At 48.5% G+C, this 249,805-nt stretch overlaps 6 protein-coding genes and 3 long non-coding RNA genes across 15 annotated transcripts; 2 read left to right on the top strand and 7 right to left on the bottom strand.

Moving 5' to 3' along the window:
• Positions 1–50,431: 50,431 nt before the first annotated feature.
• On the top strand, positions 50,432–64,347 carry PRRT3 (proline rich transmembrane protein 3). Of its 4 annotated transcripts, none has more exons than XM_048490805.1 (4): positions 50,432–50,772; positions 52,925–54,227; positions 55,527–55,658; positions 60,624–64,347. In XM_048490805.1, the coding sequence occupies exons 2-4, from the start codon at positions 52,985–52,987 to the stop codon at positions 62,564–62,566; spliced, it is 3,318 nt and encodes a 1,105-aa protein (XP_048346762.1). In that variant the 5' UTR covers positions 50,432–50,772; positions 52,925–52,984; the 3' UTR covers positions 62,567–64,347. The 4 variants fall into 4 exon arrangements, with proteins under 4 accessions (XP_048346762.1, XP_048346759.1, XP_048346761.1 ...); XM_048490802.1 differs by having other exon boundaries at positions 50,432–50,937; XM_048490804.1 differs by lacking the exon at positions 50,432–50,772 and adding an exon at positions 51,299–51,338.
• A 6,684-nt stretch (positions 64,348–71,031) lies between these two features.
• On the bottom strand, positions 71,032–73,553 carry LOC125427659. The gene is made up of 2 exons (XR_007243749.1): positions 71,765–73,553; positions 71,032–71,621 (listed from the first exon to the last, which is right to left on the bottom strand). It is a non-coding gene; the product is annotated as an uncharacterized LOC125427659 (long non-coding RNA).
• Positions 73,554–77,296: 3,743 nt separating this feature from the next.
• Positions 77,297–90,826, bottom strand: CRELD1 (cysteine rich with EGF like domains 1). Of its 3 annotated transcripts, XR_007244050.1 has the most exons (10): positions 90,691–90,826; positions 88,068–88,221; positions 87,665–87,747; positions 81,670–81,780; positions 80,560–80,651; positions 79,618–79,794; positions 78,528–78,623; positions 77,955–78,303; positions 77,732–77,736; positions 77,297–77,583 (listed from the first exon to the last, which is right to left on the bottom strand). XR_007244050.1 is itself a non-coding variant. In XM_048491266.1 (8 exons), exons 1-8 carry the CDS (start codon positions 90,560–90,562, stop codon positions 78,188–78,190), a joined length of 1,014 nt encoding a protein of 337 aa, XP_048347223.1. In that variant the 5' UTR covers positions 90,563–90,629; the 3' UTR covers positions 77,902–78,187. The 3 variants fall into 3 exon arrangements, 2 of the variants coding, with proteins under 2 accessions (XP_048347223.1, XP_048347224.1); XM_048491266.1 differs by lacking the exons at positions 77,297–77,583; positions 77,732–77,736; positions 90,691–90,826 and adding an exon at positions 90,378–90,629 and having other exon boundaries at positions 77,902–78,303; XM_048491267.1 differs by lacking the exons at positions 77,297–77,583; positions 77,732–77,736; positions 90,691–90,826 and adding an exon at positions 90,378–90,629 and having other exon boundaries at positions 78,195–78,303; positions 79,628–79,794.
• On the bottom strand, positions 81,790–86,019 carry LOC125429799. The gene is made up of 3 exons (XR_007244052.1): positions 85,934–86,019; positions 85,661–85,810; positions 81,790–85,399 (listed from the first exon to the last, which is right to left on the bottom strand). It is a non-coding gene; the product is annotated as an uncharacterized LOC125429799 (long non-coding RNA).
• On the bottom strand, positions 86,528–87,658 carry LOC125429798. The gene is made up of 3 exons (XR_007244051.1): positions 86,943–87,658; positions 86,678–86,707; positions 86,528–86,610 (listed from the first exon to the last, which is right to left on the bottom strand). It is a non-coding gene; the product is annotated as an uncharacterized LOC125429798 (long non-coding RNA).
• A 7,006-nt stretch (positions 90,827–97,832) lies between the features above and the next one.
• IL17RC (interleukin 17 receptor C) lies at positions 97,833–158,795 on the bottom strand. Its single transcript, XM_048487306.1, is given in 19 exon segments — positions 97,833–98,461; positions 98,826–98,864; positions 100,311–100,406; positions 102,223–102,280; positions 109,161–109,220; positions 109,327–109,448; positions 112,244–112,289; positions 118,270–118,320; positions 119,986–120,170; positions 121,466–121,520; positions 121,927–121,986; positions 129,201–129,340; positions 140,064–140,108; positions 140,190–140,307; positions 144,898–144,998; positions 145,102–145,161; positions 145,520–145,678; positions 149,444–149,465; positions 158,720–158,795. Coding segments are annotated over 17 exon segments (1,986 nt in total). The 5' UTR covers positions 145,641–145,678; positions 149,444–149,465; positions 158,720–158,795.
• An 11,637-nt stretch (positions 158,796–170,432) lies between these two features.
• On the bottom strand, positions 170,433–206,628 carry IL17RE (interleukin 17 receptor E). Of its 2 annotated transcripts, none has more exons than XM_048487556.1 (16): positions 206,465–206,628; positions 194,574–194,589; positions 191,920–192,072; positions 190,418–190,521; positions 188,283–188,406; positions 186,165–186,304; positions 183,752–183,820; positions 183,092–183,158; positions 182,301–182,488; positions 179,541–179,588; positions 177,989–178,034; positions 177,174–177,325; positions 176,920–176,988; positions 176,643–176,694; positions 174,719–174,814; positions 170,433–172,388 (listed from the first exon to the last, which is right to left on the bottom strand). In XM_048487556.1, exons 1-16 carry the CDS (start codon positions 206,588–206,590, stop codon positions 171,694–171,696), a joined length of 2,145 nt encoding a protein of 714 aa, XP_048343513.1. In that variant the 5' UTR covers positions 206,591–206,628; the 3' UTR covers positions 170,433–171,693. The 2 variants fall into 2 exon arrangements, with proteins under 2 accessions (XP_048343513.1, XP_048343514.1); XM_048487557.1 differs by having other exon boundaries at positions 191,920–192,069.
• A 23,262-nt stretch (positions 206,629–229,890) lies between these two features.
• JAGN1 (jagunal homolog 1) lies at positions 229,891–234,825 on the bottom strand. Its single transcript, XM_048491861.1, has 2 exons — positions 234,642–234,825; positions 229,891–231,249 (listed from the first exon to the last, which is right to left on the bottom strand). Exons 1-2 carry the CDS (start codon positions 234,728–234,730, stop codon positions 230,787–230,789), a joined length of 552 nt encoding a protein of 183 aa, XP_048347818.1. The 5' UTR covers positions 234,731–234,825; the 3' UTR covers positions 229,891–230,786.
• Positions 234,826–235,083: 258 nt separating this feature from the next.
• RPUSD3 (RNA pseudouridine synthase D3) lies at positions 235,084–245,194 on the top strand. The gene is made up of 9 exons (XM_048488623.1): positions 235,084–235,248; positions 235,829–235,971; positions 238,301–238,345; positions 238,655–238,751; positions 239,510–239,617; positions 239,749–239,833; positions 240,065–240,191; positions 241,717–241,856; positions 244,112–245,194. Exons 1-9 carry the CDS (start codon positions 235,142–235,144, stop codon positions 244,388–244,390), a joined length of 1,131 nt encoding a protein of 376 aa, XP_048344580.1. The 5' UTR covers positions 235,084–235,141; the 3' UTR covers positions 244,391–245,194.
• Positions 245,195–249,805: the final 4,611 nt, after the last annotated feature.

Genomic DNA, 249,805 nt, shown 5'->3' with positions numbered 1-249,805 from the left:
GCATGGAGATGACTAATGGCTGTGGAACACTTACAAGAGGCAACGTTCTGTCTCTCTGTCCTTGATAACAGAGTGGTAGGTGGGCATTAATTGGGAGCAGTATGGGATCTGGCCAAGTTAGTCACCCAAAGAATGCTTGGGCTCTGTTTCTTCTAGAGCACAGGTGTCAAACTTGCGGCCCTCAAGATGTTATGGACTACACTTCCCATCATCTCCTGCCAGCATGATGGGAACTGTAGTTCATAACATCTGGAGGGCCACGAGTTTGACACCTATGCAGAGGACTGAGGCAAGCTCACTTGTCACTTTGAGCTTCTCCACAGGGGTTCTTTGCGTGGAGATCACTGGGAAGTGTTTATCTCCCTGCTTCCCCACAGCATTCACAGTTCTCCGAAGCACTTCTTGGCTGTCGAGGGTTTTCCAGGCGGGACACAGTCTGGTCATTTTAGCTGCTAACATTTTACTCACATGCATTGCCGGTATCTTCGGAGGCATGTCACAGTAAGATATATTCCTTTTGATGGTACAGCCACACAGCCCGGAAAACCCACAACAGCCAGTTGATTCTGGCCTTGAAAGGCTTCGGCAGTACTTTTCTCCAGTCTTTCCCAAACCGGCTTTGTTGTGATGTTTTGAGAAAAAAAATGCAGCACAGGCAGCCATGTTGGCGGAAAGGTCAGATTCTCCTGGGTGAGGCGGGGGGCAACGGTCATCATGGGGACTTGGGCAGAGAAAATGTGGGGAATGCAATCATCTCAAACCTACCCTGCATGGGCTGTTAAAGCAATGAGGAGGATTCCACAGGAGACCTGTCACAAGACCAGGGATATAGGGATCCATGCCTGACTTTTAAATCCCAGGTTCTTTTTTCCAGATACTCAAAAGCCGCTGAGTTTTCCAAAGATTTTACTGAAAAACAGAAAATAAGAAAATGTTCTAATACATTGATTTCTCAGCTACCGCATCGTTCCAAGCATGTTCTTTGTTGCAGCCCTGGGATCAGGAGTTGCTTCCTCCTGCCGGGCCTGGATCAGAAACCCTTTGTTCTCTCCTTTTCTTGGCCCCTCCCTGTAAATCAACTTCTCTGATCTACAACCGTTTGGCCACTAGCTTACTTTGTGTAATTTATTCAAAGGCTTTTGGCTTCCTATCCGGAGATCAAAGGTCCTTGTCAGGCTAGTGTGAATCCGCCTGATACTGTAACCGGAACAACCTCTTCACAAGCATTGCTGTGTGGAAAAGTTGCTCTGTCCTTCTTAAAACTAGGTGAGAATTCTGGAAAGTGGGAAGAGTCAGCAGGTAGAGTTCCCATAAAAGAAGCTGTCTCTAGTGACGAATCTGCAGTCCGAAGCCCCCAGAACAGGTCGGAATATGATACTTCCACTCCACTGGTTTGACATCATCACATCTGACTTACAGCGACCCCTGGCGGGGTTTTCAAACCAAGAGACATTCAGAGGGGGTTTGCCCTTTCCTGCCTCCACTTCATGACCCTGTTTTTCCTTGGGGGTCTCTCATCCAAACACTTGACAGAGTCAACCCTGCTTCGCTTATGACCTCTGACCAGATCAGGCCTATATCCAGGTCAAGGGGGCACTTTCTTAGCCAGTGGTTTCCTGTACAAAGCCCAGTGGCCACACCTCCTGTGGTGATAGTTGGACAGGATACAGTTCCTGCTGCCGATCTCAGCTAATCAACTGGAAGTTGCAGCTGATGAGGCTATGGCTGTTCATGGTACCTTTGATATTTAGAGGAATAGGATCCCATCATTTTCTTTCCTTCGGTAATTCTGCAATGTGCACGCTTCATTTAGCAAACATGACAAGCTGACATTTTCAATGAGTGCGTCAGAATTCCCTGCGGAGGGAGCACTCCTTGGGAAGTGACAGCTATGCAAATGACTAAGGAAATCTATGGGGTCCTGTTTGCAATGGAGACGTCTGGTGCGATAACCAGCATGCATGCATCTCACTTTGCAACATACCACCCTCTTTGCGACCATGATTAGAGTGACTTAGGCAACAGCTTTCTTTCCCCCTCTCCAGCCCCCTTCTTTGAAGCTGCGAAGGCAAGGGATCACAAGGGGAAAAATCTCCCAACTCCCAATATCCAAAGGCGATGAAAGTTCATCTTTGTGGTCTTACGTCGTTCAGGCACACAAGGGACTGTGCATTCACAGGCCTGCTGCTGCAGAAAGTATTAACAAGTCTTTCTTCAGAATTCCTAAATCTCCAGAGCACTCTCTCCCCCTCGGAGCCGAGAGTGGGAATTTTCCCCACTGAAACAGTCACGATGTCAGAGGGGGAGGGAGCGATCCCCTCAGTTCTTTTTCACTGCCATGTTGAGAGGACTTGCTGTTCAGTGTTTCTGGCCTAGTTGGCTCTTCTTTCCGACTTCAAAATGGAGGAAAAGAGCTTGGCCTAGTTTTAAAAATGGTCCAAATGTGGAGCTAAGATGGCCAAGAATGATGGCCACCTCAACTGTCTTTTGTGCCTCAGTGAAGGGCCTGAGCCCATCGGATGCCAAAAATCCACCATGTTAAGGCATAGAAGCTAAAGGCAATCTTGTATGAGAGGTCCTTGGCTCCAGAACCTGCTTTTGTGTGGGAGGAGGGGAATATAACTTCAAGTGAGTTCTTCAAATAATAAATTCTGGTTACTTTCTGGAGCTGGCACCTATCCGTTCCTACTCAGAATTCAAGTTTGTAGCTGATGATCCACCACCAGAATTGGTACAGAAGGTAGATGGTTTGTTGGAAAAGGGGGCTATCACGGAAGTCCCCACCAAGTAGACCATCTTGGGTTTGCGTTTCAGGTATTTCTTAATAGATAAGAAATCAGGAGGGAAATGGCCAATGTTGGACTTTCGGCCTCTCAATAAACACTTGAGGTCTGTACATTTCAGATGTTGATGCTTACCAACGTCCTACTTTTAGTGACACCTGGAGCCTGGTTTACAGTCATTGATTTGTGTGATGCATATTTTTGCATCTCAGTCCATCTGCAATGTAGACGATACCTCAGATTTCAGTATGGGCTAAACTTCTATGAGCTTCTCTCTCTCTCTCTCTCTCTCTCTCTCTCTCTCTCTCAGGAGCAGCAGCAGCAGAAGGCCATTGCTTTCACATCCTGCATGTGAGCTCCCAAAGGCACCTGGTAGGCCACTGCAAGTAGCAGAATGCTGGACTAGATGGACTCTGGTCTGATCCAGCAGGCTAGTTCTTATGTTCTTATCTATCTATCTATCTATCTATCTATCTATCTATCTATCTATCTATCTATCTATCTATCTATCTATCTATCTATCTATCTATCTATCTATCTATCTATCTATCTATCTATCTATCTATCTATCTATCTATCTATCTATCTATCTATCTATCTATCTATCTATCTGGCTTGAAAAAACGCCCAACCCCCGAAGGGCTCTGGGCTGTGTACAATGAGACATAAAACAAATACAATATAAGATCTCATAAATACAATAGCGATAATACATTAAAATTCATTAAAATACATTATAGCAGCAATTCCAAAAATTACAGATAAAAATACATGCACAGATGCATGGTGCGCAGATGGGGGGTGCACAGATGCGCCCAACCCAAAGGCCAGGAGGGCCAGCATTGCCCAAAAATAGATGGAATCAGCAATCAGCAATCAGGCAATGCTGAAGATGGCAAAACTGTCGTGGGGGCTGCAGAGGGGGCAGGCAGTCTGCGGCTGGCATCCCCAAAGGCCCGGTGGAATAACTCGGTCTTACAGGCCCTGCGGAACTCGCCAAGGTCCCGCAGGGCCCAGACAGCAGATGGTACAGCATTCCACCAGGACGGGGCCCAATGCCACCTAGGGTTTTCACTGAATGTGCACCTGTGGTGGAGACTCATCTAGCAACCAGGGGATGCAACATCTTTTCCTACCTGGATGACTGGTTGTTCATAGGTAATTCCCAGGAGGATGTGGCCCACCAGGTTTCAGTCACTGTCGCTACCTTCTGCCAGCTTGGTCTACTAATCAATTCAGAAAAATCTGTTATGATCCCTTGCCAACCAGTAGAGTTTATTGGGGCATTTTTGGGCTTTTGGGTTGATGAGACTTTTTTTACCAATGTCCAGGCTCCTGGCTATTGGTGCCTTGGAACAGCGGTTCAAGCGCAACAGGTTCCAAATGGCAATTGCCATACATAGGTTGTTAGGGCTCGTGGCATGCACTAAAGCGGTGGTGTCGCACGCCAGACTGCAGATGGGACTGCTACTATCTTGGCTCCTTCACAGACTCAACCCACTCCAGAACCACCAATAGCGGAACCTAGATCAGCAGTCAGATTACGGTCATGGGGGTCTACTGAAGCTGACCTCCTGTAGAGAGTCCCTTTTGGTGTTCCAACATGACATTTTAATAACCGTATTACCTGCAACTTTTTATGGATGCTTCATTGCACAGTTGGGGTGAATGTTGTGATAGTCACTCAGTGAGGGGTGTCCGGTCTCATGCTGAGTCGCACTTGTATGTTTCTACTGTCTCTACTGAAGCTGACCTCCTGTAGAGAGTCCCTTTTGGTGTTCCAACATGACATTTTAATAACCGTATTACCTGCAACTTTTTATGGATGCTTCATTGCACAGTTGGGGTGAATGTTGTGATAGTCACTCAGTGAGGGGTGTCCGGTCTCATGCTGAGTCGCACTTGTATGTCAACTTGCTGGAGCTGTGGGCAGTGAGATTGGCTCTTATCTCTCTTACAAGGATGGACATCAGGAAGAAAGTTCAAGTCATCATGGACAATATCACTATAAAGTATTATATTCTGAAGCAAAGGGGAAGGGGATCTGTTTGCCTCCACAAAGAGGACCCTCACCTTTGGTTGTGCGTCCTAGCACACAAAGTTACCTTCACAGCAATACACATAGCAGCAGAGGCGTACCTGACACGTGTGGGGTCACGTGTCTCAGGGCACCACCCATTTGATCATGTGGGGGGCGCAAAATCGTGCCCCCTGCACGATCAAGCCGTAGTCAAGGGCCAGGAGCCTGCATGTCCCTCTGGCAGGTACGGACACCCCTGCTGGCGGTAGCCCGCACCGGGTTGCAGCAAGCCCCCTGAGCAAGGCAGGAGTGGCCTCTGATGGAGGGGTGGGGGTGGGGGCGGCAGCAGCCAGCGCCAGGCTGGAAGCCTGCTGAGGAGTGCCCAGTGGGTCCACAGCAGGCTCCTGTCCCAGTGCTAGCTGCTGCTGCCTGCCAGTCCTCCCTCTATCAGAGGACCTCAAGTGAGGCAGGCACAGCCTCAGATAGAGGGGGGCGACAGCAGACAGCACCGGGAGCTTGCTGTGGGCCCGCTGGGCACCCCTCATCGGGCTTGCAGCAGGCTCCCAGCCTGGCACAGGCTTCCGCCCCCCACCAGTGGGAGGGCCGTGAAGGGCACGTGGGGTGGGGTTGCCCCAGGTGCCATTTATTGCCTGCACGCCTCTGCATAGCAGGGAAGGACAGTGTCCTAACAGATGCCCTGAGCAAAAAGAATCTTTTGGATCGTGAGAGAGAGTTAAATTGAAATCTGAGAGAGGTGTTCACCATGTAGGGCAAGCCAAGTATAGATCTGTTCACTTCGTCTTGAATCTCCCAGTGTCACCTGTACTGCTCCAGGGCAGGGACAGGACAAGATTCCCTGTGAGGTGCGTTGCAATGTACTTGAAATGGAGCATTTCTTTACGTGTTTCTGCTTTCCCCTCCTTCTACGCAGGGTAGTGGCGGAATGGCAAGTGGACCGGTCATCTTGCATTCTGATTGCTCTGGCATGGAGCAGGAGACACTGGTTCCTGACCCTGCAAAGGATGGCCCAGGGCCAAGGATATTACTTCCCCTTGGTTGCAGGGGATTTGCTCTCCATAAGGGGAGGCACCAGGGGATACAGTCACTCCATCTGGCAGCTTGGATGATCCTTCATTGACTGCTTGGCTTGATAAGGTTAAGAGTGTGTTACTGAATTCCCTGATAGCATCTGCTAGGAAATCATACAAAGCTAAGTGGAAGCATTTTTCCATATGGGCTGCTGAGAGGGATATTAACCCATGTTCATATTAATTACCATTTGTTATTTTCTTATTTCATGAAGAAGAGGAAGAGGAAGAGGAAGAGGAAGAAGAAGAAGAAGAAGAGGAGGAGGAGGAGGAGGAGGAGGAGGGAGGAGGAGGAGGAGTTGGGATTTATATCTCACTTTTCTCTCCTGTAAGGAGGCTCAAGGTGGCTTACAAGCTCCTTTCCCTTCTTCTCCCCACAACAGACACCTTGTGAGGTAGGTGGGGCTGACAGAGTTCAGAGAGAACTGTGACAAGCCCAAGGTCACCCAGCAAGAATGCAGGAGTGCAGAAACACACCTGGTTCACCAGATAAGCCTCGGCCACCTAGGTGGAGGAGTGGGGCATTGAACCAGTTCACCAGATTAGAGTCCACCTGCTCTTAACCACTACATCATGCTGGCTCTCCTCACCATCAGAGAGAGTTCCTCTTCGCTTCCAGTTGGCGTAGTGGCCACTGCTTGGGAGCAATACCAAAAAATGCCAAAGACCAGCCAATGAGTTTGAGCAGATGGGTTCATTCCAGTTTTAGATGCAAACTCAGACATCTGTCTACCCACTTGAGGGCCAGTTCATATGTGGTCTTTTAACAAAGGGGATGCATGGGACCCATCCACCATTCACAACACCACTGACGGGCAGAAGGAAATCAGAAATGCTACCTTTGGGGTGCCCAGACTGGCAATAGAGGCAAGTTGATTTCCCTTAGTGGAGAAAGCAAGAAACAGAGTTGATCCCTGAAACTATTTTCCCTGGCAGGCTCAACGAAAAAAACGCCCCATCTCTTTTTCCTCTGAATCTATTAGTCAGTTGAAGGAGAGAAAGTTACATAAACGCCTTACTGGTGCTGTCTGTTTCTTCCTGGTACTCCGTACTGCAGACCTGGGCATGCGGCCCGTCGGATGACCCTGACTGGCCCCTCTGCCTTGCTGGGGAGCGAGGCGCCTTTGAAAGCCCCGCAGAAGCCGGTTGCCTTGGCTGCCGGCTTCTGCGGGGCTTTCAAAAGTGCCTCGCCCCCCTGCCTTTTGGCCCGGCCCTCCACAATATTTTCTGTTTCTTATGCGGCCCCATGGAAAAAATAATTGCCCACCCCTGCCGTACTGGCTTACTTCATCCGTAGGCAGTACCAACTGACCTGCTCCTCTCCCTTGGTGGAGAAAATTGACTATCGTTAGTATGAGGCTGCAAATTTGTGGGGAGCAGTCATTTAGTGAAATGCATGGCAAATGTGTTGAAAATACTTGAGTGCAACTGGAAACACGGTGTGGATTACCCACTGCAGTCCTGCACACAGCGACTCTAGTCTGCACTCACTGAAATGGATGGGCTTATGTTGGAGCAACTCTGCACAGGACTGCACTGACTGTTATTTTAGACTGTTCAGTTGCTTGGAAAATGAGGGATGTGTCACCTGACTGCTTTGGAGGTGGAGATGCCTGCCTTCCTGTTAAATTGGAAAAGCATTCATGTTCGCAAGTTGTCAGTCCCAAAGTTTGCTGGGTTTTCATTGTTATAGCTGAAGCACCTTTTGATTCTTGAGAGAAATTGAACGTAGCTATGTTGCATAGGATTGGCAGGATGGCATAGTGGTTAAGAGAGGTGGACTCTAACCTAGGTCGTTTCCCCACTCACCATTTGTTGTGGGTTACTGGTGGCAAATAACCCGGCGTCCGGCTTTACTCCCCACTACACCAGCGGAAACAACGCAGCCACCCTGATTCTGCCGCTCCCCTACCCCCTCAGTGCTCGTCATTTAAGATCCTGGACTGAAGAGCACCTTTTGAAAAACCCTGCGTGGAGCGCGGGGCAGTGGGGAAGTCCGGGGAGTGAATTCGGGGTTTGAGTTTCCCGCTCCTGTGACTGCGGAGGAAAACATCCCCCCCCCCCCGCACCCCGGCTCAACTGGCTTAGGGAGAGCCAGAGAGTAGTTGCACCTTTTCCGGGAAAACGGGTGGCGGCGGGCAGCAGTGTGCTAAGCTCCAAAGCCAGCCTCGCCTTCGGGAGAGGGAGGAAGAAAAGAAAAGACCGGGGGGGGGGGGGCATGTGAAGGAGGGCCGGTCCCCCGGGTTCGCCTCGCCTGTTGTGGGAGATTTGGGGGCTGCCGGTGTGGCGGCAAACAAAGGGAAGTGCAGCAGCTGCTGCTGGAGTCTGGTGGGCGCTGCGCCTCCTACCCACCCCACCCCACCCCGGCGGCGGCGGCAGGGAGCATTAACCCGCACTCAACAACACCGGGCTCGTCTTCCTCCACTTTCACTTCTGAAGTGGGGAAACAACCCTGGAGAACCAATTTGTTTTTTCCGCTCCTCCACATGAAGCCTCCTGGGTAACCTTGGGCCAGTCACAGTTCTCTCAGAACTCTCTCAGCCCCACCTGCTTGACAGGTTGTCTGTGGTGGGGAGGGGAAGGGAAGGCAATTGTTCGCTGCTGTGAGACCGCTTACAGGTAAGAGAAAAACGGCATATAGAAAACAGCTCTTCTTCCTTTTCTTCTTGCCAAAAAGCATGGGAAAATATCATGTTCCTTTTATTGGGGGCCGCTAGGGATCGTATATTTTCTTCTGGCCTCTTTGCAACTGTAGCCCACGATGGGGAGGGTCGGAGGTCAGAAAAACCAAGCAAACAGCAGCCCAATTCCTTCATTAGAAACAAACAAAAACAGCAACTGAGCTTTCAAATCCACCAAAAATTCTCCTTCAGGCATTGGAAAGCCAAAGAAAGCCAAAGCCCAGCAAACAAAATGAGTAAAGGAGAAGGACAAAATATGTTGGCCAGCAGGGGGAAAAGCTACAGGGCATAGAAACAAAGAATGGTCAAGTGTTTCAACCGTAGTCAAATCACAAGAACAAACTCTTTTAGAACGTTCCATATTCTTAAGGAGCAGCAGTGGCATAGGAGGTTAAGAGCTCGTGTATCTAATCTGGAGGAACCGGGTTTGATTCCCCGCTCTGCCGCCTGAGCTGTGGAGGCTTATCTGGGGAATTCAGATTAGCCTGTGCACTCCCACACACGCCAGCTGGGTGACCTTGGGCTAGTCACAGCTCTTCTGAGCTCTCTCAGCCCCACCCACCTCACAGGGTGTTTGTTGTGAGGGGGGAAGGGCAAGGAGATTGTCAGCCCCTTTGAGTCTCCTGCAGGAGAGAAAGGGGAGATATAAATCCAAACTCTTCTTCTTCTTAAATCTTCCCTCCAGCAGAGCTGATGGCAGCACATTACATCTTGCAGTAGCCAAGGCTCTCCTCTGGCTGGGATTAATCAGCAGACGAAGATATGCTGCCATAATTCCTCGCTCGCATGGGATTAATAATGTAGTCGGAGAACAGGTTGTCTTGGCAGCACGAGTCAAATTATGAAAATCAAGATCCAAGAGCCTATTCTTAACTAGTCTGAAGGCTTCCACCTTTGTGAGCATAAGGAGTGATTCCAAGGGGAAACCAATAGCTTCAACCTTTCTAAAGATCAAAGTATACCATTCTGAAATAAAGTGATCTGATAACAGAGAGGGAAATATAGCTATTGGATCCCACTAGAAAATGTATATGCAGCCAATATTTTATGGCCCTTATCCATGCCAAGGTTTCTACAGCACTCTTAAAATGCACTGAAGAAAGCTTTTTAATACAACAACAACAACAACAACCTCAGTTTACACCAAGAGCAACTGGGATACAGATGGAATGGCAGCTGAAAAGAAAAAGGCAGAAATTATTGTGATCAGAACTTGAAAATTTGCTCACTGGCTCCTGAGGTTTTGATCAACGAGTGACACATTCACTCCTCCTTTTAAAGATTTCCACTTCATCTTTAAAGTTTTCTCCTCTTGCCATCATCCACGCTCTCCTGTCTTTATTACCACAGGAGGGGTGGGGGTGAGGAATTGGCGGTTGGTGCTTTGATTCAGCAGATAATTTAAGAGTCAACCAGAAACTCTCACTTGACTGATTGCCGCCCACTCCTTGCCAGGAAAAACTAATTTCACTACTAATTCCATGTTGTAGAGATGTCAGTTTGACTATTAACTCATCAAATAACAACATTAAAAAGTCATTGTCTAATATTATTTTTAAAACAAACTTTAAAACAGAAGTAAGGAATCTTCAGCTCTGTCCAATATTCTGTCCCTGGACTGGCAGGTTTAAAGCCATTTTTACACGTTCAGACTTATCTATGAAGTTATCCATTTTTACTTGGTGTGTTCATATAAATGGTTTCCCACAAGGGATTGTTTTCTAAACTGTGGTTGAAATGTCCATCAGTCTCTTCTTCTCCCTCAGAGATAGCCGGGATATTCTGGGAGGGGGTACGTGAGAGAGTCTGGGTTTATGTGGGTCTTTTACTTTGTATTCTTTAGCTACCCAGGTGCTTTTTGAAGACTGAGAAGACTTTTTCCACTCTCTGCCTGTAAGATGGTAAATGTGGCAGGAGATTAAAGAGATTATTTGAGTCAAAGAAAGGTTTAAGACACAAGGGGGCTACTGAGAGAGAGGCAACGCTTGACATGAGAAAAGGAAAAATCAGACCTGTTACAATCTATGAGGAAAGATGAGAGAGCAAAACTCCCCACAAAATAGCCATAGTGAAGCGATCCACAGGGAACTGATATGCGTGGAATACAAATGATGGTGTAAGGTTCAGATTAGGGAGATCGAAAAGGAGGAGCGGAAGTGAAAGACTGAGCCAGTGGATAATAGACGTGACAGGGATGTTTTCCAACCAGCATTTTCATACAGATGTTGCCACTGAAGAGAATGGCCCTGATAATTCTGTCTTTCCAAAGTGTTTTCCCCAAACACATTGCTGGTTCTCTTGCAAGAGAAGTGTTTTGATTCTATATGATCAGAGGGTCCTTTCCATAGGGCCATAGGCTGTTCTGTTGCTTGCCTGGCATAAGCATAAAGGCAGACGTTTAAATTGCCTTTCCAAGACTTCAGGCAGCAATGCACACTGGGATAAGAACAGAGGCAAATGTGCTCCACAAATGCTGCCACTGCCAGGCACTGTCTTCTCAGTACAATGTGTGCAGAGAGACAGACTATTTATTTATTTGTTTATATATTTAAAATAATTTATAAACCTGCTGTTCTTCCAGAAAACATGGACTCAAGGTAAGGAAACAACAATAAAACTAATGCATTATAAAAACAGTTTAAACACCCTATTAAAATATCTGTCAATAAGATGTTTTTAAAAGTCCAAGAGGTTGCCAGTCAAAACCAGCATGTTAAGAACTTCCTCCAATTAGGGGTAGAAAATACCTGGACATTTGAGGGTGGGGGGGCAGTTTGAAATCTGAGGAGGGCAGGCTGAGGAGGGAAGGCTGGGATCCCAGATGCAATCCACCTCCAAAGCAGTCATTTTCTCCAGATGAACTAATCTCTGGTCGAATCCCCACTTGAAATTTGCATGTAGATCCAAACCTGTTCATTTTGAAACCGTGACCTCTTCATCGGAGTTTCTCCCTCCCCACCGCAGCGAGCACACAGCAGACACACCTGGTTGCAGAACTCTTGGCAATCCCCACTACCAGGCGAGCTCACTTCGCCGGTCTCCCCTGATTGGCTGGCGTGCCTTGATGGGGCGGGACCTTTACCCATTGCGGAAATGTACATTGTAGGGGTGTGATAAAAAAAAACAGCGTGTAAAAGTTTAACGTTTAACTGTGCAAACAGTTAATCATTACCTGTGTGAACCATTAACGATTCAAAGTTACATGTCTGATTGTTTAACGTTTGCATCCCCTTCTGCTGGCCAATCGCAAAAGCGGAAACGAAACCAAGGAAAGGCTGTGTGCGCATCGCAGCACTGATTGGTTGCCTGAATTCCACGTCACACTCCAGGGCGGGAAATGAGTCATCCCTCATCCCTCCCCTCGGATCAGCTCTGAACCTTGTTAATGGGGTCTATGCCACTTGCAACCAGGTCCTGCCGGAACGTGGATTAACGGGGAGAACGAGCGCCAGAAACGGAATCTGCCACGCAAGCAATGTGGAGGTCGTCCCTCAAACCTGGTTAGTTTGTGTTCTAAAACCTGGCTAAGATGGTAGTGGGGATTCGACCTCTATCCCCTGGGGATAAATTGTAATCCCAAGACATGTCCAGCCACCATGTGGAAGTTAGGAACTTAACATTCAAGGCAAAAACCTTTCTGAAAATTCCCGTCATACATCCCTGATGAATCTGGGGAAGAGTGCCTGTAAGAAAGTTTTTAACTGGGGGGGGGGGGGGGCGAAGGAGCTCAGACTGCATCAGCAAACCAGCAAGCAAAAGATTCACAGCCCCTTCTACCCGTCTACTAGCTTCCCCCTTCAACATAGCTCCAGCAGCTGCATTTGGCTAAAAAAAGAACAAAATGTCAGTTAAAAGATCCCAGAAATATACATACCACATCATTGGCCCCTTCCGCACACGCAAAATAATGCGTTTTCAAACCACTTGCACAACTGTTTGCAAGTGGATTTTGCTATTCAGCACAGCTTCAAAGAGCACTGAAAGCAGTTTGAAAGTGCATTATTCTGCATGTGCGGAATGAGCCACTTTGACCTTAACACGAACTAATCATTCAAGGAAAGGAAGGGAAACTCACACTTGACATGTCAGAGAGCAGGGGAAAAGGTTGGGGGCCTCTTTGCCCTGCTGAATCCTCATCTGACTCCTGCTTGCCAGAGCAGAGACAATAATGGCCTTTTATTTCATAGATAAGGGGCTCGGTCTACCGCACTATCCGCTTTCTTGAGTTACCGTAGCTGCCCTCTGCCTCGTCTGCATATAAAAATGGGGATCATTATTTCTACCTGTCTGATATTTGGAAAGGATGAGCATTTCATCCTAATTGGATTAGACGAAGGGGTTAATGTGTGTCAACAGTGGACATGCATTTCCTACTAAAAGCAGTCAAAACGAAAAATAGAGAGCGAGAGAGACAACGAATGCATGCAGCACAAAACAAATGCAACACAAATGAGTAACTTCATTCAAGGAACAAAACATGGAAATTAAAACGAGTGCTTTGACACGTCCCTGATATGTTTGGAATTTGAGATGAACACTGTAAGAAGCAGAATAAAAATAACAGTAACAATGAAGGAAGTTGGCCTCAGTCACTTCAAAGAAGTCGAAGAAGAAGAAGAAGAAGAAGAAGAAGAAGAAGAAGAAGAAGAAGAAGAAGAAGAAGCAGCAGCAGCTTTTTGGATTTATATCCCCCCTTTCTCTCCTGCAGGAGACTCAAAGAGGCTTACAATCTCCTTGCCCTTCCCCCCTCACAACAAACACACTGTGAGATGGGTGGGGCTGAGAGAGCTCCGAGAAGCTGTGACTAGCCCAAGGTCACCCAGCTGGCCTGTGTGGGAGTGTACAGGCTAATCTGAATTCCCCAGATAAGCCTCCACAGCTCAGGTGGCAGAGCTGGGAATCAAACCTGGTTCCTCTAGATTAGATACACGAGCTCTTAACCTCCTACGCCACTGCTGCTCTAAGAGGCAAAGAGGCTTTAAGGCAGAATCACTTGCCATGGGTGCACATGGAACATACATTATTTTTGTCTCAATGTCACACCTGGTCTAACAAAGCCCTTTATGCATGCACCACCTACCCCATGGCTGTTTGCTTTGCAGTGGGTTTTCCCCACTTTTGTTTTGTTTACACAGGATCAAAGTGTCCCTAGCTGTTCTGATCCACCATTTTGCCTGCCCACCTCTTCCTTTTTTAAAACGTGGGTGATAATCACATCAGTCGAAAAGAAACTGCAACATTTTGCTTTGCCAATAATTAGACATATATCCCCAACCTTGTTGAACCAGTAGGCAGTTGAGGACAGTTGCAAGCACCCCAGTTACCCACTGAGTATGTGCAACCTCTATCTGTGGGTTCTGTGGGGCAGAACTTGGAATGAGTTTGCAACAACAAATAAAAACAAAACAAAATGGTTTACTTTCTTAACATATAACATCAACATTTAACATCACACTTCAAGGTCCTGTTCAGGTTGCATTTTCAAGTCCTTATATTTACAGTCTACTGATACTGCCAAGTCCAATTCTTCCTGCAAGTGGGTTGGCTCCTGAATACTCCAGGGGCTTGATGAACAGGATTCAACATGATGAAGGTTTCCAGGAGAACTCTCACCCATTACAAACATGAAAAACCCTGAAACAATAAACTCCAACATTTACAACATAGCAAAAATAAACAACTACCTTCCCGCTAGTTCCCAATAACATTGCAGTTACCTTAACAAGGTGTTAAGGGCTTATAGAAATCAAGGTCCGAGTCTGGTAGCCTTGTCTCCTCCAAACTACATGAGCTCTGCAGCCTTCTGCTGCTTTGAGTCTCCGCCCCTTTCTGGGTCAACCCATTCTGAGCATGCGGGTTACATATGCATCTGTGGAGCATTAGAATGGGAAGACCTTCCTCATTATGTCCTGACTTGTGACCTTTACTCAGTTCCTGAGGCCAAGTGTTTTGCACCATTCTGGCTAGTCTAGCCCTACATTCAGTGGCAGATAAAATGTATATATCTTTTATCTGATGAGCAGAACTATGTCACCTATATGATGTCACTGTGTGCATTAGCAGTGGAGAAGATTCATGCTAAACACTCGTCCTGATGGTTAACATGCTACAATCTATGTTAAGCCAACAATTTTAATGTCGTTTTTAATTCTGCTAAGTTTTCTTTTATTGTTGTATTTTATTATTGCTGGGACAGGTTTTGTTAGATTGTTATGGCCTTTGGCCTCACACAATAATTTTTACCTACCTACCTAGTAAACAAATACATACAAATAGGCTTAACTTGCATATCCTGCTCTGTTGCAGAACCTCACCTTTCTTGCTGAAAATTTTGAATATTTGGATCTCTTTTTAAGTGGTGCAACTCACACCCACTCCTACACAATTTCCAAAAAAACCTTCCCCCAAATTTCGCAGACTCGCTCCTCGTTTTCAAGTGTTTCAGCCCTTTGGCTCAAGGACCCTGCTTGCTTACCTCAGGACAAACACGGCAGCTCTTTTCTCACAGAAGCTTTGATTTACCGACTCTACAGCCCGACAAAAAAAAAAAACTGGGTTAATCTTTTGTCGAAAGCAGCAGCTGGGATCAGACAAACTGCAGAGAGCCCCGATAGAAATGTTGCTTGATGTCAAAGCTGATGTCTTTGGTTATGGATAATTTGTACATTGTGATCTCTGTCTTCAGAAGAAACACTGCCTGCTGTGCTCCAGGATCAGGGAGAAAGAAAGAAATAGACCGATACAATGATCGTGTGAAAGGATAATTCAAATGTGTGTGATCTGCCCTTCTGGCCCTTCTCTATTTGTCTGTGGGAGCTTTATATTAATCTTTGTGAGGCAGAAGCCCACCTTTGTGGCTATCTATCCCAATAGCAGGCCACTAACTATACCTTTTTTCCTATTAAATGTGCACCAAGACAATGCGACCTACAATAAGAGCTCAAAGAATCCCGCCATTGTGGCCTTTGGTTGGCAAAAGACCTGCCAGCCACCAGAGATAAGACCTCCGCAAGATGTTTTGTTTTGAACTTTTGTGCCTTTGAAAACAGGTTCTTGTCCAGGTCTTAGCTGGTATTTATCCATATTTCTGTGAAAAGTTTCCCCTTCCACTCCTACAGACTAAGAATCCATTAAAGGCAAAGGGCATGGAAGGTTCATTTCCCCCCCTGGTCACTGAGTAAGACCATTTCTCCCCGTCTGCGTTTATGCGCCAGTTAAGATTGTCCCAATTTGAGTCTGTTTGAGTTGCTGAGTTGTATATATTATTGTTTCTGTTCACTGACTTCAACTAGGAAAAAGTAGAGTGTAATTTTGGCTTAAAATAAGCCCCTGTGACTGGTCAAGATTTCAGCTAGGGACTTTCTGGCTTACAGATCACACATCAACTCTTCAGAATAAATAATACACACTTTTCAAAGTGATTTACAATTCTTTAATAATCCTGTGAGGAAAGTTAAAGGATAAGAAAATTAAAGTCCCAGCTGGATCGGGCCAAAGATTCGTTTAAGCTGCCATCCCCTTTCCAAGAGTAGCCAATCACATGCCTCCAGAAAGGTTCCGTGAAAAAAGCCCACCGTCATGAATACCCACTCGGAAAAAGGCCCACACAGAAAAAGGCCCACATGGAAAAAGGAAGGCCCTCACGGAAAAAGGCCCTCACGGAAAAAGGCCCACACAGAAAAAGGCCCTCATGAAAAGATGTCCACATGGAAAAAATATAGTTAAAATAACAGACATTATAAAAAAATATGATATAATTAAAAAGAAAAATATATAAACAACAGAATATAAGCAAAAACCCCTGGGACCACGACAAAGGACCACATAACCCTAAAACAATTACCTAGCCCTAATAATGAAATAATTAACAATTATTTACTATTGAGAAAAAAATACACATCATGACAGAAGAGAGAACAGACAAGTGAACTACACCAAACAAAAACTGATAACCAACTGCCACAAGCACCACTGCACGCATGAAGAAATACAATTCTTTACTGCAAATTAGCCAGTCTCCTTAAGTAATTAAGTTTATCTTCCACTTGCGCCCACCACAGCTGCGCCCACCCCCACAGCTTTGAAATCACGGCAGAAGTGGCGAGCGAAGCTTTAGAGGAGTGGCAAGAGGGTGGAAGAAGCATCGGGTGGGCGAGTGGCCGGGGGCGGCAGAGGCATCAGGTGGGTGAGTGGCAGAAGTGGCAGACGAGCGGCAGAAGCGGCAGGCAAGTGATGGGGTGGCAGCAGCAATAGGTGGGCAGCATAAGCGATTGGCAAGCAGCAGGTGAGTGGCAGAAGCAGTGGGAGAGCAGCAGGGGGTGGCAGAAATGGCTGGGTCAGGGAGGTGGCGGAAGTAGTGGGAGAGCGACAGGGACGGCAGAAGTGGTGGGCAAGTGGAAGAAGTGGCTGACGAGCGGCAGCTGGGCAGATGAACCAACAGGGGTGGAAGAAATGGTGGGCAAGCAGCTGGGGGACTGGCCCTGTGCGCCCCCACGTTATTCTTGAAAGTGGCACCTGGGTCATATACTCCCTCTGATCCCCCCCCAGATACGCCATTGGGGAGTGTTTTATCAAAAACTCTTCTCACATCTTCGGTTGGGACAAGAGCTAATGCAGCAAGAGACTTCAGTGTAATTTTTATGTTGATATCAGTTTCATAATCAGTCTTCTAGCCAACATTTTTTTATTTTTCTGATAAGACTCTGACACAGATGAAAATAACACCCTTTGACCTCAGTGTGCGGAAAGGCAATCCTCACTGCAGTCATACCAGCCTGGACAAAATAATGTGGGCGTTTTTCAATGTGGGCATTTTTCCTGGTCACCCTCCGGGAAGCCCATAGGCAAGACATGAAGTCAGCAACCTTCTGTTTGTCCCCAGTATCTGGCATTAAATATCACTTCTGGACTTGGAGGCACAATGCAAATCGACATATAACTACAGCTTGAAATGGTAGTACTGTATGTCAATTAATGATTTTTTAAAGACCCAAAACAAAACTCTGGAGTGCCATGGGAGGGTGGATGCAGAGATGGGATCCAGCAGGTTCTCACAGGTTCCCGAGAGTAGGTTACTAATTATTTGTGTGTGCCGAGAGGGGGTTACTCATTGGTGATTTTGCCACGTGATTTTTGCTTTAGTTACGCCCCTCCTCCACTCCTCAGCAGTAGCGCACAGAACTTGAAGCAGTCTAGCAGGAGGTGCGCCGGTGTGCATGGCAGCCTGCGCCTGCGTGCATTCGTTTCCCGCCCAAGGACTGGCGCAGCGGCTGCGTCCTTGCCACAGCCCCACCCCGGAATGCCCGGCTATGCCCCTGTCGTGCCCAGCCCAGTCCCATTGGCGCTACGCCACTGTTTGAATCCCACCACCATAGGATCCTGTTACTAAAATTTTTGGATCCCCCCACTGGGTGGATGGGACTAGGAAAGTGAAGGGAAACTGTTATTGGATGCTCCATTGCCACTGCAAAAGCCTCCTTATTCACGTAGCCAATGAAAGAAGCATGGACAATTGTCAAGTGAATGTAGCGCTACCTTGTCTTCATCAGACTAACCGGAGAAGGCTGTTGCTACAGCTGCCTCTTTGGCTCCAGCAGGTGCTTTGTATTTTAATAGCTGGATGACTGTCAGACATTCAACAGTATAATCCCACACACCTCCAGTCTTCAGGAAGCTAAATCCTATAGAGAAGAGTCTTTTGTATGGGAACTTATGTAGGATGAAAACTAGCCTTCAGCTTCGCCAGCAGATCTTTTGGGTCAGGTATCTTTTCTTTGGGTTAACAGCGATGTGACCAAGGATGGGTGGGTGGGCTGGTGAAGTATTTTCTTCCACATGCACGCGTTAAAGCAGGGGTCCTCAACTTTGTTGAACCAGTAGGCATTTTGAGAATTTTGAGAAGAGATACTGGGCATCACAAAAAAAAAATGGTTGCCATGGTGATCGAGGAGCAGCAGTGGTGTAGTGGTTAGGAGCAGGTGCATTCTAATCCAGAGGAACCGGGTTTGATTCCCCGCTCTGCCACCTGAGCCGTGGAGGCTTCTCTGGGGAATTCAGATTAGCCTGTGCACTCCCACACACGCCAGCTGGGTGACCTTGGGCTAGTCACAGTTCTTTGGAGCTCTCTCAGTCCCACACACCTCACAGGGTGTTTGTTGTGAGGGGGGAAGGGCGAGGAGATTGTAAGCCCCTTTGAGACTCCTACAAGAGAGAAAGGGGGGATATAAATCCAAACTCCTCCTCCTCCTCCTTCTTCTTCTAATTGCAGCACACTGGGAGATTCCACAAAAGTGGCAGCTGTTGCCAAACTGGTGGTCCCTGGAGAGATGGAAAGACCACCTCAAGGGCTCTTCTGAATGACTTCCTGCTCCAACGAAGTGGAAAAAGTCAGGATTGCCTGTTAGCTTTAGGGAAGGGAGATGTTTTGGGGAAGAAGCAAATGATACAGCTTTCAGCAGACATAGCTTTTTCTCGCTAGCCATCACTGAAATGCTGCAGGAGTTTAAGGCTAGAGAGAGTGAAAGCTCCTCTGAAATATTTACAATAGTGGAATAGGATCTCACCTGCTTTTCTTTCCATTTACAGTTCCTGTTACTTTTTTTAAAAGTAAAAGTACTTTTAAAAGTAAAAAGTTTTTTCACAGGTTTGCTCTTTCGGTGAAGTTGCATGTGTCTTAAAAACAAACAGATCATCTAGACAAGGGGAACAAAATGATACACAAGATTCAACTCAGTCTGGCTTCGGCCTTCTTTAAGCAACTGGACTCTGGGAAAGCTCATCTCAAATCCATTAGGCAGTTAGCTATTTTTTCCTGGCCAAGTTTCATGGAGTTAATCATGAGTGAATTTATCCTTGTTCCAGACCCTGAGAAACCTCCTTTAGAATGGCAAAGAAGCTAAGCAGGTTTTGCTTTTCCCATCAAAATGCTTCAGATTTCCCTTGAAGGGAGCTGAGGACCCCTACAGTCCTAAGAGTATCTTGATTCTAACATAGCAAATTGGTTACCCGATTTTTTTTTAAACCCTGATTTTTCTTGAAAGATTATTATCTCTTGCACAGATTAACTGGGGCAGGTTCTTCAGAGCCATCCAAATTATAATTAGCCACTCTCCTGAAAGTTATAAGAACATAAGAACAAGCCAGCTGGATCAGACCAGAGTCCATCTAGTCTAGCTCTCTGCTATTCGCAGTTGCCCACCAGGTGCCATTGGGAGCTCACATGCAGGATGTGAAAGCAATGGCCTTCTGCGGCTGTTGCTCCCGAGTACCTGGGCTGTTAAGGCATTTGCAATCTCAGATCAAAGAGGATCAAGATTGGTAGCCATAAATCGACTTCTCCTCCATAAATCTATCCAAGCCCCTTTTAAACCTATCCAGGTTAGTGGCCATCACCACCTCCTGTGGCAGCATATTCCAAACACCAATCACATGTTGCGTGAAGAAGTGTTTCCTTTTATTAGTCCTAATTCTTCCCCCCAGCATTTTCAATGTATGCCCCCTGGTTCTAGTATTGTGAGAAAGAGAAAATGCAAGATTCTTAGTAGTAAACTGCCTATTATGTTCAAACACCTACAGTAAAAACCAGACAGTATTTTTTAACAGGAAAAAAAAGCTGTGTTTGTAGAGAGACAGTCTGAATGACAGCAAGTGACATTTGGGTTGCCAAATGTCCTGTCCTTTGGGTCAGAGGCTTAATACGTGCAAATGGGCTGTTGAAGCTTTTAATGGCATGAAGGTAAATATCACCTGGCAAATCACATCCCATCAGACTTTTATTAACAAGTCAGGACATTTCTTTTCCTCCAGGCAGTTGGTAACCCTGCCTTCACATCCATGCATTTTAGCGTAGTGCATAGCTTGAAAGCCCTGGCTCTTGATTTTCACATCTTTTAAAAGGCCCCACATCTGACTATTATCACTGCCATTTTTGCAGTATAACACTGCCATCTTGAGGAACTTCCTTCCATCAATATAACTGAGAGCCCAAATGTAACGAACCAGTAAAGTCCAGGCAAAAGCAACCGTTCTAAGTTCTTTATTACGTTGGCATTCTTAGTCAGATACAGGCGATGCGAGATCTGGAGCCCCAGATCTCAGTCAACAGCTTTTACAGGGTGTCAAACAGGTTCCTGCCAAGACAGTGTAAACAAAGCAATATTTCACACAGACTAGCAAGTAAGAGAGAGATAACCTAAAACAGCAAAATTCCCCTTCTCAGGCAGAGAGAGAGGCCTTCGGCAGGAAGCTCTCAAGGTCAGAACGCACACGCTCACCACAACCTTACACCAACCCTGTACGTGTTTAGAAGATCCCTTCAGTGCCCTCAGCTATACCCTCCACCCAACTGACTACACAGTAATGGTTTCCCTCTGGTTTAAAGCTCACATGAAGTGGTTATATGCCGAATCAGACCATCAGTCCATCGAGGACAGCATTCAAAGAATCATAGAGTTGGAAAGGGCCATACAGGCCATCTTGTGGAACCCGCCCCTGCTCAACACTCAACACAGGATCACTCTAAGCATCCCTAACAAGTGTTTGTCCAGCCACAGTTTGAAGACTGCCAATGAGGGGGAGCTCACCACCTCCCTAGGCAGCCAATTCCACTGCTGAAGTACTCTTACTGTAAACAACGTTTCCCTAATATCCAGTTGATACCTTTCCACCCATAGTTTAAACCCATTATTGTGAGTCCTATCCTCCACTTCCCACAGAAATGGCTCCCTGCCCTCCTCTAAGAGACAACCTTTCAAACATTTAAAGAGACTAACCATATCTCTCTTCAACCTCCTCTTTTTCACACTGAACATTCCCAGCGATCGAGACCTTTAGCTTTTCCTCACAGGGCGTGTCTCCGGTATCGCCTGTTCCAGTGATGGCAAACCTTTTTGAGACCGAGTGCCCAAATTGGAACCCAAACCCCACTTATTTATCGCAAAGTGCCAATGCGGCAATTTAACCTGAATACTGATATTTTAGTTTAGAAAAAACGGTTGGCTCCGAGGCATGCGTTACTCAGGAGTAAGCTTGGTGGTAGTCGGCGGCTTTGCTTTGAAGCAACCGTGCAACTCTTCCAACGGGTGAATCACGACCCTAGGAGGGTTTACTTAGAAACAAGCCCCATTGCCAGCAACTAAGCTTACTCCCAGGTAAAGGATCGCGCTTTAGTTCTTCACATGAAAATCAGTGGGGTTTCAGAGCGCTTAACAGGGTTACCTACACTGCTTCCCCAAAACTAGGTCTTAGGTTTAATGTTGATAATCAAGCCCAGCGGCCCAGGCCAGCCTAGATGTGTGGGGGTGGGGCCGACTCTGTTTGCGCGTGCCCACAGGGAGGGCTCTGAGTGCCATAGGTTCGCCGCCACCGGCCTACTCTGATTGGCAGCAGCTTTCCAGGATCCCAGGCAGAGGTCTTTCACATCACCCACTGCTTTGTCCTTTCAGCTGGAGATGGTGGGAATTGAACCTGGGACCTTATGCACACCCAGCAGATCCTGTACCAGAGCCACAACCCCTCCAAAGTTGTCAGAGTTAATAATCCTTCACATAAGAACAAGCCTGCTGGATCAGACCAGAGTCCATCTAGTCCAGCTCTCTGCTACTCGCAGCAGCCCACCAGGTGCCTTTGGGAGCTCACATGCAGGATGTGAAAGCAGTGGCCTTCTGCGGCTGTTGCTCCCGAGCACCAGGCCTGCTAAAGCATTTGCAATCTGAGATCAAAGAGGATCAAGATTGGTAGCCATAAATCACACCTCAGCCTGTTACTCCTCCATCTGCCTCCCGGTCTTAATGTCATTTCCTCACCACCTCTGGTCCGTCCGATCATTATATCATATCCTCTAACAGTGAAGTGTGGCCCCCTTTGTGGATTCAAATTCATAGGCGGGGCCACCAATGACAAAAAGCGGATTCTTCTGCAAATGAAGGGATATCCCAGGTTTGCAGGAAAACCTGAAAATGTGAAAAAATACATTGGGGAAGCACACTTATCTCCTCTATCAGCAGCAGCAGAGGTCATGGTGGTGGCAGAGAGGGGCGGTAGGGAGCTGTACCAGGCCCAGCAGCAGAGACTGGAAGCTCCGGCGACTAATGGGGTGGGGGCAAGAAGATGCCTTAGATCTGAGGACAGAGGCTGGGAGTTGCAACGGGCCTAGAAATGGCAATGGAGGAGCAGGATTGGATGGGCAAGCAAAAGGCCTTGAGGCAGCGGTGGGATCCAAACATTTTAATAACAGGTTCCGATGGTGGTGGGATTCAAACAGTGGCACCGCCGCACACACGCACCTCCAGTCCCTATTGGGCAGGGAGGTTGCTTTAGCAACCCCATCTCAGCGCTCAGAAAAAATCAGTAACCACTTCTAGAGAAGTTGTGAGAACTGGTTGGATCCAGAGGTGGGATCCAGCAGCTTCTCACAGGTTCCCGAGAGTAGGTTACTAATTATTTGTGTGTGCCGAGAGGGGGTTACTAATTGGTGATTTTGCCACGTGATTTTTGCCTTAGCTATGCCCCTCCTCTCACCAGTAGTGCACAGAACTTGAAGCAGTTTAGCAGGAGGTGCACTGGCGTGCGTGGCAACCTGCGCCTACGTGCATTCGTTTCCCGCCCAAGGACCGGCGCAGCAGCTGCATCCTTGCTACAGCCCCGCCCAGGAATGCCCCACCCCCAGAATGCCCAGCCACGCCCCATCGTGCCATGCCCAGCTCCATTGGTGCTACGCCACAGTTTGAATCCCACCACCATGGGAACCTGTTACTAAAATGTTTGGATCCCACCACTGGTTGGATCCCACCTCTGCCTTGAGGGTTACCAAGAGTCTCATTTGTAGACAATTTGGAAAACACGCTTGCACACTGAAGATGCCTAAACCTCTGGGTTGTCGGTATGTTTCTGTAACTGAAAGGCAGCCCAGGAAACTGTGCCCAGGAATGGAAGTGAGGTGGCTGAAGCATTTTTTCTTCCACTGTTCTCCACTCAAAATTGGCTCTTTCTGTATCTGTGAAGCACGGGAGCTCCATTTTGCCCCTTGAGGCGCTTGAATGGACACAGGGAAGGTGGGGAGAGCTGTGCAGGCCTTTTTCTTGTCATCACTTCCCTGAAACTGGGGCCTTTAGTGTAGCTCTTCAGTTTAAAAATGCCAGCAAACTATTCATGCAAATCACCTTCTTTAGCCAGAATGTTCGACTCTGGTCTGATCCAGCAGGCTCTTTCTTAAAGTTTCCTCTTCAGTTGTGTCTGACCCTGGGGTACCACTGCGAGCAGTGATTTCATAGGCAAGCCGTTTTTGTGGGGTAGTTTGCCATTGCTTTCCCCGGCTATTCTTTACCCCCTAGCGATGAGCTAGGTACTTATTTACTGACCAAGAAATGGATGGATGGCTGAGTTGACCATGAGCCATCTGCCAGGATATCTGACCTGCAAGGGGTTCAAACTCCTGACTGTGTGAATGGCAGTGCAAGCACTATGCCACGCAGCTCTTCTTATGTTCTTATGGATATAACCACTATGCCACGCAGCTCTTCTTACGTTCTTATGGATATAAAAACTTATAGGCATAGGGGAAGCACAAGAAGCAGGTAAAACAAGAGGAGTATTCAGCAGCCCCTGAACACAAGACAATATAAACTGTCCCTAGAATTCAAGCTGACTAAACAACTATTATTTTATTTGATAAAATTTTACTTTGTTTACAGCCCAACTTCCTCCCCACAGCAGCTTACACCATTCTTTTCTCCTCCATTATACACTCACAACAACCCTGTAAGGTAGGCTATGGAGAAAGACTGTGACTGGTTCAAGGTCACCCACCAAGCCTTCCATGGTGGAACCATGTGGGGATTTGTACTGTTTCAGAATGTCTTTGGGCTGCTTTAATTTCCCCAGTGTAAGAGAAAGCAAGATAAAAATAGTTCAATAAATACAATGAATCAGTAGTACCAATGTTGGCCTAACTTATGGGCATAGGATTGCTGACTTCCAGGTGGAGGGTGGAGTTCTCCCAGAATTGACCTCTCTCCAGACTACAGTGATATTCACTTGTTGAAAACGGCTGGTTCAGTGGTTGGACTCTACGGCATTATATCCTATGGATATTCTTCCCCTTCCTTAAGACCCACCTTCCTCTAAACCTCCAGGAATTTTCCACCTCAGAGTCAGCAACCCTATATAGGGTTGACGTAAGAGTTACTGTCATAATGGATGAAAGTGCTAAACTGCAATCAGAGTACTAAGGAAAATAAGAGGGAACTTATACATACACCAACAGTAAAGCCTGTTGTCTAAACAATGCAACGGGCTCTAGACAGCTGTTGGTGGCAAGTGAGGCAGTGATGCAGGATCTGTTTAAATCAGTAGTGATCGTTGTAAGTTTTCTTTATATTTAGTGTTTTTTTATGAAAAAAATTTCAGAATGGGGAAGTAATTTACCTTGTTCTGGTCCATGGACAATTTGCACTTTCAGAAAACAGAAATCAGAGAAATAAAGCATAAATGAAGTTACAGAGATTGTTCAGCTGAATACATTCTTAGGTTCTGTTGGGACCTCCCTCCAAGAGGAGCTTCACTTAGCTTAGCCCATGATAGTGTGACCTGGTCTTTGTTCTTTAGTCTCCAAGAACATTCCTATTTCTGCCATGCGGTCCCTGAAGCCTTTGAAGTGCCTTATTTGAGCATCTTCCCGTCCTGGGTACATTTCCATGGCCTTTTGGTTTCCCCATCCGGCGATCAAAGACCATTTTAACATGTAGATGTGATTGCTGGCAGCCTTCTCCTTAAATGAGAGACTTGTTGGAAAGACAAGTCAGTGTGTCTCCCCCAACCTTACTTCCCAAGGCCTGCTGCGACCCTTGGATAGGGGGAGAAAGAGCACAATTCAGCAATATACTGTACAGTGTCCCCTTTTTTAAAAAACTGAGGTGACGTATCTTCTACGCTTCACAGATTCGATATGAGAATTGGCATGGATTCTCGTTAACGACTCAGTGAGGTTCCAAAGACACGTCATCTTTTTAAAAGGAGGGAAGATTATATATTGCTGAAATTGGCAAGAAGAGTTGAGTTCAATAATGTACTTTATTTAGTAAAAAGGCATGAAGAATTGTGCTCTTTCTCCCCCTATCCAAGGGTCGCAGCAGGCCTTGGGAAGTAAGGTTGGGGGAGACACACTGACTTGTCTTTCCAACAAGTCTCTCATTTACGATAGAGGAAAGGCTTTACCAGCAATCACATCTACATCGGTTAAAAAATAGTCTTTGATATCGCGGAGAATCGAAAACCAAAGAGCACCATCGGAAACGTGTACAGAAGAAACAGGAAGATAACAAATAAGGCACTTCAAAAAAACAGAGACCGCATGTGAAATAGCCTCAAAATGTTCTTGGAGACTAAAGAACAAAGACCAGGTCACACTATCATGGGCTAAGCTAAGTGAAGCTCCTCTTGGAGGGAGGTCCCAACAGAACCTAAGAATGTATTCAGCTGAACAATCTCTGTAACTTCATTTATGCTTTATTTCTTTGATTTCTGTTTTTCAGTAAATCATTGAGAACTCAGCTGGTCTGGTCATTGGAGGGAAAAGGACCTGAGATTGGGGTGAGATAGCGTGGCTCTCCCAAGCTTGATCTCAGCCTCAATCATCATAAAGAAGCCCAGCATGCACAAGCTGGCTCAGCTATTGGAGCCTTCCTGCACCTCACCATCAACACTGTGTGTGCTGGAGCCTCATTGGGGATTGGCTGGGTGTGCGTCGTCGCCACCTGACTCTCGGCTCAGTCAATTATGTATAGAGCTGTATGGCAATCAAAAACATGATAGCTTCCCCTTTCATGTTTCTGTGGTGAAGGTTCTTTGAGAATGTACCCACTTATATTTAAACACAAGCCACAGAAAATTTATTTTAGCATATCCTTTAGCCCACGGGTCGGCAACCCGCAGCTCGCGAGCCGCAAATGGCTCTTTTGTACTTGTGATGTGGCTCCCGACATGGCTGCCCATTCCTGGGGAGCGTGTGGAGAGGGGAGAAAAAAACAGCACCTGGCTCAGGCTGCAGCGGAGATCGTGGAAAAACACCTCTCCTTCAAAGGGGGGGAAAAGAAAGCGGCGCCCGGCTCAGGCCGGGGCCACCAACTGCATGCTCTCCGCTGGAGCGGAGAGTGTGGAAAAACCCCTCCCCTTCAAAGGGAGAGAACCGGGGCCGTCAACTGCACGCCCCCTCCCCTGCTTAAAGGTAAAAAACCAAAATACGCAGTGTTATCTTCATTTTAAATGTCAAAAAGTATTTGTGGCTCTATGTGTTTTCTTTTCCGTGGAAAATGGGTCCAAATGGCTCTTTGAGCGTAAAAGGTTGCTGTCCCCTGCTTTAGCCCATGGTTACACATGTGCCTTTGATGGGAGAAAAGCAGAGAAAGTATCTTAACGTGATGTCTGTTTCTTTTCTTACCAAACCATTTTTATCTTCAAGAAACATTTCCATATTGATTCCTGCTGAGGGCCCCTGGCACATCTCCAAAGGAGTCCAATGCATTACAAAGTATTCTCAGGCCTATTTATAGGACATGCACCTGTGTGGGCAACTATGACCTGTACACAACTATCAGGGGCCCCTGATAATCTTCCAAAGGATTCTAGAATGCTGCTAGAAACAGTTTGAAAAACAATGATATAAATGCATAATAACGTCCTGCATAAGTTTAACTGAGCAGTTCCGGGGGGGGGGGGGGAGAGGCTGAAGCTGCATTTAAAGCAGATGTGATGTGCCTGCATCCATGCCACCGCCACCATGCAAATTGGCATGGTCGCTGGCACCAAGAAACTTGGCCCGGCAGCCAGCCACTGCCGTGCCCAAACCGAGAAGCTGGGCTTTGAGGAGGATGGCTGCCACTGCAAATCCCCACATCAGCGTGGAGGGAGGCATTCCTGGAGGCGGAGCTGACTTTAATTGGCTCTCAATGCACTTTTGGCCTGGGAACGTTCCCTCCCAGCAGCGCAGACTTATGACACCATAAGAAGGAGGTATAAGCCATTCAGGAGAGTGTTTTCTTCTGCTCCTCTGGCGCCCATGCTGCCAATTCCCCCCTGGCTGCTACGCTGACCCTGGCGCCCATGCTGCCAATTCCCCCCTGGCTGCTACGCTGACCCTGGCGCCCATGCTGCCAATTCCCCCCTGGCTGCTACGCTGACCCTGGCGCCCATGCTGCCAATTCCCCCCTGGCTGCTACGCTGACCCTGGCGCCCATGCTGCCAATTCCCCCCTTTGGAGGTGGCATTGCAGCGCTGACCCTGGCTGCTACTGTACTCCCCCCCCCCTTTGCATTGGGCTGCCTGTTTAGCATATATCCATACATTTCTAGAACTTAATAAAATATATATCTGATCACCTGTTCCTGGCCGTTTCTTCATATCCCTGCTCCATGCTCAATCAATGCACGACAGATTATTGTCTCCTATGATTAAAAAAGCAGAATGAGCCATCCCAGAATTGCTAAAGACTGCTGTGCTTTCTCGGACAGATATTTCTAGAGCGCACATGTGATTCCCAGCTATTTCTGTCCAGTTCCACTTCACTGGAGGAGCGCAGGGCGAACTCACCGATCGCCATCTGCCTCGTCTCAGCTGGGATGCCTTCCTGCAGCGAAAGGCCCAGGAAACATGTGACCGCATTATCATCTACTGCTTGGTTTTTGTTACGTTCCAAAGCGCACATCTCAGCCAAGAGTCAGAGGTGAAGTCGGGTGAGCTGAGCCTTTGCCGATGGGTGTTATGCAGAGGTTTCGGGATAAGCCCCACACTGAAGAGGCTGTGAGGAGAAGGACATATTAAGAGGCAAACATCAGGGAGGGGGTGCTTACCGTGTTTCCCTGAAAACAAGACAGTGTCTTATATTAATTTTTGCTCCCAAAGATGCGCTATGTCTTATTTTCAGGGAATGTCTTATTTTTCTGTGTTCTGTTCATCGGGCATGCTTCCAAACAAAAACTTTGCTACGTCTTACTTTTGGGGGATGCCTTATATTTTGCACTTCAGCAAAACCTCTACTATGTCTTATATTCGGGGAAACAGGGTAGGAGGCGGCTGTTGAATACTTCCCTTTGCCTGCTGGTTATTTAATACTTCCCTTTCTCTGCTATTTAATACTTCCCTTTGTCTACAACTCCTTCCTTTGGCCAGATTATCCCTCCCTTATTTTTCTCACAGTCTGTTGGGAGGGGAAATGTGTGTGGGGTATTGTGGGAAAGAACCCACAACCCTAACGGAAGGGTTAAGCATTCAGCTTCTTCACTTTGTCCGACAAGTGTTCCCCCCTCCCTCCCACACCTGCATTTCTGTGAATCACATAAAGTAATCACACATTAGAAGATCACAATTTTTTACTAGCGCAGGCTGAATGGGAAAAGGTTGAATCACCCCGCAGTTTTTCCAAGAATGCTGTTCAGTGGATTTAAACACAGCAGTAACATTTCAAACCTGTTACAGATTAACACAGAAGTTCTGCAGAAAGAAATACCAAAGCAGCTGGTTAGGATTATTAGAAATAGATAGGGGTGTGTGTGTGTGTTTGTTTCAAGCCCTTAAAAACCATGGTGTGCAGCAGAATAATTGCCAATGCACAACTGACTGTCTTGAATATTAAAGATAAGAATCTCTGAATCACAGGCAGTAATTTATTGGTAGAAGGAGGCCTCTGCATCGATGTTTAAAAAAATACTGCCCCAAGAATTTTCACCAGGATTTAGGAATTGCAATCCATTTCATGGTTAGTTTTGCAGTCAAAGACAACTCAGAGTGAATATCAAAGATGGCTACTATGGCTGTGTGTGTGTATTTGAAATGCCATTATCTTATATTTACTTTTTGGGAATTGTTAGCGGTGCTAAGTCTACTCAATAAGAATAAGAGTTTGGACTTATACCCCACTTTTCTCAACCATAAGGGCTTACAATCGCCTTCCCCTCTGCACAACAGACACCTTGGGAGGTAGGTGGGGCTGCGAGATTTCTGAGAGAACTATGACTAGTCCAAGGTCACCCAGCGGCCTGCATGCGGAGGAGTGGGGAAACAAACCTGGTTCTCCAGGTTAGAGTCCACCATCCTTAGCCACTACACCAAACTGGTCAGTAGTTTTTCAGCATGCCTGCAAATATCAGTAGTACGCACCGGGTTGCCAGCAGGCCTGGAGAACAATGTCCTGTCCCTTTAACAGAGGAGCAGCAGTGGCGCAGGAGGTTAAGAGCTGGTGTACACTAATCTGGATGAACCGGATTTGATTCCCAGCACTGCCGCCTGAGCTGTGGAGGCTTATCTGGGGAATTCAGATTAGCCTGTACACTCCCAACACACGCCAGCTGGGTGACCTTGGGCTAGTCACAGCTTCTCGGAGCTCTCTCAGCCCCACCCACCTCACAGGGTGTTTGTTGTGAGGGGGGAAGGGAAAGGAGATTGTCAGCCCCTTTGAGTCTCCTGCAGGAGAGAAAGGGGGGATATAAATCCAAACTCTTCTTAATGTATGGAAATGTGCACCTGATGCTTTTATGATACAGAGGAGAACAATTGCCTAGTAAATAATGTCCCATGAAGCCTCGGTTCAGGGGCCAAGACGTTTTATTTTCTCCAGACAATTGGCAACCCTAGATGCACATGAGAATGGTTCTATAGGATGAGAGGAACTCAAAATACATTTTTATTGGGGGAAAGGGGTTAATTGCTCAGATAGAAAGAAGCTGGCCATCAAGAATGGGGAAATACGGAATAAAACATGTGTGTTTTCTGTATTGGTCCTATAGGAGTTGAAGCCAAAATATTTAGAAACAACGAAGTCCCGGAAGCTCTCTCCAGAGACCGTATTCAGTGCTGCATATATGACACAAAAGATCCAACAAAGGTGTGTGCATGTATTATTCTGAATGTTGCCAGGAAACAGGGACTTAAAATTCAGCTTTGCACTTAAACTGTGCTGACTACTGGGAAACTTGGGCGGAAGGACTGCCTCAGAGATTTTGTTTTTAAAAAACGCGATAGCTGCTTTTATCACCCACAGCTCTGAGGCTCTTTAATCTTTCCTGAGATTTTAATCTTTCCTGAGGCCGCTGATTACTGGGGAAGTTAAAGTCAACCTTCTGACTGGAGTGGTGGGCAAATCGCTTGAAATCTCCCTGTGTGATTTCAAATTTGATTTCTTCACAGCTTATCTTTTGCACCTCTTAAATTAACTCAGCTGCCTGAGGGCTCGAATATTATTTTTCTACTTTTTCCCCCTTTCTTTCTCCAGCACAGAAAGATCAAACATGCAATAGCCCAATGAACAAGGCAAACTGTTATGGGCCATGAAATAGCCAGGAGCATAGATGGCTTCAAAAGGGAATTCGACTGATTCATGGAGCAGAGATCTGTCAAAGGCTACTAGCCATGGCAAGTCAAGATAACCTTTATATACACAGGCAGCAAATCTCCGAATTAGAGGCATATCTAGGAAAAATGGATCCCAGAGACAAAAATCTGACCCCCCCCCCCCCCCCCCTCCAGCAGTGTTACCGCGCTGCCTGGTAACTTTTAATAGCTCCAGACCAACCAGCTCTCGGCAGCGCAGGGGAACACAAACGGGACCCGACACAGTGAGTATAGTAAATAGTAAAAGATTTTATTGAGATGCTGACCTATGTGTCAGCACCTCCGCACCACGGCAACTGCGCTGCCTAGCAGCTTTACAACATCTTAAATACACTTTCTCCCGTCGGGAGTCCGGGAGAGTACAGGACAGCCTACAACCATTCATTCACAAAATACATGACAACCAATCATACAGCTACAATACATGGGAACCAATCAGAGTCCGATGGGCAGTTCCTTCTTGGATTTCGCGGCTGGAGTAGGGCGAGGCGATGACGTAGGTACTGGCGGGAAAAGCACAAAAGAGTCCTTTGGGTGCTTGGGGTCAGGAAGCGAAACTTAACGATGATGGCACCCTTATCTGCCTGCTGGTGGGATTAGACAGATTGAGACACTTCTTCTGGAGTCCCTTTTGTCAAAGTCCATTCCGGGTTTTACAAATGAAAGGAACGTGCCCAGATGGAGCAGGGGTGGATTCCTGCCTCGAGCCAAGGAGGTTCCATGCAGACGCAATTACAAAAGATAACTATAATTCCTACTTTCTATCTAATATAGTTTGTTCCTACCTATCTTATACAGAAATAAAACATTGTTCCATCTTTATTAAAACCAAGACCCGAAGTGGAATAAAATCACTTCTGGCTCCGCTATCAGCAGGTGCCCACATCTACCGCCCAGAGCCCAGGTCTACTGCCTGGAGCCCACACCAGTATCCAGGTCTACTGCCTGGAGCTCGCGCCGGTGTAAAGGACTACTGCTCGGAGCCGACACCAGTGTCCCTGTCTACTGCCTGGAGCTGGTGCCGGCACCCAGGTCTATGTGCGCCCGGGGACAAGGATATGCTCTTGCTCCGAATACTAGTGTTAAGAGGCAGCATCAGGAAATGGACTCAACTTTTATGCCCTATTGGTTGGCTTTCCAAGGCAACTGTTTCGGTTGCTGTGTGAGCAACAGGATTTTGGACTAGATGGATTACAGGTCTGATCCAGCAGGATTCTTATCGTGGAGAAAGTCAGAAAGGTTGTTGCTGAAATGGCAGGGGGTGAATTGCCAAAAGGAGGTCAGAATTCCAGTGGGGGAAATGTCTTACTGTTGTTAAAATATGCCTTGAGGAAGTCTCTAGAGAGGAAGCAGATATATTTTCTACATAAATAAAATGTCACATTTTGTGCGGGGCTTCTGTCATTTTCGAGATGAACTCATTGCTGTGAGAAGATAATGGCCAATTACCTGGCTGTTCCCTGCCCTTGCCCCGCTCTGGCGCGAAAAGTCACACCAGAAGTGCTCTCGTTTTCCTTGGAAAATGCGAGAAGCACACATGGGGCAAGAGAAATCTTGCCCCGATGTACCTCCTCTCTCAGCGCACCCCAAAGAGGAATCAAGTCGGGATGAGATTTCGTGCCCTGACACTTTTGGTCCCACCATGCGCCCCAGTGCCAGTGAGTAATTAGCCATAGGCTAGCCATTTACTTAGAACAGCCCAAAAGGCATCAACTTGAAAGGTCCATTCCATTTCACGTGCTTTTAAAGTCTACAGTTCTTATCTTACTCAGAGGGCGGGATCACCTCAGCGCCTCTTCTGCTCTTTGTTCCCGATTGGCTGTCGTATTACCATGGGAAAGTGAACGTGCGTCCGTTTTTTTTACATAACGGCAACATAGCCACAAATCAGTGCTCTATGTAGCTAAAAGCAGTGTGTAAACGTGTGCTGTTTATATGTATGGCCATCGCTTCATATACAAGAAGTTTTTTTTTAAAGGGCGCACTTTTCCCCGCCGCGAGTCTTTCGTTCTGAGCATGCCCAAAACACTGAACTGTGATTGGCTGACCGGAGGGAACAGTCCTCGATGATTCCCCACTTTACCAGCTTCAACCTGAGTTCGACCTAGGTTCGCTGAAAAGTTGTACCTCTCCTGATGGAGTTGGAATTTCACAGTTTGAGGGGGTGAAGCTGGAACGGAACTGTGTCGAACTCAGCGGCTGTGGGGAATACCTAAGTCAAACCTAGGTTGAACCAAGGTCAAACCTGCCAGTGGGGAATCGACCTTGGAATATCAACAGTGCCTGTGACCAAACTGTGTATTTAATAGTTTTACTGCACACTCTCAGCAGCATTCCCAAGAAAAGGCCTGGGTTAAATTAATGTGTGTGAGTGTATGTGCCGCCTAGTTACAGCTGACTGGTGGTCAGGTCACCCATGGGGTTTTCAAGGCAAGAGACAGTCAGAGGTGGCTTGTCATTGGCAGCCTCCATGTCACAACACTGGTAGTCTTTGGAGGTCACTCATCGAATTTCTAACCAGGATTGGCCTTGGAGCAGCAGTGACGTAGTGGTTAAGAGCAGGTGCATTCTACTCTGGAGGAACCGGGTTTGATTCCCCACTCTGCTGCCTGAGCTGTGGAAGCTTATCTGGGGAATTCAGATTAGCCTGTGCACTTCAACACACGCCAGCTGGATGACCTTGGGCTAGTCACAGTTCTACAGAGCTCTCTCAGCCCCACCCACCTCACAGGGTGTTTGTTGGGAGGGGGAAAGGGCGAGGAGATTGTCAGCCCCTTTGAGTCTCCTACAGGAGAGAAAGGGGGAATATAAATCCAACTCTTCTTCTTCGCTTCTGAAATCTGACAAGATCAGGCAGCCCTGGGCCATCCAGATCAGAGTTATTAAAACAACAGTAGTCAATAAAAACAAGAAAATCAATTAAAGAGATGTATTGAAAGAAAACTAGGGACAAAATAATAAATATGAGCAGCACATATTAAAAAGGAAAAGCAGACAAAACTCTGGGAGTTTCATGTTTGAAGACCCAAATGTGTGGGAGCCCCATTTGGATAAAAAATCCCCTCAGAGGGGGAAAGGGGATCCAGAGGCCTTCCTTGCTTTCCCTGTTTCCCTGACTTGACAGGGAGCTGCTATTTGCTTCACTGGGGAAGGAAATAGAACAAGTTAAGAAGGTGCCTGCTAGTGGTTTTGCCTCTAGATGGCACGCAGAGACTTGAAATAGACTGGCGGAAGCACATTGCTGCTCTAGAAGCCAAACGTGTGCCATGTAATAAGGGGATTTATCTTGAGTGCCGATCTAAGGCCATGAAGAAAATCACTTCTGGGTTTCCGCTATTAAATGTAAAGTAGCCCTGCTTAGAGAAATGGTTGCCAACCTTAACGAGAATGCTGGACAAGCGCTGTTGCAAAGTTATGGAACCGATCAGTCAGAATACTCATTGGATACTCTATTGCTACTTCACTATGCTCCATACAGTATCTTTAGGACACATGTGTCAAACTCGTGGCCCTCCAGATGTTATGGACTACAGTTCCCATCATCCCCTGCCAGCAGCATGCTGGCAGGGGAAGAGTTGACACTCCCATGCTTAACCTAGCTAGGACCGTGGTGGCCGAGACCTTTGGCACTCCAGATGTTATGGACTACAATTCCCATCAGCCCCTGCCAGATTGGCCGGTTGGTCATGCTGGCAAGGGGCTGAAGAATGAAGTGTAATCTGATCCAGACCATCTGGAACTCAGGTTACTCCCCACTGCTGAGAGATCAGGTTGCTAACTTTTCAAATGGACCTCGTAACTGTGCCTTTAAAGGGGTGAAGCTATCCACAGCATGCAAAGAAGTGACCATCATCACCTGCTAAACGCTACAGAACAAGCTGTTGACACAGACATAGCTATTATAAGGGATGCTAAGAGGATTGCCTAAAGCAGGGGTCCCCAAACTTTTTAAACAGGGGGCCAGTTCACTGTCCCTCAGACTGTTGGAGGGCCGGACTAAAAAAAAACTATGAACAAATTCCTATGCACAAATGATTGTAAAATGTTTGATTTCCCCTTTCAGCCTTTCTGTCATGGTCTATTTTTAGAACAGTGACCAAAGTATGTCAAGTACAGGGTGGGCTCCAAATATTGTTGGGGAGGCTGTGGAATACCTTCCCCTGTAAAACAAAGCAGAACTTTCCCAATGAAGCATTCCATCTAACGCAGGATCAGGTATCTTCCTGGGTTCTTTCCTGCCTAGCAGCCAGCGAGCGATTCGCCAGCCTGGCTGATGCCAATGGGAGTGAGGCGGAACAGAAAGCCTGAGAGCAACACATGGAGTAGCTGAGAGGGAAGGGCGAAGCAGGCGTTGCCACATGTAAGGTTTCCAACTCTGGGTCAGAAAATTCATGGAGATTTGGGGGTGCCATCATGTAATTGCAATCAACAGCCGTTGGGGCCGGTTCCTCCTCTCCCTCGAGCCCCCACTGCACATGAATGGAGCCATTGCCGCCATGCCTGGCCCAGTGCTTCCGGGATAGAAATGCCTTCAGGGGGCCACATTTGGCCCACGTGGACCGTCCCAGTTTAGGGACCCCTGGCCTACAAGAAGAAAAAGAGCCTGACGATGCTCCTGTTCCATGCAGAATGTTTTAACATGTAGAAATGGGAAACTGAAATGGTGTAGAAGTAACAGAAGAAGAGAAGAAGAGTCTGGATTTATACTGTGCTGTTTTCTACCTTTAAAGAGTCTCAAAGCCGTTTACAGTGCCTCACTTTCCCCTCCCCACAACAGACACCTTGTGAGGCAGGCGGAACTGAGAGAGTCCTGAGAGAACTGTGACTAGAAGAAGAAGAAGAAGAAGAAGAAGGAGGAGGAGGAGGAGGAGGAGGAGTTTGGATTTATATCCCCCCTTTCTCTCCTGTAGGAGACTCAAAGGGACTGACAATCTCCTTGCCCTTCCCCCCTCACAACAAACACCCTGTGGGATAGGTGGGGCTGAGAGAGTTCCGAGAAGCTGTGACTAGCCCAAGGTCACCCAGCTGGCGTGTGTGGGAGTGCACAGGCTAATCTGAATTCCCCAGATAAGCCTCAACAGCTCAGGCAGCAGAGCTGGGAATCAAACCCGGTTCCTCCAGATTAGATACCCGAGCTCTTAACCTCCTACTCCACTGCTGCTCCTAGCCCAAGGTCGCCCAACAGGCTTCATGTGGAGGAGCTGGGAAACAAATCCTGTTCACCAGATAAGAGTCTGCCACTCACTCATGTGACGGAGAGGGGACTCAAACCTGGTTCTCCAGATTAGAGTCAACTATTCTTAACCAGTGCACCACGCTGGTTCTCCTGTTATGCTTCCATTAACAGGAGAGAGCATTTTTCTTCTCCAGGAAGTCGGCACTCCTATGTGCCAAAATATACCAGAATGGCAAGCTAGGCTCACTCAAGAGAAAGCGTTGCCTCCTTCCTTTCTACTAGTGTGTTGTCAACCCAGCCTGCAAGGAATACTTTTGGGCAGCATTCCCAGTATTATCAATAGGCTAGTTTTCAGTGCCTTTAATTGCAGTTTGTGCAGATTTTAGGAGATGATAAAAGTTCATCTCTACGGCATAGAAACCTTCACCTGCTGATCAAGCTGCTATTCAAGGGAGAAGGGTAGGGCAGGTTTTTATTCCCGCTTTGGCACCTCCGAGCCTGAGCAGAGGCTGCCTCAATTCTATACCAACAAGTCCGAGCCACTTTGCATGGCGTTTGGTCTGCCTGTGTCTATCTTTCCCTCCCCCAGATTCTAGTTTGTGTGCTGGCTTCTCTGGCTTTGGGTCTCCTGATCTTTCCTGGCTAAAATCCCACAGATTAGCTGCCCTGTACCCTGCAAACTGACAGTGCTTTTATGCCCAGTCCCCTCTGCTAGCATTCCCCAAATTCCGTGGCTTTAATGTCTCCATTGAACAGAGCCCTTGGACAAAGAGAGACTAGGCGTTGAGGCTCTGTGGGTCTAAGTTCTCTTTAGGGAATGTAATCATGGGCTGGAGCTGTTGGGTAGTAGGAACAGGGAACCCCATTTAAACTATTTCAATGGTAGCAAGCATTTGTAGTGCAGAGAGGCTGTGACTCAGTGGTAAAGATATCTGCTTTGCATGTAGAAGGTCCCAAATTAAGAGATAAGGTGGATGGCAAAGATCCTGGAGACCCAGCCATGGCCAGGCGGAGCAGACAGTGCTGACTTTGATAGACCAATGGTCTGACCACTCCAAAGCAGCTTCATGCTAATGCTCTCCAAGGAGCTGAAGGGTGCCAGCCAGAGTATGTTAGAAGAGTGTTCCTCATTGAGTTATGTTCTATGCAGCCACCATCTCCAAAGGCATGGGCCAGATACTGTAGTGTAGGGGTCTGCAACCTGTGGCTCTCCAGATGTTCATGGACTACAAATCCCATCAGCCCCTGCCAGCATGGCCAGTTGCCCATGCTGGCATGATGGGAATTGTAATCCATGAACATCTGGAGAGCCGTGGTATGTAGTGGAATCCCCAACAGACCGTTGAGAAGGTATCTTATTAAAGACTCCTCCTAACTAAGCTCAGCATTATTTGATTACAAATTGGTTATTTGTAACCAATTTTTGCTTCATCTCCCAATACACTAGAAATCAGGGATACCTGGTGAAATGGATGGTCAGTAGATTCAGGACAGGCTGAAGGAAATATTTGTTTGCTCAACAAGTAATGAAATTATAGACATAACAATGAAGTTATGGACAGAACAGAAGATGAAGAGTTGGGATTTATACCCTGTTTTCTTCAACTATAAGGAGTCTCAAAGTAGCTTATAAACTCCTTCCCCACAACAGGCACCCTGTGGGGATGGTGGGGCTGAGAGAGTTTTTAGAGAACTGTGACTAGCCCAAGGTCACCCGGCTGGGAGGAATGGGGAAACAAATATGGTTCACCAGATTAGCGTCCGCAGCTCATGTGGAGGAGTGAGGAATCAAGCCCAGTCTCTAAATTAGAGTCCACCGCTCTTAACCACTACACCGTGCTGGCTCTCTTGGTGGATGGGCATTTCCACAAGCAAAAATGGCTTTTAAAGGGGTTAGACAGATTCTCGTCAGGACAGGTCCACTAATTGCTGCTAGCTAGATACCGGTCGATTCCGCACTTGCGTTATCGACCTAAGTTCGAGCTGCGTTCGACCTAAGTGCTCCGCACAACCACTGGGTTTTGTACCAGCTTCGCCCCATGTAACAGTCAAATTTCCGACTCCAGTTGGGAACGACTACTTTTTCAGGGAACCACGCTCGAACTCAGCTCGATTCCAGTAAAGTGTGGAATCTCTGGTGCCAGGAGTCCCCCATTCAGCCAATCACAGCTGAGTGTTTCAGACATGCGTACAGCTGGAGAACCGCCGCGGCGAAAATTGCACCTAATTTTCCCCCCCTCTTCTTTCTTGCGTTAGAAGAGATGGCTGATCGCACAAATGGCGCACAATTTCCGCGTACCAATGTAAGCGGGCAATCAAAAAACACCACCTTCGTCCCTCCATTCCTGTGGCAGTTTTTTTTATAACGTGTGTGGGGATAGACAGAACATGGCCTTAAAACAGTAGCCAATTGGAACAGAGCAGCAAAGAGGCACAGGATGATCCTGCCCTCCGAGCTGGGATCAAGCTGGTTGCAGTGGGGAACAGCAATGGCTTCGACCGAGGTTAGTACCCTTCTCAGGGAACTGGGTCGAACCTATTTTACTTGTGTGCAGAATCGCCCACCAAGAACCTCCATATCCAGAGGCACAAACCCTGTGATTAACAGTGCTAGGAGGCAACATCAGGAGGAGGATTCCGTGCCCTGTTTGTTGGGCCTCCAGGGCAACTAGTTGGCCATTTTGGGGAACAGGATAGAGACCATTGGTCTGATTGAGCAGATCTATACTTACAAGTTACATGCTGAATTAACGTGAACAGATGATGAAGCTGAGGGAAGGGAGACTTCTAAAAAAAATGGTAAAGGGCTGTGTGTGTTTACGATAATTAATCCTTTCCCAACGTACCAATCCACCGATTGAAATCCCCCTTCGCAAAGCTACTAAGCATATTAGAGAGGGTTAATTACTGTATTGCACCTGTCTACTTTCCCCCACTGGGAGGAGATATTTAGACTGCAGGAGAAAGGGTTGAGAACTCGTCCCCTACGTTTGTCTTCAAACAGAAGCCTCAGCAGATGCATTTATAAGCCATGCCATTTCAGTATTTTGTGTTTTGACTGGTCCTTAGGGCCCAGGGGGTAAGAGCTCAATGAGCATGTGCAGTTGGTAAACTTGCTTTTACGTATTACCAACTGAAAGAGCCCCACACTGCTCGGTTGATCTGGCCTGCAACAGGAGAAGAAAGCCCGCAGCTCAGTTGAGGGAATTGCTTATTTTTTCACAGGTATGTGTTGGGCTCAATGAGAGAGAAAAGTATATTAGAATATCCCAGTGTAATGGAAGGGTGTATTAGTTTGTTAATTATGATATGGTTCTCAGCTGATCTGGCCTGCAACAGGAGAAGGAAGGCTTATTTTTTTACAGGCCCAAGTTGAAGAAAGACCTTCAGCAGCTACACCCTATGCAGAAGAACAGATGGGATAAAGAAGCCCTGCATTATTAACTGTTTGGACTTTCTTGCTTTTCTTTTATTTACTGGGTACTGTTAGTAGTTCTAGTTATAACTGTTTTGAGTGCCTTTCTTAACAGGCACTGAATATTTTGTATAATTGAGTTGTGCAAAATATATATACGTATATATGCTCACTGTTATTTATCCCTAAATGATAGAAAGTTGTTGTGTTTAAATTAAAGGTTTGTTAATTTGGTCAAGCAATTCCTTATTTGTTTGACAAGCCACAAGGTGCTGTCATTATATTAACTTTTAATTTTCCTAGGTCTCCAACAGGAGATTGATGTAGCCAGGCACAAGTAGGTTACACATTCGTAAGAACATAAGAACGAGCCTGCTGGATCAGATCAGAGTCCATCTAGTCCAGCTCTCTGCTACTCGCAGTGGCCCACCAGGTACCTTAGGGAGCTACTTGCAGGATGTGAAAGCAATGGCCTTCTGCTGCTGCTGCTCCCAAGCACCTGGGCTGTTAAGGCATTTGCAGTCTCAGATCAAAGAGGATCAAGATTGATAGCCATAAATCGACTTCTCCATAAATTTGTCCAAGCCCCTTTTAAAGCTATCCAGGTTAGTGGCCTGTGGCAGCATATTCCAAACACCAATCACACGTTGCGTGAAGAAGTGTTTCCTTTTATTAGTCCTAATTCTTCCCCCCAGCATTTTCAATGCATGCCCCCAGAATCACATACAAGTTCTACCCTCAGCCTCCAAGACTTGCATGGAATGATGCATCAGGAGGGAATTTCAACCTCATTTCCAGATTTCTTTTTTTCTTCTAAAGAGGTAAGATGCTGAACAGAAGCTGTGAAGAAGAATGATTGCATCTGTTTCTTCTTCAGCTCCCAATATTCCTATCCCTTCTCTTTCTGCTTGGACATTAGAGCTCAGAGTGAACTTGGGGTCTCACAAAAATGATATTAATTTAATCTCCTTCAGTTGTCTCCGCACCGGTGTTCTTCTTCCGCCTTGGATTCCTTACAGCTGCACTGTACTATATGTGTGACATATGTGTTTTCAACAGGATTGAGAAGCAGACAAAAAGTATTTGTGGTCCAAGAGACAGCTACTTTAAATTGCAGAAGCCTTCTGACAACTTTATTATCTCTTTCATTGAAGGAATATTCACAAAAGTCTGAGGAAGGCTCTTTAGATTGGTGGAAGGCTTCAAACTTTGCACAGAGCAGTGATAAAATGCAGGCCACTGTGCCCATTATTTTGATGTTGTAAATATGAATGATGCAATTAATACGAGCACAGCACTGACATATTTAAATTTAGTATTGCAGATTTGCTTCCCTTTAAGGGAAAAAAAATTAAGATCACAAGATATGCCATAAAACATTCCAGGACTGTTCTCGTTTTATATTCAATAGCAAATGGTTTCATGCTCAGGCAAAATGATCCCCTATCAGAATAAACACTCCCTTGTTGACTTCAGCCTTATCAAGATAAATAAATTGGTTCTACCTGCAGTACTGGGATCATTATTACACTGTACAAGTGGCAGTAATCTTTTCTCCCCCTCCAAGAATCTCATATAAATATAACATCTAGTTACTCAAACAAAACTAATACCGCAGGACACAAATATATCTCCTTCTGAACATGGCACCCAACAGGCGGATCAAAAAAATTACACTGTGGGGCCACAGACAGACAGGAGAGATATTTTTACATCCCTGGGAGGTTTTCTACAAATCCAGTAATTGTGAGAAAATCCCAAATCTTTTTTTTTTAAATCAAGGAATTCAAAATTCCCCCAAAAGAAAATGCTGCCAGAGATCTTGTGAGAATATGGTTGCCACTGAAGGGTTGCCGAGCTACCCCAGCAGGACAGGAAGTTTTCCGCCTGGAAGGCACTGAAAGTGGCAAGCGAAGGAGAGCAAAAAGCAATAACAGGAGCTGGGAAAGGGAATGGAAAGCAGTGGAAGGAGTGAAGAGCAGAACGAGGGTATGACTTTTGGAATCTGAGAAACGAGTGTGAGCACAATCACAAAATGGCAGCTTTGGGGAATGGGGCTAATCAAAATGGTTGCCACAGAAGTACGAGGGCGAGAGTCAGAGGTGGAGTGAGGGGAAACTGTGCCTGGGGTACACACGCACTCTGTGCCCCTGCTGCGGCGTTGCCTGCCCCCACCACGCCCCTTCGACGGCCCGGTCATGCCTTCGCTACTGCTCCATCTGGGGCGTCATGCGCCCCCCCTGCCCCGTGGGCGCAACGCCACTGGCTAGAGTTGCCAACTGTCCTGTCTCTTTAATAGAGGCTTAATGTAGCTGAAGCTTCTCATGCAGTGGAGCTAAGTAATCACACCTGGTAAAGAACTTCTTGTGAATGGCCAGGATACCTCCCTCCCCCCAGGCTGTTGGCAACCCTAAGCAAATCACAAAATGCTGGGTGATGGTACCCCTGTTACTGAAAGGGACAAAGGCGATGCTTTCTGGTTTCTGAAATATTTCCTACTTCAGTGAGAGGGAAGCTTGCTCCTGACCTGAGTTCAATCCTGACAGAAGTCAGTTTCAGGCAGTTAAAAGGTTGACTCAGTCTTCCATCCCTCCAAGATTGGTAAAATGAGTACTCAGCTTGCTGTAAGCAAAGTGTAGATGACTGAGGAAGGCAATGGCAAACCACCAGATAAAGTAAACAGTCTCCCTGGTAAATGTCGTGATGTGAGCTCACTCCCCCAGAGAAGAGGTGAATGGCAACAGCAAATAAGATCTTTTCTGCTTGTGACTTCAGAATATCCTCAGGTGGCCCCTATGTTAATTTTGTTTAGTGCCGACTAAAAATTATTTAGGCTTTTCTCAGTACCTGATTGATTTCTGGTTATTTTTTTCAATAATTTTATCTGTTGCGTTATGATGGATCTTAAAAATCTACTGAAACATGAAACTGTTTTTCAGTGGTGTGACTCACCTTGAAGTTCTGTTTTGGTAGAAAGGCAGGGCATGTTTTTTAAATAACCTCCCATGTTTTTGTTGCTGAACGCTCATGCTGGGCGCAGGAAGCGTTATTTGTTTTTGTTTCTCTTTCCCATCAGCCAGAATTTCTCCCTCCGCCTTTCCTCTCCTCTCCCATTTTTAAATTGCCTTTTTGATTCTTTGCAGTGTATTCAGTGATAACAAAACCAGCCTGTCTCTTGGCAGGCGCTCCCTCCCTATAATCTGCTTGGATTTAGCATTCCTAGCCTGGGAGCGAGTTATATTTAACCACGGCCATTTTAATCAGTGGCACATGAATAAAATTGGAGGGGGGTAGCAGCACTCCAGGATGGATGTGGCCGGGGGTGGGACATGGAGCCGGTAGAAATTGCTGCATCATGGAAGAAGGGAAACGAGGCATCAGCAATAACGGCATCCAAACCTCACTGTGCAGAAGGGTGCTGCCTTGGCAATTTTCAGTCGGTTTGGAATCAAGTTGAAGGACAGGCACATTGAAGGACAGGCACAGAGGATGCTGGCTCTTTCAAAATTTAGAAGTGATACCCCTAATAGGTGGATGCGCCAGCTGAACTGGGGTGGGCAACCTACCATATACATGCACACCAGACCATTTTGCTTGGCACGCAGGGTCACATCTCTGCCCACGCAGCTGAGGCACTGTCATCACTGCCGTGCCCAGGGTATGGAGAAGGCAACAGGCATGGCTTAGGTTGGGGATCCCCAACATGGTGGCCAGGGGGACCATGACACCGGCCAACACCATTCCTGGTATCCATCAAGTGTTTTCAGAAAGTGGATGGGGCCAGGAGCAGCAGTGGCGTAGGAGGTTAAGAGCTCATGTATCTAATCTGGAGGAACCGGGTTTGATTCCCTGCTCTGCCACCTGAGCTGTGGAGGATTATCTGGGGAATTCAGATTAGCCTGTACACTCCCACACATACCAGCTGGGTGACCTTGGGCTAGTCACAGCTTCTCAGAGCTCTCTCAGCCCCACCTACCTCACAGGGTGTTTGTTGTGAGGGGGGAAGGGCAAGGAGATTGTAAGCCCCTTTGAGTCTCCTGCAGGAGAGAAAGGGGGGATATAAATCTAAACTACTCTTCTTCTTCTTCTTCTTCTTCTTCTTCTTCTTCTTCTTCTTCTTCTTCTTCTTCTTCTTCTTCTTCTTCTTCTTCTTCTTCTTCTTCTTCTTCCTACCAATAGGGGTCCTGATTGGCTGTAAAGATTAAAGTAATATTTCAGAAACAACTGCCAACACTTGGTTTTATTCTCTCCCACAGACTCTTCTGTCCCCGTGTATGTTTAAAATTTACCCCCTATCCCCTGCACTTGGGTTTCCCAGGTGGCTATTTTGTGGTCTCATCATGCTGTGTCCACAGGCTTGAAAAGGTTGGGGACCCTTGGCTGAGGTCCAAGATCGCCTCACAGACTTGCCTCGTCACCACCCGAGTCCAAAGTGAATCCCTGAGATTTTGGCACACTGCCGGAGCTTGCCTTGATCCAAATGCATCTGGCCAAATTCAGCCCACAATTCCCCTACTACTCCATTTGCTGGTTGGCACATCAACTTCTTCACAGGGAGGTGTTACATTTCGTCACCACTTCACCCCAAATAGGTCGTGTACAGCTCTTAAATACCTCTGAGGCCTAGTTCATTTGAATAGCCGGCGAACGGTTCCTGGAACGTACCTCATCATAGCTGCAGGATGTGCTTTAGATTGGAAGGGCTGGGAAGGCATAACATTTCGGTCTGCAGGGAGCACCCAGTCAGAAACGGCTTCTTCCACTCTCAGCTTGAAACCTTCCAGTATTTTGAGGCTGCCCCAGTTTCAGGTAGAAACTTGCAGCCGTTTTTGTGACCGGCTTTTGGAGCCCCACTCCATGTTTTCAAACATTCCAAAACTAGCTTTTGGAGTTTGGCTAGGTTAGAAACTCTTGTCGTACCCCATCATCAGTGCTGAGGACGAGGCTATAGCTGTCCCTATGTGGTCCTTTTGTAGGCTTGCCAACCTCCAGGTGGTGGCTGGAGATCTCCTGGGATTACAATTGATCTTCAGGGAACAGAAATCAGTTCACTTGGAGAAAATGGCCATTTTGGAAGGTGGACTCTATGACAGTACAGTGGAACCTCGGGTTTCATTGCCTTCAGTTTTCATCTGTTTCGGTTTTCATCTATTTTTTCAGTGAAAAAATTGTCTCATTTTCATCCATTTGCCTCGGTTTTCATCGATTTGCAGTAAGGTGCAGGGGTTTGTGGAGAAAAATCACCCGGACAAAGCTGTTGGGGGCCGTTTCTGCAACTTGTTTAATGACAATGTCTTGCGCCATTTCAGACAAATCTTAAAGAGGCATCAGAAACAGACCTCTTTGGACAGCTTTCTGGTGCAACATTGGTCCACTGGCTCTGAAGCTGGTCCTAGTGTTATTGTTTGTTACTGTTTTCAGCATTAAACACTATGTTTATTCACCAAAAAATGTGTTTTTGGTATGTTTTTTGGAGTGCCTAGAACGGATTAATTGGATTTACATTGATTCCTATGGAAAAGTTTGCCTTGGTTTTCATCGGTTTTGGTTTTCATCGATTCTTTTCGGACGGATTACCAACAAAAAACGAGGTTCCACTATATACCCCATTGATGTCTCGCCCCTCCCCAACCCCCAACCCCCCACATGGGGAAAGGAAAACCGTGTATGAGGAGAGGCTGCAACATTTGGGACTCTTTAGTTTGGAGAGGAGACTTCTGAGGGGGGATATGATTGAAGTCTATAAAATTATGCATGGGGTAGAAAATGTTGACAGACATTTTTCTCTCTTTCTGTCAATACTAGAACCAGGGGGCACCCATTGAAAATGCTGGGGGGAAGAATTAGGACTAATAAAAGGAAACACTTCTTCACGCAACGTGTGATTGGTGTTTGGAATATGCTGCCACAGGAGGGGGTGATGGCCACTAACCTGGATAACTTTAAAAGGGGCTTGGACAGATTTATGGAGGAGAAGTCGATTTATGGCTACCCATCTCGATCCTCTTTGATCTGAGATTGCAAATGCCTTAGCAGACCAGGTGCTCAGGAGCAGCAGCAGCAGAAGGCCATTGCTTTCATATCCTGCATGTGAGCTCCCAAAGGCACCTGGCGGGCCACTGTGAGTAGCAGAGAGCTGGACTAGATGGACTCTGGTCTGATCCAGCTGGCTTGTTCTTATGTTCTTATGTGTATCCCATCCTGCCAAGGGTGGAAGAATAAAAACTGTAATCCACCTTGAATCACAGTGAGAACAGTTGTCAATAGATAACAATAGCAACCATATACTAGGCAGATATTCTACTCTCTGCCTGAACTCACACGGGCTCACTCACACGGGCTCACTTAAGCAGAGAATATTTTTCCTTCACCTGAAATGGGCCAGTGCCTGCCTTCCCTACTGCTAAATTGCCTGTCCTTACTTGCTCAGACCCTGCCTAGGTAACCTTTTCCAGGATGGCTTTTCCCTGCCCCATTTCTGCAGCACATTTGCAATGCCTTGGCTGCAAGCATCTTTCTCAGTTGCACCTGAAGTCCACTTGACTCAGCTCTGCTGAGGCCTGGCGTCTGTCTGTATGTCCCATCCATATGCTGTAAGGCACATAATCTCTCCATCTCTCTGTGTGTGGGTTCATTCCCCTTCTCACTCTCTCTACTCAGGCAAATCAATAATTGCCGTCAGCTCCCACCTTCAGGCCCCCTGCCAAGGTCAGATAGGCCACATGAAGTGCCAGCTGCACAGGGCATTTGCTCCTCCTCATTACCGTAATGTTGCTTACAAGAGTGAGTAGAGATTATGGGGAGAGGCCAGCTTTAGATTCAGGGCAGGAAAGCAGAAAGTAATTTAAACGATGCATAATTAACTCGCATTCACTTTAACATGATGTAATGGTGGTTGGCTTAGACGCCTTGTAATGGGGATTAGATTCATGCAAGAGAACTCTATCAACAGCTAAAGGCCGCTGAGGCTTAATGTAACCTCCACATTCAAAGGCAGTATAATTTCAACATACAACAAATCTTTCCCAATGGAAAAGCATTGTGCATCGCAAACCTCCTCTGACCTGCTGCTTGAAATGATAACCTAGGAAAAAGTTTTACCACCTGATTCTGTTTACAGTATGAACTGGCCTTAGTTTACCATCTTCAACTGTTGCTACTCTCTTATAAAGAAGAGGAGTTTGGATTTATATCCCGCCTTTGTCTTCTGTAAGGAGTCTCAAAACGGCTTACAAACTCCATCCCTTCCTCTCCCCTCAAAAGACACCTTGGGCCTTTCCCCACTCCCTTCCATCCCCCCCATGCCGCGCGCTGCTCTCAGCGCGCGGCATCCCAGGCGCGCGCCCAGGCATCCCCACGACCCCGCGCTCTGTGCGGGGTCGTCAAAAGACGCCGTTCGGAAGAGCGCCTGGGATGCCACGCGCTAAGGGGGCGTGACAGCGGCAGCGTCGGGGCGGCTGCGCTGTGGCCGCCCCTGCCGTGGGGAGGGAGGAGGAACCCCGCGCTACTCTCCTCAAGTAGCGCGGGGCTTACGGTAAGTGGGGAAAGTCCCCTTGTGAGGTAGGTGGGGCTGAGGGAGTTCTGCCCTTGTCAAAACTGGAGAAAACTCAGTGATCTTACTTGATTTTTACATCTCCTATTCTTCAAGAGCTCAGGAACACGTACTTTGGTCGATTTGACCCCCAAACCTGTCACAGGTAGGTTAGTCTGAGAGAGTAAATGGCTCATGAGCTTCAGGGTAGAGGAGATCTCACTAATAGCCCAATACTCTAACCCCATAGTGGCGGCGAACCTTTGGCACTCCAGATGTTATGGACTACAATTCCCATCAGCCCCTTCCAAAGTGCCAAAGGTTCGCCACCACTGCCTAACCACATACCCCACTGACTCTCTACAAAGTTATAAATGAGTGTTGACAGCTGTAAGCCTTAAATATATTTTCAGGACTGTACAAGGCTAGGGACTGAAGTAAATATTCTGCTCATTTCTAAAAAAAAGTGGGGGTATTGTAAAAATGGGAAATATTCCTCCATCTCTGATCAACAGGAGTCTCGTGTCTCCTTAAAGACTCAGCCTTTTATTCCAGCATAAGTTTTTTTTTTCTGGGCAAAGGCTTGCTTCTTCTTCAGATGAGGTTTGAAAAGAAAAACACCAACAGAGGGGTCCAGGGGTCACGAAGTGCAGTCAGGTAACATTAAAATGCAATCAAGAAAAACCAACGCCAGCAACTAGTTAGGCTAAACTAATTAATATCTATAATGGGTGGCAAGTCAAAGGGCCATCAAATTCAGTATAAGTGCAGCACAAAATGCAATCAGGCAAAATTCAGATTCATGTTATTCTTCTTTATGGTACTGCTGTTTACCTGTGTCCCGCCCAAGCAGATCTCTGGACAGGCGGCATATGAATTCCATAAATAAATGTATCGGGGCGTTGCTATGCCCCCTTTTCTCCCCAGAGAGGCCAAACAGTTGCTTTCAGAAATCTCTAGACTACCAAATAAACTATCCTTCAATGAATGAAACAAACCCATTCTAGGCAAGTTCTCATTCGCTGGATTAGTTTAGTGCAGATTCCAAGGGGAGCCAAGAGCCTTTTGGCTCACGCCCCTAACCATGTCCAGGTTAAATGCCAGCAAACGAAGGAGAAACCAAACTTAGCCCAGATAGTTCTCAGCAGCTGTTAGCAAGCTCACAGAACACTCTTTAATTTAATGACTGTACATCAGCTATGGTCTCTCACCAGTGGTGGGATCCAAAAATTTTAGTAATAGGTTCCCTTGCCAGCCCACCCTCAGCAAAGGGGGCAGAGGTGTACCTAGGCCAGGGGTAGGGAACCTGCGGCTCTCCAGATGTTCAGGAACTACAATTCCCATCAGCCCCTTCCAGCATGGCCAATTGGCCATGCTGACAGAGGCTGATGGGAATTGTAGTTCCTGAACATCTGGAGAGCCGCAGGTTCCCTACCCCTGACCTAGGCAAACCTGAGCCCTGGGCAAAACCTGAATTGGATGCCCCCCCATGGGCAGCCACCCCACCACGACCCCAAACAATTTTTTTTGCACCAGGTCATTTCTAAATCATCATCACATTATAGAAAATGCCCCAGCTCACAAATCTGAACACAGCAATGGTGAAACACACGGGTTCTTTGATAGAGACTGGTGAGATAAAAGGTACAAAAGGCTGAGAATCAATGAATTGCAGTACCTGAAAGGGATTAACCCAGTTCAGGGAGTTACATTATTAGTCGCAATTGCTATATGGAACCTTCACGTTCAAAGGCAGGATTGCCTCTCGGGGAGGCGAGGGTGTGGAGATGGAAAAGCGGACCTCTCAGCACACACAAATAATTAGTAACCCACTCTTGGGAACTGGTGAGAACCTGCTGGATCCCACCTCTGTCTCTCACACTCATCCGCTTGCTCATCGTTCAGCACAACATACACCGTCCTGTGTAAACAATTCCCTTCAGTTCTCTAGACTGGCAAACAGCTCAGTCCCTACTTAAAACAATACAAGAACGCAAATCTAATTTTAAAAAATCGCTGTGCTTTGAAAACAGTGGCAGGACACTTCAGACATGAAGGACTCTCTGTTGCTGACCTGAAAGTCACCATTCAAAGTTAACAGGAGGACTTCAAAGGGAAACTCCAGCATGAAACTGCTGAATTATCATTCATTAAGACTATGCGTCCCCAGGGTTGAATAGGGATTTGGGATTTTGAAATTTCAATATAGGTGTCAATTATGGGACTGTCCACCCAGGGCATGTGTTAATTAACTTGGCACACCTTTATTTTTCATAATTAGATTTGCCTTTCGCATATTGCATTCCCCATTACCTCCCTGCGCTGCATCTGAAAAAGTAGCCAAAGAAAAGTTCGTGAGAGTGTATGCTTAAATGAACAGTTACGCAGTGGTTAAGAGCAGGTGCATTCTAATCTGGAGGAACCTTTTGATTCCCCGCTCTGCCGCCTGAGCTGTGGAGGCTTATCTGGGGAATTCAGATTAGCCTGTGCACTCCCACACACGCCAGCTGGGTGACCTTGGGCTAGTCACAGTTTTTGGGAGCTCTCTCAACCCCACCCACCTCACAGGGTGTCTGTTGTGAGGGGGGAAGGGCAAGGAGATTGTAAGCCCCTTTGAGACTCCTACAGGAGAGAAAGGGGAAATATAAATCCAAACTACTCCTCCTCCTTCTTCGTGCCACAAGACATCTGCTTTTTCAGCACCCAAGTGGCCTAGCTCCCCCTCTGGAAATATTTTCCTTGTCTTTGCTTGATCCATCTAACCTAGAAGCTTGCAGATTGTGTGTGTGTGTGTGTGTGTGTTAGCACACTAATTCAAAATTCCCAAGCCCCCACAAACCAGATGGGTTTGTGATGATCCCTACAATTGTCTTGCAGGGATGAGCAGGATCAGTGTGCGATCAGCAGATTCCTCAGGATCTGAAGCAAAGCCTCTAATGGCTTAACGGCTTTAGTACAGTCCTGGGCACTCCATCTTTAAAAAGCTATCCCGCTGCTGGGAAGAAGGCAACTTTACAGGAGCAGACGCACACAGTCTCTCTCCCCTGTTCAGCCCCAGAATCTGTGAAGGACTAATAAAAGTGAGCGTCCTCGAGCATACACAGATCCACCATTGACATGCCTGGTGGGATTATATACCCTTCCTATTCCGGAATTAAGCTTCGCTCGGCCTTCAATCTTGCTCGGGGAGCCTCGATGCATTTGGGGAGGGGGGTTTCCTGTGCAGGCTGCAGTCAGCAGCCACGTGGCCACTGCGGTGCCCGCGTACCCTCCGCCGGCCCTTGGCGAAAGAGGCGGGGAGAGAGGGAGGGAGGCGGGCGCTAATTCTCCGGCGGGGAGATCTCAGCCCAGTCGCCGAGAGACGCTGGCTGGGGCTGGCGACGCTCCACGGGCGCCCCCAGTTTGGGACTGGCGCCTAACCGAGTCGCCGCAGTTAGCAATAGCAGCGGCTGGAGGAGGATCTTGTTCTCTGCAGCAGGATCTCTGGGCGGGCCACGAAAAGAAAGAGCCAGAGCCCGGGCGCGCATCCCTGGTCTTGTGTGCCAATCTAACCCCGGCAGCAGAAGGCGCCGGTCCCTCCTTCCCCGCACCTGCCGCTTCCCAATGTCTGCCGGCCTGACTCGCTGCAGAGCGCGCCACGCGCCACTGGCCACGGGGCGGTGCTGAGCGCACGTGGTTGGCGAGGTTGCGCCGGTCGCCAGGTACTGCGCGGAGGTGAAAGTGTTAACGAGGCTGGCCGGGGGGGGGGGGAGGAGGGGGCGACGTGAGCAGAGGCGAAGTAGGGGACTTTGGAGCCGTTCCGGCACCGCCGCCTCCCACCCCGCTCTCCCCCAGGATGAGGCCGCAGCGCCAAGGAGGGCTCCGAGGTAAGACGCCTGCACGGGCATCGAGGGAGGGGGGGGGGGGATCTCTTCCAAGGACGCAGCAGGCTGCGGGCACCTGGAGAGGTAGGTGACTCACGCAAGAGCAGTCAGCTCGGACACCACCTGGCACGCCCGGCCCCACACCCAGGCGTGGATGCTGTGCACGCCCTGCGTTGCCCGCTTGTAAATGGACAGGGCTCCTCCTCACGCTGTGGCCACTCACCCACCTCGGCGCACAGCTTCGCTGTTTCTGTGACCCCTGGATCGGTGGGTCGGATCTGCCCCATTGCTCCCTGGTATTTTGCACAGCCCCCACCGTTTGTTTCTAGAACGGTTGGAGGTGATGGTGCTGAGTTCGGGTAGCCACAGACTACCTGAAGGCTTTGGGCAGATGGAAGCTTCAGGTATGTGGATGTGGCTCTTTCTTTGCCATTGGGTGTCTTTTTCTAAATGCAAGATTTGGGGGCTCGGAGAGTGGGTCCTTTGCTCCTCGGTAGGCACCGTGACGTGGAAACCGAAGTGTGTGGTAGGGAGATGGGCGGATTGACAGGAGCTGTCAATCGGGTGTCAGCTGGCTGGAGAAAAGATTCCGCTGCCCGTTTTTACACAATAAGTCTCTATCAGCGGAAGAGATTGTTTTTATCCACATGGTTTAAGCAACCCTCCGGGGCAGCCTGGAGTTTTATTGTTATGTCATCTCTGCAGCCTTACCCCCCCCCCCAAAAAAAATCCTCTCCTGTGAGGTTGTTAACTAATTCCTCCCTTTTTATAATTGAGGCTGAGAGGTGCCCAGGGCCAGGATCAGGAATCCTGGACTGACGTTCAGTCAAGTTCAGCTCTGCTAGGTACCAATAGTGACCGGGTAGATCTCGGCTAGGCTGCTGTCGAAGGGTGGGAGCCACTGGGATAATGGCAGCCTCCGTGAGGATGGAGGTTTACCAAGCCGTGGCAGCGGGAGCTGTCCAAGATGCAGGGATCCCAAACCGTGCAGCCTTTTGCTGCCAGGCCTGGAAAGGATTCAAAGTGCTGCAGGATTCCACACTTCAATCAGGGTTGCAGGACTCTGCTCATTTGGTCTGGGCATCCCCATCTTCCTTTGCACGGGAGCAAGAGTCAGATGCCCAAGGTGAACCTGCGTGCATCGCAAGGCTCCGGGAACAGCTGTGAAGGCCGTGCAGCATCTGTGGACCAAGCTGTTTTGGTGAGCCGTTTGATGCCTGTCCTCTCTGCAGGTCTGCCTTGGGCTTGCTCTCCCGTCCCGCCCCCACACACGAAAAATGACCCCAGGTCCCGTTTCTGACCTCTCCAGTTAAATTATCTTAGCAGAGCTGGGAAGGATCGCCAAGGCCCTGCAGGGGTGCTGCTGTTTGAACAGCGCAGGGTTATGTGAATCAGATGGCTCCTTATGTAACTCCCTCTGTTATTCTTTGTTACTGTGGCCCAAATGGCAGGAGGAGGAAGAGGGGGGGGAACCTGGTGGGGGAGATGCAGGACACAGGGGCTGCCCCGTGGGCCCCTCCCCCCATCTCTGGAAGGCACCTCTGAGATCCTGATTGCTGGACGCCAGGGCCTAGTGGCAGGTACTGTGCCAAAGTCCAGTGTTAGGAATGGCTGGAGTTGGTTGCTATTTGGAGTTTCTCCAGCGCTGGCAGAAGGCGGGAGGGTGAGGAATATAGGACTCCCTCTGGACAGCAGGAACCTCCTATCAGCTTTGAGTGGGTACGTGTGATTGCCTCTTCATGTTTGCATCCACGAGCCAAGCACGTTCATGCGCTCCTGCTTGCCTGCAGCTCGTGGGCCCATTTGCTCTTTGGTTGCAGCTGGCTCCCTGCTTAACCCTCTCCTGTCTGCCTCCGCAATTTAGCATGGATTCTCCCCAGTCAGCCAGCCCCTTCTCTGCTCAAACCTTTGCCTGGTTTGAGCCTGCTTCTTTCACGGGTCTTCCAGCAAGGCACTTCCGGCCATCCCTGACAGTGTTCTTCTCCAACAGGGCAAAGAATGAGAAGCTGTGACGGTGCTGGGTGCTGAGCTTTGCCATCACACCTCAGGGATGGCTGCCATGGGTCTCTCCTTCACCTGGAGTCTGCTCCTGCCTTCCTTGCTCCGGGCTTTCAGTCTCCCCACCCCGGACAGCCCTGCCTGGAACTCTTCTTTGAGTTCCGCCCCAGAGCTGCCTTCGCTGAATGGTTCTTCCCAGGAGTCTCTTCTGCCAGCTGTGCCCCATCTGGATCCCGATGCCCACGAGGTCTCCAGTGGCGACGGGGTGCCAAGAGCTGAGGACTGGAGAAGTGCCAGCCCCACTGTCATCACTGGGCCCCCTGTTCTCACGTGGCCCGTTGACTTCCCTGCAGTGACAACCTCTGGTCCAGGGTCTCCCACAAATGCTTCAGGAGGAAGCCTGGACTTCCAAGGAGGAGACTCCCCTTTGCCAACCACGGGCCCTTCCCACGTTCAAAAAGAGCCTGAAGATGTCGGCCACGTAACTGTGGGACCCGGTCCACAACTAGAGAAGAACGAGAGCTCCTTCTCTTTGCCTGACGTTGAGAGGGCAACCACAGCCAACCTGGGTATGGTCCCATTCCCAGAGTCTTCCAGGGAAGGTGTGTTGGACTTCGCGCCCTCTCAAGAGGGAACCACACGTAGCCACGTCCACGTGGTATTCAAAGACGCCTCCACAGCAACAACCGTCAGCCCCAGGCCTACAGTGTCTACCATCCCCTTGGTGACGTTACCTTCTGGTGTATCCCGCATAAAGTGGATGGCAACCTTGGGCACCGATCCTAGGGGCGATGATTCTACAGGGAAGGAATTGCTCGACAGGAATCAAAGCACAGTGAAATACTTGGCTTCATACAGGAGCACACAGGTCTATGGTGGTCCGCAGGACAGTGAGGGGCTTTCGACCAGCCCTTTTAATGCCACTCTGGCAGCTGAGTACACACAGAGTCCCTTAGAGCCACAGAAGGGCACTGTGGGCCTGGGTGCAGCTTCCCAGACCCCACAGTTAACCACTATGACAGTCCCACTGGATAAGAAGGGTCAAAAAGCCGCCGTTCTCCCAGACGGCTCCCATCACTCGTCCTTAGAGGATCTTTTCCTCAGCCCTTCACCCCCTTTACCAACGGAAGGCACAAGAGCGACCCAGGGGCCAGTTGTCCATGAAAGAATTACCCACTGGAGCCTGATCGTTGATACCACTCAGCAAGCAGGAACTCAGCGCACAACAGGGACAGAACGGACTCGCTCCCTTGGTAGCTCCACAAATCCAGCTTTCTCCAGCTTCACCACCCCAGGTAAGTGTAGGGTTGTCTCTGTTTTCGGCCCTCACTTAGGGCTGATCTAAATGTTGTTCTGTAATTCTTGGAAATATATTTTCATAAATCGCAGCTAGCTTGTGAGGCTTCTGAGTTTGAAGGGGTGGGTGATTGGCTGAAGGAAAGAGAAACCTCTCGAAACTTTCCCCATCCGCCATTTTTCCTTTCTGGAAACTATCCCCACCAAGTTATATGTACCCCCGCTGAAGAAAAATGAAAGCGTTTACCTGTAAGCTTTTCCCATTAGGGATCGAAGCAGTGAGAATAATTCTGATCCTGAAGTTAAAGAGTGAAGATGCCTTTCTTCCCTGATGCCCTCTAAATTGCCATCTTGGAACTGCGTTTTATAAACATGAAAACAGTCCTTTAAAGACTCAAGATACGTTTTGGGACACTCGTGATAGCTTTGTCTCACTGTCTCTATGAGAGGAAGGAGAAGAGGTGGGGGTAACTGATAGAATGGAGGGCCAAGGTTTGGATGAGGGTCAGGTGCCAGGAGTCGGAGAGGGGAGCTTATAAAACGGAGGCCACTGTTGAAGGGGGTGGGGCAGAGAACAGAAAAGTGGCATCAGAGACCCGGAGAGGGATGATGATGATATGGGATTCTTGGGAAATTAAGGAGAGCTGTTGGGAGGGAGGCTGTGTGTATTAAAAATGGCTGAAGTGACTTGGCTGAGCTGTACAGAGTATATGGCAAAGGCTGAGATGAGAGTCATTTTACTAGCATGGTGAGGAAATAGATGTTTGATTGTGATGGAGACTTCAAAGGGTGGAAGAGTGACAGTGGCTCATTCCGCACATGCAGAATAATGCACTTTCAAACTGCTTTCAGTGCTCTTTGAAGCTGTGCGGAATAGCAAAATCCACTTGCAAGCAGTTGTGAAAGTGGTTTGAAAACGCATTATTTTGCATGTGCGGAAGGGGCCAGTGAGTCCCAGAGGACAGCTAGAGGTGGGACTCGGTGGAGTTTTTTACGATGATACGATGCTGTGGGGGATGTGGGGGTTGGAAAGAGACTGTTTTGTAGAGCGGTGACTCAATGGCAGCGTATCTGATCAGGGAGTCAGGGTTTGTGTCAGCCATTGACCAACTGAAATGGGTCTGCTTGGTACATGGGATTTCTCTTCCCCTGCTCAAAATCCCCTCTGCTGGAACACCGCAGGGAAGACTGAGGGAAACTGTGAGATGGCAGCGAATGGTGGCATTGTTTTCTTTCCACTGGGTAGAATCACATGTATGTGTTGCTGGTTCCACCTGAGGCCTGTTCCTGTCTTTCAGGAACTGGGGAAGTGGTTGATATTGACCCGCAACGAGTCCGAGGCGCTGTGATCCCCAGGATTCCTGTTGGCTCAACTACTCCTGGGCAGGGCATTTTTATGGTGGTGAAGGGCCAAGGCACCAGACATCCAGGTGAGCAAGAACAACACTATGAAAACTTTTTTCCCCTCCTCGTTTACACCCACCCACCTCTCCTGGACAGCAGGGCTTGGCAACGGAGAGGCAAGACTCAACAGGCGGAGAGTCCTGCTTTTGAACCAGCCTTTCATTTCCGTCATCTTACAAGCGTAACTCCTGGGGCGCGGTCACCCAGCCGTCCCAGGACGAAGGCTCTTGCACGGTTACCTCAGATGAATTGTTAGTCATAATAATAATGAGCATCTTCACTGTTCAAAGCACTTGGACTGTGTTGCAATCTTACTACAGCCATTACTATTAGCCCACATGGCAGACTCGGGCGTGGCTGAGGAGGCATGGCTTGCCAAAGACCACTTAGTGAGCTTGTGGCGGAGGTCCAAACTGGGGATCACCAGACGCTTCCTTCTCTTCGTCCTGCTGTTGCGCCATCCCCCACCTCAGGAAAGGCAGGATCACTCAAGTCCCCTCATGTCCCCAATTCATCCCCTTCAGGCAAGGCAGGAATCCAGTTCCCTGCTTGTGGAAAGTGTCTTTAGAAGCTCTGTTAAGGGAAAAAAGGTAGTTGTAAACATGTTCTTTGAATTTTCTTTCAGATGCCCTGAGGGGAATCCAGCGCTGCCTTACAGGGCTTGTTTCTTAGGCAGAGGGGGGAGGGGGGGTCTGGTTATATTGAGTCTGGTGCCATTTTCAATCAGGATAATCTCTTCACACGATTAGCGGCACTAACCAGCCCTGGCTGCCCGTTTCTCTGTGGGCAGTTGCTCATCCTGGCAGTTCCTTCCCACGTGTGTCTATTGCAGTGGTGGTAAACCTTTGGCACGCCAGATGTTATGGACTACAATTCCCATCAGCCCCTGCCAGCATGGCCAATTGGCCATGCTGGCAGGGCCTGATAGGAATTGTAGTCCATAACATCTGGAGTGCCAAAGGTTTGTCACCACGGGTCTATTGGGTATCTTCTTGAAGACAAACAGTGTACCGGTCTAAATATCAGGAGGATTCTTGCTCTATGGAGGCTACTGGGTTCCTTTTGGGAAAAAAAATACCAAGTCTTGAATGTTGTGTAAGCTGGCATGGTGTAGTTGTTAAGGGTGGGGGGCTCTAATTTGGAGAACTGTGATTCCCACCCCTCCACATGAGTGGTTGATTCTTATCTGGTGAACGGAATTTGTTTCCCCACTCCTACACATGAAGCCTGCTGAATGACCTTGGATCAGTCACAGTTCTCTCAGAACTCTCTCAGCCTCACCTACCTCACAAGGTGTATGTTGTGAGGAGCGGAAGAGAAAGGAGTTTGCAAGCCCAGAGGCGTGGCTAGACCAGAGTGCGCCCAGTGCACACTCTGGCTTTTGCGCCCCCCCACGCCCCCCACCCCACTTACTTTTAGGAAAGGAGCAGGCTGGAGAAGAAGGCCGGAAGGCTGCCTGTGTTGCCTGGGCCTAGTGGGAACTACATTTCCCAGGCCCAGGCAACGCAGACAGGCTTCTGGCCTGCTCCATTCCTAAAAGTAAGTGGTGGTGTGCCGCGGGGGTGTGTGCGGGGGGCGGGGAGGGGATTTTTCCACCCCCCACGTGACTAGAAATGGTGAGCCCGGTGCATCGCGCACCCCCCGTCCCCTGGTGGCTTCGCCACTGTGCAAGCCGCCTTGAGTCTCCTTATAGGAGACAAAGGCAGAATATAAATCCAAACATTTCTTCAGGGAGAGCACTCAAAAACTGCCATTTTTTTCTTTTCAAGCCGGGATTCTGCACTTTTGACAAACAGAAATTCAGCAGGTAAAGTTTGCTGCCCCCTTCCATCAGTCCAGCTTCATAGCTGGAAAAAATCACCTCTTAACAACACAAGGGGAGGGGGGGGGAGTTGAGATGACAACCTCAGAGCAGAGTTTTAATCGGGAGAAAACCCAAACAGAAGCCCAGTGGCACCTTAAGACCGAGGGGGAAACCCACCAATCTTTGGCCCCTTCTGGGTGTCCATTTATGCCCAAACTGCCCACGGTCCTCTTTTGGCCCTCTGCCTAGTTGTGCCAACCTCTCCTTTAATCTTTCTGCGGAAGATGAGCCCTATTTCCCCTGCTGACCTGCTTCATCCTACTTCAGCTGGGCTCTGGATTTTTTTTTTAATCTCTTGCTTTCCTGTTTACGATTTTTTGTGAGTGTGTGTGCTGCTAGACAGCCTGAGGATTGTAGTTTGTTTGCCAAAGAAACAAGCCTTTACACAGCTGAGATGGTGCCGTTCCTGGTGGTCTCTCGCACCATGACCGAGGAAGAGGCAAGGAGGCACTGGCTCTCTCATTCTCTCCCCCAAAAGCAGCAGCAATTCATTCTGAGTCCGTTTGCCCAGTTGGGCCTGCTCATTTGCTACCTGGGTCAGATGGATTGCTTGGATTTCTAGCATCCGGGGCTGGGGAATTTGGAAACCCATATCTCCTTCCCACCTAGCGGGCTGGATGTGCGGAATAATATAGTACAGCCCACTCTCATCAGATCTGTTTGATACTTGGAAGAGAGACCTCTAAATAAGGCTCTGCAAAGGAAGGCAAATTACTGGCCTGAAAAGTCCCTCGTCAAAGTTGCCATAACTCAGCTCTGTCTTGATGGCATTTTACACACAAACACACTGGTCCTGTCTTCCCCTTCCCTCTACACCAGGGATCTGCAACCTGTGGCTCTCCAGATGTTCATGGACTACAAATCCCATCAACTCCTGACAGCATGTTGGCAGGGGCTGATGGGATTTGTAGTCCACGAACATCTGGAGAGCCGCAAGTTGCAGACCCGTGTTCTGCACCCAGGGCCTTTTTCTCAACCCCCTGCTTATTTTTCTCTTCAGGCTATTTTGCTGGAGCTTCTTCAAGATCCTTAATTTCATAACTACCCCCACCAAGTCTGACCTAATCCCAGGAGAACAGGCACGTTCTTGCTATGTACAGCATTGCTTGTTATTTGGCCTGAGCGGAAGGATCTTTTTTCTGCCCTCCGGCTTGTGCGGGAAAAAGTAGGCTCCCCGCTGCTGATTCCCTAAAGCCCCGACCTATATCCTTCCAGCTTATCTCTGCAGTGGTCTTACCTTCTGCTATCACTTCTGGCTGTTATATGGAGCCTTTCACCTGCCACCTTCCTGCTTTACCTCCCTCAGGCCTTTATTACCCTCATGAGCTTCAAACATTTTCAGCACATTTTATGCTTCCTGCCTCATCCACCCTGCTGCACGTTGCCAGGTGGTGAGGCAGCGAAAGGGGAGGAGGTAAATAAGTTGGTTTGATGGGCGGGAGGGGCGGAGTTGGTCAGGCACCTGCTGTTCGGCAGATGGCAGCGGACGCCTGAATTTGGCCGCTGTCGCCTGAAGTTCAAAAGAGGGAGAAATGGTCACATGGCATCTCTGATCGCTGCCCCTTTCCTCCCCCCTCCCCCACAAGATGACTCAGTGGTTGAGAACTTCTTGGTATGCCGAAGGTCCCAAGTTCAATTCCTGGCATTTCTAATTAGAGCGTCTCATGGAGCAAAGCCAGGAGTGGGTCTCTTTGCCTCAGATCTTTCAGAGCTGCCACCGATCACTGAGCAGGGACTAGTAATTCCCCAAGTGGATCACCAAGAAAGAACTACGAGCTGCCTGCAAAGTGACACAGTGCTGCCACAGGAGGTGGTGATGGCCACTAACCTGGATAGCTTTAAAAGGGGCTTGGACAGATTGATGGAGGAGAAGTCGATCTATGGTTACCAATCTTGATCCTCCTTGATCTCAGATTGCAAATGCCTTAGCAGACCAGGTACTTGGGAGCAGCAGCAGCAGAAGGCCATTGCTTTCATCTCCTGCATGTGAGCTCCCAAAGGCACCTGGTGGGCCACTGCGAGTAGCAGAGTGCTGGACTAGATGGACTCTGGTCTGATCCAGCAGGCTCCTTCTCATGTTCTTATGACACATTAATAATGAAAGACACCCATGAGTTCAACATGGTCTCCTGCAGATGAGGCTGCCTGCAGAATCTCTGCATGATCACCTGCTCCGATCTTACTTTCTTCTTATCTTCCACTGTGCTCCTGCATTGGGTGTGGTAGAATTGTCCTCCCAAGCAGAGATGCAGCAGAAATACCCAGTGTCTACAGAGGCAGCCTGTTGTGTCCCTATATGAGTGGCTCCTCTGGGTTTTCCTCCTTCTAGATCAAGAGGGAGAAGAAGGAACTCGTGTTGAGAAGTAGGGGGTGAGTGGGTTCCATTGTGGTTGAGGTACATCACACCCACACTCTGCAACATTATTATTTTTCCAGTGTAAGAGTGGTATATGCATCAAATTGTAATTTAGGAAATGGTGAGTTTCAGCATTCATAGGTTCTGAAAAGACTCAACTGTTTTGGGATTGATGGATCATCGCTATGACTTGGTATAAGGTGACTGACTCTATGGCTTTCACATTGTCCACAGCTTTTCAAGCATGCTGGGAAGTGGGCAATGCTTAGAAATGTCTCCACAGCTGTAAGCAAGAAATAGCAGTTTCTTTGCGTATGTAATAGAAAGTAGCTTCTGCATAAATATGTGGAATATGTCTAACGATAACCCATAAAGGAAAGAAAATGTAGATTCCGCGCCCAGGGCAACATGATAATACCTTTTCTGCACTTGGGTACAATGCATACAATGGGGTGTTGTGGGGTTTCCAGGCTGCATGGCCGTGTTCTGGTAGCATTTTCTCCTGAAGTTTCGCCTGCATCTGTGGCTGGCATCTTCAGAGGATCCTCTGAAGATGCTGGCCACAGATGCAGGTGAAACGTCAGGAGAAAATGCTACCAGAACACGGCCATACAACCCAGAAACCACGCAATACCCCAGTGATTCCGGCTGTGAAAGCCTTTGACAGGACAATGCACACAACCCTCGCCTTGCCGTCTTTAAGGCAGTTGTTTTTTCTTCCAGCTTTTCTTTCTCCCCTTGAGCATCTGTTTGCTTCTTTCTCGCTTACAGATCCAGCTGGGACCCAATCTCCCGGGCAGAGCAGCGCCGTGCTCGCCACTCTTTCGTCCCGCCTTCCGGCGACACCTCGCCGTGGCCTAATCCGGGTCACCACGCAACGAGCCTTGCAGCATCCCCAGCTGGCCAGACCGGAGCCCAGCCAACCCGCCTTGCTGCCGGCCTCTAGCCCCCCCTGCCCACGCCCCGGCAGCGCTTGCAGCCAGTTTATGCTCAACCAGACCTTGCTGCAGTGGAAGGACCTGGAGCGGACGCTGAGCTTCGCCTGGGCTCTGCATGTGTACGGCTTGGCTGTGCTCTTTCTCCTGCTCAGCCTGCTGAGCTTGGTCTGCCTGGTGGGTTCCCTGGCCACGCACGCTCCCCATCTCCCCTACGTCGTGGCCGCCAGTGCCTTGCTGCTGGCGTTCGGGGTCCTGCGTGCTACCTTTTTTCTGGTGGACCCGTACGGCTCACGAGGCTGGCTGCCCTCCCGAGCGGTGCGGGTGCTGTACATGACACCCTTCCCCCTGCTGCTGAGCACATTTGCGGTGCTTCTGCTCCGCCTCCTCTGCCAGGCCCACCTGCAGGTCTTGCCCCCGAGACTGCAAAGCCTGCTCTCGTTGGCTGTCCTGGGGTCCGTGCAAAGCCTCCTCCTCCTGGGGGCCGACTTGCTCACGCCTCCGATGCACCCGGTGGTGGCCGTGGGGCTGCACACGCTCTCCTGCACAGCCGGCTTCTGCCTCTTGCCCATCACCATGCTCGTGTACTGGCAGCTACGGCACAGCGCAGCGTCCGAAGGCACTCCCGAGCCCGGCGTGTGGAGCGGGGCGTGGCTGCTCCTCGGAAGCAGTGGGTTGGCGCTCCCGTGCTGCGGGCTGCAGTTGTACGGGGTGCTGTGGCTCTCCGGAGTGCTGGGCCGGCCGGACGTCTTCAGCTGGGGCTGGTGGTTTGTGCAGTTCTGGTTCCGGATCGGCGAGCTGGTGCTGTCTTTCACGCTGGCCTTCTTAGCCGGGCAGGCCCTTTGCCAGCGGTACGGGAGCAGCGAGCACTCCTGCTGGGCCAAGCTGGCGCGCTACTTTTGCACCTACCGCAAGGCCGAGGTGCCCGAGTATCCCAACAACTGTTACAACTGGTCCGGCGGGGTCCTGGAGAAAGTACCCAACAATGATATCAGCAAGAGCTTGATCCGGAACCCGCCTACTAGTGGGCGCCTCTGGGCACTGAAGGACAACAACGAATTGCGGGCGGCAGCCAGCCAGCATTCCAGCCCCTCCCCAGTGCACCCCGTCTACAGCCCCAAGTGCCCCAACGCCGCAGCCACCACCATGGGCCGCTCCTACACCAGCATCTGCTTTGAACGGGATTCTGTGCTGTCCTTGGCTGAACTGGAGTTCCGGCCTCCCTCTCCCATCAACCTGAGCCGCAGCATCGACGAAGCCCTCTTCCGGGAGCACTTAGTGCGCGACTCCATTTTCCTGCGCTCCAGCCTCCACTTCCCTTCCCGCCTGGCCCGCCAAGACTCCTGCTCTTCGCTGCGTGGCGAGTGCTCGACCCTCTCCCACACGGCTCAGCCTCTGCTGGGCCGGCCTCGCCGGAGCAGCGACCCAGACTGCTTGTACAGTTTGGCGCGGGCCAGCTCGATGGGCGAGCTCACCACGCAGAGCCGGGGCCTGGCCAGCGAGCCCCCGACAGACACCTCTTTCGACAGCTTCTCCCGCACCTCCTTCTCCCGTGCCTCCCTCAAGATCAGCTGGAACCCCTGGCGCCACGGCCTGTCCTCACCAGAAAGCCTGCCCGCAGAGGAGCTCCCTTGCCAGGCCCAGCTGTTGCCAGACGACCTCCCTCCAGCTCCCTCCAGCAGCGCGCCAAACTCCGACGGTGAGGCCCGGCGGAGTTTCTTGGCTCTCAGCAAGCAGGTGGATTCCCGCAGCCTCTCCAGTGACACCATTGAACTGTGAGGCCGGGCCGTGGGCTCAGCTTCCCTTTGTGCCCCGGAGGCACCGGCGTGATTCTGAGGGGAGAGAAAACTACCACGGAACTGGTTTGTTCAAACAGCTGGAGCGAGGAAGAACCCCGCTTCTCTTCTGACAAGGCTTGGGGCCGCCCCGATCCTCATTCCACCCATTTGCATAATGGCCCCAAGTGTGGTGCTGTGTCCTTCCCGTAGTATCAGCCACAACCCCAGCCCAGTCACGCCACCTTCCTTGTGTCAGCCACATCCTTAGGACCAGTGATCTACTGTGACCAAGCTGTTTAGTGCCTGCAAGTCCAAGCATCTGCCCCAAATGTCCATAGACAATTTAGTCTCCTGTAATCTGGTGTACCAATAAGAGAAATAGACAGAAATCTGGAAACCCATCAGTTGCCCAGTAGTGGATGCTGGGGAGGGGAAGCAGTGGTGTACTGCCCATTGGGCAAAGTGGGCAGTTGCCCAGGGCGCAGAAATTTTAAGTCACGTGGGGCGCCTGATTTCTAAGCCCCGCCCACTTTGTATGGTGGCCCACAAGCCACCAGAGGCAGAGCAGGAGGACAGGGAGCTCCACCTGCGGTGAACTTGGGCTGCTGGGGCCGTCTGGAAAAGGTGAGTGCCGCGGCCGGGCTGCTCCGCCCATGGGTTTTGTGCAGGGAGCCAGTTTGCCTTGGTACGCCATTGTGGGGAAGGGTAGCCATTCCCAAGTCTGGCAGAGCCCTGCCTCTTGCTCAGCCTCTAGTGCCCATTGGCCCATCTCTAAGTTGCTGTTTGTGCTCGTAGGGCCCGTATCGTACCTTAGATAGATCCCTTTAGAGAGGAAGGGGACAAAAGCACAGAGTAAGACTTGCTAGGAACCTCCAACATAGTAGCTTGCAGATGGATCAGCAGCAGTGGCAGGGGAAGTAGGATACTTGATCACTCGGAGGCAGAGCGCACGCTTTGCACACCGGAAGTCCCAGGTTCCGTTCTCGGTATTTCCAACCTAGAGGATCTCAGACTAGCAACGCTACTGGGGTGCAGTCCCACCCGAGACCTTGGGAAGCCCCTGCTACATATGCTGAACGGACCTGATTCTTTATCAGACTCTGAATGATCGTGGTTTGTACTGTGAATCACAGAACTGAGCATTGCACTTCAAAATCCATAGTCCAGCATGCAGTGATTTATTCAGGGCCAGGGGAATCTCGTATTTCCCTGACTCTAGGCCTCATGGTTGCAGCGGGACATCTGAATTCATGCAGCTAGTTTCTTTTCCATGATCCAAAGCACAGAAGGCCCCTACCCACCCCACTTCACCAGGACCTGCAGTATGCTTAAAGGTGCCAGGGGGTGGGGGGCATCTTAGCTCTTCAGGGCCCCCTTTTCTTTCACGCCCCTCTGCCCTTGATTTCAAAACCTGCAGATAAATGCAGTCTCCCATCAATCAGTCACAGCCATACAAATAATTTGCATTACGTTCCAATCGCTGAATATAGGGATTTGGTTCCAGAATTTTTTTTCCTTAATACAAATAGAAGTTTTGCTAGAAACTACTTGAAACCAACCTGGCCAGGTGTTGGGTATGTATGGATGGAACTAATGTCGGATGAAGTGTTCGTCGAAGGGAGAGCGTGACTTTTGTCCGACTGGGGTTTCCGGAAAAAGCACAAGCTGTACTTTCCTGGTATCTATGTGTCCCCAGCAGTGGGGGGTGGGGGGAGGGTAGAGTTGCCCAAAACTGTGGAATGTCATGTGGTCCGTTGTGCCAAAATGAAATAAAACCTTTTGTCAAAGGATATCAAGCTGGCGTCCGGTCTGGTTCTTATCTGTTGCTGTGAGGATCTGAGCGGCTCCCAGCCTTGGAGCAGCAGAGGTGTTTTTCCACGGATCTTGTGGCAAATGGCGAAGGCAGTTTCCTGCAATTGAATCTTAACATTTTTCCGCCACAGTGAGGAGTCCCATATTGACAGCAGAGTTTCTGTGTTGGGAGCTTTCTGTGCACTCACCTGGATGGCTCAGGTTGGCCTGTTCTTGTCAGGTGTCGGAAGCTAAGCAGGGTCAGTCCTGGTTAATAATTGGATGGGAGCCCACCAAGAACATAAGAACAAAAGAACAAGCCAGCTGGATCAGACCAGAGTCCATCTAGTCCAGCTCTCTGCTACTCGCAGTGGCCCACCAGGTGCCTTTGGGAGCTCACATGCAGGATGTGAAAGCAGTGGCCTTCTGCGGAAAAAGCAATGGCCTTCTGAGAAAAGCCCTCCAAAATGAACACCAGAGCTCACTCTGCTCTTCCTGGCCTAGTCTTCTTCTCAACTGCTTCTCCTCTCTGCTGGTTCCAGAGACTCAAGGAATGACAGGGTTGTTGTGCAGAGGAAGGCAATGGCAAGCCACTTCTGAACATCCCTTGCCTTGAAAAGCCTACGGGTTGCCATAAGTCAGCCACAACTTGATGTCACAGTGCACACACGCATACCTGTCGGCCCCCATTTTCGCGGCATTCTTTCTATACAATGCCACCAGGAGGCTTATTGAGAGCCAGCATAGGGTAATGGTCAAGAGTGGGGACTCTACTCTGAAGAACCAGGTTTGATTTGGCACTCCTCCATAGGCACAGCGGACTCTAATCTGGTGGATCAGGTTTGTTCCCCCACTCGTATGCATGAAACCTGCTGGGTGACCTTGGGCCATTAACAGTTCTCTCAGAACTCCTTTAGCCCCACCTATCTTACAAGGTGTCCATTGTGGGGGGAGAAAGGGAAAGGAGTTTGCAAGCTGCCTCAAAACGCCTTATGGTGTAGAAAAGTGGGGTAGAAAGCCAAACTCTTCTATTTTTTTAAAAATGGCAATTTCTGTATTCTGATTGGGGAGGGGAGGTGACATGGTATAACCAGAGGTGGAGCTACCAGGGGGAAGGTGTGTGTGCGTTGCACTGGGCGCATGCCTGCCCCCCGAAAATCCCCCCGCCCCCACAGCACCAGTGGTGGGATTCAGCAGGTTCGCACCACTTCGGCAGAACTGGTTGTTAAAATGGTGCTTGTAAACAACCAATTGTTTAATTTATTTGAATCCCACCACCGGAACCGGTTGTTAAATTATTTGAATCCCACCATTGAGTGGCACCCCACTCCCCCCCACGTGGCGCCCTCTGCCCCCACACTTACCGGAGGGAGGGGAGGAGAGAGGGCATGCAAGGGAGGGAGAGGGAGGGGTGGCATGCAAGGGAGGGGAGAAGGGGCCTGTTCCCTTCAGGCTGAAAATGGCCTGGTGGGAACTACACTTCCCAGGAGATCTTGCGAGCACCAAGGTATCATGGGAAGTATAGTTTCCACCAGGCCATTTTCAGCCTGAAGGGAACAGGCTGCTTTTTTAGGCTGAACTAAGGTAAGGGTGGGGTGGGGGCCCAGCTACGCCTCTGGGCATAACCCAGTCTCATCATGTCTCCAAGTTGGTGCCTGGATGGCAGACCATCACAAAACACTGCAGAGAAAGGCAATGACAAACCACCTCTGCTTCTGACTTGCCTTGGAAGCTCTGTCTTGGGGTTGCTGTGAGTGGGTTGTGATTTGACTATAGCCAATAACTGTTGCTGTTTGTTTAGAAATCCACCCAACCCCTTTGGCTGTATGGCAAAGAAAATGGCAGGCACCTTTTAAACAGGAAACTTTTAAACAGGAAACAGGAAGCAACAGGAAAACTGGAAAACAAGTCAGGAGGCTTGTGGAAATGAAGCAGTATAGCCCTGACTATGCTTGGGGGAATGAGCTGGGAGGTTTGTGGGTTTAGAAACACATTTTTAATAGTGTCATATGCTCTCCTCATTTGAGAGCTAGCACGGTACAGCAGTTAAGAGTGAGGGACTCTAATCTGGAGAACTGGATTTGTTTCATCGCTCCTCCACACGGAGCCTGCAAGGTGAACTTGCGCTGTTCGCAATTCTCTCAGAAATCTCTCACCCCCGCCTACCTCAGGAGGTGCCTGTGGTGGGGAGAGGGGAGGGAAGGTGATTGTAAGATGCTTTGCGACTCCTTACGTTAGGTCAAAAGCAAGGTGTAAAAACCAACTCTTCTTCTAAATGATGCCCCAGTTGTGGAGGTTTGAGGACAAGGCTTGAGGAAAGCACTCCGAGGTCAGTCAGGAGGTGGCTCTCAACGGGGGTATATAGATGGCCGAGGGGCCTCCATCATTCATTTCCAAGCTAGCATGCGGAATTAAGTTTCACGCCCACAGTGGAGTGCTCAGATGAGCATTCATTAATTCACTCTGCTGCCCCTTCCCAATTACTTATTACCTTTCTATCCCACCTTAACTCAAGGAAATGCATGGTTCCTCCCTTCTACCTTTTAAACACTGTTGAGTGTTTATTTATACCTCATTTTTTCCCAACGAGGACACAAAGTGATATATACATGACTCCCTGCACCCCCATTTTCTCCTCACAACAAACCTGTGTGGTAAGTTAGGCTGAGAGAGGAGGACTGATGCAAAGTCATCAAAGAAGCTTGCTTGATAGGAGTACTGATATGATCCTGAGTCTCCAAGATCTTAGCTAGACATTCCAGCCACTTCGCCACAACAAGAAACTAGCCCAAGGCAAGTTTCATAGCAGCAGCAGTGGCGTAGTGGTTAAGAGCAGGTGCATTTTAATCCGGAGGAACCTGGTTTGATTCCCCACTCTGCTGCTTGAGCTGTGGAAGCTTATCTGGGGAATTCAGATTAGCCTGTGCACTCCCACACACGCCAGCTGGGTGACCTTGGGCTAGTCACAGTTCTTCGGAGCTCTCTCAGCCCCACCCACCTCACAGGGTGTTTATTGTGAGGGGGGAAGGGCAAGGAGATTATCAGCCCCTTTGAGTCTCCTTATAGGAGAGAAAGGGGGGATATAAATCCAAACTCTTCTCTTCTTCTTCTTCAACCTAAGTCTCCCCAGTCTTAGTTCAGTACTCGAACCATTACAACACATACCGAGGGCCAACTCTGAGTGCATTTTTAGCCCAGCAGCACATGCTGAGAAGATCCTGACAGAGTGGAGGGCTGATATTGTCATCCTGTTTTGCCAGACAGTATGTGTGTGCCTGCAGGGGGAGAACATGTTTAATCTCTCAGTTCATAGGGCAGCCCTGCCAGCTGTTTTGGAATCCCTCTTATCTCTGTGACCAAGACAACGACTCCCTGGTATGGACAAGTCTGGAAACAGCATTACCCTTATCAGTCTTGGCTGTGGGCTAAGCTTATGAAGTCTCTAACAGCCATTGTTCAGGGAGCTCGAAGGCCTTCTCAATCAGCGGCTTGCCCAATCTGAACTCAAGCTGGACCTTGACAACAGCTTTTTAGCTACAGCTGTCACCTTTCTATTTTGGCATGGATCCTCTCTAGCACAGCTAAGTGAAGACAGATAGTCAACAAGCAAAACTTTCCTTGACCCCATCTCTGCCTGTTTCATGCTAGGAAGTTGCACACATCGAGTTCTCACCGGTCAGGACAGAAGAGTGACAGGGGGAAATGTCCACCTTAGATTTGCAGCTGGATCTCCATCTGGAGGATAGGTCTTGCAGGCCAGGAGCTCTGTTTGTTCTTCAGGTTGGTCTGTATTCCCCACCCCCACACACAAGTCCACTATTTGGGGCTGGGGAGACTGGGCTTGCTGATGGGTCAGGGGAAAGTGGGCAAGGGACTCTGCTCCACCAATGAGTGCGTAGGACTGAGTTCTCCACACCAATTGGTTGGGGGTTCGTCGTCGGAAGGCAGCGATTGGTTGATACTTAGGGAATTATATGGTATACTAGGTATTGTCAATTCGTGACTAAGCCATGATTTACACAAGATGTTGGTGAGGTGAAAGCATTTTCTGTGTGGCTTTTCACTGACATACTGGGCTGATAATAGTGCATAGCTAAATGGTTAAAATGGTCAAAGACTAGGATCTGGTAGGCCCAGAATTGAAGCCCTACTTAGCTATGGCCAGACAGCCACACATTCTCAGACTAACCTACTTCACAGGTGGTTTTGAGAATAAAATGGATGAACAGAAAACAATGTCAGTCCCTTTGTTTGCCCTGCTGGGGAGAACAGCAGCTTATGGATGATGGGGGCAGTGCCTGGGGAAATAAAAGTTTGACTAGGGGAGGCCCAGTAAATATCACATCCATGTCAAACATCAGCTCCTCTGACTCCTCTCCTTCCTGTTGGGTCACATTTCAACTTCAAACTTCCCATCATTTTCTTCCACCTTGCTGCTACCTGACATCACTTGTAAGCTTCTGTGGGCACATGATCTCTGTGTCACAGTAACCCTTTTGATCCTAAGTATTTGCACTGGTATAAACTGTACTATGGATGATGCATCAGGTTAACAGATAGAGCAAACACCACCTAAGCATGTCCCAGGTCTTACTTAAACCTGGGGGGGGGAGGGGGAGAACAAACATTTCCTGCTGATTTAAGTGAGCTCAACAGGGCAGTTTTTAAGACCCCTTGGTCAAGAATTTAAGCCTGTCTGGTGCAGTGATAGTGGCAGACCAGGAAGGATTCAGGGTGTTCAGTGAGATGGAGCTGGCCTTACACCCTCCTGCCTTTGAGGGGCAGAGATCTCCTGAGGTAAAGTAGTACCATCATTGCAGAAGAGCAGCTAGGCCACTCACCTCGGGGGCAAGCCAATTGCGATGGCACACAAGGAGATGCCTAAAAACGGCCTCAAATGCTAGTTAATGAGACCTCCGATCCCGATCTGGAACAGACTAGGCCAGTGATGGCGAACCTATGGCACGGGTGCCAGAGGTGGCACTCAGAGCCCTCTCTGTGGGCACGCACACACAGAGTTCGTCATGCAGGGGGCGGAAAATCACCCCCCCCACACACACACACATCTAGGCTGGCCTGGGCCACTGAGCACAATGTGCACGCACCACAGTGAGTAGGGAGGACTTGGCTGGCGGGCCTGGTGCCTGTGCTCTGGGTGGCTGCTGCCCGGGGGGGTGGGGGGAGGTGCAGAGGAGGCAGAGATGTTAGAGAGGCACAGAGCGGTGTGCACGGGACTTGCTGGAGGGTACAGCAGGCTCGCCGCTTCTCGAGCAGGTGGGGTGGAGGAAAAGGGAGCCAACCGGTTTTTTCTAAACTAAAACCTCAGCATTCAGGTTAAATTGCCGTGTTGGCACTTTGCAATAAATAAGTGGGGTTTGGGTTGCAATTTGGGCACTCGGTCTCAAAAAGGTTCGCCATCACTGGACATGGCTGATCTTGGAATCTAAGCAGGGTCAGCTTGGTTAGTAAATGGAGGGCAGATCACCACGTCAGTATATGGATGGGAGGTCACGACACAGACCACCTCTGTTTGTCTCTTGCCTTGGAAACCCCATGAAGGCAGGGCCGTATCTCCAAAAATGATGCCCAGGGCAAGCAGTGAAATTGTGCCCCCCCCCCCCCAAAAAAAAAAAACAGGTGACACCCATTTTTAGATTGTTGACTGTACCGGCTCACTATGTATAATCTTGAGTCCTTGTGAGACAGGTGGGTTATAAATAACATAAACAAATAAAATCTGCCCAACAGCATCATTAAGTATTTGTGCAAACAGCAAAATCCTCCGAGATTGTGTGTTTCACCTTTGCTCTAACGACGTTACAGTATTAGGTAAAAAATAACCACCAGTCTTAAATTACGCACTTTTTTTGGCAGTTTAATATTTTGAGCATTACTATAAACGGTGCTTCCATTATCCCTGCACTTAGTCTTTCTGTGCTCCCCACGCCTTTGCTGATGGAACCGCAGAGGCTGCAGAAGACTCCTGAAGCCCCTACAGTGCTACAATCCTGTGAACTGGTACATCGTTCTCTTACAAGCACAATTTCTGTCCCCAGCTGTGAAACACATCGCCGTCATGCAGCAAGAGCCACAGGGTGGGGATGATGGCACCTAGACCGGCATTCAAATGAGCATATGCAAATCAGGGGCAGAGCCTGCGTTTGTGACCTCACTCTGCCTCCCGGATTCGTTTTTGAACCTCTGAAGAACACTACAACCTTGTATAATTACCCAAAACAAAACAAAAGTAAAAATCAGGAAACGTGCCATAAATTTCAATGATGCACAGATTACAGAATTCAGCATATTTTAGAGAATTTTCAATTTAAGTCGCTTTCAGGTAGCCAGCTAAAGACTGATTCGACCTTCCATCTTTCCGAAGTCAATAAAATGAATACCCAGCTTGCTGGGCGTAAAGCGTAAACAAATGAGGAAGGCCATGGCAAAGCACCCTTTAAACAGTCTGCCTAGTCCAGGGGTCTGCAACCTGTGGCTCTTCAGATGTTCATGGACTACAAATCCCATCAGCCCCTGCCAGCCTGGCCATCTGGAGAACCGCAGGTTGCAGACCCCTGGCCTAGTCAATGTCATGAAGTGACATCACCCCGTGGGTTAGTAATGACGTGGTGTTTGCACAGGGGATTAACTTTATCTTTTAAGTATCCCAATTTTTTCCCCTGTTGATGGTTTGTAGATTCTTATCGGTATTGCAGGATGCTGGACTGTATGGCTATTGGCCTGACACAGCAGGTATCTTCTTCCGCGCACGTGGGGCAAAATACACATTGCAGCAGACGCATGCACTAATGCAGGAATATATGACAGGGTGTGCGCACGGAAGAGGAGTTCCTGCTGACCAAGAATCAGCTACTAACTGCAGGCAGAGCGCTAGTGATGCAGTAGCTAAAGCCAATCTCTGCACTCCAGCCTTCCATGATGACCGCATGGAGCAAACCTGACAGCCAGTCACGGAGCAGATTATCAAAATGGTCCATCACTCTGCCTTCCCTTGAGAGGTTCTGCTGGCAGGTGGACAAAGAGCTCCCATGTATGCGGAGATCTTTTTTTAAAAAAATCACATTCTAATTGCCTCTCACATTTTATCCTGCCCCTTTTCCAAGGAGCTGACAGCAGCATGCGTGGCTCTCCCTTCACTTTCACCTCAAACAAACCCTGCAAAGGAAGTTAAGCTAAGAGAGAGTCACTGCCCCAAGACCACTCAGACACATGACTATGTGGGGATAGACGCCCAGGACTCCTGCAGCCTATGCTCTACACCACAGGTGTCAAACTCGCGGTCCTCCAGATGTTATGGACTACAGTTCCCATCATCCCCTGCCAGCATCATGCTGGCAGGGGATGATGGGAACTGTAGTCCAGAACATCTGGAGGGCTGCGAGTTTGACACCTGTGCTCTACACCACCAGTTCTATGGAACTAAAAAAAAAAAAATCAAAAGCACTTGAATTGCCACCAACAGTCTGAACAAGCCTGTTAAAGGCATATTCATCAGAGTGAATGTCCCCACTACTAACCATTCACGGATGGAGTAGGAGTCTAACCACATGTAGTGCTTCTCTTGGGGGAACACTGAGCTTCAGCCTCCATGGCCTGACACACACACACACACTCTCACTCCCTCCTCGCCCACCACAATATGTGTGGTCCAGATAGGGTCGCCAGCTGCAGTTTGGAGAGGTACCTGGAGATTTGGGGGCAGCACGCCTGGGAAGGGAGTTCAGTGTGGACGTGACACCAGAGTGCCTGTCCTTTGAAGCTCCATACCCCTCTGGCTCTAAATTCGTAGACTATTTAAGTGCAAGGTGATATTTTAATAAAGTGCTCAATGAAAAGCGAACTGCATGTAAACCCAATAACAAAGGCAAATGCTCCTATTTGCTTCTAAATCTTGAGTAGTAATGCCTATATATAGATACATAATTGAGGGAGAAGTATAGCCCAAATTTGCGTCCATGTGGATCTTCTCAAGTTTCTCCCAGTTAGTTGGCATTTTGCCCAATCTCCCTTTCAAGCAAATAAAAGGACTCCTGATTGAAGCACAGTCCTTGTAGAACAAACAGGACGAAATAGGCTGTTTTCCTGTTTGGGCAACTCAAAGGGATTACTCACAACCAATTGATGAAATTGGCAGTTCTCTGTCAACTGCCACCCCTGGAACTCTCATAAGAGCAGCCAACATAGAACGTCCTCTGTGACATTCAAGCATTTTTGCTAATTCTTCTTTAATAATATAACACCTCAGTCGAAATTACTTAAAGGGAGTAGCATAATACGTCTTATCCTTCAAGATCCCCTTACGGCTGAAAAATATGATGACTTCCTGTGAATTTTACTTCCTTGCACTTTACTTTAAGTAGTCTATGAATTTGAGCCAGGGGGGTAAGGCGATCCTCTAATTTTGACTTGGTTACCCTACACCTATACCCTACTTTTTACATTCATTATGTCCTTTAAAAGCTGCCATTTCCTCATGGCCACTGATTTCAGTACTCTAGAGGGCTGCAGGCCCCACCCAAGGATTGGTAACCTTAGGTCCAGACAATGCACACTCCGGAAGGGGGAGGAATCCAAAATGCTAGGCTGCCAACGCATTGATGTGAGCTCCTGGCTTCGGAAGCAGTGAACTCTGGGAATTACTGCAGTAGCCATGGGAATCAGAGAACAAGTGTGACTACCCTTTCAGAAAGAACAAAAAGTGTAGAAATAAGAGGAACAGAACTGCACATTCAAAACAAGGCAGTGCATGAGCTACAGAATTAGGAGGCTTTTGATAGTTATGCAGGGACTACCCGTTTGTGGCAGAAGAATGAAAGGTACAAAAAGGGGGCCAAATTTTCAGGCAGCTCTTTGAGCAATTAGGATGGACGTAACAGAAGAACCAGAAAGGAAGGGAAGATGTTTGCAGCCCCAGTTGGTATGAGAACACACACTCCTGCCTTCCTGACCCCAATGGTTTAAGGACACAGTGAGGCCTTTCCCTTGCTCGTTCACCTCCTCCTTCCGGGACCCTGCAGGAGAGATCACTACACTTTGAAGTGACCAAAGGGCAGAAATTCTTGCTCTCATTCCTCAAATGCCAACATCTCCAGCACCCCAGAGACAAACCTGCCTGTTTGCCTCCGCACCACATTCCAGCAGCCAGCCCTTTCCAAGAGAAGATCCTTGGGGGGGGGGGGGGGGGGGGGGGGGGGGGGGGGGTGGGGGGGGGGGGGGGTGGGGGGGGGGGGGGGTGGGGGGGGGGGGGGGTGGGGGGAGGGGGGGGTGGGGGGGGGGGGGGGTGGGGGGGGGGGGGGGTGGGGGGGGGGGGGGGTGGGGGGGGGGGGGGGTGGGGGGGGGGGGGGGTGGGGGGGGGGGGGGGTGGGGGGGGGGGGGGGTGGGGGGGGGGGGGGGTGGGGGGGGGGGGGGGTGGGGGGGGGGGGGGGTGGGGGGGGGGGGGGGTGGGGGGGGGGGGGGGTGGGGGGGGGGGGGGGTGGGGGGGGGGGGGGGTGGGGGGGGGGGGGGGTGGGGGGGGGGGGGGGTGGGGGGGGGGGGGGGTGGGGGGGGGGGGGGGTGGGGGGGGGGGGGGGTGGGGGGGGGGGGGGGTGGGGGGGGGGGGGGGTGGGGGGGGGGGGGGGTGGGGGGGGGGGGGGGTGGGGGGGGGGGGGGGTGGGGGGGGGGGGGGGTGGGGGGGGGGGGGGGTGGGGGGGGGGGGGGGTGGGGGGGGGGGGGGGTGGGGGGGGGGGGGGGTGGGGGGGGGGGGGGGTGGGGGGGGGGGGGGGTGGGGGGGGGGGGGGGTGGGGGGGGGGGGGGGTGGGGGGGGGGGGGGGTGGGGGGGGGGGGGGGTGGGGGGGGGGGGGGGTGGGGGGGGGGGGGGGTGGGGGGGGGGGGGGGTGGGGGGGGGGGGGGGTGGGGGGGGGGGGGGGTGGGGGGGGGGGGGGGTGGGGGGGGGGGGGGGTGGGGGGGGGGGGGGGTGGGGGGGGGGGGGGGTGGGGGGGGGGGGGGGTGGGGGGGGGGGGGGGTGGGGGGGGGGGGGGGTGGGGGGGGGGGGGGGTGGGGGGGGGGGGGGGTGGGGGGGGGGGGGGGTGGGGGGGGGGGGGGGTGGGGGGGGGGGGGGGTGGGGGGGGGGGGGGGTGGGGGGGGGGGGGGGTGGGGGGGGGGGGGGGTGGGGGGGGGGGGGGGTGGGGGGGGGGGGGGGTGGGGGGGGGGGGGGGTGGGGGGGGGGGGGGGTGGGGGGGGGGGGGGGTGGGGGGGGGGGGGGGTGGGGGGGGGGGGGGGTGGGGGGGGGGGGGGGTGGGGGGGGGGGGGGGTGGGGGGGGGGGGGGGTGGGGGGGGGGGGGGGTGGGGGGGGGGGGGGGTGGGGGGGGGGGGGGGTGGGGGGGGGGGGGGGTGGGGGGGGGGGGGGGTGGGGGGGGGGGGGGGTGGGGGGGGGGGGGGGTGGGGGGGGGGGGGGGTGGGGGGGGGGGGGGGTGGGGGGGGGGGGGGGTGGGGGGGGGGGGGGGTGGGGGGGGGGGGGGGTGGGGGGGGGGGGGGGTGGGGGGGGGGGGGGGTGGGGGGGGGGGGGGGTGGGGGGGGGGGGGGGTGGGGGGGGGGGGGGGTGGGGGGGGGGGGGGGTGGGGGGGGGGGGGGGTGGGGGGGGGGGGGGGTGGGGGGGGGGGGGGGTGGGGGGGGGGGGGGGTGGGGGGGGGGGGGGGTGGGGGGGGGGGGGGGTGGGGGGGGGGGGGGGTGGGGGGGGGGGGGGGTGGGGGGGGGGGGGGGTGGGGGGGGGGGGGGGTGGGGGGGGGGGGGGGTGGGGGGGGGGGGGGGTGGGGGGGGGGGGGGGTGGGGGGGGGGGGGGGTGGGGGGGGGGGGGGGTGGGGGGGGGGGGGGGTGGGGGGGGGGGGGGGTGGGGGGGGGGGGGGGTGGGGGGGGGGGGGGGTGGGGGGGGGGGGGGGTGGGGGGGGGGGGGGGTGGGGGGGGGGGGGGGTGGGGGGGGGGGGGGGTGGGGGGGGGGGGGGGTGGGGGGGGGGGGGGGTGGGGGGGGGGGGGGGTGGGGGGGGGGGGGGGTGGGGGGGGGGGGGGGTGGGGGGGGGGGGGGGTGGGGGGGGGGGGGGGTGGGGGGGGGGGGGGGTGGGGGGGGGGGGGGGTGGGGGGGGGGGGGGGTGGGGGGGGGGGGGGGTGGGGGGGGGGGGGGGTGGGGGGGGGGGGGGGTGGGGGGGGGGGGGGGTGGGGGGGGGGGGGGGTGGGGGGGGGGGGGGGTGGGGGGGGGGGGGGGTGGGGGGGGGGGGGGGTGGGGGGGGGGGGGGGTGGGGGGGGGGGGGGGTGGGGGGGGGGGGGGGTGGGGGGGGGGGGGGGTGGGGGGGGGGGGGGGTGGGGGGGGGGGGGGGTGGGGGGGGGGGGGGGTGGGGGGGGGGGGGGGTGGGGGGGGGGGGGGGTGGGGGGGGGGGGGGGTGGGGGGGGGGGGGGGTGGGGGGGGGGGGGGGTGGGGGGGGGGGGGGGTGGGGGGGGGGGGGGGTGGGGGGGGGGGGGGGTGGGGGGGGGGGGGGGTGGGGGGGGGGGGGGGTGGGGGGGGGGGGGGGTGGGGGGGGGGGGGGGTGGGGGGGGGGGGGGGTGGGGGGGGGGGGGGGTGGGGGGGGGGGGGGGTGGGGGGGGGGGGGGGTGGGGGGGGGGGGGGGTGGGGGGGGGGGGGGGTGGGGGGGGGGGGGGGTGGGGGGGGGGGGGGGTGGGGGGGGGGGGGGGTGGGGGGGGGGGGGGGTGGGGGGGGGGGGGGGTGGGGGGGGGGGGGGGTGGGGGGGGGGGGGGGTGGGGGGGGGGGGGGGTGGGGGGGGGGGGGGGTGGGGGGGGGGGGGGGTGGGGGGGGGGGGGGGTGGGGGGGGGGGGGGGTGGGGGGGGGGGGGGGTGGGGGGGGGGGGGGGTGGGGGGGGGGGGGGGTGGGGGGGGGGGGGGGTGGGGGGGGGGGGGGGTGGGGGGGGGGGGGGGGGGGGGGGGGGGGGGGTGGGGGGGGGGGGGGGGGGGGGGGGGGGGGGATGAGGAGGGGGGGGGGGGGGGGGGGGGGGTTATGGGGGTGGGGGGGGGGGGGGGTGGGGGGGGGGGGGTGTGGGGGGGGGGGGGGGTGGGGGGGGGGGGGGTGGGGGGGGGGGGGGGGGGGGGGGGGGGGGGGTTGGGGGAGGGGGGATTGGGGGGGCGGGGGGGTGGGGGGGGGGGGGGGTTTGGGGGGGGGGGGGTGGTAGTCCACAACATCTGGAGGGCCGCGAGTTTGATACCTATGTCTTAGGTCTTCTCCAGTTAAAAGGATCAGGTAGTAAATGAAAAAAGAAACTTCTGCCTGAGACCCGGGAGAGTTGCTGTCAAACAGAGCAGCCAATGGTGCTACTTTCGAGTAGACCTTGAAAGATCAAAGGTCTGACTCAGTATGAAGGCAGTGTTGTGTGGGGTCCATAGAAAGTAGTCTAAGATTAGACCCAGAGGATAAAACAAAACACCCAGGGCACCGAACATTTGTACTCTGTCCAGTTTTGCCATTTTTGTTTGAGGCCAACAAGGCCTTCAAAAGGGAGGAACATCAGCAAAATCATGCCAGGGAACCCCTTTTCTCTGACCAACGTCAAGACAGACGTGCCCACTCCTGGGCTACATTCTCAGACCAACCTGTCCCCTGCAACAAAATACAAATATGCGAAGCACGTAATTCATGCAGTTCACTCCGCATTCAGTTAAGACCACTTTCAAAATCGGAGTCTTCTTACAAGGGCCCAGCCCCGCTCCAAGTCAGACAATGATGGAAATCCTAGCTAACGTTAAGCATTCAATGCATTGTCAAAGGCTTTCACGGCCGGAATCACTGGGGTGCTGTGTGGTTTCCGGGCTGAAGATGCCAGCCACAGATGCAGGCGAAACGTCAGAAGATAATGCTGCTAGAACACGGCCATACAGCCCGGAAACCACACAGCAACCCGTTAAGCACTCAGTTTCAAAGCTGAATTTTAGTAATACGCCACAGAAACGATAATACTACATTGTTGGACTTCTGGGGAAAATGGCACTTCATCCCAGGCGAACCTTTGAGTGCTCCTGATCACTCCTGCTGAAAGGAGCAATTGTGCTGACTGTAGAGCGAGTTTTTTTTCTCAACTCTCACCTCCTCAGATACTGGGGACCTAAAATTTGACAGGTGGACTACACAGGGTTAGATACAGACCCACTAATTCTGAGAAAATCTAGGATCACCTGAGAAACCTGGGAAAATCAAGTCTAAGAACATAAGAACATGCCAGCTGGATCAGACCAGAGTCCATCTAGTCCAGCTCTCTGCTACTCGCAGTGGCCCACCAGGCGCCTTTGGGAGCTCACCTGCAGGATGTGAAAGCAATGGCCTTCTGCAGCTGTTGCTCCCGAGCACCTGGACTGTTAAGGCATTTGCAATCTCAGATCAAAGAGGATCAAGATTGGTAGCCATAATGTCTGTATGAGCTATGACTGTGGTGGCGAACCTATGGCACTCCAGATGTTCATGGACTACAATTCCCAGCAGCCCCTGCCAATATGGCCAATTGGCCATGCTGACAGGGGATGCTGGGAATTGTAGTCCATGAACATCTGGAGTGCCATAGGTTCGCCACCACTGAGCTATGAGCTTCCATAAGAAGCCTTTCCCGCTCCCTCCATTCTTTCTTTCTCTTTTTGCAGTTCATTCACTTTTTACTTATTTTGTTTTTTTCTCTTCTACTTATCTGTGATGTGACTACAATTGTTTTTCTTTAGCTATGTCTGTCTGTGTTTACTTATTTTTATTCTTTTAATCTTTCTCCCCCCGTAAATTAAGTTGGTAAAATAATTTTTTTTAAAAAAGATAATACTACGTTGTTGTTGGAGACTTTGCACCCTTACCTCGGCATTCATAGGATCCTTCCGTGTTGATACAAAACTGGTTGGCACGACAGTGCGCCATGTCTGTGCCACATTCGTCAATGTCTGTTCGGAGAAGGAGAGAGACGTCAGGGCTAGGAGTCACACACGGAACTGCCCCCCTTCCACACATGAATTCTCTCCCTTTGCTCCAAGCCACTGTGTGGAATCTGAAGAGTGTGTATCTGTTTTCAAAGCCACGTCCCTTCCCCTCAGAGCCCTGGAAAAAAAATCAGTTTCCCTCAAAGGTAACCATATGCCTCTGTTCAGGCCTAGCCCTTTCAACTCACCAATGCACCTGCGGTCATGCATCATCCAACCTCTCTTGCAGCGGAGACAGCTTGAGTCTTCAGGTCCAGAGCAGCGTCCACAGGCCCGGTAGCACTCTAGATTGGGAAGAAAACAACAGTGTATAGGGAGGAAAACAAAATCTACCTCCCTCACCCCACCTCCTGCCCAGACAGACAGACATGCTGGTTTAAGAGGGGCTCATAAAAACATGTGAACTGACTTGAGGGGTGAACAAAGAAGAAACACCCTGTTTCCTGAGCGATGAGTGAGGAAGAGACATCTTGCTTCCCTTGATAGAAACCTACACATCAATTTAGTGTCTACAGGCCAAGATCACATGGGAAGTGAAATTAGATCAACAACAAACTCAAAAAAAATATCAGTGATCCTGCTAAGCCACCTTGACACAGAAGTGAAGGATGCAAAGACAGTCTCGTTTCAACTGAACTCAGTTCCCACTGGGCAGTATAATTATACATCAATACTGTCCCATAGCTGTGGTGACAGAATGCCACAGACCCGGCTCCTGGCTAGAGGCAGCACAGGATTGGTTCATCCAATTAAGGCCATTTTTAAAAATAGGGCATAGTCACAAGAGGGAATGTGAGCTACGTGACAGTGACAGAAATTGTGTGTCGGTGTCAAGCACCCGTTTCAAATACTTTAATGAGGTATTTTAATAGCAGTAACACGTTGTTATTGTTTCAGGGCCTCGGCCCTTCAGCCAGAACTCTCTTCAACTGTCACTTTGGGGGGAAAAATGGCTACTGGTTACCTCACAGTGTGGATCTCAGGAAATACAGAACGTGTAAGGATGCTTACTAAACATGAACAAGAGCACACCGATTCTCAGAGAATCGTCTCCATTCATGCCATTGAGAAAGATAACTTAACGTTTGATTGGATGGGAGGTTTTCAGAACCCACTTGAAGAGCCCAGAGTTTTGACTAGGACCAAAGGAGGGGGAAAATGAAGGGGGTGGGGGTAAGGGTCACTAACCAGGACATGCCAACTAGCCAGCAGGGGGCAGCAGAGCCTCCTTCACCAGGCCCTGCCCCCAACGCAGCCCAGCAGGGGCACTCTACATACCCGCACATACCAGGTGGCTGTCGTTGCGAGCTGCTTGGTAGTAGCCATCTCCACACTCAGAACAGTAGGGGCCCCCGTAGCCCGTCTGGCACATGCACAGGCCAGTGCCTCCACGTGTGCCATCACCGTCACACTGCCCATACCCACTGCAGGGCTTCTGGGTACCCCCGGGGCAGGCTGTAGAGAGATACAAGTAAACACTGGGGCCGGCACCCGGGTTGTGCATCCCTCCCAAGCCACCACACAAAAACCCAGGCCAATTATCCTTCTCACGCCAGTTCCCGTTGGACAACCTTTCTTATCCCAAGAGATAGGCCATTAATTACCGAACAAAAGCCCCCGAACCACACAATGTACATCTAGAAGAAGAAGAAGAAGAAGAGTTTGGATTTTTATCCCCCCTTTCTCTCCTGCAGGAGACTCAAAGGGGCTGACAATCTCCTTGCCCTTCCTCTCCTCACAACAAACACCCTGTGAGGTGGGTGGGGCTGAGAGAGCTCCGAAGAGCTGTGACTAGCCCAAGGTCACCCAGCTGGCGTGTGTGGGAGTGTACAGGCTAATCTAAATTTCCCAGATAAGCTTCCACAGCTCAGGCAGCAGAGCTGGGAATCAAACCCGGTTCCTCCAGATTAGATACATGAGCTCTTAACCTCCTACGCCACTGCTGCTCCTTCTACGCTTTACTATGAACAAAATGGCCCAGATTTCCCCACTTCCACAGTACTGTACCTACAATAGCTCTCTGGCTACTGGGCGGGGGGGGGGGGGGGAGGACACTCACAGCCAGCCAGCCAGGGAATGCTTGACATTACCCACAATGCCCTACCTTTCCCTGCTCCCCAATACAGAGCTTTGAGGCCCTTAATCAACTGCCTCTTCCTCTGGAAGTTTAGGACCTGAGATGCATTCACAAATTCACAGGAGGGCTGCATAACAACTCACTGTGGCAATCGGGCCCATAGGTGCCAGGGGAACAGCAGAGCTTCAACGTGTCCATGCAGAGCCACTGGGAAAAGTCAGGGTGCTGCTGCTGCCTGGGAGGGGGGAGAAAAGAGCCTGTTACTGCTGCCTTGTCTTCCATGCTGTTGCTCCTGAGAACAAAACAACCAAGCCAGGGATAGATGGAAACAATGGAAGGCCCAGGTGCTCCAGGAACCTGAGAGGGAGAGAGGACATCCTATTTGAATAGCTGTGATTTAGAACATCTCCATCCATAGGCTTGGTTGTCACAACGGCAGCCTTTCCACACCCACCCAACCTACAGTCCCTCCTCCTGTTCCCCCCAGCATGGCCTGCTCCCTGAGCTCTGTGCATCCTAGATTTCTCTCAGCCATCAACCCCTGGCATTAGGTCCACAGACTCCTCATCCACTCCTTCCACCCCTGCCAAAATGTTGTTGCTGTAAGATAACCTGTCTCTCTGCCTCCCTGGGGCCCTTTCTGTTCATGAGGAGCAGAAGTGCCGGCACTAAAGCAGTGCTGAGAAAAATCCCCTTCTCCGAATCTCACCACCACTGGCCGGACAAAGCAGAAGGCAGCACCTAGCTTGTCCCAATCGTTGTCCCGGACATGCATATGGGAATGGGCCATAATAAAGCTAGTTTAAAACAGCCTTTCCGCAAAGCATTAGAGCTAGCAAGAATTCCCCTACGATGAAATAAAGTCGGGCCAGCCAAAGCTGTGCGTTGGAATGCCACATAAAACAATTCCCTACAGACACAAAACCTGTAAGCACGGCTGTAAAATCTCATACCGCCCTGTAAAAGCTGCACCACAAATTTGTGTGTTTTTGCTGCAAATTCTGGACATCAAGAGTCCTGGAAGAGGCCGGGATGCTGAACATTGAGCAAAGAGTCCAGAAGGCAGGCAGGGAGAAGAATCTTGAGCATAACACATACATTGCTACTATTTAAGGAGCCCAGATCTCCAGCTTTGAATCGCCAATGCCTTTCTGTGATATCTCTAGGAAGGGGTGGGGCCTCTCGTTGCAACAAACGGGGCCACGTAATGTCGGGGGAAAGTCTCACGAAGGGCCCCCCGCTTTGCCACTCACTCATGGAACCACCAACGCTCGACGTGCTCCTCGCTCTTCTCCAGCAGCTGGTGGCAGGCGAAGTCTGACGTGGCGCACACGCCTTCCAGCACCTCCAGCAGGCGGGTCTCGCTAAGGGGAGAGGAGGGAGACCCAGTGAGCAGCTAGACATAACAGAACGGCCCCAGAAACCTACCACCCCTCTTGTCTGCAACGGGCCGCTTCCTGCTGTCCGACCCACCAATCGGGAAGGGCTGCGGTTCAGTGGCAGAGCACGTAATTGCCCGCAGAAGGTTCCGGATTCAATCCCCCCAGTTCAAACAGCCAGTGCATCATGTCAAAGATTTCTACCTGGGACTCTTGGGAGCTGCTGCTGGTGATAGCAGACAATACAGACCTTGAGCGATAGACCAGAGGCCTGATTCTGTAGAAGACAGCTTCAGTTTTTTTGGGGGAAAGTGGGGCCTTAGCTCAATGGGGCAGAATCTGCCTTGCTCATAAAAGGTTTTGAGTTCAATTCCCATCCCCTCCCCTTGAAATAAAGGTGAAGTCCTGGTGACTGTGAAAGACCTCTGTCAGAAGTCGTGGGGAGCAGCCAGCCGCAGCAGGCAATATTGACCTTGACAGACAATCGGCCTGACAGTGTTAATGCATCGTCATGCGTGCTGTCAAATGGTTCACAAACTTCTGCTCCTTCCATGTCTGAGCGCCTCATCAACCACTTACCCTCCCCAGAACCCCACCAATTAATCAGGATAGAAAAGCTTTTTTTTCTGCTCAAGCAGCGAGTATGTTAATGCCGCCTCTCACCCTTTCTATAGAGCAGTCATGAGTCAGCAACATGGCACACAAGGGCCCTGGGGAGCCTGTGGGGGCTGTGCTAGCATGGAGCAAACAGGACGGAATGATACTTCCTTATCTAATTATAATCCTCGTAACAGCCCCACGGTATGAGCGTTCATCACTCCTCCCTTTTATGGGGGATGGGGGGCGGGGGCAGTAGACCCAAATTCACAACTAACAAAGTTTATCAGGGGACCAAGACACGAAAAATGGGCAGGTTTTTGAGTGCACGACGATTCTTCACCTGGCTGGATGTTAGGCAAAAGCAAAAGGGGAAAGAGAAAGGAGTAAACCAATACTTTGGTGAATGACAGAGAATCATACAGGGTGTAATAGATTAAATCTGGGGGGGGGGGGGGGTTTGAATCCAAAGGGTCACATGGAGTATTCTCCAAACCATTGCTTAACCACCTCCCTAAAAGGGTAGTTTCTCTTCCCTCGAGGGCTGAGTTCTGCATGCTTTTAAGAGCCAGGCTGCTGATTCCGAACATCCTGTGCTGAGAAATCCAGCCCTCTAGAAAAACTGCCATATATTGCTAAGGTTGAAGAGTCAGAAAAAGGCATTTTTCCTGCCTTCCTCCATGGCCCTGTAGGCTGGATGGAAGCCAGAAGAAACCACACACGTCCATCCAGCAAGTCACAGGCCTTGTTCGTTTGCTCTGCCAGCTGCAGCCAAGGGTTCCAGGACATCCCATTCTGTCCTCTCTCTCTCTCTCTCTCTCTCTCTCTCTCTCTCTCTGTTGGAGCGATCCCTTCAGGTATGCAGAACTGCCTCTCTTTGCTGCTGGCCCCATTGTGCAGTTCTGCACAGAGCCACCGACTTTATTATTAGACAAGGTGGCATGAAAGAAGGGTGACACTGAGATTTTAATTAGGTCAACTATGCTCCTTTGGCACCAAGCACAGCTTAACCTAAATCACAGTTAACACTTTCCATGTCCCATCTTTAACCGCACAAACGCTGGGCTTTGTTTATCTCCCTCCCTCTCTTTGTAACACCCATCTTGACAATGAGTCCTGATGAACTCAAAAGCTTCCACATTCTTGAAATGACCTCCTGTTAGCATGGAACCATTGTGTTGGCATTTTCTCTAACGGACCAGAAAGGTGAGTCACTTGTACAGAGAGCAGCTCACGACTAGTCTCTTGTCTGTTCACTCCACCATGACAATAATCTCCTAGTCTGGCTGTTGTGGCTGTGTGGCCGTGGTGTGATTGTTTCTGCTCCCAACATTTCACCTGGATCTACGGCTGGCGCCTTCAGAGGCATGTCAACAGTAAGAGGTGTTTCTCTCTGTGGCACTTTTGAGCACACAGCCCAGAAAAATCCATAAGTGCCAGTTGATTCCGGCCATGAAAGCCTTCGACAAGACAGTCTCGTGTTCACCTACCACAATGCCCCTTTTATTATCCCAATGGTCTCAAAAAATCCAAAACATGCAAACTGAACAGATGAATGCCAAAGACCAAAAGTGCATGTAGCACATAATGGATTCCGAGTAACAGAGCATTGGCTGCCGTGTGAAATAGGATGCTGGCCCTGACGGCCCTCTGATCTGATCTAGCTGAGCTCTGCTTGTGTTCTTATGGCTTCTCGGACCCCACGACACACAACTGAGTCAGTTTCTTTTGTGAAAAGATTAGCAGAGCAGAGAACTAGGTCTACACTGACGAACACGTGACAAACACCAGGAATGAACAAAGCTTTGGACAACTCTGCTCTTCTGCCTGATCAATGGGGAACTTACAGAGCTTGACCTGCTCTGCTTGTTTCTGCCTTGGTTTTTACTGAACTGCCAACAAATGTTCAGAGGAGGGATGGCTGTGAAAACAGACATCACAGACACAGCACATCCCCCACCCCACCCACGGCCATGGGGCAAGCTTCACAAAAGAAGTGACGGATGATTCTGACAAACCGAATGTCCGTGATTCAGGAGGACTTATCCACCCCTTCCCTTCTATAATGATTTATGAAAGTGCAGCATTTCCTGGTTCATTCAGCAATTTGTGCAGAGTACTTTTAAAAGAAATCTGCTCGGGTGCAAAACTGCTCTGCTCGTAATGGAAGAGGCTATGCGATTACATCATCCCAGAAGAGCAGCCAATCCTCCCACACGGTCTGATCAGCCGCTTATGGTCACTCTCGCAAGCCCTGATCTCTATGCCCCCCACCATCACCTGCAGAGGTGAAGTCAGTGGCAAACAGAGACAGGGGTCTTTTGGGGGGCGGGGCTTCCCTTCTTTGGAACACTCTTCCCCTTGAGGCTTATCGGGAGCCTACCCCCTTCTCTTTCAGACGACAGGTCAAAACATTTCTTTGTACACCTTTAACTGAAAGGTTATAACATTTTAAAGTTGTTCTTTTAGACTCTGCTTGTAGTCTGAGGACTGCTTAGAAGGCTTATCTTAGGCTGATCAATGTTTTGTGCTGCTTTTTAATTTTTTGGGCTGAGTTTTAGTGGGCTGAAAATTTTAATTACATGTATGCTGTTTTATTATAGTACCTTGCTTTACTCTGTAAGCTGCTCCAAGCAGGTTCTTTGGAGAAGCTGCACAGACATTGACTAAATAAAGAAGCAATCAGCACCACACGTGGCTGGCTTCTGCAGAAAATGTACACGACAATTTTCCCCCCAGATCAATCCTGACAACAAATAGGTACTCTTGGAGTGTACATAATGAAGGTGCTCCATCTTAGAAGTAGCCCATAAGAAGAGTGAGGCCTGTCATCTCTGTAGGAAGATGATCTATTCTAGAATGTCCTGTTTCAAATCACAGACATTACCTCAGGAGGGAGATTTAGGAATATCATTACCTCAGGAGGGAGATTTAGGAAAATCATTACCTCAGGAGGGAGATTTAGGAAAATCATTACCTCAGGAGGGAGATTTAGGAATATCATTACCTCAGGAGGGAGATTTAGGAATATCATTGGCCCCCAGAGGGAGATTTAGGAAAATCACACTATATGGTATCAGGAAAATCATTACCTCAGGAGGGAATTTAGGAATATCAATACCTCAGGAGGAGATTTAGAATAACACAATTCTGTGAGGAGATTTAGAATATCATTACCCTCAGGAGGGACATTTAGGAATATCGACACCCCAGGAGGACATTTAGGAATATCACACTCCCTCAGGAGGGAGGTTTAGGAATAATATACCTCAGGAGGGAGGTTTAGGAATATCATTACCTCAGGAGGGAGGTTTAGGAATATCATTACCTCAGGAGGGAGGTTTAGGAATATCATTACCTCAGGAGGGAGATTTAGGAATATCATTACCTCAGGAGGGAGATTTAGGAATATCATTACCTCAGGAGGGAGATTTAGGAATATCATTAATTTCAGAGGGGAGATTTAGGAATATCACACCCTCAGGAGGATTTAGGAAAACCACATTACCCCCCCAGGAGGGAGATTTAGGAATATCATTACCTCAGGAGGGAGATTTAGGAATATCATTACCTCAGGAGGGAGATTTAGGAATATCATTACCTCAGGAGGGAGATTTAGGAATATCATTACCTCAGGAGGGAGGTTTAGGAATATCATTACCTCAGGAGGGAGGTTTAGGAATATCATTAACACACTTCAGGAGGACGCTTTAGGAATATCATTACCTCAGGAGGGGACATTTAGGAATATCACACCTCAGGAGGGACATTTAGAATATCATTGTTACCTCAGGAGGGACATTTAGGAATATATGTATCATTACTCCTCAGGAGGGAGGTCAGGAATATCACACTTCAGGAGAGGGGACATTTAGGAAGACACAATACCTCTAGAGGGACATTTAGGAATATCATTACCTCAGGAGGGAGATTTAGGAATATCATTACCTCAGGAGGGAGATTTAGGAATATCATTACCTCAGGAGGGAGATTTAGGAATATCATTACCTCAGGAGGGAGGTTTAGGAATATCATTACCTCAGGAGGGAGGTTTAGGAATATCATTACCTCAGGAGGGACATTTAGGAATATCATTACCTCAGGAGGGACATTTAGGAATATCATTACCTCAGGAGGGACATTTAGGAATATCATTACCTCAGGAGGGACATTTAGGAATATCATTACCTCAGGAGGGAGGTTTAGGAATATCATTACCTCAGGAGGGAGGTTTAGGAATATCATTACCCTCAGGAGGGACGTTTAGGAATATCATTGTTATTACCTCAGGAGGGACATTTAGGAATATCATTACCTGCAGGAGGGACATTTTAGGAATATCATTACCTCAGAGGGACATTTAGGAATACCACACTTCAGGAGGGACATTAGGAATATCATTACCTCAGGAGGGACATTTAGGAATATCACACCTCAGGAGGGCTATTTAGGAATATCACATCTCAGGAGGGAGGTTTAATATCATTACCTCAGGAGGGAGGTTTAGAATATCATTACCTCCAGGAGGAGGTTGGGAGATATATCATTACCTCAGGAGGGAGGTTTAGGAATATCATTACCTCAGGAGGGAGGTTTAGGAATATCATTACCTCAGGAGGGACATTTAGGAATATCATTACCTCAGGAGGGACATTTAGGAATATCATTACCTCAGGAGGGACATTTAGGAATATCATTGGCAATCTCCCGTCCGAAACACTTTATTTACTTTGTTTATGCCCACCTTTCTTCCTAAAGGTGACCAAAGGCAACACAGATTGTCCTCTTTTCCTCCATTTTATCCTCACAGCAACCCAATGAGGTAGGTTAGGCTGACAGAGTGGGACTGGCTCCAGAACACCTACCAAGCTTCCACGGCAGACTGGGGATTCGAACTGGGATCTCCCACATTCTAGTCCTACTCACTAACCACACCATATTGGCGTTTCTTACAAGGCTGATGGAAGAATCATTGACATAATGTATGTCAAGTACTATCTAAGTACCAGTTTTATTCAGATTTTGCATCCATAACATTGAGGGCTAGAAATTTGTTTTACAACCCCCCCCCCCAAAAAAAAAACCCCAAACCCCCACCAAAGCCAAGATCCTCAGCTAAATACTGCAGCAGTGGCCACGGTCGTAGATTTTTTTGCGCTCATCAGGGTGCTAAGTGAGGGTCTGCCAAACTCTCAAAATGGCTGCCGATCTGAGTGCACAGTCTGCAGCAGCATCTCACCAATGGCATGGCGCAGCCCAGCCCCCAGGTCACCTGTTGGCATATTTTGCAAGCTTCTCTTCTTCCCAGGCTGTGTTCCCGCCCCCGAAGTTCTCTCGCTGTGTCCGCTCCAGACCCTGGGAAGGCAGGAGAAGGCTCACAGCAATCCCAAAGTGAGTACTCCCTTCCCCCCACCACACCAAGCACAGCCACCCTCTATCCCAAAAACACCAGCATGCCACATCCCACGATTCCCTGATCTTTGCAACTGAGCAAAATGGCTGCTTTATCCCCTCCCGGGCATCACTGCTGTTGTAGAAAAACCTGCAACAGGCAGACCCACCCCACCCCTCCCCCAATCGGGAGCCCAAAGGCAACTGGTAACTATTGCCCCATGCCAAGTCCTTGCGTGTCTAGCTTTGCACCATAATCCAAATATTCTTTGCCAGCCTCCCACCTTGTTGAAGTTGCTGGTAAGATCCTGGCAGGTCTGACAGGGCTCTTTCTGGGGGGTCCCTGGGCCTGGAATCCACAGGAACAGCAGGAGAAATAAGAACGGCGGAGGGAGGGCTCTCAACCAAGGCAAAGCCATCTTCATGCCGGCAAGAAGGCTGCAGAAAGAAAGGGAAGGAGCCATGAAGTGGGTGATGTTAGTGAAGAAGCTGACGTGTGAGTTTCATTCAGGTATTTTACACCCCTCTTTTCTTCCCAGTGAGGATTCCAAAGTGGTTTATAGCGTAATTTCTCCTTCCTCTAGTTCACCCCGACAACAATCATTCTGTGAGGTAAGTTAGGTTGAGCGTGGCTGACCGGATCGAGGTCACTGGAAGCAAGCTGTCATGTGAGAATGTGGATTTGAACCTGAGACTCCAAGATCCCAGCCAGACACTCTCACCATTGAGTGCTGTTCCTGGGCAGTGCTTATGCAGTTCATGCTATAGACCTCTTCTCCACTGAAGACCCGTGTGATTGAACTCTGGGAGAACAGGTCTCACTTCCAAACTCAGGAATTCTGAAAGTTAAAACCTTACCCAAGTTGGGTTGGAAGACAAGAGAACGCTACTTCTTTGGTCAACAAAGAGGAAGAAGGCCTTGAGCCTATCCGGGAATCACATTCTGACTTGGAAGCCCAAAGGTTCCAGAGGCTTCCAGAAGAGCACTATATGACCCCCAATTTGCTTACCAAACCAAGTGCAGCTTGCCTGCTGTCTGTTGTTGCTGTCTGCCCAGGACTGCCAAGACAGGGCCTTTATACCAGCCCAGGGACCCTTCTGGCTTCCCCGGCAGGCTCCAAGACGGGGGCCAGAGAAGGCACATTTGCACATCACTCCGGATGGATCCCCAGCATGTGACAACAGCACAGGAGAGTTGCTGCCTGGGCAACTCCCAGACATTTGATGCCTCCCAACAACTTACATGGGCAGCAAATCAGTCCTGATCTCTGAGCAACACTGGGGCCCCTTCCACACATGCAGAATAATGCACTTTCAATCCACTTTCAATGCACTTTGCAGCTGGATTTTACTGTGCGGAATAGCAAAATCCACTTGCAAACAATTGTGAAAGTGGATTGAAAGTGCGTTATTCTGCATGCGCGGAAGGGGCCTAGGAAGATACAGTCTGGCTGGGTAGAGTCCACCTGTAGCACAGGCAGATCCTATTCCACAGTCTGTACACAGCTTTAAAGAAAAAGTAGCAGTGTATGGGAAAGAGCTAAGGACTGAAAGATCTTCCTTTAACAGAAATCGCAGTGCAAGCGCATCAATATTTTTACTTGGCATACCCTGTGTCTGATCCCTGCGTTGAAAACAAGTTGTGGAGTTCGCTGTACGCACACACTCACACACCCATAGATTAAGCGGCTGTGGGGAGGAAACCAGGAAGAAACAGAGAGGTCAACAGCATTAGCAATCAGAAAGGCTGTTTTCCAAGCCTCGGGCCATTATTTTTCACTCCTGGGAAACTGTGGAGAGCACAGAATAAAACGAATACTAGAATCACTGAGGCAGGAGAGCTTTTCAGACATTACAGAGGACATTTTTTAAAATCCCATAGTAAGGATTCCACAGGGAACATCTCCACAAAGCCCGTTTAATTCATTGGTGGATGCTTAAGGAAAGTACTCAATGAACGGTGCCCATTTCTCAATCATATTTTTTGGACAAGCTGGACAGCTCTTGAGAGTGGGGTGCCAGATGCAGCAGTGGGCCAGAGGTCATTTGTATCCCCCTGCATAACACACATGCAATCCTAAACAGTCACATCCTTCTCAATCCATTACAGTCAATGCACTTATAAAGGTCAGGATTGAAATTATAGCCTTCAAACACGGAGGTCTCAATGCAGAAATATGGGTATATTGCAGCTCCTACAGGAAGTTTACAGGAAGTAAAGCACACAGATCCTATTACACCCATTCTGGCAGCCAGAAGTCAACACAAATACAACCCTTCTGCAGGATCACCCAGGCTCAAGGCTCTATCCAGCTCTTTCCCGTCTAGACAGTAAATGGGAAAAGTCTAAAGGTGCTGAGGATGAGTGCCAATCCCAGCTCTGCACCCCATGAATTCCTGAGGCGCTCCATGTTCAGCTACCTTATATAGGCACACAAACTTTGTTCCCTGCACACTACAGATCCTTTATTTGGGATAATTAATCCACAACAACTACAACCCCCTGGCTCCGTATTCAAAACCACCGCCTGTTTGAAATACAGGATATTACAATTTAAATCCAACGGTTTTGAGCAACAGCTCTCCAGGTATACCTATTTACAAGTTGCAGTTCTTTGCACGCTGCAATTCTATACGAGGCTGCATTTCTTTGCACACTCGCTAGGAAAGAAGTCCCCCCGGACTCCGTGGGGTTTCGCTTCCAAACAACCGGGCGCAGACGTAGCTCGAGTCTGCGGACCAAGCATGAACTGCATCCCGGGCCCAGGGGCGTGAGCATGCCCGACCTAAGTGTAGCCTGCAGAAGAGAGCCGAGACTGCAGCCTGCATGGGGGCGGGGAAGCCGAGCCCACCTCCTGCCAAGGTGCGCGTCTGCTCCGCTCTCCCGCAGGGGCGCTCAGCACCTACCTTTCCTCGCCCCCGCTCGCCCCTGGGGGAGCCCGTGCGGGGCAGCAGGGGCAAGGCCGGCGCGAGGGGCGCCCTGTTTTGCACACGGGTCACTGGCCGCGGCAGAAACCCCCGCCCTCCTGCCCAACAGACCGCAGTCAACCGCCCCGGACCGCCTCTCCGCCAATCGCATCGGGCCATGTGCCATGACATCGGCTCCTTCGCCCAAAGCTCGGCCAATGAGCGAGCTCCGTGCAGGCCCCCTCAAGAACAGCACCTGCTGGGAAGCTTCAAGATGCGGTTAGGAGGAGAGGCGGCGCGCGGTGCCTCTGCAGCAGAAGGCGAGCAGGCGGTGAGGCGCATGCGCGGCTGTTGTTCTTGAGTGCAAGAACGTGAGATCGTTCGCACGCTGGGATGTGTATTTCTTTCACTTGTTTACGTGTTTGGTGTTTAAGTGACGGATTTTAGGATTTGGGGGTTTCGAAGAATGGTATTATCACTCACATGCCCGGCTTACATTGTGCTTTTTTTTATTCTGCCCTTCCAAGGAGTTCAGTACATTGGTCTCCACTCTCCATTTACCTGCACAACAACCTTGTGAAGTAGAACAGGAGCGGGAGAACGAAAGTCGTCCAGATTGTTTAATAGCGGGAGGTGGCTTGAGCCTCGGTCTCCTCAGTTCTAGCCTGGCTGCACTCCGATTACTGTGACAGTTTAGTCACATCTATCTATATATGAAGTTATTAGAAGAATAGCATGTTTTGTGTTCTAGGATTTCATTTTTCCATCCCCAAAATGGAGCCCCTTTTGGAGGGGGAAATTGTACTTATTTTGTTAGAGGTATTGTAACCTCAGCTTGTGGGTTCTGTGGGGCAGAACTTGGAAGGAGTTTGCAACAACTAACATTTTAAACAAATTGATTTACTTTTCTTAACATATGACAATGATCAAACATTAACATTTAACTTAACACTCCAAGGTCCTGTTCAAGTTTCATTCCAAGTCCTTCTAATTATAGTCTGATAATGCCAAGTCCATTCTTCCTGCTGGTGGTTGGCTCATGAAGACTCCAGAGGCTTGGTGAACTGGGTTCAAGATGAAGGTTTCCAGAAGAACTCTCACCCATTACATGCCTTAAAAGCCTTAAAAATCAATCAAGGTCCCAGCCTGGTAGCCTTGCTTCTTCCAAACTTCATGAGCTTTGCAGCCTTCTGCTGCTTTCAATCTCCACCCCTTTCTGGGTCATCCCATTCTGAACATAGGGGTTACAGTATCACATCCTAAGTTAAGATTTCTGTTCAGCTTTTCAGGGCAGCCCCAAGATCTGTTTCCTGAATAGTGGTTCGTGTGGGTTTTTGTGCCACTATGCATCATGTTTACACTCACCTGGCTTGACTGATTTTATTTCTCATTTTATTTATGACCGCAGTCTGCTTCCATTTGAGTTGTCCACATATTACCCGACCTCTCTGCTTGCCCACAACCCTATATTGTTTACTTTCTTTCCCAAACTGGTTTCAGTGTGTTAAGTCTTGGAAGTGTCCTGAATTGTTGAATGTATTTGTAGCCACATTTATTTAGCTTTGTTGTAAGTCTACCATAAACGGTAAAAGTCCCTTCATAACCTTCTCCTGTTTTTGATCAGCAGCAAGGGAGACACATGCAAGGTAGCCAGAAGACAAAGCAGCCATGTGCAGTATATGATGGATTTGGGGGAGGGGGGAGATACTCAGTGCTCCCCTCCCCTCTTTTACTTTGCCTCTAGATGCCAGCAAACCTCTTGCAGCAACACTGGAGAAGTGGCTTCTTTGGAGGGTTTGGTATTATACCCAGCTGAGGTTCCTCTTTTGGCCAAACTCTGCCCTCCCCAGATTGCACCCCCCCCCCACATTTGCAGGAATTTCTTAGCATGGAACTGGCAGCCCTAGCTGGTCCTTCACTTTCCATAGGAAGTTGCCCCCAAAGGCCACTGATGACCTGGAACAAGCTTAGCCAAGTGGTCCACACAGCGCAAGGCTGAGACTTGGGCCATGGCAACCATATGGCAACGGGTGCACACCTGTCAGTCACCATCACCCAGATCTGAGCGAAGCGGACCCTGTACCACTGCCAGAACCACAGGGACCACCTGGCCACATTTGCTCTGTGTTAATATCCCAGTCTGCTCCTGATTAACATCCCCATATCGAGACCTCTTTGCTCTGCCTGGACGGTTGGGTCTGCCCACAGCACAGTCTGAAAAGCCTGCCTTAGAGGGCCCGGCCTTCCATTTCTGCTAACAATTCAAAGCTGGCTTCCACAACAATACTTCCGAATCTCATTTGTGCTCCTGAGCACTGAGGCTTAATGTGGTGTGATGGATGGAGTGGTGGACACACGCAGCTGAAAGAGACAGTAAAATAGTGGCTGGGTGCTGAGGCAGCAGAGTGAACTACACTACTGCAGACGATTGATTACATTTTTCCAAGTCCCCCTCCATTAATACATTTCCTGTAAGTGGAAAACTATTACGGCATGCAAGGAGCTTTATTCCTGAGGTAGCGATGTTTTTTTTCTGCTGGGAGTTTTTATATGGAGGAAGCACTAAAATGTGACTCGCTTCCCTTTTGCAGTCTCAAGTGAAAAAGCTGGTTCGATCACCTCTGGAGTCTACCACTTCATTTTGCTGCATATGTAGACCAAGCATCTCTGACTAGAGATCCAAATTTGAATCCCTGCTCAGCCAGAAAGCTTGTTGGGTGACCGAGGGGCAGCCATCATCTCTGAACCGCCCTTTCTCCCACAGTGATGGTGGCAGCAACAAGAAATGGCAGCATGTAAGTCTGTAGGCAAGAATTACAGGTGTCAAACTTGCAGCCCTCCAGATGTTATGGACTACAGTTCCCATCATCCCCTGCCAGCATGATGCTGGTGTAACCTCTATCTGTTGGTTCTGTGGGGCAGAACTTGGAATGAGTTTGCAACAACAAATTAAAAAAAACAAAATGGTTTACTTTCTTAACATACAACATCAACATTTAACATCACACTTCAAGGTCCTGTTCAGGTTGCATTTTCAAGTCCTTATATTTACAGCCTATTGATACTGCCAAGTCCAATTCTTCTTTGCAAGTGGGTTGGCTCCTGAAAACTCCAAGGGCTTGATGAACAGGATTCAACATGATGAAGGTTTCTAGGAGAACTCTCACCCATTACAACATAAAAAACCCTGAAACAATAAACTCCAACATTTACAACATAGCAAAAACAAACAATTACCTTCCCACTAGTTCCCAACAACATTGCAGTTACCTTAACAAGGTGTTGAGGGCTTATACAAATCAAGGTCTGAGTCTGGTAGCCTTGTCTCCTCCAAACTACATGAGCTCTGCAGCCTTCTGCTGCTTTGAGTCTCCACCCCTTTCTGGGTCAACCCATTCTGAGCATTGGGGTTACACTGGCAGGGGATGATGGGAACTGTAGTCCATAACACCTGGAGGGCTGCGAGTTTGACACCTATAATTCTACATCATGTCTTGTTGATCCTGTGGGCACTTTGGGAGTGGGTGCCATCACAAAATGAGTGCCGTTGGATGTTGATGGTCAGTTGCAAAATATTAGGAGGCCGTAAGCCAAGCATTTCCTATAATACAGGCAGCTATTTTTGAACAGGTGCTCCCGGCAGGCACAAAGTTGAGGCAAAAATGTGGATGAAAGATGGGACTTTGGTTCTTTGGTTGGGGGGACTGGCCCCAGAAAGCCCTTTAGTGAAACGCATAGAGCCCATTGGGGAACATAGATATATATCATCAGACACACTGAATGGTTTTAGTTTTTTTTTTAGATTTTTAACACAGCTGTAACTGTTCTTGGCTCAGGGCAGGTAAACCTTGTTCAAAACCAGTGCTGTTTTGGTTGGTTGATTGGTAGGAAGGTAGGTACTGATGCTCAGATATAAAGTTGCACTGATTTCTACCAATTCTCCCCTCAGGACTTGGGAGAGAGCCCCCCCGCCCCCCATGGTGCTATTAACTATGAATACCATCACAAAGAAGTCCTGTGTAAAACTGATTAAACCAAGTGTAGCAAAAACTCACTAATACACAATACTTGATATTTACAACATTCACCAGAGCTCATGTCTATCTACAACAGTGGTGGCGAACCTTTGGCACTCCAGATGTCATGGACTACAACTCCCATCAGCCCCTGCCAGCATGGCCAATTGACCATGCTGGCAGGGGCTGATGGGAATTGCAGTCCATAACATCTGGAGTGCCAAAGGTTCGCCACCACAGATCTACAACAACTTCCCTCTTGGGTCTAGCTGGGTTACAAGAAAGACCATCTCCCAGGTATTGTGACAACCGGCAGCAATATGTGGTTAGCAGCTATAGCTATAAGTGAGAAGTTTCGGCCCTTCTTGGGATGAATCTCTTGCACTTGTTTGTGTTAACCCTTTTAAAAACTAAACATCACACTGTAGACCCGCATCTCTTAAAACATGGTTAGAAAAAGCAACATGAATTTTATTGGGAAATTAGAATTTGAGGTTCAGCCTCAGAAAATACTTCATAACACCAAGCTAACATCTCCTTGCCTCTGTGGTTGAGCAACACAATGTTAACAGCCAGTGGGGAGTCAAGGTAAGAGTGCTGGACTATGACCAAAAAGATAGAGGTTCGAATCCCCCTCCTCAGCCCCACGGCTCACTGAAGAACCTCAGACCAGTCACCCTCTTTCTCAGCCTAACCTACCTCACAGGGTTGTTAGGAAGATAACGTGAGAGAAGTAATAGCCTTGTATGCTTCCCTGAATACCTTGGAGGCGTAAAATTATGGAACTGTATGGATTTATAGAAAGAGAGAGAGAGCCTGGGCCAACTATGCCATCAGCCATGACTGGCAAATGAACTGAGAGGCTCATTCTGCACAGTATATTTATAATGAGTTGCAATCGTTATAAATGAACTCGTTTTCCCTTTTGATAAATGGAAAACGTTATAGATACGCTGTGCGGAGTGAGCCTCATAGGCTGCACTGGAGGCAGGGTACCTTCCAAAAGTCACAATGTTAAAATGTACGGTCAGGGCTGGTCTTCCGAGAGATGGAGCTGATTCAACACATCCAAGTTCAGAGGGGCTTTTAAAAAATTGCTTTGATTCTCATGATGCTTAAAGGCTGTCAAATTGTTTTCAATAACTGCATCAAGAATAGGAGCTGCTTGCTGCTGAATCAGACCAATCATTCATCTAAAATAGCTCTCCAGCACATAATGCTTTCCAGCTCTCTGATGTCTTACCTGGAGATGCCAGCTACTGAACTTGGGACTGACTGCATGCAGTGTAGAAGTAGAGAAGAAGAAGAAGAGTTTGGATTTATATTCCCCCTTTCTCTCCTATAAGGATACTCAAAGGGGCTTACAATCGCCTTTCCCTTCCCCCCTCACAACAAACACCTTGTGAGATAGGTGGGGCTGAGAGAGCTCTGAAGAGCTGTGACTAGCCCAGAGTCACCCAGCTGGCATGTGTTGGAGTGCACAAGCTAATCTGGTTCACCAGATAAGCCCCCACAGCTCAAGGGGCAGAATCAAACCCGGTTCTCCAGATTAGAGTCCACCTGCTCTTAACCACTACACCACGCTGGCTCCATGTCTGCGCTCTGCATGTTTTCCTACTCTGAATGTAAGGTTTCTAGTATTAAATGGTGGCTCCCAAACCCAATTATCACATCCCTCTGGGACTTCTAAGAGCTCAGGGAACGTGAACCAATGTAGGCATCAAACATTTAGATATTTATACCTCATGTTTCTCCCCAGTGGAGACCCAAGGTGGCCCACCACATCATTCACCATTCCTCTGATTCACCAATATGATAACAGCTCTGTGAGATAGGATAGGCTGAGACGCAGTGACTGGCCCACGGTCACCCAGTGAGCTTCCATGGCCACTTGGGGATTTGAACCTGGCTCTCCCGGATCTTAAGTCTGCACCCTGTACGTTTTTCCTACTCTGAATTCAAGTACTTCTGATGTAATGAAGGTGCTGTCAGAGGCAGCCTTCCCTGAGTCAAGCATTCAAGCCCACTTCAGTGTAACCGAAAGGAAGAAAGGAAGCACAGCCCTTCTCTTGCAACTGCCCTGACCTCCCTAGAAAGCTCTTCCTTGGGCTGAAATACTTCCAAGCTTCCTCTTGATTGCTGGGTCACCTGCCACCTCACACCAGAGTCCCTGAAGTCAGAACCACCAGATAAAAACACAAAGCTGATCCGCTGCCTCCCATCAAGGCCTGTCTGCTCCGGGGGCAGACGGAAGCATCCCTGCGGAAGTGCATAAACAGAAGACACGAAGGTGATGTCTATCCTTTTCCCTTTTTCTCCCAAGCAGAAGAATACCTGTAACGTGCACATTTCTGGACCTGCCGACAGGTTCCCCTTCATTCATTCACTCTTTGAAGCACAATAAATACAAAAAGCCGGGCCTCGCACGACAGCAGGATCCAGTGGTGGGATCCAAAAATTTTAGTAACAGGTTCCCATGGTGGTGGGATTCAAACTGTGGCGTAGCACCAATGGGGCTGGGCGGCGCACGACGGGGGCGTGGCCAGGCATTCTGGGGGCGGGGCATTCCTGGGCGGGGCTGTGGCAAGGATGCAGCCGCTGCGCCGGTCCTCGGGCTGGAAACGAATGCACGCAGGCACAGGCTGCCACGCACGCCGGTGCACCTCCTGCTAGACTGCTTCAAGTTCTGCGCGCTACTGCTGAGAGGAGGGGTGTAACTAAGGCAAAAATCATGTGGCAAAATCACCAATTAGTCACCCCCTCTCGGCACACACAAATAATTAGTAACCTACTCTCGGGAACCTGTGAGAACCTGCTGGATCCCACCTCTGGCAGGATCCTTCCAGAGCTCTCAGCAAGCTCACACGTGCACCGAGATACCCCATCCCATCCCATGGACACCGATCACTTGGACAGCCCATGGGCACACTCTACTGTATCCTCGAGGCTCCCTGTCTACAGGGTGGGAACAGACATGTCCATTCCCGGAGCTGAGCTGCTTGTCCAAGATGTCATCGTGGAGTCTTTGTGTCCATGGGCTCAGCTGCATGATGGGGGCAACCGCAGCCCAGTGTCTGAAGTTCAGGAGTCTGTGTAAGGACAACTGCTGGTCCCCTTCATCTGGCGTCAGCCGGCTGGGGAGGCAGCCAGGGGCGGGTGCTGCTAGCTTGGCTCCTTTTGCCAGCACTCTTCCACCCCACGCTGCAGGCTCTTGGCGATCCACGCCACGTGCCTCCTGAGGCCATTCCTCTGCTCCCGGCCCACATCAGGGCCAGCCAGGGCCAACAGGAAGCTGAAGAGCTGCAAGGGCAGCTGGTAAACAGGCACTGAATGGAAGGGCCCGGGAATCTCAGCAGCAGGGAAGAGCTCCTCAAAGCAGGCAGCCATGTAATTGTCCCTGGCCTTCCCAGCCAGAATGTCAGGCATAATGCAATTCAGGGAGGCCAAGAAAGTGCTGTCGGACTGGGCAGGGGGTAGCAGGCCTTTCCGTTTCCAGTCCAGCCATTCCGCGCAACCAGCCAAAGCGCCGTGGGAGAAAAGCAACACGATGGCTCCGCTTCCTTGCAACACTTGGTGCCTCTGCGCGTGGAACCACTGCATGGGCCCCAGGGCCCCCAGCTCCCCCCGGCTCCATAGCTCCACGGATACCGAGGCCTGGAGCTGGGCCAATGCCGCAGCCAGGATGTTCACCAATCGTTCGAAGCTTGGATGATCCGGGGAGTAAAGAATTAGCACAGGGCGTCCCTGAAGGGTCCCTGCAACGAGAGACAGAATATTGGCTCATGATAGGGCGCCTGACGGATCTTGCCTGCTTAGCGTTCAGAGTTAGGATCTGACAGCATCTGGAAGGAGCTTCCCTCTCCCACCTCCCAAATCTGGCACAAGACACCTGCAGGATCAGCGTGAGATTGAGCTGTGAGGCTGGCCTCTAGAGAGTCTAGAGTCTAGTGAATCGCAGAGAAGGGCAGTCTGCATCGCAGAGAGAGGCACCGCCCACATTCCAGAATGACCCAGCTCCCCAACTCCCAGGTGAGTCCCAAAGGAGAACACCATCTCCTCCCTTGAATTGTGGGGTAGAAGCCCACCCATCCCCCCTTCTCCTTCCCCACTGATCCTCACCTCCGGAACTGTAACCTCCTTTCAGGATCCTGAGCCAACCTGCGAAGAGTTGGAAGATTAAGAGGATCAGTTCCCAACTACGTATGTATGAAGGCAACATGAACCAGTGGGACCAGTTCAGGGTCAGGAAAGGCCACCAAAGAAGGAGGGGTAGGGACGAGTTTCTCAGAGACAGCCACCAGGGCATGACAGTCTGTCTGGACACCTTGAGCAGGAGACAGGATCTGCTGGTCAGAGGGTGTCTCCTGTGACTGCCGGGGAACCTCCAAACGCCTATGACCTTGCCTGACAGCATCAAGGTCTCGAAATCTGTATCGGATGGCATCCAAGTAGGACAATAAGCTTGTCCTGTAACTTCTGCATTATAATTAATGTGCTACATCCAAAACAATATAAGAAGAAGAAGAGTTTGGATTTATATCCCCCCTTTCTCTCCTGTAGGAGACTCAAAGGGGCTTACAATATCCTTGCCCTTCCCCCCTCACAACAAACACCCTGTGAGGTAGGTGGGGCTGAGAGAGCTCTGAGAAGCTGTGACTAGCCCAAGGTCACCCAGCTGGCATGTGTGGGAGTGTACCGGCTAATCTGAATTCCCCAGATAAGCCTCCACAGCTCAGGCGCCAGAGCGGGGAATCAAACCCGGTTCCTCCAGATTAGATACACAAGCTCTTAACCTCCTACGCCACTGCTGCTCCTTATCAAACTATTTGTCTAAAATACTATTAGTCTCTTCCAAATTATATGAGAATGTATTGAGCCATTCAGCCATAATGGACAATCTATGAAATTAATGTGCTACGTCCAAAACAATATAAGATTCACAAACACGCGTGGCACATAGGCGCTGGCTCAAGCAATTTATATTACCTGTTAGTTACTTGTAAAGTATGCCAAATTGTTGGCTATTAGACTTATCAAACTATTTGTGTGATAGTCACAACAGGTGACATTGACGCAATAATATTTACAAGATTATGGACATTGTTGGTTTAACAAATACATGATTATGGACTTGAGAGAAGGTTGTCTTGTAATAAATTGTTGCATGAATTGGATTTAAAGTGGAGATATATATATGTGTTATGGAGATATAATAGTTTGATAAGTCTAATAGCCAACAATTTGGCATACTTTACAAGTAACTAACAGGTAATACAAATTGCTTGAGCCAGCGCCTATGTGCCACGCGTGTTTGTGAATCTTATATTACTTCTGCGTTAAATAAGACAGGTCAGAGGAAACTCCTCTTCCCCACATCACTAATACTATTAAAAACCAGGGCAACACTTGAGGAAGCCTAATGTGCAGGCCACAGGGGAAGCCTTTGCAGGACTAGAGGGAAGGTAGGGACAGAATGGGGCGGTGGGTTGGGATAATTCAGGGGACAGAGAAGCAGAAGGTGGAGATAACAAGTGGATTGCCAAATGGCCGGGGCCAAAGATGAGAGGAAACATGCTGGGGCCGGGAAGGACGCCTTCGCTGTACCTTTCAGTGTTTCCTTCTTGAGCACCAGCACCAGCAAGAGACACCAGACTCCGAGGACAGCCACCATCCAAGCCAGTCCCCAGCGTGTTCGGTAATCTGCTCAAGGGCACAGAGGGGAGGATAGGATGTGCAACATGTTAATGGCTCCCTAGAGATGACTGCCCCCCCCCTTTGCTATTACGCCCTAGTTCTCTCGCTTGATGGAGTTCAGCTGTCCTCTGGTTATGCTGGACCCAGAATTACTGCTAGATAAGCAAGGCAAAGCAGCTACCAAAAAAATAAAAGCACTTTCTTCCAACTTCATTTAGCCCCCTCTTGAATGAGCGGATCTGGCCACCGGTGGTAGACTACTGTAATGCACGCGACATGGGTGTGCCCTTGAAGTCAGCTTAGAGACACCACTTGGTGTAGAATGTTGCAGCTTGGTTAATATGAGGAACGACACAGAACATGCATAGCAGAGGTGTACCAGGGGTAAATGGCACCCGGAGACAAATTGTCTCCAGGACCCCCCCCCCCAGGCTCTGCCCCGCCCCCCACCCTGAGGGCTCTGCCCCCACCCCTGCTCTGCCCCCGACTGCCCTCGACCCCGCCCATGTCACCATGGACATGGGCAAGCTCTAGGGTTCCTACCTCCCCCTCCAGACTCCCCCTGCCGGCTGGGCTCCCAGCTGGCAGCCTACAGTCTCTTCTGACCTCCCCTCCAGGCAGGCCAGAAGAGACTGCAGTCCCAGCCTTGGAGACCTTCTTTTATAAGCCCAGCCAGCAGGGGGGGAAGGAAAGGAGGGGGAGTCCAGGGCGGGGTTGAGGGCGCTTGGAGGCAACAGGAAGTCCTTCTGTCTCGTCATTTTTGCATGCCTCGGGGTCGAGGCACATGAAAACGACGAGACGGCCGGACTTCCTGGTCACGTGGGAGGCCGATTTTGTGCCCCCCACGTGACCAGAAGAGTGGCGCCCTGAGACAAGGGGTACCCTTTGTCCCTAGGCAGATACGCTACTGATGCATAGTATATACCTATTCTGCAGTCACTCTGCTGGCTGCCCATCAGTTACAAGGTTCAGGTCAAGGTACTGGCTATCACATGTAAATCCCTTCACGACTTAGATCCCTCCCATCTACAGGACCACCTCTCCTCCTTTGCTCGGCCATGACAGTTTTACTCATCTGAGCAGGATCTTTTGCAGGTGCTAACCTGAAAATGGGTAAGATCTACAACCCCTCACATATGTGTGTTCTCTGTTGTGACCCCTTCCTTTTCAAAGGACCCCCTTGAGGATGTCAGGAAGTCTCCAGTGCTTCTGTCTTTCCACAAATTATATAAATCAGAATTGTTTAGGAGGGAATTTTTTTAAAGGTAGTAGGGCTATATCATTACAAAATGTTTCAGGAAGGCACTTTTAAAAAATGGAATGTGAACTATCCTACCATAGATAGTATGTATTTGCTGTTTACTGTATGCATTATCCTCCTGTTACTGCTTTTTAAATACCTCTGTAATATGATCTCCTGCATTGTTTGACATAGCACATCTAATATGTATTTTTTCAGAATCCTGCAATCCTAGTCCTATCACATTGCTTATTAGATGTCTCCTATTGATTCCATTGATTTACACTGCATAATCTGCCTTGCATCTCAGTGAGAAAACTGGACTATAAATACATAAGTAAATAATTTTTAAATTAAAAACATATAATCAGAAGAAATGGCCTGCATTCGGATTCTGATGGGATCAAGAACCAATTCCATACCCTTCTGACCATGCAGAGTTAGCAATACGGACTGTGGCCAAAGACTCCTTCCTAACTGGGACTGTGATTCTAAATCCACACGGCCTCAGGGGGATTCAAGAGTTATTCTCACACAGATTGGGTTTCCCTGGTCTTTGCTTTGGGATACAAGCGCACTCACATTTCTCCAGGGAACAAGCCCAAAGCACATCCATTTCACCATCCTCTGAATCCCACACCTGTAGGGAACAATCAACAATCAACTGCAGGCTTGTGAAACACTCCGGCCTGGATCAAAAACTGCATCACTAAAAGAGAGCCCAGCCTGGCAAAAGGCTGTCTGGTAGTTAATCCGAAATAATGATGCTTAATGTCTATACAGAATGTTCAAAGTGTTTTACGTTCATTCACGACATAATTCCTTACAGCAGCATGCCAGTGTCGCAGACGTGACAAAACCAAGAGATAATGGCTTGCTGGAAGCTGCAGTTTGAGTTCACCAGAGTTTTTAGCAAAGAGTTCATAAGAGGAAATCTGAACCCAGTTTTCTGATTTGCAAGGTTAGGACGCATAAGATTTCCCAACAGGGCAAATGATGGTTCCCCTAGGCCCGTGGTGGCGAACCTTTGGCACTCCAGATGTTATGGACTACAATTCCCATCAGCCCCTACCAGCATGGCCAATTGGGCCATGAATTGTAGTCCATAACATCTAGCGTGCCAAAGGTTCGCCATCACTGCGCCTAGGCCATTTTAGAGTGAGGAAATGGCACCAGGGTCTTTGATCTCCTGAAGCAGTTCCAATTGGGATTGGGCCCCTGCAAGCCTGGTGGTGGTGCTGGAAAGACCTGTCACATCTTAACTGATTTATGGTGATCCTGTAGGACTTCCAAGGCAAGCAATGTTTGGAGGTGGCGCGCCATTGCCTGCATCTGCATAGCGACCCTAGACTTCCTCAGCTGTCTCCCAGCGTGGTGTCGTGGTCAAGAGCAGGCGGATTCTAATCTGGAGAACCGGGTTCGATTCCCCGCTCCTCCACCTGAGCGGCAGAGGCTTATCTGGTGAACCAGGTGCGTTTCCCCACTCCTACATTCCTGCTGGGTGATCTTGAGCTAGTCACAGTTCTCTCAGAAGTCTCTCAGCCCCACCTACCTCACAAGGTGTCTGTTGTGGGGAGAGGAAAGGAGCTTGTAAGCCACCTTGAGTCTCCATACAGGAGAGAAAGGCAGGATATAAATCCAAAACTCTTCTTCTTCTTCCCAGCAAAGTACCAAGAAGGCCAACCCTGCTTAGCTTCTGAAATCTGATGACCACAGGCTAGCCTGGGTCATCCAGGTCACGGAACATCTGGTAAGTGAATTACAATCAAGCACCACTGAGAGACTCATGCCTGGAATCCTCCACACATCATCCGGCTAGAGCATAGGTGTCAAACCTATGATGCTGGCAGGGGATGATGGGAACTGTAGTCTATAACATCTGGAGGGCTACGAGTGACACCTGTGGGCTAGAGCCTTAGCCACTACAGGTAGGGCCAGGAGTTCTTCCCAGAATTACAAATGATCTCCAGACTACAGAGGTCAGTTTCCCTGTAGGAACGGCAACTGCAGTGGCCAGTCTCTGCTGACCTCCCTCCCTCCCTCCTCCAAACTCTGCCCTCTCAAGCAACCTCAGCCAAATCTCCAGGAATTGCCTGCACCATAACTGGCCACCTTCACTATAAGTGGTTTCGATCTCTTCTTAAACAGATCCCAAAGAAGGAGGTTCCTTCTCTCGGGAATAAGTTGCAGCACTCAACCATATATACAGACAGGAAGATTTTTTCCTGGCTAGAACCAAAGGTTATAAATTATTACTGAGAATGCTGAGAGTATCCATCCGTCGTAATCCTGGGGGTGCCCTTTGTTCGTTAAACTGCCAGGACCTGTGAATGGATGGCAGGGAATATTTCTCTGCCAGGACCTGTGAATGGATGGCAGGGAATATTTCTCTGCCATCTCTTCACAGTGCATTCAAGTGTTTTCCCAGTGTTTCCAATGATACAGATGATTCTCACAACTGAATTTGTCCAGCAATGGGCTGTTTCCTTCCACAGTGTCCTTACATTTAACTTGTGGTGAAATCGTATGGTACACCCTCACTAGGCCGAGGGACAACATGCCAAATCTCCTCTTCTGGGTGAAGATTTCCAGGTCTCTTTACAATTTGGACAAATGGCTGGGATGGGAAGGGAACGTGGCTTGCCCCAGGCAACGTGGTCATGAGAATCACTCTTTGCATTTCATCCACACCAGCTCACTTTCTTCGTTTCTTTTCAGGGGGGGTGCGGGGGTCAGCCCCTCTTATTTGATGCACGGCTGGGATGCGACTCGCACATACTGGTAGTCCACACATCACAAATGTCGCCTCCAAGCATATGTGGGCAAGACTAGATCGGCTCCCTGTAGGACGGCACACCAGTTCACTGTTTGAAACGTGGGCTGCTTACTCATGGTTTGGCACTGCTGCCTGTTACAAATGGCAGGTTGAATTAATCTATTTTCTTAAAGCGACAAGGTGGGGCTGACTCAAGAAGCCATCTGCCTGCTGCTAGGTGACTCACGGTGCAATCCCAAGTGGAGCTGTACTATTCTAGGCCAGTTACTCACTAGTGCTGTGCCCCGCAGTGAGGGTAAGTTCCCTCCAAAGCAGAGATTTCTGTACTGATCCCGCTTGCAGCACTGAAGATCCCAGAAGCCCCACAGCTAGCAAGAGTGAAGAAACGCAGAGGGGTCCCCCTCACTTTGGGGGTGGGCTCCTTCCAAATTGCTACCCTCTACAACGCAAGATTGAAGATTGTCAGGGTTTTTTTTAGCCCTTTGCAGAGGTGGGATCCAGCAGGTTCTCACAGGTTCCCGAGAGTAGGTTACCAATTATTTGTGTGTGCCGAGAGGGGGTTACTAATTGGTGATTTTGCCACGTGATTTTTGCCTTAGTTATGCCCCTCCTCTCAGCAGTAGCACACAGAACTTGAAGCAGTCTAGCAGGAGGTGCACCGGCGTGTGTGGCAGCCTTCCGCCTGCCTGCATCTGCTTCCTCACTAAGGACCGGCGAAAGGCTGCATCCTTTGCCACAGCCCCCCCCCGCCCCAGGAAATCGCCCCTGCCCCGGAATGCCCGGCCACGCCCCCATCATGCCCCGCCCAGCCCCATTGGCGCTACGCCACAATTTGAATCCCACCACCATGGGAATCTGCTACTAAAATTTTTGGATCCCACCACTGGCCCTTTGTATGTAATATCAATATCATGCTGGCTGCTATCATGGTTTTTCTTTTTTAGGTAAATGCCGGCCGTTGATCCCTATGAGGAGTGGGGGGAACCAGTGGTGGGATTCAGCAGGTTCGCACCACTTTGGCAGAACCGGTTGTTAAAATGGTGTTTGCAAACAAACAGTTGTTAAATTATTCAAATCTCACCATAGGAACCGGTTGTTAAATTATTTGAATCCCACCATCAGGGGGAACGTTCTCCCTTCCCCTGCCAAAAACAATGATAACAGCCCACACAATACTGATGAAAGAATATCGATATTACATTTAAAGGGCTAAAACAAAAAGCTAGGAATCTTCAACCTTGCGCTGGAGGGGGGAGTGGCCCAGAAGTGGGGGCAGGCAGTGGGAACAGGCACAAGCGGCACGGCGGCCTGTTCTTCTGGTTGCTTTGACCCACATGGCAGCTTTGAGTAATCAAACGATAAGACACAGGCATCCATCTCCATCCCACCTGTGTACTGCTATATGAGGCTGGGTTGCCGGAAGTATTTCCAGATTATTTGAAGCAAATGATGTTTTCTAAGATAAACAAGTCCCATTTGGCGTGTCAGAAGCCACTGGGAGGTGGCTGGATTGAAAGATCAGGCAAATGGGTAGCTAGAAGGTGAGGCTGATAGGCAGACCCTGAACAAATACTAGGGCACAGTAAGATAAAATGTTGTGACCGGGGATTTGTGATTGGCTCTGCAGCATTTTTTCTCGGCGAGCCCATCAGCTATATGTTCATGGTGCACTTGCGCCACCCTATGGGCATTGTCAGAAGTACCAGGAAACCGCTCAAATTCCCAGATATTTTTGTTTGTGGAGCACCATTACATGAGCAACTACAGTTATTTACTTACTTACTTATTTACTTCATTTATACCCAACTTCTTTCCCCAGCAGGGACATAGAGAGGCCTACATTGTTCCCCTCTCCTCCATTTTATTTTCACAACAACTCTATGAGGTAGGTTAGGCTGAGTCTGAGAGAATGTAGTTGGTCCAAGGACACCCAGCGAGCTTTTATGGCAGAGTAGAGAATCGAATTCGGGTCTCCTAGATTCTAGTTTGATACTCTAGCCCCTACATCACACTGGCTTATTATTCAGAAGATAAATGCATGCATTTTTGCATTCTTAGGCAAATCCAGTTTATTCATATATACTTTTGGCCCTCATTCATTCATTCACTCATTCATTCATTCATTCATTCATTCATTCATTCAATTATGTATGTATGTATGTATGTATGTATGTATGTATGTATGTATGTATGTATGTATGTATGTATGTGGTGGAACATTTCTCGACTGCCTTTCTCCCTTTTGGAATTCAAGACAGCTTATAATAATAGAAATAAAACACGTATTAAAAACATTAAAAAGTCTTAAAACCTCCAATAAAGACTGCCAATAATAATAGCAAATCAGTCAACTGCAATCCAAAATTATATACACCGCCCAGAGCCCTCAGGGGATGGGGCGGTAGGTCGATAGGTAGGTCGATAGGTAGGTCGATAGGTCGATAGGTCGATAGGTAGATAGGTCGATAGATAGATAGATCGATAGATAGATAGATCGACAGACAGACAGACAGACAGACAGACAGACAGACAGACAGACAGACAGACAGACAGACAGACAGACAGACAGACAGACAGACAGACAGATAGATAGATAGATAGATAGATAGATAGATAGATAGATAGATAGATAGATAGATAGAATGGTCTTCAGCCTCCTCGGCTGTTCAAAGCACTGGTTCAGTCCTTAGCAGTATGTTTCTACATGCAGGTACGTCAAGTCACAGCTGGCTTGTGATGACTTGCGAGGTTTTCAAGGCAATAGATGAGAACTGGTTTACCACTGCCTCCATCCGTGTGCACTGAGAGAGTTCAGAGAGAACTGTCACTGGCCCAAGGTCACCCAGCAGGCTTCATGAGCAGGAGGGGGAAACTGAATACCACAGGGTTGTTGTGAAAGTAAAATGGAGGTAGAAAAACTATGTTCGCCAACCAAAATTCTTCTTAGGAAAGGCAGGATGACAATTTACTAAACAGATACACCCACAGTGAGTGTAAGAAATACTGGGAAGGGGAAGGTTGCTAACTTGGGCTTGGAAAGAAACCTAGAGATTATTGAGGGTGGAGCCTAGGGAGGGGAGAATTTGGGGAGGGGAGGGAGTTCAGGAAGTGTGATGCCATGCAGTCTACCTGCCAAAGCTGTAGTTTCAAGCAGTTTGTTAAATCGTGAGGGCTCCCCTCCCCTGTTTCTTTTCTTCCGGCTCGCTAGAAGGCATCAACCGTCAATTAATTTTTGTATTCATAAGAACATAAGAACATAAGAACTAGCCTGCTGGATCAGACCAGAGTCCATCAAGTCCAGCACTCTGCTACTCGCAGTGGCCCACCAGGTGCCTTTGGGAGCTCACATGCAGGAGGTGAAAGCAATGGCCTGCTGCAGCTGCTGCTCCTGAGCACCTGGTCTGCTAAGGCATTTGCAATCTGAGATCAAAGAGGATCAGGATTGGCAGAGTAGAGAATATTAAATCCCTTCCCAAATCCCTTCCCAATTCATGTGAAATCCCTTCCCAAATCTAGCACTGCTGGCATGAAAACATTTTCAGAAAATATATCTCCACCACATCACCTAGTGTTGCCAGTTCTGGGTTTAGCAATTCCTGGAGGTCTGGGGGATGGAACTTGGGAAGAGTCAGGGATGGGGAAGGAATCAAAGGACAGGTAAAGCCATATCATTCACCCTCCATCTTCTCCAGGGAAACTGCTATCTATCATCTGGTGATCCATTGTCATTCCGAGATCTCAAGGTGCCACTTGGACACTGGCAGCCCCAACCCCAGCCCCAAACCTGGGTGCCTCTTCACAGGACATATAATATTGATACTTGCAGTTGATAAAATCCAAGCTTCACATACAGGGGTCAGTGCTATCAGTCACAGACCAGGAAAGGGATTTGGGCATCTTAGTTGATAGTTCCATGGGAATGTCAACTCAATGCATGGCAGCTGTGAAAAAGGCAAACTCTATGCTGGGGATCATTAGGAAAGGAGTTGATAATAAAACTGCAAGGATTGTCATGCCCTTATATAAAGCTGTGGTGCGACTGTACTTGGAGTACTGGGTTCAGTTCTGGTCGCCACATCTCAAAAAGGATATCGAAGAGATAGGAAAAGTGCAGAGAAGGGCAACAAGGATGATTGAAGGATTGGAGCACCTTCCTTATGAGGAGAGGCTGCAGCGTTTGGGACTCTTTAGTTTGGAGAGGAGATGTCTGAGGGGGGATATGATTGAAGTCTATAAAATTTTCATGCATGGGGTAGAAAATGTTAACAGAGACAAATTTTTTTCCCTTTCTCACAATACTAGAACCAGGGGGCATTCATTGAAAATGCTGGGGGGAAGAATTAGGACTAATAACAGGAACCACTTCACGCAACGTGTGATTGGTGTTTGGAATATGCTGCCACAGGAGGTGGTGATGGCCACTAACCTGGATAGCTTTAAAAAGGGCTTGGACAGATTTATGGAGGAGAAGTCGATCTCTGGCTACCAATCTTGATCCTCCTTGATCTCAGATTGCAAATGCCTTAGCAGACCAGGTGCTCAGGAGCAGCAGCAGCAAAAGGCCATTGCTTTCACCTCCTGCATGTGAGCTCCCAAAGGCACCTGGTGGGCCACTGCGAGTAGCAGAGTGCTGGACTAGATGGACTCTGGTCTGATCCAGCAGGCTAGTTCTTATGTTCTTAATATTCACTTCTTCACTGACAGTTCCTAATGGCCCAGCCCAACTCCCACCTTCAGCTCTTACCAGCATGCACTCGCCTGCCTTCATGTCGCTCTGCAAGGCCTGCCTCAGGTTTCTTGTTCTCTGTGGAAAGGGGGAGAAAAGGAGCGATATAGTGTGAAGCTCACAGGTCCATTCCCCACACGAGCCAGTGCCTAAGGAAAGGAGGAGGGCTGAGAGAAAGACTTACTGTGCTGGTGGCCTGGGTCATGGGAATCCAGGAGCCATGCTCCAAGACACGGAAAGAGGAGTTGCCGTGGTGGGGGTCTACGGTCTCCTGAAGTAGGAGTAGCTGCTGGTGTCCTGGAAAATCTAGGAGAAGAGAAAACATGGGAAAGTGCTGCCTGCAGGCTTGAGCCAGGCTGTAAGCAGTCAAGGGGTTAGTAAACACCACCCAGGACACCACCCACCACTCTAGGCAGTAAGCAATCAAAGGGATCAAAAGGCCAGATGCCCTCACTAACTGATTATGCTCTCTTCATGGTTACTCACATGCTAAATGGGTGGATCCCACCCAACACATGCAAATCAAGCTTGCTAATTGCACCCTTTACACTTGTTAAACAGGCAAATGGTTGTCGAAGGCTTTCACGGCCGGAATCACTTGGGTGCTGTGTGGTTTCCGGGCTGTATGGCCGTGTTCTAGCAGCATTCTCTCCTGATCCTCTGAAGATGCCAGCCACAGATGCAGGCGAAACGTCAGGAGAGAATGCTGCTAGAACACGGCCATACAGCCCGGAAATCACACAGCACCCAGGCAAATGGTTCTTTCTCCCACCCTGGACATTCCACAGGTATATATACTCCACTTCCTTTCCTACCATCAGATCCTCTGAAGATGCCAGCCACAGATGCAGGCGAAACGTCAGGAGAAAATGCTACTAAACATGGCCATACAGCCCGGAAACCACACAACATCCAAAAAGAGAAGAGTTTGGATTTATACCCTGCTTTTATTTTCTGTATGGAGTCTCAGAGCCCCATCCAAGGGCGGGGGGGATCTGCTCTTGGGAGCAGTGCATCACCGTGCCAGCGGATTCACCCTTCCTGGGGTATTACCCTGATGGAGGGGCAATTCCCCTGGCATGTGGGTGCTGCTGCCTCCCCCACTCCCCAATGCAGTCACGCCCTGCGTGATTGTAACCCCCATGCTCAGAATGGGTTGACCCAGAAAGGGGTGGAGACTCAAAGCAGCAGAAGGCTGCAGAGCTCATGTAGTTGGAGGAGACAAGGCTACCAGACTTGGACCTTGATTTGTATAAGCCCTTAACACCTTGTTAAGGTAACTGCAATGTTGTTGGGAACTAGTGGGAAGGTAGTTGTTTATTTTTTGCTATGTTGTAAATGTTGGAGTTTATTGTTTCAGGGTTTTTTATGTTTGTAATGGGTGAGAGTTCTCCTGGAAACCTTCATCATGTTGAATCCTGTTCACCAAGCCCTTGGAGTCTTCAGGAGCCAACCCACTTGCAGGAAGAAATGGACTTGGCAATGTCAGAAGACTGTAAATATAAGGACTTGAAAATGCAAACTTAACAGGACTGCAAAGTGTAAATGTTAAATGTTTTAAAAGTGTTATTTGTTAAAAGAAGTAAACTGTTTTGTTTAAATTTAGTTCTTTGCAACTCCTTCCAAGTACTGCCCCACAGAACCCACCGAAAGAGGTTACACGATGTCACACTAGCATCCCAGAGCCCCTGCTACCTGACATCACATTTTCAGCCAGCTTGCACCTATAGATGATGTTTCTTTAATCTTTGCTTGCTTCTTTGAAACAAAGGCTATGCTATGGCTTATTTTAATGTAATTCTTTTTACTTTCAGCTATTCGTTTGCTAGTGCTAGCTTTGTTCCAGCTGACCTTATGTACCTACTGCAGATGCCGTTTCGTTTGTTGAGTGGACTTTATTTCTCCATAAACTAAAAGATTTTTAACAAGAATTTTGGCTCTGAGTGTGTGTGTACCAAATCAAGAACCCACATAGTGGGTAACGAGTTTGACTCTGACTCCACATGGAGTCATGGCCAGGATAGGAGCCAACCTTGGTCAGCTCTCTCTTGGCCTTTGCCGGCATCATGCTGGTGGGCCTCAGTTTGGACTTAAGCCACCCTTTTGGGTGAAGTATGTCCACTGCAGCCCATAGAGCAGTGATGGCGAACCTTTTCGAGACCGAGTGCCCAAACTGCAACCCAAAACCCACTTATTTATCGCAAAGTGCCAACATGGCAATTTAACCTGAATACTGAGGTTTTAGTTTAGAAAAAATGGTTGGCTCCAAGGCGCGCGTTACTCAGGAGTAAGTTTGGTTGTAGTCGGTGGCTTTGCTTTGAAGCAACTGTGCAACGCTTCGAATGGGTGAATCACGACCCTAGGAGGGTTTACTCAGAAGCAAGCCCCATTGCCAGCAACCGAGCTTACTCCCAGGTAAAGGATCATGCTTTAGTTCTTCCCATGAAAATCAGTGGGGTTTAACAGCGCTTAACGGGGTTACCTACACTGCTTCCCCAAAACTAGGTCTTAGGTTTAATGCTAATAATCTCCCTGAAATAATTACACTATTATCACATGACGAACTCTGTGCATGCGTGCCCACAGAGAGGGCTCTGAGTGCCACCTCTGGCACCTGTGCCATAGGTTCGCCACCACTGCCATAGAGGTTCCTTGGCAGCAGGGAGACTTTTGCACTTTGCGAGCCTCCCCATGCCACTGGGAAGCCTCCATGGGAGCAGTGGGGCACCACCGCATAGGTGTCGCAGCCCACTGCCCCCTTTTCTTTTGGGGCTGCCCAAGCGGTTTACAATCTCCTTCCCTTCCTCTCCCCACAGAGCAGACACTTTGTGAGGTAGGCGGGTCTAAGAGAGTTCAGAGAGAACTGCGACTAGCCCAAGGCCACCAAGCAGACTTACTGTTTAGGAGCAGAGAAACAAATCCGGTTCACCAGATAAGTGTCTGCCACTGATGTGTCTGCCACTCATGTGGAATCAAACCCAATTCTCCAGATTAGAGTCCACTGCTCTTAGCCACGACACCACGCTGACTTGTCCTGCCTGCTCAACAAGTCTGGCGGGCATTCCCCCACCCTACTCCTAGGTTGGTTCTATGGCACTTACCCTCCTGCAGACACCTCTGGAGGTGGGTGCTTCCATTACTCCTCACCTGGCACAAAGAAGAGGGATGAGTCACAGGGATGCTAGGACAGGTAGGTGCGTTGCAATGTAACCAGGTTCCTATACACGCTACAAGGGGAACCGCCTTCGTGCCTTGGTTTCAGAGCAATCTGGCTAATCACTGCTGGGACAGAATGCTGGGCAATTTGGGAGACCTATCATTGTGCCCTTGACTCCTCCCACTGCAATGAGTGGGACTCATACATGCTCATTTTGGGCTGGACTACTGCGAGCTCTTTTGTTCCCTGGGGCCGGTGCAGTGAAGACAATTTTACACCAAAGTCCCAATGGAAATTTAATGCCACATGAGGCCAATGTAACGAAGGAGCTCCTCTGCTGGTACAAACAAACCCTGAGCACCTTCTTAGATCTGGCCCGAGTTCCCCACTGATTACTCCTTCCACTTTTCTCACGCATCTGGTCTCCATCAGAAACCAGGGCTTTCCTTGAATCATTCCTCCCTCGTGCTACACTCTTCTTGAAGCCATAGGCCAAGGCCTCTCTCTACTATCTTTAAAATTCAACAATTGACACATTAAAAATCCTCGGTTCTCAACATGGGGATTTTCAGTGAGACAAACATTGGAAATCCCTTGCTCAGAAAATTCCCAGGCACTGGAGTGGGTATGATTTAGACTGGGAAAGGCAGGCATAAGCAGGGTTGCCAACTCTGGGTTGGAAATATCTGGAGATTTTGGGGGGGGGGAGTTGAAACTTGAGGGGGTGGGGAGTGGAGGCTCTTCAGTGGGGTACGATCCTACTAAGTCGTTTCAAAGCAGCCATTTTCTCCTGGAGAACAGATTGATTGATTGATTGATTGATTACATTACATTTATACCCCTTCATGCTGGAACATGCTGGAAGTATTTGTCACCTGGAGGTTAGTTGTAATAGTGGGAGATGTCAGAACTGACTTACAGCGACCTCGAGTGGGGTTTTCAAAGCAAGAGGTGTTCAGAGGTTGCTTGCCTCCATGCTTGCCTCCATGTCACGACCTTGGTATGCCTTGGAGGTCCCTCATCCCACTACTAGTCAGCTTAGTTTCTGAGATCTGAAGAAATCTCAGTTAGGCTATCGCTGGGGCTATCCCAGTTAGGGCCCCGAAAGCTTGTTACTGAATAAATTCTGTGAGTTTTAAAGATGCCACCAGACTCCTGTTTTATCTTTCTGATACAGGGCAATACAGTGGGATTTATCAAGAAAAATACAGCGACAGTTCACAATAGCTTCCTTCCTATATATTGGCAGTCTTCCTAATTTTGCTATACCGTGTGTTTTTCCTCTCTTCCGTCAATGGTTAGGAAACAATGCTTGACTCCTAGATTTTCTCACAACGCCTCCTCAAGCTGGTAATTTGCGCTCATGGCAACAGCTTTATATAGCCTTGATGTTGTTCAGGCAAACAAGCACAAAGGAGCTTCTCAAAGTAATTGGGTGAACCAGCCGTTTGAAACCACTAAATCAGGAAATGCCGCAGGAGTGCTAAATACCTGGTCTGGAAGGCATGAAGGTAAAATAATCCGCAAGGACACTCCCTATACGTTCTCGGTGAACAGAAAGACATAACTTTGCTAGACATTTCAAAATAGGTCTCATGTAACTCACAAAGGAGCAACAGATATAAAATTCACATTTCTTGCTTCTAGCTTGCTGCAGATAATTGAGCGCAGAGTAGTAGCAATCTTGGTTTATAACATGCACACAAGGAAGATGTTTAGCTCACAGCATCCATAACTGAAGAAATGAGTCTTGGCTGTGTCCCCTTCCGAATAATGCACTTTCAATCCACTTTCAATGCACTTTGCAGCTGGATTTTACTGCGCGGAAGAGCAAAATCCACTTGCAAACCATTGTGAAAGTGGATTGAAAGTGCATTATTCTGCATGTGCGGAAGGGGAAAGCCTCTCTACGAAAAAGCAGTCACTGTAATAAAGAGACAGGGCTTTCAGGGAATTGCTGAGAAATGGAATGTGTGCTTCTTTAACAGAACATAGTTAGCAAGTGACCTTCATAGGCTTAGGATACAGAAACTGCTGGGATGATTCACTCAAATCCCCCCCATCCCCACCAAACTGTTCTGTCTACTGATAAAAGCCTAGAGCAGCCATTCTCAACCAGGGTTCCGTGGTACCCTGGGGTGCCGTGAGCATGTCCCAGGGGTACCGCGGCAACACTACCTCCCCCCCCCCCCATTTTTGTGGTATCTCCCACCGGCGCCAGCAAGGACATGGAGCTGGCCCATGGGGCAGGGCCTGCCACAAGGTCAGCTGCCACCCCTAGTGCTTCCCTTCACCCTGGGAGGGGAAGGTGGGGTGTGTGGCAAGCAGGGGCAATGGGAGGGGAAGGTGGAGGGAGGCGGCAGGGGTACCATGAGATATGAAGAGTGAGGTCAAGGGTACCCTGACCTCGAAAAGGTTGGGAAACACTGGCCTAGAGTCTCATGGCACAGAGTAGTAAGCTGTACTACTGCAGTCAAAGCTCTGCTCATGACCTGAATTCAACCCCAAGGGAAGTCAGTTTCAAGCAGCCAGTTTAAGGTTTGCAAACGTTTTTAAAAGAACCGTTTCGGCTTTTTTTGTCCGCATAGCGTGGGAAAATTCAGGCGGAAATGGTTCTTTTCCCCACCATTTTCTTCTGCTTCCCCATGCCGCCCACCACTTACTGAATGTTTCCCATGGACGTTTTCTCAGCTGGCATCGCAACTGGCTGCCATTGCAGTGGTTTAAGTACTTGAATAAACTCAGTTTTGCCTGCTGACTACAGGAATGTGTCTTTTTTCCTTTTTCTTCTTTTGTTTTCTGTGAGCTATCTTTGAAGCTACAGATGCTTGAAATCTGCAAATACTTGCCAATTGCCATATTGAGTCTCCGTAGCTTCAAAGATAGCTTGCAGGGGAAAAAAAAGGAAAAATGACATGTTCCCATAATCGGCAAACAAAACTGAGTTTATTCATGTTCTTAAATCACTGAAATGGTGGCCAGCCGCGATGCTAGCTGAGAAAACGTTCATGGAAAACATTGAACAAACGGCAGGTAGCATGAGGAATCAATAAAGCAGCAGACAATGGCGGGCACAACGGGAGAAAATGAAAGCGAGAGCTTTAAAGTGGGGTGGGAAAAATAAAATGTTTCCTGCTCTCCGCACAGCAAGCAGGAAACGTTTTCAAAACGTTTTGAGAAAAAAGATTGCTAGTTTAGCTTTTTGAAAATAACCCTTTTTGAGCACAAATAAAACGTTTTCAAAACATTTTTTTTGGGGGGGGGACTGTGGAATTCCACTCACAAACACTTTTTTTCCTGGCCTGAAAACATTTTATTTGCACACTGCAGAATGGGCCATTGACTCAGCCTTCCAAGGTCAGTAGTGACCCAAGGTCAGTAGTGACTTACCCCAAGGTCAGTAGTGACCCAATTCTTGCACCACAGACTACCTTTACCTATTTGATCTTTTCATTACTACTGCTACTAGCAGGAATTCTCTGCTTTCCTGTTGGTTTAAGTCAAGCTTATGATGCTTATTTTAAGGCTGCAAATATTCCAAATGGCCACACTGACCCAGAGGAAAATAAACAAATCAAAAAAATCTATGTAATTTATTAATACCTACCAAAAGAACACAAAACAGGACGCAGGTTTTTTAGTTCCCCACCGCTTTGGCAGGCTGCTTTCCTGTCGCAGGGTTGCCAACTATGGGTTGGTAAATTCCTGGAGATTTGTGGGTAGAACTAAGGGAGAACCTCAGCAGGACAAAATGTCATAGAAGCCGCCCTCCAAAGCAGATGTCTTCTCCAGGGAAACTGACCTCTCCAGTCTGGAGAGCAGCTTTAATTCCAGGAGTGCTCCAGATTTCACCTTTAGGTTGGCAACTCTAAACTCCTTAGCACCAGAGGTGGGATCCAGCAGGTTCTCACCAGTTCCCAAGAGTGGGTTACTAATTATTTGTGTGTGCCGAGAGGGGGTTACTAATTGGGTCTGCTTTTCCGTTAGAAATTCCATTAGGTCCAAAAATCATAAAGTCCTGTTGTTTCCTATGTGGCTGGTTAGCGAAGGTAGAAAACGGGATAATTCTCCCAGTTGGGCTGTTTTAAAAACATGTTTTAGTAATATGGTAAAGTTCCTTGTTTTAAGGAAAAGTATATCAGGAACAAAAAATTGGTGCATTTGAAAGTATTGGCATTTGACAGGCAGTCAATTAGGAGGCAGGAGAAGTGAAGCTGTTTCTGCTGGCAGGTAGACGGCTATGGGACTTGCTATAATGAGTTTAAATCATGGACAGAAAGATACCAGCTGGAAATTAGGAACTTTTTTTTTTACAGTAAGAATTTTTCACAGTAACAGAGAAATTATTAATGCCTCGCCCCCGGAATGCCCGGCCACGCCCCCTCGTGCCCCGCCCAGCCCCATTGGCGCTACGCCACTGTTTGAATCCCACCACCATGGGAACCTGTTACTAAAATTTTTGGATCCCACCACTGCTTAGCACTGCTACTAAAACCCCACTGGATTTTTTTTCTGAGAAAGCATGCCTTGGGTGGTGGTGCACACAGCTGTGGTTTAATTTGCCAGGATAATTCTGCAAAGGTGTAAACCTGGCCTTGCTGCAGAGCACACTCCCAAAACAAATCTGCAGCCCGTCGCAGTACCCCTGATGAGCATACATGCAGATAACATGTTGGCAACCATGTTTTGTTACATTCAACCTTTATACTTTTTTTAGATGCACATCTATAAGATGTGAAGGGAGCCTTGTGCTGATCTGGAGATTGAAAACTGTTAGCCTAACTGGGGACCTGAGGCTGAGGAAGTTAGCAGACCCTCTCCAGAGGGGAAAGAGTCAGCAACCAGTGAGAGACGGGTGTAAGGCAAGGCCCAAAGGACCCAGGTTAGGTATTCAGTAATCAGGTTAGGGATTCACAGTGTTGCTGTGAAGCAACTGTTTTAAGGAACATGCGCCCTGGAAGACACCATGTTCTCCAATGATAACAAGGATCCTACAGGACTTCAAAGATTCACACCATTTTATTTTGATATCAACTTTTGTGGGCTAGAACTCTCTTGGCGAGATGCATGCACCACAGCAGCTCCCACACATGTGATGATGGCAGCGTACCAGATCATTTTGCTTGGCACTCAGGGCTGGCTATCTGTCTGAGCATCCGAGGTACTGGCAGCACAACTGGGCCCACTGTTTGGAGAAGGCAACAGCCACAAATTATGCTCACAATTGCCTCCCAGACTTGTACAGCCACCAGCTGGAGCCTACTAGGGTTCAGACCTGGGGAGCCTTAGATGTCTAAGTGGACTACAAATCCCATTTGTAGACTAGTGAACATCTTGAGAGAGTCAGAAGGTTGCAGAGACCCCTCTAAGGCAGTGCTGATTTGACAGGAGGACCTATATCTAGATGTTGCACTACACTTGACAAGCTCTCGCCAGCATGGCCAATTGGCCATGCTGGCAGGGGCTGATGGGAATTGTAGTCCATAACATCTGGAGTGCCAAAGGTTCGCCACCACTGTGCTAGAGGGTGTCTGACATGCCTCAATTTGGTTGCTAGTGTACCAAATATCTTCACAAGTTTACGCTGTATTTTCCCAACCCTTGAACCTAAAAAGTTGCCTACCCTGATGTAATAGGTTCTCGCAGGCTTTTACATATGTGGTTACATGAAAGCCCACTAACACTTCTGATAAAGTGAGATCTAGCCTATGAAAATCTCCGCTACAGTAAAGTACCCCAGGATTCCAGTTTATTTTTGGAGCAACTAGCCCAGCTACTCTTGGGAGTAAATCCAATGAAGGTATAATTAAAAATATTAAATGAGCTCTGGCTCTGAACTGTGAAAAGAAGTCATTTTGATGTTTCAGGTACCCAACCATCTAAATCCATCCCTGCGAATGATCCTTAAGCAGCTAGTGAATAGTGACTGCAGAAATTGTTTTGGATGTTTCAAATAATGGCAGCTCCTACCTGCACACAAAGATTGGGATGGGGTCTCAGTCCAGGAAACTCCTGCAGCACCTGCAATGTTTGGAAAGACTTTGTTACACTGGATCTTCCTGCAAAGGCAACAGCCTGAGGTCTGTCTGCACCACTTACTTATGCACACATCATTACCCACACCACAGAAAGCAGGAGAGACGGAGAGAGAAAAGCCCCCTTCACTCAAAATCCTCTCAGCCCCGCTGCAGGGGTGTCAGATATTCAGGGTCTCATTTAAAAGTCACCTCCTACTCCAACACATCACAGAAAGGGTCTCTGAATTTCCACATTTCCATAGAACACAAATCTTACTTCACCTACAAGATCACCCTTTGGGGATAGGGCGGTATACTAAATCAAATAATAAAATAAAATAAATAAAATAATAAGATTCCATTCCCCTTATGTATGCAACATTGCTTCTTTCTGTACAGCACAAATAAGACGTCCTGGAGACGTCTCACAAAAAGTCACCTCTTCATTTTTTGTCCAGACAGCACAGACCAAAAAAGGCTTCAGAGGAGAAAGAGCCTCCCCACCCCCACCCCATTTGCCACTTCCTCCTACCCGAGTTTAAAGCTTCCACAACCAACATTTCATGGAACTGCAGCGAATCTCCATACCTGCAGCCTTTTGCTGAAGGTTTTCCTGGGACATTTGATCTGCAGACTCTGCTGCTGGGTGCCTTTTCAGGCCAAAAGGCACATGGTTATATTCAGCTCATCCTGCTGATTCTGGCAATATATTGTTATTCCCCCCTACCTTTTAATTTTCATTGAGCTGTCTTCAAAGACATGCAGAAATTCTGAAATCGTGTCTTCGAAGACAGCTCATTGAAAATTAAAAACGGGATGGGGAATGATGTATTTCTGAAACTGGCAGGAGGAGCTGAGCAGAACCATGTACTTTTCAAGATGAAAAGGCACTCAGCGACAGAGCCTGCAGAGCGAACCTCTACATTCAGCAAATGGCTGCAGGTGCGGAGAAACACTGTAGCACCATAACATGTCAGGCCCAAGTGGCCGAGGAAACTGACAAGAAGGAGGAGGAGGAGGAGGAGGAGGAGGAGGAGGAGGAGGGCTTTGGATGAGAGCCCTCCTCCTTTCTCTCCTGTGGTGGGAGACTCCAAAGGGCTGATAATCTCCTGCCCTTCCCCTCACAAACAAACACCCTGTGAGGTAGTAATGGGGCCGAGAGAGTCTCTAGAAGCTGTGTGACTAGCCCAAGGGTCACCCAGTTGAAGTGCAGGTAGAGGTGTGTACAGGCTAATCTGAATTCCCCAGATAAGCCTCCACAGCTCAGGCGGCAGAGCTGGGAATCAAACCCGGTTCCTCCAGATTAGATACACGAGCTCTTAACCTCCTATGCCACTGCTGCTCTTAAAGATAGCTTTAATGGTTAGGCAGGAAAAAAAGGCATCTCCTTCAGTCTCTGAGCTCTGCACAGCAAGCAGGAGATGACTTGCAGACAACTTCAGGAAGAAAGGTCCATATTTTAGCAACTTCAAAAAATACACCTTGAGCTGAAATAAGGTGTCCTGAGGATGTCTTGGGGGGAAAGGCGTGTGGAATTTCTCCCCAAGATGCCTTTTTTTTTGCATCCTCAGGACAGCTTATTTGTGCTGTGCAGAATGGGCCACTGATCTCCAACACATCCTTCCCCACCTCACCCACATTTCTCCCTCCCACCACTCCCTGTACTCACATTTGGAGTGAGGGCCAAACGCAGCCTGGAGTAGAGAGGGTAGCAAGCATCCTGGTCTCCCCTCCAGCAGGGTACCAGCTCCCCCGGGAGGTCACATGGTGAAGAAAGAGAAAGACTCAGCATTCCACTGAAGGCTGTTAGATTTAGGTGGCTCTGTGCCCAGGTCCTAGCAAGAGCTTCCGTATCTGCAACAGAAAGTGAGTCATCACAAAACTTGGTTGCCCAAGTCAGGAGTGTCCTCTGCCTACATGTGCTCAAACACTATATGCTTCAATTAGCCTTTCTACAGTGTGCAGGTCAACAATTCTTCTGGCCCTCAAGGTCTGATGTACAGGTGAGGATTCTATGTTTCTTCATTGGGTTCCATAGTTTACTCAAGCAAAAGAATTGAGGAAGGAAATGGCTCAGCATGGTGTAGTGGTTAAGAGCAGGTGGATTCTAATCTGGAGAACTGGGTTTGATTCCCCACTCCTCCACCTGAGTGGCAGAGGCTTATCTGGTGAATCAGATGTTTTTCTGCACTCCAACACATGCTAGCTGGGTGACCTGGGGCTAGTCACGGGTTCCTTGACTCTCTTCCTCAGCCCCACCAACCTCACAAGGTGTCCATTGTGGGGAGAGGAAGGGAAAGGAGTTGGTAGGCCACCTTGAGTCTCCTTACAGGACAGAAAGTGGGGTATAGATCCAAACTCTTCTTCTTCAGTGATCAAGCACCCATTTTACACACAGAAAGTCTCACAGCATCTCCAGCTTAAATTGGATCGTAGGCAGCAGATGTCCCTTGGCCAGAGCAGACCCAGGAAAGTCACTGCCAGTCAGTCAAAAGGGCTACTAGTCAAACCTAGGATAAGGCAGCTTTGCATGTACACTTTGGGTTTTGTATCAATTTTGTATTGCTCTGAGGTTACACGGGTGACATAAAACTCAAAAAATTAAAACACTAAATAAATAATTCAGTGACAATATCTTAAGAACCAGAAATCATGGAAGCTGAAAGAATCCCATACCCTACATGGATCTTATCCCTGTCCCCTCTGCCATTCCTCTTAAAAAAAACAACCCACCCTCCATACTCAACCTGCAGCTGTCAATTACAGTATCCACCATGCCACCAGTGCAAGTAGGAAAGGCCAGATTTGGGGAGGCCCAATATCTGACCATTATTCTGGCAATACTTGTAGGGTTGCCAACTTTGGCGTAGAAAATTCCTGGATATTTGGGGGTTGTGCCCGGAAAAGGCAGGATTCGGGGAGGAAATGGAACTCAGCAGGAGATGTGAGATCACAAAGTCCACCCTCTAAAGCTGGCCCTTCCTCCGGATACACTGATCTCTATCTGCTGGAGATTCATTCTAAATACCGGGAGGACAAAGCATGAGAAAGGAGTAGCTATATAATTTGAATATATGTTGCATATTTGTTTTTAACCTGTCCTTGGGACTAGAAGTGATGAGGAAGGATGACAAATACATTTCTCATACCTCTTGCAAAGGGGCACAGGTCGGTTCGGGGTGGGTCTTCAAGCGTGGGCCAAATCTAAAAACAAATGCAAAATAATATATAGAACTAGTAATAGATGAATAGACAGACAGACACGCGAACGCACACATGCGCGCACACACACACACACACACGGTCCCCAAGAATCCTGAGGGTGACTGTGTGGAATGAAAATATATTTGGGTTTATGGACAATGCTATTCCCTCCCCCTCATGACAGTCAGCTCCTACTCACATGAGATTAAGGTCAGAGAACTAATCCAGGTTTCATGTGCAAACAAAACCCAGTATGATGATTTTAGAAAAATAAGCCAAAGAGGCCTACCATACCCACTCCTCTTGGAATAGGTACTGTGATTCTACAAAAGAGGAGCAGATGTGGACTAGAACGATACTGAGATGAATGGGAAGGACCTTACTGTGAGGCAACCTAGATCCTTACCTGCAGGCAGAGACAATGGAACACCTTTGAAAGAGGCACGCTCACATTCTCAGGTCCAGTCTAAGACAAGAACAGGAAGGGAGGAAGGAGTGTAAACAGTGAGTGGCAAAAATTGATTGAATTCAGGCTCCTCCTGCTTCATAAACAGGGCAGTTCTAAGCAGAGTTACATCCTTCTGAATCCACTGATTTCAGACTACTTAGAAGGGTTAATTCTGCCTAGGATCACATCGTACTGTCCTTGACAGACAGTCTTATTCAATATAACGCAGCTTCCTATATTCAGGCATCAGCAACCTCCTGGCCGTGATACCTGAAGCAGTTTCTTGACCCAACAACCAGCCCTGTATGGAGCAGGTGTCGTCACCAATCTTCTGGTGGGGGCCTGGAGTTCTCCCAGAATTACAAGTGATCTCCAGAGTAGAGAGATCAGCTTCAGGAGCAGCAGTGGCATAGGAGGTTAAGAGCTCGTGTATCTAATCTGGAGGAACCGGGTTTGATTCCCAGCTCTGCCAGCTGAGCTGTGGAGGGCTTATCTGGGGGAATTCAGGATTAGCCTGTACACTCCCACACACCTTCCAGCTGGGTGACCTTTGGGCTAGTCACCAGCTTCTCGAGCTCCCTCAGCCCCACCCACCTCACAGGGTGTTTTAGCTGTGAGGGGGAAGGGCAAGGAGGATTGTAAGCCCCTTGAGTCTCCTCGTCTGGTTCATAGCGGGCGAGCCCCCCCTCCGGACTTCACCGGCCACACGGACTCGCCAATGGTCACCGCCGCGTTTTCTCATCAGCCTCTCCCAGCGGCTGGATTGGCCGAGGGCCTTGTGTCTGCGTAGACAGTCAGGGCGGAGAGCCCTCTGGCCACGCTGGCCGCCCGGCTGATCATCTCAGTCCATCACTGCATTCAAGCCTCCAGGCGCGGGCCAGTCCTGGCTCGAGGGGGGGAGGGTGAGCGACCCGGGACGGCCGGACAGGCTCTCCCGCCTTCAGCCACGCAGGGAGCCGACGCCCCGCAGCCAGCCTCTCGGTGCAAAGCCACCGAGGGACTTCCATACCGGGCCTCCCCAGGAGAGAGCCTCGGGACTTTCGCTGCCTCGGCTCCCTCCCGGCTGGCGGCCGGGCAATGCGGCCTCCCTGGCTCGGGTCCGGCATGACAGGGCGGGCCTGGAGGTCTCGGAGGAAGGCGGACGGGCAAGGAGAGGGCCTTTAAGGAGCGTGGGCGGGCGGCGTAGGGGATAAAAGAGAAGAACGGCAGTAGCCAGAGCTGTGGGACAGGAGGCAGAAGGAGGGTGTGCAGAGAGGGGCTGGGGAGCGGAAGGAGAAGGAGAGGCTGGGAAGGGCCAGCTGAGGGACAGGAGGGGAGTGGGGGAGGCCTGTGGAGAGAACAGGGCCCCCAGTTCCAGTGTGACAGGGGAGACTCTGTGGGAGCAAACAAGCTCCCCTAGGGGAAACAAAGGGGAGTCCTGTGGGAGGAAACAGGCTCTCCAAGGGGAACTGTGTGTGGAGAGGCCAGGCGGGCCCTGGAGGGGGGGGGTTTAGGCCCCACCTGTTTGACCACCCCTCCCTGAACAGGGCGTGAGGCCGGGAACAAGAACCCCGGGTGGTAGTTTTGGAGGGAAGGCATCAGGGCTCCCCCCCGCTGTACTCCCCTGGGAGGGGGACCCCACAAAGTGGTGTGGGAGAATGCGCGCCCCGGTTCTTTGTGTAGGGAGCCCCGCTTCACGCACCCCGGCAGATACCCAGGACAGCCGGGTGGCATGCCCGCGGAACGTGGCTGGAGCCCAGCCCCAGCCGGGCGGGAGTTAGAGCCAGTGGGTTTAGGGCAGTCGTCCCAGGGCTGCACCCACCCGTGCGGGTTACGCCGCCGTGCATGGAGGGGATGGATTTTGGCCTTAATTTGGGCAGTGGGATGCACCGAGCACTGCGCCAAGCCCTCACAATGGTGGGTCCCCTTTGATGAAGGAGGTGGATGATGAGGCGGGAGACGCCTAAAAAATGCCAGCCTCTGCAGGACCCACAAAAAAATTGGGTTCCTGGGAGGCGGCCCAGGAGTGGGGGGCAGGGCATCTCGCCTCTGGTTCCCCTGGACCAACCACTCACCTCGGACGGGACGCACATCATAGCTCGCGGGAGGCTGCTTGAGCGGACCGGGCCGAGGCGGCAGGGTGGGACAAGGTCTGGGCTCTGATCCCGACACCGGCACTCCACCTGGGCCCGCCAAGCTGCCGCTAGGGCACCACCCCGAGTGAGGGAGGTCGGGACTGTACGAAGAAAGTTATACCGCTTTTCATTCTGGCCCGGGTATAATATCTCGCCGGAGACTTTACCGGCCAGCGCCTTCCCGGGCCTTGGGTTTAAAAAGGGGACCAGCCTGTGAAGGGCATAATTCCCCCCCATGGTATTCCTAGCCCTTATCGCTGGCTACAGCCAGCGCGATGCCGTCATGCTCCCACGGATAGGTGGAGTTGCTGGTTTTGGGAACAGTTTACTCCAGATTCTCAGCCCACGCTGCCAAAAAAGTTGGGTTGTGTGTGGGCAGCCTAACTGCGTGGGTGGTGAGGCTACCGGCCTTTGGTGGGAAGGTTTCATGTCCGGGCCGAGGCACGGGAGCCCTTAGAGTTGAATAACACCCCGCCAGAAGGCCGGGGAAGGGGCAGGCTCCGGCTCGGACCAGATCCGGGAGAGTCTCCGGCCCCCGGGCCGAAGGGCCCCGGGATGCCGCATAGGGTAGCGAGGCCACGCCAGCTCCCGCTAAGGGGGGGCGTGGGGAGGCCCGGCATCGGGTCGGGTGGCTCCCACGCCCCTCAAGGGTCCCTTCCTTGCTTCCGTGTGGGCAGTGGGGCCACTTCCAGCTGGATTGCCCAGTAATGGAGTGCGATCAGAGTGGGCCATAGTTTCCAGGGTCACCGGGCGGGCTCGCGTCACGCCGCCCCTTGTGACATGGGGTGTCCTTTAAATGGCAGAACACTGACGGGCGCTAAAGTTTGATGGCAGCTCAGTTTCCATGATCCGCGACCATCCCAGGCCCCGCCAGTCCTTCCGGTAGTATCGCGAAGGGTGACCGCGGGCCTGTTTCCATGGGCAGCATTCAGAAACTTACCCCGCGGGTGCGCTTTACATTAAGGTGGGGCCCCTCTAGGACGAGGCCCTTGGAGTTAGCCAGGTCCCTTCCTCGTCTCTTATCCTATGTTGTTGGGGCGGATGCCCTCGATTTGCAGAGCTGTTGGCAGCGTAAGGCGTTAGAGTAGCCGAGGAAGCTTGGTCTCATAACCCCTCTGGCCTTGCCATTGGTTCAGCAACCGGGTTAGGGCGGATGACGGCATGCGTCGGGTCTGGCTGGATGACCAGGTACTGCAATTCGAGCCTCGTGGATCGGGGATCCGCCTCTTTGTACAGGCCTTCAAACGAGGATCCTCTCTTGCAGCTACCAGGGACCTTCTTAGCGTGAGCAATGGCTTGGTCAGATGCCCCACGAAGCGTCTGTAATTTCCCTACATTAGAGAGATCAGGAAGTGTGGTATAGGAAGGGCTATCGGGTCGCAGAGGAGGAGGTCCTCCAGCTGTTAATACCCAGCCAGTACCGAACGCAAGTGTTGAAAGGGCCTATGACCATCTCTGGTCGGGCATCATAGGGCCACAACACCAGCAAAAAAGAATCCTTGATCACTTCTTTGGCCTTCTTATACAAGGCGATCGCCCTCAGCGCCTTTGTCGGTCGCTATGGGTTTGTCAACGCATAGATGGTATGTACATTCGAAGTAGCCCCTATGCAGCCCCCTCCGCCCGCCGCTCATGCCCCTTTGAGCCGAATTGGCAATGGATTTTATTGGGTTCTCTGTTCAACTCCCGAGGGGTTCGCTTTGTGTTAGTGTTAATTCGACACCACCCGCTAATTCGAAGCCAGTCCCCTCGGAACATGCTGCAGAGGGGGTAGGGCGGGTGCTCGGCGCCTTCTTTGCTCAGGTGGGGATCCTTAAAGGGAATTAATTTCAGATCGGGGCACTCCGCTGATGCACGCAACCTCGGGTTGCCAGCGCCACCTTAGGAGTGCGCCAGATTCTTACATCGGGTGGGACATCTCTGCAGACCGACGGGCTGGTCGGTGGTGATTCAAATCCAACCCTCTCAAGGCAAGGTTACAATAAACTAGGGATAATGCATCAGTCTCCACCTGTTGGGATTCGCTCGTGGACCCCTATTCTCATGGGTCCGAGACACCACAAGCGCTCTTTGGCTTTTCTCCTTTGAGCTTATATTTTATGGCCGGAACCCGCGAGGGCATACCGTAAGTCATGGAGGAAACCTGGGTAGAACCCCGAACAGGAGGGGCAAGAAGTCCCTACCTTTCAAGCGAACGCCAGCACATTAGGCAGCAAGCCCAGGATTTAGCGGCTCAAAAATCTACGAAAGTAGCTCAGGAACAACAGAAAGGGCGGTATGACCGGTCGGCCCGGCCCCGGGTCCTGCAGGTGGGGGATCAGGTCCTGGTCCAGAGACATTTGGCTAGGGGCTCAGGTGCCGACCCTTGGCAGGGTCCTTTCCTGGTATGTAGGGTGTTGGGCCCGCCAACGGCGAGGTACAGTGTGGTCCACCCGCCGCCATCGCAAACCCGTCCATGTCAACAACTTAAAGGTTTGGCATACCCGTCCCACCGGTTAAGTGCTATTAAGACTGGCCGGATTTGGTCAAGCCGGGAAATTCCCGGCCGATCCACCTCTGGGGAGGTCTTGCCCCAGTCTCGACAGCCGGGTTAGCGGAGAGTCAACTTTGTGACCTTTAAACTCGGGCCCTGAGGCGGTTTCCCCAGGTGTTCTCGGTTCTACCGGGGCGGACCCAGATCATACAACATGAAATCCGCACCGAACCTGGCCAGGTAGCGCGAAGTACGTGGCGACCCCTCCCCCAGCATCGCTGGGAGGTGGTCCACCAGGAGGTAGAGAAGATGCTCCAGTTAGGGGTGATTGAGCCCTCCCGCAGTGCTTGGCGCAGCCCTGTGGTTCTGGTTCCGGCCCACGGGTTCTATCAGATTTGCACGACTACCGCTAAGTCACCGCGCTCGGTTCGATAAAGGTGATCTAATGCCCCCGGGCCGCACTCATCTGGTCCAACAGTTGGGTACGCCCGGCATTTGTCTGCCCTGGACCTAAGTGAAAGGGTATTAAGCAAATCCCATGAAGGACCTAGGACCGAGAGAAAACAGCCTTTGCCACACCCCAGGGGCTGTTTCAGTTCCGGGTGATGCCCTTTGGCCTGCATGGGGCAGCGGCCACCTTCCAGCGCATGGTGGATACGGTGTTGAGTCAGTGCCAAGGCTTCGTCACGGCCTATATTGACGATATCCTGATTTACAGCCCGACTTGGGAGGCCCACATAGAGCATCTGCAGCAGGTCCTAACGGCCTTGCAGAACGCGTCCCTCACGGTAAACCCAAAGAAAAGCCACCTGGGGTTTCGTGGAGATTCGGTTATTTGTTACATTTCCGGGTGGTGGGTCTTAAACCCCAACCCTCGGTTGCTCCATCGCTGGATCTACTCTGACTCCTCCCACCACTAAGAAAGGCTTGCGGCGCTTTCTCGGCTTAGTGGGGTATTACAGTAAATTTATCGAGGGTTTCGCCTCAAAGGCGGCCCCTCTGACGGATTTGTTATGGAAGGTCGCCTTCGAAATTCTCAATACGCTGGGGTCCCCAGCCCATCAATCACAAGCCATACCTTGGAAGGACTTCCTAATTCCAGCTCCGTATTGCTAATCCAGACCCCGATCTCCCCTTCATAGTGCAAACGGATGCCTCTGGTACGGGCCTCGGGGCGGTCTTGTCCCAGAAGTGACCCGAATGGAGTATCCTATCCGTTTATCAGCCGAACCAGCCGGTAGAATGCAATACTCCACGAGGAGCTGGAGGTCTCTGGTTATCAAGGGCTGTGGCCTGTGATTCTACCTAGAGGGCCGCGCGTTTACCATTGTTACGGACCATGCCCCGCTACAGTGGATACGTCATACGAAAGATCATAACCCACGAGTGCTCCGTTGGTATATCTCGCTTTTGCCTTTCAGGTTCACCATCACGCACTGTCCGGGACGGCCAGCAGAATGCCAATTTCTCTCCGGATGTGGACGGGCGGCCCTGACGGGTGTCACGCCTAGAGGGGTGTGTCCGGAGCGGGCGAGCCCCCCTCCCCGGACTTACCACTGCCACTGGCCACGGACTCGCTGGTCAGCTTCGGCCAGCTGCGTGTCTCGGCTTCCCAGCGCTGGATTGGGCGGCCGAGGGCTTCGGCGCGTAGACAGTCAGGGCGGGAGAGCTCCTCTGGCGGCCGGGCTGGGGCTCTCCGGGCGGCTCCGCCCGGGCCTACTGCATCTAAGCTTCCATGGCCAGTCCTGGCTCGGGAGGGGGAGGCAGCTGACTGGGACGGCCGGGACGGGTCACTTCCAGCTGACGCAGGGAGCCACGCCTGCAGCTCGGGTACAAGGCACCAGGGACTTGAGGGCCGGCCGCCTCAGGAGAGAGCCTGACTTCTCGGGGTTTGGCTCCACCGATGGCCATGATAGCCTCCCCTGGCCTGGGTCTGGCATGACAGGGCGGCCCGAGGTCTGGAGGAAGGCGGAGCCGGGCAAGGAGAGGCCCTTTAAGGAGCGGGCGCGGCGTAGGGGATAAAAAGGAGAAGAACGGCAGCAGCTGGGAGAGTTGTGGGACAGGGAGGCAGAAGGAAGGGTGTGCAGAGAGGGCTGGGGAGCGAAGAGAAGGAGAGGTTGGGAAGGCCAGCTGAGGGACAGGGGAGGGGAGTGGGGAGGCCTGTGGAGAGAACAGGGCTCCCAGTTCTGTGACAGGGAGACTTGTGGGAGCAAACAAGCTCCCTCGGGAAACAAAGGGAGTCCTTGTGGGAGGAAACAGGCTCCAAGGGGAACTGTGTGAGAGAGGCCAGGGCCCTGAGGGGTTTAGGCCTCATTACTGACCACCCCTCCTAGAACAGGGTGAGGCCGGGAACAAGAACCCCGGTAGGGTTTGGAGGGAGGCATCAGGGCTCCTCTCAAGGTACTCTGAGGGGACCCTGACACTCCTGCAGGAGAGAAAGGGGGAGTAAATCCAAACTCCTCCTCCTCCTCCTCCTCCTCCTCCTCCCCCCTTAAGGACAAACTCTTCCCTTGAGGATAGCATCATATTGCCTGCCCTGAATTGCCCACCCTCCTCCAACTCCACTCTCCCCAGGTATCTCCCACAAATCTCCAGGAATCCCCCAAGCCAGAGCTGGCAACCCTGTGTGGGGTATCTTCACTCACCAGCACCCTAGGGGAATCCAGCCCTTTACTCCGATGTGTCCGGTTCAGGTACAGCCACAGTGAGAAGTTCTGTCGTGGGGGGAAATCTGACACTCGCAGCACAGCCCCGTTGGCCGCAGTAAAGACTTCCAGGCTGGGCACTACAATTTAAAACAATCAATTATTTATTTTTATTCAATTTGATTTCTGCCCTGCACCTTCCCTGGCCAAGCAGAGCTCAGAGTGGTTTTAAAGTACTCCAATAAGTACAATATCAGCTATATTATAATTACTGTAATCTAATAATATTATAAAACTCTGTGCTAATATATTGTCGGCTAGCTTTCACGGCCGGAATCACTGGGGTGCTGTGTGGTTGAAAAACTCTAGAATCAAGACAGTGACTGATCGGCTCCACACAAACACAGGACAACTATAGACTATAGCAATCAAAGGGAACAAAGACCAGGATACTTCTATTCAGATCCATTCACCTATTGACCTTGCTATCTTCATTGGTACTCCCATGCTACAGACTTCTTTGTGACCTGGCCATGCCAGGGCTACTGGCCCCAGATGGTATCACCTTTGACCTCACAGTATATATACTCCACTTGCTTTCCATTCCTACCATCAGATCCTCTGAAGATGCCAGCCACAGATGCAGGCGAAACATCAGGAGAGAATGCTGCTAGAACACGGCCATACAGCCCGGAAACCACAGCATCCCAGTTAATAGTTTACAAATTTAGATGGAATCATACAGTAGGTAGCCACCTAATGTAGGCAGACTATCTTTCATGGGTGAGGATGTCCGAAGATGATGACAAGTAAGTAGGGACAACCAACCTATGACAGGCCAAAGAGACCTACCACACCTGCTCCTCTTTGTGTATCTCACAGGCCCAAAGGTTACTCAGGAGAGTGGGGAGAAGAACATTAGGAAAGGTAGGAAAGAGAAAAAAGAAAGGGAAGAAAAAGAAGAGGAAAGAAAGAAACCAACTAGAAAGGATGGGGCAAGGGAAGGAGGGGAGGACAGTTGATCTATATAACCTTTGCTGTCCCCCACCTGTATGCCTGGTGGAACATCTCTGTATTACATCTGGTGGAACATATCTGCATCCCAGTAGAACTAAGTCCCACAGGGCCTAGATCAGTGGTGGGATCCAAAACTTTTAGTAACAGGTTCCCATGGTGGTGGGATTCAAACTGTGGTGTAGTGCCAATGGGACTGGGCAGGGCACCACGGGCGTATTGGGCATTCTGGGGTTTAGGCATTCCTAAGGGACTGTGGTAAAGACGCTATTGGCCATGCCTAGTCCCATGGGAACGACTGCACGCAGGCTTAGGCTGCCACGCACGCCCAGTGCACCTCCTGCTAGACTGCTTCAAGTTCCAGGCTCTACTGCTGAGAGAGGGCGAATCCAAGGCAAAAATCACATGGCAAAATCACCAATTAGTAACCCCCTCTCGGCACACACAAATAATTAGTAACTTACTCTCGGGAACCTGTGAGAACCTGCTGGATCCCACCTCTGGCCTAGATCTCATAAGGCAGAGCTCTACCAGGCTGGGGCCAGTGTCAAAAAGGCCCTGGCCCTGGTTGAGGATAGCTGGACAATTGTGAGAGTCAAACAATTTGATGTCACTAATAATTTCAGCCCCCTGACCTGGATGGTTCAGGCTAGCCTGATTTTGCCAGACCTCATTAGCTAAGCAGGGTTAGTGCTTGAAAGGGAGACCATCAAGGAATGTTATGCAGAGACCAGCAATGGCACACTACCTGTTACTCTCTTGCCTTGAAAACGCTATTGGATTGTCTGAGACTTGATGACACTTTAAATGCACAATAATGACAGTGCAACATAAAAGTTCAACTCCAATTTAGAATTCAGTTCACATCAAAACAACATAATGCTCTGGGGGGGGAATTATTCCGTTTCAAGTCTTAAATTCTGCACGTTACATGTACACCACAATATGGTAAAAAAACACATCTCCACATAAAGCTCCAGTACAATATGAAATGCTTTTGCAAACGGGGGGTGAAAAACGTAATCCGTTTCAGTGGCACATGTCAGCACAATTTGACATCTCACTAATATGTGTGAAACTTCAGCCCAATTCACTGGGTTGAAGGGAAGAGCCAGGATTTTTAAAACTATTCTTTTTATAAGGTGCAAGCAGGAATCCTACGACAAATCATAGTACAGAGGACAATTTCAGCATTCCCCCACACACAAATCTCGACACATCTACAAGCTCTCCAGGTTTTTAAGCAGGCTGATTTTCCCATCTGCCCTCATACCGGCAGCCTCTTTACAACACAACTCTCAACATTCCATCTGGCCTGGGGCATGTTCTGTCCTCACCAGACTTCTGTGATTTATTTACAGTCATATATCTCTGTGTACCCAAGTATGTCGACAACCCTGCCTTCTCTGTGGGTGGCCACCCACCCTTCGCAGCCACTTTGGTGACAGGAGTGAGCGAGCCACTTTATTGTTAGAGACAAAATATTATTACAGCAAAATCAGAAACACACACCCCCCCCCCACACACACATGCTGAATCAGACCTTCGGTCAGCTCAGCCCCACCTGCTCCTTTTAGCTGGTGATGCCAGGGAATGTCCCTAGAGCAGCGATGGCGAACCTCAGACCAGTGCCCAAATTGCAACCCAAAACCCACTTATTTATCGCAGTGCCAACATCGCAATTTAGAAGAAGAAGAAGAGTTTGATTTATATCCCCTTCTCTCCTGTGGTGGAGACCTGGGCTTACAATCTCTGTTCCTTCCCCTCACAACAAACACCCTGTGAGGTAGGTGGGGCTGAGAGAGCTCCGAGAAGCTGTGACTAGCCCAAGGTCACCTAGCTGGCGTGTGTGGGAGTGCACAGGCTAATCTGAATTCCCCAGATAAGCCTCCACAGCTCAGGCGGCAGAGCTGGGAATCAAACCCGGTTCCTCCAGATTAGATACACAAGCTCTTAACCTCCTATGCCACTGCTGTTGGAGTAGAATTTATTTATTTAATTCAATTTGTGCCCTGCCCCTCCCCACAAGGGCTCAGAGCAGCTTACAGTAATAAATAACAGATAAATTCGATTGAAACAATTAAAACTTTTAAAACAAACAAGTTCAAAACCATCACAGTAGTTAAATCCAATCTAATCTAGTTAAAACCATTGAAACAGTTACAGTAGTTTGTAGTAATGCACTGCCGACCCAGCAGCACCGTGGTAGAACGTTGGGACGCCAACGGACCTACGGCCTTGCCGGTCGCACCGCATCCCCACTCCTCATCCCCCCATGAGTCATGGGTCATGAACTGTCTGGCTCAATCACCGGGCGCAAGGACAATGGTCTTGCCCCCAGGTGAGGATTAGGCTCAGACGCCACGCCCTTTCCGCACGTAGCCAGGTGAGATCATGCATCACATGATGATCTCCTGACCTCCCGCCTCCGCCTCCGCTGAACTCCCCCCTCGGGTCCCCTCCCTCCACCATAGAATAATAACACAAAGGTGCCAGGAACCGCATGCGGGAGACTCCGCTAGAACATCGGACCTCCGGGGTTCCCGCTGGCGATCTCCACTAGATGCCATTCCGCCTCTGCCTCCTGCTCTACGGTGACCACGGGTCGCACTCAAGCAAGCTGGTGCCAAACCCGTAACTTCCTCGAACCTCCACCCTGCTCACCGTCGCCTCTGGGGAAGGGGTCATGTACCAAGTCAGCTGGATCGGGCGTGATCCAGGGACCACTGCTTCGTATCGCTTGTCCTCGATCGGGCGATCCAGAGACACGGCCCTAGGACACTCTCGTCCGAATGGAACACCGGTGAGTATGGGAGCTTGCAAAAAGCAGGGCTTATGACAAGCACGCTGATTTAACTGAAAGCGTTAGCTAAAATGCGCAGGGTCCCCAGAAGAGAAGGGAGCTGCTTAAATTGGTTGAGGAGATTGAAGCTCAGTCCATGGTACCCAGAGGGGGGGACATTGGAATCTTAAGGACTGGGAAACATCGAGCACTCTTCGCGACAGAGCCTCGCTACCGATGTTCGGCTACTGATCGGAGACAATGTTTTGTCGCCATCAGGCCTGCAGACTCCATGGCTCCCCTTGCTGTAGGTCAGCCTCCTTCTCGGACCTTTCACCTTCACCCCCAACCCCGAATTTTCTATCCACTAAATTGGACTTGTCCTCCTTCTGCCCCCCCCCTCGCCTTTCACTCCATCTAAACTCTCCTCAAGGCTCAGCCGCCTCCCCTGTTCACTTTCCATTTTCCGCCACTGTATCCTCCGGCCATAATGCTGGTTTCAAAACTCGTGAGAACGTGATTAGCCACGCATCTGCAGAAGAAAGAAACTCCTGACGAAGACGCATGCCGGGACTTTGCATTGTGCCCCGCCCACTTCATAGATACTCGAGGGGAGGGTGGGCGCCATTCGGGCGGGTTGTCGAAAATCACTTTTGCTATAACATCTCACTGAGCTCCGCAAAGGACATGCGGTCGGAAGGTTCACCTACTGAGGAGGCACGCTCTGGAAGTCCACCAATTCCATCACCGGCACCTTCATGTCTCCTATTTCCTGCACCAAAGTCAGCCCTCGCAGTCAGCCCCCGCCTGCCTTGCTTCCATGTTGGCCAACTCTAACGACCAGATTGTCCTGTCTGAGGCCACCTCTTTACGGTCGCCTCTCTGAGTGCGCCTATAAGGTATTTTGTTCAAGGTCCCCAACGCCGCCAGCCAACCCAGAGTTTCTCTCATCCCAAGTAAAACCCTGCAGAGCCCTAAGGCCGAAGTTTGTAAACAGGGCTCCAGAAGTGCTCAAGAGGTAGATAGCTAGGAGGCTCCAAAACGAGCTCCTCATGCTACCAAGTAAAAGAGAAACGCCCCACGGAGTGCCGCGAGGGCGATCACGGCCTGGGTAAAAAATCCTGAACTGGCCACATGCTTGTTTGCTAGACATCGGGTCCCTCCGCCCACCAAGCTAGCCTCCTAGCCGCAGCACTCTCTCAACAATTGGCCAGCGGGAGGCAGCCCTTGTGGACACTGCTTTAACTGCGGCAGACCCGACACTCAAGGGAGTGTGGTAGCCCGTGGGGGGCCTACAACCCCGATGTGGGAGGAGGGTCCTCCCCAGGAGTGAGAAGGCCACCTAAGACCCGGCGCCCACGCTGTTGCAGGCTTCCCACTGGAGAAACGACTGCCCGCCGGGAAACTCCCCGCCTCGGCGCCTCCCCAGCCCAGGACCAAGGAGAGGGAGAGTACTAGAGCAGACCCAAAACGCCAAGGCTCCCTGCCTAAACCACCCTCTTGCATCTCAAGCCATGCACCCAGCCTATCTCCTTTGTTCCCCACTCTAGGTTCTGCCTAACCCAGTATGATTTTAACCCATCCCTACCGGGACTATTATTGGTGCTGCCAAAGGCTCCTCTGTCACAACAGGGACTGTCTACGTCCCCGGAGGATCGACTCCACGCACTCAAGGACCCATCCATCTCCAAGTCTTGACAAACAGCCCACAGGAGTGACCTGCCGGAGCCAGCTACGCCAGCTGATTTTTCCTTTAAGTCCCCATACTGCCGACCCAATAAAGGCTACGCAGCCCCAGTAGAAGCCAATATGGCGAGTTTTACACCCACCGGGCTGCAGAAGCGGTGGAGACTTTCTTATCGGGAGCTCCCCGGCCATACCTGGAGCTCGCTTTATAGAAGGGTGTAGCCTCAAGGGCCTGGTGGACACCGCGCTTGATGTGTTACCACATCAGAGCAGCCGAGCGGTCTACCCAGTGGCCACCAGGCTTGCCCGCGACATCTGGGTGGGAGACACACCGCCAGACGGCGCATCCGCCTGGGCCACGTCAATAAAGCCCAGGGTTCGAGCGCAGCTCACAGTCCTACTTCCCATCGCTTTAGACATCCATGTCAATCTCTGGGAAGGACCATGAGTCAGGTTAAAACGACTCTGGTCTGGGATGGTAAAGCCACAGATCACTATCCCAATCGCCCCTCCAAAGACTACTTTCTAATTTCCGTAAGAAAACTGTTTCCTCTCCTCCTTTTCTCTTCTCTGTTTTTTCGATCAGGGGAGGCTGGAGGGCCAATTGGCTGACTGGGTTCTCCCTGGATGGGGTAATCTGGGTCTGGGCCCTGGTACCGCAGCACTGCTGTGACAGGTCTCTAGTTTAAGGGGAAGTGGGTGATACTATAGCACTATCATCACTCTAAGATGCTTGGCCGTGGCTCGCAGGCGTACTCCCAAAGATAATCTTCGGACACAAAATTTTTTTTAGCACCATCCAGCTTCCTGCATTAGCCACCATATCACGGTAAGTGCAACTTCCCTTTGCAAAGAACCCTCTTTTTCCTTTGTGTGTAAACAACTAAAGAAAGAGGAGTAGGCGCCCCCAGGAGGGGATTGTACGGTGCCAACCTTCACAGGCTGCAAACAAGCCTCTTATATTAAATTTAAACTCAAACCTCCGGGATCCCGATATCCCGCCATCCACGAACTGAGCCTAAGTGGGACCTGCCCTCCCCATAACCTGGGAAAAGGTGTGTTTCAGTCCCTCTTCCTACAGGTCCCTGTGGACTCCATTCGGCCATGGACAGGCTAACCCCATGGAATGGCGCCAGGAGGAAACCAACTCATCCCGGAGATGGGAACACATCTCTCTAGAGGACCCGCCCCCAGCGATCTCTAACAGGAACGCCACGCCAATGCCCAAAGACCCAATGACCTGGGAGACGCTGGCTACTCACCAGCCAAGCTCCTAGAACTCTGCTGGGCGCCAGTAAGACCACCCCGACACCCAGAACCTCTGTGCCGCCTTCTTTGGTAATCATCACCAACTCGGGCGGCCACCGGCCCTTGCCTGCTCTACTCGCCTCCTGCCTATGGCGCATCGCCACCCCTGACGAAGCCACCAGACCAACATCTGGAGCAGTTTGCTGTCAGCTGCTAACGCCTCTCTCATCTTTCTGCCTGGGCTAGTACTCAGGGAGTTAGAGCTCATAAGCTCCTGCCTGCTCTCACCTGCAAGCGCCCGGAGACTTCCTAGCTGAGTCTGGGCTAAGCCCCCTCTACAAGGAATGCCTCATCCATCAGGGTAATTTGCGAGCTGACTGGGGACCCGCTGCCCAGACTCCCGCTGGCTTCTCCCTTGTCAACAAAACTGCCGCTAACCATCGAGTTCAACACCCGCGCCGCATCACCGGGCGCGTGAGCTACAAGCGGGAAACCGTAATTCGGCCCATTCATCGCTCGGCCAGTTGAGCTGCACACACACGGAAGACATTCCCCCCCCATGTCTGGAAACATCCTTGCTCCCCCAGGGCTGGTTCTGGACCTGGGCGGGAGAGAACGCTAATTACATTCCCGCCTCGGCTCTGCCGGAACTCTTGTTGCCTCAGTCGCTTCACCATCGCCCCACCCTTAAGCTCCACCCCCGGGAGCCCGACGCTGGCCAGCCACACTGGGCTTGCTCTCGGTTCTCCTGTCGGAGCTGCACTGTTGTTCTCTCCGCTGAGTTCGCCTCAGAACTTCCCAGTGGGGAGTCCCCGACTCGCCTTACAATGCTAAGACTACTGGCCGGGTTGGCCTGTGCCCTTGTGAAGTCCATCAATCCTACCTCCATTGCTCTGATGCCCTGGCCTCCGAAAGCAGGAACCCGCCAAGCCACCCTAGACAATCGCGGCCGCTATTGATTACTTCTTTGTTGTTACATCACCAAGGCTGTGAGAATGTACATAATATGTGTTGTTTTAATCTTCTGATAATTCCCAGTTGATTCACGGAAAATACGAGCTGCAAGAAGTTGTATCTAATCGAAGTATGATGTTTTGCCGGATTGGTGGTCAGCCCTCTGGAGCTGGCTGCCGGGAGGATGGTTGAGTGCTATTGTACAGCTCTGCATTGGTTTAATTGTGTGCCCTCATATCGATCTTTGCTCTGCCTTAATGCGTATTCACATTGCCTGTAACGTGTGCCCCTCAATTTCCCTACCCCGCGTTCAAGTTCTAATGTTACACAAGCAGCTTGGTCAGCTTGGACTAGACGGGCGGGAGGAGACAAGCGCCCCTTTAAATCGCCTCTCAGCATTTCGTCCCCTTTTCTAAAATGTAAAAGGGGAGGAGATGTAGAATGCACCGCTTCACCCAGCAGCACTGCGGTAGAACGTTGGGACGCCAACGTGGACTCTAATGGCCTTTGCTGGGTTTCCAGACCACAGACCTCCCACTCTCATCCCCCAAGGAGTCATGGGTCATGAACTGTTCGGTTTAATCACCGGGCGCAAGGACAATGGTCTTGCCCCTGTGTGAGGGATTAGGCTCAGACGCTTACGCCCTTTCTCCAGACGTGACAGGTGAGATCATGTATCACATGATGATCTCCCGACCTCCGGCCTCGCCTCCGAACTCCCCGTCCCTCCCTCTCCCACACCATAGAATACCAGCCAAAGGTGCCAGGGAACCGCATGCGGGAGACTCATGAACATGGACCCTCCGGCTCCCCGCTGCTGGCTAATCACCCAGATGCCATTCCTGCCTCAGTCTTCGCTCTTTAGCTGACCAATGGTCGACTCATACAGTATAAAATCTGATCTAAGCTAGTTTGAATACACTTGAATTAAAATCAACTAAATGCTTAATTTCAAATCAGAGTTAAAAAAATAAGCACATGCATGTACCAAAGCAATAGGGCTTCCATAGCAAAAGCACCTAGGCTCACAACCAAAAAAAGGGAAACCTAACTGTAAGAACATAAGAACATAAGATTAAGCCTGCTGGATCAGACCAGAGTCCATCTAGTCCAGCTCTCTCACTGCAGGCCCACCAGGGTGCCTTTGGGAGCCTTCACATGCAGATGTGAAAGCAATGGCCTCTGGCGCTGTTGCCCCATCACTCTGGGTCTGTTAAGGCATTTGCAATCTCAGATCAAAGAGGACTTCAGATTGGTAATACAGATCGACTTCTATTCCATAAATCTGTCCAAGCCCCTTTTAAAGCTATCCAGGATAGTGGCCATCACTCACCTCCTGTGGTAGCATATTCCAAACACCCAATCACACGCTATGCATAGCAGTTTCCTTTATTAGTCCTAATTCTTCCCCCCAGCATTTTCAATGTACTGCATTCAGTTTTCAACTGTACTTTGTTACCGGTAATACCCATGGAGTCTCCCAAAAGGCAAATAGCAGCTGTGAAGGGCTGATTCAAATTGGGGGGGGGGGGAGCATGGGGGGTGGGGAGGGTGAAAAAAGGGTAAAACCCTTTGCCTTGTACACTGTGGTCTGGATCCTAATTGGCCGTGTGCTGCTTGGGACTGTTTTGCTGAACCCTCCCTATGTCTGCTATGGTTCACAGGGTTCATTCCTACAAATAGCTTATGATAAGCAGGCCGATCTGTGCTTGTGCCAAAGGCGGCTAAACGACACGAACAGAATATATCATGCAAATCAAGACCTATGCAAATCTTCACATTTTCAGGAGGGACGGACAACGTGTTCTCCGAGTTCTCTCGTGGGGATGCCAACTCTTCCATTGGATTCCACGCCTGCACATAGTACATACTTGCATGTGACATCTCTCCTCCTAGTCCAGCATTGCCTGCCAGGATGGGCAGTGGCTATCCCAGACCTCAGGCAGAGAAAAGTCATAACACGTGAGGAGAAAGCCTTTCATTGGAGGCGATTGGGAGGGCGTAACCTTATACTTCAGATGTTAAGGGATCATACTCTCCATCAGCCCCTGCCAGCATGGCCATTGGCAGGGGCTGATGGGAATTGTACTCCATAACATCTGGAGTGCCAAAGGTTCGCCACCACTGCGCTAGGAACTGAATCTAGGGTTATCAGCTTCTAAAACACGGTACGTTCTACCATGATGACAGCTTCTCCCTATAACTGAACGTTGTTGAGTTTTATCTGTGTGTAAATGTGAGTACTGAATAGGTAGGGAAGGGCTACAACTAGGCAAACTTTGGCCTTCCATTCTCCAACCGCCTCCTTTGAATCGCCAGCTTTGAGCACAAAGTCTTTACTTCCCACCGCAGGAACACGCCCTGTCTCTCTTCTCTTTTTTTTTTTAAAAAAAAAACCTTTTCGTCCCTGCAGCAGGGCGCAAGGGCAGAGGGAGGGAAGGGAGCGCTTTGGGGCAGCCTCCTCAAGCCTGGGCCTTGAACCGGCAGTCACACCCCTCGGCTTCCCCGCATAGCGGGGTGTTCAAAAGGTGCTGTTCCATCCAGGAACAGAAATCCCGCATGCTGAGGGGGAAGGAGAACGGCAGATTCGGGCTCGCTGTGCTGTCGCCACTGACACAGTGGGGAGTGCAGCGGGACCCTGCGTTACTTGCCGCGAGTAGCACGCAACAAAAGGTAAGTGGGGAAATGATCTTTGAGACCCTTCCAGTTCATAGATTGATCCTACGCTCCACCCCCTTTCAAATACTTGCAATGACCAGATGCCGGAGACAAACCGAAATATATTTCCATCCTGCTATGTTAATGAACCTCCCTGGGGCATCTAACTGGCTGATGAGTACTGTTGCCATCCTCCAGCTGGCAGCTGGAACTCTCCTCGGATTACAACTGATCTCAGAGATTCGTTCACCCGGAGAAAATGGCTGGTTTGGAAGGTGGACTCTATGACATTATACCCCAAACCCTGCCTCCTAAGGCCCCACCCCAGAACTCTCCAGGTATTGCCCAACCTGGAGCTGTCAATCCTACTGAGGAACCTGAGGGTTGTACCCAGGAAGGACTTTTTTAATATTCTGAAGAAGTTACAGCGGAAGTGTCTGAATCAAGCAGACACTTGTTTTGGCTGATCCTTGCCTTTTTCAGGGGAACAGTGTGGGCAGGTTGTTGGCATCGCTACATACCTTGGCAGAGCCGGACAGAATCTTTTGCATCACGCCAGCTGCAATCTATGGGAAGAAAACATCAGTCAGGAGTGCTGGAGGGTGATTGTTTGCTGAGATGGCTCTGTTCCTCAGATGGGCACTCACTTGGTCCATAGTGTGTTTGTTTTAGCATAGGCACAGATTCATAAACGGGGCTGGTGAAGGCTGTGATGTGCAGCTCCCCGCTCAGAGCAACTGGGAAGCAGTCAAACTGGAGAGAGCTCTGGAGAAGAAGGGAACAAGGTGAAGATAGACATATCACAGCCTATGGCAGTGGTGGCGAACCTTTGGCACTCCAGATGTTATGGACTACAATTCCCATCAGCCCCTGCCAGCATGGCCAATTGGCACGGGCCTATGGCCATTGGCCACAGCACGTTTTTCATCTTTGATGTGATACCACTTCACATCACATTCCAGCGTATTATATCCCAATCATCAATCTGCTGATTCCCCCGTAGTTCTAGTACATTTTCCATCTTTCAATTTTGAAAGTGGCATATATACAGCTATTTGTTTATATATATTCAGCCACCACATTACTTTTTTTAAAAATTTGCAACCGTAACAATACATAACAGCATTTACAAAATGCATCCAAGATTGGTAGACAGGAGATGGGTTGATGATGACACAGGCACTAGCCAAGCAGCACCATTGTTCTGTCCCCCAAGTAAAACAATCTAAAGGTGCCCTGTTCTTGGTGGAACAGAGTGGGAGACACACAAGCGAGGTGTAACAGTTCAAAACAAGGTTTATTGCTTAGAAGAACTGAAACCTTTCTATCCTCAGGAGGAGGGACCATCTAGAGGGATTATAATTCCCATCAGTCCCTGCCAGCATGGTCAATTGGCAGGGGCTGATGGGAATTGTAGTCCATAACATCTGGAGTGCCAAAGGTTCGCCACCACTGCGTAACTCCTCCCAGGGTCTGACTAAGATAAAGTACTTGCTTGAGTGGTGAACAATTTAAAGCTTGAGACTTTTGTTCTTTCTTTGACTGCTTCCAAGAAGGTCCACTTTGTCTGTGCTTCTTCTGGGTTCCTTGAGTGTCCTTTATCTGGATTCTACTTTCTGTACACCTTAACTTTATGCTATCTCTATACAACATAAATGTGACAGATATTGCAGCCTTCCAGCTACCCTAGGCACCTTTGACTGACTGACTGAGCTAAACAGCGGGATTACTGGGTAATAGGAAGACTGCCTCTAGTGAGATTTCTTAAAGGGACAGGGTCCAACTAAAATTCCCTCCCTTTAGAAGGCTATACAAGGAACTAAGCCCATTGTAGCTATAGGGGAACTGATGCTTAATAAGGAAAATAACAAAAGCATCTGTGGGGGCATGACAACCATCCATGGCTGGTCTGACCTCATTCAAACTTAATCACTGTAAAAGCTGCAGAAGAGGGCACTTTAGAGGTCATCCCCAGGAGAAATTAAAGTTTTGTTTTGACTGACAATAGTGAGGGCACTTCCAAACAGTCCTACTGCTGTACAAATGTTACATTCATCTTCACTTTTAGTGGAAAAGCAGTTCCACTGACTAATATGAAGTGTTGTGAGAAAGGGGGAAAGAAGGAGCAGGAGGAACATTGCTCCACATCTGCATTCCCTAAGGCTATTACACCCTGAATTCAAAGAATATTGCTAAACCTATCAATGATTGCTGTATTCAGTATTAGTCACCTGAACCAGGAAAAAAAACCCACTCATGACTGCTTGGGAGAAAAAATGATTTATTACTATTTGCCTATCAATAATAATGATGCAATGCATGATCTAGATGCATATATTTATACACGTAGTTAACAATCATGAATCTAATAACCATGTGTGACTCCACTGTGAGAATCAGAAAATCTGCAAGGGGGATGACCCAGGGCTGGAGAGTGATCTTTACTGCAAACCCAAGTAGCTGCCAGGGTTTGCCCCAAAACAAAAGCTCCAGAAAAATAATTGCAAACCCACCTTGTGCAACTCCAAGGGATAGGGGTGGGATACAACCACCACTAATAAAAATAAATAAATAGAGAGAGGAGAGAGAGAGAGAGAGGAGAGAGAGAGGAGAGAGGAGAGAGAGAGGAGAGAGAGGAGAGAGAGGGGAGAGAGAGAGGAGAGAGAGGAGAGAGGAGAGAGAGGGGGAGAGAGGAGAGAAGAGAGAGAGAGGAGAGAGAGGAGAGAGGAGAGAGAGAGAGGGGAGAGAGAGAGGAGAGAGAGGAGAGAGGAGAGAGAGAGAGGAGAGAGAGGAGAGAGAAAGAGAGAAAGAGATAAGCCTAGCCATACTGTATGGAAATGTTTTATAATCAAGAAATAGCACAGGGTTCCCAGCTCTGGGTTGAGAACTACCTGGAGATTTTGACGTTGAACCTAGGGAGGGCAGGGCTTAGGGAGGAATCTCAGCAGGTCTAATTCCCTAGAGTCCACCATATAAAATGTCATTTTCTCCAGGAGAACTGATCTCTATTGCCTGAAAATTAGTTGTAACAGCAGAAAATCTCCAGGTACTACCTGGAAGTTGGCAACCCTATTAGGGGAGGTGGGTTGGCGAGGGGGCAGAGCAATTGGACAAGTGTGAAAATGGGAGGAAAATATTTCCTACAACTGGGGATTCGGGGGTCAGAAAGGGGAATATGGAGGAAGGGGGAAGCAACAGGTGAAAAATCAGAGTCTGAACAAGACAGAAGGGAAGACGTGGGCTATGGGGGATAGGATTTCCCACCCACAAGTTCTTATGGCCCCCTTTCTTGTATGCCTATAAAGTACTGTTTAGAATATGGCAGTGCCTACCTAAAAGGTATGCCTGGACAAGTTGAGAATTATTTAATCAATAAGCCCCTGGGGTTAAGTACTGCAGCTTCCTAGAAAGCTGTGTGTCTTCAAAGTGGGGATTGCCTTATCTGCACTTTATATCTAAAACGATAATACACTTCTAATTAACTCTCAAGGGAAGGTATGGGTAAAGTATTCAGCGCACTAAAAGTGCATTGTGGGAATGAAGATTGCCATTGGTTTGCACGAGAGCCAATCACAGGTGCATTCCTTCCTAATTGCTTCTAAAAGAACAGAGCCTTTCTCGCTGCATCACCAGCAGACTAGACATTTCTTCCTCTTTTGTTACGTTCATTTTCCACCACCACTGCAGCTTCCACCCAAACCTCCATGTTTAAGATTTAACTAGCTGTTTGCTTTTTGAGTTGATGCACAGCATAAGGGGCACTAACCAAAGCTAGCAAGCACAGACAGCACTACTGCACAGAGGATTATCGGCTGCCCCTCTCCTCCTCCTTTGAAGAACTCTATAATTCCCGGAAGCCTAAAGAGTCTAAAATATTCTGAGAGGGTCTGTCTCATCCAGCACACTCTCTTTTTGAACTGATACCATCCGGCAGAAGATACAGGTCTATCAAAACTAGGACAAAGAGGCTTAGAGACAGCTTCTACTCTAGAGCTGTGGATATGCTAAACTCTGCGGCTTCGTGTTGATGTGTTCGGGGCTGTGTAGGGATGGGTGGAGGAAGGGGAAAGTGAGGTTGGGGTATGAGTCTGAAATTGTGTGCATCGAGGAATGCTGCTGTAAATTTCGTTGTGCGTGCACAATGACAATAAAATGCTTATGCTTATGCAAACTATTTTGTTTTCATAATTTATTCTAATTGCAGGGGTGTTTTTGTATGGAGTCACAGAATGAGAAGATGGGAGGGGGAAAATGGAAAGGACAATATACTGCTACCCATCCATATCCACACAGGAATGTGAGTGGGGGCTTAAACAGCTGCATCCATCAATGCAAACAGTAGGCTCCTAGTGCCTCGGTTTGCCTCAGGGCTATGCAAGAAAAGAAAAGTAGACTAACATTTCCACTGTCTTTCAAAACTGAGCTCTTCTCAGCAATTTAAATAAGAAAAACTGTTTGCTAGAAAACACACCTTCCCCTTTAAAATATTAACAGCCAAGAATGTCAAGCCATCTCTCTGTTTCCACATAGCTCTGAGGTAAATTGTGGAAGCAAGAGCCTGCAATTAGCTTTTACAGGTGAGACGGTTTGAGACTTCACTCATGTTTCTGTATGGACAGGTAGTGTGATTGCCAAGTCCAGATTGGCAAGTTCTTGGACATTTGGGGGAGGTGCTGGGCAATCCTCACTGATATGTGGATGTCGCTCTCTAGGATTTACATTTCCTCTCCTAGTACCTACCCTGTTTCCCACATAAGACATCCCCGGAAAATAAGAGACCTAGGTAGAGGTTTTGCTGAAGGTGAAATATAAGGCATCCCCAAAAAGTAAGAGACGTGAGCAAAGTTTTTGTTTGGAAGCATGCCCCATTTAACAGAACATTAGAAAAATAAGACATCCCTGAAAATAAGACATAGCGCATCTTTAGGAGCAAAAATTAATATAAGACACTGTCTTATTTTCGGGGAAACACGGTATATCATAAAGACCAGCCTCTAAAGCAGCAATTTCCTCCAAAGGAACTGATGAATATAGTCTGGTTGATAATCCTAATGGGTAGCAATCTATTGTCCCTGCCATTTCCAACCACTTACCATCTGCATTGCGCTACAGCCATTGAGCTGCATGATTATGAGGCAAATTGAGACTGCAGGAGCCTGTAATTTGCATCTTATGGGCTGAATAGAGACTCAAGATCTTCCACATTTCTGTTTGAGCTATGAGATGATAAAGGAACAGAAAGATAAAGGGTAATAGGTGTATACGTGTGATGTTGTTTCCCACTTCCTCGTTGTAGTCTCTCCGTCTACCAGTTTTGGACTGTGCCAGAGGAATATTGGCCTGTGTGTCACTTACCAGACTATGGTTGTGGGCGCGAGGAAACCGAACCTCCACAAGCGCGCAGCGGAAGAAAGGGTATGTACGGGCTGAAAGCCAAATGTGAGTTTGAAGGAATTCTGGGAACAGAGAAAGAATGAGAGAAAGCAGTGTCAGTAGGGCAGAGGAGGGATTTTCATTAGATGGGGAGGGATTGCTGAAGATGAGTCCCTTCTGGTTTACCATTATGATGTCCACTGGGCCGTGCACCATCCTGGTCAAGTCTTCCATCTTTTTTCTCACCTAATGCCAACAACCCACATCAGAAAATAAACAGAAGCGGAGGCGTTAGGACGCTTTATTTGAACATGCCAGTCGCATTCCAAGCTCAAATAAAATTTGACAGAGGATCAAAACCCACCCAAACCAACATCTTAATAAAATCAACAATCATCAGTACTCTTAAGACACTGACTCGAAGGGATTCCAGGAGCGTTTTCAGTGGTTGCCTAGCAACGGCGTTATACAAGCCTCACACCCTTTCAACTGCTGGAAATAAAGGCTTGGGGGGTGTATTTTCAAGACTGGAGGCCTGTCTCAGTGTCAAAGATTAGGACAGAGGTCAATTTCTAAGCACAGACACTTGCACCGTCTTCCTCACCCAGCAAGCCAAGGTGTAGTATCACCTGCACGCAGGGAATGCAGTCTTGCTCCTGATGGCACTGAAGTTTGGTCCTCGTTTCCATCTTGGTCAGCAGCAGGACCGGATTTAGCTCTGGCATAGGCACAGCTTCCCCAGGCGTACACAGACCATCTCCTGCTGTGAGAACAGACACACAAAAAACCCTGTGTGATAGTTCCTCTCTCTGAAGTGGGGACTCAGCCTCATGTTACAATTCCTTCATCTGCATTTAAGAACATAAGAACATAAGAACTGGCCTGCTGGATCAGACCAGAGTCCATCTAGTCCAGCACTCTGCTACTCGCAGTGGCCCACCAGGTGCCTTTGGAAGCTCACATGCAGGAGGTGAAAGCAATGGCCTGCTGCTGCTGCTGCTGCTCCTGAGCACCTGGACTGTTAAGGCATTTGCAATCTGAGATCAAGGAGGATCAAGATTGGTAGCCATAAATTGACTTCTCCTCCATAAATCTGTCCAAGCCCTTTTTAAAGCTATCCAGGTTAGTGGGCCACTACCACCTCCTGTGGCAGTATATTCCAAACACCAATCACACGTCATGTGAAGAAGTGTTTCCTTTTATTAGTCCTAATTCTTCCCCCCAGCATTTTCAATGAATGCCCCCCTTGGTTCTGTGTGCATTGTGAGAAAGAGAGAAAAATGTCGACATTTTCTACCCCATGCATAATTTTATAGACTTCAATCATACCCCTCACTGCCTCCAAACTCAAAGAGTCCCAAACGCTGCAGCCTTTCCTCATAAGGAAGGTGCTCCAGTCCCTCAATCATCCTCGTTGCCCTTCTCTGCACTTTTTCTATCTCTTCAATATCCTTTTTGAGATGTGGCGACCAGAACTGAACACAGGACTCCAAGTGCGGTCACACCACTAAATAACTAAATAATTCTAAATAACTTTTTTTTTTTGCACAGACAACCTCCAAGATTGCTTCATCAAGAGCCTGGAGGAGAAGCAGGGAAAACATGAATGTTTCCCTCCCTTGATGTTTTCTGTCTGGAAGAAAAGCCTCCTTGAGCTGCTTTTATCTTCACTGAAGAAAATATAAATGTATCCCCGCCCCAGAGAGAAAAGCAGCTGGGAGCAAACCTTTGCTTTTTTGTGAAAAATTTCAGGGAGGGCGTTAAAGTCTTTTCCCTCCTTCTGAAAAGTGATCCTGGTAGCTAAAGTTGCAAAAGGGAAAAAAAAACCCCTGTCATTTATAATATAAACACGGAAGAAAATGTAGGACAGTAGAGACCCAGATTCAGGGAGCTAGTTGAGGAACTTCTTCAGTTACCAAGAGATCATCCTGACATTTGATGTCTTAAAATAAGCCAAGATAATCACCCTCACATCTACCCACACCCGTGTTCTCAGACAGGGCTGTCCTACAAGAAATTCTTGTCCAGTGATCTGCCAACCACTGCAGTGCTGTCTGTCTGCAGCCTCATGTCTGTGAAGGTGTGTTACCATTACGGATTTGCCTCACAGTGCCACTTGATTAGAGTCTGATTAGAGTCTGTCAGGAGAGGTTGAACAACTAGCCTCGTGGTGCCACTGGAACAATCTAGAACTGAACACACTTAAAACCGTAGAAATGGTGGTAGATTTCAGGAGAAACCCTCCCATCCTACCTCCTCTCACAATACTAGACAACACAGTATCAATAGTAGAGACCTTTAAATTTCTAGGCTCCATCATATCTCATGACCTAAAATGGTCACCTAATATCAAAAATGTCATCAAAAAAGCACAACAAAGAATGTTCTTTCTGCGCCAACTCAGGAAGCTCAACCGCCATGAGCTGCTTGGATACAGTTCTACAGAGGAATTCATTGAGTCTGGCTATCTGCACTCTATAACTGTGTGGTTTTGTTCTGCAACCCAACAAGATCGTATTACAGACTTGTGAGAATAATCAGAACTGCAGAAAAACAATTGCTGCTAACCTGCTCCATTGAGGACCTGTATAATTGCACTGGTCAAAAAAGGGCTGTGGAAAATATTTACTGACCCCCTCGTGATCCTGGACATAAACTGTTTCAACTCTTACTCCCTCTAAACGCCGCTACAGAGCACTGCACACCAAGACAACTAGACATAAGAACAGTTTTTTTCCGAATGCCATCACCTGTTAAACAAATAATTCCCTCGAGTAATGTTAAACTATTTTATTATATAATTCTATTATATAATTTCATTGCACTACTCTTTCATCATTCCTCTTACCCATCTCCTCCCACTCTATGACTGTATTGACTATAGCCTGTGCTGACATTTTATTTTATTTTATTTTATTTTATGATTTTACATTTTATGTTTTCATTACTACTGATTGTTTCCCTGATTGCTTACTAGACCTATATGACAAATCATTAAGTACAAATCTTATGATTAAGTACACCTATGATTCTTGACAATGTATTTTTTCTTTATGTACACTGAGAGCATATGCACCGGAGACAAATTCCTTGTGTGTCCAATCACACTTGGCCAATAAAGATTCTATTCTATTCTATTCAAAAGCATGTTAAGTTTCATCATCACAGCTGTTCCTTAAATAGGCAGTTTACCTGCAGGGATATGGCCAGAGGTGGGATCCAGCAGGTTCTCACCAGTTCCCGAGAGTGGGTTACTAATTATTTGTGTGTGCCGAGAGGGGGTTACTAATTGGATCTGCTTTTCCATTAGAAATCCCATTAGGTCCAAAAATCATAAAGTCCTGTTGTTTCCTATGTATTGGTTAGCTTAAGGTAGAAAACGGGATAATTCTCCCTGTTGGGCTGTTTTAAAAACATGTTTTAGAAATATGGTAAAGTTCCCTTGTTTATGGGAAGCATCCTTCTTTTGATTTCTAGAAACAAAATGAAGCATTTGAAAGTATTGGCGCATTTGACAGTCAACAATTAGAGGAGAAGTAGTTGTTTCTGTTGGCAGTAGACGATAGGACTTGCTATAATGAGTTTAAATTATGAACAGAAAGATACCAGCTGGAAATTAGGAACTTTTTTTTTTACAGTAAGAGTTTTTTACAGTAACAGAGAAATTATTACTGCCCCGCCCCTGAAATGCCCGGCCACGCCCCGTTGTGCCCTGCCCAGCCCCATTGGCGCGGCGCCACTGTTTGAATCCCACTCCCATGGGAACCTGTTACTAACATTTTTGGATCCCACCACTGGATATGGCACAGAGTAATGGTGTGCCAGAGATTATATGCTTTAGAATTTCAAGTCTGAGGGAGGAACTACACAGAATGCTGAAGGATGTAGGCTGGTGTTTTGCAGATGTGGAGGAGCTTCCGCTGAATCCGGAGCCACAAAGATAATAGAACAGTGGTTCTCAGCCTATGGATCGGGACCCCTTTGGGGGTTGAACGACCCTTTCACAGGGGTCTCCTAAGACTCTCTGCATCAGTGTTCTCCATCTGTAAAATGGATAAATGTTAGGGGTGGAGGTCACCACAACATGAGGAACTGTATTAAAGGGTCACGGCATTAGGAAGGTTGAGAACAACTGTAATAGAAGAAGACATCTCCAGAGCCAGATGACCTAAATAACTATTACCCAGTGGTTGACATTCCATACTTGGGGAAGGTGATTGAATCATTGGTGGGTATGCCAATTGGCCATGCTGGCAGGGGCTGATGGGAATTGTAGTCCATAACATATGGAGTGCCACAGGTTCGCCACCACTGGACTCTAACATCTACATTAAAATATGAATTATTGCCCTAACAATAAATATTAATAGAGTACTTTTAAAAGCAAGCGAACTGCCCGGGTAGCACATCCTCTTTGGGTGATATTAAACAAGTCAGGCAGATAGTATGGCGATGTTTGAGCTGGAGTGGTCTATACATGAAGAACAACGATAAAAATCACAATTTGAAAAACCATATGGACACTTACTCAGCAGCTGGCAATCAAGACCCTGTAGAAAGATAGAAAAGGGACATATTAGGGGTCTCTAAGCATATCCCCTCCCTATCCTGCAAAACACATGTAGGCAGACAGACTGAGAATTGCGTAATGGTTACAGTGCCAGACTAGGTTTGAATTCCCATTTGACCACGGAAGCTTGCTGAATGACCTTGGGCCTGTCAAATACTCACTCAGCGTAACCTGTCTGAGAGACTCATTGTAAATATAAAATGGAGGAGACAAGAATGAGGCAACCTGCTTTGGGTCTCATTTTCAAAACGTTTTCAAAACGTTTTCAAAATGTTTTCAGAACCTTTTCAATGTTCTATGTGGGAAAAGGCGATAATTCGAGGAAAAGTTGAAGGCAGCAGGAAAAGAAGACCTAGCATGAGATTGATTGACTCAATCAAGGAAGCCACAGTCCTCCGTTTACAAGACCTGAACATTAAGGATGTTAATGGTGGGATGTTTTGGAGGTCCTTAATTCAGTCACCATGTCAGTAGCTACTTGACAGCACTTCCCACACACCTCCCAAACTTACATGCAGCCACATTAGCAATCTCATTTTGCAAGCAGAACCAATAGAAACTCACTAAAGAGGAAGAAGAAGAGTTGGATTTATATCTCCCCTTTCTCTCCTGTAAGGAGACTCAAAGGGGCTTACAACCTCCTTGCCCTTCCCCCCTCGCAACAAACACCCTGTGAGGTAGGTGGGGCTGAGAGAGCTCCAAAGAACTGTGCCTAGCCCAAGGTCACCCAGCTGGCATGTGTTGGAGCGCACAAGCTCATCTAGTTCACCAGATAAGCTTCCACAGCTCAAGTGGCACAGTGGGGAATCGAACCTGGTTCTCCAGCTTTGAGTGCACCTGCTCTTAACCACGACACCACGCTGGTTCTGGTGTAGAGATCTGAGGAAAGGAAAAAGGGTGTGCTGGGGAGAAAGGCTGTTCTGTTCACATGCCACAGTTGCCGGGAGAGAAGCGGCCGCCTCCTCCCTTTTACTGACCGATTTTATTGGCATTTTTATTTAGTTGGTTTGATTTATCCATGTTATTGACTTGGGTTGTTTTATAAGTGTTATATGTTTTTACTGGTTTTTACTGTTGGTTTGTTTTTGCTTGTTGTGTGTTGTCTCCAGGGTCACATACTCTGGTGTGGGAAATTTTTGGAGATTTAGGGATGATGGAACCTGGGGAAAGTGGAGTTTCCAAGGGACTCAGCAGGGTATAATAATGCCATAAAGTCCACCCTCCAAATCAGCCATTTTCTCCAGAAGAAGTGATCTCTGTTGTCTGGAAATCAGCAGTTAGCGTACAAGACCATCCAGTCCTGCCTGGTGGATGGCTATACTAGGCAGCTTACAAATGTACTGAATAAATAAAGGCATGTGTGAGTCTGGGAGGCACTCAGCTCCCAACTGAACATCTGTCTTTGTATCTTTCGCCAACAAACATGAAGACTGTTAGAAACGTGGGTCTAAGAACCCAGAAAACACTCTGGACCAATTTGGTGAAGCAGGTAACAAAAGCTTTTATTGGTTTACGACAGTGATTCCCAACCAGGGTTCCGTGGTACCCTGGAGTACCATGAGCACGTCCCAGGGGTACCCTGACAATGCTACCGCCTGCCCCCCCCCCACCGGAATCAAATGGATTTTGAAGGGGGGGGGGCATTTGGAAACCTCATAGACTTCCTTTAAACAACATTGAAAAACAGCATTGTTTTATTTGCCTAAATTCGGTGTGGATGGGGGGGAGGTAGATTTAAAGGGAGCTCTCCCTTTAAATCCCCCCAAATCCATGCCAAATTTAGGCAAACAAACAACGCGGCTGTCAGTGCTGCTTTCCCTCCCCTCCCCCTGCTTGCCACTCCCCCCACCTACAGGCCAAAAAAGGGAAAAAAACCTTTAAAAATGCAAAAAAAAATCAAATGAATCTCAAGGGTACCCTGAGATATGAAGAATGAGGTCAAGGGTACCGCGACGTCAAAAAGGTTGGGAAACACTGGTTTACGATCTTGCAAACTCTGGTGCCCACCCAGTGCTGGACAACAAACTTTTTCTGCTCTGCAACAGTTTATATTGCTTTTTTAGGACCGCCCAATCCCTCTCTCATCTCTCCATCGGCTATGAGATGAGAGGGCCCAGCCTATTACAATTTATCTAAGCATATTATGTCATATATCAGGTGGTGTCTCCTTCAATTAATACATCTCTATATGGTCGTTTCCTGTAGTTAGCCTTAGTTGTCAACTCTTTGTGTTACCTATTTCCCCACTAAACTTTTGACCCCATCTTCTGCTTGCTCATTACCTTAGAGCAGGTGGGCTTTTAGACACCAGCCTTATCTTATTTCTGCATCTCTGCTCAGGGTCAGTCAGCCTCCATGTGTGTAGCAAATGTCTCTTACTAACTTACATTTTCTGACACCCCTTCCATCTACTGTACACATGTCTGATTTTTCTTTCTCCGTTCTATATTTACATACAATATATTCAGTAGTGGGATCCAAATTTTTTAGTAACAGGTTCCCATGGTGGTGGGATTCAAACTGTGGTGTAGCGCCAATGGGGCTGGGCAAGGCATTCCGGGGGCGGGGCATTCCTGGGCAGGGCTGTGGCAAGGATGCAGCCGCTCTTTGCACATGGCGGTCCCAAGGCCCGAGGAAGCAGAAGGAATGCACGCAGGCGCCAGAGCTGCACACGCGACCGCCCGGGTGCACCTCCTGCTAGACTTCTTCAAGTTCTGCACGCTACTGCTGAGAGGAGGGGCGTAACTAAGGCAAAAATCACGTGGAAAAATCACCAATTAGTAACCCCCTCTCGGCACACACCAATAATTAGTAACCTACTCTCGGTAACCTGTGAGAACCTGCTGGATCCCACCTCTGAATATATTTACAATATTTAATAGTCTTACACTTTATAAAAACACTTAATGAGCAGAGTGGCATAGTAGGTTAAGAGCTCGTGTATCTAATCTGGAGGAACTGGGTTTGATTCTCCGCTCTGCCGCCTGAGCTGTGGAGGCTTATCTGGGGAATTCAGATTAGCCTGTACACTCCCACACACGCCAGCTGGGTGACCTTGGACTAGTCACAGCTTCTCAGAGCTCTCTCAGCCCCACCTACCTCACAGGGTGTTTGTTGTGAGGGGGGAAGGGCAAGGAGATTGTGAGTCCCTTTGAGTCTCCTACAGGAGAGAAAGGGGGGATATAAATCCAAACTCTTCTTCTTCTTCTACTTATAAGGCAGTCATTGTCCCTTGCAAACTTCGGATGATAAAAGTAACACCTCTTTGGTATATGTAAAAGCAACATTTAGCTATTTCTCACAAAGTCTATGTAGTGTGTGTGAAGTACCGTCAGTGTGGCATCATCTGCCTTCATGACATCCCTAAGCTATTGCCCTCTGACTTGCCTGCGCTCAGTGCTCACTACCCCACTGTGAAGAGCTACATTTTTATAGGTGGAAACAGCAGGTGAAGGATTTCTGGGCCAAGGGAGCAGAGGTGGCTTGCTTCTTTTTCTGCTTCTCAGGCTGTTGTGAAAGCACAGGGGCAAGACCAGAGCAGAAAGCAGCTGCTCAGGTGCAACTTGACAGGTAATTGTTCGGCTTGGCTTGGCTTGGCTCCACTCCTCTACTGTCACCATGGTCACAAGCCCTAGGAAACGTCAGCGGTGCCAGGACAAAGGGCTTTAGCAGCCACTGAATAAACAACACCTCAAGAGGCCCTGCCAGTATCATGCAGGCCGGGTGGTGGCCCCTTCTCCACCTCTTTTCACGACAATAACCATCTCTGCTTGCCAGAACAGTCCGTGCAGCACATATGGTGCAGTGGGCAAGCTTGGTGTGAGTTTTCCAAATAGGAGCAGGGGGTTCCAATGACTAGGGAGAGGAAACATGAAAAATGCTCTCAGGTAAAGTCAGGGACTCCTCTGGAATTATAACTGATCTCCAGAAGGCAGATATTTGTTCCCCATGGAAATGGAATCTATGGTACTTTACCCCGCTAAGATCCCTCCTTTCTCCAAACCCAAATTTCCCCAGGCCCCACCTCCAACTCTCCAGGGATCTCCCAACCCAGAGTTGGCAACCGCAGGGCCATGTCTCCAAAATATAAAATTAATTTGCCGTTCTGCACATCCAGCCCGGTATAAATGTGATGCCAGATTTTTTTTTTAACTTCTCATATTATAAATTCTTCTCAACAGTTCTCCCATCTTCAATTTTTTCCTCAAAACAATGCTGTGAGTCAGAAACTGTCACCACCATACCACACCAGCTTGCGGCGTGAGAATGCAAGTAGCCAGTATTGTGTGACCAATACTATTTTTTGTGTGGATCAGAGTTGTCAGCTCTGGTTTGGGATACACTTGGGGATTTTTTGAGCAGAGTCTGAGGAGGTTGGGGTTTATTTGGGACAGGGGAGGGACTTTCGTGAGGTACAATGCCACAGAATCTATCTTCCAAAGATGGCATTCTCTCCAGGGGAATTGATCTCTGTTGCCTGGAGATCAGTTGTAATCCCAGGAGATCTCCAGTCACCACCTGGAAGTTGGCAGCCCCTGGATCCCTCAAATGCTAACACTACGTGTGTAGATGCCAGCGGCACAGTTTAAATGTGATGCCGGCTGTGAGGAGTTCCGCACAGGAAAAACTAATTCCTGTGTGCTCATCTGCTACGTTTAAACTAGACCAGGGGTAGGGAACCTGCGGCTCTCCAGATGTTCAGGAACTACAATTCCCATCAGCCTCTATCAGCATGGCCAATTGGCCATGCTGGTAGGGGCTGATGGGAATTGTAGTTCCTGAACATCTGGAGAGCCGCAGGTTCCCTACCCCTGAACTAGACGGTATACTTTCTTTCAGCAGTCAGAGCTTGGTTGAGGGGATGGTTAGGGCTCGGAGACTGGAACATGTGTACGTATAAAAGTAAAGATAGACTGCATGTTTATTTCGTTATGTTTACCACCTATCGGAGTGAGGTGGACCGACTGCTCTCGTGCAGGGAAAATAACCTGGTTCTTACTACTAACAAGACAAAGGAGCTTATAGTGGACTATAGAAGGAATAGTTCAGAAATTCAGCCCTTGACTATAAATGGAGATCAAGTAGAGCGGGTGGCTAGTTTTAAATTTCTGGGCGTTATGGATTAAGAGAGGGACTTGACCTGGGGCAAGCATACAGACTGCCAGCTGGGTGAAGTTAAGAAGGCCCAGCAAAGACTGTACCTATCTGAGACTTTTAAGGAAGCAACAACTGGATGGAAAACCTCCTTGGTAGTTCCTACATTTTACCGCTGTGCTGTAGAGAGTGACTTAACCTACTGCATCTGTGTATGGTTCTCCAGTTGCACAGTGGCAGATAGGAAGGCGCTCCAAAGGGTGATCACTACTGCACAAAGGATTATCGGCTGCCCTCTCTCCTCCTTGGAAGAACTCTACAATTCCCCAGAAGCCTTAAAAATAAGCCCAAAATATTCTGAGGGACCCGTCTCATCCAGCACACTCTCTTTTTGAACTGTTACCATCTGGTAGACGATACAGGACTATCAAATCTAGGACAAAGAGGATTAGAGACACAGCTTCTACTCTAGAGCTGTGGCTATGCTGAACTCCGTGGCTTCGTGTTGATGTGTTTGGGGCTGTGTAGGGATGGGTGGAGGAAGGGGAAAGTGAGGATGGGGTATGAGTCTGAAATTGTATGAGTATGATGTATTGTATGAAATTGTATGAGTATGATGTATGAGTCTGAAATTGTGTGCATCGAGGAATGCTGCTGTAAATTTCGTTGTGCGTGCACAATGACAATAAAATGCTTATGCTTATGCTTATTTGTACCCTGCCTTTCTTCCCAATGGGGACCAAAGCAGCTAGTAACATCATTCTTCTCTTCTCCATTTTATCCTCACAACAACTCCGTAAATTAGGTTGAGCTGAGACAGACAAGGATTCCGCACAGCATATGTACAACGGGCTGCAATCATTATAAAGGAGTGTGTTTTCCTTTTTTTTCCATTTGCACATGTGCCTTTCACCCATTCAGGCACTGATTGGAGCCTGTGGAAACAATCCAGGTTCCTTTCATGCCTTCGCATGGAGACACTTCTCTTTTTTTATTTCCTGTAACACGTGTGTAGCTGTGCAGGCCTACAGAAAGGAACCCCTGCAGCCAGTTATCCCACAATCCAATCATGAACAACACACAAAAGAAAAGAAAAAAAGAAAAAGGGACCTTCCTGCAATGGCTGGGCAATGACGAACGTGTTGCTGTAGATCAGGGGTAGGGCGTGCCATTTTCGAGGCATGCTTCTGCCCTCTTGCACCATGGCTCATCGAGTCGGAAGTCTGGCCCCATCTCCTGCCCTCGCCTCTGTGGCAGCAGGGCAGAGGCGCATCTTCAACTGCTCACAGCTCGTTGGGTCAGTCGCGCACTTGAGCTTCCCCTTCGCCTGCCCCATTGAGCTGGGCGGGCGCTTTCCCAGCAGCCGGCAAGGCTGAGCCGCTGGCCCCATCCTTGCCCGCCCTGCAGGTAGCACGGCGGACATATCCATGCGCTTCTCAGAATGAGCGGAGTAAAAGGTAAAAAAAACCCAATATATACAGTAAGCTATCTCTTTATTTTAAATGTCCACAGTACTATTTATGGCTCCGCAAGTGTTTTCTTTTCCTCGGTGGAAAACGGGGTCCAAATGGCTTCTTGAGTGTTAAAGGTTCCTACCTACCCTGCCGTAGATCAATTCATACTTGGCTTCCACCAGGAGAGAGAACATTACGTTTGCAGGCTGACCAGCCGGGCCCTGCTTTGGCGGGACCGTCGACGCCTTTGCTGGACAATTTGTCCTGTTCCGCCCGCGAGGTTCACCTGCTAAATTGTCCCCATTTTTGGGAGAGCTGCTGCACTGCCTTGGGGGCAGAGCAAGGCAGTCACGGCAGCCTCCTCAGGTGCCCGCCGCCGCAGGGAGCGCATGGCCTTCTGGGGCTTGCCGTTTGCCACTCTGGGTCAAGCAGGGCGGTAATGGCAAGCCGCAGGCCTCATGCGCTTTCAAGCGGCTCCGCGACGCTGCAGTAACGGCCAGCCTCGCGGCCCGGGTCAGAAAGGTGACCATCTGGTCACCTTATGTTTGAGGGACTTCATTCACTGTTGGGTGCTCAGAGAATCTGCCTGCAACATGCTGGGAGACGGGAAACCTAAAGTGAATGGGTAGGGAAAGAGTGTTTCTTGCCTGTTGTGTTGACATGGGAGCGCCTCCAAACCGGGATTGTGCAAAAGGATCGCTGGTTTAGTGGTTTTTGAAAATCCCAGGTTGAGGGAAATAAAACGGGCCAAACTCGTTTTCGGAATGGGACCTTGCGGAGTCCCCCCCCCCCTCAAAAAAAACCCCAGTTTATATAACCTCTTACACCTGTTGTATTTGGCCTGTTCGGAATCCACCCAAGTGATCTGGCTGAGAACTCTCAGCGAGCTTTCATGGCTGACTGGGGATTTGATAATGATCCTAACCCAATACTCTAACCATTACACACACACACCCTCTCTCTCTGCTTATAGGATTCGCTTTTATTTTTACAGGGTGCTGGGCATGTACCAAACTACAGCCACACTTGCTGTGTCTTGAATGATAAGTGACACCCAAAGAGCAGCAGTGGCGTAGGAGGTTAAGAGCTCGTGTATCTAACCTGGAGGAACCGGGTTTGATTCCCAGCTCTGCCGCCTGAGCTGTGGAGGCTTATCTGGGGAATTCAGATTAGCCTGTGCACTCCCACACACGCCAGCTGGGTGACCTTGGGCTAGCTCACATGCCTGGAGCTTCTCACAGCCCCACCTACCTCACAGGGTGTTTGTTGTGAGGGGGGAAGGGCAAGGAGATTGTCAGCCCCTTTGAGTCTCCTGCAGGAGAGAAAGGGGGGATATAAATCCAAAAAGTCTTGTGGCACCTTCAAGAGTAACAAGTTGGGAGTTGTTTTTAGCGTATTTTTGTGGTCTGGGTTACTTTGCTTTTGTGAAGGGTCTCTGTGCTTTTCTTGACTACATCTGGATTTTATTGCCAGGTAATTACATCCCTGAACTTGGCCCTGCCATTTACTTTTCCTCCATATCTCTTTGTGCCTCCACACACATGCATATACGTGCATCTAGTGAGGACCCAGTACATCCATCCAACTGGGTCTAGTTCTCAACAATTTGATCGAGAATAAAAACCTGCAACTCCTTTGAGTGTCCTGAAGACTCCTGTTTCTTTTTGGTGCAGTTCGCACATCTGTTCATATGATCCCACACACGTACGCACATTCCATATTCAAAGCTAATTAGAACATTTCATCTTTAAGCATGCTTTGGGGAGGGAATTCACTCTTTTCATCATCATTCACTGGGAAGGGGGCCAGAAGCAAAGGAAACCAGGGTTCCCATAAACCGCAAATAGTAGAGTGGGAAATGCAATTTTAACAGGTGCTGTCTTGCAGGAGTGAGGGAAAACTCTTCCTCCTAAAATCCCTTCATTGGTTTTTAACAATTCCATCCTCTTTTGCATGCTGGCTCCAGTTCTTAATGTACCTTCACTGTAGACGGGACATAATTATTAAGAAGAAGAGTTTGGATTTATATCCCCCCTTTCTCTCCTGCAGGAGACACAAAGGGGCTGACAATCTCCTTGCCCTTCCCCCCTCACAACACACACCCTGTGAGGTAGGTGGGGCTGAGAGAGCTCCGAGAAGCTGTGACTAGCCCAAGGTCACCCAGCTGGCGTGTGTGGGAGTACACAGGCTAATCTGAATTCCCCAGATAAGCCTCCACAGCTCAGGCGGCAGAGCGGGGAATCAAACCCGGTTCCTCCAGATTAGATACACGAGCTCTTAACCTCCTACGCCACTGCTGCTCCTAGGTAACTGACCCAAATTAAATAGGGATCTCAACAATAACAAATTAAATAGGGATCTCAACAATAACAATAAGCACTACACTGCTTGCCTCTTTGTGAACTTGACCTTAAATTTGCCGTAAATGTGTAAGCAGATAGCGGAATGGATTTTGCCCTTCCCTATCTGGAAACGAAAAGCTCTGAGGCTATGCGACCAACTGCAAATATGCAAACCTTCAGCCAGCGGGTGGCACACAAACCTTAAACAAATGTATCGGCATGCCGACTGAGCCCAGTGGAAGGGTGGCGAGGCAAAGACAATGGCAGAGAGCGAAGGAGAAGAGAGAGACTGCTTTGCTACCAAGAGACCTATCTCCTAGCAGCTAGTGAAGGCTGGTACCCACCTGTGTGCAGCTGACAGAGTCCACAGGTGTTTCATGCAGAAGGCAGGCAGAAGGTAGGTGTACCAGGAGCAGTGCGAGGACCCAAACTTGCATCTCCAGGATCCACTGTGGGCTCAGGAATGTCCCTTTCCCATATGTCATCGCTGAGATTGAGAAGACTCTGCCCGCCCCATCTCAAACCCTGTCGTTCTTCAGAGCTTATCCGCTCCCTCCTGAACAGCACAGCTGACAAGTTGTTGCTTATATTTCCTCCCAGGGAACAGGTATGACTTTTCCAGCCAGGAAAGCTGATGGGGGGAGTGCCAAGATGAATGGTCCAAGTTAAGAGCCAGACTGCAGCTCTTTCCCCAAATAAGATCTGCTACACAAGGTGCTGGATCTCCTCTTACGAGTTCTGTTCTGGGACAATGCTTAGTCAGTGTCGCTCCCTTATTGCTATTAGTGGAGAAATTGCGTCAAACTGGAGTAAAGGTAGAAAGGGTGTGGACGGAAGTGAAAGAATGGGCGGGGAGACAGCCAAACCTGGGCCTGATGCCAGGATGCCAGCTTGAGGGAAGCCCCAAGGATTAAAAGAACGACCAGAAACAAACATTTACAATCATGTGCACATCTGATGGATTTCCTAAATGTCCACAAAACAAATCTGAATTTTTAAGGATGTCAGAGCGCTACATTCCTTTCCTTTTATAATTAATCTCATATGACCAAAGGTCTTGAGCACAAACCAATGCATAAAAAGATAAAACACTGTGTTATAAAAAAGCTTCAACGTGAACCAATACATGAAAGGATAAAAGCATTAGAATGATTACAAATACGGAAAAATTAAACACCAATTAGCACATAAATCAGTGGTTCTCAACCTTCCTAATGCCACGACTCTTTAATACAGTTCCTCATGTTGTGGTGACCCCCAACCCCAACATTGGACCTTTCCCCACTTTCTTGGATCCCCCCTATGCCGTGCACTGCTCTCAGCGCGCGGCATCCTAGGCGCGCGCCCAGGTGTTCCCACATGTCAAAAGGCGCCCTTAAGAAGAGCGCCTGGGATGCCACGCGCTGAGGGCGCGCGACAGCGGCAGCATCGGGGCGCTGCCCCTCTCGTGGGGAGTGCCGGGGGACCCCGCGCTACTCTCCTCAAGTAGCACGGGGCTTAAGGTAAGTGAGGAAAGGCCCATTAATCCATTTTACAGATGGAGAACACTGATGCAGAGAGTCTTAGGCGACGCCTGTGGAAGGGTCGTTCGATCCCCCAAAGGGGTCCTGACCCCCAGGTTGAGAACCACTGACATAAATAAAATGGACCTATACAACTTTTATGATCAACAAGATAAAACTCATTTTATCTAGACTTTGACGACACTGCTACTGCCAGATATTTTGTGACAGATCAAGTAATTTTTGGATCAAAATCTGCTAGCAATAGGGATGCCATCCAGGAGTCAGCAGGAAACCAATATCTAGATTAAATAGGAATAGTGGGCAGAGATGATGCCAGATGAGAAAACGTCTGTAGGAATCTTCAGCAAGTAGCGGGTGGCAGAGAAACGGAAGTCCGAGCTTCAAAATCAGGCAGGAAAAATAAAATGTCTCCTGATCTTTGCATACACTAACCCTAACGCTAGAACCAGGGGGCATTCATTGAAAATGCTGGGGGGAAGAATTAGGACTAATAAAAGGAAACACTTCTTCACACAACGTGTGATCTGTGTTTGGAATATGCTGCCACAGGAGGTGGTGATGGCCACTAACCTGGATAGCTTTAAAAGGGGCTTGGACAGATTTATGGAGGGGAAGTCGATCTATGGCTACCAATCTTGATCCTCCTTGATCTGAGATTGCAAATGCCTTAGCAGACCAGGTGCTCAGGAGCAGCAGCAGAAGCCATTGCTTTCACCTCCTGCAGGTGAGCTCCCAAAGGCACCTGGTGGGCCACTGCGAGTAGCAGAGTGCTGGACTAGATGGACTCTAGTCTGATCCAGCAGGCTAGTTCTTATGTACTGGTTAAGAGTGGTGGACTCTAATCTGGTGAACTACATTTGTTTCCCCACTTCTCCACATGAAGCCTGTTGGGTGACCTTGGGTTTTCATCAAACTCTCAACCTCACCTACCTCACAAGGTGTCTGTTGTGGGGAGGGGACAGTGATTGTAAGCTGCTTTGAGACTCCTTACAGATAGAGAAAACTAGGGTATAAAAATCAACTATTCTTCTAGTAAACGTTGTGGTGAGATGTCACCCTAACAGACTGGTGGTAACCCAGTTCTTACACCTTTATAATAGAGGCTTAATGGGATGTTGTGCTCCCAAAGGCCCCTGGTGGGCCACTGCGTGTAGCAGAGTGCTGGACTAGATGGACTCTGGTCTGATCCAGCTGGCTTGTTCTTATGTTCTTATGATATTACCTGTACAATGAATAGTTTCACCTGTACCATGAAAAGCTTCACCTGCTTATAAGCAGTCTGAGGGGAGGGGTGGGGGAGCAATTCTCCACCCCCACCCCCATGCCTATGCCCCCCGTTCCCCGTGGTAGCTCTGCCTATGCATACAGTGGCTGGGCGGGATTATAGCCCCCAAAATAACCTACAGCACCAATGGCTGCTTTGATGCATTCCTTGAGAGAAGGTAGGGGAGAAGGAGCGTAGTTAGTTCTTATGATTAATGCTGAATGTGTATGGACAAGCCTCCTTAGGGAGGTGAGGCAGGGCTGATGCTCAGGCAGATTTTCCTACCTTATTCCATCATACATTATGAAAGGCGGTTCCTGGTCTGCGGTGTGCGTCGCTAGCAGTATTGAGCTTTCAATGTGGTAGGCAGGGAAAGCTGAGAGAACAATAGTCTCTGGACGTACAAATAGTCTCCTGATGGTTAATGCGCAATTTACTTGATTTTAATTAGGGCTTCCTAAGAAGAGGTTCCAAAAAGCTGACGTTTATATCAAACATACTCGCCTAGACAATTTGTGATTCCTAATTTTTCAAAAAGCTGTTTGTGGAAGGGAGGGACTGCTGGCTCTGGACGGGGGAGGTGAAGCCAGGAAAAGTGCAGTGTGGGCACTCCATTGCCACTGTGAATGCTTGTGGAGTCATGGCGGTATTATAGGGCCCCTGCCCTATCTTTAAGAGTGCAATGTCAACGTTAGCCCAAATAAACGGAAGGCAGAGATGGAAGCGGGCAACTCTTAACAGAGAGCCAGTGAGTAATGGGAGTAATAAAAATAAAAAGATTAATTGGGAAACGGACTGGTACAAGAAAGATAGATGCATAGGCATAATTTTGATTTCAGTATATATGTATCTGTGTAACTTTAATTTCAGATATACCCATTAGAAGCCTCAAAGAACTGTTGGAAGTTGATTGAACCTACTGGCATACTGAGGAAGACACACGAAAAACGTTCTACCCTGTTTCCCCTAATATAAGACATCCCCGAAAAATAAGACATAGTAGAGGTTTTGCTGAAGTGCGAAATATAAGGCATCCCCCGAAAGTAAGACATAGCAAAGTTTTTGTTTGGAAGCATGCCCGACGAACAGAACACAGGAAAAATAAGACATCCCCTGAAAATAAGACATAGCACATCTTTGGGAGCAAAAATTAATATAAGACACTGTCTTATATTTGGGGAAACTTTCTGGTATCTGTGGCTGAAGGACGTTTTTATATAGCAAGGCCTACAGAATTGGAATATGTGACTATATATGGAACCGAAGCTTTGTTTCTGAACAAAGAATTGAATGGACTAAGTGATTATTTATGTTTAGTTATAAGAGTTGGAAGACTTATGCTGTATCTTTAAGAACTTTGTCAGAGGAATAAGGAAATGTAAATACAAATAGAAGTGTTAAGTTGTTTAATTATATGTAAGATCAGTATATAAGATTGGACACAGCCAGAGTGCAACGTGGTATTATAGCGGTTGCCAGCCTCCAGGTAAAGTCTGGAGAACTGCTGTTACGGCTGATCTCCAGATTGTGAAGTTCCCTTCCCCTGGTGAAATTGGCTGTTCTGGAGGGTGGACTCTTACAACATTATAGTCACTGAGGCACAGGTGTCAAATTCGTGGCCCTCCAGATATCATGGACTACAGTTCCCATCATCCCCTGCCAGCATAATGCTGGCAAGGGATGATGGGAACTGTAGTCCATAACATCTGGAGGGCCGCGAGTTTGACACCTATGCACTGAGGTATTATACTCACCTTCTTCCAAATTTCCAGGAATTTCCCAATGGCAACCTTAAGCAGCGAGGAGAGCTACACTTTGGCCTCTTCCACTCGTGCAAAATAATGCACTTCCAATCCACTTTCACAATGGTTTGCAAGTGGATTTTGCTACTCCACACAGTAAAATCCACCTGCAAAGCACATTGAAAGTGGATTGAACGTGCATTATTCTGCATGTGCGGAAGGGGCTAGAGAATCATCTTCATGGAGAAACTGCTCAAGACTGCAGTTCTAAGAACACTTATTTGGGAGTAAGCCTGACTGAATAAAACGGGACTTGTTTTAAATAAGCATGCGTTAGGAGGGCACTGCAAAGCAGGTTGGAACAAAAAAAAATACTGGTAGGTGTTATAACAAAAGTCAACACAAGCAGTTAAATAATACCATCTGGCTTTGTGGAGGTTCATTGCCCTGGCTGGCTCAAATAAGGGCCGGTTGCTTTGTTTTCAATCATCTAAGTGACTTTTATACACCCTGCAGTTGATTTTAGCACATTATTCTGAGTGATTATTGTCAGGAGTAACACCTATGTTTCCAGCCCTGGTACAGTACCCTGATAATCAGATTACAGGGAAAATTAATTCACTACACAAGAATCGTCACTGCATTCGCAGGCGAACGGCTTGGCTCTTTGCTCAGCTGTTGGTCAGAGAGCCACCTCATTATCCCCTGTTAAAACAGAAACAGGAACGCTAACAAAAGTGACATTTTTTGTCTCATGCAGTGGCTGCCTAACCCGATCCAACCCACTTGAAACTAGTGGCACCTCTGCCTCTGCAAACTATTAAAAAAACAGAGGCGCTTATTATGTCATGTAGATCTAAATCCCAGTGTTGGGATTCAGCAGGTTCGCACCACTTTGGCCGAATCAGTTGTTAAAATGGTGCTTGTAAACAACCAGTTGTTAAATTATTTGAATCCCACCACTGGAACCGGTTGTTAAATCATTTGAATCCCACCACTGACCCCTTGGCTGTGCCAAGACAATTGAGCTGGTAGACAAACTCTCTGAAAGCCATCAAAACTATCTACTCAAGTCAATATGTGGAATTGGCTGGTGGTCCTTCCCATTGATTTTCTGAGTTTCATGCCTGACCCCCTAAGTCAGGAATCTTCAAACTATGGCTCTCCAGATGTTCAAGAACTACAATTCCCATCAGCCCTGCCACTTGGCCATGCTGGCAGGGGCTGATGGGAATTGTAGTCCATGAACATCTGGAGGGCCATAGTTTGAAGACCCCTGCCCTAAGTTATCAGATGGAGGGTTGTCTCTCATCAGTCTTTACTTGTTAGCCATAGGCCTTTCAAATTACATGATAAATCCACAGATTAAGACACAAGCCGTTTAAAAACCAAACTATATACACGAATGGTAAAACATGACCTTAAGGAATTTGCAAATTTTCAAAACTTACATCATATAACTTATTCTTTAAACTACAACCTTTCTGTGTTCTAAGTTTGATAGAAAGAAACATAATTGTAGCTACCCTATGTGTAACTTCCTCAAAAACATCGGCCATCATGAAACACAGTTTATTCTCCTCAGTACCAGATAGTTTATCGAGAATATTTTTAAGATATATATTCCTAATATGATCATACATAGGACAGTGCAAAATGTAGTGCTTGACATCTTCTATCTGGTTTGAGCCACAATCACAAATGGGTTGTTTCTTAGAACTCTTGTTGAATCTACCAAAGAGATAGTTGATGGGAAAGTATGAAATCTTAAGCTGGTGAATGCTTTTCTTAAATTTTAGTTCGTTAAGTATGAGAAGGACCAGATTACTATTTTTCTTATTTTTTGGGAATCACGGGGCAAAGTCCGAATTGGCAGCACTCATAATATCCTGTTGAGAGTCTTTATTAAATACCGGTAGCTAATCTCTAATTCTACCTGGCTCCCATATCAAGATAGATTCCAGATATGGAATCTCGTAGATGTTGATTAAAGCATTTAAATGAGTTAACCAGGATTTAGAGTGCATTCTATACCCTAGACAGAGTTTGGCCAAGTGCTCTTTGAGTAAACCCTTTGTAAACCCTGAGGTGAATTCTTGTTTTGATAGCTGGTACCCCCATCTCCAAAGGTGGAGGGTTGTTATATAGTGGTTTGTTGAAGTAATAATACATATCAATGGCTCTGACAAGACTTCAGCACTCTGCTGTATTTCCAAGTCAACTGGTCATATTCAAGCTACTGACTTGTTTTTATTGCCCAAGCCTAGCTCAGTTCAAGTTGCATGCACATACACAAAAGGAGAATGGCTTGGCCGGATACATGCAAACAGAAGGACAAACTGTGGCATCACACGTGGACACTTGTATAGTTTGTATGGTTGAGCTGGTCTGATTTTCAGTGACAAAGGAGGAGTGGGCTGGTACGAAAATAGGAACCAGAAGGACCTCAAGAGTATTGCCATATTAACAAACAATGCAAATACATTTGAAACAGACCAGGATACTTCTATTCAGATGCATTCACCTATTGACCTTGCTATCTTCATTGTTTCTCCCAGGCTACAGACTTCTTTGTGACTCACATACCAGGCTACGCTATTCAGAGGGCCTCACCTTTTGACCTCACAGTATATATACTCCACTTGCTTTCCATTCCTCCTATCAGATCCTCTGAAGATGCCAGCCACAGATGCAGGCGAAACGTTGCCCTTCTCTGCACTTTTTCTATCTCCTCAATATCCTTTTTGAGATGCGGCGACCAGAACTGGACACAGTACTCCAAGTGCGGTCGCACCACTGCTTTATATAAGGGCATGACAATCTTTGCAGTTTTATTCTCAATTCCTTTCCTAATGATCCCCAGCATAGAGTTTGCCTTTTTCACAGCTGCCATGCATTGAGTTGACATTCCCATGGAACTATCAACTAAGACGCCCAAATCCCTTTCCTGGTCTGTGACTGATAGCACTGACCCTTGTAGCTTGTATGTGAAGTTTTTTTTTTTTGCGTTGGTGGCGGCTACATTGAAACGTGGCTGTGTGGAACATGATTTCTGTGCCAACTGTAAACTAAAAAGAGTGCCGAAAAAGTCGAAGCTGCGCATAAACGTAGCTTAGCACGAAATTCTATCTACACATGTGTGTGGTGACGTAGCTGCGCAAAAAAAAAGTTTACAAAAATTCCTGCCCCAATACAACACAACAGCCAATCAGGACGAGGAAGAACAGAGCCTCTGAGCAGATCACACATTCGTGGGGAGTTCTGCACTGTTTGAAACCGTGATAGACATCGATGTCCTCATCACACACACGCTGCAGTGGGGAGGATGAAACCGCGATGAAAAGGAGCTGTTTTCTTTTGAAACCTGGTTGTATCCGGCTTTAATTTCTCAACGGGGAAATGTGGTGTTTGGTCTTTATTACCTGTTTGCTTGATTCTGCAACTGGCACAAAAAGACCACATATGTATAAATCCCAATCCAAATGAATGCCATGTGAAGTTATGGCAAGGAAGGGTAGGCCTGTTTTTCATTAACCTTGAATTTATATATTTGTTCTGCAAACTGCTTCTACCCACTCCAAGCTTCTGGAATGCAGTAAAGTTATGGCTATAATAATTAAACAAAGATTAGTCATGGTTTTCATTTGCCTGACACGGTGTAGCAGCGTGCCTGCTTAACAGCTCAGCAGTTTGTTATTTGCAACTGGTTTGGCGACATTGGAAGGTGTGGCGGTGTCGATGGGCAACCTGGCACCTACCTTCCCTTGGAAGTCTTCATTTAGATCAAGGCACTGGGAAAAATGAAAGTAGAAGGTTTGTAACAAAACATGATGCCAACTTTGTCCCCATATTCACTCTGACAACACAGTCACCAGACCTAACAACACCAGCCATGCCATCTTGGATTCATTCACATGTTCAGCTTCCAATATTATGTATGTCATCAAATGCCAGCAATACCCTCGCCTCTCTACAAATACATCAGTCCCTAGGCAAAAGAATAAATGGACACAAATCCAACATTAAAAACTACAACACTAAAAAACAATGGGAGAACATCTTCCATGTGATTCCAAAGCAGACCTAAAAGTGGTAGAGAAACTTCAAAGGGAGATTACAACAGGAGATTGCTGAACTTGAGTTCATTCACAAGTTCAAAACAATTTACCTTCCAGAGTCTGAAAAGGGATGTAGAATTCTTATTTCACTACATGAAAATAGTTACACGGTTGTGTTGGAATGTAGCAGGACAGCTAGATTTGAGTCCAATAGAGACCAACAAGATTTTGGAGGTGTAAGACTTCAAGAAAGTCTTCCTGTGTAAGACAGGGAAGGGTTAGGGATAGGGATAGTCTCAAGAAGCTTTAACTCTCAAAAGCTCATACCCCCAAAATCGTATTGGTCTCAAAGGTGCTGCTGGATTCAAATCTAGCTGATCTTATGAGATAGTTCATAACAATGATTCCAATGCCCCAAAAAAGTCAAATGAACTGTTATAGAGAGGCTGTTGACAAAGCATAATTTAATTGGCTTGAGAAAGAACATGATTTTGAAATAAAACCTAACCCGGAGGTTTTATAGTCTCGGCTTCAGTTTATAAACCTCTACTGCATTACTCATTGCTTCACCTGTTGGATAGAATTGCAAATTGAGACTGTCAATATAACGTATTATTTGTACTGTACTCTAATATTGAGTGTATGTACGCCAGGGTGTAGTTACTACTGTTGTAAACTCCAGGTGTTGGCTGGAGATCTACTATTACCACTGATCTCATGATGGTCAGTTCCCCCGGAGAAAATGGCTGTTTTGGAGAATGGACTTTATGGCCTTATATACCCCACTGAAGTCCCTCCCCTCCCCATACCCCTCCCTCCTCAGACTCCACCCCAAAATCTCCAGGTATTTCCCAGCCTGGAGCTAGCAATCTTAGTCGCAGCCCACCTAGCCAAATGCAGCCCACCAACTATGCATGGTCGCCTTCTCCCCCATCATTGCAGTCCAAGACAGCTAATAAAAACGCTTAACTGAGCCTCTGTTCGGCGCAGTATGTGCCTGGTAAACGGTGTTCATATATTTTAGCATATTAACGTGTTGCTCTTCTCCAGGAACACGGGACTCACCTTGATGTCTCCTAGCAAGTGGAACTAGCTAAGCACATTTGCATAGTAATGCTATTGGAATGGAATTACTTTGAAGGAAATATGCCAAGGCACATAGTGCATGCCGTGTAAGCGCCTCACCCATGTTGTTTAAGAGTGTAAAAGTGTAATGCGGGACTGAATCAGTCACAGAGACACTGGGTTGGATGGCATAGTGCTAGGGTTGCCAACCTCCAGATGGGTCCTGGAGATTTTCAGGAATTACAAGTGATCTCCAGGGAACAGAGACCAGTTCCCCTGAAGAAAACAGATGCTTTGGAGGGTAGGCCTGATGTCATTCTATTCGGCTAAGGTCAGAGGTGGGATCCAGCAGGTTCTCACAGGTTCCCAAGAGTAGGTTACTAATTATTTGTGTGTGCCGAGAGGGGGTTACTAATTGGTGATTTTGCCACGTGATTTTTGCCTTAGTTACGCCCCTCCTCTCAGCAGTAGCACGCAGAACTTGAAGCAGTCTAGCAGAAGGTGCATGGGCGTGCGTGGCAGCCTGCGCCTGCGTGCATTCGTTTCCAGCCAAAGGACCGGTGCAGCAGCTGCGTCCTTGCCACAGCTCCGCCCAGGAATGCCCCGCCCCCGGAATGCCCGGCCACACCCCTGTTGTGCCGCGCCCATCCCCATTGGCGCTACACCACAGTTTAAATCTCACCACCATGGGAACCTGTTACTAAAATTTTTGGATCCCACCACTGGCTAAGGTCCCTCCTTTCCCCAAATTCTAACCTGCACAGGTTCTATCCCCGAATCGGCCCCTGGGAAAAGATGGCATCAGGGTTGCAGCTTCATAAGATTTCTCCAATCTTTTAACCTTTTAACTTTTAAAACTTTATTAAGAGACTGCTTCTTAGTGCTACCAGGACATTTTTAGCTAGCAGTATATTCCCTTATAACTGCCAAATTAGCAGTTATTTAATGTTAAATGGTGACCCTCAGCTTTTTGAGCTCTGATTTTATACTATGTTTAATGTGCCGCTTGCATTACTATATGCTTTTTAATTACACAGCCTGGATGTTTTTCTTCTGATAAGAAGTTCAACCTTGCAGAACACTAATTATACTGTTGCACTTGCCATCTGGATTGCATTATCTAAACGGCACTCCCAATAGAGATGGGGAGTCAAAGAAATGCCGCTGTTCAGCAAACTCCCAGACTTGTAACTCCCAGAAAATGTGCAAACAAAGATGGGTCAGTTCTGTGTTAAAAATGATTGGGACTGGGCTGTTGTGGGGTTTCCCGGCTGTATGGCCGTGTTCCAGTAGCATTTTCTCCTGATGCTTCCCCTGCATCTGTGGCTGGCATCTTCAGAGGATCTGGTGGTAGTAAAGCGAGTGGAGTGCATATACCTGGTTGATTCCAAATGGCTGGTTAATATTAACACACATATATTACAGGGCTGGAACCTGGAACCTCTCATGCGGAGCCTATCGGCACCATGGTGCCCAATGATATCTTTTCTTACGTCTGGTTGCTTTTGAGCCTTAGGGCTACAATTCAAAAAGTCTTGATTAGAACAAGGAAATGAAGTTAGTGCTGTTACACGTAGCACCGGGCGGGACCTAGGAACATGCTAGGGCTCCCAACGATGGAGAGGAGGCCGAAAGCGTGGATTGGCTTAACCATCAATATGGGTGTCTCATGAAATATTAGTTTGCTATCCAGAAGCGTAGTGGAAATCCAACAGCACGCCATGAACACTGGCTTCCATCTGCCTTGATATTTGCCCACCACAATCATTTTATCAACTGGAAAACAACGGTGTGTAGCAGTTTTAACAGATTAAAAGATTAACAGGTCTACCTCAGGAACATCTAGCTAGTCTCTGTTAAGCTACAGGAATCAAACTAAAATGTGGGAATAACAGTTCCATGGGGCTTGTAAGATAGAAGGCCAGGCCTATGGCTGAGGACGGCAATGGTTTTATCCATCTTGGCTAGCCTCCTTCCCTTCCCCTCCTCCGCTTATTTTATAATTTATTGGTTTACTGTTTAATGTGGGTGCGTGGGGTGGGTATGGTAATTCTAGTTGTTCCCCCTTCATAGGATGTTAGTTTAAGGCGCCTGGTTTCCTCGTGTTCATTTTATTGGAACTGATGGTGCTGATATTAGCCACTCTGAGGCTGTAAAATGTGGTGAGTGAGTGAGTGAGTGAGTGAGTGACAGTTAAGGGAAACTGACTGGCAGCTGTCTGGAAGGGGCCTATAGGAACCCTTCCATCCCGCAGCCTTTCCTGCAAACAAAGTCTGCATAGTTCTCTTATCTTCAAAAGCCCGGTTGCGCCTACCTGACACAGTTTAAAGAAAAAGAAAGTATGAAACAACTTGCCCTTTGAAAGCTCAGTGGCACTGTAAATAAACTCAGCACGACCTTCATTTTTTTTAAAGTAATTTTATTACCCTATCTGAAACAAAACAATAAAAAAAAGAAATCGATGTAGAAGTCAAAAGGGAGCCAGCCCTGACATCTGGAATGCGCACAGCAAAATAAAGCGCCCCCCCCCCTCTTTGCCACATCCCTAGCTTTGTTTCTAGCCGACCAGGAGCTATCAAAGCAATTTTATGACTTGTGGCACTTGTCAGTGGAGAGTTTACATTCTCAGCCTCTCCCATCAGGCTGTTAAGTTGTGGGCACATTTCCCTGGTTCTCAACAGCAGCAGGGGTGAGTGGTTTGGCTACCATTCGCCCTCTCTCACTCCTCACAACAGATTGCTCCAACTGGGAAACCACTTGCAGGACTTACTCATATGCTGGGAAGGTATCTGCTTACCTGCTACATTTTATTTCCTCACAGAGAATGTGCCATTGGGTTGGCTTCTCTGTCACAACAGCCTTGAAACTTTTTCTACACCTCACCCTACGGAACACAATTTAAGAGTCCAGATTCCACAGCTTTTGCATCGTGTGCCAAAACATCTTTTTATCTCCTCTCCTGCAATGCTTTCATTGCGTTATACCAGAAGTGTCCAACTCTGGTGCTTCAGATGTTCATGGACGACAATGCCCATCAGCCCCTGCTGGCATGGTCATGATGGGAATTGTAGTCCATGAACATCTGAAGTGCCAGAGTTGGACACTCCTGTGTTATACTGATCATCCAACCTGTAGAGTTCTGGAGAACTTGAAAATGTGGCCAGCATTTTGTGATGTGGTCTGGTTCATGACAGGAATAAAGTCTCTTAGCCTTTAAAGTGCCACTCGACTCCTAACAACAAGGTGATGCATTCCTGTTCTTTTGGGAATTTTTCTGTGGGCCAAAAGAGCTATCTATGACCTTCATATGTGCCTGCCACATATATACAATACAAATATTGTATAGTCCCTTTGTCGGTATGACCGGCCTTCTGACTCTTCCTCCAGCCTGTCCTTGGCATGGCAACTGTTGCCATGGCCGCCATGTGAGAGCAGGCCCAGGCGGCAGGCAGGGCACCCTCTCCTCCTCTTTCAATACCTGGCTGACTTTGGCCCTTCTTGGGAGCAGCAGGCGACAGGCACCTGGCCTTTAGGATCTAGAACACAGCAGACCTTTCTGAGGCCTGCTTTGTGCTCATGACCTGCACCTCACACACAGCCTGTCAGGCAGATCCATTGAACCACCTGTGCTCATTCCATAGACACGCATCTCTCAGCAGTCTCTCACGTGCAGTTTGGTCTAAACAGCTTGGAATGGGCAAGAGGGAAGAGAGAGCCAGCAGGCCTGTTTGTGGCTGTCTTCCGGGGCTGATGCAGCTGGCTTCGTGGGCCTTTCCTCTTCTCGGCTTTGAGTAAGCGCCGCACCAAGGCCTTGGCGCTGGCACGGAACCAACCAGGGGTTGAACTGGAGGGGCCCTGCAGTACCCTTACCAGGCTAGGCAGTTCCTGAGGCAGGCGGTAACGGGGAAGATAGCGCAGGGCCCGGGGGATGTCCCGTCGTCCACACAGCTTGCTGAAATAGGCTATGACCCAGTCGCTTTGTCGGGCGGCCTCCGATGTGCCCTGCCGCTCACCTTGCAAGCAGGCCATGGCTGCCCCGAACAGGTCGTGAGGCTCTGGAGCTGGCCGGCTGCCGGCTCTTGCCTTCCCTTGCCACAGCCCGTAGGCACGAGCGCTGCCCGCGCTCCACAGGACCATTACTTGCCCTTGCTGCCGGCTGACAAGTTCTCGCTGGGCGTACATCCAGGGCAAAATGCCCAGCCGCCCCACGTGGCTCAGTTCCCAGAGGTCCAGCAGCACAGGGCAGCTGAGCGCTGAGCGCAGCAGCGCAGCAAAGGCACACACCAGCTGCTTGTGTTCCTCTGAGTCAGGAGAATAGATCAACAGGATGGGACGGGAATGGCCTCTGCTGGGGATAGCTGGGGAAAGAAAGGAGACAGTGTTTGCGTTTGACCGGTGTGGGGCTGCCTCCTTCCTCAGTGTCAAGAACACTCCTCTTCAGAGCCTGTCTTAACGGAGCACCTGATCATATCAGCAACCAAACACTGACACTTTTTCCTGACACTTTTTTTTTGCAGGGAAGGAGTTTTTGGAACCTTTTGAGATTACTGGATACAAATCTTTCAATAAATGAATGAAAAATACAAACACACAAAGCTACCTTATACGGTTCATCAAGGTCAATGCTGTCTACTATTCTGGCAGCAGCTCACCAAAATCTCAGGTCGAAGTCTGTCCTATCATCTACAACCTGGTGCCTTTAACTGGAGCTGTCGGACGCTCAAGTTGTAGACTTCTACATGTGAAGTAGATGCTCAATTACTAACCTACAGCCCATAGCCTTACAGAGAGCCGGAATGGTGGAGTGGTTAAGACCAGCGGTTTTGATTCCCCACTCCTCCACGTGAGTGGTGGACTCTTCTCTGGTGAACTGGATTTGTTTCCCAGCTCCTCCACATGAAGCCTACTAGGTGGCCTTGGGCTAGTCACAGTTCTCTCAGAACTCTGTCAGCCTCACCCACTTCACAAGGTGTCCATTGTGGGGAGAGGAAGGGAAGGAGCTTGTAAGCCACTTTGAGACTTCAAGGCTGAGAAAAGTGGAGTATAAATCCAAACTCTTCTTCTTCTACCTCAAATTCTAGTATCATTAATACAGTCCTGATGTGGTTTAATTTTCAGTAGAAAAGATTTCTCACTATTTCATCATATAGGAACACGTTTACGAGAATAGGCAACCAGTGAAAAACTATCACTATTGTACATTTTAAAGCACCATGAATGTACCCAAGCTGCCGACATATAAATGTTGGCATAGGGTCGTGGTGGCGAACCTTTGGCACTCCAGATGTTATGAACTACAATTCCCATCAGCCCCTGCCAGCATGGTCAATTGACCGTGCTGGCGGGGGCTGATGGGAATTGTAGTCCATAACATCTGGAGTGCCAAAGGTTCGCCACCACTGGCATAGGGAATCACAATAAAGAAAGTAAAGGATACAGGATGAATATGTGCAGATTTAATAATGTATACTGAAGGGGGATGAGAATTATAGGAAATTCTTACTATGTGGTAAAAATTCTAGCCCAACCTCCCTCTTATGCAACAAGTCATTGTGAGATGGGATTTAGAGCTGGGAAACCCAAATTCAAATTCCCGCTATGCCATAAAATTTATGGGCCAATTGATCTGTCTTACCCTAACCTGCCTTGCAGTGTTGTTGTGAGCATGAAATGGAGGATGGGAGAGCTATGTATGCTACCCTCAGCACCTTAGAGGAAGGACAGAATTAGAAATATGTGAAACTGTGAAACTGGTTGCTTGAATACCACACTTCCTAACTGATTTTCTGAAGGGTGCTCTTGATTTCTTCAAGCTGAAGGCTCCTATGCTCTGTTCCTCTAACCCATCCTTAATTTTGCCAGGATGCTCCTCTCCCCGGGGCCAGTATTTTCACTGTGCGCCCCAATAGATTTGGTCGATGAACAGACAGGAAAGGTGCTCAGACTTCTTGCTAATTTGATGTCCTTTTCTGTACCAGCTGAGGCTGTACAACCAGAGGTGGGATCCAGCAGGTTCTCACCAGTTCCCGAGAGTGGGTTACTAATTATTTGTGTGTGCCAAGAGGGGGTTACTAATTGGGTTTTCCGTTAGAAATTCCATTAGGTCCAAAAATCATAAAGTCCTGTTGTTTCCTATGTGGCTGGTTAGTGAAGGTAGAAAACGGGATAATTCTCCCTGTTGGGCTGTTTTAAAAACATGTTTTAGAAATATGGTAAAGTTCCTTGTTTAAGGAAAGTATCCTTCTTTTGATTTCTAGAAACAAAATTAAGTATTTGAAAGTATTAAGTATTTGACAGGCAGTCAATTAGAGGAGAAGTAGTTGTTTCTGTTGGCAGCAGACGATAGGACTTGCTATAATGAGTTTAAATTATGGACAGAAAGATACCAGCTGGAAATTAGGAACTTTTTTTTTACAGTAAGAGTTTTTTACAGTAACAGAGAAATTATTAATGCCCTGCCCCCGGAATGCCCGGCCACACCCCATCGTGCCCCGCCCAACCCCATTGGCGCTACACCACTGTTTGAATCCCACCACCATGGGAACCTGTTACTAAAATTTTTGGATCCCACCACTGTGTACAACATCACAGTCCCTGTGGCCGAGGTTTTCCACACTGATCTTACAGAACCCAGAATCTCATATCTACCCAAAACACAACCTCCTTCAGTCCCTCCGATGCTCCTCACCTCTATGGAACCTGTGACAGCCCCAGAGAATCAGCAGGGTGATGCCCACCAGCAATACCAGTCCAAAAGCCAATAGTCCCCAGTACTTCCGAGAAACTGGCAGAGAAAGAGAATGAGATTAGAAAAAGGGCATGAAAAACTCCACGCAAAACCCCCCATTTCTGCCACTCCTTTATTCCCAAAGGCCTGGTTATGCTTCCTCTCCCATCCACCCTCCAGTTCTGACACCTTAATGCTGTCTCTTCTTCCCAGTGTGTGCATGGACTTGTGTTTGTTTGCTCCCCATTTCTTACCACCCATGCTAAGGTAGAAGCCGAGCACCAAGTCAACCCGCCCCCCCTGAAAGTTCTGTTCTGCTTTCCCTTCAAGAATCTTCAGTTTTTCCCAGTCATCAAAAAGTTCCCCATCATGGCATGAAAGTACATGGGACTCCTGAAATAGGACTTGCCTACATAAACGTCGTCTCCTACCTTCCTCAGCAAAACTGCGCTCTGACCCTTCCAATAAGACCCAACAGTGTTCCCCAACCCCTACAGGAAATGCCTTGGACTTCCTTCACAGACAAACAGATCAAATGGGGCTGGTGGTGCCCAATTTTATTATGTAGGACACAACACAAACATCTGCTCTCCATTTTAAGACTGGCCTTTTCCACACACATCATTTTAAACGTTTCTGGGACTTTAATATGTTGTTTCCTCAGTGGTGCTCCGCACTGAATTTCCCCCCATTCATTGGGAAACATTTCATTTTCCTTTATTCTGGCGTATTTGAAAATCTTTTTATGACAATTCTTTTGGTCAAAACATTTCTAAGCCGACTTCCCTGGCAGTGCGGTATTCTTGAAAGTTTCAAATTTCCCGCCAAAATGCTGGCTTTTTTTCAAGCCCCTGGGCCCCTGCTCACCTTTTCCCTTGGAACCTGGCCTGCCATTTTTTTTTGTGCCCCTCGCCTCACTCCTATCCCCCTCACCTTGTAGTTTTCATCATTTTGTGCATTTTATCCTGCGCATTTCTCCTTGCATTTCTCCTGCGCATCAGTAAATTCAGTCATCAATAAACCCACAATTACATGAAGCAATGATGAAACAGATTGGCAAGGCATCGAATCAATGAATCAGCAACCAAAAAAATTAAACGGTTGGAGGAGGTGTGTGTGAAGAAAATGGTGGTAAAAGGGAGGATAAAAAAATATTCTAAAGGCATTCTAAATGACTTATGCAAAAAAGACCCCTCTTGGGAGTGAAGACCTTTGCTTTTAACTTCACACTTCAGAAGGGAACTTTACTAGAGACTCATGGGAATTGTAGTCCATGAACATCTGAAGCGCCAGATTTGGACACCCCTGGACTAAGGTGGGGCCAAGGCGTTGGGCACCCTTCTGATGTGTTGATGGCCCCTCTCAGGGAAACTTCTTCTCTTTGCCTTTTACACCTTCTCCCCATACCGTTTCTCCATCTTGCAACCATGAGAGCAAGATGCAGGCCCTGCATCTCCCTCCATCCTAGTTGGAGTAGACTAGAAAACTATATTTACTCTATCCTATCCAGAAATGGAGTTTCTACAATAGATGTAGTACAGCAGTTTAAATAGACAAAAGGCTCTGAGTTATTTTTGTTCCTGACAATTGCAGAGATTAAATAGGATTTTCCTGCACACAATAGCACCCAGGCACTCTGCTAAATTACCAGATCTGAAATTCAACTGAAATTCTAGTAGTGGCGGTTCCACTCCAGATGTTATACGACAGCCCCTGCCAGCATGGTCAATTGGCCATGCTGGCAGGGGCTGATGGGAATTGTAGTCCATAACATCTGGAGTGCCAAAGGTTCGCCACCACTGCTCTAGGGGGACCAAGATTCTTGAATCCCAGGACCTGTCCCTCGCTATCACGTTCCCCAATTTACCATGGCACTGTGACTTACTGTCTGGACACAGAAGCTGTTTGCCAGAGAAGCGCACATCAGAACGCCAGACCTGCCAAATTAGAAAAAAAAAGAGGCTGTTGTCATATTGGAGGTAAGAAACATGCAACCCGGATATGGCAAGGGTCTGCTTTAATGAGAACACTTGGTTATTGTAAAATCGATGGCTATTGACATTGGCCTCTGGGAATCTGCAGCTGCACAACCTGCTCGCTTGGTTCTCTTCTTGGAGAATTTTGGATTCAGGACAGATGCAGAGGCTCAAGCTGATCCTTACCAGTACACAGCTCCTCGAGATCCGCCAAGGCAGGATAAGGTCCAGGTCCCATGAGCCCTGACCCTCTGGCTGCAAAATAAAAACAAGGAGAAGATGACATCAAACTCATGGGCTCCTCTGTGTCCGCACCCCTCCCAGCTGAAACCCATGTTCCCAGCCCCTCATCACCCATCCCTGCTGGCAGAAAGAATTCCTGATTCCCCAACCCAGACTCCCTCCCCCCCCCCCCCAACTCTTCTCCAGTAGCCACTTACATGGGTGATGGTGTAGACCGGTGGCTCCAGCACACACTGGCCCAGGGGCTGCTGCTGACATAAGGCTGCACTGAAGGACGCTGGCACGCGAGAGTGGAAATGCATGTGGACCTGCAGGAAGTGAACGCTAAGAGATACGTTCCAGGCAGGGTCTAGAAGGGAACAGCAGAAAGAAATGAGTGGTGGCTAAACAACTCCCACTGGTACAATCCCTATTATTGGGAACTTCTTGCAAAGGGAAAGCTTGCTTGAAAAAATACATACAAGTCTGAAGCAACCTCCGTGGCCCACATTCTTGTGCATCCTATATTACTTATACAGAAATACACACCACGTTCCCACTTTCAGCTATGGTGAAAGCGGCTGATATCTTGTCTCTCTGTGTGTCGAGTGCTATTAAGTTGCAGCTGGTGATTTTCAAGTAGGTTTTTCAAGTGGGATTTTCAAGAGACTAATGAAGATGGTTTGCCGCTGCCTTCCTCGCGATCCTGGTATTCCTTGGTGGTCTCCCATCCAAGGACTAACCAAGACTCACCCTGCTTAGTTTCTGAGATCCGAAGAGATCAAGCCAGCCTGGGGCATCAGATCCGGTTATACGATATCCGCAATATTTATCATGCAGCTTTTATAGAATCTGCCTTCCATGAAATGACTCAAGGTAAACTACTCAAGGTAACTCTCTCCGTATCACTCTTGTGTCCACTAGCAAAATACACATTGATACAATTCTTTGTGTTTAACCATTCCAGATTGTCTCTCATTCCCCAAGAGTGTCTAGTGATGCCTGATTTGTGCTGGGTCTTAGGCAGACTCACCTATCCGGCGTGGGCATTCAACATGACTGCTGTTGGTGTATGAAAACTAGAGAGGAAAGAGCAAAGTCAGTGACAGAATCTTGTGGAAATCCTCACTTGACACTTAACAGAATCACAGGACAACATCAGACAAAAAAGGCCTTGTGTACCAGCAAGTCCCACCCTCTGTTTTTCTGAAGCATCCAGTCTGAGGACAGAAATCTGTACCTCTCCCCTCCTAGGACAGACTATCCACAGAAACAGCAGTACAACTGATCATCTAGCTCAAAGGTATCATATGGCCTGCGCAGGCCAGATCAAGTTTAAGCATAAGCATAAGCATTTTATTGTCATTGTGCACGCACAATGAAATTTACAGCAGCATTCCTCGATGCACACAATTTCAGACTCATACATCATCCTCACTTTCCCCTTCCTCCACCCATCCCTACACAGCCCCAAACACATCAACACGAAGCCGCGGAGTTTAGCATAGCCACAGCTCTAGAGTAGAAGCTGTCTCTAAGCCTCTTTGTCCTCGTTTTGATAGACCTGTATCGTTTGCCGGATGGTAACAGTTCAAAAAGAGAGTGTGCTGGATGAGACGGGTCTCTCAGAATATTTTGGGCTTTTTTTAGGCTTTGGGAATTATAGAGTTCTTCCAAGGAGGGGAGAGGGCAGCCGATAATCCTCTGTGCAGTAGTGATCACCCTTTGGACAGACCCTTTAGCACAGACCAGATTCCATAAAGGCAGAAAAGAAGTTCAGGCAGATAAATGAGATAACATTCCTGAGAGCCCAAATTACAGAATTCACTTCTCAAGAATTTTTGCCTGCCCTGTTCTATCACTGCCTTCCACCAGTAGAGTGAACACTGGTTTGTTTTCTCTGGCATTCCCCCAATGATCCATACTTTCTGCCCTATTTTTTAATTTGCAATCTCAGTGTTTTATAGATGTGTTGTAGTTTTGGTTTTAATTGGCTTCCTAATGTGCTTTTCATAGGTTTCTAATGGTTAGGCACCTTGGTGGCCCTGACTGGAAAGAACGGTGGGATATAAATTCTGCAAATAAATAAAGAAACCCAAAGACTGTCCGCTTGTTCCTGCTATGAGAGTGGAATGAAAACCAATTGCTCTTTTTAGCCTTCGTGTAGGATTGCAAGCTCTGGGTTAGGAAACTGATGGAAATTTGGGAGTGGAGCTTGGCAAAGGCAGGGTCTTTAGCAGGGTATAATAAGGCCGTTCAGTCCAGCCTCCAGAGCAGCCGTTTTCTCCAGGGCAGTGTCGTAGCGCCAAGGGGACGGGTGTGTGTATGCCGGTGCAGGGGGCGTGGCAAGGGCGTTCCAGGGGCAGATGGGGGCGTGGCAGGGGCACAGGACATATGTGTGCCCCGGGCGCCATTCCCCCTGGCTCCGGCCCATCTGGAAATCAGCTGCAATTCTGGAAGACCTCCAGGACACACCTGGAAGTTGGTAACCCTACTGCGTTTTGCGGCATGATTGGACCATCTCCTAAGAGGCCAAGCAGCTCTTGCGCACCTGTGCAGTGACAGTGATGGGTGGGGTGTCTCACCTTGAAGCACAGCCGAGGATGCACGTCCACTTCCTCAAGGGTGTAGATCTAGGCCAAGAAACAGAAACAATATGTCGGGCTAAGCCTTCCTTCCCAGTTCAACTTCCACAGTTCCCAAAGTTCTGCTGTTGACACATTTACCCCCAATTTGCAAGTTTTCCTGTTTCCAGTTGCATGTAAACAGCCATATTCATGTGAACATCAGTTCCGAATAAAAGTTCTCTATCTTTTCTTTTGCTCTTTCTGAGAGAAAGAGAATGGGCACAGAACAGCTGGATGAATTCCTTCCTTTGAGAGCAACACATATTCACATACCCCTAATCCTGAACCATTTGCTCTTGCAAATAAGTTGCCAGATCATTTCCTGGGCCCAGGAACAAAAGCTTAAGTGGTCCTAGCTTCCAAGAGAAGATGCACAGCAGTGGCCCTCTGCTCCTCTTCCCTGCTGTTGCCTATAGAACGCTACTTCTTGCCCTTTTCGCACAGACACTTTAATACATTTTGAGGCAGGAAATAAAACGTTTCCTCCGTGGAGTTCTGCATTGTTTTTTTCCCCCTTTCATCCACAAAATATTTCATTTCCAGCTCGGAAGTGTTTTACATGAATCTTCTTTTAAAACAATTCTTCAGTCTAAAACAATTTGAAAACAAATTCTGTGTAGAGTGAACACATTAAAAACATTTCCTCCGCCTCCGGCCTTCCCTGAATTTTCTCCTCGGCGCCATTTTATGAGCTCACTCTCCCATTCCCTTTGCCTGCTTATGGAGCATTTCAGAGCGTGTCTGTGATTTTGGGGGGCTTAATCTTCACAGCATCAACTACAGAAGATTCAGGGAATTGCAGCGTGAGGCTGCGAAACATAGAAAAACAGGGAAAAACAGGAAATGGCAGCCAGGAATAGTTTTGAGGGGGTGAGTGTGAACAAAAATAGTGTTATTGGGGGGGGGGATCTAAAATGTTTTATATAACATTTTAGGTGACCTGTCAGAAAACAGCCTCTGACTCACAAATAGTGAAGAAAGGGCGTTTCCCCACTCACCACACACACCCCTTTGCTGTGCGCTGCTCTCAGCGCACGTCATTTCTGGTGCGCACCCGGGCGTCCCCACGACCCCGTGCTCTGCGTGGAGTCATCAAAAGGCACCGTTTACAAGAGTGCCAGGAATGACGCGCGCTGAGGGGGCGCGACAGCAGCAGCGGCAACGGCAGGGCAGCTGTGTTGTCGCCGCCCCGTAGTGGGGAGTGCCGGGAGACCCCACGCTACTTGAGGAGAGTAGCGCAAGCTTAAGGTAAGTGGGAAAAGGCCCAGTGAGGGCAGGCAAAGGTCAGAGTGGAAGGCATAACAAAACATCCTCTCTTGGTGCTGTGGAGCATTGAACAAACATGGGCATGAGTCCTGGACAAAGACGTGGTCACTCTTACCCACCAGAGTGCAGGACTGCCCTAAGATTCCTCCCCCTTCTAGACCAACAGCTTTCTCTTTGTAAAGCAGAAAATCTCAGGGAGGAGATGTGTCATAAAATAAAATAAAATTAGGTAGCCACCCCATCCCTTATGGACTCCAATCTGGAGAACCAGGCTTGATTACCCACTCCGCCACATGAGCGACTGACTCTTATGTACTGAACTGGATTTGTTTCCCCCCTCCTCCACATGAAGCCTGCTGGGTGACCTTGGGCTAGTCACAGTTCTGTCAGAACTCTCTCAGCCCCACCTACCTCACAAGGTCTCGGTTGTGGAGAGCGGGAGGGAAAGGAGTCTGTAAGCCCTTTGAGTCTCCTTAGAGGAGAGAAAGGGGCAGGGGGTGTAAATCCAAACTCTTCCTCCTTCTTGTCTGTATTTTCTGCAAATTCTCAAAAATCCCAGAAGTGCTCACATAGTTGACAAACTTGGGGACCCTTGCTTTACAATATATCTGATGTCCTTTTTAATGATCCTGTTTTCCCTTTTGCTTGTACCCACTTCAGGGACAGGCTCCTTAATCAGAGGCTCAGAGCATGATTACTTTCCTCAAGGTGATGCTTTAAGTGTGTTGTAGAATCTATAAACGCATTGTTAATTGGTAGGTTTCGTATTTTCTAAAGATTCCCTTAACACCAACAAAAGCTAAATAAACAATGAAACTAGAATGCAGTTGTAAGACCTGTAGGGCAACAGCTTAGGGACAGAGGAATACTGACTTCCTCCTTCACATATTTTCTGACTTTTTTTCTATTTTCATTTATTTCTATTTACACGCAAGCTGCAAAAAAAGAGTCTCCTTGGAAGGAGGGCAAAACAGCTGGTGGTGGCAGCTGTCAATAGGAAAAGGGTGTCAGGAAACTAAAAAAAGTAACATGCTTGCCTGAGCCTTTACATTGGAACCCCTGGGGTTGCATTCTGTAAAAAAAAATCCTCTAAGAAAGTTAGGCTGATTCCGCACGGGCCAAAAACAGTGGTTTGAAAATGGTGTGAAAACAGTATAAACCCTTTCACGCTGTTTTAAACCCTTTTACACCACTCTCACACTGTTTTCACACTGCTGTTTTTGGCCCATGCGGAATCAGCCATAGTTAATTTAGGTCATTTTTTATACCCTGCCTTTCTCCCAGCACACTCAGAATTCAAAAATGTACCCACTACTCTTTGAAATGACTAGTTCCCCAAACCCACAATTCTCAGCCTTTTACCTTGACTTTAGACCTCCTGTTCACTAAACTGCAAAGCCCATGCAAAGTCAGCCAACTGCTCTCATCAAAGGACTGCCATTCCGGCTTTACCTGTTGAGATCTGGTGGCTGTGGAATTCGGGATGTCATAACAGGTTGCTTCTGGTGTAGCACTTTCCTTCCAGCAGAGGGCAGCGGTGGGATGAAGCAGGCAGCGGCCGCGTAGAGACATAGCCATTTGGGCCCCGTTGCTGGTGCTATGGTCATCGATCTGCATTGAGGACCACAACTCGGGACCATCTACAATGGCAGAGGGAACAATATCATATGCCTTACACTAAGCCGGGTCTTAAGTTGCTCTGGACAGCTACCAAGTCTCAGGCAGAGACTTCTTCTTCAACTCAGATGCCCAGAATCAAACCTGGGATCTTTGATATGCAAAGCACACACTCTCCCACTCAGCCACAGCCCCTCCTTCCAGAGATGACACATGCAAAGTACCTTATGGCACCCTTCCCTCTCCCACTATTTTCCCCAATACCGAAATAGAGGTTTTAAGGCTTAAACCCACCCCTGTCCAGGGTTTTCCTAACAAACTGTGGTTTAAACAAACTGTGGTTTAAACTGTGGTTTAAACACACCACAGTTTAGCAGTGGCCCTGTTCAGATGTTAATTAATGCCTGCACGTGAAGCAGCTGAACAAGAAATTAAGACTGAAGTCAGTAAAAGAGTTACGATCTGAAGAGAAACCAGAGTATAAAGAGTTACTTCTTACGCTGATCTGTACGACTACTTCCCCTTTAGTTGCTCAAAGCCCCTTGTAACAGCATTATGCAGACAGACCCAAAAATGGAACAATCACGGGCTCTAGTTGACAGACCGGCTCATAATGTAAGACTCACAGGCCTCTGGGTGATCCTGGAAGGGACACTTCTTCTTGCGCACGCTGCCTTGGTGCTCATACGATGCCTACAAAAAAGGTTGGGAGGTTCAGGAAGATCAGGCCGGCTGCTTTCAATTCCTCCCCCATGGTCCCAGGCCAGGGTACCTAGCTGCTGGGATTAGTATTTATATATGGACTCCATTTATTTTTTCATTGAGACTCTGGGATGGTGCAGAACATACCCCACTAACTTCCTTTCTTCCCCATGCTGGTTTCACTTCTATTCTAGCCTTTGACCTGAGTGCATGGTCAATGGCAGCCTGCCACAGTGGGGCCTTTCCCACTGTAGCATCCTCTCACCTGCACACACGTGATGGTGCGTTAGTTGTGCCCACTTGTTGTAGGGAAAGTAATCTCTTTAGACTAGGGTTTCTTTCTATCTACCTTTTTCCTGGAACAAAGCTGTGAACTGGAGATGCTTGAATAAATGTAAGTTTTACCTTTTACATTTATCTCTTGGGAAGTTTCTATAAACTGCACTCACACACACTACTGGGCAGATCTGTGACTCTAAACTAAATCTAACAACTGTTCCCCTTCTAAGAACACACCACCATTCCCTCTCTCTGAAAAGCCTCGGTGGGCAGGGTTCTCAGCGTGACGCATAGATAGTACACACCTCGATGCATAAGCAGGGCAGCAGGAACTCATATGGCAGCACAGCAGGGTGATGTCTGGAAACCAGCGCCTGGCAGGAGCAAAGGATTGCAAAAGACACTGAAACTTGGAAGGAGATGATGCCTCCCTAACTCAATCCCCTCGCGGTCCTCATCCTTCAGCAACTTCTCCTGCCTCTCCTTTCACATTGACCTATGTCCTCTTTTTTTATAGCCCTGGACATCAAAGAGTAGCCCAAAGCCCACGTCTCCATTGGGCAGGGTTGCCAGCCGTTAGGTGGTGCCTGGAGATCTCCCACTATTACAACTGGTCTCCACAGGACAGAGGTCAGTTCAACCATAAACAGAAAAACACATTGAACCAGACAGGAAGTGAAGACTTGCAAATTTTAATATATAATAAATAGATTAAGACACACTCACCCATACACACACACACACATTAGCCCAGGGGTGTCCAATTCTGGCGCTTCAGATGTTCATGGACTACAATTCCCATCAGCCCCTGCTGGCATGGCCAATTGGGGCTGAGGGGAATTGCAGTCCATGAACATCTGAAGTGCCAGAGTTGGACACTGCTGCCTTAACCTGATGGATTTTTACATGGACTGAACAACTTTAAAAATTCTCTAGAGGTTACAAGGGCAGAGTTAAAATTTATAAGAAAAAAGAGGAAAGAGCAAAGACCCACAAAATGAAAATTATTTGTGAGTGACCGGCGATCTCATTCTCCAGTCCCTTGTATTGGATGCTAGGCTTCCTTGACTGTGATACTTTTTGACACAGATGGACCCAGGGCTGAGTGTGCCATTATTGTGTACTTCGCATCTCTAGCTATTGAGAAAAGCACACGTATATTTGTCTGTGGCTTCACACGAGCTTATTCTTCTCTTAATACCCAGAGTGTGATGGAGTGTGATCTGTTCATTATACCGGCATATTAAAATTTCCTGTCAGGTTCAGCGTGCTTTTCTTTTCTTTTTTCTCCCTTTTTATAATTTTTTATTGTATCATTTGAATATTCCATTTTATATTAATACTTTTCTTCATTTGTTTTCAAACAATAAATTTTCCCTTTTCCCCTCCCCCCTGTATTTTCTTCATAGTTTTATCAAACAAACAGCAGTAAGTTCATTCTTTGTAATCTCTTCTCCCATATCTCCTCGTTGACTCCAGCTTCTTTCATCCAGTCCACATATATGGTCCATATCTTCAGAATTTCACTCTGTTTATCTTGCCACAGTTTGTTTTTTGTTATTATATCGAACATGTCCAGTGTCACTTGTTCCCAGATATATTCCAACCATTTCTGGATTGTCCATTTTTTCTTTTCTTTCCAGCCTAAAGCTGTTGTTGCATGTGCTGCTTTGATCATTATTTTATACATAGAGCTATATTTTTTATCTACCCTTCTGTCCTCCATTACACCCATAAACATTAAATCATTCTTTATCCCAATATTAATCTTCACCAGTTTCTCGATATATAACAATACGGTTGTCCAAAAATTTTTCCATGTTCAGCGTGCTTTTCTGTTTATGGTTTGTGCTTGACACTTGAACCCGCACATTGTAAATTGGCTTTGAGAGAGGTCACCTCACCTGAAGAAAATGGCCGCTTTGGAAAATGGACTCTATGGTATTCTGCCCCACTGAGGTCCCGCCCCTCCTCAAACCCCACCTCCCCCGGGCTCCACCCTCCACTCCAGATATTTCCCAACAGGAGCCGATACCCTATTAATGGAGCCTCCATTTTCTCTAGTGGAGCTGCTCTCTGTAGTCTGGAGATGAATTCTAGGGGATCCTCAAGTTCGGCCTAGAGGCTGGCATTCTTAATACAGTACCATAGAGTCCACCTTCCAAAGCAGCAATGATCTCCTGGGGGAACTGGTCTCTATCACCTGTTAATCCAGGAGATCTCCAGGCCCCATCTGGAGATGATCCACCCTAGAGAGGAATCCAAAAAAGGAGAGGAAGCAAAGAAAGGGAAGATAATGTTGGGAGGAGGACCTGTGGAGTTGGGGGATAATCTCTGTCTTGTGCATCCCCCACTTGTAACTATCATGTTTCTCCAAAAATAAGACAGTGTCTTATATTAATTTTTGCTCCCAAAGATGCGCTATGTCTTATTTTCAGGGGATGTCTTGTTTTTCCGCTCCACAGCTGCATGCTCTGGTGCTCTGTTCAATGGGAATGCTTCCAAACAAAAACTTTGCTGCATCTTACTTTCGGGGGATGTTTTATATTTAGCACTTCAGCAAAACCTCTACTACGTCTTATTCTCAGGGGATGTCTTATTTTCGGAGAAACAGGGTATGCAACTGACTGTTCTTCCAAATGCTCTTCTATTCCCCACCCTCACCACAGGACTTTCAGACTTTATTCTCCTTTGTTTCTCCTTTCCCCAGGGATGTACCTGCTGGTGGAAGCGGGGGGACAGTTCTTGACACTCTAGAGCCATCTGGTGGCAGAGGCGTACTGTAATGTTGGGGCCTTCAGGGACAGACACCTCAATCGCTCGAGCTGCTGGCATCCATGTGTAGTGGAACTTTGGTCCTGGGGAAGGAAAACAGGCTCTAGTGGAGGAGAGAGGGTTTTCCCCCAGTTCCTCCGAGATCGGTCTTCTGTCCTATAGGGGCTGATATGGAGACTGAAGGTTCTCACATTTCTTTTAGCTGCTGCCAAGACCCACGCATGGGGGAGACTGATGCATCTTAGTTGGGCCTGGAGGGTCTGAGTTGCTAAACCAAGGATCTATTTATATAATTTCAAGATTAGAATAGAAATTGTTCTTCAATTCATGAGATTGTATGGGATAGTGGGGTGGATGAGACAGTCTGCTTTGGTCGTGGCAGGTGGAGCAGGGAAGGTGAAAGAAGAAGGGGTGGAATGGGCTGGGGAAGCCTCATCTTATGTACAAAGGTACAGCAGAGGTCTGGCAGCAACCTTGCCTTGCAACATGGGCATCCAGTTCATGTCCAGTTTTCCTTTTCCAGCTGTTGGGCTTTTGGGGGGTTGGATCCACTGGAAGGGCTCCAAACCTTTCCCTACCTGGTGGGCCACTGCGAGTAGCAGAGAGCTGGACTAGATGGACTCTGGTCTGATCCAGCTGGCTTGTTCTTATGTTCTTATGTTCTTATGTTCTTACTTTTACCGTCTTCAAGCAGATTGACATTTGTCCCAAAATTCCTTTTTGAGGATCTTGCCAGCTTCTAGGCTTGCCAGCTCCAGGTTAGGAAAAGCCAGGAGATTGGGGAGGGGGGGTGGAGCCTAGTAAGGGTTTGGGGAGGGGAGAGTATAATTCCATAGCGTGCACCTTCCAGAGCGGCCATTTGCTCCAGGTGATCTGATCTCGGTCACAAACTGGAGACTGGTGACCATCACAGCTTCACAAGCAGCTCTGGGGCCCTTTCCGCACATGCAGAATAATGCACTTTCAATCCACTTTCAATGCACTTTGAAGTGGGCGAAATATCAAGGATTCGGGAAGAACTCCCCATTGCCTGATCGATGAACAAGGATTCATCCCGGTTCTGGCGCTCATTCTCCCCCTTATCCCGCGTCTTTGCCGAACCTGCTTGAAAGTGCTACTTTAAAAAAAAAACACGTCTTCGATCCAGTTTGGAGGGGAGGATCGAGGGTCTAATCCGGGTTCAAATTTCCCGCCATGGAGAGTGATGCAAATGCCTTACAACCAATCAGTGTGCATGGTGCTGTTCTCGCGAAAGCACAAGAGAATTATAACCAACCAGAAACTTGGGCAGGGGAGACGTGCTGACATGATGACGTGCTGACGTCATAACGTGAGCCCGTTTTTGCGGGGGGGGGGGGAAGGTCCTGCCCCAACACGGCACGACAGCCAATCAGGAGAGACCCGCCAAGCCGATCATGTGGTAGTGGGGATTGTTACATTTCTTGAATCCGAGATAGGCCTAGATGTCTTCACTGGAAACATGCTGTGGTGGGGAGGTTGAAACCTCAATGAAAAGATGCAGTTTATTTTAAACTTGGTTTGATCTAGATTGAATTTTCCGGTGGGGATTCGGCCCACTTCAAATAATTGTGAAAATAGATTGAATGTGCATTGTTCTGTATGTGCGGAAGGGGCCTGGGTGTAGTGGAGCTGGCCATAGCAACTACGGATAATCTTTTCCAATTATGATGGGTGATTCTTTCTTTTTCTTTCTTCTGCCCATGACTTGTATCATTGGAACAAATTATTTTTTGCCGTGGTCTCCCAATTTTCAAGGGTATGGGGTGTGGAAGACTGAATTACCAAACAGCTTAGCATTAGGAGGAGGGGTTGCCTGTTTTTCCTGCTAGGGATTTTGGGTGCACAAATCAGACTTGACAAAGAATTATTACTCTGCAACCTCATCAATACTTCTCTTAATAAATGGAATTCATATTCAACCGAGTTTGCTTATTCTGGAAGATCCAAGGAACACAACAGAAACAGGGTTTGCTAAGGAATGAATTCCAGAGGTCCTAGGAATAGGAGTTGTAGATTCGGCAGAGCCGAACTGTACCTTACCTGACCTCTCATGGATGACTAGAAGGCTTTGGTTGAGAATCAGCACCTCATCGGGAAGGGTTTTCAGCCAGACAAAAACCCACTGGCCGCTTTCAGCTGTGAAACAGTCAAACTGCACCTGCCACTAGGGGAAAGAATGCTGTGATGAGAACCGAATTCATCTTAAATACACACAATTTCATTCTTCCACTGCAGAACCTGAAGTAGCACAAAGGAAGTTCTCATCTTACGCTCTGACCAGACCCTGCCCTGCTTACTTGCTTGCTTGCTTGCTTATTTACTTACTTTTACTCACTCACTCACTCACTCACTCACTCACTCACTCACTCACTCACTCATTCATTCATTTATTTATGGGTTTATGGGTTTATGGGTTTTATATACTGCCCTGCCCCCCGGAGGGCTCTGGGCGGTGCACAACATAATTTCCTCTTACAACCCATACAAACCAAACCCCATTAAATTAAAATTAAAACACAGCGATAAAATTAACAAAGATGACGTCACGCAATAAAACCCCAATTAAAACCCTCCCAGAGAGGGGGGAAGCAGGACGAAAAAGTGGGTCCCGTAGATGGCAAGGGAACTCCGAACCGGAGGAATAAAAGGGGCACTCAATCAGTGACTGGACACGGTCCGGTGGAACAGCTCAGTCTTACAGGCCCTGCGGAATTCACCAAGATCCCGCAGGGCCCGGACAGCTGGATGGAGAGTGTTCCACCAGGCAGGGGCCAAGGCTGAAAAGGCCCTGGCTCGAGTGGAGGCCAGCCGCATCATCGAGGGGCCAGGAACCACCAGCAAATTGGCCTCTGCTTAGTTTCAGCCAGGTAGCTGCAGCAGGTATTCCCCAGCTATACCCTGGGACCAATATCCCTATCAGTCTCTGCTTGTACCTCAGAAGCTATTCCAGACTTCAACTTGTCCCAAAATGGAGGGAATTGCCAGGGCCATTTCTATTATTCTCTGCCAAATCTCTGCACGACAGGAGTAGATGCAGAGATATCAACAGATTCAGTAATGGTGTGGAGTGTAAATCTTTTCTCTAACATTGAATTCAGTCACATATGTGGGATTTTTTTAAAAAATCTGCTTTTTCTTTCTAAAAGCAAGCGTCTAAATCTCATGATTCGAATGTATGATCAAGTAATAATTCCTCTCTGTTAGCTACAGAAAGAAATACTTCCCTCTTTGGCAGATGAAGATCTACTTAGCTTCTACAAAACAGCTGTACCGTGTGCAGGGGTAGCCTGACCATTTAGCTTTCAGAGAGTTTTCCTGGGTGGCCACTGCCCTAGAGCGCAGAGAGAGTTTCAGAGAGTTTCAGAGAGTTTTCCTGGGTGGCCACTGCCCTAGAGCGCCACTGGTGACCCGGAGCAAACAATGGCAATCCCCAGCAACTCTGCCAGTGCTTCAGAGATCACAGGGTTCAAATCCGTCACCAACAATAATAATCATTGCCCCGCAAAAGTGGTCTACTCCTGCACTGCCACTAGTTTGGTAGGGTTGAGAAATAATTGGAGATTTCGGGGGTGGAGCCTGAGGACGGGGGTGGGGTCAGGGAGGGACTTCAGTGGGGTAGAAGAATGCCATAGAGTCCACCTTCCAAAGCAGCCATTTTTCTCCAAGTAAACTGATCTCTGTCATCTGGAAATCAGCTGTAATAGGGGGACATCTCCAGCTGCAACCTGGAGTTTGGCATCCTGATTTGTGGCAGGAAGCAGTGGGTAAGTTAATGTGCGTTGTTGATACCACTCATTTCAGTGTTCCCTGCAGCACTAGTTTGCAGTGCCGCTTGGTTTGTTCCAGGGTCACTTTAACTTCCCAGTCCACTGGTGATTGTGGCTCTTCTGAAATACGTCTAGAGCCAAAGATAGCATCAGAGCATCATTCCAGAGTCTGCACCTACCAAAAAGGGATGGTGCAACCATATACATATAGTTGCCGTCTTTCCCCCCCAATAGGATGCTCCTGTACACCAAACAGCAACAAAGTAGATAGAGATTCTACAGCTACCACATTTTCCAACGTAGAAGCAAAGAGTAAAATCACAAAGCTGCATTTCTAGCTGTCCCGCAGGGGGAAAAGGATTACAGGGATAACCCAGTCTTCACGTAAAGGGTCAGTAGGCAACTCACCAAGGTTCCTGCATTTGCCCGCTTCTTTGGTCGCCTGAAGACTTGAAGCCGGACAGAACGGTTAGAATTCAGTACCAGAAAATACAGTTCCAGTCCTTGTATGCCTAGGGTCAGAAAGAGACAGACTATGAGACCAACCTTTGAAGGGTGCCCAAGACAATAGGTCAAAGAAAACCTCCCATGAGACACTGCTTTGCTCACTCCGTAGCAGATATGACTCTGTCCTTCTACCGCCGTGAAGCCTATGAAGCTGTGTGTATTCTACGCATTTCGGAATTTACTGTAGACACACAGAACGTGTTTATTCCACATGAAAGTCAAGGATTCTAAAATGTTCTACTTTCATTTTTTTCCAAAGTGACTTTCTAAGTCAGCTGATTCTAGAGCAAAAGATAAAAAAGTGACTCCAGTTTGCCCTTATGCAAGGGTGAGCTGGCCATTCAGCTAAAGGAAACTTCCCCAGTGGGGTGAGGAATTAAAGGGCAGCTGATGACCAGCAAAACTATCTGCCTAGCAGCTCGGCCTGCAGCTTGAGCAGAGTTGCAGGCCAGGCATATCAGGAACTTTCAGAGGTCGGACAAGGGGAAGGGAAGTGTCACATAATACACTTCCAGGGGAAGACCAAGAAGTGACGTCATTGCATCGTGACACTAGTAATTTCCTCAATCTCTATGGTACGAACATAGAGATTGAGGGAATTCCTAGAGAATCACGCAACACGGTGATGTATTAGTCCCTTCCCATTTTTTCAATGCTGCTCCACTCAGCGAAGGCAGGGGACAGAAAGCTGGGTGGGGTTTTGTCTACCCTTAGCAGGCAAATGGTGGCCCTAGCATTGGGGGTTGCTTGGCCCACAGACCCTTCAGAGGCAATGATAATCTGAGTCTGCTCACCAACTGCCTCCCCCACATTATCAGTTTGCAGGAGAAAACATTGGGTTAACTTAGGCCCACAGTTGATGAGTGGCCTCCCAGCCCTGACTTGTAGTGTAGTAAAGGCCACTCTGCTTGGCTCCGTGAAGGGCTATTTTAACCTCCCAGTCTGCTCTTGCCCTGTGTCACCTTCTTGGCCAAAATTAATTTAAATGACAATTAACTGATGGCCACTAACCTGGATAGCTTTAAAAGGGGCTTGGACAGATTTATGGAGGAGAAGTCGATTTATGGCTACCAATCTTGATCCTCTTTGATCTGAGATTGCAAATGTCTTAACAGACCAGATGCTCGGGAGCAATAGCCGCAGAAGGCCATTGCTTTCACCTCCTGCATGTGAGCTCCTGCATGTGAGCTCCTGCATGTGAGCTCCCACCTGGTGGGCCATTGCGAGTAGCAGAGAGCTGGACTAGATGGACTCTGGTCTGATCCAGCGGGTTTGTCTTATGTTCTTATGTTCTTAACTTTGGGCACAGACAGGGCATTGCAAATGTCAACCCAGCCAGTCACTCTACAGTGTTTACATCCTCGTTGAACAACTGGTCCCTGCTGTCCTTTCCCCCACCATACCTGTAGCGTTCAGAGCCAAGTGAACGCGCACGCACAGCGGGCAGTCATGCTGGCATAGCTGGACGGTGCTGAGAGCGAGGGTAGGCACAGAGGCAGCAGGGCCTTCCCACAGCTTTCGGAGACATTGTGGTTTGGGTAGGTCCCCCTGCACTGCTGGAAAGAACAGAGGGATTTGTGTAGCTACGAGAGGGAGGGGGTACCCAAAAAAGTCAACGTGCACCCATGATTCCACCTATTCCAACCTTCCTGGCAAATGTTACCTCAGCCACACTGAACTATTCTCTTCTGGCCTGAGGCAAACCTAGTCATTATGATCATGAACACAAAGCATTAAGAGCCATGCTTGATTCACTTGTTTGATCCAGTCAGCCTTTTTGCTCAATCCCACCCACCTAATTGTTGTCTTACAGCAACTGAGGCAGCATGAGACAGCATGTCGTTTCAGCAAGTGAGAGAAGCAGGGAGCAACTCTGCTGTCCTGTTTCCCCCCAAGCCCTTTTATTGACAGTTTACAATTGGAAAAACAAACAGGGCGGGCAGGGAGGGGAAACACAATACAATGGACAGGGCAAAGGGCACAGGGGGATTTGAGCAAGGGAATTGGCATTTGCACGTACACATTGGAGCCAGGAGGTCTTGCAACCTCAGCAGTTTTCTCCGAAACCACATTTGGGAAGGAAAGGTCAGTTACACGTGAGAGGCCTTTTTCCAAGCAGTGTATTGCCTCAGACACAGGCTCCCCGCCCGAATGTTGGGGAGCCCTTTTCCAAGCAATGGGCTGCCGTACTCGAGAGCCTCCTGGGCGCTGTGAGACCCCTTTCCAAGCAGAATGGCTGCCGTACTCGGGAGCCTCCCAGGCGCTGTGCCCCCCAACACCTAATTCCCCACCTTCCTCCAGTCCCTGCTGCCCCTTGCCTTCCATGCACGCAGCTCCCATAATTCCCAGTGAAGCGCTTTTGGTGGGCAAAGGATACTCTTGCCTTCTCATCCTCACTAGAGGAAAGGCTGTCTGGATCTAATCCAGTGTGTGGCCGTGGCAACACATACATACAAAAAGCTACCTTACACTGAGTCCGCCCCACAGTCCAGAAAGATGACGGTTTTCTACTTGACTGGTCATGGCCGTTGGGTGACTTTGGGACCCACACTATCTCTGAGTCGAAATCACCTCTCCAGGGTCTGAACCAGAGGACTTTCTCATCGTCTACTACTACTACCTCCAGGTGAGGCTGTTTTTACAACTGCCCTCCAGATGACAGAAAACAGTTTCCCTGAATGAACTGGGATCACACAACACAAGCACAGGAGTCCCAGGCTGCCTTGTCACTGGCAAGAGGATGTGAACAACCACTGCCAAGAGGAAAGCACCAACAACCACCACAAATTTACTGCCCTGCCAGTGAACTACATCCGACTCCTTGACATGTTTTGTAATAGTATATGGATTGATGGAAGTTATGCAAATGCCAAATGCCGCAGCGTTCTCCGAGGTAACCAGCTGTCAATCAGGGAAATAAAAGACTTCCTTACCAGCCTTTTGAAAATGTCTTGAGGCAGGAAATAAAACTTTTCCTCCGTGGTGGCCTGCATTGTTTCTACCCCTGAAAGTTTTATTTCCAGCCTCAAAAATGTTTTAAAGGAATCCCTTTTAAAAATTATTCTCTGGCTGAAATGTTTTGAAAACATCTTCGGTCGCTGTGTGATCTATTGACTACATTTCCCACATTTCTCTGCTCCCCTGAACATCCTCCTCCGTGCCATTTTCTGCACTCACTCAGTTCCCCTTTGCTTGTTCATATGAAGCATCTGTTCTTTTATTTGAGGGAGGAGGGAATCTTTGAAGCATCGAGTACACGAGGAGCACAGAACGCAGCACAAGGCTGTGACACATTGAAGCATCGATTCAACATAACACTAAAAAAAGAGGGAGGGGGGAATCAGGTAATGGTTGCCTGGAACAGTTTTGAGGGGTGAGTATAGACAAGCAAAGCTTGGGGCTTGGTTGGATCTGTTGAAGTGTGAACCAAAGTGCAAATGACCTTAGTGCCTTTCCGTTTGCACTGGATACGTGGGGCAAAGGAGTGTGGAAGGCTCATTCCGCACATGCAGAATAATGCACTTTCAAACTGCTTTCAGTGCTCTTTGAAGCTGTGCAGAATAGCAAAATCCACTTGCAAACAGTTCTGAAAGTGGTTTGAAAACGCATTATTTTGCGTGTGCGGAAGGGGCCAAAGATTCTCTAGAACTCCCTTCACTTCTGTTTCTATTCTTTTCCTTTGGTCACATATGCACTTGTTGTTCATGTTTGAGGTTATATGTGGCCCTCCTGCATAAATCCCCTAAGACTTTTTTTTAAAAAAATTAGTTCTCCCTTTTACAACAATGTATGTCTACACTCCCACCCCCCACCCCCAGTTGAGCACATTCAAACATGTTCTCCTCTTGCTTTTGGTCTGATGTAGTGAAGTCCAGTAAACACTTCCCCATGAACTGGCCTGAACTCATGTGATGGCACAGTGCCCTTTCTGCATTCACCAGGTAACATTCCTGAGTTCAGTACTTCCAAAACCTTTCCCCTTTATTGCTCCCTCCCTCCCACAGTCAGCTCTGGCTAGTGGCACATGGAGATATATGTATATACATTGTTTACTCACCTTCGGCTCTGCAGGCCTGTAACAAGGGAGAAAGAGAGAGTTAGTAAGGGAAAGGGGAATCAAGGCTCTTCCTAATGGTAGTTCTAGGCAGGGCTGCAGTTACAGAGAATGGCACCCAGAACAAGCACTGAAATTGCACCACCACCCCGCCTGAACTCTGCAGCAGTGGGGCAGCAGACTGTGGGGGCGGGGGGGGGGCACCAAGCAACCCTAGCTGTGCTAAAAGGAAGGAAGGAAGGAAGGAAGGAAGGAAGGAAGGAAGGAAGGAAGGAAGGAAGGAAGGAAGGAAGGAAGGAAGGAAGGAAGGAAGGAAGGAAGGAAGGAAGGAAGGAAGAGAAAGACGGACAAACGAACAAACAAACAAACGATGGATGGATGGATGGATGGATGGATGGATGGATGGATGGATGGATGGATGGATGGATGGATGGATGGATGGATGGATGGATGGATGGATGGATGGATGGATGGATGGATGGATGGATGGATGGATGGATGGATGGATGGATGGATGGATGGGTGGGTGGGTGGGTGGGTGGGTGGATACATACATACATACATACATACATACATACATACATACATACATACATACATACATACATACATACATACATACTGTGGGAAGGAAGGAAGGAGAAGGAAGGAAGGAAAGAAGGAAGGAAGGAGGGAGGGAGGGAGGGAGGGAGGGAGGGAGGGAGGGAAGGAAGGAAGGAAGGAAGGAAGGAAGGAAGGAAGGAAGGAAGGAAGGAAGGAAGGAAGGAAGGAAGGAAGGAAGGAAGGAAGGAAGGAAGGAAGGAAGGAAGGAAGTGTTACCGCTGCTGGTCGGGTAACATTAAGTGACTTCAGCTCAGGCAACGTAGGGAGGTGCAGGAAGCCGGTGTTCTTCAAAAGCAAAGTATTTTATTCGGAAGTGGTTGCTAAAGCTCAGGCAAGGGAATCGTGCCCTCGTGGCCAAGCACAAGAACTGTTATACACACAGATCAAAGGGGGCAAAGGGGCAGGTCCCTTACCTTACCACAATAAAGAAAACATCAACACATAAAATAAAAGGTACAATTACAACTTTGTGAATGGGACCATGAGATCTCCCTGTCAGGGGTCTTCCCGCGAGACTTTACGATAGTGCTGAAACAGAGAGCGGAGAGTGTCCATTCATAAAACTGGGTGAGGCTGTTAACGCACCCAGGTATCTGGTTATCAGATGGGCTGCTTCCTTGAGTTATGTCCTGAGGCTCCCGCGCCTCAGTCCCACAACAAAATAAAGTTCAAATGGTCCAATGGCAATCTTAGTTCGTTCCTCAATGGCTGGGACCTCTGGGGTGCCGTCATCAGATTCAATTTGTAATCCAAAAAGGGTCTTTGTTCTTGCTAAAGAGATCTACTGGGTGTTGGCCCAAACTGAATTCCAAGGCTAGCTTCCTTGGCTCTTAATATCAGCTGCTACAAGCTCTTGTTTTTACCAACAGATACAGATATCTAAAATAACATATCTAAACTTAAACATTAGAGGCAATCTTAAAGAACTTCCAATACAGTACAAGCACATATATATACATATAAGCAAAGAGTATCCTAAATGAACAGTAATAAACCTTAAATCAACTGGGGAACCTAACTAAAGTATAAGCCTAAACATTGGGCAAATAATAAATCCCACACTGAGGGGGCTTAAAAGCAAGAAGGAAACCATGTAAAACACTGGCACAATCACATATACACGTCCTTTCCAGGCCTTATGGAGGCTTTTGGACAACACTGGTCTCTTTGCTCTGATCCTTAGCCAGTGAAGTTCAGCGATAGGCTCAGGAAAATATTTTTCCTATTCTCCTGGTGGTAACGGAAGGAAGGAAGGAAGGAAGGAAGGAAGGAAGGAAGGAAGGAAGGAAGGAAGGAAGGAAGGAAGGAAGGAAGGAAGGAAGGAAGGAGGGAGGGAGGGAGGGAGGGAAGAAGGGAAGGGAAGGGAAGGGAAGGGAAGGAGGGAAATGGACCAGTCCATGGGTTCACCTTCTCTCTTAGGAGCTGGTGCCTGGGTTCAAATCCTCACTTTGCCAAGAAAACTTGCTGGATGATCTTGGACCAGTCACACATTCTCACTTTAATCTATTTCATATGGTTGTTGTGAAGGAAAAAAGACACTATAATCGGTGGATGAAGAAGCAGAGAACTGGATTGAAGGACAGAGGAGGGCAGCTCTGCAACTGGAGGAAGCAAACTCTGAACACGGCCCCCCAATTATGGATCATTAAACCGGCAAATTGGGGTCACAGAGAGAGGGATCTTTCTACAAACTTGAAAGAAACGCCAGGCTTGCAGATAAAAAAAAATCTTAAGCCACAAAACATAAGGAATGGAATTTAAAAAGTGTTTTAAATGTCAAGATCCCACAGGATTTCCTCATGAGATCTTGGCCCTGAGACTGCAGCAAAGAGTGGGAATAAATGCAAGTAAGTAAATAAATAACAATTTAAAAGCTTTCCTGGGAACTGTGGTAATCTGAAATGGCCAATGCTGCTTTATTTCGACATGGCAGGTAAACAGAGGAGCGAGTGAGTAGACTGCCAGAAAGAAGACAGGGGAGGGGAGGAGAAAGGAAAGAAAAATGAAGCAGGGGGCGGGGGTCAGAAGGTGTTTGGCTTCTCAGAGCAGGCCAGCACCAGGCTTGGGCTGACCCCTTTCCAAAGGGGAGACCCCCCACTCACCCAGGTGCACTCTGCCACTTCCACTATCTGGGCTGGGGTGAGCCACGGCCAGGCGGCAGCTGACCCAACTCCTTGCTGGGGGGCAGGGGCAGGCGGACAAATGCTCCCCCACATGACTCACACAAGTCACTCCGGGGCTTCCCCCCATTTCCCCCCCTCACTACACATCTGGCCCTAGGACAGGAGTTTCTAAAATTCCTGAAGGGGGTGTGGACTCAAATGGTTGCCAATCCCTGATTCACCACCACTGGTTTTGTGACTGTTGGAAGTGCAGTTGGAAGTGTTTTTATACCCGACTTTTTCCTCTACCTTTAAAGACTCTCAGAGCAGCTGTAGAGAGGGAAAGGCTGAGAGAGTTCTGAGAGAACTGTGACTGGCCCAAGGTCACCCGGGAGGCTTCACGTGGAGGAGTGGGGAATCGAACCCTGTACTCCAAATTAGAGTAAGTGGCTCCTAATCAGTATTTAGTGTAGATGAAGCTGCTAAAGGTTGGAAAGGGTGGGATGTCAGAATCCTAAGAGGTGGAGGCATCTATGGCAGAGGTGGGATCCAGCAGGTTCTCACCAGTTCCCGAGAGTGGGTTACTAATTATTTGTGTGTGCCGAGAGGGGGTTACTAATTGGGTCTGCTTTCCCGTTAGAAATTCCATTAGGTCCAAAAATCATAAAGTCCTGTAGTTTCCTATGCGGCTGGTTAGCGAAGGCAGAAAACGGGATAATTCTCCCTGTTGGGCTGTTTTAAAAACATGTTTTAGAAATATGGTAAAGTTCCTTGTTTAAGGAAAGTATCCTTCTTTTGATTCCTAGAAACAAAATTAAGTATTTGAAAGTATTAAGTATTTGACAGGCAGTCAATTAGAGGAAAAGTAGTTGTTTCTGTTGCCAGTAGATGATAGGACTTGCTATGATGAGTTTAAATTATGGACAGAAAGGTACCAGCTGGAAATTAGGAACTTTTTTTACAGTAAGAGTTTTTTACAGTAACAGAGAAATTATTAATGCCCCGCCCCCGTCGTGTCCCGCCCAGCCCCATTGGTGCTATGCCACTGTTTGAATCCCACCACCATGGGAACCTGTTACTAAAATTTTTGGATCCCACCACTGATCTATGGGCTGAATAATTTGCTCCCACTGAATCCACACTACTGCAGTTTGATTCGCATGCCCAGGCTTTCACTCAGCCTAAGAAAAAATGAAACAACCCCACCCAAGCTACCAGACCACCCGCCCACACATCCCAATATTCATCACTTGTGGCCTGGAAGAAAGAAAACAAGAACCAAGTGTTGTAACAACCTCCCACCGTTCCCTATAAACAGTTCTGACCGCATGAAAGTAATGATCGAGAAGCCTGCCAAAGCGCTGGTTTTCACTGAGGGGTGGATTCAGATGCATACCCCCAGCAACTTCGGATGTGGTTTCCTCCAGCTTATGAGGGCAGCCGCCCCACCCCCTTGTGTTTCGGAGAGCATCTCCGATTGTGTAACGCTTTGGCAATAACGCAGCCCTGGAAAACTAGGAGCGGGTGGTCTGTTATCGCTGCCAGGTTATGCAATCGGACATGTGCTTCTGCAGAAGACGGGAGGAGGAATTCAACAAAGGGATGAGCAAGATTGCATTTTATAGGGAACCCGTGCTCTCAGCTCCTGAATTGTTCATGAGGTTGTTCTCAGGACAACTCCCAAATTATCCTTACCTAGAGGCTTTGTTTAGTGAGAAAGGGGAAAAACCTTACTGCAAATTGACCGTGACACTTGCACGACAAAGACTCCCTTTTCTGTCCTTCACACAGCTGTTAATCTTAAGCAGTTCTTTGTGCGGGAAAGAGAGTGTGCCATGGTCACAACCAGCTCAAGGTGACTCCAGCCATGGGGGGGGGGGGGGGGCAAGAAGAGAAGAAGAAGAAGAGTTTTGATTTATATCCCCCCTTTCTCTCCTGCAGGAGACTCAAAGGGGCTGACAATCTCCTTGCCCTTCCCCCCTCACAAGAAACACCCTGTGAGGTGGGTGGGGCTGAGAGAGCTCCGAGAAGCTGTGACTAGCCCAAGGTCACCCAGCTGGCGTGTGTGGGAGTGTACAGGCTAATCTGAATTCCCCAGATAAGCCTCCACAGCTCAGGCGGCGGAGCTGGGAATCAAACCCGGTTCCTCCAGATTAGATACATGAGCTCTTAACCTCCTACGCCACTGCTGCTCCTGTTCATAGCTGACCCTGCATAGCTCCTGAGTGCCAAATCCGGCTATTCTGAACATGGTAAGAAAGCTGGTGGGGGGTTGAGGGAAATCAAAAGGCTGCATGTTTTTGAACTCGGGACAGCTAATTATTGCTGTGGATGTTATAAATGAAGTTGGGGTTGCAGCTGTTCTCGCACCCCTGCGCCTTTGACAGCAGGAGTTAGTTCAACAGGCTAAGTATTCCTTGATATGGGGAAATTAAAACGTTCACGTGTTGAATTTTTTGTCATTTGGGCAGGTAATAACAGCAGAAAAGCCCTGCCTCTAAAAGGGGTGGGGGAAACCTACATTGAATTGGCATTGCCTGGTTAAGCACTCTTTAGGGCATAAGAGTCTGTGTGTGGCACTGCCAGACGATGGCTGTTTTTGGCACGGAGGGGATGTGCAGATTACTGTATAGCTCATGTCTGCCATTTTAGCACCCTCCCTCCCACTAGACCTTGCCATGACAGGTTTTTGCTGGCATTTTTCAACCTCTGCTATATCACAGGTCGAATCCCCACTTGACATTTGCACGCAGATCCAAACCTGTTCGTTGTGAAACCGTGTCCTCCTCATCGGAGTTTCTCCCTCCCCACCGCAGCAAGCACACAGCAAACACACCCCGTTGCAGAACTCTTAGCAATCCCCACTACCAGGCGAGCTCGCTTCGCCAGTCTTCCCTGATTGGCTGGCGTGCCTTGATGGGGCGGGACCTTTTCCCAGTGCGGAAACATACATTGTAGGGGTGTGATCAAAAAAACCAACGTGTGAAAGTTTAACGTTTGACTGTTTAACTGTGTAAACAGTCAATCATTACCGGTGTAAACCATTAACAATTCAAAGTTACACGTTTGGCTGTTTAACGTTTACTTCCCCTTCTTTCTGCTGGCCGATCGCAAAAGCGGAAACGAAACCAAGGAAAGACTGCGTGCACATCGCAGCGCTGATTGGTTGCCCGAATTCCGCGTCACACTCCAGGGCAGGAAACGAGTCAGGGTTCCCTCCCCTCGGATCAGTTCTGAACCGTGTTAATGGGGTCTGTGCCACTTGCAACCAGGTCCTGCCGGAACACGAATTAATGGAGAGAACGAGCACCAGAAATGGAATCTGCCACGCAAGCAATAGGGAAGTCGTCCCTCAAACCTGGTTAGTTCGTTTCTGAAACCTGGCTAAGACGGTAGTGGGGATTCGACCTGTACAGTAGTGTAGCAATAACATATGATTGAGTTTTCTTCCAAAGGCTGTCAAAAAGCGACCTGAAGGGAAAGGGGATTGACATGTATGAGGGGACATCAAAGAGAGAGTTGGCAATCTGAGTGCAATGGGGACCCATCCCTATGTGGAAATGTAACCCCTGTGTAAGAATGGGATGACCCAGAAAGGGGTGGAGTCTGAAAAGAAGCAGATGACTGCAGAACTCATGAGGTAGGAGGAAGCAAAGCTACCAGGCTGGGACCTTGATTGATTTTATTAAGCCCTTAACACCTTGTTTAAGGTAACTGCAATGTTGTTTGGGAACTAGTGGGAAGGGAGCTTATTTTTATTTATTTTTTTGCTATGTTGTAAATGTTGGAGTTTATTGTTTCAGGGGTTTTTTGGTGTATGTAAATGGTGAGAGTTTTCTGGGAGCCTTCATCATCTTGAATCCCGTTCACCAAGCCTCTGAAGTCTTCAAAACCCACCACCAGCAAAGAAGAATTAGCCTTGGCAATATCAGTAGACTGTAAACATAAGGACTTGAAAATGCAAACTTAACAGGACTGTAAAGTGTAAATGTTGAATGTTTTAAAAGTGTTATTTGTTAAGAGAAGTAAACTGTTTTGGTTTAAATTTAGTTCTTTGCAACTCCTTCCAAGTACTGCCCCACAGAACCCACAGAAAGAGGTTACAGAAACAACCGACATTTCAGAAATCCTCCCGTTTCAGTGAACATCCTTCACACCATTCATTTTGTTTTTCCAACTTCAGTGTCACCTCACCTAGCAGCACACAAGATGTTCTTCGTTGGCTTACCGCCTCAGCCACTAGCTTACATTTCCAGAAGACGAGACTGTGGTCGATTCCCCACTTACCATCTGCTGCCCGCTACTCTCGCCAAGTAGCTCGGGGTCCCGCGGCACCCCCCATTCCCCAACGCTGCCGCTCTCGCGCCCCCTCAGTGCGCGTCATTCCTGACGCTCCTCAAAACGGCGCCTTTTGATGACCCCGTGGGGAAGCCCGGGAGCGCACCAGAAATGACGCGCGCTGAGAGTAGCACACAGCAAAGGGTGGTCAATGGTAAGTGGGGAATCGACCCATGATGCAGGCCCACCATGATTTATCTGAGGACTATTTGACCCTCAACTTCTCCATTACTCACCTGCTTCCCCCCGCCCCATTTTCTTCTCTGCACTCCCCTTTCTGGACTTGGGTAATGCTGAATTGATAATGGGGCAGGGGGAACCTATCAATTATTGCAATGGAGAGATCTTTAAAGATGCATATTTTAAAAGGTGCATTGGGGAACTCTCCAGTGTGTCTTCTCAATTTCGTTAGTTTAAACCAGGTCCATATATAGTGGACACGGTCCAAATACCCATCGGCAAGGAAAATGGTGAACTGTGAGATCAAGGAGCTGTGCTCTGTCTCTGCATGCAGTGTATACAGAGGGCGGTTATGCTCTGAAAACCTCATCCCCAAATTTATACAGCTCCGCAGGGAAGGGGGAATGGTGGGTACAGGCCTTCCGACAGAGTATGGCCCCTTCCGCACATGCAGAATAATGTACTTTCAATCCACTTTCGCAATTGTTTGCAAGTGGATTTTGTTATTCCGCACAGTAAAATCCATCTGCAAAGTGCATTGAAAGTGTTTTATTCTGCATGTGCAGAAGGGTATATCTCAGTGGTGGCGAACCTGTGGGACGGGTCCCAGAGGTGGCACTCAGAGCCCTCTCTGTGGGCACGCGCAAACAGTTGTCCCCACCCCCCCACCGTCTAGGCTGGCCTGGACTGCTGAGCTCGATTATTAGCATTAAACCTAAGACCTAATTTTGGGGAAGCATTGTAGGTAACCCTGTTAAGTGCTGTTAAACCCCACTGATTTTCATGCGAAGAACTAAAGCGCGATCCTTTACCTAGGAGTAAGCTCAGTTGCTGGCAATGGGGCTTGCTTTTGAGTAAAATCTCCTAGGGTCGTGATTCTCCCATTGGAAGAGTTGCACGGTTGCTTCAAAGCAAAGCCACCGACTACCACCAAGCTTACTCCTGAGTAACGCACCCCTTGGAGCCAACCGTTTTTTCTAAACTAAAACCTCAGTATTCAGTACTCAGTGTTGGCACTTTGCGACAAATAAGTGGGTTTTGGGTTGCAATTTGGGCACTCGGTCTCGAAAAGGTTCGCCATCACTGGTATATCTGATCATAGGTACCACCAAAGAAAGCATGGAGGCTGAAATGTATTTGGTTCTTCTTTCCTTCCTCAGCTGATTCAAAGAAACTTGATATATGGGTGCGTATAAAATTGCCCTTCACACATGTACATTAACAGAGAAAAATGTTCAAAAGGGCATGAAATGGTGCACGTGAAATCGGTCTTAGGTATTGTAACACTTCCGACTACACCGAGGAAAATGCCTGCACATTTGGATAGCCCCTCCTCTAATTTTTTTTTAAACTCCTTGCACACAGAAAACTAGCATATTTTACAGGAAAGGCATAAGCCCAACTTTTGCCCAGGTGTGGCAACTTCCTGTGCATTAGGAGTTTGTTTCATGGGGATGCAGCCTATTATCGCTCAAACCCCAGCACCCTCATCTGCAACCTGAAGGGGTGCCATCCAAGAAGACTTTTCGCTCTTAGGCTCATTCCGCACATGCAGAATAATGCACTTTCAAACTGCTTTCAGTGCTCTTTGAAGCTGTGCGGAATAGCAAAATCCACTTGCAAACAGTTGTGAAAGTGGTTTGAAAACGCATTATTTTGCGTGTGCGGAAGGGGCCCTAGTTTGGCTGAATGGATTAACTGGCAATGCGGTTCAGCCCTTGAAAAAGAGCTGTTGCCAGCTTGCTTGTAGGAAGCCAGACAAACAAAGAAGAAGAAGAAGAGTTTGGGTTTATGCACCAGCTTTTCTCAACTGTAAGGAGTCTCAAAGCGGCTTCCAAACACCTTTCCTTCCCTTCTCAACAGACAGAAGAGAGTTCTGAGAGAATTGTGGCAACTGGTGTCTGTGTGAGGAATGGTCATATGAAAAAAATGCACTTCTCTATAAACTGCAAGACGCTTTTCTTCTATAATGCTTTCATTGAATACAACATCACTTCCCATGGTTCAAAATTTCCCATACAGAACAGACTGCTCTTACACCATCCAAGCCAGCTCCTTGGCAGCTAAGCTCCCACACACTGGATAAAAATGCCATACACACCAGCAACTGATTAAAAAGGTCGCATCCACACAGTGATTCTGCACTATGCTCCCCCCGTCCCAACAACTGAAGTGTTGTTTCCACGTACACCGTTCTCGTGCCAGCATCTGTGGGCGTGTTCGTACCATCAAATCACAGCTGACATGATGCCCCCATAGGGTTTTCAAGGCAAGAGACATTTAGAGGTGGTTTGCCATTGCCTGCCTCTGTACAGACTGAGAGAATTCTGAGAGAACTGTGTCTGGCCCAAGGACACCCAGAAGGCCTCATGTGGTGGAGCAGGCAGAGGTGTAGCAAGGTGGGAAAGCACCCGGGGCACCGGAGCGCCCTCCGCTCCTGTCCCTCCCCAGAATGCCCCCACCACAGACCACACCCCCACCACGCCCTGGCCACACCCCCACGGGGTGCGTGCCCAGAGGTGGGATCCAGCAGGTTCTCACCTGTTCCCGAGAGTGGGTTACTAATTATTTGTGTGTGCCGAGAGGGGGTTACTAATTGGGTCCGCTTTCCCATCTCCACGCCCTCGCCTCCCCGAGAGGCATCCTGCCTTTGAACGTGAAGGTTCCATATAGCAATTGCGACTAATAATGTTACTCCCTGAACTGGGTTAATCCCCTTCAGGTACTGCAGTTCATTGATTCTCAGCCTTTCGTACCTTTTATCTCACCAGTCTCTATCAAGGAACCTGTGTGTTTCACCATTGCTGTGTTCAGATTTGTGAGTTGGGACATTTCCTATAATGTGATGATGATTTAGAAATGACCTGGTGCAAAAAAAAATTGGGGGGGTCGTGGTGGGGTGGCTGCCCATGGGGGGGGCATCCAACTCAGGTTTTGCCCAGGGCTCAGGTTTGCCTAGGTACGTCTCTGCCCCCTTTGCTGAGGGGGGGCTGGCGAGGGAACCTGTTACTAAAATTTTTGGATCCCACCACTGTGCGTGCCCAGTGCGTTGCGCACCCCCCGTCCCCTTGCCGCTACGCCTCTGGGAGCAGGGAACTGAACCTGGTTCTCTAGATTAGAGTGTGCGGCTCTTAACCAAGACACTCTGCTGGCATCATGTACCTTCCACATTTTTCCTTACTATATTTTTACTGCATTTTTACTCCATTTACTGCATATTTTCCAAAATATGTTTTTGTATGATCTTCCTGGGGATCACATTAGAAGCAGATTTGGCAATCCTGTGGACGGGAACATGCAAATTTTGGACATTGTCTCCCACATCTGGCAACATTTCCTCCCACTCCTTTGTGCCTGCCATTTATTTCCCTCTGCCACAGCAGTTTTTCTTTGCCAGCTTCCTATTTTTAACCAGTAGTAGGTATAACGCTATAGCAAATTAGTTACTAGGAAGGTTTTAAAAAAGAAGGCATTCCAAAGCCGGCTGGTGGGGGAACGTCAAGCCGAGAAAATAACAAGGATCCCCATGTGGATCTTTTGTTGCGGCTGTGGATGCCCTTGTATTTGCAGAGCCAATGAGAATGCAACAGGGACTTGCTCCATATAGAAGCTACCTGAGTGAGAAAGTAGAAATAGTACTAATTCCATTAGTAGTACTGGAGGGCATTCATTCCCACACATGCAGGAAGTAATAGGCGTGTGCATGAATGGTATCTCAAGCTGCAAGTTACTAAAGGAGTGGGAAGAGAGTCAATATTTGGGGTTCTTTAGAGAAGAGGCTGCCTTGAAATCACGTTCTTTGCATTTGAAGCGCTGGTCTGGTCTCCCAGCCCTGAAAGAGATGGGGTTGGCTCGGCACAGATGGCAAGCACATGTTCTCTAGAAAAACATTCTCAGAGCTATTATTCTCATTATTATACTTCTCATGTGAGCCTTGACACTCAGACAACAGACCGGTCTGAGCATTAAGCAAAGCCTTAGTGTTCAAGGGAGATGAGGTTTGCTAACAGGGAGTGGCAAGAGAGCAGCTGCAGAACTGAAGAGCCCGGCTGCCAAACACTTTATTTGATTGCATGTGTATAACCGTCTAACACACGGAGGTTTCCATGGGCGGTCTCCCATCCAGGGACGATTGACTATTGGATTCTGCTTCACTAAATAGACAGCTGCATCATGTGACCCACCACATCACTCAGGGGCCGATGTGCCCCGCGCCAATGCCCCACTTTTGCTGCCTTGCCAGGCACTGCAGCCCTGTTCTACGACCAGCATTGCTAATGCTCATGAGGATACCAAACACTATTTCCTCCCGTGAGCAACCTTCAGTTCTTCGCAGCCACCGCATATGCCCCACTACGCATGGTAGAGCCAGAGAGGAAGCAAGCAGGTCCCCCCCCAAACCACCTCCAAAGTTGCCCAAACAGGTACAGAGCCGGGGTCAGCAGACTGAACTCTCTTTACCCCTCTCCTCTCTGAAAGTATGCAGCCTGGGTGAGTCTTTCCAGTTCAAGAATGCATCGGGAAAGGTGCATGATGCACCAGGTCCCTCCTTCCTATGACTCGGCGCTTCAGCCTTCCACATGCCTCCCCTCACAACGGGGTTCAATATCCGTTCCTCCCTCCCAACCATGACCCCCCACCTTCCACCTTCCAAAAAGCCAAGATCCTTACAAAGTTGGCAGTGACTTGTGGGCGGTCGAGAAGCAGGTGAGTCCCAGGTGTGGCAGGCAAACAGGTCAGCAGCAAGGCAGCGAGGAGCAGCAGCAGCGGCTGGACACTGTGCGTGGGGCTCCCCATGGACTGCCGGGCTGGAGCTCAGCTGGGCCGGAACATGGCTGTTGCTGAACAGGCAGATTTCAGCACACCTCAGCCAGGCGGCTTTAGGCAAGTCTCCACCCCTCCTTCCCTCTCTCACGCAGGACGTGGAGGTGCTCTGCCCTGCCTCGGTCTAACCAGACTTGCTGGGCGGCATTCTTCAGCTGCTGCCGCCAAAGACTCGCTACTGTGCAGAGAGACTTCTCCCCTACTGTCCCAGAGATGGAGGGATTCTTTGCCACCTCTCTGAGGCGACGAGGCCCTGCTTGGATTAATCATTTCCAGCCCAGAGGAAGGGGCGAAAGGTTCCTCTGAAACTATAAGCCATGCTCTCTGTCTGCCTGAAGTAAAAATGCTGAGGGGGAAAAAAATCCGTCCCACACTCAACTTCTCAGATTTGAGTCGAGAAGGAAAACTTCCTGTTTCAAACCGCTCTGTGGCTTCACACCTCAGTGTTATCAGACAAAATTGTGCTGCTGTGCAAGACAGCTGAGGTGAAGGCCAGGTGAGCAGGAAACTACTGATCCAGCCCTAAGAGATCATCGGTCTCACACGGTTGCTTGCACGAGAGGAGAAGAGGACATCTCGCAGTGGCTTCTCCCCCTGCGGTCCCTGGCAGGTTCCCAGTTTGTCGTCATGCCTCTTCAGAGCAAAACTGACGGTATCACATCTGTCAACAGGAGAGCAAAACAGGAGAGCCCGTGAGCCAAAGGACAGTTTCTGAATACTCGGGATTCCCAGATATGCAGAAAAATGTTCGTTTGCAATTTTGTGTTGATAAACCAGAAGGGATCTACACAAAATGGCTCGATGCATACTGAGCATGCTCACTGACTTCCAACCGCCACAGAATGTTGAGGGCAGTTAGGAATGCTAGCCCCAGGTGGGACCTGGGGATCCTCCAGAGTTACAGCTCCCCAGTTCCTCTGGAGAAAATGTACGCTCTGGAGGGTAGACTCTGTGCTATTGCACCCCACTGAGATCCCTATCCCCACCAAATCTCCAGAGTTTCCCAACCTGGAGCTGGCAACCTTACTCACTACCCCACCCCCTCGCTGGTGGCCAGCAACCTAGAACATAAGAACATAAGAACAAGCCAGCTGGATCAGACCAGAGTCCATCTAGTCCAGCTCTCTGCTACTCGCAGTGGCCCACCAGGTGCCTTTGGGAGCTCACGTGCAGGAGGTGAAAGCAATGGCCTTCTGCGGCTGCTGCTGCTCCTGAGCACCTGGACTGTTAAGGCATTTGCAATCTCAGATCAAAGAGGATCAAGATTGGTAGCCATAAATCGACTTCATAAATCTATCCAAGCCCCTTTTAAAGCTATCCATGTTAGTGGCCATCACCACCTCCTGTGGCAGCATATTCCAAACACCAATCACACGTTGCGTGAAGAAGTGTTTCCTTTTATTAGTCCTAATTCTTCCCCCCAGCATTTTCAATGGATGCCCCCTGGTTCTAGTATTGTGAGAAAGAGAGAAAAATGTCTCTCTGTCAACATTTTCTACCCCATGCATAATTTTATAAACTTCAATCATATCCCCCCTCAGCCGTCTCCTCTTCAAACTAAAGAGTCCCAAACGCTGCAGCCTCTTCTCATAAGGAAGGTGCTCCAGTCCCTCAATCATCCTCGTTGCCCTTCTCTGCACTTTTTCTATCTCTTCGATATCCTTTTTGAGATGTGGCAACCAGAACTGAACCCAGTACTCCAAGTACGGTCGCACCACGGCTTTATATAAGGGCATGACAATCCTTGCAGTTTTATTATCAACTCCTTTCCTAATTATCCCCAGCATAGAGTTTGCCTTTTTCACAGCTGCCATGCATTGAGTTGACATTCCCATGGAACTATCAACTAAGACGCCCAAATCCCCTTCCTGGTCTGTGACTGATAGCACTGACCCCTTTAGCGTGTATGTGAAGTTTGGATTTTTTGCCCCTAAGTGCATCACTTTACATTTTGCTACATTGAACTGCATTTACCATTTCTTAGCCCACTCACCTAATTTATCAAGGTCCGCTTGGAGCGCTTCGCAATCCTTTGCGGTTCTCACCACCCTATATAATTTGGTATCATCTGCAAACTTGGCCACCACGCTACCCACCCCTACTTCCAGGTCATTTATGAATAGGTTAAAGAGCACTGGTCCCAAAACGGATCCTTGGGGGACACCTAGCAATCCTAAGGGCAGTTAAAGAGAGAGCAGGGAGGAAAACAGAATGGAATTGGCCTGCCGAAGCCCTTGACAGTATAATATCCTGGACAGGGATATTAGGGTCAGGGGAGGCACACTATGAGGCGTGTCTTCACCCACCCTGCCTCCACTGGTCTGCAATCCTATGTCAACAGGGCAATGCTGTGCAAAGCTGCACTCTTCTAAGTCCATTGATTTCAATGGAAACTTTGTTTAGGATTGCATAGGAAGGGCTTGGTTCATTTTGAAGCGAAAAGTGTCCTATGGGGTGAGGGGGATTAATTCGAACAGAGGGGAAGTATTTTCTGTTATCCTGATGAATTGCACTCCCTCAAGGATTCTTGATGCTCCCAAAGGAGAGCCTCCCTCTAAACAGCTTAAAGTGTCCTTGCAAATGAGGTGAAATGAGGGACAGAGAAGATATGCCCAGGTCATGTACAGCACAAGAGAGGGAGAGGCCAAAATACTGTTACCACAGAGTAACGTGTTTACTAATAGTTAGCTAATAAGCTTGAACCGACAAGGACTTATTAAATAAATAATTTTTATTCCGGACCCTCAGAGGGTCTGTTTTAGAATCAGAGGAGTCGCCCTGAGTATACAAAAGTCACAGTTCTTATAGGATAAAGACAGCTGATGCATCATAAATGTTGCAAAGCCAAACCCTGTCAATTCATGACGTTTCAATATTCCCATCATTGTTAATCATGGCGATACATTGTTAAATAGTATTCTTAAGAATATAGTTTCTCACGTGGCTTGACTCTCTTTCTTTGCTTTAATTCTGCTTGGTCAGTTATTTTCCTCTACACACACACTTTCTCAGCTCATTGCTAAGTAAAAGTATCTTTTCTTTGGAATGTGGGAAGAGACAACAGGGGCTGTTTTGGAAAGCAAAGTACCTTTTGCTATTTCTGAGCCATAATTCTTAATACTAAAATGTCTTCAAGAAAACTTGCTTAAGTTACATATAAGTATACTTCAGTTGAAATACTCATTTAAATGCTTTATTTCTATTTTCTATTTTCTGGTTCTGTGCTTTAGTTGAAGATATTGTTTTCATGAGCTTTGTCTTTTCACACAAGCATAAGATGTATCTTTTTTCTGGAATGTAGGAACATTGAATGCTTTTTCTTAACAAAGACACTTTTTCATGATTCTGTGAAATGACTTTAAGCTGTATTTCTGCCAAATAACCTCTGGGTAAATCTAAAATCATTTCTTTTTTCTCTTTCTCTCTCTTTCTCTCACTTTCTACCACTTTCTATTTCCTTCTTACTTTCACTCCTTTCCTTCTGCGCTTACAATACCATACTCTGACTGTTTCACCTGCAGACATTAGTTCAGTCGGTTGAGGTGCAGCGGCCGAGAAATTTGTATGCTTCCAAATTAGAAAATAATCCTGAGGCAAATGTGAGAATTATCATTCATTTTTATGCACTGTCTTTGTCAAAACTATTGTTTTGTGCATTATTGAACATGGTACTTTGATACAAGGACATTTATGCCAAAATGTATTGACGTTCAAATGGATGGGGGCAGGGCAGGGGGAAGGAGCAGGGCTAGGTAGCCACTAGGACCCAGGCGGAGCATTCTACCACAAGAAAGGTCCGCCATGGTTTGTTCTGTGGCAGAGGAATATGCAATCTACTAATATCTTTATGTGGAACATAGTATAGCACTTTTATACTGCCCTGCCCAGATTCAGGATTGGATGAACATCTTCCAAATGCCGAAGCAAGCAAATCCTGTCCTTGTGCCAGATCTGACTGGGAGCTGTCCCTCACCGTACTGATCATTGGACATTTGCGACTGGAACCAGAAAACAGCTGAGGCACAGACTGAGGCTGCAGTTTTGGGGGAAAGGGGGGGTTAAATGTATTTATTTTGATGCTGATGTACTGCCTTTCTTCCCTGTTGTCTTACAGCAATAGAGGCAGCATGTCGTTTTGGCCAGTGAGAGATGCAGGTGGCAACTCTGCCGTCCCGTCTCCCTCCCAAGCCCTTTTATTGATAGTTACAGGTGGAAAAACAAACAGGGCATGCAGGTGGGGGGAAGCACAACACAATAGACGGGGCAAAGAGCACAGGGGGATCTGAGCAGGGGAATTGGCATTTGCACGTACACACATTGGAGCCAGAGAGTTCGGTGGAATTCTCAGCAGTTTCTCGAAACTACACTTTGGAAGGAGAGGTCAGTCGGGGGAGTGTGGAATACCCTTTTCCGACAGTGTGCCACCGTACTCGAGCGTTTCCCAGGCACTCAGGCCCTCCAACACTTCCCAGTGGGAACCCAAAGCAACGTTTAATATCATTCACACCTTCTCGATTTTATCTTCACCCAACAATCCTGTGCGGTGTGTCTGGCGATGGGCGAGTGGCTGACTCAAAGTCACTTGGTGAAGATGGCTGAGTGGAGATTTGAACCTGGTTCTCCCATATCCTAGTCCCATGGTGGCAAACCTTTGGCACTCCAGATGTTATGGACTACAATTCCCATCAGCCCCTGCCAGAATGACCAATTGGCCATGCTGGCAGGGGCTGATGGGAATTGTAGTCCATAACATCTGGAGTGCCAAAGGTTCGCCACCACTGTTAGTCTGACATTCTCACGACTACACCACACCCTTCACCGCTTTCCATCCAATCCTTCCATGCTCCTCCCCCATCTAGGGAGGTCAAATCTATCTTGGAAAATACCTGGAGATTTGGGGACTGTGCCTTGGAAAGGGTGGAGTTTGAGGAGAGATCTCAGCAGGGATTTGATGCCATGGAATCCACCTTCCAAAGATGCCATTTCCTCCAGAACTGATCTTTATAGTCTTGAAATCTCTTGTAAGTCTGGGAGAACTCCAGGTCTCACCTTGAGGTTGGTAACCCCAGCTCAGAACTCTAATCACCGATGCTCAGAAACACACCATGAATAGAGATGCTGGTTTGCTATAATGAAACTCCATTTCCAAACCTTGGGCCTTTTCTCTGTGATACACCTCTGAAGATGCCAGCCACAGAGGCAGGCGAAACATTAGGAACAAAATCCACCAGACCACGGCCACACAGCCCAGAAAACCCACCAGAACCAGTTGAATCCGGCCGTGAAAGCCTTCGACAATAACTTGGGCCTTTATTTTAACCACAAAGGCTCCAGTGGCACTAGGTAACTCATCCCCACCTGGCTGGTTAATACTTAGCCTCAAGCCATGGTACAGCTACCATGTAAGGTTCCAGTGGCAGTGCTAGATTTCCAACACTGTTTCCCCACCATCAGAGCAAGACTTAGGACTTGGATCTTGAGAATCATGCCTTTCGATGCCCTGGGAATGCAGTCTGTGTGCAAAAAAAGACGGATGTAACTCTCCCACATTTCAAACCTGACCCACAGTATAAAGCAGTGGTGGCGAACCTATGGCATGGGTGCCAGAGGTGGCACTCAGAGCTCTCTCTGTGGGCACGTGCAAACAAAGTGCCCCTCAAGCATCTAGGCTGGCCTGGGCCACTGGGCTCAATTATTAGCATTAAACCTAAGACCTAGTTTTGGGGAAGCAGTGTAGGTAACCCTGTTAAGCGCTGTTAAACCCCACTGATTTTCATGCGAAGAACTAAAGAGCGATCCTTTACCTGGGAGTAAGCTCAGCTGCTGGCAATGGGGCTTGCTTCTGAGTAAACCCTCCTAGGGTCGTGATTCACCTATTGGAAGAGTTGCACAGTTGCTTCCAAAGCAAAGCCACTGACTACCACCAAGCTATTCCTGAGTAACGATGCCTCGGAGCCAACCGCTTTTTCTAAACTAAAACCTCAGTATTCAGGTTAAATTGCCATGTTGGCACTTTGCGATAAATAAGTGTGTTTTGGGTTGCAGTTTGGGCGCTCGGTCTCGAAAAGGTTCACCATCACTGGTTTAAAGTATAAGCAATGTAGATGGTTGCAACACAGAGATTAGAAACAGGATACCTTAAGGAAGACTAGTTTTGTGAGTGAGCGCTCCTGCAAGACAGGAGGCAGAGTTTGACCCTCCAGGCAGAAGGAGGCTTTATGGGGTGGGGCGGGGCTGAAATTCTAAGAAGAGCGTTTCCAGCTGGCCGGTTGTTCAGTTCACTTTCTCTGGAGACGGTGCCACCTATATAGCCCCCAGCTAAGTTTAAACCTAACTAACATGTCCAGGCTGCAAGTCATGTGAATTTCCCTCCTCATCTGTATCTGCATACCATCATTTCCCCATCTCCACCCACAGAGTGGCTTCGTGAAGACCTGGGGAAATGGGAGGGCCCCGGGTGACCTGATTTAGCTGAGGTTTCCTGTAAGACTGAGACTCTGAAGGCAATGAGGACACTCCAAAGAACCTGGGTGGTAAGACCAGCATTTGCAAAAGCGCTAGGTCCAGATGCAGGATTGCAACTCTAGCTGGAGGTTTGTGAGCAGTGCCTAGGAAGGACAGAGGTTGGGGGAAGGAATGGGGAGGCAGGGATATTTCTTCCGTGGGGAAAAGAGAAATCCGAGAGCATCATTCTCTGCAGCCAGTCTAGGACTTCTGTTTCTGCAGATTCTTCAGTGTACCATAGAGGCCACCTCTGAAGCTGCGGTTTCCTCCTGGGGGCTAGTCTGGGACAACTCAGGTTTCTATCTCGAGGTTGATAACTCTGTCTAAGTGCCAGAGGCATAGAAAAGGAGGGAGGGACGTAATTACCAAGGCTTGTCCTTCTAGTTCTGTCTTATACCCATCCTCCTCTGTGATGATACTACATCCCAAGGCCACACACAAACACATAGGCTGGATGGAGGAAAACACACCCTGATGGGGAAATTCCACAAAACCAGGGAACTCCTTTTTTGTCTAGCGTGGGCCAGTGCCATGTTAAAATTCAAGAAGCATGAGCAATTAATTCCTGAAAAGGCATTTGGACTCTGAACAGCCTTGAGGACTATCTCGTGGCTTGGAATCCTCTTTCCCTTACACCAGGTGTCTGCAACCTGCGGCTCTCCAGATGTTCATGAACTACAATTCCCATCAGCCCCTGCCAGCATGGCCAATTGTAGTTCATGAACATCTGAACCGCAGGTTGCAGACCCCTGCCCTACACCATAGGTGTCAAACTCGCAGCCCTCCAGATGTTATGGACTACAGCTCCCATCATCCCCTGCCAACATGATGCTGGAGGGTCATGAGTTTGACACCTGTGCCCTACACAGAGAAACCAGAGAATTCAAAAATTATCATGTATGTTACTTCCGAAATCCTTAGAATAGCCTTGCTGAGCTTTCCAGTTCCATCTGGGCAAGGGGTGAAGCTGAGAAAATTACCTGCCTGAGGCTACTGGGGGCATTCAGAGGGTGGGCAGTGTTTAAACTAGAGACTTCCAGATCTGTAGCTCAGGCACTGTGCTATACCTAAGTAATTTTCTGTGGCCATATATGCATGTGTGGTCTCCTTCACTTGAAGAACATAAGAACATAAGAACAAGCCAGCTGGATCAGACCAGAGTCCATCTAGTCCAGCACTCTGCTACTCGCAGTGGCCCACCAGGTGCCTTTGGGAGCTCACATGCAGGATGTGAAAGCAATGGCCTGTTGCTGCTGCTGCTCCTGAGCACCTGGTCTGCTAAGGCATTTGCAATCTCAGATCAAGGAGGATCAAGATTGGTAGCCAGAGATCGACTTCTCCTCCATAAATCTGTCCAAGCCCCTTTTAAAGCTATCCAGGTTAGTGGCCATCACCACCTCCTGTGGCAGCATATTCCAAACACCAATCACACGTTGCATGAAGAAGTGTTTCCTTTACAGTCCTAATTCTTCCCCCCAGCATTTTCAATGAATGCCCCCTGGTTCTAGTATTGTGAGAAAGAGAGAAAAATTTCTCTCTGTCAACATTTTCTACCCCATGCATAATTTTATAGACTTCAATCATAGACTTTGAGCATACATTTGAGCATGCACTCCCCCCTGCTCTCAGATCTCAGAATCCCTGTGGTTTCTGAAGCTCTTTCAGTGTGACTTTTCTTCTCCTTTCACAGGGAAAGCAGAGGAGATTCCTGTGCATTATCACTGCCTTGGATTTTCTCACTCCTCCCTACCTTCTCCCACTCACCGGGAGGAGTGAGAAAATCCAAGGCAGTGATAATGCACAGGAATCTCCTCTGCTTTCCCTGTGAAGGGAGAAGTCGCACTGAAAGACCCACCCACCCACCCACCCCCCCGGCTTCTCTCGTTTTGTAATTTCATAGTTAAAGTCTACCAATGGAACATTGAACCTGGTGAAATTGACAAGGCTGTGTTCATTAAGAGAACCCTGGCTGGTCTTCACCATCTCCCCCACACACCCCAGCAGTTGCTTCCTTCTCTCCTCCCTCCCCTCCCAAGCCTCCTGAAACATTTTTTTTTTTTGCTGTTGTTGCTTTGGCTAGTAAATCACACAGTGTCATCAAACTATTGATAGTCTTTCAGGACCTCCTCCCTCCTCAACAAAAAAAAAAGACAAGAGGCAACCTCCCAGAATGGAGGCTGAATGGCAACCACAAATAGGTTGGTGGGCAAAATGGCAGATCGGCTCAGGGAAATAAAAAAAACCCCAGGGAAAAAAGAATGGTGTAAATAGGAACAGCCTACTGCAAAGCAAAGTCAAAGAACCGACTGCTTCCCAGTCGCAGAGTAAGTAGTGCGTGTAGAAACGGTGTATGTCTCACTGCGTAGGTCAATCATTCTCGGAGCCCACTCTACCTCACAAAATAGTTGTGAGGATAAAATGGAGGAGGATAGATTCTTATAAGCTGGTTTGGGGAGAAAAGTAGGGTAATAATAAGCACATGCATAATAAATGAATAATTCCCACTTAAATAACGGAACATCTGTTTCCTTGGAGAATTTCCACTTGGAATGTCAACATAAACACACCTGGCTTGGCTTACTCCTGGACCATCAACATCTGGTACATGATGAAAGGTAACATTCCAGCTGTTGCTATGGCACAATGATTGTTTACTACATACAAAATCAGGGTGCTCACAGCCCACCCCACAACAGTGTCAAAGTGTCCAATTCTCTATGGTCCAAGTAGCTTGGAGCCACTTGATATCCCTGTAGGGCCCTGAAATACACACATCCTGATTTCCTGGAGAGAAAATTGCAGAGTTGGCTGGCACCAACTTCCTGTATTCCCTTCTCAGCTCCATGGTTGAGTTGTGTATGCCATTCTTGCTAAGGTGTGTGTGTGTGGATAGAGTGTGCATCCAGTGATCCCCAAACTGTTCTCACCAGCATCGTAAGAGCAACAGGCAATTCTGAGCATAACAGGAACAGGAAGTATTGGTGGAAAATGTGGAGGTGCTGCACAGTTTAGGAGGAAGAAACAATTATGAATGAAGCTGGGCCACCAAACGTAACACCGTGCAAAATCTGAGTTTTTCCCTCCCCCCCATATGGGGGGCCACCCTCCCCCACCACAATTAGTCGGAGACAGCAAAGCCAGAAGGAATTCCAGCTGTTGAAGAGAATGCTATCATGCCAGAATTTCTTACGACAAAAGGCAGCAGACTTACTCTGCAGCAGCGGAGTTGGAATGGGTACATCATTCACATTGAAATGTTGTGGATGGGCAGTGGTTGCATTTGTAGCATGGTGAACATTATGCTTTGTTAAGGTGACCTGCCGCACTGCCTTCTGGCCATTTGGCGCCTTCTGTTTCCTCGCTCTGTCACAAAAGCAAACCGAGCTGGAGGTTACCATTATTCAGCGCTTCTGGGCGTCCCCTGTTTCTGCCCTATTAAGCGGAAACCGGGAGCTCTCAAAAGGCAATGCGCCCTCCTACTGCCGCGGCGCTGGAGATCACACTCTGTTTGGCGCTTCCTGTTTCCCCCCCCCAGACAGGGCGGGAAACCGGGGAGCTCTAAAAGGCAATGCGCCCTACGGTTGCAGCAAGGCGCTGGAGATCGCTTGGCGCCTGCTTCCGCCTCTGGTGACAGGGCGGAAAAGGGAGCCCAAAAGGCAAAAGCGACAGCCTTCCAAAAGTGCTGAGAATTACGCAACCCCGCGGGACAAATTGCTCAAAAGCAGGACTGTCCCGCCAAAAGCGGGACATCTGGTCACCGTATGCTTTGTAAAAGCTGTGCATTGCAAATACAGGAACATGAATGCTCCACTCATAGATCTCTGTGCCTTATTTACAGGATCATGGAGGGTACCAGCACTATTTTTACAGGGTGCACTCGGTAAGGACAAGTTCATCTCTTTGTGTGAGTCTTCAGACACTGTGCAGCCAGATCAGCCAGTCCAAAGCAGCATTCAACCCACTCTATGTCTGAGTGACTGAAAGTAGCACGGCACCTTTGGACATTTTTTTTTGCACATGACCCTTTTTTGGCAGAAGTAAAGCTAGTAGAAAAAAGGGATTGTCGAAGGCTTTCACGGCCGGATTCAACTGGTTGTGGTGGGTTTTCCGAGCTGCGTGGCCGTGGTCTGGTGAATCTTGTTCCTAACGTTTCGCCTGCATCTGTGGCTGGACAGTGTGTAACAGACTTCCCTTTGTGATACACCTCTGAAGATGCCAGCCGCAGATGCAGGCGAAATGTTGGGAACAAGATCCACCAGACCACGGCCACACAGCCTGGAAAACCCACCACAACCAGAAAAAAGGGACTTTTCCCTATAAACCTTTCCCTTTGGTTGAAAAGAACTCTGCATCTGCTCAGACCCCCCAGGTTACAATACCTCTGGATTTCTGACAAAAAAAGGCAGCCGCCCTAGTCACAGAGTCTGAATGGGCCCTGTGCACATTTAAACCAGTCCATGGGCACCCTGGTATCTGCTTTGCAGGAAATTGAAGCAGTGATAATACTCCAAAGTGTGAAATTCATTAGCTAAAAGTCAGCATTTTATCCACCTATTCAAGAGGAAAGTTTTTGAAGGATTTTTCTGTGAGCATAAATAGTAACATACCTTTGATACATTTTGTTTACAAGAGTCCCTGATCCTCACAGAGGAATTTGGGGGCGTACAGGGGACTGCTGTGGGAAGGGAAAGGTTGGGATGATCCACTTATATAAATTCATTCAGCTCAACTGAGTCAGTTCTGAATTCTGAAGTACTCTTATGAGCTATGACCGGAAACAGATAGTTCCCCCAACTAGGAAAATATTTTCAGAGTTACGTCTATAACTCTTGAACCTGATTTTTCCTCTTCATTTCACTTATTGGTTTCATAAAGAGTAGCATGCAGAGAAAATATCAAGAATTAATATTGAAATAACCAGGTCAGTTTACAGCGTATTGGATATCATGTTTGCCTAACAAAACATGTATAATTATTTATAGTGTGAAAGTCAATTACCTCTACCCTTGTAAAGGTATCAACTTATCAAAACGTCAACAGAAAATGCTCACAAACTGACTAACATATGATTATTCATATGTATATAACTTGGGTATATAACTAGTGAATTAATCAAATCTAATATGAACACTTCCTGTTTAATCCTTGAGTGAAGTGTAGGATTTATGAGTGTTATTTCAATTAAGGTTTCTTAGGCATTGTATATTAAATTGGGATCTGCATGCACGATTGACATTTATGACATTAATAATATTCATGTTTACACTGGATATAGATTTAATTATTTTAAAAAAAACAATGGGCCTGCATGTAGCGTATGCATATCAAAGGCATAAATAGCTCCACCCCCTAACAGAGGGGTCCCCATCTTTTAAAACTTGTTGTAGGCGCATCAGGAACGCTGACACAGCACAGTGGGCATATCAACCAAATAGGTGCTGCAGGAGGCAGAGTCGCCCCCAAAATGATTGCCACAGCTTAACTTCAGTAATAGAGTGTAGATCAGTGGTGGGATTCAGCAGGTTCGCACCACTTCGGCAGAACCGGTTGCTAAAGTGGTGCTTGTAAACAACCAGTTGTTAAATCATTTGAATCCCACCACTGGTGCAGATCCTTGCGCTGTGGTGGCAGCTGCTGTTAAAGCAACATTTTTAAAAATCTGCAGTGCCAATCAAATCTCCGATAGTCCATCGGGCTGGGCAAAAGCCCTATCTGGTCTCACTTTCTAAAAACACTTGGCTTTACGGACCTTAATTCCTTGTGCCTCCCCGCTTCTGTTTATGTCTCACTGTCATCTGACCCCTGTTGCTCTCCCATCACCACGATGGCATTAGGAAAATAAGAAATGGGAGATCAGGGATGCTGCTTATAGGCTGAATGAGGAATCGTAATCTTTGCCATCTGTGGAGGTGTTGTTAGGTTGTTAGTATTTTTAATTTTGTTGCAGAGTTGTATTTTTATAGATACCCTGTTTCCCCGAATATAAGACATCCCCTGAAAATAAAACGTAGTAGAGGTTTTGCTGAAATGCAAAATATGAAGCATCCCCCGAAAGTAAGACGTAGCAAAGTTTTTGTTTGGAAGCATGCCCGACAAACAGAACAGAAAATAAACAGAAAAATAAGACATCCCTTGAAAATAAGACATAGCGCATCTTTGGGAGCAAAAATTAATATAAGACACTGTCTTATTTTCGGGGAAACATGGTAGTATTTTAAATGTTCGAAAGCCGCCCCAAGGCTGGCTAGGGCTAGGGATGGGCAGGGTAGATAGGCAACAAAAACAAAAAATTAAATTAAATTAATAATACATTGGCCTGCACCAGAACATTGGTCAACGGACCGACTCTAATCTGGTGAACTGGATTTGTTGCCCTGCTCCTCCATACAAAGCCTGCAGGGTGACCTTGGGCTAGCCACAGTTCTCTCAGAACTCTCTGCAGAGGAAGAGAATGAGTCTGAAAGATGCTTTGAGACTCCTTGTAGTTGAGAAAAGTGGGGTATAAATCTAATTCTTCCTCTCTTCTTCATGGCACCCACGGGCACCACAATGCCCTAAACATTGTGCCTGTTTGCCTTATCCCAGGAATAGAGTAATTATGTGGCGGAGGGAAGGCAATATGGTATAGCCAGGTCTTGTCAGATCCCAGAAGCTAAACAGGATCAGTGGAAGAGAGACTGCAGAGGAAGGCAATGACAAACCATCTTTCCTTCTCATTTGCCTTTGAAGTCCTTTGCTGAGGCAGCCGCAACTCACTTATGACTTGATGGCACTGCACACGCACAATTACGCAATATCAAAAACAAAATTGCTACAAGAAACGCTTTGGAAATGCCTTGCTCTTGTTTGCAATCAAATCTTAAACCTGTCCAGCAGCAAAGCTCTCAAGAAATCTCAACTCAATTCTTTGATTTGGAAATGAAGCCATTTCAGTTCCACATTATAAAATTTGATTACCAAGCAAAACATAGGTGCAAGCTGGTATTTGGGTTGGAAAAACATATTTGGGTTAGAAAAAAATATATCTTTGCATGGCAGGGATTTTCTTTAAGTATGGGAGAGAACTATAGCAAATAAACTCCAAGGCTGCTGATAAGGAAAGGTTAATTATTGGCAAAAAGGTGGTTGATTTAATTGAATGCGATTTGCTTTCATCTTAATTTAAAATGAGCAAACAAAAGCCCGTTTAATTAAAAAGAATAAGATGAGCAAAGGAGAAGAGGTCCAGAACAACAAAAGAGAAGAAGATGCTGGAATTGATTGAAATGCATGCTGGTCCCTACAAACAGTAGAATAGAATGTAATACATCAGTGATGGCGAACCTTTTTGAGACCAAGTGCCCAAATTGCAACCCAAACCCCACTTATTTATTGCAAAGTGCCAACCCGGCAATTTAACCTGAATGCTGAGGTTTTAGTTTAGAAAAAACCAGTTGGCTCCCTCTTCCTCCGCCCCACCTGCTCGAGCAGGGGCCAGCCCTGTTCAGCATGTGTAACCTCAGCTTGTGGGTTCTGTGGGGCAGTACTTGGAATGAGTGGCAACAACAATTTTTAAACAACAAAATGGTTTACTTTTCTTTACAATTAACACTTTTAAAACATCAACATTTAACGTTACAATTCAAGGTCCTGTTCAGGTTGCATTTCAAGTCCTTCTATTTACAGTCTACTGATATTGCCAAGTCCAAATCTCTTTGCAAGTTGGCTGGCTCCTGAAGACTCCAAGGGCTTGATGATCAGGTTGCAACATGATGAAGGTCTCCAGAGAACTCTCACCCATTACAAACTACCAAAAGAAAACCTCCTGAAACAATAAACTCCAACATTTACAACATAGCAAAACAACAACTACCTCCCAGTTTCCAAATTAATATTACAATTACTTCCTTTAACAAGGTGTTATGTTTATAGAAACTAAGGTCCGAAATAGAAGGCCTGCTCTTCTGCAAAGAGCTCTTTCTAGCCTCCTCTGTCTTCGAAGTTCCCCCCACTTCTTACTTCGTCAATCCCATTCTGGGCCAACCCATTCTGGGCATGGGGTTGGGCACATGTATCGCGCAATGGGTTCTTGTGGGGCCAGTACGGAATAATTAAGCAGCAACAATTTTTTAAACAACAAATGGTTTACTTTTCTTAATACTTTGAATTAACACTTTTAAAACATCAACATTTAAGATTGAATTCAAAGGTCCTGTTCAGGTTGCATTTCAAGTCCTTCTATTTACAGTCTACTGATATTGCCAAGTCAAATCTTCTTTGATTGGCTGTCCTGAGACTCAAGGGCTTGATGAACAAGGTTGCAATATGATGAGGTCTCGGAGACTCTCACTTACAGGTACAACCGCCGAAAACCCTGAAACAATAAACTCCAACTTGTTTGTACAAGCAACTACCTTTGATGAACAGCAATACAGTACCTTAATAAGGTGTTGGAACACTTGAAATCGGAGTCAGTCCTGGTAGTGACAACTGCAAAGAGCTCTGGGTAGCACCGGCCTCTCTAGCTGCTCCGAGTCTGCCCCCCCTTACTGGGTCAGCCCATTCTGGGCCAACCCATTCTGGGCGTAAGGGGTTACACGTACTGCTGCTCTACAATGCCCTGCAATACTGCCTCCCCTGGAAGGAGAGCATTGGCACCAGGCAATTGCGTCTCAGCCAAGTCCTGCTCACTCACGGATGCGCCGCACATGGCATGCTCTAGATGTTATTGTTAGTGTGTGATGATGATGATGATGATGTGTGTGTGTGAGAGAGAGAGAGAGAGAGAGAGAGAGAGAGAGATTTTCCGCCCCCCCCAAATGAGGAATTCTTTGTGCGCGTGCCCCCAGAGAGGGCTCTGAGTGCCACCTCTGGCACCCGTGCCAGAGGTTCACCATCACTGTAATACATAATGTAAAAACACTTCACAATTATCTGCTCATTGATTCTCACACAACAGCCTTATAAGGTAGGCTAAGCTGAGGGAAAGGCTTGTGGAACACTTCACAGCAGAATCTGCATCTCTCACAAGTAGAACATCTGAATGGTTTTCATTACAATTTTTTTGCTACTGGGTGTGTTAGGGAGGCGGAGATTTGTGTACGTTAAGAGATATACCCTTGATTACTTTGTCATTACTACAACCATCTAAGCTGGATGGTTTCCATCATGTTGCCTAAACTTAGTGTGCGTTAGGCATGGGACAAGCCCAGACACAGATGTAGATTCAATCCATTCGATAATATGCAGTGTAGCATTTCTCTGTATCAAGCTGCTTCATTCTGATGGAGAGATATGACTATGTTTCTGAAAACTGGGACGACATGTTGCCCCAAATCAGATTTCAGTATATTCCTGATCCCAGCTGCGCCTTCATTAAAATCATTTGTGGCGGGGTGAACTTCAGTTAAATGTTTCTGTTTTGCTGCTCCCATGTAGGGTGTGTCATCTTGTGCTTTTAAATCATGGCTTTCTTGGGAGTGTGGCTGGTTGTGCTTAATTGTCGGTTTCCAGAACTCAGCACGAGCAAATTGGTTTAAATATATTGTTCTTTTCTCCCCAGCGGGGAACCAAAGCAGATTATAACCTAATTCCCCCCGTCTCCATTTTATGTTCACGAAACGATCCTACAAAATAGGTTAGACTGAGCAGAACAACCAGCATTACTGACACCCCGCATTACGAATCTGTGAACAATATAAACCTGTAAGGTCTGCATGATAACAAAATCCCTTTTCTGTTGTTGTCATTTTGGTGCTCTTAACTCGCACCGGGAGAACATAATCACATGAATTCAGACCATGGGTCCAGAGGTGGGATCCAGCAGGTTCTCACAGGTTCCCGAGAGTAGGTTACTAATTATTTGTGTGTGCCGAGAGGGGGTTACTAATTGGTGATTTTGCCACGTGATTTTTGCCTTAGTTACGCCCCTCCTCTCAGCAGTAGCGTGCAGAACTTGAAGCAGTCTAGCAGGAGGTGCACTGGCGTGCGTGGCAGCCTGCGCCTGCGTGCATTCGTTTCCCGCCCAAGGACCGGCGCAGTGGCTGCGTCCTTGCCGCAGCCCTGCCCAGGAATGCCTTCGGGCCCCCCAAGAATGCCCCGCCTCTGCTAAACCCTGTTATTGCCCCTTGGTGCCCCATTGGCGCTATGCCACAGTTTGAATCCCACCACCATGGGAACCTGTTACTAAAATTTTTAGATCCCACCACTGCTTCTGGGTCCCACAAAATCAATATTGTCTACTCTGACAGTGACTCTCCAAGGTCTCAGGCCTTTCATATCACCTACTATCTAATCTCTTTTTTGAAAATGGGAGATGTTGTGGATTGAATCTGGAACCTTCTGCAGAACAAGCGGACAATTTCCCACTGAGCCACAGGCCCTCCTGCTATCCCCTGAGCAATCCACTCAGTACACACAACCACCATTTTATGTTATCACTGCACCTATCTTTTGCTCCAGTATGTGAGGAATGAGGACAGGGAAGGAGGCCCACTATAGTTAGATCTTGTCAGATGTCGGAAGCTATCAGTACTTAGGGCGTATTCCAAGCATTGACGCAGTAAAATAGAGTTCAACTCCGAAGTTTCCCTGAGAGAGGGTACTAACCTAGAGTCGAAGCTTTGCCATTGGTTGTTCCTCACTGCAACCAGCTCTGATCCCAGCTCGGAGGGCTGAATCATCTATGCGCCTCCCTGCGCTTCACCTACGTTCCGGATAGGCTACTGTTCTCACAGCCATGTTCCGCTTCTATCCTACCTACGTTATAATGCTATAAAACCCTGCGCACAGGGAATGGAGGGGGACAAAAAGTGAAGGCGCTTTTTTTGATAATGGCCAGCTGTATGCATGCCTAAAACACTCAGCTGTGATTGCCTGAGTGGGGACTCCTGGCACCGAGAGATTCTGCACTTCTACTGGAATCGAGCTGAGTTCGAGCGTGGTTCCCTGAAAAAGTAGTAGTTCCCAACTGGAGTCGGAAATTTGACAGTTACACGGGGCGAAGCTGGTACAAAACCACGTCGATCCCAGTGGTTGTGCGGAGCACTTAGGTCGAACGCAGCTCGAACTTAGGTCGATAACGCAAGTGCGGAATCGACCTTAGATGGGAGTCCATTGAGGAAGGCTCTGCAGAGGAGACCACCAAGGAAGACTCTGCAGAGGAAGGCAGTGGCAAGCCACCTGTTTCTCACTTGCCTGAAAGTTCCTTGCTGGGGTCACCATAAGTCAGCTGCAACTAGACAGCACTTTGTGCTTTATGCAGCACTTTGCACCTGTAGCCCCTATGCTAAGAATGGGATGACCCAGAAAGGGGTGGAGTCTGAAAGGAAGCAGACCGGCTGCAGAACTCATGAGGTTGGAGGAAGCAATGCTACCAGGCTGGGACCTGTAAGCCCTTAACACCTTGTTTAACGTAACTACGATGTTGTTGGGAACTAGTGGAAAGGGAGTTGTTTATTTTTGCCATATTGTAAATGTTAGAATTTATTGTTTCAGGGGGTTTGTATATGTAAATGGTGAGAGTTTTTCTGGGGACCTTCAACATCTTGAATCCAGTTCACCCAGCCTCTGGAGTCTCCACGAGCCAACCACCAGCAGGAAGAATGGACTTGGCATTATCAGGCTGTAATTAGAAGGACTTGGAATGAAACTTGGAGCGTTAAGTTAAATATTAATGTTTGATCATTGCCATATGTTAAAGGAAGTGAACCGTTTTGTTTAAAATTGAGGTGTTGCAAACTCCTTCCAAGTTCTGCCCCACAGAACCCACAAGCTGAGGTTACGCACCCACACATGTACGCACATGAGGAATAAATAGACATTGTGGCTCTTCCTGGTACTCTTATATCTGCACTGAACTATATAAGGTGAACATGGGTATTAAAGCGGATAATCTTGGAAGTCATCTCAGGTCTAGGGATTAGGGAAGCAGATGAACTGGTTTAGCTCCTAGTTCCATGATAATGGGGAAGTTTGTTGGTTTTTTAATTGGACTACTGTCCTCACATATCACAACAAGAGCCCTGGGGTGGGTTAGGTCTAAATAAACAAACAAAATATGGGGAAATTGTGTTGAGAGTTTTGCCTCTGGGTTCTAAACAGCACTTCAAATGCCTTGGTGTAATGTCTCTGCAGGAAACTACGGGCAAGGGAGAAACAGCAACAGAAACTGTGGGAAATAGATTAGCAACAAAGAAAGCAGACATTGTTGTGGCATTTTGTGGCTGCTAAGAGTCGAAACCACTACAACTCAAGAGGGGAGAAAGCTACGGAACACACACAAAAGCAGAGAACGGAAAATCATGAGTGAGAAGTATCTTAAATTTAAAGAAGTGTGGGTGGGGGAAGTTTTAAGTGTAAAAGCATAAAATGTTAAAATTATCTAGGGAGACACCAGGCCAGTTAAGTTTATGTGTGTGTGAGACATACATTTTTCCTACATGTATATTCATGCATGAAGGTAGAAGAGCAGTTTGAATTTATACCCCGTTCTTCTCAACTAAGGAGTCTCAAAGCGACTTATAACTCCTTTCCCTTCCTCTCCCCACTACAGACACCTTGTGAGGTTGATAGAACTGAGAGAGTTCTGAAGGAACTGTGACCAGCCCAAACAGCAGGCTTCATGTGCAAGAGTGGGGAAACAAAACCAGTTCTCCAGATTAGAGTCCACTGCTCTTAACTGCTACATTACGCTGGAAGGGAAGGCAACGCGATCTAGCCCATTCTCCTCAGATCTTGGCTAATGAGCAGAGTTGGTATTTGAAAGGGAGAGAAAGGCTCTGCAGAGGGCGACGGCAAGCTTGCTTCCTTCTTGCCTTGAAAATCCCTTGTTGGAGTCACCATAAGTCGGTTACAACTTGACAGCACTTGACACACACATACATTCATGTACGAGGCCACCTTATTGCTTAGTTTCATTTGCATCCTGTCCCCCTCCCACTAAAAATACAATGTAATAGAAAATATGGTTTCTCTGTTACATAACGGCACTTAGCCATTCCTAATGTCAGTCTGTGAACCCAAGTACCCGCTGTTTCCTCTCCCATCTTTTTCTTCCTTCTGTGCCAACCTATTAAAAGAATACACCAATTCTATCACGCCATTGTGCTAGCAAGGAAAACAATTTTCATCGTCCGTAATTGCTACAAATTATCAGTTAGAACAGAAGGCAGGTTTACCAAGTTTCCTCACCTCTTACAGCTGAACGAGCAACAGCCCAAACCTTCCCCAAGCGTGCCTAAAATAACCAGGAAACACACACCCCAAGATGCCGAGCCCTTTATTGGGTTGCCAACCACCAAAGGAAAAAAAAGGCTCATTCTTTTAATAAAGGCCTTATGGGATGTTATTTATTTCACGCCGTGAAATATCTCACCTGTCCATTTCCACATGTTAGACTACTGTGAAGGGGGCCGGACATTTTTTCCCCAGGCCTTTTGCCAACTCTGACTACTTAACACAATGAAGACTATTCCCTAATAGTTCCAGAGGGAAAACACCCAAAACAAGAGTCTTTTAGCATCTTAAGGCCTATCTATATTATTCCAGTGTACACTTTCATAAACTAGAACCCAGAGGCAGAGCGCCAAGGGGGCGGGAGGGGGGGGGGTGCGTCATGCACAAGGTGCATGCCTGGGGGCAGAAAATCGCCCCGGCCCCTCCCTCTTTTCCCCACGGCCTCCCGTAGCCCCCCCCTGCGGCACACACACACACACCGTCCCCCTTCCCACACTTACCTATGTTCCTTTTCTTTTTTTTAGTACTTTTTGAGGCTGAAGAAAGCAGCCTATTTACAGTTCAGGCTAAAAACTGCCTGAGAAAGAAAAAAGCAGCCTATTTACAGTTCAGGCTAAAAACTGCCTGAGAAAGAAAAAAGCAGCCTATTTACAGTTCAGGCTAAAAACTGCCTGAGAAACTACAGTTCCCAGGAGACTCACAAGGTTCCCAGGAGACTCACAAGGAGACTCACAGTTCCCAGGAGACTCACAACTACAGTTCCCAAGAGATCCCAGCCTCATGGGATCCCTTTAAACAACACTGAAAAACAGAATTGTTTTATTTGCTTGAATTCGGTGTGGATTGGGGGGGGTAGATTTAAAGGGAGCTCTCTCCCCTCCCCCTGCTTGCCATTCCCCCCACCTACAGGCCAAAAACGGGAAAAAAATTCTTTAAAAATGCAAAAAAAAAAAAGAACCTCAAGGGTACCCTGAGATATGAAGAGCGAGGTCAAGGGTACCGCGACGTCGAAAAGGTTGGGAAACACTGGTCTAAAGTACTGGCTTCATGGCCTTGGCACCCCTTATTTGTGGGACCACCTCTCTCCCTATGTTCAGCCACTACAACTTCTCTCAAGTCAGCGGGGGCTTTTGCAAGTGCCAACCTGCAAATGGCAAAATCAGCAACTGCCCATACATGTCCTTTTTCTCGCTTTTGGCGTGTGTTCCGGCCTTATTGGGATAGCCGCAGCTGAGTTCAATGGAAAGTTCCGGCTCTCTCAGACTCCTTCTCACAAAATATTATTATGCAAAACTCTCTCATCAAGAGGGCTTTCCTGGTGGTGGAAGAGGATTGCCTTCCACAAAGTGGTTCTGCAAACTTGCTTGGATAAATGATTAGAGACCTGTGGTAATCGCCCGTACTGTACTATAATATAGCTAAGCTGGAACTTAGAATCCCTATTTATAGTATGTGTATCACTTCTTGCACCTCTTCGTAGTAATTACATGTGAAATACTTAATACCCCATGCTTTGTCAGTAGCTAGATTGCCTATGTTCTTTTGTGTTCCTGCTGAGTCAGCTAGTATACCTAATTTGTATGTTCAGTGTCACGTGGTATGTAACTGCTGTAAGCATTGGTTCTTGAACGGTATATATGTGGCAAGGTATAAGTTTTTTCTGGTGATTTATCATCAAGCAGTTCTTCATTGGCACAAGCAAAGAGAATACATAACAGCTAATAAAAGAGAACTACAAATCCGAAGACCGATGGTGATGTCAAATTTAAACTTGGCGGTTAAGTTCCTGTAGCCTTACAGTGTATCGTAAAAAGTTTGCAACCTTGTTCATTAGGACTTTCTAGTGACTCCAGTCTTCTAAAATCCTAATGCACCAACCCCCCTTCTCATTCTGAGAAAACAGAGCCTCTTGGGAAAAAAAGGAGGGAAACTCTGTTTGTGGGGGATGGATTCTAAATCGTACAGGCATTACCCCTTTCTGACAATCAGTCACACCCTGGGACTTGTTAAAGTTTAAAACAAAACTAAATTTTATTTACAGACTAGTTTAGCTTCTCAGATGGAACAGAGAGGCTTCAAAAGCATTTTAGGTTTCAAAGGTAGATGTTTCTTAGATGTTACAGCACAGTTTTCAGAACAGACTTATTCACCCACAGGTGCCTCTGGAGGGAAAACTTTCCACCCGCAGTCACACACACTCCTAGTTCACCCGCCCTTTACCACCAAAAGGGAATGGTCGCTGACTTCAGGAGGGCCCCCACGTGAAGTTTCCCCATTCCAGAGATCTAGGCTATCTAGCCTATAACAAACATTGTTCCTCTCTGACAGTCTGAGATTAGAGGAATCTGTCCACCTAGCCTTCCTCTCTCTGTCTCTCACTGTCCTCACTGCCACTAGAAACAATCTCCGGACTGAAGGAACTGTGAGCTGACACAACCTGTGTCTGACTCCTGAATCTACATGTCTCTCCACTCAGACTCAATTCCTCAAGCCCTCACACTGACAGGCGGTTTCCTGCTCTTATAGCAGACAGCGCACCCTATCTGTAGCTACCCGCTATAGCCTTTTACAGCCCAGCCAGTCAGGTTGCGCTCTGGCTGTTACTGTGGTGCAGGGGTCTTCAAACTATGGCCCTCCAGATGTTCATAGACTACAATTCCCATCAGCCCCTGTCAGCATGGCCAAGTGGTAGGGCTCATGGGAATTGTAGTCTATGAACATCTGGAGGGCCATAGTTTGAAGACCCCTGCTGTGGTGTTTTGCTCTGGCTAACTGCATCATTGCAAATTAACCCAATAAGAGCCTAATCTGTCACACACCGGCTATTGAATATCCCTTTTTTTGAGGGGGGGGGGGTAATTGTAATGGCTCACTATGTGCAACCTGCCGTGAATCCCTGTGGGAAAGGCAAACTACAAATAATGTAAATAATTAATAAAATAAGTAAGCAAGACGTTCAGGAAGGACACCCAATGGCAGGTTTTCCTCTGCAGTTCAGGCTATTTCACTGTAGAGTTGTGTTCTGATTGGGAAAGCACCCGTGTTCACAATGGCGTGTCTAGAGCACGTATGACTTTTGCCCAGGCACAGTAACATTCCCCGTGCCCCCCCCCCCCCAACACACACACCCTGTGCTCTATCTTTTTCCCTCCCTAAGTAGGGCAGGTAGAAGAAGAAGAGTTTGGATTTATATTCCCCCCTTTCTCTCCTGTAAGGAGACTCAAAGGGGCTTACAATCTCCTTGCCCTTCCCCCCCTCACAACAAACACCCTGTGAGGTAGGTGGGGCTGAGAGAGCTCCGAGAAGCTGTGACTAGCCCAAGGTCACCCAGCTGGCATGTGTGGGAGTGTTCAAGCTAATCTGAATTCCCCAGATAAGCCTCCACAGCTCAGGCGGCAGAGCTGGGAATCAAACCCGGTTCCTCCAGATTAGATACACGACCTCTTAACCTCCTACGCCACTGCTGCTCCTACAAGAAGGAATCCAGTTACACCCACAGTAGCAAAGTGCAGCCACCTCTCCCACCCCTCACAAAAGACCCACAAGAACGACACTCCAGTTCAGCTCTTTTATTTGGTTTTGAAGCACATAGGAGGGATGCTGAAACCCGGTGCCTGGGAAGGAGGAGGAGGCAGCCATTGTCTCTGCTTGAGGAAAAGGGAATGCCTGAACAGGGATGGAATCCTGAAGCAGCGCTGGTCTGCGTGAGCATGGAAAGTACACAAGGTCCCAAGAGGCATCACGGGTCCCACACCCCAATCCGCTGTGGGTGAGCAAAGAAGAAACACGTAGTGTGACAACATCTGGCTGGAAGCCCTGTTCTTCCTGGGGAAAATCAGCAGCTCAAGACATCCTTCTTCCCCCACCTCCCGCAAAGTGGCCCATCCCCGGGGGGGCGGGGGGGGGGATCGTGGCACATAGTAGCAGCTCTCTCTATGGGGCCAGGGCCTAGGGCACCCCCTACTGAGAGTTCCAGGATGAGCAAATGCAAGGGATCTGGGCCTCAATGTGAAATACTGTCCCACCAAACTAGTTTAATCCCCCAGGCGACAGCACAGCTAAAAACAAAGGCAATAATCATGGTGGCTTTCTAAGGTTGGCGATCCCTTTGCATCGCAACATCCAGTCCGCTCATTGTGAGCTGCCAGCACCTTCAGCATCATGAGGATGACCTCTTACCCAATGGCATTGGCTGCCTCTCCTGAAGGCAGAAGATCCCTTAAACCCCTCCCAAGGAAAGCTGTCCATACTGGGAGTCTCCCAGCCCTAGCTGGAAGATACCAAGATATGGCTCAACTTTCACTTAGCATGAATAGGACCTTTGGCATCCCCCATCCGCTTGCCTGAATGGGGATGACAAAGAGCCCGTTCCACCTTTGTCCGAGCCAGGCACCTCCAACTCCCAGCCCTGGGACAAGGTCCCCCACACATGCAACTCTGAGCCATTTCTTCATTTCTTCTTCTTCTCCTGTGTGCTGGTGAACCAGGAGTCCAGCAGCTTCTTGCTGTAATAAAGCTGCCAGCCGTGAACCTGCACGGCAATCACGACCACCAAGTACATCACCGAGACGGCGGAAAACCCGAAGATGAAGCGGTAGGCCTTGCCGTGGCGGTAGAGCTGCTGGGCCATGGGGAACATCTCCATGCTGCCGTAGATGAGAGGCGCTACCGAGAACAGCCCTGTGCTGATCATGGAGAGCACCAGGTAGCTGATGTTGTTGCGGGGGAAGGAGAAGAGGCCAAACAGCGATGGGACGATGCTGAGTAAGTACGGGTACTCCCACTGGTAAGGCATGGCCACCTGGTCGTGGGGCAGCCACTTGAAGTGAGCGACACACATCTGCGCCACCACCAGCAGCCACAGAGCCACCTGCATGTAGATCAACTTCTTAATCTCAGACTTGAGGGAGACGCTGTAGGGAGCAGAAAGAGATGTGACAACGGCGAGCCAAGGGCCTGTACTAAAGGTAATCACAAACGTTTGTTTCTCTTGGGTTTTGTAGTTTAGCTCTGGCATTCATGATCTGAGTTTTCAAGGGTGGCTGGCTTTCAAAATGCAATTTCATCACGTATGTTTTAATGTGGCCCCTTCCGCACGGGCAGAATAATGCACTTTCAACCCACCTTCACAATTGTTTGCAAGTGGATTTTGCTGTTCCGTACAGTAAAATCCAGCTGCAAAGTGCATCAAGGGTGGATTGAAAGTCCATTATTCTGCATGTGCGGAAGGGGCCTTTGCTAGCTGCCTTGGGGCCCTCGTGAGGACAAAAAGGAGGATGTACATTTTGGATTGGATTTTTAATTTCTATACCGCCCTCCCCCGAAAATTAACCAAGCTAATTAACTAAAATATGGCACCTGGACAGTGGACAACAATAGTGCCATTCCAAGCAGAGGTGTACCTTTTTAAAGTCATTGACGTTCACAGGCTTAGATAGGTGCAATTCTGCTTAGGACTGCATTCTAGATCAAGAAGAACCGATGAAGAAGGACAAGGCCAGCAGCTCAGAAGCCTGAAGCAAGAAGTCAACTTTCCAGATTTCAGGCGTCATGCTGCACTCCACACTTTCACATTGGGGGGAGGGAAGCGTGGAGAAGGGGGACCAGGCACAGAACATTTGGAAGTAGTACAGTGCAAGACAGGACCTTATCTTGGGTTACTCAGTGAAACCCTGTACTATCTACTGTACTTCTGAACTGTGCTGCCTCATCATGTGGAATGAATGTGTACATTAAGCCTTGGTTTATGAGCCAACAGAAGAATGAAACCATGAACTTTCTGCAATAAAATTCTCAAACCGACAAGTCTATTTCTCAGTAACATTTATAACGAAGCGTTTCTGGTGATGGAAACTGATGTCAAGTTGCAGTCGAGTCATGGCAACCCAGAATGGGGTTTTCAAGGAAAGAGACAAACAGAAGTGGTTTGCCATTACCTGCCTCTGCACCACAACCCTGGACTTCCTTGGTGGTCTCCCATCCCAGTACTGACAGGGGCAGACCCAGCTTGGGTTCTGAGATCAGATGAGATTTGGGCTAGCCTGGGCAATACAGGGTCAGGGCAATAATTTACTATTCTCATTCTCCATCCTTATGACAACTCAGCACGTGCATTCTATTTTACGCATGAGGGACCGAAGGTGCAGAGAGTCCCAAGCTGTTATTGGAACATAAGAACATAAGAACAAGCCAGCTGGATCAAACCAGAGTCCATCTAGTCCAGCTCTCTGCTACTTGCAGTGGCCCACCAGGTGCCTTTGGGAGCTCACGTGCAGGAGGTGAAAGCAATGGCCTTCTGCGGCTGTTGCTCCCGAGCACCTGGACTGTTAAGGCATTTGCAATCTCAGATCAAAGAGGATCAAGATTGGGAGCCATAGATCGACTTCCCTTCCATAAATCTGTCCAAGCCCCTTTCTGAAGCTACATCCATCAGGTTAAAGCGCCATCACCACCTCCTGTATGTTACGGCATATTCCAAACACCGCATCCACCGCACGTTCGTGAAGAAGTGTTTCCTTTTATTAGTCCTAATTCTTCCCCCCAGCATTTTCAATGCATGCCCCCTGGTTCTAGTATTGTGAGAAAGAGAGAAAAATTTCTCTCTGTCAACATTTTCTACCCCATGCATAATTTTATAGACTTCAATCATATCCCCAAATGATGCCAGGGCTGGCATGAGCAAAGCAAAGAGTCAGAAAGAAGCAAGATTATTTTGGCATCAGCCATAAAAGTCACACAGGCCATCAATGGGGATGCACTTTAAAGGATGGCAAAAAAGCGAGATGTCCGTTGAGTTCTAACACACACCAGCCTTTACAGGAAAGGTCAAATGGCAACACAGTTTTAGCAGACTGACTTGCCATTTTTTTCTGGAAAAGCTGCTGTGCAGAACTTCAGTAGACATTTTGATCTAAGCTCAAAGATAAAAAAAATCCAATTCCAGTGAGATAGCTATGTTAGTTTGTTAGAGCAAATCCTGGCACCTTAAAAAGTAACTGATTTATTTCAGCATAAGGTTTTGTGGGCTAAAGACAGTGATGCCAGTTTCTGGGAGAAAAAAAAGCCCTGTTCCTTTAAGAGGGGCTCAATGGGATGTTCTTTACCTCCATATTAGAAAAAGCTACAGCTGCCCATTTGCACATATTAAGCCTTTATAAAAGGGATGGGGACTGTTTTCGGCAGGCCACTTGGCAAATTTACCTAGCACTCTTATCTCAGAGTTATGAAGTGAAACTTTAGTCAGCTTCAAAACATTGGCATAGAACTGTAGGGTTAATGAAATACAAGAGGTAGCTTTTCATATATGTCTACCTAACTGACATGACAAGATAAACAGAGTGTATACACAGAATGACTGAAGACTCCCAACTCACGTAATGTGATTTAACACTTAAAATGGCTAAGGAACGTATCCGTTTAAGCCTAAATTTCACTTACTAGATGTCCTCCATCAATGCAGCTATTACAAGTATAGAAGCCCTGCTAGAAAAAAGGCACTGAAAAGACTATGACTGATAGATGAATCTTCTTCCTCTATCAGACTATGACTGATAGATGAATCTTCTTCCTCTATCAGACTATGACTGATAGATGAATCCTTTTACCTGCATCGCAGATTAACTAGGGCAGTGGTTCTCAACCTAGGGGTCGGGACCCCTCTGGGGGTCGAACGACCCTTTCACAGGGGTCGCCTAAGACTCTCTGCATCAGTGTTCTCCATCTGTAAAATTAATAAATGTTGGGGTTGGGGGTCACCACAACATGAGGAATTGTATTAAAGGGTTACGGCATTTGGAAGGTTGAGAACCACTGAACTAGGGCAAACACGTGACTTCACGTCAAACAAGCACCTACAAATGAGCAGCTTCCTTCTACCACCCAGAGAAGAACAGAAATAACACTAGGGTTGTCAACTCTGGGCTGGAGAAATTCCTGGACATTTAGCAGCACAACCTTGCAAGAATGGAGCTCGGTGACAGTATGATCTACCCTCGAAAGCTGCCATTTCCTCCACTGGAACTGATATCTGCAGCCTAGAGATCAGATGTAATTCAAAGGCCCCTTCCACATATGCAGAATAAGGCACCATCAATGCACTTTACAACTGTGCGGAATAGCAAAATCCACTTGCAAACAATTGTGGAAGTGGATTGAAAGTGCATTATTCTGCATGTGCAGAACGGGCCAAAGAGAAGCTAAGCCGTGCCTGGAGGTTCGCAACCCTGGACGAAGCAACACCCACCTCCCACCCCCACCCCCGCCGCCGTGCCCCCCAAAGGCACAAGGCCCACTCTCCCGCCCGCACCTCATCTGATAATGCTCGGCCACACGCTCGCGGTGCCGGAAATCGCTGCCGTCGGTCCCCGACGCTCGGGGTCCCGCGCGGGAAGCCATCTTCGCCAAAGGGCGGAAAGGAAGCGTCAGGGAACGGAGAAAGCCAGGCGCGCATGCGTAAAATCCCACTCACGCCTTCCCTCTGTTGCCCATCTCCCCTTCTGCTGAATCTGCGTCTATATCTTCGGAGGAGACAACTCTATGGTTAATGGAGGGGGGCGGGGAAATTAGGCTGGCGCCGCTGTGATTGGTGACTTCACTGTTTCCCCTGAAGATGGCGCTAGGCAATTTCTGCCGCAGGAAATGTGGAACAGGCGTCCTGAGGCAGAAATTGCCTAGCGCCACCTTCAGGGGAAACAGTGAAGTCACCCATCACAGCGGCGCCAGCTCAATCACTCCCATCATTAACCATAGAGTTGTCTCCTTTCTCTTCGCTGCTCCCATTGGTCTAGTCAGCTCGCGCGTGTCTGAATGGAACCCTGTGCTTGTTTCATGCCGGCGTCCATGCTTCGTGGCGTTCGATGGGGCTTTTTCTGCAAACGCGGGGGATCTCGAGCGCCCTTCAGTGCACGTGCCTGGTAAGAGGTCGTGAGGAAGCAGAGTGGATTTGAGTCGCTGCACTTCCACACACACGCGCCCCCTGCCCAGCAAGGCCTCTATAATTTAAATGGCCTGCAGGCAACACTCCCCAGATCTTTTCTCATGATGGAAGCTTCTGTTTGCCCGAGCTTGATGCTGTGAACTAAGGGTGGCAACTGCAGAGCGTGACTGTCTGTCTTTGTGTGTGTGTGTGTGTGTGTGTATGTGTATGTATGTATATAGGTAAAGGTATGTATGTGTGTATGTATATAGGTAAAGGTATGTATGTGTGTGTATATATACATATAGGTAAAGGTGCGGGTCATTACTGGCCCATGGGGTGGCGTTATATCATGGCAGCCTTTGTTTATAGGGTGGTTTGCCTTTGCCTTCCACAGTGGTCTACACTTAACCCCCCAGCAAGTTGGATACTGATTTAACCGACCTCGGAAGGATGGCAACTGGCTACCTGAGACTGACTTCTGTCGGGCTTGAACTCAGGTCGTAAGCAGAGCTTTGGCTGCAGTACTGCAGCTTTCCACTTTGCCGTTTTTATATATGTTATTTCCATTATTACAGGTATCAGATGCCACTGAAGGAAGGTGACTCAGAGAAGCCGTTAGCAGATGGTTCTGGTGGAGTTAGCATCTTGGGGCCCAAGCGGCCGTTGGGTCAGAAGGATCTAATTAACCTGTTGGCAGCATCTGTGGTGCACAGGGATGGTAGGTTGACATACAAACGGCAGGGTTGAGAGGGCCTGAGCTGGCTTGGCTTGTTCTTATAGGGTTGGGGGCGGAATGCCTTTGATGTCTTCGGTCAGGGCTTGTGTCAGCATGTGCTGAGGTAGAGCAGCTGGGACCCAGGGCTTCTGGAGCAGTCTTCCCCCTGTACTTCCTCTGCCTGCTTGTGAATACTCCACCACCTGCGCAGGTGAAGGTGGGCTGGATACTTTCTGCTCAACACCCCCAGTTTGGAACTGGCTCTGCTACCAGTGATAGAGGAACAGAAGAAAGAAGACTTGTCTGATAATGGTATTCCCTGGTGATGCATATTGACCACAAGGTTAATGTAACCGGTAACGTTCACTTCTTTTGATGCGGCATCATTTCTAGATGAAAAATAGTTCCAGATGCCCATTATATTCCTAAAGAAGGGTAATTTCAGAGGGGTAGCGATGTTTAATCTCTTGCAGAAAAGTTGAACAGGTTTCCAGCAGCAAGTTCAACTAACACAATGTACGCCAGCACAAACTTTTGTGACTCAGAACATCATTGGACACATGAAGTGTGCATTCATTAAGCAGAGCTAGATTTGAGCCCAGTAGCACCTTAGAGACTAACAAGATTTTGGGGATAGATGCTTTTGAGAGCCAAAACCCCTTTCATCACATTCATAAGGCAGATAGACTTCTACCTGGAACTTTAAGGGTACATCTGTCTAATAGATGCATGCTTGTTAATGTTTTTGATGAAAATGCATCTGATGAAGTGAACTCCAACTCATGGGAGCTTATGTGGAAATGAATTGAATTCATATTTCAGGTGCTTCTGGAGTCCTGGTTAGAGAAGACTATGGTCATGAGAGCCCAGTTTGCGAACCTTTTGGAAATTAATTTTGCTTAGGGTGTTGTGGATTTTCTGGGTTGCATAGCCGTGTTCCAGTAGCACAGTGGCTCTCAACCTTCCTCATGGTGTGACCCTTCAATACAGTTCCTCATGTTGTGGTGACTCCCCAACCCTAACATTTATCCATTTTACAGATGGAGAACACTGTTGCAGAGAGTCTTAGGCGACCCCTGTGAAAGGGTCGTTCGACACCCAAAGGGGTCCCGACCCACAGGTTGAGAACCATAGCATTTTCTCCTGACATTTCGCCTGCATCTGTGGCTGGATGCCAGGCACAGATGCAGGCGAAACGTCAGGAGAAAATGCTACTGGAACACGGCCATGCAACCCAGAAAACCCACAACACCCTAGTGATTCCGGCCGTGAAAGCCTTTGACGATACATTCATTTTGCTTTATTTGCTTCCCTACTCCAGGCAAAAACTCCACTGGATCATCCTGTCTAATTCAGTAGTAACCACCCAATTGAATAACAACAAGATCAAGGGTTCTGCTGCGGTTTTCTGTGACTGGCTGCAGTCGAACATGCAGCTTGGAGTTGAAACTCCAAACATTTACAATGTTTTTAATAGACTTAGTTTAACCCAGAGTGTGTAATAGGAAGGGGCGAATAGTAATAGCCAGTCGGAGTTGGGCATGGGAAGATCTAATGAGTTTAAGAGGGCTGGGCGAACAGTTTGAAAGATGGTTGTTCCCGCTCTTTTTGGTATAGTGACCCACATGTCCAAATTTACTTAGCATGGTGACCGACCTAGAAAAACAGAGCATACATAAATGAATAAAACTGCTTGGTAACTCATGGGCCTCATTGGGTACTGATTGAAGACGCTGGTCCAAACCAGGCAAGCACATTCCACCAAGCCAAACTTAGTATCCTGATCATGAATGGAGGCCTACCAATCATTTGGCACCCCTTCTAGTTTTACAGATCCAGGCAGGCTGAGAAGTCGGCTTGAGCTGCATTCAGCTCATCGTGGTCACCAAGTATGTAGGTTTGGGATAAGGGTCCATGTCACTGCCAATGGGCTGTATGTAGGCCTGGATATCTCCATCTGACAATTCCAATTTCTGCAAATTTGGGTGTTTTAAGCTTGCACGTTGTATAGAACTAGTGCAGGTCCCCAACTTGTTTGTGTATTTCCCCTCTCCCTGGCCTCCAGTCCCTGTGAATTTGGAATCTTCCTTTCAGAAGTTGACCCAGCCAAAAGATACTAAGAAGAAAGGACTCCACCTGAGAGGAGAATGGAACAACACAAAGAAACAGAATGCTCTGCTTAGAAGGGTTGTCCCGGAGTACTGAGAAACCACTGAGTTGTAATAAGATATTGACAACATATTCTGAAATGGTACATCTTTGGAGCCTTGAACTGAGTGTGCCACATATTCAGTGCCCTGCCCCTGAAGTACTGAGTTTTTTTGTGTTTCAGGAACGCTTGTGGCTATCAGCAAACCCCCTGGCTTACCTGTATCAGGTAGGTAAACCAGTGCAGCTGCAGCAATGGTGCTGTATAGATAGAGGAAGCATGGGAAGAGAAGTCCCCCCACCCCAAAGTTGAACTAGATCAGGGGTCTGCAACCTGCGGCTCTCCAGATGTTAATGGACTACAAATCCCATCAGCCCCTGCCAGCATGGCTAATTGACTAGTTGTGGTGCCAGAGGAAAAGCCAACTTCTGCCAGAGTGGGCAATGGTCTCCTTTCCTTTGGGCATGAATTATGGGTGGGAGGTCAGTGACCAGAGTTTGTGTGCCACTGACCAAGTTCCTCCTTCTGTGCTTACAGGGAAACCAGACAGCATGACTTTGCTTTCTCTTCTACCTGCTCTAAGTCAGAAACTGGGCCTCTCGCAGGATGCGCAGGTGATCAAAGCTCCGGGAAAGTAAGTTACATGCAGTACCAGTAAGACTGATATTAGCGTCCCTACAGGAAGAACTAGGCTCCTTACAGCGGGATAACCTGTGGAGCTGCAGCAGTAGAATGGATGGAAAATTAGACCAGGGCTGCCAATCTTGCATCTCATACTGGACAGTACAATGGACTTGGTTGCAACTCCCAGCAGTGGTTAAGAGCAGGTGCACTTTAATCTGGAGAACCAGGTTTGATTCCCTGCTCTGCCACTTGAGCTGTGGAGGTTTATCTGGGGAATTCAGATTAGCCTGTGCACTCCCACACACGCCAGCTGGGTGACCTTGGGCGAGTCACAGCTTTCCGGAGCTCTCTCAGCCCCACCCACCTCACAGGCTGTTTGCTGTGGGGGGAAGGGAAAGGAGATTGTAAGCCCCTTTGAGTCTCCTTACAGGACAGAAAGGGGGGTATAAATCTAAACTCTTCTCTTCTTCATCATCTCAGTCAAGAACTAATTGAGTAGCCTTAGGCAAGTTACAGTTTTTCTGCTTTGGTGTCATGTACCAAGAATGGAAATATGAATATACATTATCACGGTTGTGCTTTTTTAAAAAAGAAAGGTCATGTGATTGCTGGCATTGTTAGTTGTTGAGCATACTCAAAGCAGTTGTTTTCAATGATCTTCTTTCAGCTGCCCAAAAAGGTTCATACTGTAGAGGGCAATGAGCCTTTTAAATGCATTTAATTTCTATTGTACAAGCGAAGATTGCTAAGTCTGTTGTACATGCCTAGGGAAAGTTCTGGGCTCGTCCTGCTCTCGGATTGCCAAAGCACGGTGCAGCATTTCCAGAAATTCTACATCAAGAGTCTCAGAGCCAGACGTCCAGCAGCTACCTACTGGTGAATGAGACATTCTCATCTCTTCTCGTAGGGAGGAGGGGGCGATGAGGGGCTTTGGGATCCCTTTCTGTCAATCCCTGTTTCTCAAAAGCATGCCCAAACAGTCTGATGATAACCCCTTCTTTTCTCAGTGCCGTCACAACCAGGCTGCCTGCAGATTCAGAGGGTGAAATTAGCACAGGCCTGCAGCTGATACATAAGGAAGATTCTGAGCTGGTGAGGAAAGCGTTAATGGGGAAGGCAAAGATTCAGAGGAGCTTGCTGCTGCTAAATGGGGGTGGCAGGTTGCTCCAGTTTATGTACAGGGGAGTCCTCTGCAAAGCAAAAGGCTGGTATTTCCTCCTCGGATGGAGGGCCGTGGGGATTACCTGGGCTCTGGTTAGCTGCTGCTGTTGCCGAGGGTTGGCAGGGAACGCGCTGTCTCATGGGGCTGTGTGTGGTTTGCAGGTGGTGCCTGTGGCTTCTCCATCTCGTGGGACTCTTTGGAGGAAGGAGGTAAAAAACACACGGACGCGCTACAGGGTGTTGGACTCGCAAGACCGCTGCGCCTTGGTGGAGCTTCAGCCGCTGACAAGTATGGCACAAAGATGTTCAGCCACTGAGCAGGTCCTGCAAAGTTGAGACAGCAGAGGAGGAGGGGAGTCAGGTGGAGGGGTATTGCTCCCCACTGCACAGCAAAAAAAGGGGGGGGGCAGGGATTGACTCCTGCAGAAAACTCAGCTCAGCTCCCAAACAATCCATCAAGCCACAGGACTGGCTGCATTCCTAACCCAATCAAAGTTGTGCGGTTCACACCCTGGAATCCCAACTAAGCAAACCCTGTTTTTGTGGGTGAGTTGTCAAGTATCTAGGCCTCATGGTGGCAGAGAAACACACCGGAGCATTGTTTACTTGCAGGCTCGGGAAACACATTTCTTTTGTTTGTAGGCCACCTTTCTTGCTAAGACTCAAGGTGGATTACAAGGTGTGTGTTTTTAGCACTTTCGGGGTTTATTTATAGCCATTTTTAAATTTAAAAATCCTCTTAATACCCCATCCTCTGCTTACATAATCTTCTAGGTTTTTATAACTGCTAATTCTGATCCATGCTATCCTTTTTTTCCCCTTGGCCTTTGTCTCTAGTGCAGGTGACTCTGAAAGGGAGTTAGACAAATGCTAGGTGGGTAGTTCCATCCATGGCTGTTAGCCAGCGTGGCTGAGTGGGACTTCCCTATTCAGAGGCTAGAATGTGCTTTTGAAAGCCAAATGCTGGGAGACAGAGGCAGGTGAAGACTTGGGTCACTTTGCTTTCTTTGTGGACCTTCTAGAGACATCTGATTGGCTAGATAGGTGGGACCATTGGTCTGCTCCAGCAGGGCTGTTTTGCTTTGTTGTGAATGAATTTAAGGCCCCTTCCGCACACGCAAAATAATGCGTTTTCAAACCACTTTCACAACTGTTTGCAAGTGGATTTTGCCATTCCGCACTGCTTCAAAGAGCATTGAAAGCCGTTTGAAAGTGTATTATTCTGCATGTGCGGAATGAGCCAAACTATGAAAAAAGATGTGCTACTGCCCTGAGCCGAGTAGCCTGGACTAGTCCAACCCTGGTTAGTACTTGGATGAGAGACCACTGAGAAAGTCTAGGGCTGTGGTGGCGAACCTTTGGCACTCCAGATGTTATGGACTACAATTCCCATCAGCCCCTTCCAGCATGCTGGCATGCTGGCAGGGGCTGATGTGAATTGTAGTCCATAACATCTGGAGTTCCAAAGGTTCACCACCATTGGTCTAGGGTCATTAAGCAGAGGCAGGCAATGGCAAACCAGCTGTGTTCTTCTCTTGCTGTGAAAACCACTTCACAGGTCACCATAAATTTGCTGCGACTTGGCAGCACTCTCTGCCACTAAAATGTTGCCCTATAACAATATAATATGTAATTTAGTCTAAGTGCAACTTTAGTCTAAGTGCAACAGTTATATCTTGGATGCAGAATCAATCCAGCAGTTCTTGGGTTTTGTGTGTGTATGACATCAGCCCTACTCAAAGCTGAGGTCCAGCTGTGGTCATTTGTGCAATGTCCCAACCCATTCACATCTAACTCATTTCTCCTTTTGGCAGCCTTCCCATGTCAGCTCCTGGTGCATCTGTCACTGATACTGAGTCCTGTCTTAGGGGACCACGTGTATTCTTCCCGAGTAGGGACAGTCCTGGGGGAGCCCTTCCTCTTGTCTTCGGAGAGTGCCCTGCCTCGGACACAGGTACCACTGTTGAATTGATTCTACCTAACTTGCTATTAAGACAGAACAGCTTGGTGGGGTATAGAGGAAGCATTCTCTTCTATGTTCCTAGGCTGTTATTCAGTACGTAGCTTTTCAGGGAGAACTTTACTAGCCTTGTGGCCAATTTTACACTGCAAAGTGGACCTCGTCCCCAAATTTCTGTGCATGCCTTTGTGCATCTCTGTCGCACACGCACAGCTGTGCAAGCGCACTCCTACACTCATGTTCTTTCACACTTTATATTTTCTGGGCAAGTTGCTAAGGCTACGTTGAGCCTGTGAAGGTGAAGCTGCTTCGTGACCTTAGGTTACAGCTGGCTGATGCAACCCATAGAGATGGCAAAAGGAGAGTTTGAGCTGATGAGCCAGAGCTAAGAAAGGAACTCTAAAGTTCCTGCCTAGGAGCTGCTTGGCTTAAGAGTCCCCATTCTCTGCTCACTGAGCTAAGGATTGGTTTAGCCGAATGATTGCATCAGAGCCCAGAGTCTTTTGTTTGGGGTTTTTATTGACTGTGGATTGCAGTTATATCTCCTGAAATCTTAACTGCCCTGCCTTTGGTTTGTTTACGCTGAACATGGACGAGAATTATTAAACATTGAGTGAAAAATAAAATATTAGGCGCAATGGGATTATGAATGAACCAGTTCAGCCAACAGGATGTTGTGCTCGGATATCAGATTTGGGATCAAAGTCCTGGTCCACCAAGGAGTTCTTTTCTGGCCATGAAGCACATGGCTGTTCCTTCAATTGTAATGGATCTTCCAAATTCATTGCAAGGATGCCAGTTCACATGTCAGAGGCACCAGATACATCCATGTCAAAATTTTATGGATAGTTTTGAATTGATCTCCATAGTCGGTTTTTATCAGTTATGAAGGCCGTCACGTGCAAATGAAATCCACACCATTCCTGGCTGGAAGAATAGAGGGCTTCTCTTTTCAAAATTGTTAATCCTTGGCAGAATGTATGTTTCCAAAAGCATTGTGGGGAAGAAACCTTCAGTGACAAGAGAGGATTTGGCCAATGATAGATCTGTGTCCAGTCTTCCCTTCCTAGGTGAGGAAATGGGTTAACCCCTTAAGAGACGCATCAGTGTTTTCAAATACTTCTATCAAAGTATTAAATTAGATGATTCAAAGCTGCGGTGTTGGCGAAAACCCCCAGCTATAGATGTTCTTTACTATGAGTCCAAGAACATTTGTCCTGGTTTTAAGCAAATAGCTTGAGGTTGTGTGTATTTGCATGAAGCTGAATTCAGACAAAGCAGACGGGGCTGTTGATAGAGAAAGCAGATGTTCTATAGAAGCTTGATTGGTGTTAAGTTATCATTAGCAGGTCAGTCTTGGAGTGCTCCATATTAAGGGAAGGACTGGTTGGAACTTCTGATAGGAAGAGTGGTTTCTTTTGGATTTGGAAATTGTCCTCCATAGCAGACTCTGCTGACCTAGTCACCTTGATCCACATTCCTCTAACTGCTGGACTGGCCAATCACAACAAGCAAGACTTAGCAACAAGACATTTTGGAGGTCATCAATTCATAAGCTTGCTGTAAGACGGAAGCAACTTGACAGCACTCAATAAACACAACGAGCTCTACGTGGGGATGCCCTTTGACACAACCCAATTAGGGCAGAATATGGCTGCTCAACCATACTGTGCACACGTAAACACCAAACCTGGCACAGTTGCATGGTCTACAGTTGCATGGTCTTCTTATTTACTTCCGAGTTCAAGAGACTGGGACCCACATCCTGGAAGTCCCCCACCCCACCATAGAACTGCTTGCTGTGGTTTTTCCCTTCTGTCCCTCCTCTCTATGTGCTGTTTCCAGGCATCTTCAGTGAAATGGATTACCAGGAACAGTTCAAAACGATCCCAGTATGCTTAGCTATACACAAGACCTGTGTGACTGTCCTTCTCAGTGGGGCTGCCCCCCAGTCCACGCAGGCAGTTCTTAAACTGAGAATATGCTGTCTTTTGCTGGCAGGTGATGAATGGGTGTTTGCTTTCCCTTGGTGATCTTTGAGGGATACTTGTCTGTTTTTGTGTTCTTTGGTCTCCAGTCAGGGTAGTAAACCACCTTGGACTGCACAGGAAGGGCGGGATGTAAATATTTCAAGTAGATAAGAACAAACTGAGATTGCTGAGATTTGCTGCTGGGGCTGGCCTGGCAAATATTTCAATAAAAGCCGTTGAGCGCTGGACTAATGGGGATGCCTTCCTCTTTCTTGCTAGGTCCTGGACGAGTATCTGCTATGCAAGCTTCACCTGCAGCAGTCGCAAATGCATCGCCTGCCCCTTCACCTCCACCTCCACCAGCTCCTCCTGCCCGGGGCTGCCTCCTCTGCCTCCAGCACGGTGCTCATGGCGCCTCCTCCTCCCTTTTTCCTGCAGACACTTAATCTCCTGGGGCTTCGTCTTGGGACAGAACAAACAGTGCAAAGGTCTTCAGAGCATCGGCAACAACCGGGCAAGCGTCACGCCTGCACTAGTAAAATAGAAAGAGTAACCTAAAGTCAGGTGAAGAAAGCCTCCTTGGAAAGACAGAGCCCTGTTGCTCTGGACAGAGAGAACAGCCTCATCCCCTGGTGGGAAGATGAATAGAGGAGGAGGGGCTAATTACCTGACAAAGGCAGGCTTTATAATCTCTGCCACTCTAGCAGAGGTGAGCTGTTTATTTCAAGGCTTCCTGCAGAGCAAAGGCAGCGTTGAAGACTGGGTTCTTCGGCTCTAGGGATTGTATTTTCCTGAAGGGTACCATGACAGCAGTTTCAGCTGACTCAGAGCTGCCACAGCAGAATGGGTCTGGGCATAGTTCAAGGCATAACCATGCCCCATTCAAATCCGTGGGGTTTAGGCATTTTGACTTCACTGAGCATTGATTGCCCTGAGCTTGGTACATTGCATTTAGAAAAGGCATGGCTTAGTCAGTAGGTTGCTTGCCAAGGGGCCAGGGTAAAGAAGCTGTGGATGGTAGTCTAGTCCTGGCAGGGGTCTGCAACCTGCGGCTCTCCAGATGTCCATGAACGACAAATCCCATCAGCTCCTGCTAGCATGGCCAATTGGGGCTGATGGGAATTGTAGTCCATGAACATTAGTGGCTAGTGCTGTTGGACTGTGCTGGTAATGAGGGTTCAGCCTCACCGTTTGTTGTGGGTGGGTCACAGTCCTAAAAATAGTGCAGAAGAGCAGCTTTAACTTTCCTGCAGTTCCTTCTGCTCAACTCCCAATATTTCTTTGGCCCCAGGAAAGTCTTTCTGAATTGGCTGCACAGAAAATCTCTGTGCTGTGTGTACATTAAAAAAAATCTGTGTCGTACTACTGATGTGGATGTATTTATTTTACTCATTTAGATTTATTCCCCGTCCTTTACAACAGACGTACACAACTCTTTTAAGTTAGAGATCTCTTCATTGGATAGTATATAAAATAATTGGGTATTTGGTTAAAATGTTGTGTTGTGTATGTAGGCGTGGCACTTAGCTAAGGCTCTGTTACTAAATGACTCTATGCAATAGTGAAAGCTTGCCTACTTCTACATTATCATATATTGATCTAACAAGTTACCTTTCCTATTTCCTATGTAATGTGGAAACAAGTTGGGCTGAAATGAACATGCCGTGTACAGTAAATAGGGATCAAAAGAACATAAGAACTAGCCTGCTGGATCAGACCAGAGTCCATCTAGTCCAGCACTCTGCTACTTGCAGTGGCCTACCAGGTGCCTTTGGGAGCTCACGTGCAGGATGTGAAAGCAATGGCCTTCTGCTGCTGCTGCTCTTGAGCACCTGGTCTGCTAAGGCATTTGCACAGATCAAGGAGGATCAAGATTGGTAGCCATAGATCGACTTCTCTTCCATAAATCTGTCCAAGCCCCTTTTAAAGCTATCCAGGTTAGTGGCCATCACCACCTCCTGTGGCAGCATATTCCAAACACCAGTCACGCGTTGCGTTGATTTGGAACATGTGCTTTTGGGTAGTGTCAGATGGTTATCTACCTCTGCAACCCAGTAGAGTAACCTAAGCCTGTTTAGCAACTAAAGTTTCTGGAGGCTTTTAAAATGGCACAAGATTGCAGGCATCAAGTTCTATCAAGCCTTGTATCTCTTTGGTGTGTTGAAACCCAAGTAATGTTTGTGGAAGAATCCAGTGGGTCTTTTTATGCACTAATATGCAGAACCTCTGAAAGATTTGGGACAAAAAAGCTACTGTTGAACTTTCTCCGTCCCTTTTTTGCTCCACATCATCCCCAAAAAGATGGTAGTGGACAGGGGGAGGATTTTGGAGCAGTTTTTTTTAGAGAGACAGAGAAGACCCCACTTTATTTTGTCTCATGGTGGGCTTAGATCTCTGCACCATCCAGAATACATCGGAATTCTATAACTGGGATATTTAGTGCCCAATTTGCATCGGTATCTTGTTTGTCCATGGAACTTTTTGAAAAGCTTAAAGCTAAAGTTTGTAGGGGGTTAACTATTTTAGGAGAGGGAATAGTGCCTTGTCCTGCCTTTATGGATGTAAGAAGGTACCACCTGTGCCAAGAAAAGATTGTCTAGACTAGAGAGAGGCCAGAGAAACCTCATAGATAATACAAACACCTTCTTGATTTTCTCTTTGCAACATAGTGGGGCAACCTTTCTCTATGGGACCCTGCCACCACTGCTGGCATTCCGGCTGGCAAAGGCAGGTAGGTGACCAATGTTGGCTGCACCCTTGGCCATGCCTCCAGAATGTCCCTGCCACACTGGCGGGGGTGCAGGAGCGCTGACGTGGTGCTCTGTGCCACATCTGGTCATTATGGAGGTTGTGTTGGCTGCCTGCTGGCGGGTTTCCCCATTCACCAGGGTAAATGCCCCAGGAAGGGCAAATCCACTGGCGCAGCCTCACACCACCTTCATAGGCAGATCCCCCCCGAAATTGGGCTGCAAGTCTCAACTTTCACCACAAAGTACAAAAACGGACTTCTTAATTTCCTCCAAAGTGATATTTTTAATACTATCACAGTCATCATATCAAAACAAAAATGCGTTCTGTGAATGTCGTTTAATAAGCCAACAAAAGTACAGTTTGTTATTCTCTTTTTTAAAAAACACCCAAGATTCACAGAGTTCTCAATATCCTGCTTCTTGATAGGATAAACACATAAAACCACCAATAAAAAGTCATTGAACATGTAACTGCGTACAATAGTCATACGTCTGATTCTCTTCAGTGGAGGGGGGATGGATAGGAGGCTATCCTGCCCCCCCACAGGGAAAATCAGCCACTCAGTTGAGCCCAGAGGAGTCCCTCTGCAGTATCCAATCACTTTTGAGAAGGGGGATGAGATGATGGAGAAAACAGAAGAGGGAGTTGAGTTCTGCCTCAGGTAGACAGCAGGGACAACTCAGGTCTGGCTCCAGAAAAAGAGCAGACAGAATAAAAGGTAGCTCTGCCAGGTAGTGTGGCACAGTAGCACCATCTCAGAAGGAGGAGGAGTTTGGATTTATATCCCCCCTTTCTCTGCTGTAGGAGACTCAAAGGGGCTTACTATCTTCCTGCCCTTCCGCCCCTCACAACACCCGGTGAGGTGGGTAGGGCTGAGAGAGCTCGGAAGTGCTGTGACTAGCCCGAGGTCACCCAGCTGGCGTGTACGGGAGTGTACAGGCTAATCTGAATTCCCCAGACAAGCCTCCACAGCTCAGGTGGCAGAGCGCGGAATCAAACCCGGTTCCTCCAGATTAGAATGCACCTGCTCTTAACCACTACGCCACTGCTGCTTCTCATCGTTAGGCCTGCCTTGGGTGATGCTTCTGACTCTGGGGAAAATTTAGTCTGGCTCTGGGGGAAAAGGCAAGCTGGCGTGGGTGGAATCCTTGTGTAAGAGAGAATCCAATCTATTGCCTAACAGATAAAAGTCCGTGCCTGAAAGAACTGTAGAAAAGTGTAACTACTCTCTGAAGTCATAACCAGTTTAAAGAGAATTGTGCTGCTGGCTTGTTCCTTTTAAACCAACCTATAAGTAAATAAATCTTGGCTGCTCGTATATTAATTCAGACTCAATAATCTCCTGGCACGTCCCAAAACTTACCTCACGGCAGCAAACCCAAAGCCTATACACCAGTGATGGCAAACCTATGGCACGAGTGCCAGAGGTGGCACTCAGAGCCCTCTCTGTGGGCATGCGCACACAGAGTTCATCATGTGGGGGGCAGAAAATCACCTCCCCAACACACACACACACACATCTAGGCTGGCCTGGGCCACTGAGCACAACATGTGCGCACCGCGGTGAGCAGGAAGGACTCAGCTGGCGGGCCTGGTGCCTGTGCTCCGGGTGGCTGCTGCCCAAGGGGGGAGGCACAGAGAAGGCAGAGATGCTAGAGAGGCACAGAGCGGTGCGCGTGGGACTTGCTGGAGGCTAGAGCAGGCTGGCCCCTGCTCGAGCGGGTGGGGCAGAGGAAGAGGGAGCCAACCAGTTTTTTCTAAACTAAAACCTCAGCATTCAGGTTAAATTGCCGGGTTGGCACTTTGCAATAAATAAGTGGGGGTTGGGTTGCAATTTGGGCACTCGGTCTCAAAAAGGTTCGCCATCACTGCTATACACTCACTGCCCAAAAACCGAGAAGCATGTTTATAGTTCAAACAAACCTAGATCCCAAAAATCTTAGGAGGCTGTGTGCGCCCCCTCGGTAGGGGGAAAAGGCTTGTCACAGGGGGATCAAGAAATTGTAGAAGAGGCGGATCACAATGTTCTTCAGTCATCACTGGGAGCAGCACTGCCTCGGCCTCTTCTTTCTGCTGCATGCGTTTTTAGTAATAGCCTGATGCCCGTAAATTTCCAGCTTTGCCCTCCCTTCCTCTCCATGCCCTGCAAAATAGCTTCACGTGCTCAGTCCGTATGTCTTCCTGTCATTCGAGGCACAGAAGTAAGGCTGGAAATATAGCAGCAATTCCAAGCACAACCAAGATGGAATACTACAATAATGATAAGATGCATCTTTAAGAAACAATATCCCAAATAAAAAAATTAATTAAAAAAAAACCACACTTCTTCCTCAAGGGCCCCAGATCCAAATAATACTTCAGTGCCTTTAGCCAGCCAGTCAGAACCTTCTCTCTCCATACAAGAAAGGCACTAGAGAGGGACTTCTTTGAGCGGACCTATAGTAACCACAGTGGGGTTCTGAGAAAGAGGGTTGTTTTAGAGCTTTATGTAGAATATCCAGCAAGTTTGCTTTGAGCCAGGAAGGAGAGTTGGTTTTATCCCCCACTTTTCTCTACCTTTAAGGAGTCTCAAAGCGGTTTACAATCACCTTGTGAGATAGGTAGAGCGCAGGTAACGTTGCCTGGCCCAAGGTCAGCCATCAGCCTTCATGTGGAGGAGTGGCCAAATAAACCCACTTCACCAGATTAGAGTCCACCGCTCCTCACCACGACGCCATGCTGGCTGGAAGCCATTCTCCATCCTGGAGCGGGGATGTGATGACTTGGCTGAAACCATGAGAAGCTACTATCTATGTCATGGGAAGAAGTCAGGACGATATGACCTTTTGCAACATCAGAAGGATAGCTGTGTCACCGCAGCTATGTCTTTTGCGCAGCCTTTCCCACAGTGTTTTGCAACGATTAAAAAAAATATGTGATCTGATCGCCAGATACCTCTTGTCTTGTCACTCCGATCTATCTCCTGGCCAGTTCCCAACGCTGTCATGTTCTGACACAGAAATGGACCCCAGGGGCGTGATTTTGCATTCCAGGGCTAGCTTGCTTTTTCAATAGCACCTCTTATGTCCTGTGTGACTAAGTAAAACAGCTGCACGGTAGAACATGAGCTGCTCCTGTGCAGAAGGTCGTCCCCCCCCTCCCGCCCCAGGCTGTAAAAGGAAGGGTTTTTGTGGGGAGGGGTGTTTCTACATGATGTCTGGTTGTCCTAGGCTCATTCCGCAC

The sequence above is a fragment of the Sphaerodactylus townsendi genome, linkage group LG03, assembly GCF_021028975.2.
Source record: "Sphaerodactylus townsendi isolate TG3544 linkage group LG03, MPM_Stown_v2.3, whole genome shotgun sequence".
NCBI classification, from domain to species: domain Eukaryota; kingdom Metazoa; phylum Chordata; class Lepidosauria; order Squamata; family Sphaerodactylidae; genus Sphaerodactylus; species Sphaerodactylus townsendi.
Note: the sequence above shows the minus strand (reverse complement) of the source record. Positions and strands in the feature narration are given on the sequence as shown.

Excerpts from the sequence above, each read along its gene's own strand:
- PRRT3 (XM_048490805.1), top strand. The coding sequence starts at position 52,985 with ATGGCTGCCATGGGTCTCTCCTTCACCTGGAGTCTGCTCCTGCCTTCC. Across the intron at positions 54,228-55,526 it reads CTCCAGCTTCACCACCCCAG|GAACTGGGGAAGTGGTTGAT; the intron begins GTAAGTGTAGGG and ends CCTGTCTTTCAG. Across the intron at positions 55,659-60,623 it reads CCAAGGCACCAGACATCCAG|ATCCAGCTGGGACCCAATCT; the intron begins GTGAGCAAGAAC and ends TCTCGCTTACAG.
- CRELD1 (XM_048491266.1), bottom strand. The coding sequence starts at position 90,562 with ATGCTCACGCCCCTGGGCCCGGGATGCAGTTCATGCTTGGTCCGCAGA. Across the intron at positions 87,748-88,067 it reads TTACCAGCAACTTCAACAAG|GGTCTGGAGCGGACACAGCG; the intron begins GTGGGAGGCTGG and ends CTGCCTTCCCAG. Across the intron at positions 79,795-80,559 it reads CTATGGGCCCGATTGCCACA|CCTGCCCCGGGGGTACCCAG; the intron begins GTGAGTTGTTAT and ends ATCTCTCTACAG.
- IL17RE (XM_048487556.1), bottom strand. The coding sequence starts at position 206,590 with ATGGGGAGCCCCACGCACAGTGTCCAGCCGCTGCTGCTGCTCCTCGCT. Across the intron at positions 183,821-186,164 it reads CCCCCCGCTTCCACCAGCAG|GCGCTGGTTTCCAGACATCA; the intron begins GTACATCCCTGG and ends TGCTCCTGCCAG. Across the intron at positions 176,695-176,919 it reads TCTCGAGGAGCTGTGTACTG|GTCTGGCGTTCTGATGTGCG; the intron begins GTAAGGATCAGC and ends CTAATTTGGCAG.
- JAGN1 (XM_048491861.1), bottom strand. The coding sequence starts at position 234,730 with ATGGCTTCCCGCGCGGGACCCCGAGCGTCGGGGACCGACGGCAGCGAT. Across the intron at positions 231,250-234,641 it reads GCCGAGCATTATCAGATGAG|CGTCTCCCTCAAGTCTGAGA; the intron begins GTGCGGGCGGGA and ends TGCTCCCTACAG.
- RPUSD3 (XM_048488623.1), top strand. The coding sequence starts at position 235,142 with ATGGAACCCTGTGCTTGTTTCATGCCGGCGTCCATGCTTCGTGGCGTT. Across the intron at positions 235,972-238,300 it reads ATCTGTGGTGCACAGGGATG|GAACGCTTGTGGCTATCAGC; the intron begins GTAGGTTGACAT and ends TTTGTGTTTCAG. Across the intron at positions 241,857-244,111 it reads GTGCCCTGCCTCGGACACAG|GTCCTGGACGAGTATCTGCT; the intron begins GTACCACTGTTG and ends CTTTCTTGCTAG.